The sequence below is a fragment of the Xiphophorus maculatus genome, chromosome 18 (assembly GCF_002775205.1).
Source record: "Xiphophorus maculatus strain JP 163 A chromosome 18, X_maculatus-5.0-male, whole genome shotgun sequence".
Lineage (NCBI taxonomy): Eukaryota > Metazoa > Chordata > Actinopteri > Cyprinodontiformes > Poeciliidae > Xiphophorus > Xiphophorus maculatus.
In genome coordinates, this window is record NC_036460.1 from 17,928,191 (window position 1) to 18,186,069 (window position 257,879).

Below are 257,879 nucleotides of genomic sequence, written 5' to 3' on the forward strand. Positions count from 1 at the left end.
TTAAATAAAAATTCTAATAAATGAAATATAAATGCCAATTTAAGTTCATTAAATAGTATTTTGCAACATGGGAGCTTAGCTTGTATTTGTATGCGATAAATATTTTATAGAAGTATTACAACAATTATCTAAATATTAAACAAATTTAAAGGGTGTTTTAACTAAAACAACTTAGAAGTCAAAAAGTTGAACAAATCTGACTGGAGGTGCAGCGTCTGCTGTCAAAATGAATGAAACTTTAAAAGAAGAAAAACCTACAGGAGGGACTCGGACAACAAACACAACACGAGATGAAGGAACAGAAAATTGTTTTCAACAGAATAACCCAAAACCTGGAATATTAAATAAGACATTGCAATGCATTTTAATTAGTTTTTCATTTACAAAGTTTAAATGTTTGCTTCGAACAATTAAAACACTTTACTGACAACACCCCACATTGCAGATAGACAAAGAGACATTACGTTAAATTAAGTGTAATAAATTTGTGATCTACACCTTCAGAAATACTGCTGGTTATTGATAAAGGCCGCATCAATGCAACTCAAGCAAAACAAAGAACCAACAGGGAGAAACAAGACAGCTGAGAAATAAAAACAAAACAACTTCATGTTTAAATAAGTACAGATGCTTAGAAGAAAAAGAACCTTTTTAAGGTACTCTAAAGTTATTTAACAACAAATCAGGTACTTCCGTTTTTCTCATAGTTCACCAAATTTGTAGCTAAAAACTCTGACTTTACTATGATGGAGATCTGCTGGTTAAGGATCAACTTACTTTTGAAGCCCTGAAGCTGCTGGTTTCCATATGATCAGACTGTCCTCTTGAGCAGAAGTGACAACTTTGCCTAAGCTGCTGCACAGATTTCCAGCAGAGAAGCAGATGTTGGTCGATCAGCGGACACGTTTGAGTCCCAGTCCAGAAGAAATTAGATCACAACCTCCTCTGATCTCAGATTTCCTTTACAACAACCACTCAGCTCTCTGCTGCATAATTAAATAACTCATTTCCAAAGCAATCGTATTTAAAGTGAATAAAAAAAACAATTAGCTACAAAAGACTTTCAAACTTGTATTAAAAAAAATAAAAAAAACATACAAGCACTCAGTTTTTGTGCCAAACTAACTCTATACAACAAATACACTAGGGGAACAAAGTGTGTGTCTTTTTTTTGACTCCAGTAAACAATGAGAACAGTGGAACCTGGTGCATGACAAGCTGGAAAAAGCTGGAGAAATCTTTGTGGTTTATTCCTTTTCTTTTAATGCCAACACTCCATTCATCCAGATGTGAACGGAAAGGGGTGCAGGATGGGCTTCTCACAGGGTCCTGCCGTTGATTTACCTTTTTTTTTTCTCTTTTCTTTTTTTTCTGGTCTTGTTGGGTGGAGCTGCAAGTTCACATTTCTAATGATGAGTCCATGCTCTCAGAGTGTCCATCACTCTGCTCCGTACAATCACCGAATGAGGAAGTTCCCGGATTATTCAGAATCATCCGATGAGCTTCTCCTTCCTACCTTTGAACAACAAACATCCATCATGTCAGAAACTGAACATCACATTTCATCTCAAACTCATCCTGTCACAAACATCAGTAAAGGTTAGAGTATGTATGCAGCCCATCTCCCTGAAGCTAAATCAGTTTCACTGTATTTAATAAAGTCTCTTGAGAGGTCAAGCTTAAAATTCTCCATCCAGACCACTGACGTCTCGCAGCCATGGCAACCAGATATGAGGCCGCTCATGAGATGTGGACTCAATAAGCTGTGGTCAAGAGGACAGATAAACACAGATGCAGCAAGACGGCTCCACCAGTCAACCATTTTAAACTGAAGGGTGAGACTCTGACTCCCGTTCAGCCTTCATTCTACAGAACAATATATAGTCTACATATTTTCAGATAAATGGGATAAGACTGAATACCTGCATTGAGCACAAAGTTATTTTTTAAAGCCATGATTTGCCATAGTTGGAATTCAAAATTATTCCTTTGTAATAAGCCTGTTCAAGTAAAAAACATGTATTCCTCCATTCACTGGCGCTTCTTAAAGCTTGAATCTCAATATATTTTATTTATGTTTTTGTTCTCTCTCTGAACTGAATTTACACATTTTAAAAGCAATCCTGCAGTTTTCACCAACACAAAAACATTTTACTCATTGATATTACAGATCCTAAAAGATATATAAAAATGGTTTTGGTTCTGAAGTGAAATAACTCCATTTAGTCAATTAAAAAGTTTGATCATTCATTGCCCATTTTTGAAAAATAAGAAAGGAATTTCAATATTTTAGCTATCTTTTAAATTAGCTCTTTAGTAGATGACAGGTGAGTTTCATGAACCTCCAAATGCCTTGCAAAAGTTTTCATACCACTAGAACTTCTGTTATGTTGCAACCACAAATGTTAGTATGTTTTACTGGGATTTCCTGATAGACCAACACAAGGTTCAGTATAAATCCAGCTGTTCTGTGAAGGCCTCAGAGGACATTAATGCACAAAAAGTGTCATGAACACCAAGAAACACAGTAAACAGGTCATGGAGAAAGGTGTGAAGAAGCTTTTATCACCATAAAAACAAATCTCAAACAATGGTTCCAGAAGGACATCTTTATCCTCATGACAGGAGGTAGCAGAGTTGGGTTATAAAATAATATCCCAAGTTTGAGCATCTCAGATCTGTTCAATGTCTAAAACTTTAACAAGTATGCAGAAAAACCTGTAAAGGGGCTGTGTTATGACTTGGCCAAACATGAAATGCTGTAGTTCTACTTTAGATGGTGTTTATTGTGATCATCTCCGGGTGAAAAAAAAAAGTGAAGATGTGTAATATATTTATTGGACATCCAGGCAAATTAAAGACAAAAACATAGCAGGTCAAAGTTCATGTTGGCCACATTCTTTTTGTATTTGTAAAAAAAAAAACATAAAAAAAGTCAACACAATGTTCATTCCATTTCGAATTTATGCATATTTTTTGGTCTATTATGTAAAATCTCACATAATACACTGAGGTTTGGGGCTGTAACATGATAAAAGCTCAGTGGTAAGAATATTTTCTGAAAGGCACGGTGTGCTCCGCTAGCTCTCTAGCTTTATATGACATCTACACTCAGCTGCCCTAATATGTAGGCCAACAAAAATAATTCAGCAGAACAACTTTGCTATAAAACATTTATGAAGTTTCTCATTTATTAGTTTCTCTTAACTTTGAAGAGAAGACAACTCAAAATCAAGATGTTCCCCTCACCATATATAGCCTTTAATGGTTGAGCTAAGAGTTGTAGGGATGTTTTGAAGACCAGTGAAGTTGATAAAGCTCATGTGTTTTATGAAGTACATTACGTAGAATGTGAATCTAAAACACGATCTGTATTTTTCACTGCAAGCTCGAAAGTTACCTTGCTGCTGCCATTGCTGTGAGCGTTACCGCACATCTCTAAGGAGCTGAAACATAAATAGAAAAAGTTTTTGACAAAGAAGCAAATGAAACAATCAAAAACTGGGCCAGTTGGATAAAGTGTGACTTTCTCAGTGATTCTTCGTCCTGCTCCCATGTCTACTCCTGTATCACTCCACCTCTCACACCCCTATCAGAAATATTGTTCAGTTCATACATCGGACAGGACACCATCAGAAGGAAACATCAATAGGAGGTAACAGCGAACAGCACCGCCACCAAGGATATTTTTTGTTAGTGGAAGTTCCAGCAGAAGTAACTTGAATCCTTGTGTGCCACTACAGTGTGCAGCCAAGTAATGAGCAGTGTGTGGCAGCTGAAACAGCAGGAGGAGACGACAGCAACTTCAGATTGTGGACATTTATTGTCACAGCAGAGCAGGACGGTTTGGTGCTGCACTGCAAGGTTTCGTGACGAATTGAGAGAACAGATGGAGAGGCTGATGTGGATGCTGCTTGAACAGGTCTGGTTTAATGTCGGTGTGCTTGAAACTGAGCCAAACAAACCCTCTGTCAAAGTTTGTTTATTCAAGTACGCAGGGCGCCAGTCAGCGAGCCATGCTCTGAAACGGTGTAAACCGCAATCTGTCTGAGATGGGAATTTACTAAACATGTGCAATTGTTTGTGTTTCTCTGGGCTTTGGCAGATATTTACCAGGCCTATTCTTTCTCCAGGTCTGTTTTCTCAACTCTCAGTGAAACATGCCTGCAATGTGAAGATGCTGTTGTGTCCTCCTGTTGTCTGAGTTCTTAAACGTTTTCAGGCCCAGACACAAATTGGTCTTGTAAAACAACCCCAAATAGTAAAAAGGATTTTTGTTTAAATCATCACATTTAAAGAACCCAGATCCTGTTATAACTATATATAAATCATGGTCAAATCACAGGATCAGTACATATTCATGCTGTGCAGGTATGACCCGTAGCTCTATTTCTCCTTCTAAGCTAAAGGAATGCAGAGGAAAAAAGAAATAAAATGCATTCAAGCTGAATTTTAAAAACTAAAATCAGTCCTCCCAGGGACATTAAAGTTGTACTATATATCAGGTTTGAGGTTCACAGCCGCCTGTTCAGCATGAATATCTCTGATTAGTCGACAGCTCCAGATTGAGCCGTCCCGTTTGTCCAAGATTAGGCCCAGTGATTGGCAGATTGACTCACAGCAAGCGCGTCTTGGCTGAAAGCTGCTACGCTGTTCCGCATCTCATTCTCACTGCCACGCAATGGGATCAGTGACACGTTACCGTGACGAGTGTCCGGCAGCACACGGCTCACCGGGTTCTGCTGGACTCCGTCCTGGGGCCACAGGTTGCCATCGTTCTAAAAGTAAGAACAGACTGAGACAATCAGCAATGACTTTCATTGTTTTGTTTGTTTTTTTTGTGCCAAAGCGATTCAACACAATCAGGATTCTTAACATTTAAAATGTCCTGCTGAGGCCATACAACTATCTGAAAAAAATAGAGATTCATGAATTTCAAATTATTACAACAGATCTGCAACACATGTATTGGCTCCGATTATAAAAAATGGGCAAAACATACAATACATAAAAACTGCACATTTACTCAGTAGGGATTTAAACAAAATCATAGGGATGCATGAATGACCCAAACATGGATGTTAAAGAGAGAGGAACCTTTGACAACTCAGTATGTGTTGACTGTGATCAACTTTAAAAAGTATCAACTGAAATAATGCTTCAGTTACATTAGTTGAGAATAATTAGAGGTGTCAAAAAGTAAAACTTCAGTGGCATTAAAATTAATTCTCCCGCAACACATAATTTTTAACCAACTGAATAAATATACACAAAGTGAAGTCTTGAGTTTTCTAAAATTGCCAGTATGAGATTTAGCTAGTATACCAAAACATTTATTTATTAGCTTAGGTTCTTACACACCTTTACCAGGGTGCCAGTAAATGTTACAGAGGCTGCAGGAGCAATGTATGTACATTTGCATTTGAGAGAGGACCCACCTGAATACTAAGAAATGTAGCGTACCACTCCCTCATCTCCGACTGGGTTTCACAGCAGAGATACCTGTAAATAAATGGATAGCAATAAGGTGAGCCAGACAGTGGAACAAACTCGGGAGGCACAGAGTGTGCTTGTGCGTGTGTGGGTGGAGGAGAGGCAGATAAGCTCTGGGAGACCGAGGAAAATGTAGGAAAACAAAATAAGAAAACAAAGACTTAGTCAAAGATATTAACTGATTTTGTCATGCCATCCGCTATTGCACCTGGCAGTGACGTCAATGGAGTAAATACAGAGAGAGCGCAAGCTAATTTGCAAAAGAAAGCACAGGAAAACTTTGAGTACAATTATTTATCTATGCCTGTTTGCACTCGAGTTTAAGTGTTGGTTGTAGAAATCATGGTGTGTGCATGTGCATCATTGAAGCCACTTCGGCTGGAGTCATCGATCACGTTGTGATAACGAATACACAGACACTACTGTTAGCAGCACTGATATGAACTAAAATAATTATTCCAGAGCTCTCCACTGAGGCACAAGAACAACACAAAACTAAACAGCAGGTAGTGTTTGAGGTATACCGCACACATTAAAACGACACACGTACTGAAAAGCCCCTCACATGCAGATTCCCTCTCTGAGCCTTGTTGGCATCATTATGCCTATTAGAGCTCATTAGTGGTTGTTACTGTGAATCAAAAGAGGAGCAAGCATTCCTACAGTTTATATCTGCTAAAACAGTTTTCACTTGTTTGTTGCTTACAATTTACTGCCAACTGCTCCACACCGTCAGCTGTAAACAACTGAGAGCTAAACGGGGTTTATTGCAGATACAAGAAAGATTTAGCGAGAAGAAGAGCAATTAAATGATAAGCTCTCAATAACAATAAAGACATTCTGATTCTCATACTGAGAAATTTTTGTGGCTTCAAGAAAATGAAGACAAAAATACAGTGTCTTTATGTATTTGCTATATTTGTCTTCTCCATTCCCTGTCGTCCTTAAACTTTCTCTCTCCGTCTGTGTGTTTTTCTCTCAGGTGTGCTTCTAGATGGAAGAGACGTGACAATGGAGCGTAACAAAACGATAATATGGCCCACAGCGTGACGGGGACAGGGCTCCCATTACTTCTGTGAAGATGTTTACTGCTGTTGACAATGCCAGCCTCAGTGTGACGTGAACACGAACATTATAACATGCAGAACTAGGGTGTCTGTGCAGAGGCATACACATTAGGCATTAACTCTGGAGAACCAATAGGAAAAGCTTTCAGTGTCTGAAACATGCACACCCTATACAATTTTAACAATGACTTCAATATTTACTTGTTTGTTTTTAAAATTTATACATGTTGCTATACTTTGTAATATGGTTTTCTTCAGTTGTCTGGCTCCACCTTAGGAAAATTGAACTTATGACAATTTCTCCACTCTTCATTGACATAAATACATTTAATTTCGTGAATCAATATCAACACATTGGAGAGATTCTCAGATCAGCTTTATTGATACACCAACATACGCCTAAATCCTCCTGTACTCTCCAGAATCTCTAAGATTGCTCAGACCTTGCTAGATTGTGGCAGTTTTGGAAAATCTCATTAAAGGTGAAGGTGATCATAAAGCTACTAGACTCTCATCCACAAGGGGCTTCCCTGCTGCTTTAGCCCAAATCTGCACTAGGATGTTTCTTCATTTCACTAAAAGGAAGGTTTTTGTAATTTCACCATCAGTTGCAATCTTAATGCGTTGGAGGAAACACCTTCAGAATGTATTTTTTTTTGCTTATAACAAGTATGGCCAGATGAAACAAACCTGTGTAACAATCTCCCTAAAGAAAAAAAAAGCAGTAAACCAATTTTTTATTTTTAAGAAAATACTAAAATATAATCAAGATATAATGAAGTGTATTTACTCAGTAGAGTGCTATATCTTTACAAAGACAATATATACTTATTCTTTGTTATTTTCTTTTTTTATATATGCCTGTTTTGTGTTTAAAAGTGTATTTATAGTGATGGTTGACTGATACTTAATTGCTTATGGTGTACTAAAGTGACTTTTGAGAGAAGGGGTACACTATAGAAATGTTTGTCTTCCAACTACTCCTTTTCATTCAAAGCTTTTTTTTATATCCTCGTGTGGTATGTTCATTTTAAACTGTAAATGAACAAATAAATAAATGAATGATGTTTATAGGGTTTTTAGTGTAGAGTACAGCACCTTGCAAAGCAGGAAATCTGTGTGCAATAATCTGAGGTTTTATGTGAGTGGCACTGTGAGGTTCATAAATCGGCATTATAAACCACATGAGGAAAATAGAATGCAGGGCTTTCCTTAAACACATTTTGCATTTGTGCATTACAGCTTAGAAAAAAAAAAGCAACTCCCTCAGTCTCTCAGCATCTTGCTTATTTGTATAATTTGGAGGTGTGTGCGCTTCTCTCCAATCCCGGTCCACATGGAGCAAATGACGCACTGATCTCTATACGCAGGAGGCCTGAGCTTGTTGATTTTAGCTGCTTGGCTACATAGCTTTCGTTGCAGCTAGAGCAGTGCCAGAACATGACGCACATGACAGCCGTGATACAGAAAATGAACAATAACTCTGAGAACTGTCAGGCCTTTTTGGGTGCTATGAGGTTGCAGCCTTGGCTTAAGAGACGTAAGTAATCAGGTAAATAAAAGCTTTCTGATGTTTATATATTCCTTTTCACACAAACAAATATCACAAAATACTACACAGTACAGAATAAAAATACAAAGGGGTACATAAAATGGAAAAAACAAAGTAAAGCTATCATTAAAAAGGAAAGTGATATTACTGTACTGTTGCACGGTTGAAAAAAAAAGATGAAAACACAAAAAAAGACACTCCAGAGTTAAAAATGAATGCACAGGATCTTACATAAAGGATGGTTTACAAAGTTTTCAGCTGCTTTTTAAAAGAGATAACAGTTCTCATCCTCAGAGGGAGAGTTCTAGAGTCTGGAGGCTACAGCAGAAAACGCTCTGTCACCTTTTGTCTTCAGTCTGGGGCGCTTCATAACCAGTAGGTTTGGCCCCCTGGACCTTACAGACTTATTGGGGATATAAAGATTTTTTAAATAATCAATGACATATGCTGGCATTTGTCCATAAAAAGCCCTAAAAACCAGAACCAGAATCTTAAAGCGAGGGGTAACACAAGTTTATTTTGAAAACTTGGTCAAAAGTCTTGCACCAGCATTTTTGAACCATCTGCAATACAAAGAGTAAAAAGTGATGGATGGGATTTTATTGCTGCTACAGGGTTCCTTCATGCAACATCTGGGACCCTGATATACTGCAACAAAGTTAATATATCATCACAATTTAAATGAAGCTTCCAAATAAAGAAAAAGCCCAAAAAAGATGGGAAACCCAAATGCTTTTTCTCTAGTAAGGGAGAGCGCATGCCTTTCGATGCATCCAAAAAACTTGTCCAAGACCCTTAATGTCACTGTGCAGTCTTAGTCTACTTTAAAGGGGGGCAAACACACACATTATGCTGATGCACAAACACATCAGAGGAACGGGGATGTGAAGAGACCTGGAGCTGAACACAGCCATGGTTATAGGTATTCTGGTGTGTTTACCCTCTAGGTGGAGACGACCTTTCATATGCCTCACTCACCAAACTCTCATGCAGGGATCTGACCTGTTTTCTCTGAGAGAAGAAAAGCCTCCAGTTCCTGATGTTTGTCATATCTACATGCATACTTTATTATGAATATGATCAAACTTCCACTAAGAGAAAAATACCACAGCATTCTAAACATAAAGAAAAGCAAATGCATCAGCACAAAAACAGCAATGTCCTTCTGCAAACACAAAATCTTATTGGTGTTGTAATACTTTCTGGCACCTTTACTCTTTGAACAACAAAGGAGGATTGTATGGCACTGATATAAGTTTCCAAAGTAGCTGTATTATTTCGGGAGACTTAGGAGTAAAAGTTAATCAAAACTATTAAAAAAATTAATTAAGTCATTACCTAAATCTTCATTTTAACAATAAGATAGAAATGCTTGATACATGGCTTTGCAGGAAGTAAAATATTTTCTCATAATTTAGTTACAATATATTGTGTAAAACTGAAAAATCAACCTTCATTTCTTTACATTTTGCTTTATGGGGCCAGAATTTCAGCTAATATTAAAATAAATCGGTTTCATCAGTAATTTCCAGCCTGCTTGAAGGCACTCTAAACCCTTTTCTGGACACTTTTTTGTGCATTATCATCATTCGAGTATTTTACTATTTTAATAAGAATGTCTTTTTATTGTTGTTGTTAGTCAAGGCATTGAAATCATTAATTATTAAAGTACAGAAAGTATTTCCCACACAATATGGAGAGCATAACTATAAACTCAGTTATCGCCAGTATTCTGTTTGTATGCTGGAGATATCGCAATATTTTTGTCCTAAAACAAGTTTACAAGAATATCTGAAGCTTGGAGGCAAAGTATAAACAATAGGGGTGTTCAAGAAGGTGATTTTTAAATTGACTAATTAATTTCTGAACTGGGTTTACTCTTAAAGATTTTTTGAGAAGACGGAGTTGTGGTAGAATTGAAGGTTATAAAAAGTAATTATTAAGTTTTATAGTAGATTCTTACCTAGATGCACATTAATGTGAGAAGAGTATGATGTGTTGTTTAGTGATGCTATCTGATCAGTTATAGTTTATGCATAAACTAACAAATCCAAGTGACAAACTAAGGTACCAGGAATGCTGGGATATCAGATGTGGCAAAACTTAGAAAATGTATTGAGAGTAACTCACCACTGTTGTCTCTCTGGTTTTTCTTGTTTCTTGCTCTCATACACAACAGTCAAACCCCAACTAGAAACAGAGAGAGAGACATAAAATCATGTTCCAATTTATTCCTGGACTTAGTCTGTCCTCTAGTGGTGCCACAGAACATTTGCAAGTTTTATTGGATGAGCACAAGATGAATAAGTTGAAAGAAAATAATACAGTTCAACTAATAAACAGGTATTATTGTTATTATTAGAAGCCAAAACAAACAAAAAAAAAAACCTACGTAACATTCAGTGTGTACAAAAGTATTTTTTGTTTTATGAAACCAACAGAATCACAATTCTTGGCAATATAGCAAGTAAAATGCTGAGTGTTCTTGATCTAGAGCCTCCAAAATCAGTCCTCAAGTTCAGATAAACTGCAAGTGTTTGATGTTTCCCTGGTTTAGTACGCCTAAATGTACTGTGTTGGAACAAATTTACAAAATGGAGGAGACTGGCCACTGAGAACTGGAGTTGGACTTCTTCTCTAGATCAGATCCTGTCTTACACTATTTTACTACATAGCAGGGATAAACGTGCAGCAGAATATATTTGTGCTCATTGATGACTAATTTGAGATTCCTCTATTTTTCCCCTTACTTTAAAGTTTTTTCTCTAGATAAGCTGACAGTTTATTTGCCGTTTGGTGATCATGCATTTTCTCACCATGTAGGAGGACGGAGCTTCTTCTTGATTCCCAAGTAAATCTTCAAGTTTTTTATGATCCATTCCCGTTCTGCACGGTTACTCTGACAGAAAACACAAAACAGGTCATGAGTCTGTGAAGGAATATCTGCATCAATTTGAATAATTTTTGTCTTATGTACCACTGCTCTTACTCTAACATCCTTGTACATTCTGAGAGAGGTGACATTGAGAATGAAAAATCGGTCGTGGAAATTTCCAGAGGATAGCCCCAAACCCAGGATGCTTCGCTCTTCTCTGAATTTCATCATCCCGTGCTTGGATATGTCGACTTTAGTGGCTAAGAGGAAGAATTGAGGTTCTTCGATTATGCATAAATAACATTGGGAGATTTACAGAAAGGCTTTTTTTTTAATGTCTTTACCAAGGTAGGTGATCATGGCGTCCATAGCAGGCTGTTTCTTGATGAGAAGATGTGACTCATTGCCAGCAGAGTGAAGAATGGGCAAGACTCGCTCCTGATAATGCAGCGGACGTTCTGAGAAAGCAAAAGATTTAAAGCCAAAATGATTCCAGAAAATAATTAAAGGAATTATTTCAATGAGAAAACAATGACAAGAGAAACAGGAAGCTGGAAACTGGATCTCTAACCCGTACTGGGAAATCAGCTGAGTTTTACTGGCATTTGATGAGCCATCAACAAGCTTCCTGGCAGAGGCCCGGCCAGTCCTACATACCAAGCCAAACAAAAGATTGCACAGCAAACTGTCACAATGCTGAGAAGTGTCTTTCTTCTTGGAGGGTTTGTTTTTCAATCTGAAAAGAGGGCACTTTACAGACTTTTTGTCACTATTCTTGTTTTAACACAGCTTATATCATGATGAATAAATCCATGTTTATTTTTAAACTAGAAACTAAAAAAATATATTTATTTGGCCAGAAGTGCTTATTGGTTCATAAAACTTACAACTATTATTAAACCTGAACTATTGCAAGCTTTATGTCACAGTATACAGGGTTGTCTCCACATAGTCTTAGAAAGCAGCAGGGTTTTTAATAGGCAGTTGATGGTGTTTTGATTATAGGTTGTAGGCACTTGTAAAATGTCTTGTGTTATTATATTCTAGCTTGCATAAGTAAGATGCTTATCTCCGAAAGCCTCAATAAAAAAATAAGCTGCACAGACTTTGTGTTAGCACTATACGAGGCTGTTGAGGAGAATCTGTTTAGAGGACCTCATTCTTGGAAATTCTTTATTTAATTAGTACTGGAAGTGTAAATATTTTTTTATTGTAGTCTTATGCTAACTTCATACTTATCCAGATTTAAATCATATTGGAATGAAGCTTTATACTTTCCCAAACTTTAAAGGGTAAGAAGTTAAATGACTCAGCACAAGGCAAGAAAAGATAAGAATTGACCTGTGAACTGTGATGTTCAATCATAATATGAAGGTAGGAGGTTGTTATGATGTAAAATGAAATTTCTTTAAAGTTGTTTTTGATATATACTGCATTTCAAAAATGAAGGTACCATGGTTACTTTATTGTTCTATAAAATTGCACTGTGTGCCTGCAAAATATATAGTCTTCCCTTACCCCGTTTGCCCCCTTTAATTACAAGCTTCAGAATTAATTTGGTTCTAAAATGGGTTCACTAAAATTCTTCTATGGACTTTCCCCTGCATTTTTTTCCCCACTGATGCGCACACACACACACACACACGCGCGCACGCCCACCCCCACACACGTAGAAATTAAATGAAGTCATCATTTGTTCCACTTTCTCCCCTTCCTCGCCACTTTTCCAATTATCTCACCGATTTCCTCGCAGACCTCCCAACAGCTCCAGTAATCCTTATCTTTGACTGGAATGTTGCGCCTGTCCAAAACCTCGTACGCCAGCTCTGCTGCAGTCATTGAACCAGGAATCTGAGAGGAGAGCAAAACAGGAAATCCAGAGTTAAACTACAATCAGTGTAACAAAGACAAAAATGTTCATTAATATAACCAGCTATTGCAGTAAAGAGAGATAAGTGGGCAATAATCCATAAAATAGGATGTTGTGCCAGTTATTAAAGCCCATTTTACCTTGACATGCTGCTCTGCTGTGTCCTTCCGCTCTTCCAGATATACAGTACAGATGAAGTGGCCGTCACCTTCGAATCTCGGACGTGACTAAAACAGAAACATGCAGAAACTGTCAGATAAAGTGCAACAAAATGCATCAACATAAGCATATGTATAAGATGAATTAATCCTGAGTACAAGTAAAGCAAATGAAGCAATCAAGATGTGATTAAAATGAATGTAGCTTCAGTTTAATAAGTCATATTAATCCGCAACATTAACTGCTTAGCAATTACAGCCATTGTTTATAAATATACCGAGGCACATGCAACATAGCTTATAACAAAGTTATAAAAATGCAATACTTCTATTAGTAATCAGCAGTGCTACAAGTCTGTAAACCGACAAGGAAGCAAGTCAAAATTAAACTTTGAACTCCACACTGGTCAGATACTATCAAGTCTGAGCTTGTGAAAATGGGCGAGCGAACAGCATGAAGGTGATAAAGATATAACAAGTCAGGTGAGATTTGACAAAAACCTGACTGTGAGGCAGAAAGTCCCTAGCAAAGCAGCTGAGATCAGAATAAAAATGAGTGATGCTCACAGGAAACTTGGTGTTGAGGTTGTCTCTCATTCTGATGATGGCTTTGATCTCCTCCAGTTGTCTCTTCAGCTGCTGCTCATCCACCTACCAAATCAGCATGAACACATTCACTCACAAACAAACACAAGATTATCAATGCGCAACTTCAAAAACATTGCAATAATAGTAGTATGTGTAAAGTCTAACATCTTTTTCCTGTAATCCAGACCTAAATCAAACCAAGAATCTGTCGCAGGATTTGAAAACAGAGATACATAACTGATACTGGAAAGAAGGGGAAAAGGCTGTGTTTAAATGTGTAGAAATGTTAGAGACCTACCCCAAAAAACTAATTGCAGCAGCAGGTCTTACATCTGAGCTAGATCTTACAGTTAATTTAAAAAGCCAAGATCTTTAGGGTTTGAATGAAACTGAATCTAAAAAAAAGCACAGCTTTCTCCCTTTTGAGACTCGCCTCAAATATGACTGTGTAGTGCTCTATGAGGTCCTCTACGGCTCGGCCGGCGGTGTAGTCCTTCCCATCGGTTTGGAACAGAGTGGGACCGAACACTATGGCCAGGTTGTGGAGGTTCATCTGATTTAGGTCAGAGAAACGCTGCACGCTGAAGCACACAATGAAAATAAGCCATCTGAGCACGCACACACGAAGTCAGTGAAGCTCATAGCTCATAGTTGTCTATTGATCTCTCACCAGTAGAGGTGGTTGATGAGGGCTTGTAGTGTAGCCTTGTTGACGCGAGGCAGTCTGTCCAATAGGGCCTTGTATTCTGAGATTTTGGTATTTTCATCCTGTAAGGCTGGAAAACATGAGAGAGAAAGCAGAGACGTCACAAGGAGCGAAGTTATGGAGAGAAAGGACTGAAAAGTATTGCTGGTGAGACATGATGGCACTGGCTACAGCACATTCAGAAAAAAATATTTTACTTAAAATGATCGAGTTTGAATATTTTTGAAACTATCTAAAAAGATATAAATACATTTCTTCCTCCTTCAGATTTTACTCATTGCACAGTTTGAACAGGCACCTACGGCATTCACTTTTTTGTTTCTCCATCAGACAACACAGGGGGGCAAATCATTCTGAGGGAAAATGATTCACGGATATCCTTTTTTTTAATAAGCTCTGGGAAGTGTGGCTACATTGTACTCAGTCCCCCAGCACCAATACTTTGTAGGGTCACATTTAATTGCATTTACAGGAGCAAGCATTTCAGGATCAATCTCCACCAGTTTTGGACATTTGGAGACTGATTTTTTTTTTTTTTTTGCTAATTTTTCAAGTTTTAGCAGAAATTCTCATGTGAATTTAGGCTTGGACTTTGACTGGGCCATTCTTATACATGAGTATCCTTTGATCGTAACCACTCCTGTGTGTCTCTGGCTGTATGTTCAAGGTTTTTCTCCAGCTGGAAGGTCAACCTTCCCAAAGTCTCATGAGATTTGGAGCCTCTTCACACAATTTTCCCAAGCAGTCCCCTATATTTAGCCATCTATTGACTCAGAACAATATGTGTGCCCCAGATGAATAAAAGTATTCCCACCGCATCCTGTTATCACCACAGTGTTTTACAGTAGGGATGGTACAGTATGAGGAGGTTAATGTGCCACGTTAGTTTACTGCCACACAAGAGCTTTCCATACAGGCTAAAAACCATCTTCCACACATTTGCTGTGGCTTGTTGGGGTCACAAATCAACAAATGTGGGATCTTGAGATCCTATTCAAAAATGAATACAAAAAAACAAATAGGTAAAAGCCTCATACTGGCTGTTTATGCAGTTTTTGCTCTCATCAAAGTACCTATTAATTGTCTCAGTAAAAATATTTTCATAACTAACCAACAGTAATGGTCACAAGCCTTTCAATGTTACTTTGTGGATCAGAAGCTAAGAATTTTGGAAACCACTGCTTTAAGTGTGCATCAAAGTGCCACCGTGATGTCTTATGGTCTTCTTTCTACAAATGCTCTCTTCTTGGCTCCCTTCCACAAAGGATAGATGAGTGGACTGCATGTTTAATTGCTGTCCTTTGACAGATTATCCCACTTCAGCTGCCTTGTAGCGATAGGGTCTTCTACAAAGGATTAACTCAGAGGGAACGGAATACAAGTGCATGCTACTCTTTTCAGATTTTATTTCAAAACATTTGGAAACTATGTAAGATTTTCCATCTATTTTACAATAATCTATTACTTTGTTCTGCTTTGTCACATGAAGTTTAACTAAAATACATTCAACTTCATGGTTGTTAATAATAGAAAAGCTTTAAGGATTATGAACACTTTTATAAGGTGACATATCTCCAGCAGTGATTAGGTGAGAGGCAGAGTAAACTCCAGACGCATCACCAGTCCATCACAGTACCAGTAGAGACACAGAGAACAGACGACCATTCGCGTCTGCATGACTCACACCTACAATAGTCAAGTCAATAGTTAACCCAACACGAATGTTTTTTGACCTTTGGGTGGAAGCCAAAAACAACAGACGCATTCACGAGAACATGTCAGCTGTACAGAGAAGGATCTTAGCAAGGATTAAACACAGGGCCTACGTCTATTGGAAATATTTTGTGTCCGGAATTGTTCACACAGCCTAGTTGTATGTGCGCCGTCGTGTCCAAATTACCAGTGATGGCGAGCCAGCTGTAGGCATACTCTGATGTAAACAGCCCCTCCTCTAACTCCCTGAAGAAGCGTTTGAGAGTGTTGGAGACGTCATCCACTTGATGCTCTCCCTCCTTCAATCGAAGGCTACGAGCATCTCGGCGGAATCTGTCGCACAAGGCTGCCACACGGGAGTTCACGCCGCTTTTCCGATAAATTCCCTCCGATGTCATACCTGGAAGAAATAAAACACAATTTAACACTGATATGAAAACACACACACACACATATATATATAGATATATAAACTGTTGTTCCTCTGAAAGCATTTATTAAATTGAAGTTGCATAATTCCTACTCATCTTTCATGTCAAACTAGATCAAATACTGTCAGTTTTAGGCCCTGATTAAATATAAATGAAAAGGTTACATGTAATTTTACATCAAATATAAATAGACTGCAGATATTATTAATGACCAAAACTGCAAGCATGCAACAAATTAAATAAGATGGGAACAAAAAGAATCCATTTGCCTCCTAAAGTACCTGAGAGGACATTAGTGAGTTGTCAACATACAATAGACTAAATTTAATTAAATTAACAGTCTTCTGAGTCACAAAGCATTTAACTGTACGGCCATCAGCTTTCGGTTTCCAAGACAGCTGTTCCTAAAATGCTAAACACATGACAGCTGACATGATGGTAATCATGTTGGAGGTGGAAGTTCTGAGGCAGTCCATCTAAAAAGATCTTGATAGACAAACTCATTCTGGGAAATTCACTACTTAATTTCCAAGTCTGGATCTCTATTCTTTTCACATTCTTTTGTTCATCCTTCATTCCCATCCAGATCATATTGAAATCAAGTGTTATACTTTCCCAAACTTTAAGAGACAAGAAAAAAGTTAAAAGGCTGAGCACAGGCTAAGAAAAGTTAACTGAGCTCAAAGAACTGTGCAAAACTGTGACATCCGACCATAAGCTGAAGCTATTGAAGCTCAATTGAAGATTTAATTACTCATTAAACATTTGTTTCCAGTGTTGGGAACAATTTATTCTCAGTCAGCTGGTTGTTGTTTTTTCCAAACTAAAAGAATTAACTGAAAACATCGGTATTTAAAACATGTGCAACTACCACTTCCACAACAAAGCCTTCAGTAAATCAAAAAAAGAAATGTTTTTCTTCTGCTTTGATGTTTGCTTAGTAAAAGCAGCCAACATCAAATATCCGTTTCCACTAAATCTGTGTTTAACTGTGTGAAAAACACATTCCTGTATGACATGAATTTTTCCTCCTTTCATATAAGCAGAGACAGAGAATGTGTGGGAAAGCATGAATAAACATGCAGCACTCGATCACGTTGTAATGGATGATTGCATTAGCTGGAACAGCAGATGAACAAGGAAACAGGATCTGTTTTCCCTGTTGGGTGGTTGGGAGGGAGGAAGCCTTACAGATGAGAGATAAAATGGAGAACACAAAACACAAGCAAAGAAAAAGAGGAGAATGGAGAGAAATGGAGGTGGAACAGAGTTTCTTTGTTGTCGTGTGGTCCGTTGATTCTCCCACAGACTGAACCTTTGTTACAGTTACATGAGTTCACAGACACAGGTGGGAGTCTCTCAGCACTGCAGATTATAACTACAGAACAGCCGAATACACTGGGAGTAAAACTAAGAGAATAATGCTTTGCACTGGGATTTTGTGTGACAGACAACACAAAGTAGCACATAACTGAAGTGGAAGGAAAGTCATTCATAATTTTCAATATTTTTTTATTAAAGAAAAGCTTAAAAAAAACATGCCCTGCATTTCTATTCATCTTCCTTGCAACCAATTTCCTTCAGAAGTCACTTACTTAGGAAATTATTAGTGGCAATGAAGAAAACAACAGTAACTCTGGAGGAGCTGCAGCTATCTAAAGCTCAGGTGCGAGAATGCGAGTACCAAGAAGAAAGCCATTGTTGTACATAAGAAGCCCTAGTTAAAGTTTGCTCCCAGTTATGCAGGGGACGAAGCAAATATGTATATAATGGTGCTCATGTCAGCATATCACACCTGGATACACCATCCCCTTAGTGAAACATGGTGAGGACAGCATCAGGCTGTGGGGTTCTTTTTTTCCATAAGGGTGAGGGAAACTGGTCAAAGTTGATGTGAAGATGAATGGAGCTAGTTATGCTAATTAAATGCGTAATTCCAGAAGAAAACCCAGCATCAGGTTAAAGCCTAAACATACAACCAGAGTAAAAATGGAATAATTTAGTTCAAAGCATATTTATAACTCAACATTCCTATCTAAATCCAATCGAGAATCTGTGGCAAGGCCTCAACACTGATGTCCACTGTACACTTCAAGGACTTGCATTCATAAAGAATTTTGAAAACAGCGTATGCTTTTTGTCCCACTTCACAACTATACACTACTTTATGGTCTATAAATAAAAAAAACCCAAAATACATAAAAACATATGGCTGTCATGAGACGAAAGGTAAAAAGAATCAAGTGATACAAATACTTTAACAAAGGATTATATGCATGAGGATGTTTTTTTTCTAAGAATTATAGTTTGTGTCCACATGTCACATTTTAGAATGGAATATAATGTTTTCCAAACTTAAACATTTAGATTCAGATTTTTCAGACAATTTTTAGCTATTATTTCTGGCATGAATACAAAAAGAAATTACAGCAGGGTAACTGATTGATAACACAAAATAAGAAAACACACCACGTGTATTGACATAATAAAATGCTTCCTTCAAAAAAAGTTTATGATGTTGGTTTTTACCTGAGCAACATCTAGCTAAATACATTTCTAGAGATTCATAAGTACAATCTGTTTTTTAGGCATGGGCTAATGAGAGATTCTCACTGTAAAAAATACAATGCTTTCACTGTATAGCGATATTCACAAAAATGTGCAAGGATTTTCTCTACGCTTTATACAGCTGGAAAAATCATATTTTTCACAAAAAGGACTTTCAGAAACAAAATGTCTTGGGAGGAAATTTTTGTGGCTTTTGATTTGAACAGAAACTTTTCAAACCTTTATAGCCTTAAGCATTCCCCCTCTTGTTGTCATTGTTATGTTAAAGTCCAAAATACTGTAGAGATGCCCAAAGTGTCAAGAAAGTAATATTTCTGGAACTCTTCATTACCAGAAATCTAATTTTATGGTGAATAATGATGTAACAGAACTATATTTTTCATCCTTTTTTACTTGAACAAATTCCAAAAGATGTCTCTCACCGCACTGCGTGATGTAGTCGATGCAGCTGAGTACAATGACAGGTATATCTGTGTCTGTGAGCTGCTGCTGACTCAGTGTGTCTCCTCCGCTCCCTGCCGCTGCTTGGATAGCCCCACACCAGCCGGCAAAGTCCAACTTCCTTTCTCCCTCGATATACAGAGTCCTTAATAAAAACAGAGACACAGTCAAAAGAAGAAAATAAACAGGTGATATATACAGAAGCATTTTTTCTTGTTTCTCTAATTTCTCTATTTAGAAAGGTGTGTGCAATTAGAAAATTAGAAATAGGATTTTACACCACTACTTGCCCTCACCTGCCTTTCTCCACAAGAACCAACACTTCATTGTCTTGTTGAATTGCTGGAAGGGGACAAGAAATGATTATTGAATCTGACCAACACATGCCTGTTGCCATCCTTGTTCCAAATATATTAATTCTATAGAGTAAAAGGGTCTTTATGGGTTTGTCTTCTTACGTCTCACTTACAAAGTTCATTGAGTTTACGCAGGTGGATCTCCTCTCCCTTGCTGTTCTCCAGGTAAACATGAAGAGTAGAGCCAGTCAGAGCGAACCAGCCGACCTTGGATTTCTGTAAGTTCAAGCCATCTTTACACTTCAGCCGTCCGATCCGCTCAAAACTCAGTCTTAGCAAAGGCTCTGCTGTGGCTGGGATAAAAGTCTGCAGAGAGAAGAAAATGAATTAGAAAGAAATAATATATTCCTCTTTTTCTCATACCTCATTCGATAAAAACTTTAACATGTATTGCTGTTACAAGTACACAGTAAGTACAGTGGGCATTTATAAAGTCAGCAGTCAATCATGTGGCTCCTCAACATTTTTTCCTCTCTGCCTGACCTCATCTGACGCATCCAATTTTCCTATAATAGCCCAGTTTAGCACATACTTTGGTGGCTTGATTTCTGCATGAAACATTTACTGGCTTTCAGCAGCCAACAGCAGAAGCTCTGGAGGGCTTTTATCACACCTTGATGATTAAACAATGCTATTTGAAAACACTTTTTCTGACAACAAGATACCGTTTTCCTCTCTGGCATGATTTGCATATCTCCTGTCCAATCAGAGCTCTGCCGTTTCAGGTGAATAAGTGGAAAAAGGAAGGACTGGCTATGCATAGTGGTGCAGAAATGTTACCTTGGCAATACACTTGACCCACTCCTTGTGGCTGTCTGGCTCATCAGTGCCAAACAGATAAATACGCTCAGATTCTGAGTAGACTTCAAAGGTAAAGTCATACCTGTAATTCACAAAGAGATCATGAATGAAACGGCAGAAAAGATACTCAATTACATTTTTTGTTTTAAAATTCAGAACTTTTCCAGACTCAATTTTCTGATTTTATTGCAAAGAAATGTTTCCAGTTCTATAAATCGTGATCAACCCCATGTTGACCCCAGTTTAGCTCCTGATTAGCCTGAACTGGAAAGTTGACAAAGAATTATATTTTTTAAAATATAATGTCGTTGCAACATTCCTAGAAAATGTTTATCAATGTGTTTGGTTTAAGCTATAATTACTTGTTGAAACCAGACATTTACATACAGTTTAAAAAAAATACACAACCTTCTTTCCCCTCACTGTCTGAAATTAAATCAAACTAAATATGTTAGGTCAGTTAGAAATAACAAAATTATTTCTAATAGTGAAATGCTGGTATGAGAGCTTTTGTTTTACTTTCTTCGAATGCATAATGTGAATACTTTTCTTAAGTCTTTGGTAGAATTGTCTTAACTGCACGACTTGGGTCACACATTAATTTGTTTATCCACCCAAAAGCTTCTCACAATAGCTTGCTGGAATCCTGACCCGTTCCTCCTGACTAAACGTAACTGAGTCAAGTTATGTAAGCTCTCTTGCTCACTTTTTCAGCTTTGCAGACTTTCTATGTGACTGCAATCAGAACGCTGTTTTGTCCACTTCAAAACTGAAGGGATTTGTTGTCCTTAATTTACTTTTTAGCTACTTTGATGGTATGATGAAAGCTAATGTCAGCCTGGAATACCCAGTTCTGCCTAAGGTTTAACTTCCTAGTTGATGTCTTTAAATGTTGCTTAATTATTTCCACAAAATGTTTTTTCTTCATTGTGCCATCTATTTTATCAAGTACACCAGTCCTTCCTCAGAACTTCCTCATAACATGATTCTGCAACTACCTCTACTTCACATTTAGGATGGTGTTCTCCGTCTTGCCGTCTTCCTCCTTTTTATTCCAAATGTAATGTTGGTCATTAGGGCTCAACACTTCAAGCTTAACTTCATCAGATCACAGGACAAGTTTCCAAAAATAAATCGAGGTCTTTATCCAGGAATGCATTTGCAAACTGTAATATGGCTTTTTATGTTGCTATTGCAGCAATGGCTTCTTCCTTGCTGAGTTGTCATTCAGCCCATATCAGCACAGGACTTGTTTTACTGTGGATAATGACACTGTCTTGCCAGCTTCAGGCATGTAAGGCAGGTAAGGTCTTTTGCTTTCGTTCTGGGGTCAGTCTGCACATTTCAGACCAAAACATGTTCATCTCATGAACATAGAACTTATCGCCTAAATTTTAAACTGCATTTTAATTTCCCTTTGGGATCAAAAGTGTTTTTGAATTGAAATGAATCTGGTTTAAAATGTATTTACAGCAATTTTTGAATCACGTGAAAGGAACATTTGTGGTTACCCGTGTTTCTCAGGCGAATCGACAGCCAAACAAACAATTTCCGATGCTTTAAGTGTCCCGTTAGGATTGGTGCTCTTGTCGTGTTCATAGTAGCTGAAGATGCCATCATTTAGCATGCACCAACGACGACTGAACTCTAAACAGAATGCCAAGCATTATAATAAATTTTCAGCATGAAGGGTACTTTTCTTATTTTTAGCCTATTAGATTGTTCATAAAATATCATTGTTTAATATATTCACATAACAAAAATCAAACTTATTACTTAATAAACCTTTTGGTTCACAGATTTTTTACACATACCCTCTTTCACTTTGCGCTCCGCCACAGCCCGCCCCATGGATGCAGTTTTGAACAAGTAGCCCTCGTAAGACACGCAAGGCGGCGGTGGGTAATGTTTCAGATCCATATCAGCCTCCACCTGTAACTGGGGCAGCTCTAAAAACAATATAAAAACAAAATAATGCAAAGGCACAAAGTGAAAAAGAACAGTTATCTGCAAAACTAAGGAAACTTTGAAGATAATTTGAAGTCTGCATCTTATCACAGATTATTATCTTTGTCCAAAACACAACTATAGATGTTGACACAAATGGCATAGCAGTTTGAGATGAGATGATTATGAGGTACTTAAACAACTTCATATTTATCTACATCTCTTATCTGATCCATTCAAACATAGAATGCATCAGTACAGTAAGAATTTCAGCCTCGTGTAATGCAACTATGACAATTTCATTTTTAATTCAACTTTCATGGTTATGTACAACTTTAAATTGGCACGTTTCTGGTGCCCAGAAAGCGGTCAAATGCTGTACCTGTGTTGAGGTTGTGTTTGATTAACTCGGCCTGCAGAGGTTGGGAATGTGCACTGGCTAGGGACTCAGGGGACGGACAATTTGCCATACCGGTTGAACAATTCACATCTGCACCGCAGAAAATCAGGCTCAGCGTCTCCAGCAAATCACTGCACTGCACATTTATGCAGAGGGCCTGGAGAGAGACAGCCGAACACCAAGATACATCAGTAAAAGCGCAGTTAGATTAAGACATCTGCAGATAAGCAATGAAACCAAATAACGTTTTTTTTCTCCACTCATTTCTGAGGGTGAACACAAAAAACATGTAAATCTCTCATTCATTTCTTGCATAATAAGACAAAAAGGTAAAATAATAACATATCTAGTCTGATTGGAATGCTAATAAATACATAACATATAAGAGCATGTCAATGAAAGCATGAAATTCCGTGAAAGAGGAGTACAGAGCCCCGTGCAGGAAGAAAAATGGCGAGTGACTGAGGGTCATTGCACGTAACACAAACCCTGTAAATTCTAGACACTAACAGGTACCATAGAATTGCACAAAAATCCGTGATGGACGGCGGAGTCCCTGCTCAAAATTCCGTGAAAGAGGTGTACGGAACCTCGTGCCGGAAGCCCATTGAAAGGCTGTTTACATCGTTTTAAACTGTGTGATTGTGAGCTTGAGTGGGAATAAAAATAGCAATAGGTATTTTGTTCCATATAACACAGTAGGAGTGTAACAGCTCAACCTTTTATGGATGCAAACTCGACTAAAAACCCACCTGTTTAGGATTGTATTTGAAACGTAATCAATTGCAAATTTATTGATGGAACCTGACTTAATGTCGTGTTTTGATTGTTGATTCTATGTTGCATTGCGTTTCTGTGTTTGATATGATGTAAAGCACTTTGAAATGCCTTGCTGCTGAAATGTGCTATACAAAAAAAATTTGATTTGATTGATTGAAGAGCACAAATAACATGATTATCTCCAGTTATATCACACCATGTCAAGTCGTGTGCAAACAAGCAAAGCACTTCTCCAGAAATAGCTGAGAATCTAAATCAACATCACAAGAGAGCAGAAATGTGAAAAGAAAGGCGTGATGGAAAAAAAGGGTAAAGAGCAGATTAAACATTACCACATAAGGACTCCCCTCCATTGACAGACTGATGTGTGCATTATATTTTGGACACGATTTAAAAACACTCAGTCCATTTAATACGTTGCCAAAATCAAAACAAGATTCATGACTGCTTTACCTGGTAAGGTTAATGCCACGATTGAGTCTGAGGCCTTCACAGAACAAATGTATTTAGACTGACACTAAATCAGACACTTATAAACTGCTTACAATCTGGATGACTTCTGAAGGCTTTTAATTTTAGTTAAAGTAAAACGGGCTAAATACAAATTTCAGACCATGAATCATTACCTTTTTTATTACAATTATACACTTCTGTGTCCTTGTCTGTCACATAAAATCCCAATAAAGAGAAGTTTATGATTGTAAAGTTACAGAGCGTGAGAAAGTTCAAGGATCATGAGCACAGTGCCATTGCAGGGGGGGCGCAGTGTTAATGAATGAAAAAAAAAAGACAGTTACACAAAAGTGTTTCACTGTAAAGAGGGTTTGTAGTGTGTTTTGTTGCAACCTGAAGTGTGAAATAAACTTCAGTGGAGTTTGAAAACAAAATATGTGTATAGATTTATGACTGGTTGAATGACGTGTGTGCCCAGTTGATATTTTTTAATTTTTTGGGGGGATTTTATTGTAATGCATAGGGGGGCCCAGAAAATCTTTGGGAACCACTGGTTTAGTGAGTCTTGTACACAGAGGAAACTAAATTTACTAAAAACTGTTGTAAATGATTCAGGACGTGGTTTTTCCTACCTTTAACAACTATGTTAGCTGCTTTCTTGGCTTATAATGAAGATATTTGAAGTTATTATGGCAAAACAAAACCAGATAACACACTAGAAACTCTATGATAACATCTGTATATTTTAGTAACACCATAAAAACAAAGATAGTGAAGATATAAAAGCAGATTCATTTTGGTAACGATTTTCTTTATTTATTCCTTTATTTTAAGATCTCAGGAAGTTACCTCTGATTCATGCAGTTGCACTAAGATACACACACATGCGTCTATCTTGGGATAATCCCAATAAGCTGTTTTGGATCAGACTAAGAAATTCCACAAGTCTCTGTCACACACCAACACATCCAGACTGTGCCTCTCCTATGTTTAAGCGCCATTAAAACTCTGCACACAGATCCAGACAAACAAACCAATTAACACAGATTAAAATTGCAAAAGAAAACCCCTAACACACACACACACACATAACAAACAAACACACGCCCAGAAGACACAAAAATAATATAATTCTGAACAAAAGCTGTGGTCAGGCATCTGGAGACGAGCACAATCTCATGAGACTCAGCATGATACACGTCACATTACTGCAACAATAAAACTGCCAAACACTGTTTGTGTAAATCAGGCTTTCTTCACAGCTCCTTTTGGATTTTACAGCACATACATCAGTCATTCAGCTCTTAATGGATAGAAGAATGGTTCCACTTATGTATGGAGCCTGTCAAAGTCACAGTTTGGAGACACATTTTCTGGAAAACGTTATTCTAGAAGTAATAAGGGAAAATAAAAGTCAAAACAGAAAGAATAAGCAAAGATAAATAAAGTGAATTAGTGATAATATTGATCACTTGAACCATGATGAAGATAAGAGAAAAGAAAAGAATTTCACAAGACCTGTTTTGAATGCTTTTGAGCTATCAGAACAGTAAACAAAGACATGACAGGCTGTATGCGCAGAACCATTAGGATCAATAGCAAAAAATTTACAAGTGCTGGTCAGTGGAGTGAGTGTGTCGCTTCTTCCTGTCCCTCCCTTTTTCTCTTACTAAATCTTTCCATTATATGTTAAATAAGCTGCTACTAATAACCCAAAGGTCATGGTCGTTATGAGAACACAGCTATGATTAGTTATCAACTCAGTTTTAAACTATGATTTATGGAGAACAGTGCAACCCTAGAAAACTACAAATTGAAGCGCACCCCAAACACAGAAATTATAGCTACAAACTTGGGGTTTGTATCGACAGTTATGGTTCATTTCAGGTCTGATGCTTGTTTTTGACAATCAAGGAGACTGATATTTGCTAGTGTTATTTGCTGGTGATACAAATAAGAGTAAAATATATGAAGTGCCAAAAACATCTGTGAACCTGTAAAGGATCAAGACCAGTGTTCCCCACTCCCACATTAATAATCTTGTGACCTAAACCAAATAAAGTGATGTGCAAAGTGTAAAAATCCATTACTCAGAAACAATATCACTCCAACACAAAGTTTAGCAACATGATATTCCTGGCCAAGTTAAAGTCTGTCTCACGTGTGCCTCTTTTTAAAACTGATGTTTTTTTGGGGGGGGTAAATGTTATATATGTTTTATATTCCTTGTGCAGTGTAATTTTGTTCTGCGTTGTGCCTTTGGGGTGGTGCTGAATAACAATACAGTGAATGTTGAATGTTAAAGAACAATCTTGAAGCTGATCAGCTCTTATTATAAAGATAATGTCTTTAGGTATGAAACTTTTATTTTGAAGTATAAAGGTAGAAGTTTTTGAATTTCCATGCTTTGTTGACATAGTTGATTAAAAACAAAAGACTCTTTGGGCTGGCAACACATGTTTTGTGTTGAAGAAACTTCTACCACATTTAAGTGTGTTTATTTGTTTGGCAAAATTCTGGGGTACTCTAAAAAAAGAAGTGGTAACATAAACTAGATACAAGACCCCAGCTTTGGCAGCCACTTCAAGCATTTGACATGCCAAGCTAAATCAATCTTCATCAGTGCAGAAAGAGTGTCTGCATAGCATAGTTTGAGATGAAGTAACATCATTAGCGGGCCATTGGTCTGGCAGATATGCCAGAGGACATAGGTTGAAGTGTGAGTGACAATGTCTCAAAAAGTTACAATTATAAGAAAATTATTGTTTGACTGGTCTAAAAACATGCATTTTATTAAATAGGTCTTTCTAAATTGCTCTAGTAATTTAGTAAATTGCTAACTCCTTTAGGGTAAGTTCTAAAGGAATAAAAGTTTTGAAAAGTGCTTAAATACTTCCCATTTTGAGGACTTCTTTGACTTTTCCAAATTGATCAACATGATCAGACTGTAATGCAGTGAAGATTGTAAAGGAAAAATAACACTCACTCATTGGACATATGGAAAACTGTATCATAATGTTTTGAGATTGTTATATTAACTGTGTTTAGTGCTTTGTAAACTAAACAAATCCAGTCTGCTGTTCCATGTGGACGCACGTGTGAGAGCAGTGTATGCGGGTCAGTGTGCTGCTCAGATAAAGCCGATCAACTTCCCTTTGACTGATTGATAGGAACCAACTGGAGCAAAGTACAATGAGGAAATGGGTTGTTTGAGTGTTTAAGACCTCACCCTTCAACATCTGCTCCCTATGAAACAGAGCAAAGTATTAGCACACCCACACACGCACCCCCCCCCCTCCCCCCACCCCCACCGCACAAACACTCACACCCCTGTACGCATGCACACATACAGATGAAGGGAATACAAGAATCTTGCTCAGTTTCCCCAGGGAGAAAGAGAGGCAGAGAGAGATTTTTATCTGGGTGTGTCTTAAAAATCACAGACCTCCATCCGCCCTTTGCTGCTCCATTGGACAGAGTTGGAAGAAAATGAAAAGATGAGGGGAAACAGAAGAAAGGAAAATGTCATGAAAAGAAGATGAAAGGATTTAAGTTTCTATTTTCATTCAATGATTATACTTGGCTGCAAACTCACTATATAGAAACAGACACCAACACATTCAAAGGCACAATATGTTGAAAGAAGGCCCACACAGCCACACATATGCACAAGCGTAATACACACTTACGCTTGTGTATTAACTCCAGATGAGAACAACACAGGCCTGCTCCAGCATTATGTCACCAGGAACAATTTACAGAGAAAGGGAGGAGTGAAAATACAGACAGATTAAAAAAAGAAGAATGAAGAAAAAAGAAACACCAAAAGGAGAAGGGAGAGGGTAAAAAGCTGGAAAATAAATAATTGTCTGAAATCCTAGTGTGAATGGGAAAATGAGTCACTTTGCTGAAATAGAAAAAAGGTAATATAATAAAATTAGCAACAGTAAGCCAACTGAAAACTAGATTTTCTTTGAGAACCTAACTTTACAACCCCCAAAACGGAAAAACAAGCCAATAAAAACCCATATTTTACAACCTCTGGGGTTAGTTTGTGTCAATAAATACAATAAACATTCAGATTATAAAAAGCAGAGTCTTTATACAGTTTATTTTCCTTTTAATCATGTAAAGGACTTTGTACTGTCTTGTTGTCAAAGACAATTTAATGTGCTGAGAATGTACTATACAAATAAAATTTCCTTGCCTATACAGCAGATAGTAATACTCCGTAATACTGTTGCGCATCTGCTTCAAGCAATACCTTTTGATACATTTGGCACTGCAGCACATCTACAGTAGTATAATCAACAGCTAAATTGTGCTTCCACTGATCTTTTTTAGAAATGTCAAAAATCTCTGAAATGTGCATTGTAACACACATGCAACATATACAGCACATATAACACTAATGTGGAATTTACTAAAGAGAGACTAACATGTAGTAACAATGCCTTTATAATTATGCTTCTCATGATACACTATGCAGACTCTATGTGCAACGGTAAAGATTCGCTTTCCTTTAGCAAGCCAAATCCTGCAAGTGGCTCCACCTGATGACAGCCTGACCAATGTTCTGATTAATTCAGGTGATTCACCTGACAAGCTTTGGAGCACTTATACTCTATAAATAGCATATTGAAAAGTAATCCCCAGATACACAGGTGACAATTAAACATCAACCAACATAAAAGCATGACATCACAGGAAAAAGTAGCTTATTATGCTCTCACTGATTATTTTACACAATTCACACAGAGTAAATGAAATGGAACATATTACAAATTTCATAGATGTGAACAGGCTTCAGGTTTTCCCTTTTGCACTTTGTTTGCTTCTGTTTATGCTTAAATAAGCCCATATACAATAGAAGAAACAACAGAAGATTGAGCATGAAAAAGTTTGGCTCTGCTTGTAGCAAGGTTATGTATATATGTTCTCACTTGGTCAGGATATCAAAAACTCATTGTCATATTGTACAATTTTTACTGTTGACAACTTTTTCTTACTTTCTGTTTATCTTCAGACACATTGTCTTTGTACATTCAAGAAGTCTATGCCCAGCTTTATGTAACAGCACACTAAAGAGGATGTTAGACCAATGAATGGCTGTCTTTGGATTCTCAGCTCAATGATGCCAAACCAGCATGTGTCCTCTTCAAAAACCAAATACAGTTTGCCAGACACATGGGGGGATTTCTTTAGCTGTTCAAAGACAGTTAGAACATTGTTTGGGTGACCAATAACACTGGTATATCATATCATTGTTTCAGTGGTTTCGTCTTCATCAATCGCCTGTGTTTAATACTTGAGTTTGAAGCCGCTATAATAAAGTTTAAAACTATTACCTACTTTATAAGCGTATTAAGACTACATATATTGCTGTCACTGCCATTCAACTGACTGAAACAAGCCTACTACAATTTTCCTTTGGTTACAAGAAAGACTAATTTGACTTTATTCCAATAATTCTACTTGCGCAAAACAAACATTTATGGTGCAGAAGCCAAAAGACACCGCCCTGTAGCTTTTAAAAACGTACCCGTTTTCTGAATACAGTTAGAAAGCAACAAGTGACATTTCTTTAAAAGCAGCTGGACACCCAAGCAAATGTTGTCAATTTGAGTCATGTGGAAGTGAAAGCTGAAGTCTCACTCCAGTAGAGAATGATCTGGCTGCATGTGGGAAAACCAACATCTATTACCAATACAAGATACTAAATTTCTCTCCATTTTATGTGTCTAAGCAGGAAAGGAACATAGATAGATAAACAGATAGTTCACTATGTTTCATATTGGATTAATGAGACACAAACCACCACAAAAGTTAATAAATAACTTAATGGGAATAGCAACAGTTGGTTATTTTGCATGCTCAAATTGGGGCTGCATGCTGAGCTCCAAGTTGGAATTCCAACTCTAAGGCCATTATTATTTCTGACTAGAAAGTAAGAACATTCATCTTTAGAACAGGGATGGGATTTACAGTTCTTTGAAGGGAGACAAGTCTTACCAATCTTGGGCATTGTCAATTTCAAAGAGCAACTGGCTCATGTTTATATTTAGTTCAATAAATTAATCACTAGGCTTTCCCCCGCCCTGTGTCCTAATTATCAGAATAGTTTTCTAACACAGAGACCATTGAAGTTAGACCATACCTGCTTAAGCTTCATTTTGCTATTGGCTCGCCACTCAGAATCCAGAATTCAATCCAGATCAAATTAAATCCTTCTACCCACACACTGATGAAGACCACTGGTAAAATGTACAATTGAGCTGTCATCCACCTTTGGTTTGGCTAAAATTGTGCAATTAAATAAAAACTTTAAAGCCAGGTTTTAAACATGTGCTGCAAGGAGCTGTGCAAATACAAGCGGACACAGCATTCCAATGGAATGTCTTATGGACACTGTCCAATCAACACAACATCTGCTTGACCCAACATGTTACAAAGAAATCACAGCTGTAATTTCCTGCGTTTTGTCCTGCCTCTTGTAAGCTACAGACTGACACTCCAAACACCATCAGACTTCCAACTGTGTGAGAGCATCTCCAAAGGAAAGTCCCTCACTGTGAAGGAGCATGTGACTGGCGGCAGAAGGACGAGATCTGAACCAAATTGTCCACACATTCTCCTGCGCACCTTCAATATCTACAAATGAAAAAACGTACTGTTTCTGCTTTTGTAGGCTCAGAGTGCTGGAAGACCTGTTTCCCATAAATGTATGTAATTAAGCTCTTATTTTGACTTTTTTTCCACCTTCTTCAGCCAGATCTGGTTTTATCTTTCTGAACGTCTACAACTTGCCAGACCAACCTGCATAAAGCTTGTTCTTGTTTACCCGTCTTCCTTCCATTTTTGCCCATTCCTCCTCCTGAAGATCCCAATTATCCAACTAGTTGAGGAATCTAATTCTGCTATAGATGCCTTATTGACAAAATAGAGCTAGGCCTTCTTTGTGTAAAGAGTGCAGAGTGATGTGACTTTTAGTAATGAATCGCTCTTGCATGAAACATTAATTGAACTGTTGATCTATAGTTGGCCGCATGCCGGTCATGAGAGAGCAAATGGCAGTGAAATGGTGTTAACCTATGAGTATACATGCACAAAAACAAAAAAAGGGGCACATAAGCATGCCCACACATGCACATTAATATGCATGTTAACATATCCCAGCCCACTCCAGTGAAGAAAATACACACAATCACTTCAGTGTGCTGTGCTCTCACAAGCACAAACCAACGTAACAGTTTTTTGCAGCTTCAAAACTATGCAACATAAACACAGTCTCACATTCATTTGAACAGTTTCACAGAGATAGCATTTAGACTCAAAGTCCACTAACACACAATCGACCCTTGTTAAGAAGACACATTTATCCTCGTATTGTTAACAAAATCAACCGTGTGGAAACCAGACTGCAGGCACACTAAACATTTTCACTACCCTCTCCTGCAAACACAGATTTTAGCTTCAAGTTTTCAGTTCCTGTGAGACACAGCTCAATTTAACTGTCAACTCATAGAAGTTAACAACAGGTTTATAATAAACTCCTATAAATATACTATTACAAAAACTTTAAATCAGACACAGTTCACAAGCAACTTACAGATGAGACAAAAAGCCAATAGGGAGCAGATCAACTTTCTTGAGCAGTTCCAGCCAAACAATGAGGACAAGAGAAGGACGAAAAGCAGTGGAGGGAGGGAGAGGCGGAGTTAGAGCACATTCCAGTTAAATCAGTGAGTAGTGATGTCATATTCAGGAAAAAAAAAAGAAAAACACAGAAACAGTAAAATAAGGCAGGACTAAACCAATATACCTGTATTTAGTAAAATGTATAGCTACATAAAACACCCTTAGTGCTGAACTTACTGTCTACTTATTTCTAATCTTTCCCAGGATAACTACAAAATTGCATAAAAACAAATATTTTTGAAGACACACCCAATGGGAAAAGAACAAGTGATGGACTAAAGAATTTCAAGTATTTTAGCTTTGACAGCAATAAAACAGGTAGAATAGCTGTCAGCTATCTGTCAAAAGCCAATACAGCTGTTTTACTTGAAAGTGCAGAAGAGTATAAATTCGCATCAACAGAAAAAAAGAGTAGAACCAGAAGCTTAAACATTTTTTTTTACTTCCTTTATCTCCCTTTGCAAATTGCAAACACCTGACTCACTCACACACACACATGCACACACCCCTACACGCTTTAGGGAGGGGAAACAATAATTCATAGTCAGGTGTTAAATGTGAGTCAACAACATACTGTGTGTGACCTTGTTGCTGCATGTGGGTTAAGTCACGATTAAGAGACCAAACTTAAACTGAATCGCTAAGATTTTTGACCACAAATCCTGAATCTCAGCAAAACCACAAAAAAACCTTCGTAATTCCACAATGTCCTACAGCAGACTGTATGTTCAGAGGTCTTTCTGACACAAAGACAGAAAGACAGTGATTGGAGAGGATTGCTGTAGTTCTACATCCAATCTGATTTGCAACATTTTCTCCCAGGTAAAAGGAGCAAGAACACAACATTTACCAGTATGAAATCATTTTTGTTTAATTTATTCTGACACTAAATTTCACAAATGTACATTCATGTTAAGAGGGGGTAGCAACCTTTACAAGAAAATACGCTTTTGCACTGTATCCAACAAAATGAAACTCACTTAAAGCTGCAATTGTTACATGACATTTAGAAAACAGTTAACTTTACTAAATGTTTTAGTTAACTAGAAATGGAAAAAAGGAAATTTGTTGTAATTTCAGGAACCATTTAATTCTTATTTGTTGGTCGTAAAATAAAGAAGAGCATCAATCTTTAGGAAAAAGAGGATGAATACATGTTCCTCTATTTTGATGGGGAAAAAATATTACAGGTACCAGCTGAAACTAGAAGTTATTGAGGTTAGCTTCATCTATGTGATCTTCAACACCCCAGACTAGTTAACAAAAGATATATGCCACATCTTAAAGGGGTGGTATTGTGTATTTCTCTGCTACATAGTGCCATTTTATTGCACAATAAAATAACTATGGTACCTTAAGTAAGTCATTACAAAAAATTTGTATATATCAAATATGACTTAAAGGACACTTGACTTTGCAAGTTGATGCCTTGATATTGGCCAGAAGCTCCTGCTCTTTTCATCCATCCATCCACTACACCTGCTTGTCTTTGGAGGGTCATGTGGTGGGGTGCTAGCGCCCGTCTCAAGTGGTCAATGGTCAAGAAGTAAGATACACTGGACAGTCCATCACAGTGAAACACAGACACACAAGACAAACAACCATCTACACATACACACCCGCACCTCAGGGCAAAATAGAGTAACCAATTGACCCAATTCATTATTGACGAGGGATGGAGTCCCTTTTTGTGGTTGCTGTTAAAGGACCAAACCCAGTACTGCTTTGGATGTGTCTATGTCATTCCTTGCTTATCTCAACAATGATGTTCAAGAAGAATTTGGTTAGAACAAGCTTCTGTGTAATTTGTGCTAACCAAACACATTTCATGAGATGAATCAACACAGTTATCCAGTTAAAGCTTTGCTAACATGGCGGTTGTCTATGTGTATGTTTAAAAAAAAAAAAAGTGCATCCCCAACGCTGAGATTTTCAAAAGATTACCAACATTTCCAAATCCAGCATTTTCCATGACAGACAAAGACTACAAGCTCAAATGAATGAAACAGCAATGCTGGCTTATTCTGATCAGCCTTCCTGTTGAAATACACGAACCAAAGACTTTGCATAGTAATTTCAACTTACATTGTTGAGCTCTCTCTGGTTCCCATACAGCGCATGGTACTTTCTGTATTTGCCCTGGCGATACTTGTTAGAGATGAAGCGGCGTCTGTCTTCACTGCAGCTAGAGGGCGATAGGGCTTCACTTGGCGGGACGTTAGCGGCCCAGAAACTGTTCACCCGTTCGTTCCCGAGTTTTAGGAAAACCTGTGTTATAAATGAATAGATTAAATCTGAATAATTAAATCTGAAACGTTAGAGAAAAAAATAACAATTAAGATAATCATAGATTTAACAGTTTTAGAGCTGTAAGCTTCATCTTGCAACAAGCTCTTTATGTAATGTAAACCTGTTCTCTACTCACTGTTACCAATCCACTGAAATTAAAATTAATTAGGAATGCATGTAAAATCATGCGACATGAATAAGTTATTGCCATGTACATGTGCCTCTGATACTTATGTGAACTAGACAGTTATTGCTCTATAAAATTTGGTAGTTCTATGGTCACTTTAAAACAAGGCAGCCCAAGTCCAGTCCTTCAGCTCTGTGATTCTGTAAATTTAGGATGCATTGCTTCTCCAACACACCTCCAATTGCAGGAAAGTGGCTCTAAAGGACTGAAGTTGGGCACCCTGTTCCAAGGAGCTATCAAGAGATATAGGGCTCTTACGAAGAAAGTAGGTATTTAGTGTTCATCAGACAATCTGTAATGTAGATAATTGGGATCATCCTCAGTGAATGACTGACAAACTCATGAACTTGCAGCACAATGAAGTCTCAACTAATGATGTGATTATTTTCAGCTTGTTTACCTGGATAAGCTCCTCTGTCCAGATTTTCTTATCCATCTTCAGACTTCGTACTTTGGAGATACTCGGACCGAGTCCTCTGTGTTCTCCTACAGCATCCAAATACAAGTCAAATCTTGATCATGTACGACTTATTTTAAATACTTTATCTGCGCCACAAAACCTGGCTTGTCAAATCACATTACTACAGTTGTGGCAAAAAATAAATGACACTCTTTTTTGTTACTAGAATTTTGCAGTTTTTGAGCCATAAAATGTAACCCTTTTTGTTGGAGATTTGACAGTTTTCCCCAGTGAAGTCAGAAACAGTGATCATCCCATACACCTCTGCAAATCTGAACAATGTAAAATAAAAAAACAATCTTGTAACCTGGGAAAGACCTAAAAACATTATATGTTCTGATGTGCAAAGCCCATTAATTGAAAGAGGCGCGTATTCTTTTTCCACAGTAAGTATTTAGTATATGTTGCTGCTCACCGACAAAAACAGAAATCACAATAATGGTTCAATTGAGGACATGAATATACAAATAGAAAACAAAACAAAACTTGAAGCAGATAGAAACCAACCTGCACATTGCTTGCAGATCACCACACAAAGGTTGATGGCCGCCCAATCTGGCTGTGGAGCGCCGCAGTCGGCGCAGAAGCTGTTGCTAGGCTCCCTCCAGATCTGCTCAACCACCTCACTGTTGGACAGCGCTTCTCCTATGGCGTTCCTCATGGCCTGCACCCACTGCTCCCTCGACTGCTCTGACTCGGCTATAAAACTGTGGAAACAGGCAAGCCACGAACATGGAATGATGCTGAATTGACAATTCATCCAAATCCGAATTATAATTATTTTTGTTTTCAACATCCCCAGCATTTCTTTCAGCTGCAGTCATGGTAAAATGAAAAACAGAAACTCTATTTTGATAAAAATATGTTTAGGTCCACGTGGAAAATAATTTACTGGTAAGTGTAGCAGCATCAAAGACGCGTAACTATCATTAAAACCTAGGAGTAGTGATGGACTCTGACCTGAACCTCCAGAGCCACATAAAGACAGTTACAAAGTCGGCCTTCTATCACCTGAAGAACATTTCCAGGATTAAAGGACTAATGTCTTTAGGACAAGGAGAAGCAGCTTTCAGCATCTATGCACCACAAATTTGGAACAAACTGTAAAACAGCTGAAACACTGACTTCCTTTAAATCTAGACTAAAAACCCACCTGTTTAAGATTGTATTTGAAACGTAATCTATTACAAATTTATTGATGGAACTTGACTTAATGTTGTGTTTTGATTGTTGATTCTATGTTGCATTGTGTTTCTGTGTTTGATATTATGTAAAGCATTTTGAAATGGCTTGCTGCTGAAATGTGCTATACAAATAAAATTTGATTGATTGATTGATTGATTAATTAATTAAAAGCGCAGTGTTCTAAACAATATTTTAAAAACTTTAAACAAAAGGTTTTTGTAAAAAGGTGGTACATATTTCAGGATAAAAGATGCAGCATTAACCAGAGTATAAACAAACTATTTTACAAATTCTTCTGAAAAACAACAATTTTAATAACCTTTTAATAGAAAGGAGAAAATATATGAAGAAGTGCCGAAAATGATTGGCTGTTCAACTAAAATGATCTTATCTTGAAATGGAACCAAAACCCGAAAGACGTGGTAGAAAATGGAAACCAGGACATAAGTTTCTGATGTGATCTGACTCTGACCAACAGAAAAAGGCACAGTGATTCAGTCACAACACACTCACAGCAAATAATCTATAAATAAATGCAGGACTTTTCATAGATCCCATCCTGTCAGGCTGCAGCCTACACTGTCAGACAAAAGACCACTCATGCAAAAAACATGCATGCTTGTGCACAGGTGTTATCCTCCCACATTTAAAAAGCTTTTTTTTTAATTCTTGACAGAAACCTAGCAGAACACTTATAGGACAGATCAGGGCAATTTGACAGCAAGATATCAGATCTCATTTCTATAAACACTTTAGCAATACCACTCAAATATTCAGCCACTGGTTTACGATGTAGAAATGCCATACTAAACTAAAGTCATTGCTTGCTTTTACATAGCAGTTTGAAACAAAGTTGATTGTTTGCTAGTTTTAAAATGTGTGTAAATGTGCCAAATTGTACTCTAGGTAGCATAATTTTAGTAAAACAGAATGCACTTTTATTGATATAAGCCTTTTAGCTGCAAAAAAGAAGTGTACAGCATTGGCTTGAAAGAATGTCAATAAACCTACCGCCACCCAGTGGTTAAACCTCTAATTTGCTATTGAAATGAATAGCATATATTAGGAAATACAAACAATTATCTTTTTGAGAAGATTTGGGGTCATTTCATCAACTTTATTAAAAAACTTAGGCTTGTCAGAGGGCTTGTTGGACTCTTGATTTGCTGGTACCTGCAGTGCCACATGCTGAATAGACATGTATAACTGTATCCAATCTGTTTGATAATGCTCAATTACCAATATTGTTTTGAGAAGGTGTGTTATTTGTTATTTAAACTTCTTTTTTTTTATTTCTCTGAATTGGATTAGTTCTAGGCTCTACTACAACTTGGCAACATGTAGTAATATGTAATTACTGCATGTTATTGTCATGTAGTAATTATAAAAGAAGCTTGTTCAGAATGATGCATAATTTTGTTTTCAAAGTGAAAAATCTCAATAAAAATGTTTTTTATTTCAGGGGGGAAAAAGTGTCTACCTGGGGAACCATTTGGATATATTTTGCTTGCTCAAAAGTAATATTTCAATATAAAATTCATACAAAAGCAACAAAAATCATAACTATATTATGTATATTTCACAATAAAAAAGAAAAACCATCACCAATATGAGACAGTTGCACAGTAGGCTTAAAAAAAAGCATTTTGCATATACAGGTGCATTTCAATATATTGGAATAGCATCAACTACCCTGTGGAGGATGAGACAACAGAGCCAACAATGCAGAGCTACAGGCCACTGACTAAGGCTTCCTGAACACACCAGCAGAGCAACAGCAATCACCATGCCATGTCACTCTGATGCAGTAATTTGCGCAAACCAAGTTTTAAGAACATGCACTGTACTGTACTGGGGCTTTCAGCACGCTGACATTTATTTATTATAATCCTACATTCTCTTTTTCTGAGAAACAGAATTTTGGGCCTCCATTAGCCTTCAGCTATAAACATTAAAAGGAACTTAAATGAAAAGAAAAATATAAATTTATTATGAAATAAATCTAATCAGATTACCTGAATATGCGGTAAGGTGTGGTGAGATCAAAACTACGACGATCTGAGTCTTTCACATTTCCAACGTTCATGTCAATAAATGTGATTCCCACTCCGATGCGATAATCCTAGAAGGAAGATCAAGAGTTATTTCTTTCATCACCAAAGAAAATAATATTAACTTGAGTACAGAAAAAGGATGAAAGAATAGCTCATTAACTTTTCTGGAACAATTGTTTGAATAAAAAAATGCCAAAATACTGTACATATTTATTTGACCTAAGAAGTCTCTTACATCCGCGCTCTTATAGAGAAGGACTTTATCTGAAGCAACAACAGTAAAAAGTTTGGATCGTAGCCCTCTGAGCTCCAAATAGCCAAAATAATCTGGGGTCAAAGGTGAGCCTGCGATCAAAGTTATGGGGCGCTTGGGCCCCCCGGTGCAGTTCCTCAGTTCAGTCACCCATTCATTCCTTTCATCTGCAGACGAGCAAACATATGCTTTTAGTAAATCATGGTGTGCACAAATTAAAATGGATATGTAAATGTGCTCACATATATGACAAAGAAAAGAAATGAAACAGACCTTCATTTTCAGCTCTGAAGATAAATGTCCGATTGTTTGTGGCAACCTCAAACTTCAACTCCCCCACGCTAGACACATTAGTGATAAATGCTGTTGAGATAAACCCCTTGGAATACACCTCCTACAACACAACACAACAGATCTGTTACACAGATACATAATCACTCTGTGCACATGCTGCTCTGAAGCATTTAAAACTTGGTGTCTTTTGTTACCTTCTCATTGTCAAAGTATCTTAGGTAGTCAAATTCTAACTTCACCCATCGTCTCTGGTAATAAAGAGCCCTGTATGTGAGGAAGTATAAAGATTAACAAGATAATCTATTGTAACATAAACCAAGTGAAGCTGAAGAGACTCTGCTGTGGGTAGATTTTTTTTCTTTACTAATTCATTGTCATTATAAATGAAGAGTTTCAAACTCCACGTTTTTAAAACAGTAATTCTTAAAGTTGAATACGTAGCTTGAGTTTTACCCCTGTGGTGGATTCTTGTCCAGCCAGCCCATCTTGATGACAGAAGAAAGTTGGGAACTGTCTTCCTTAATAGGTGTGGAGAGTCTGCCGGAGTTAGGCAGGCAAAAGCTGCCAGGCAGGTTGACGATGCGTTCAGTCTGCCAAGGAGGAGAATCTGGGCTGCACAGAAATGTCCAAACAAACACATGCACATGTTCGGAGATAAAATTAGACTGATGACTAAAAAAAATGGCTAAACAAAAAAACTAAAAAAAATGGCTACACGGACGTCTTTAATTACTTAGAATGCATACATTGATCAAATGTTTATGTAAAAAGCCAAAAATAGTTACAATTTGAATCTGCAGCTTAAATACAGAATTGTGAAAAGTAAATTTACAGATTTCTTCTGGTATTGCTTTTTCTTTTTACACTTATTCTTCAGACCATTGAAAGAAATTGACAACCAAAGTCAAGAATGTCAAACTCCAGTCCTGGAGAGCCGTTGTCCTGCAACTTTTAGTATATGTCCCTGGTCTGACATACCAGAATCCCAAGGCTAAAAAAAACCCCAGTCTGTAGTGAAGTCCTACTGAGTCCTGCTAATGGCCTAGTTATTTAATTCAACTGTGGTGGGTCAGGAACACATCTAGAAGTTGCAGGGTCTTGGTCCCTGATGACTGGATTTTTACATTCTTAAGGCAAAGAAAAACAAAAAGCAGTTTATGAAATCATAAGTTAATTATAATATGCCGGTAACAAGTAAAAGGCAAAGAAAGCTCAAAAGGCAACACATCATCTTAGTTTAGAAACAACATCATTGACATTTATCAGTCTAAAAAGGGTCACAAAGTCATTTCTAAGGCTTTGGGGCTCCAGTGAACCACAGTTAGAGCTATTATATGGAACAGTAGTGAACCTTTCTAGCTGTGACTGGCCGACCACAACAACTCGAACAGTTTGACGACTCAACCCGGAGGTTACAAAAGAACAACATCTAAAGCTCTGCAGTCCTCAATTGCCTCAGTTAAGGTCAGTGGTCAAGATTCAGCAAGAATAACAAGAGGCTGGGCAAAAATGGCATCCATTGCAGAGTTAAAAAAAACAAGAGCCACTGCTGACCAAGAAAGACAAAAACACACAGTAGCCATTCCAATATTTGCCAAAAAGTACTTTGATGATCTCCAAGACTTTTGGAAAAATATTTTGTGGACTGACGAAACTTAAGTAGAACTCTGTGGAAGGTTTTGTTTCTCAACATATCTAGCAATCAGCACCACAAAAAGAAAACATCCATTCTAACAGCTAAACATAAAGTGAAATTATGACCGCTTGGGGCTGCTTTGTTGATTCAGCAACTGAGGAAACCATGAATTCTGCTCTCTCTTAGAAACTCCTGAAAGGAGAATATTTGGGTATTGGTTTGTGGCCTTGAGCTCAAGAAATATAAACCTCCATATTGATGCAAAATATTCATTGTCAGTTATTACAAGCGCACAAATGCATATCAGACAAAAGCTAAGCATAACACTATGACATTGACACCTCATATTCTCATATCTAGCATGGTGGTGAAGAGTTAATAAGAGTTTTTTTGCATCCAATGGATCTGCATGCATTACAGTAATTTCCACACATACCTGAACTTTTTCAACATTAAAATATTTACAGTTAACACACGACAAGCTAACACTGCAGAATGAGTTGGGCGACAACAGTACTGTTGATCAGACCACTGTTGCATGCTTCACCCACTAATTCACACGTACATGTGCCAGTTCAGGGTTGACACCAACACAGTTCCTGTCTCAGAGTCGAGTCAGTGGAAGATTACTTTTAAACCCTCTAACTAGCTTGGTTGTTCACACGAATGCTAATTAAAGCCATTGTCAAGTGCATCATATCTTTGTATAGCAAAGTAGTCTACAGCAATCTCAGTTAAAGTATGGCTCAACTTGGATCATTAACCTGATATAGAGAATTACCTGGAAAAAACAGAACTGACAACAAAAATGCTATAAGAACCAACTGGTGATGCAGGGGGGAATTTGCTGGTGATCAGAATAGACCAATTTGTTGCTTAATGAGCCCCAACTAATGAATTAAATACTGTATGTCAGGTGTTTTTATTCATATGAGGATTTACGTAACACTTTATTTGACAGGGTGTGCATAAGACTGACATGACACTGTCATAAACATGATATAACATCCGTCATGAACATGAAGGAGTTTTTGTGACTATTGACTATGACTATTGTCATGAAGTGTCATCCGGTAAATAATGACACTTTTAATGCAAAGTTGCTTTAAAGGTTGCATTAAAAGTCCATTACAAGAGCCAACTTTGCATGATTTTGTAAATAATGACAATTTAATGCAAAGTTGCCACTTTTAATGGACTTTCATTGCAACTTTTACAGAAACTTTACATTAAAAGGGTCATTACTTACCAAATGACACTTCAAGACAACAGTCATAGACATTCATAAAGACTCCTTCATGTTCATGACAGATGTTGCGTCATGTTTATGACAGTGTCATGTCAGTCTTATGCACACCCTGTCAAATAAAGTGTTACCGGATTTATTTTTGCACATCCAAGACCTGCTGAGAATGATGTGAATGAAACTAAGCAAGGGTCTACTGATTGTTTCATAGTTTGCAATGAGGAATGAAATGAACACAATACTTAAACATGATTACTCACTCATCTTCATCTAACAGCTCGTCGTCACTATACAAAGAACAGACCCGCTTCTGTTGGTGAATGGGCACTTGTAGGGACATGTCCTGTTGGAGGAAATGATCGATGGTCACAAAGCACAGCAGAAATCAAAAGTAGGAAAAGTTATAACATGTAATACATCCCCTTACCCTGTCTGCCACCTTCCTTTGCTGAACACTGGAGTTAAGCAGGTCTGCATCCACGTAGTCATTAGAACTATCATTGACTGGAACCAAGACTAGAAAAAGACAAAGGATATGAAAAGAAGTGGAGCATCAAAGTTTCTGCTAGAAAATAAATTGATTAGTGTAAATCAATGTCAGTCAATTCAAGACGTTTACAGATGCAAATAATTAGGTTTCAGGTCTAATTAAATAATCATTATTTTTTCATTTAATAACTAGTCACCATACTGGCTCTCAAGTCAGAGGATATTTTTATCAAACCCATTCAGGAATTTCTTGGCAGCAACATCTACAGTATTACATGCAGGCACATTACATACATAGTTTCAAATCTCTTTGGTGTTACAGTCGATACCATTCTGGGGAATGCAGAAATACCTGCTGATCTTGACATTGACACAGCTCATGACCTCGAGTTACCTGCATTTACTCTGCTCTTAAATCCATTTAACAATTATATTTATTTTGTTTCTGAGTGCAAGAATAATCTGAAAGTATTTGTGTGTGTGACAAGTTTCTTTCTTCACTTCACTTCACTTTCAGATTAGGGATTTGAACTGAAGTGTCAAATGTTAAGCACAATTTCATGCCATATGACATGAAGAATACAAATTTGTAGTCAAATCAATTGTTTGAAACTGTGAAAAATGCTGAAAGCAGCAGAAGATTATTTGCAAAAGTGGCTTACACTCTATCTGAAAAAAATATTTTGTTTTTTATTTATATCTCAAACACACAGTATACATAGTACATATGCATAATATATATGTATTATGTATACTTTACATAATACATATATATTACCAAAAAAGAACAATGATTGACCAGTATAAAAGCAACTGCACTCACTAACTGCAGGCTGCAGCCATCAACTAGTAAGTAGTTTTAATTATACATAGAATTACAATTACAGTAGAAAAGTTGGCCTACCAGCTCACACACAGGAAAAGTCTCACTTCTCTCTCTTTTGTCTTTAACTTAAACCAAAAATGTCCCCGTACTTGAACTCTTGTGTGTCTTTGCTAAGGCTGGCTAACACTGACTATGAGGCAATTTGTGTGTTCCTTTCAAGGAGCTACCTGAGTCCCACCTATTTTAAAACTGCAACACTAACAAAACAAAAGAAGCAGCATAGCAAGGAGTGACAGCTCAAATTGTTCCTCAACTTGCTGTTTTGTTTATCGGTAGCGTTAAAAGTTCCAATCTACTCTTAGCAAGATGTGATGCAGCATATCTGGTCAAACCCGTTTGTTAACATGGCGCAGAATACCTAGAATAAAAATGGAGCTTGTATAATTTTGTACTTGAAACAAATAGATAAGATATTTTTACAGAGTTGCTTTCAGGTCAGTAGTAGTTCTTCGATGAATGGGCAAGCTCTTCCTCCTGCCTCTCAAACAATCAAATGTGATGAAATGATCTAAATCCTGGCCTGGGGCAAAATACATTACAAATAAAAAGAGTGGGCGCCAACTCCCTATTAACTGCACATGCATAAAAGAAAGAGAAAACTTGTCTAAGATGCAACTAGCAAATAAGATTTTAAAGAATAATCAAGTTCTTTTGAACTGTCCTTTCTAATTCTGCCCTGGGAAATTGCCCATAAATAGAAAAAAAAACAAACTCTGAATACTATAGTCTAAGTCCTGCACATTCATGAGTGGTGTTAACATTTTTAGATGACTTTAAACTTATTTGAAATGAAGTGCCAATTTTAAGTAGTGCTATTTCAGTGCTCTTTAGTGAAAGAAAGGAGTTGTCACATGTTCCCTCAAAGATTCAGGCTCAGTAAATTCTATGGAGATGTGTGTGTGTGGCTCAGGATGTTATGCACACATAACTGGACTTGATGTTATGCATGTCCTTGCTTTAAGCTTAATAAAATCTAAAGTCCTAATGATCAACAGTGACAAACTATGCTAAGTTGTTTCTCTTGTCATTGTTTGGGAGCCTGCTGCAGAAAGGGAGCAAAACAAGTTGTGGCTTTGCAGGTTAAACAGAAACAACCAGAGTGATGAACCTTAATGCATTCTGTTACTTCTACCTTTGTTCTCCTCACCACTCACGTTACTGCAGCCAGAACAATAGATCAGATGTTGTCTGTTATTTACAGCTGGCAGACCATACAACTAATACTTCTCTCAATTTATCAAATGAGAGAGCTGTTTTACACATCTACAGTTGTTTTTTGCACAAATTTTAATACAACAAAACACAACAATACCTACAGGTACAGTGTATGAATAACGACTTGTATATTATAAGATGCATACTTCCTGTTTAGGCATAGTTTTATTGCTCCATGTAGATAAGATTGCAGATTTCTACAGTGATTAAAAAAGAATATTCTATTTAAAAGCATAAGCATGTACTCAAGTCATAGAAGCATAGAAAAGAGAACAATACTTGTGACAGAAATGCTATTGGATTGTTTTTCTTTTGAACTTTGCAGGATGTAGTGAAGCACATCCTGCAGTTATACAAAGGGGAAAAAGTACAGTGATGATTGGAAAAACTTTGAACTCACAGGACATACAGGAAATAACCAGCAAAGATGTTGGCTCCTGCTGAAAAGTTGCTTGGAACTGAAGTACCATAACTAAAGGGGAGGGTTTTTTTTCTTCTTTTACTTAAGTAATCTTGATGCCAATCCTGGGGTAACTGTAACCTATCACTAAGACCGTGACAGCTCTCATCTGCCGGAAGAATTTACTTTTTTCCGCTGGTTTTAAAAGCTGGTAATACTGTAAACACAGCAGGAACTTTAATGTCGAGTAAAAGACAAGAGAAAAAAGTAGTAAGTATTCTACATGCCATAGATACAAGCTACTACAGTAAAGTAGCATAGTTAACCCAAAAAGTCTGCTCTACAGTGCAAACTCAGATATTAACCAGAGTACACTGCAATACTGTTACATCATCAGTTAAACCATACAGATCTGGGTCATCAAAAAGGTTTAGGTTGAATTAGTTAACTGAGTTATTGTGTAACTACTAGTTTTTAAATATTCCAAACAACTTTTCTGTTTGTGCATTTCTATGACAAGAATTTGAATTGGTTTCATTTCATTAATTTAACTGATGACAATCAGAATGATAAAGGAAATGCGACTTTCATTTTGAGGCCGAATCAAAAATATTTTAACTGATTGTTGCCGATTATAAATGTTACTAAACTCACGAGGAGGTTTGGAGATCTTCCTTGCAGGCAGAGCAGGCTGTAGTTCAGTCTGGTCGGACGGTTTGCTGATTTCCTGTGCTTGTGGTGTCCTGTTGCGTAGTGGAACCTGCGGAGTGGGGTCGGTCTGAATCAGCTCCTCAGTTCCTTTCTTGGTCAGAGGTGGGCTGGGGGGTAAAGACGAGCGTGACAGGTCAGCAGAGCAATGGGGGGAAGAGGAGGAGTCCTCGGACCCCATTGAGGTATCAGTTCGGGTAAAAAATCCACGTAGAACAGCGAGTTTAAACATCCTCTGTTGAGCAGTTCTCATTTTGTCACCTTCCTTCTCCCTGTGTCAAAACTGCAGAAATCGCTGCATGTGAGACTTCATACTCAGTATAATTGCTACATATCCACACATGACCAGAACGCAATCAAAGAAGCAAATCCCCCAAAAAATAAAATTTTTCTACAGCTGCACACACAGTGATCCAAGAGGGAAAATGAGGTTCGTTTGCTCCCCTGACTCTCTGGCTTTCCTTCTTTGCTTCCTGGTTAAGCTGCAGGTCCCAACCTGTGTGGGACACAGTCTTAGTATAAATAAATCATACCTGCCGCACCACTGGTGACACATAAACACACAGGGAGTAGGTCCTGGGAATGTTTGCTTGTGCCAGATTAAGAAAAACAATAATTTCCAATACTATTATACTTTCCAGTTTTGTTAGAGGACAATATGCACAACATTAGCAGTAATTTAATATTAAACAGTCCTTAGATGATCCAAACAAAAGACATGGTTTCCATAGGCTTCAGTGTACTCGAAGACCTGCAGAATCAAGAAATCTCCTAAATATTACAGATCTAAGAAAACGAAGATGGATGAAAGAAATCCAGCAGAAACACGTCATTCCTCAATATTAAGAAATTCAAGAACAGACGAAGAATAAATAGGTCTATCAATCAGTCTGAAAAGGGTTAAAAAGCAATTTCTAAGGCTTTAGGACTCCAATGAACTGCAGTGAGAGCAGTTATCCACAAATGGAGAAAATATGGAACAAAGGTGAACTTTCCCAGGAATGTCCAACCTACCAAGAGCAACCACATCTGGGTTCCAGGAGATAACATATCTCACTTACAGTATCTCAACTAAGAGCAATGTTTGTGACTCAACAGGACTTTTTGTAAAATATTCTGTGGAAAGATAAGATAAAAACTGGAATATTTGTTAGATGTGTATTTTTAGAACTGCCATGACCTTTAACAGACAGTTCACGTCCCAAGATCCTCCAAATAGACTACCCCAAAAATTAATATTGCAGAACATCCAATTAGAAGGAACCAAAAAATTACATAAAACCTAAATCTGTCAGAGATATGAATAATTCTGGACTTAACTTTAAGATTAAATAAATCTAAATTAAATTAAATTTCCAAATTGTCATGACTTTTTTCTATTAATGTTGGTTTTGTTTTTCTAATATCCTCCTGATAGAGATCCAGAGATGAAGAAACTGGAGCCTCTGTTTCTGTCTTATAAAAAGAGAAGTCACCTACTAGATTGAACTGAAAAAAAGTCTAGTTTTCACAACATTATGTACAGTCATCACCTAAAACAATAAGCACATGACTACAAGTGCTGTATCTTCAGCTAGAATCACTGACGTGTGAACCACACCAAGGGACAGCTTACTTCTTTCACTTTGGCGAACTAGTTTAGGTGATAAAAGCGAACCTAGTGGTTTTTGCACTGAAGCCCATAGAATACGCAAAGTAGCCTAAATATCAAAACAATTTTTTAAGGTTGGTCTGCAAAAAATAAAAATAAAAACTACAAAGTCCAAAATGTGACAAAATCTAAAATCCTGACCTGCATTAAGCAGATTTTTTATTCCACTCGTTTCTTCCCTTCCCTGGGACCAGCACAAATTTGGATAATCTCTCAGGACCAGATTTAAACAAAATCAATTTAGATATAATAATATCACTGCAAGCCAATTTCTATACTGCAATATATAGAGGTCATCTCTTACTTCTTTCTTTCTTTCTTTCTTTAAAGTCTCAGATGAAAGCTGCCTTGTTAAAATCTGACTAGTGGTTGATTAATCAGACCCATGTAAAAATGTATATTTACTCATCATCCCACTTCCCCCTGCTAATGAAATCAGACAGGACACATCTAAAATTACTTCGAAACATCCCCGCAACATTAACAAAACTTCAAATAGTCATGAAACAGGACGTTAGGACTATTTCATCAGAACATGAAATGTGTCATCTTAGTCTTAAGGTCCTAGGTCAGACAACAGATATGATTAGGTCATTTGGATAATGACCCCTCAAGTGTTGCCAGGACTTGCCGTCCTGGCATTTAAGGAAGGTATAAAGTAGTAGGTGAAAATGTAAAAATCTTGAACAAAAAAGTGAAAAGTGTAGTTCCAACCATACTGGCCACTTAAAATACTTTACACTAGAGCCACATTCATCCATTCACACTCACAATCATGCACAAATTCATTGATACGTAGCTTGGAAGGCAACGTGGAGCTATGTGGCTCGATCATGGGGCACACGTTATGTGACAGCAGTAAGCTAGAGTCAAACCCACAACTTCCTGGTTGATAGAAAACCACTTTGCCCACAAAGCCACAGATGTGAGGGTCCTTGCTGGTTTTATTTGTACAAATCATTCTGCAATGTATTTAACTAGCTTAACATAATAGATTTTCACAGAAATCTATTATCTCACATGTAAGCCAGCTGTTATACACTGTATATTTGATTGGTCCTATTGTTTTTTTTTTTCTGGAAAAGATCATATTTAACATTCTTAATTTTAAGCACGTTCTGAATATTTACAGGCAGATAATGATAAAAGAAGAAAACAACAACAAATCCTTTAATTTTTATGCTTTTAATTGAAATCAATAAACAGTGGGTTGACTCTCCAAAAAGTTGTTGCATTGTGTGAAATAATCTAATACTTTTTGTGGTATTGCTACAGATGTAGATATTTTATTCTCGACATAATTTATATAAAACTTGCAGTCTAATTTACAACAATGACCACTACAATTTTATTTCAGAAAGAAAATCAACTTGCTTAATTATTATTTTTTAAGTTTTAACAGGGAGGCTTGTACATTTATTTTTACCTCTGTGAAGACAATTACTTAATGTCAAATCACTTCTTTATTATCACTTACTCCCTTCCTAAAAGAGAATATGTGCAGAAACTGCCGAACTTTTGTTCCATTAAAAAAAAGAATATTTTCTGAAAATAAAAAACATTTGTTTTCAAACTAATCATAAATCTTTCTTTGATATTTAAACAGTGTGCCTAAAACATAACTCAGTGACACACGTACCTTTTAAATTGTTTATTTTTAACATCCTGAAGTCTGCCTTTCAAATAGTCTGTAATTTATTTAGATGACCTTCCTAATAGAAATATACTTTTAGCCACACACAAAGAAAAGCAAACTGTGTTTCACTGTTATTTTTGAATAATCCATTGACCAATCAGTAAAGAAATGCCACTTTGAGGGGCCTTTTAAAAAGAAACAAACATCCACAGAAAATGACAAAAGGGTTATGTTATTAGATTAATTCCAACATCAAATAGAGTAAACCTCTTCTTGTAATCCTCCTAAATCATATTCATTACTTTTAATTAGTTCGTCTTTTTCATAGCTTTAAATGACCGGATTTTTGTGCAATTCTGATAAAAACGATTATGGTTCTAAAAGCATCTGCTATGTTATCTCTATGTTTTTATCATCAGTAAGATCATTCACTGTTTCACTTATTTTTTGGATAAACATTGGCATTTACTTTGTGTAGCTCCAGGATTCACTTAAGCGTTTTCCAGCAGCCAACAGGCAGGATATACCCTAAAAAGCTCACCAGCTGACTTTAGGGGTCATCATAGACCAGTGGTTCCCAAAGTGAGGGGCGCGGTGTGGATGAATGAAAAACAAAAGACAGTTACACAAAAGTGTTTCATGGTAAAGAGGGTTTGTAGTGTGTTTTGTTGCAACCTGAAGTGTGAAATAAACTTCAGTGGCGTTTGAAAACAAAATATGTGTATAGATTTATGTCTGGTTCAATGATGTGTGTGCCCAGTTGATATTTTTTTCTTTATTGGGGGGATTTTATTGTAATGCATAGGGGGGTCCAGAAAATCTTTGGGAACCACTGGGGGGGCCCTGAAGAAAATCTTTGGGAACCACTGCCATAGACAGATGCATATTATTATTGAAAGGTGATAAGAAATCACCTAACATTAACAAGTTGATTTTTAGGAGTCTAGCAGAAGACCTCACTGTGTCATGATATCCCAGCAATCCACAAGGAACAAAATAGCTGTACTTTTACTTGAGAAAAAGGCTATAATAATTAATAGTCAGATTGTTCAGCTGATTCCACACAGGTTTGTATACTGTCATGTGTGTTTGCGTATTTGAGAGCATTATTTTGTGCGGGTCTATAAAGAAAATGAAGCGTCTGTTGGGAAACTTCAGGTTCCATGAGATCCATGACGAATGAGATTATGATACACTTCAGATGTGCCCACACTTTAAGATAAAGGGTATAAAATATACTATATTTGTCAGAAAAGAGTAAGTAACATTTCCCATGACTTCACTGTCTCATTACTTTTTCCGCAAACTTAGTGAATGTCGGACCCTCTATAAAACAAAGCTGAATGCTCTATACAACAGGGAACAGAAGAAATCTAAACTAGCCATCAGTCAACCCCAATCTGGAACTTCATGCAAGGTCTTGGCTGGTGAGCTTGATCATGAAAAATGTTGTGAAATCAGCTCACAGTGATGGAGGGGGTTTATTTATAATATGACGGCAATGTGACTATATTTACCAAGACCACCACTGGTGACCAATGACAGCGTAATGGACTAAAGTCTGTAAAATCTAAGATGAGGAAACTAACAATAGGTCATGGATGAGTCTTTCAGCTTGATAATAACTTGATGTGTATGCATTTTCCAGGCACATAGTATAATTTTATAGCACAATCAAGTAATTATGTTACCTTCAGCTGTTATAAAAATGCCTCCATAAAAGGAGGCGTCTGGGGTAAACAGATCCTTGTTGGAGCAAGTCTTTAGGCACACTCGAATGACTGCCAGAGGAGATTCAAGAATTCTTCAAACACACATAAATGAATCAAAGCAACACTTCAGGTATGTTTTTGATTGTAGTACAACATTCTAACATAGTGTAAAGCTCAAAAAAGTAATTTTTACATAACTGGCCTTCTTTAAAGTCAGTTTCCAGATTTTAATCCTATAAGAAGTGGATGCATTGGAAGATTGGGTCACAATCTCCTCTGAGATGCATCAAAACCTGGTAATAAGCTGCAGAATATGTCTGTCTGATTGTCCTGCCAAAAAAGGTTTCTCTATCAAGTTCTGAGTTATACAGTCAAACAACTTCATGTAAACTTCATCATTTTTTTTCTGTATCTCTGTACAAAAATTAAAATGACTGTTTTTTTTAAGTGAGCAAATTTGGAAAATCAAAAGGGGATCAAAAACTTATTGTCTCACTGTATAAGTTCCAAAGTTATAATAAGAATTGCACTCAGTCAGATGTTTGTCAGTCCACTATTGTGAAAGTTCCTCTTTTGCCCCTTCTCTTGCAGTATGTTAAAATCCAGTTTATAATAACTGTCAACTCTTCAATGTTCCCAAGTCATCAAATCTGCAGTTCTGGGGTGCTGTGGTGGCGCAAGGGCAAAACACAGCCCACATATTGAGGCCTTATTCCTAGTGGCGGTGGTCGCAGGTTTGATTCCCGGCCTGGTGACATTTGCCACATGTCCTTACCCTGCTTCCTGTCAAACTACTTTCAAATAAAGGCCACTACAGGCAAACCTAAATAAAAAATAAAAAAATCTGCAGTTCTGTACTGAAAGTAAAGAACTGCAGAGTCTAGTCTGCTAATTTAGTTCAGTATCCCTATTAGCTGTTGAGTCTGCTAATAAAAAACAATAGGTGCTTCCCTTTAGGCCATCACATGCCACAGAATAGAATGTACAATTAAAATTCATCTAATTACAAAGCCTATTTAATCACCACTAGAAACCAGCTCTAGGACAATAAACCACACACACCCTGGTTCATATTCTGATATGTATATGAACTGTTCATAGGTCAATCTAAAAAAAAAAAAAACTGGTTTTTGTGGCATTCAATGGTGGCAATATAATTTTTATAATGCCATGCAAGGGTGTTAATACCCTTTGACTACGTACACATTGTCTGCTTAATGAAGAGAGTTTTGAACAACTGCCAACCTGCCATAAAATTGCGATCAACTTCAACAGATAGGCAAGAAAGGAACCCTAACCCACAAAGATCCCCAGGAGGGAGAATCTGTTGACAGGATTACTATTGCTTATGCACTTTACATATCTGGTACGATAGAAAAGTAGCGCTCTGTTTACAAGAGATTAAATTGTAACTTTATGGTATATATGCAAAGCTCTATGAGTGATGGGAAAACAAACACCCTGACTGTACCACTCCAAGTGCAAAACAAAGTGGAGAGCACATCATGTTGTAGGGATGCTGTTCTTCAGCAAGGATACTGAACAAGGCAACTAAACATACAGTAATTCTGGAAGAAACCCTTTCAGAGACAGCAAAACATGTAAAGGGTCACCATTCTACAGGACAAAGAAACTTAGCATACCGTCTGACCTACTGTGGAACGGTTTAGATTTAAACATATTCACTTGTTAAGAGTTGCTAAAATCTAATTCAGAATCTGGAATACTGAAATACAGATACCCTACTCACAAAGTGAATGACCTTGGACTATTTTTAAAGAACAAAAGGGAGATATTTAATTATCTTCATGTGTGCAGGTAGTTGAAACATAAACCAAAATGTTAGAGTAATTCTACAAACTAGTGGCTCAGGGAAGCTGAATGAAGGTCCACAAACTTTTTATATTGAAAGAAAATCATGTATAATTTACCTTAAACTTTACAATTGTGCACTACTTTGTATTTAAATAGACTGAAATGTATGGCTGATATGTTCCAATAAGTGAAACAAGTAAGAAATTGAAAAACAAGTTTGTCACTGCTGTGCTGTTTCTACCCCAGAGGAGGCAATCCTTTTTAACCCAATAGCACTTCAGTAGAACCTCAGAAACACAACCCTGCCTTTCTAAATTACTCATCATACACAGCAATTACTCCTTAGCGTTTCTTTCTTAAATTAAGCCACAGAACACCAGAAAAAAAACGGACAATGACGGGAAACAGGCCCCAGTTCCCTCTTTTTCTCAGAGGAAGAATGCTGAGTGGGGTTTGCTAGCATTGCTCTATATTTAACTCAAACTGTTCTGAACAACGATGACTGCAGGCTGAAGAAACAATAACCGTTTCTTTTCATCTCCCACGCTTAAGTTTTAGAGGTTTTTTTTAGGCAGTTCAGAATAACTGTGCCGAAGCAACGGCTGAAAAACTCTGACAATGGTTTTGGCAAACAAGGGGCGCTTTTTAAATTAGCAAGTGCACTTGCTGCAACCTTCGATGTTAAAAGCAAGCTAAATGTAGCACAGCGGCTCAGTAATGGGTGCATTTATAAATAGCATTCGTAATATTTCTCTAGAAAACAAACCTTTAAAGAATACATAAGCAACAGCGTACTTATAGCAGCTTGACAGCAAAAAAACAAAAATCCCAGTTTTAAATTCCATGTTTGTTTTCTGTTCTTTGCAGACCTGTAGGTTAAACACCAATAATGCTGCTATTTCAGAATACATTTCCCACTGCCAGACAGAATCAAACAAGGGATCTGGTCCCCCGAAAAACCATGAAAACCTTCACACTCTTTTCAAGATAAAACTAACTTATAGACTGACGCAACTCTAACTCTAAACCCGTTTCTGTTGACCAGAACAAAAACAAAAAAAAACCCAACCTGAACGCACCACAGACCGAACACATGCAGAAACATGTTTTAAATAAACATTACCTTCCACAACATGCTTGTGAGGAGTCCTCTTCCATGATGATACCATCTTAAACACAGACACATCAAAAAAGCAGGAGGAAATGACTTGGTGACCAGAAAATGGGAGGGTTCAGAAAGCCACACTGACAAGGAAGAAAGAAATTACCATCAAGAGAGCGTGTGAATGTTTTCCGACAAGGGCTGCAATAAGTTCAGAGATACTCCCCCAGTAGAAAAAAAAGAAACACTTTAGACTTCTCAATCTATATTTCTCACTCTCTCTTTCTCCCACCGTTGATGTGAGAGGGTGATGGGGAGGAGAAGAGCTTAAAAACTGCTGCTGGTTGTTCTGCATTGTGACTTCCTCACGCTTTCTAAAGCTAGTTTCCCTTCAAAACACAGATGTGTGTCAGTCACAATTGAAGCAACCCGCAAGCACACGAACAATGTTAAGTTTCAGCTTTCCCTTACAAATGAGGTGAAAGAAAAAATGAGAGATTCTCTTATCTGATGTGCCGTCACTACAAAACATGCAAACAAAATACTATAAAACTGGCTTAAAAAAAAAACCTGCTCTTCTGCTTTAAGAGTGAAATATGGATTTGTAAACACCACTCAGTGTACACTCATTACACAAACATCTAAAAACAAAAGACAGAATTTTCTTTGTGAACTTTCAATGTTTATTCCCCCAATGCACAGCTCTTTGGAAAAATAGGAGAAACATTAAATCAGAGAATGAACTGGTTACACTGGTGTACTTTCAACTAACTCACTAAGTCAGCGTGCTACAGTCAATCGGTAATAGGAAGTGCCTAATTTTACTTTCAGGAAGTATTATGAACTGCACTGTAACATTTTCAAATATTCTGCACTGTCTAAAGCTGACAAAGGGTGCACTGTCTCCATTATGCCAGTAGGTGGCAGCAAAGCTCAAACAACGTTAAATGCCAACTCTTAATTACAGTCTCTAACAGCAACTCCATCTGATTACTATTCATTTTTGGTTGGTTATTTATTTTTGCATTGCTAGCTGTAACATTTTACTGAGGGACCGGTCTGACTCCAAGAGCATCCTAGAAACACTGAAGACAACATTATCTAAAATTAGATAGGAAATTAATTAAAAACGAGTAAGGTAGAGAGAAAAAAATGATTATATTATATTAGGAATAAAAATTTAGGGTTTTTTGTTTGCTTTTTTACATTTCCTATTTTACGCTAGGGGAAAAACAGGACAAACAAATGTGCCAAATACTTTAAACTGCTTTTACTTTATCTCAGATGCTGAAATGTGTATTTAACAAATGTAGGCAGCCAACGATTTTATTTCCCATTACTCCACCCACAAATTCTTCTTGATCTAAACAGCTAGTTGACTATCCAAAATCAAGTGATTTTACATTTCTTCTATACCTCTAGATTTTTTTAAGATATCATCTAGTACAAACATCATGGTTTCTTACTACTTTCAAACCTCAATGACCCTTACTTGTTGCACCTAGAAACACCTGCTTAATACCAACATGTAAATGGTATTATGTTGGTAATGATGCGCTTCAGCCTCAAGTTAAGGATGTTATGAAAACCTCACCTGTGAGTTTTGGGAGACTGCAGAGGAACCCGCTGTGGGATTGGTGGTGGGCCTTTAGAGCCTGCTTTTGGAGGAAGAGGTGGAACATTTTTGTCCTCACTGGGAGCGGAGGCTAAGGAGATGGGAGAAGATTTCCTGGCTTCATCCCCACCGAAAGATGGGGTAGACGGCTGTATGGGTAATGAATTAGGCCTAGGTGTGGTCGACTGAATGCTGGGAGTTTGGAGGGGTGCTTCTGTGGAAACAAGGGTGCTGGTGGGGGTAGATATCAGGGATGAAGATTTGCACTTTACTTCTGGAGGTACCACAACGATCCTGTCCAAACTCAAAGAGATAGAGTGTTGAGCAGGAGATGAGGAACTCAGGGATGAGATGAAGGGCTGTGGGGGGCAGTTAGGTGTGCTGCGTGGGGGAACAGGTGGTAAAGATGTATCAGGCAGTGGAGACACAATGGGTGTAGGCTGACAAGAATTAGAACGAAACTTTGTCCTCTCCTTGGGTACAGGCTTAGCCCTTTTTTCATCCGGTGCTCTACTCCTCTCTTCCTCCTTTCCTCCTACAGGAGCAGAGTGTCTTTGCAGAGGAAAAGGCTTAGTTTCTCCTTCTCTATTACTGTTGTCTTGTATATTAGACAAATGTCTCTCCTTGGGGACTGGTTTGTCTCTCTCCCTGGGTGTAGGTCTTATTATCTCGCCATCCATTTTCCCTTCTTCTACTTTTCTTTGCATGGGAACAGGCACAGGCTTCTCTTTCCTTTTAACTTCAGGATGACCGGTCTGCTCAGACGCCTCTGGCTTTATAACATTAGAGTATGCATCATAACTAGCAGTCATTTTGTTAATGTTTGCCAGGATTCGTTTCTGGTGACCTGGCAGGTTGATGCCCATCCGGTCCAGTTGATTTGGCGTGAGGTTCTGGCAGTCTTGTAAAGTTGTCAGCCCGGCCTCCTGGAATGCCTCACCATATTGCTCCAAACGTAGCGTGCTCAGCCAGTCACTCACGTTAGCACTGGATTCGGTCAGAGACATGGCTTGTTAGTATGTGTTTGCAGCATGTGTGAGGGTCAACGTGCCATGTGAGTTTGCTTTCATGAGCAAAAGACTGATCGTAGCGATTCAGACCATGGCTCTGCAGCCTGTGGAACAAAGAAAACATCAACATGTCAATTGCAACCAACCACATTACGCAGCTTCAGGATTTTTTATTTTGCTTAAACCATTACTATCTACATCAAAGAACATGGTGAAAGCTTGTGGATGTGTCAAAAGCAAATTCATCCTTGAATATAGATTGCAGATGCCTGAAGGTGACACATTTACTTGCAGGCAAGTATAATCACTCTAGGAATGTCCAGTCATCATATTTTTTAGAAAGAAGTATAAGATTTGGTTCTATTTCCCAGAGATGTGTTTTAGCATATGTAAGAATCTACCCCAGAAAGTTCAAGGTGAAGAACAAAAGGGTCATCAGCCTTGATCATATCACCAAATTAGTTACAAAGTGACCTCAGATATCCCAAATTCCGAGAACAGACGAACGACCACAGAAACAGATTTTTTGCAATTTATTAAAGTTGGTTTAAGGCTAAGAAGCCCCTCAACACATACATTTTTCTATGTATCGAGACTGAAAGAACAGATAGTTTCACCCACAGAAACATCCAACACTTGTTTTAGGATTCACAAGAAATAATTTAATTATTTGATCCCTATGTTCAATAAATCCTGATTAATTTTTTTATGTTTATCATTTCAAGTAAAGCAGAAATGTGACTGCTTCTGTAAACTGTTAATTTATAATCAGCTTACTTATTTCTCACTGAGCTTAGTAAGATGCAAAAACCACAAAAAGGTAACTACAGTAATTTAAAACTACACATTAGCCTGTTGTCAATGTAAAATAAAGCCGGGATGACATGTATTTACCACATGCTGAAAGACTTGTACCTAAATAGGGTTTCTACAGCAATGTTCATAGAAGGTTGTGACAAATCCACGAATGTTTAAATCAGTTCCCATCTTTTTCTTTGTATGTGTTTCTTGCTGTTGCACTGCCATAATGAATGCATCATTCCAATTTATTTTTTTCTCAGGAATAAATTTACAAAACTGTCTGGGGTTTTTGTTTTGTTCTCCTGAAATTGAGGTGCTACTAATGGAAATGTTAGGTGGTGCTCCATTCAACCATGTCCTTTCGGCAAACCTGAATCACATTTTTAACCAAATGATGGCAATGGTGTTTTCTAAAACTTTACATTGGTAAACAAACTTTGTTGCTAACTTGATGAAACATTGTTGTATCCAGACCATCAATTTATGATAATGAAGATTGTAAAAACTGCCCTTAGAGGTCATTTTATTTAAAATATAGTGCAGACAGTTTTGTGAAAGATTAATGATAAACTGGCATAGTAAAAGTCTCACTTTAGTGAAAGAGGAAGTTGTGTTAAAGCCTTGATGGGGGCTGTCATTTTTATCAGCACGTCTTCAGTTGAGGAAGGCACACTGTAACGCCTACATTCCTTTCCTGTGATACAAATAAGGTTGTCAGATTAAACTGGTCTGCCCACATGCATGTATAAACTGTCGTCAAAATTTGTGATTTTACCAAGTACTACCCCTGAGAAGCAAACATATACTCAGTATTTGGCATTGTTACTACAGAGCACTATGTGAGGAAGTGTGAATGACATAACTGGTATACAAATAATGTCCTCACTGATCCGGTAACTTGTCCTTATACGTCTCTATAACTCACACTTAGTTGGTTCTCAGCATCCACAGGCCCTTTTCTTTTGTACTCTTTTGCATTTTATGTCTCCCTTTCTCTTCAGTTGGGGTTTTATTCACCTTGCCATGCATTGAGTCCTGGAATATCAATCACCTTATATCAAAGTGTGACCTTGATTAACAAGGCTGATGTGGCAGCTCACAGCCCATTAAACACATTTATATTTAATATAAATATGGCAATATAAAGGTACCAAAATTTCCAAATCAATATACAAACACCTGATGCGTTTAGTGTCTTATCTGAAAGCCACGTACTGAAACGAGGGGAAACTGCTGGTTTCCTCACATATAGGCACAGACACTGTTTCCCCTCCATGCACACAGGGTTCTTAACTGAATACAAGTATAAAAGACAAATGGATGGTTTTGGTGATTTCTTACATGTTCACAAAGATACTCAACAATGAATTAGGGCTTTTCCAACAAAGTGATTGTTGTTGGTGACAAAGTGACTGGCTCTATCACCAGTCCTTAACCAGGGCTGGTGATAGAGCCAGGTTTTAAGTAGATCTGCAGAATGACTGCTTTGCTTTTCCATCACCTGAAGCTAAGTTGCAACAATATCGTTGAGTCATTAAGGTTTTACCGAGATAATGTTGGGTCCTCCCGGTTTTATTCTTTATTTTTGTGAAGGATTATAGCACATTAAGACACATTAACTGCAAAAAAAATTATTATTTGCCCCAGTTTTCCAGCAAAAAGATGATCTGACATCTTTATTTATTATGGTGGTAATAGTTATTGGGGCAACAGTGACAACAGTGGTAGATAGGTTTCATTTCATGTAAAGAGTCTTTGAGTGTCCTAGTAAAAGTGTTATGTAGGTCTGATGTCATGTCATAATATTTATTATCAATGGAAAATAATGTCCTGTAAGTACAGCAGGGTTAAGTGGCAGACTGACCCTCTTAACTGTCACATATGACTTAAGAGGGGAAAAAAAACAACAGTTGTAAGACACAGCATAGAAGTCTGATTGTGTTATGCTGATGTTAATCCAACATTTTACTACCTTTTGAAGCATAGAGTTTTTATGTTTTATTATTTTAGACATGAAACTAGAGTTTCAAACATGGATCTCACAATGATTTCATCGGTTGCTGTTCCGTGTGAGCCCGCCTCTCACTTCTGGTGATAGCAGCTATTTTTACTGGTCCTCCAACAAACTGGTGTTACATTAGCATCAGTTCTCAGGGTGTGAGGTAGAGCTCACAACAGTCGAAACACAACAACGTGTCAGTAAACACTGATATCACTTAAGCACTAGAACCAATTTGGTGGAAAAGAACCCAATGAGAATTTCATCTGATAGGTATTTTCCTTTCGAACCTAAATCTCTAACACATCACCTTTACAACAGCACACTGAAATGGAGGGTTTGAAATGGTAGACAGCAATCAAATTCTACATCCCTCCATCATCTTCCGCTTGATCAGGGTCTGGGTCACTCTGGATGGGCGACCTAAACAAGGAGGCCAAGACTCTCTTCTCCCCAGTTATTTGGGCCAGCTCAAAAATGTATCTTTAGAAAAAAGAAACAATCCAGTAGCCCTCTATTTAAGCACATTGCAGTGAAATAAAATTAAAAAAGTGTTTAAAGTTAGTCTGGCCATTGCCTTTCTGCGCTATTCCACTCGATTCAAATCTCGCTTACATCACAGTCTAGCCTTTCTCTTGTTTACAAGGATTGCCTTGGGCAGAATTTCAGCGAACAGAAGAAAAATTGTGAACGATGACGATGTTCTGTGCTGTTTTAGAAATGTAGTCTGCCTGTGGTTTTAGCATTGGTGATGGAGGAAATGAACGGAGCCTTTCAATTTGCGTTGATGTTGAATTAACAATAACAGCCATCTCGTTCGGCTTGGTACGTCTGTCTCTGCAGTGGAGGATGATTGCTTACGGCACAGGCAATGTCTGGTAACCTTCATAGCATTGAGCTGGCGAATTACATGTGTCACGGACAAATGTTAACAATTTAGCATTAGCGACATTAAAACGTCAACAGAATCTATGCCTCAAGGAAGCTACTGTTTCTCAATAGCCTAGAGTCCAGGCCCACTGTACGAAGCAAAGTTTAGAACAAGGGGCTGAATTTATACCTGGCTGGCTTAAGTGCTTCAATTTGTTGAAATTTAAACTTAAAAAGTTCACAAGACAAAATGCATCATGAAATAAAATAATTCTCATTTTTAAGTGATCTTGTTCAACGTTTTTAACATCTCAAACTGAACATTTCACTACATTCAAACAGTTTTTCTTTCGAAAAATTATTTCACAAGAAATAATTTGTCTCTTGAATTTCGTAAGCGAGGTTTTTCTTTTGCAATATCGTAAGCAACATTTAACTTGATTATCATCTCAGCCTCGTGTGACAATGTATCTGCTGTTGCTTGCCGCTGAATGGCAGCACTGAGAGGGTCACCTGGGCAGATGTGGCATTTCATGTGTTTTATAGATGTATTACGTTTGTTCAGTAAGAATGCATCAGAAACAGTCACAAATGCATTCTTGCCATCCATGATGTTCCCACACTCTTTACAGTATATGCGGTGCATTACAGTATCGGGTGTACTGCATCTTAGCCAGCGAAACTGGTCAAACTATTGCCTTCATCAGGCCAAACTTGCAAGTACATGGACGTTTAGAGTGAGCATGTGTGAGTTTTAATTGCACGGACCACAAATAATTGTTTGTACACATTGATATATGCACTCAGATCAGTTACACTGTGTGCTCAGACTGGTGGCACAACTAAAGCGACATAATTATCAGCAGTGCAATACACGGGGAAGTTCCGTTTTTGAGCAAAACTTTGGGATCTCAGTCGGAAAAGTGTGGGTGTTTTCCCCCACAAATGTGTTGCATATAACCTAACTTAGTTTGCTATAATTTTAAAGGTAGATAAGTTAGTTTACGATGGAAACTCACTCACAATAACCTGAGTATATCTGTAAGAGCACTGAACTAGAATCAACATTATGTCATCCAGAAAGTGCAAAGAGCTCAAATTTTCACCATCCTTATTTCTAAGAGAATCCTAGGTGAGAACTGATTCTAAAAACATAAACTATGTATAGCTGACAATGAAGAAAATAAATATGAGTGAGCACAAAAGCCCAGGACTATCCAGTGTCAGAAATAAACATTTGTCATTGTGTGACAGTGTTTAAATGATCATCTCCTGTCTAATGTTTTCTCTACTAAAGCAGAGACCACAGTGTACAGGGACAGTGTCTCTTGCCGTCAGCTCTCTGATAGAACGCAGTTCCTATTTTCTCTGAATTGAGGAACTTCAAAACTGTTCATGCAATCAATTACAGTATGATTGGTCTTCAGCAGTCGTTGGCAAGTTACTCACAATCACCCGAGCATGCAAAGTCTAAAATTAATATTTTAGCACACAGCATCTTTGACCAGGAATTAGATATTTCACAAAAGCAGTTTGTTAAAGTTCTTAATCAACCTACAGTTTTGTTCTTATTGTGTGGGTGTTGACTGTGAACCGCATTGAGAAGTGTTAGGAACTTTTCTAGTGGGTGAGAAAACCTAAACAACATATGTCAAATGCCTAGGCCTCTACCCTTCTTACTAAATGTCTGAATGTTTGCAGCCAGCCAATGTTTTTTTTCTTCTTTAGATACTAAGCAAAAAGTCAAGACAAGAAGCATGTATCTCAATCTTTAGAAAATTAAAGAAAATAAAGCAATAAATTGAATCTCCTTCAAGAATGGACAATATTTAATACTTGAGCATGTAAAGTTCTCAGTTTGTGATTATGGAGTCTTTAAAATTAAGCTTGGCTACCTTTATTGCCCGAAAGATTTTGTGGCTTTTGATTCTGGCTACCACCGACATTCTTAGTTGTCATTCAAACTGAAATATTTACTTGCTGCAAACTTACTGCATTATTTTTGATTCTATATATGCCCACTGTCACTGTAGGTCAATTAGGTCATTCACATGTCAATGTTGTGGCATCACATTCATCTCTCCTTTTTATTAAATTTATATCTACAAACCATTTCATACTCTTGCATGTCACCAGTAGATGTCAGTTTTAATATGTGTACTAAGATATTTGTATGAATAGTTGAGATAAATGTGAATTAAAAAGCTCAAATCCTACACGAATTTTAATTTAATTGTAAATTATTTAATAAAGATTTACTATTGCATCTTCTGCCCAGCCACTGCTCATCATAATCCCTATTTAGGTCAACCAACTGCTATAAAATATGACAGATTTGGAATGCTGGTCAAATAAAAAATAACTAAGCAACTTCCTAGTCAATGTGATTTATTGAAGCATATAAACACTACTATAAAACTGTTTTAAATCTTCAGTTGTTAAACCAAGTACAAAACAACCCCAAGGCAATCAGGAACTCAGAGATCTTTCACAGGAATCGCATAAAGCTCCTATTTTTTTCTTACGAAAAGTAAAACAAATATTGGAAGAGCAAAATTACCAGCCACCATCCAGTCCACTGGTAGGTTGGTAACAAGTTGAAAGATTCAAACCTGATTAAGTGGTCAAAAGGTGTGACCCACAAGTGGACAAAAGTTTTGAAGCTAGGCATTTTATTTAACTTCAAAGGCAGATAGGTGTGAGAAACATTGTCATTTTAACTTGGGATGTCCTATATATTGGGGTTTGAGTTTGGTAAAACTGCTGTTTTACCAAACTGATAAACTTCACAAGCTGTGAATGTTTCATCACAGCCTGCTGCAAGTATAAAACTGACTTGAGTTAGTTGTAGATCATAGTTTTTCAGTTTTGATTTGTTTCAAGAGCCTTAGAGCCACAAGTGTTGTAGTGACTCACAAATGGATTGCCAGATGCACTTACTGACTATTTTATTGGACATATCAATGTGTCAGACAGAAATGAACTGTTGCAAGTCATTGAAATACCCTTTCTTCTCCACTGTGATGCCTGGTTTGAACCTCAGAACGTCATCTTTGCCATGGCTGGATGCAAGGAGTCGTCAAAGCATGCTGCCATTTGGTGAGACGACTCAATATTTCTGTTAAAAACCAATTTAAATTGTGTACTGAACAAAAGGGTCAATGAGTAGCATTTAAGCTAAATAAACAATCTAAAAACTTATATTTGCAAATAAGTAAGACAAAGGATGAGGTGAGCAAATATTTTGTATACTATTTAACCAATTAACGATACACACTTCAAGCTCAACATTAATACACCATTACTGCTGTTTTGCAAACCGGAGGGAGTCAGAGAGAACAGTATGAACTCTTGATATTCTACCTTTATTTTCTTAACTTCCCAAAAGGAAAGAAATTTGGGTTTGCTATAGATTGCTTAAATATGTTCGGTATGTTAAAGTAGCTGTTGAACCTTTAACCAAACCAAACTGACTTTCATTTCTTAATCTCTTATTCAGTATTTTAAAACTTCCCCTTTTTTTTATTTTTGCATTTTTCAACTCTTCCCCACCTCTGTACGTCTCCCTCTCCCTCCCACATAGACCTGGCAATAAACAGACTCTCTGTACTGCCCTCACAATGGATCGTTCTGTTGCCTGGGATAGAGGACGAGACTGACAAGAAGGAGGGAGTCATGGTGGGGGTCCGCTGTTCGACTGGGCTCATGCTCTAAAACAAGCGCTAACCTAGTCATACTATGTGTGAGAGACAGGATTCCTATTAAATTGTGGTTCATGTCTCATATCCTTTTTAAAATTCTCAGAAAGAAAGACAACTGTAACGCTCTGTCTTCTGTTTCTCCATTTCAGTTACCTTATTAGTGTACCAGTTCAGATACTATTTGCATTGGTGTTTTTTACATTCCAGTGACAAAGGAAAGAAGACTACACCTTGTGAATAAACCTGATCTTCATAACAAAACGTTTTACCCTTTTCCTGCCTCCTTGCTATATGTCTTTTAAGGCAGGTGTCTGAGAGTTTCAGTGTGGTTTTACCCAGCCACAATAACCCTTGACCTTGTTTCATTTTAACATTTTAACACACCACTGGAACTTTTTCATTATTATTTCTTACACCTTTTAACCCTACGTATTTTCATAAGACTGTGAAAGGCAGATATAGGCTACATTCATAGATTTCAGGGGTTCTACGTGTATTTACATCACTTGGTTTAGATATACTATATAGAGCAGTGGTACTTATGAAAGATCTGTTGGCCACTACACATGCTAAGATTTAAAGATGTCTGGGGTAACCCAAAACATTTGACCAATACTGAACATGCTCTTTATAAAACCTATACAAAAAATAATGTGTCTTATTATATTTACTATGCTTTATGTTCATACAAGGAGCATTTTCATCTTCAGACAATCAGTAACATATTTCTAGAAACAAACATAATATACAAAAAAAACTTCATGATTGTCAGCACAATAAAAGCATAGTAAATAATAAATAGGTCCTACGTCACTCAAAATTAAGTCAACTGCAGAAACATCAGAACATTACTTCACATTTGAAAGCTAAAACATACATCGACTGGCAATAGTATTTATGACTTTTGATATTTTCCACATTTTCTCACATTAAAACCTTAAGCATCAGTGTTTCAGGGGGACTATGTGACAGAGCAACACAAAGTAGTGAATAACGTGGTTATCAATTTTTTTTTACAAATCTAAAAAGTGTAGTATGTAATAGGCCTTGCCGTAAAGAAGACACATCTTGATAGGTTTTCACAAGCTTCTTCCATGTTCAAGTGATAAATTGGAAAGTGCTGCTCTAAGAGATGATGGGATATGTTTTATAACCCAACTCTCAGTTGTACTTCTCCTTACAACAACTTTCTCTATGACCAGTCTGCTGTGTTCCTTGATTTTCATGATGTTTGTCCACAAACAAACCTATAAGGCCTCCTCAATTTAGCTGTGTTTGTACTGAGATTAAGTAATTCACAGGTTAATTAGGTAACTTCTAATGTTAGTTCTATACCAAAGATTGTTTTTAGGCATGGGTAAATAGAGTTAAATAGAAAAACACACAACACTTAATTAAAAGCATTTTACATTTTAAAACAATGCGTCATTTTTATTGTAGCAAATAAAATCCAAATAAAATACAAGAAAAAATTGCTGTTGTAACGTGACAAAATGTACAGAAGTTGCAGATGCACGAAAACTTTGCAAAGCAAAGGTAAGACAAAGGTTTTATTCAGTCAGACAGCCTCATCTGATCTTGTTTGCATTTGATTCGCTTTTAGTTTCAAAAGATTTTCTTTTGTAAAACTCTTTGGTAATCAAACATCACAAATTGATTCAAAATCAGGTGAATATTAGCTAGTGCAAAGCAAAATTTAACTTTAGCTTCAAGTGCCTTTACACGATGAACTGATTCCTAAAATAAATACATTGAACTTCTCAGGATTGCTGTTACTTCTCGTTCTGCATCTTAACGAGTTATAGCACAGAGAATGCTGTAACAGAAACAAGAAGCAGAGCTTCAGTAGGTCTCTTGCTTTGTGTATCTTTCGTTTATAGTAAAAGACCTTTGTGCCTCTCATCACAATTATAGTGTTAGTTTGTATCTTAGTCTATGATTCTTTTTGATCAGCCTTCTACCGTTTCAGCTTGGAGAATACTCAGAAACATGCCACAACATCCTTTTACAGGTTTCTGATAAAAATCGAGAGAATGAAAAACCTTATCGGCCCATCTAACTATCATTCGTAGATGATTCAAGTGTGAACCTCAAAACCCAATTTCCCTAAAGACAACTACAGATAAAGGTCTGGCGGGTGAGGATCATTAAAGTTTAATAGCTCAACACAGCTTGTTTAAATAATTACCTCTCAGTGTGCAGTGTTAGCATTATGCATAATTGCCACTTTTACAGCTAAATCTATAAGCAGCTGTTTTGAAAACAGGTGCAAAAATCCTCTTCTAAAATTAATTTCTGAGAAAATCTAATACTACTGCACCTAACCTTAAATCAAAAAGTAATGTTACTTTGATGATGTAACATGTGCAGCTTTTTATTATTTATCAAATAATCAGATGAATAGTGCAAAATAGAAAAAAATTGAAACAGGTGGATTTTTAACTAAACGTTTGACCACTTTGAATGGGGAGATGACTCCCAGATCATAACTTTAACCTTAACAAACTAAGCAACTTCTAAAATTGTGCAACAGTAGAGATGACATAAACAGGAAATTAAAAAGTGGGTTAAGATAAAAGATTGATGCCTTCTAATAGAAGTCTTCGACACGCATTGTGGGTTTAAAATGTGAGCAACATACTGGCTGAACTAAAACTGTTTGTGCAAATCTGGATTGCACAGAATTAGGAAAACATGCAACTGCAACGCCATTTGTTGAACTAAACCCACATTTTCCTCATTCTTCCTTTTCTCTTCTGTTATTCTGATAAACCCGATAGTCTAAAGCATGCCAGTCATTCTGTTCCCATCAATGCTGAGCTGCAGAAGTAAAAGATTTCCTGTACATAGTTGAAATACAGATAGAAAATAAAAATGCATTCCTCTAAAATGTGCCTTAGTTGATATGATTTACCGTAAATTTTGTTGACAAAAACATAAGATTAAATCAACTAAAATTTGATCAAAACTAAAATGACAAATGTAACTAAGCTTAGTAAAAAGCTATAAATTTATAAATTTTAAAAAAATTTAACTTAGCAGTCTAAAGTCTCACTTCCTTGAAGGAAGAAGTTGGAGTGGAGTGAATCAAAGACAAGTTGGCAATGAGAGTGATGAAGCTAAAAAGGACTGCAGGACAGAGTTCATGGAACAATGAGAGGATTAATATGTATCAACTGCTTTTTGCTATCAAAGTACACCAAGATTTTTATTAAGTTGCATTTTCAAAACTGCTTAAATCTTCTATTCCTACGGTTTAAAATCTTTTCCTTGATACCAGAGAAAGTACCAGATTAACAGGAGTTTTTATCACCCCGCCCTACCATTCTTCTTCCTTGCTTACAAGGAAATCAGCTGTTTGGAAAGCAACACGGAAAAGAAAAACGTTTCAAGCTACAAATGGCTTGTCTGTTTAGCAGCTGAACATAAGCTTTAACCATCTCGTATATGTGGCTCCCATACACTATATTTTGCCTGTTATAATTGCGTAAAACTGAGAATTTCTTTTAAATAAAATAGGTTTTCGCTCACTTTGACTTTAAATTCAACCCACTACTTGTGACTAAAACATTAGTTAGTCCTTGATTTTCAAATTATCTTTAGCTGAAATAAATGTATTGATAGTGATGAGCTGTTTGTGGCCAAGACAACTTAATAGCATTTATTCTCACGTCTTTTAGGATGCTGAACAATATCCACCTTATATATTTCTTTTTTATGAAAACAAATAGGCTATGTTGTATTTATTTTTATGTTTTTTTTATAAGACTTTTCATTATCAACCATTATCGTTTGGCTTGAGGATACATGTTAGAGGTAACTGTTATGAATTAGTTGCTCAATGACAATAAAAAAGCTGAAGTGTCATGAGTAAACAGCTGACTCCGGTTTTAAACTGATCGACCATCAACAAATCTTAGCCACAAGTACCACAGCAGCATAAAACATTCACAAAGCCCATGTTTCACTTGTGCATCCTGGTATTTTTCAACCTCTACTCTGCATCTCTCAATAGTTATTTCTCCATGAACACCTTGGAAGTTCTGTCCATTGCAGGTGACTTTGCAGAACCACTGCAGATTCCTGACTGGGAGCAGTTCTGGTGCTGCTGTAAATAACCGGTTGGGCAGTTCTGGGCATTCTCTATGTGGTTGGTAGTGTATTTTAATAAGTTACGTCATGTTTACAGAGTCTTGACTGGCTACAAATTCTTTGCATAGTTCAGCTCCTTCATCACTCTAAGTTCCAGTAATCAGCTTACGATTTTACTTCACGTTTCTACTAAGATGCTGTCCACAAGAAGAACTGCTACAGAATACAGGCACACACAAAGGACGTGACTCATGTACCCATCAACAGAGACACTGCTGCTTTCAGCCCACTTTCAATTAGGAGTGAATAGTGACTCACTCCTGCCAGTACAGAGACGCATCTGAACAATATCCTCTAGTGAACAACCTTGTGTGCGAACAAATGCTCTTGTCCTTCTCTTTTCAGGACGCCAGAAGATGTTTCTAACTCAACCCTACAGTCCAGCACCACAGACCTGTCAGCTGTTCACAAGAATAAATCCAGTCTGAGTCTGACTTTGTTTGGCTTTGTGTGATGAGTGGATACGTACAATTTACGCAGAACAATCTACATTTAACAGGTGTTTTCAAATAGTTGAGTTGGACAGGGTGATCGATTTCTCTGGAATGATCAATTTCTAAAATAAATTAGTGCTTGGAAAACAACTTTTGTTGTTATACAAAAACTAATCTTCTTGTTTTGCAAGAAGTACACACTAAACAACTAGAGTTCATTTCCTGGATAACACCGGGCTAACACATGAGAACACTGTACTCAGGAGACACTGTGCACAAATGGGCTCATTTTAACTCATATCATTCTGTTATTAATCCGGACAACAGGCTGCCTGTACAACGTTTCACCTCTCCCCTCATTATGGCGTGATTCAGAAAGAAGTAATCATATGGATGATTGAGACAGAGGGATGCGGAATGAAAAATAGAGTAAAAAAAAAAAAAAAAGAAAGATAAGAACATATTTTAAAGAGTAACAAGAAGTCAAGTCTTGAGCTCAACTCAACATATAATGGAGGAGGAAGCCATACAAAGAATTCATGTCCTAATACACCAAAACCTGCAGCACTGCATGATGGGTTTCTGAGGTTTGCACCTGTACAAAACGTGTGATAGTCATAGCCTTCCTTATCAACAGTTTTCAGTTACCGCAAATAAAAAAGGTCAGTGGGGTGATAATTCTGTTTGGTAGTTAACTTTACAAGTCTGTCATAAAATGATTCACTAGTTCATGTTTATTTTTATCTCAAGTGCAATAAACTTAAAAACTCATTATGCCTGGCTGTGTTTTTTTAAACAGCAGAATCATATCTAATGTGCTACACAGAAAATAGCGTTATTAATATTGAGTGAGAAAATACTTTCTTCATTTCCTGTATGTCAACTACATCTCTACTCTTTTTTACATGTTGTTCTATTGCAGCCACAAGCTTTTCTATTTTAGAGTTTTTCATGACACACAAAAGTGGCACATGTGGTGAAAAAGCAGAGTAAAAGACAAGGAAAAGAGGTGCACAGATTTGTAAAGATTGTTTTTATGAGTAAAAACTTTTAAAATTGGGGGCTACATTTGTATTAAGCCTCTAACTCAATACTTCATATTGAGTATTTTCTGTGATTACAGCTGCTCTTTTTGGGTTTCTATCAGCTTTGCACATCTACACTGAAATGTCTGTACTTCTTTTTTAACAAGATAGTTCCAGGTAACTTGATGGAGAGTATACTGCAACTTCAAAGACTTGGCCTAGATTGCTAATTGAATTTAGGCCTGAACTTTGACTGGGCCATTCTATCAAGTGCATGCTTTGACCTACAACAGTGGTTTTTGACTCTGTTCTGGAAGACCTGCTGTTCTGCATGTTTAGGTCTTTTCTACAGTCACAAAGCTGACTTAAATAAATAGGTGATTAACAAGCACTTGACAGCACACTGAGGAAACACATCAGCAGGGACAGTGTGCTCAGAATTTTGTGCAGCATCAATTTTTTTGCCACAGAAAGCATTTTGTGACTGCCACATGACTTGTGGTAAACAGCAAAAGGGATTTTTATTCACTTTCTTCTTCTTCTTCCCACATTGGGATTTGAATTTGTCAACTTTTCTGTTGACAAATTCTCCAACTTGAGCTGTAGATCAATGCAGCTCCTCCAGAGTCATTATGGGTCTAGTTGCCAGTTGCCCGTCATGCCAATTGAGAGGGACAGACATGTCTTGTTATACTTTTTCCATCATCAGCTGATATACCTGACCTGTGTGGTGTATTCTTTGGTCTTCATCTTCTAACAAATATCTGAGATTTTTACAGAACACTACATTTATACAGAAATTAAACTACACGCATAATTTGACATCTAAAGGCAATTGGTTGCAGTCGAGTTTATGTTGAGGTGCCAGAGTAACCGCGCCTGAATATGCATGCACATCACATTTTTCAGATTTTTATTTGCAAATTAAAAAAAAGTTTTGAAAACCATTTATCGTGTTCTTCAGTTTCACAATTATGCACTATGTGTTGGTATGTCACACAAAATTCACTCAAATTTGTGGTCAATGCAAAATATTCAACTGAGCTAGCGTGTCATGCAAAAATGTCTTGTGCTACATTGAGCCTCTTGAACTACAAAAAGCAGTTCACATATCTGAAAGAAACAGGATATAAAACAGCAGTTTCCACCGATCTAAAAATCATAACTGATAACAAATTTAGACAGTTTCACTCTTGATAAAGGCTCATTTAGATGAACTCGTGCTACATGTCGTGCATGCTGGCCTAGTTTAAAAACAAAAAGCAGAAATGGGCTGATGGAGAGATCTTCAGAAGCATGCACTATGGGTTAGGGGCGATGGGGCTGCACTCTTGATTCAGAGCTGTAGATGAAAGCTTGGAAATAACAATCCATCTGCTTACACAAAACTCATGAATCATTATGAGTAATCCACCAGAACTTCTAACAGTAACCAGCCACAACTTCCATGCAATCAGATTGGGAATAATGAATTCCTCTGGGGATAAACAGTCCGGTCACACAGGCAGAGACATAATAGAGAGAAACTTGTTGCATCCAACAGCACCATGAAGTCAATAAACGCTGATTATTGTTTCCTCTTCTTCGTTCATAAGGAGACATCAAAAAGCAGAACTGTACTCGGCTTATAAAATGATTTGTGACTCTTCTGCCAAGCAAACTCAGCGTAAAGTTTCCACATAACAGCTCAAAACACCGGTCAGCGGCACAGAGTAACCTAGACAACCCGTTTATTTTTAACAGGAAACTACTCCGCTGTTAACTGGACTCTGGAAGGGTTGTTTTTTTTTTTCTTTATCTATAAACTTTTCATATGACTAAAACAAAAAAATAGACGTATGAAATGGTTTTATCAACTTACCTTTTTAAGCACTAACAGGTGTCCCACTTGGCGAATTTATTCTGTTCTTTTGTCCCCGAAATGGGCTCAGCGGCCACGACTGCAGTCCCGAACAGCTCCTAACATTTTTCTCACGGCGGAGCAGCAGCTCAGGCGACAACTCGCTGTCTTCTGACGGCAAGCTGCAAACACGGAAACATTGCACTTCCGGGTAGACCTTTCAGAATAAGTGTACCGTATTTTATTTTGAAGGTCTAGAACTTTACTTTTTAGACTTTTCCAGTACATTTCTAGCTAACTAGTGACCAATTTATGCAGGAAAAAAAGTACACAATTTCCGTAAGTCCGTCATGTGATTCCGAGGAACGATTGGACGGCCCAGTGTGCTGTTATGCTGTCATCTTTTACTAGAAGTACATGTTCAGGTAACTATGCTAACTGGAAAGTCCCAAACACAACTATTTATAGCGAGACTACCATTTCGTACAATTGCAATCAAGTAAGAATTCACTCATTTATGTAGTAAAATCAACCCAAAAATTAGGTCTAAAAGTACTGTTTACATATAAATATACTGTTTTCAATAATACTAAAATAATATATCAAAAAATTGTTTTTCTACAGTCAGAAAGAACTTAACCAGTTTTAAGTTACCACCAAAATTATTTCTATTAGCTGCAAGTTAATGAGAAGGATACATATTTTTTACTTTAATCAAATTTAGAAGTTTACATGCAAGTTTGCAGTACTCAGTAGAATTGCCTTTTAAACTGTATAACAGGATAACAGGGATAAAATATTTTTGGTATCATTCACAAGCTATAGTTTGTTCAACTTTTACCCACTCCCCCTCCTGTCTGACATGAAATGTTTAAATGGTGGAATTGTATTATTAATTTCAATAAGAGTGAACAAATTACATAAAATTATAACAAAAATGTTCCTCGTGTCCTATTTAGGTAAATGAACAACATCCTATGTATTTTACTGTAAGACCCACCCAATAACACAGCTTGCAGTTTCCCATTTTAGTTTAGTGTTGTTGTTTTTTTCCTGTGGTTAAAAGTCAAGTTAATTATTTTCCATTTTAGGCAGTCACACCATAAAAAAATGTGTGACTTGGACATTTTTAACTTTAGATTTGTGTGTGTATTTTGTTTATCACATATATTGCAAGGTCAGGGTAATATAGGTCACATATAGGTCAGAGCGAACACACTGTGTTTATAGTGTGTTTGCTCTACTTTTACCCCATGAAGTGCCCCAGAAGGTCCTTTTGGATTTATATTCAAGAAATGTGCCAGATATGGGGGAAATGTTTTAACAGAGGGAATTTACTTTGGATTTTAATTTTAATCCAATCTATTTCACGTCAGCATTGCTTACAGGATGTACGTGCCATGCACACCAGAGCTGAAACCTACAGCACTTTTCAAGTCTTAATATTTGAACTTTTCGAAAACTTTTTTTTTTTTAACAATTTTCCATGGTACTCCCAAAATCTTCAATGTATTTTATGTTGCACATTTGGCTGATCAACACAAAGTTGCGGAATACAGTTTTTAGATGCAAAATACAAATGCATGCACAAATTTTCTGATTTTCTTCATAAAAATATTTCAAAATCATGTAAAATCTTTCTTCCAATTGACAATTTTTTGCTACTTAGTGTTAAAAAACATGAAGACATTAATATTTTTTGCCAAGGACTATAATAAAGACGTCGTATGACTATAGCCAATTTGTTACTTGTTGTAGAGTCCCAGTGAAACCAGAAGAGGGCAACCACTTACCATCTACACTGACTCAAGAACCACAGGGGTGGTTTGTATCAGAACGATCATTAAATTATTGCGGATTCCTTTTACTTCATTAAATGAGAGGACAATTAGCAAGACAATAGAAACCTTTGCAATAAGTTTGACGTAATTATTTTCGTCACTGTGAAAAAATTGTTCAAAGTCTTGTCACTCACACTTCCCCCATATTGTGATTTTCTGTTATTTGCTCCCCTCCCCACGTCACAGTCAGGGACTCTCAGTCAGGAGACGTACAAGATTTATTCCCCTCCAGGCTGAATGAACTATACATCTACTCTGCGACAAGTCCGTGACTTGGCAGCGTGTTAGTCATTTCATCTCAGACCTACAGGGAAAAGGACAAAGGTGGAGCTGGAGCAGAAGCTTGTGGTTAGGGGTAGAGGGGGTGGGGGAGAAAACAGGTGGCAAAAAGTGAGCTGCAGAATTGGGAGAGTAATGCAGAAGACTGACAATGAATTAAAAAAAGCATGAAAACACTAGACAAGCACAAGTTGCAATACAAGAGCACAAAGAGTCTTAATAGGCTAAGATAGAACAGGATAAATGAGGGAGAACAAATGGTTGAGATTAGGAATATGGAGAAAAAGAGCAGAGTGGGAGTGGAGAAGGCTCAGCGCTTGAAAAGATGGAGAAAGAAAGAGAAGATGAGGAGCAGAGTGAGGGGTGAACACGAGAGATGTCAGGAGAGGGAGTGGGAGAAGACACAAGGAGGTGGGGTGGCGATGAGTCATCACTAGGCTATCATCCCCGGTGGGCCGGGTAGCTGTGGGGGTGGTAGTGTGACACATACAGATCCACAGAGGGTTTTCTGGCCAGCATGCTGCTTCTATGTCTCCTCCCGCTGCGGAGGCGGGTGGAAGACAATACGGGGATACCACTGAGACACGACAGAGCAAAGCTGTGCAGTTGCAAACCATTCTTTCGTACTTCTGACACACACACACATATGAACATTGCAATGGCAGAGCGGGAGGCCTCTGCCATTGAGCAATAATAGCAGCAGTGTTGAGCTGGAGATCTTCTTGAATTTCTTACATACACTTCCTTTCATCATTCATACTTTATAAGGCAGTGCATATGCAGAGGAGACTGGTGTAAAAATGTGGAAGCAAACAGAGAGGAAGAGATGCAAAAAATCATGGCCAAGCCACCACATAAACAGGCAACTGCTGTGTTCCTCTCACTTCCTGAGCTATTTTAATAGAGAATCAGATCGGAACGGTTTCTGTTCAATGTGCCTGCATGCCTGCTGTTATGAGCAGCAGCAAGGCATGCTGCAATAAGAAACAACCCAAGTATAGATCACACAAGATCTCGTCATTATGTCTTGCTCTTTGGTGCCGAGTCGATCTTGGCGTTGCTATGTCAACAGATTGGGGGGGATTCCTAACACTGATGTAGGCCACTGCACACACACGCAGTGAATCCGTAGATGCATGCAATCAAACGAACACACGTGCACATCGTCTCCCATTGTGAGTACAAACAGTTCACCAGTCACAGCTGCATGTAATTGTGTTTGTCTGTTCTGATCAGGGCACTGCACTTTCAAAAAACCTGCATGAAGAAGAAAGACCAACCACGGCAAAACCCAAGCACACGTGAAAACAGGAAAATAAACTCAAAAACCAGTGAAATGATGGAAACCTTTGTAGGAATATGTATTTATTTAAAGTATACATACATTCAGACATCTCCCAAATTAAGAAGCTGTCATTGCATGAATGTAAATCTGCATTTGTCTGTGTGTGACCAAAAAAAAAGGTGGGATGAAGGTTGGGTTGTGGGTTCCAGCTGCCTTCTGCACACCTGCATAATTATGTGCTAAGAAAATGTCATGGAGACACACTGCAGACTGAGAGACTTAAAGATCGAGACTAATACAGGTCTGAGTCCACTGGTGCAGCATGTTTGGATGTATATTTCTGGAGCTCAGAGATCATGTAACTAATTGTGAAAATATTGGATCTTGATAGGTCATATGTAGAATCAATATGCATGTTAAACTTTGTGTGCAAATGGTTTATTAAAGGCATAGTTCTTTGCAAAATTATTTATGCCCAATAAACTTTTACATTTTGTCTTATTACAACCACAAGCTTCGTCGTATTTTATTTGGATTTGTGTGCATGCCAACACAAAGGGGTGCAAAATTACAACTTGAATGGGAAATGATTAATTGTTTTACACCTTAGTTTAAAAATATATATATAATCTGAAAGCTTGACTTGTGTTCAGACCATCTTTACTTTGAGATCCCAAATATCCAGTCCAACAAAATTCCTTCAAAAATCACCAAATGGAAAGGGTCCAGTTAAAATAAATAAAATAAAAAATCCATTGCACTTTATTGTTACAGTCTACTGTGTGTTGGATGATCTCATAGTCAATAAAATACAAAGACGTTTGTGGTTGCAAGGTGAAAAGATGTGTAAAAGTTTTGAAAGTCTAAGTGCTACAACAAGAATCTATGTATATAGTTGACATGAAACTCTGCATTAAAAAACAACATCCCTTTAAAAGGAAAAAAATAATCTTTACTGCTACTTTGAGCACATCAAATATTAGTTTATTTACTTCTAATAGTATTGTTTGTGCTCCTTGTTTATGTGACGTGTCTGTGTTCATACGTGTATGTAAATGTGACTGAGTTGGTAAAGTTTATCCGTGTGCCTGTCCTGTCATACCTATCCTCATTGATATGTTTGCATATGCATTTCATGACCAATATCCAATGTACAGACAGAATCACATATACATACATGTAATGATGGGACGTTTATTAAGCATTTATGTATCCCTGCATTGCTGTTTGTATGAACATGTTTGGTTTAGTCGCTGTCTTCTCTCTCATTAGTCTCGGCCAAAGAGCTCTCGTCGAAATTCTCCAGGCTCTCCGCGCGCTGAATGCTCAGCTCCGAGAGTGGGATTGTAGCTAAGGTGGTCTGTTCGGGGTACAGCCAGGGCTTGAAGTTGGGCCCGTGTCTCTGCTTCCACTCGGCATACTTCAGACAGGCTTTGCTGATCTTTTTCATTGCCTAAAACAAGGACAGAAATAAAAATGAAACAATCAGTTTTGTTTAATATTACACATATTTCCACAGATTAAACTAACAGTCTGCCATTTCTATCAAGGTGGACTGGATTGACACCAGACATGAAATACATTTGTGTTGAGGACTGAAGAAGCTCTGCAGATTAAATTTAAGTGATAGTTCAGCTGGAAGCAGAAGTGGTAATGTGAAACATGCATTCGTGGTTAGCCATTTTGTGTCAGGCAAAAATTTTGTATTTGAGTTTGCTGCTTTAGTCTTGCTAAATATTTTTATGAGGTGTTTTTATTGCTTACTGAATTTCTGTAATAAACATTTCTTTATTTTAAAAGCTTTTGTTGAGAAATGCATCAATGCAATCTTTTAGTTGAGGCACACCTGGCACTTGGACTTCCATGTAAATTTATTCAGAATAAGTTTGCAAATTGCATGTTATCTAGTAACGATTCATAGTAACTGACTCAGTACAAACTGAAAACTAAAGCAGTACAGTATGTAAAGACTGTCCTTAATCTACACAATGGTGCAGTGATGAAGAATGAGCAGATAACCCAGAGAGATCTTTTGAGCTCCAAAACTGCAAATATTTATATAAGGCATCTTGTATAATTAGAACCTACTACTAAGGTACCTTCACACATTTCCGACTGTGTTTCCAATGAAAGAAAACTCACACAGGATGCTATGGTTAGAAGCTGAAATGGAATGTGTAAATCAATTCGATTCATTTTTATGTTTCTACTTTGCAAATCTATTTAAGCTGCTCTTCACTGATCATGACAGCAGTCAGTTCCATTCTTTCCTTACTTTCAACACAAATATAAACACCCTTCTCAGTATCAACCTAAGCAAACCCACATTTCAGAAATGAGCTGCACAAAATGTTCTTTTTAGCAGGCATGTAATTCCCACCGTGACAGCCCATGTGCCGTGACGTACCGTCAAGATGAAAGACTACCATTTGGAAAACTGCACAAGACACTCACAGGATCCGTGATAATATGTGCATGACTTACGCGGGGAGCGAGGAAGTGAGAAGATTTGTTGACAACCCACTTGGGTAATGAGCCTGTAAAAAGAAAGAAGGAGCTGGGTAAGTCAGAATAAGTCAAGAAAGAGGTTGATGAGGGATGGAGCAGGTGGCTTGAAGAAAAATTTTAGGTTTTCTTTCATTGCATTTCACATCAAACACATGAAAGAGAATCTTAGTAACTTGATTCTTGTTGCATCCACGCAAATACATCAGGAAGAGGTCATTCTTGAGATCTAAGCAATAAGAATCTGCATGCAAGTAAGAAAATCAAGCAGCAAATCTTCTTCATATGGTTACCAGGACGACCCATTTAACATAAAGGTAAATGAATGAATAATTTATGCAGCCTGCATTAGCACCTGGAAAAGGGAGCATCTCTTTTTTCCATCATTATGTGCAGCATCTATGCACTTTTGAACAAGGCTGTGCACTGATTTTGCTGCAGTATGTGTGTGTGTTATTTACCTCGTGGATCTACCTGGGCCATATAAGTGAGGGTACAGTTGGTTGGTCCCTGGCTCTGAATCATGTAGCCTGTCTGAAGGGAAACAGCCCGCACCATGTCCTTTTTAGGAGGGTATTTCTGTGAAGACAACAATAAATTTATGCTTAGTTTAAGGGCACAACAAAACTGGATAATATCTCTGCATTTTATTATCTATGAGAATGGAGTCTACATTTTTTATTCAATGAGGGTACAATATCTGTATAAAAAAATTAATTTATTCAAGGCTTTTCTAGACATTTTATCAAATAATCTGTCATGTTTGCAGCAAGCATATTGAAATGTGTTTTTTAAATTGCTATAGTTTTACATTAATTTGAAATCCAATGCACAAGACAAAGCACTAACAGCTATACACACTGCAGCAAACTGTATTATTTTACTGATAATTTCTTTGGCTACATAGCTGAGATAATTATTCACTATAATGACATACAGAGCTGGTTAGCCAGCACTGACTGGAAAAGGCTCACTGCAGAGCACTAAAGAAGCACCCAGAGCTGCACGGAGATGGAAACTCTTAGCAGAGAGGAACTTCATATCACTGCTTTATATTTTTTTCAGAAATCTGATGCTTATTTTTGGCATCTCCTCTCCTCTACTAACAGGTTACAGTATAGGAATTTCTGCTGAGCACACCTTGGCAGCTTGGTTCATGAATCATCTGCAGGATTTTCAGAACCCAAACAGCATCATCTTCTGAGCTAATGGGCATTTAAGTTGAACTATATCTCTCTGACATCCGGCAGACACGGACACTATATCCTTGATCAATTGATTTGAAAGCAGAGTTTTTGGTGTTACAAAGATAAAAACTTCAAAATATTCATTGAATTTTATCTGATCAATACGAGTTGTTTTAAAACTGAGTTTCACTGTATGGAAATTAGTGTAAAACTGGAGGAGGACATTATAAGCAACTGCCAACATGGCCGAGTCTGGCTGTACAAGCAAGTTCATTCTGAGAGAGGACTGTAAGATGCTAAAAGAAGTCTCCAAAAATTAAGATTTATATAGGAGGGAACCAAAAAGGAAACTTTAAATCTTAAAATCTCAGGTTCACACTGTGCAATAAACCTTTGTCCTGACAGAAAATCTCTGGTTGTGAGCTTTAATCAGTCCTTCAGTATGAAGACAACTAAAAATGACCTTGAGCAGATATCAAGTATTGTCAGATATTTTCTGGGACAATTCTGCTGTGTGACTGCTGAACAACTGATTTTGTCCTCATTTGTCCTGACATGCAAGCTGTTTATAAAACACACTGAACATTTTTGTTACAATTGGGTCTCATTTCTCTCCAAGTCCAAATTCAATGTCTGACATGCTTTGGTCAAAATGAAACATGCAAACATTACCAAAGTGAACACTCAGCCCATCTCCCCATTTCACTTTGCAGATTAAAAGAGAACATAATGACATAACCCATCCATTCTCTGGTTTTTATACGATTCAAGTCAAGGTTTTGAAACTACACTGAAGAGTTTACATCACCATTAGCAGAACTGACAGTTAACACATCACATACTGGCTTAACAAAAAAAAAAACTTGGGACAATTCCTCTGATTTCTTCCAAAAATGTTGGAGCCAAACATTAAGTTTGTTCCTTTCTTTGATTTTCTTTATTGCAGAATTAAAACCCTTCCTCTTGTTGGAAAAGAAAAGAGATTGGTCTAATTTGGTAGAATATAGAAGACAAATAATGTCATTAAATTCATTCTCAAATTAATTCATAATAAATAAAGATCTGCACTAGGTAATATTACAACAAGAATGCAAAAGGAATAGAATAAAGAACTGAAATTCAGAGGGGTTGTCAGAGCATTCATGTGATATTAAAGCTAAGTGGAAACAAAGGGAGGAAGATATTTTTGTATCTACAATGAATAAAAGTAATTCACTTTTCCATTAAAAATTTAACCAAAGACTTAATTAATTCAATATTATTTTCTAGTTCCATTCCCTAATTTATCTGTATTTCACTATGTTTTAGGCATGCCTGTCTACATCACTGGTTTATTTTAAAGTCAGTGTCATATTCATCGAGATTAATAAGTTAAACAGTCTTCCATACTGTAAGTCTGAAGTTCAACTGATTAGCAACAGTGACTTTGTCAAATCACACAGCTTAACACAAACATTCATTCACGGACACGGATTGTATTATGTCTGTAAACTCTAATTGAGGCAGGAATGCGGAAGGCAAGCCGGAAGTCCAGAGTTAACAGTCACATGAAATGCCTTATGCTTCTGTAAACTTCGTTTTAGGGAGTATAACTCCAAATGAGACAGAGAGGATAGGAGTGAAGGACCAGGAGACTAAATACTTTATTAAACAAGTTATTTAGAAACCTTTGATTATTTTTACTGTGCAAAAATCATCTCTAGTTTCTTTTATGCTAAACTGCCAAACAGTCAAACCCTCTTAATCTTTTAAAGTGGTCTTAATCAATGGTTCCTCGTGGACTGCCACAAACTAAATCTTTTTAAAACATTTACTGATTGTCCCAACAGATAAAAGGACCAATAACTGAAAGGTACTAAATATGTATCCTTACTAACTACATTATAAACTGCAATTCCATTTGTGCAGGGCTGCTTTAAACCGCATAAACTTCAATACACAGTTTTTTGGTTAGCTTTGGCTGCTTTTCAGCCCAATACACAATTTGTACCAATTTCAGTAACCTGCTCTATAACAATAACAAAGATAATACATTCTGACAAATTAATTGCTATAGTTATATGTAACTATACTTTCATGTAACTTTCACTAGTATTCAAGAAATCACCTTAACGTTTCTCAAAGGCTGACATGCAGTCAATAAAAAGCTGAACAATGAGAAATCTCTAATGTCTAGTGTTAGCTCTTCAGGCTTATGACCAATGATGGGTAAAGTGCATAAAACTCATCTCATTCTTACGACATTGACAAATCTTTTCTTATAGTTGATGTGTTAGAAATAAATAAATAAAACGTTAAAGATCTGATTGAGATTGACAAGAGAAAAAACTAAGATGACTGAGCCAGTGAAAAGTACAGGCCTGGTGGGGTGTTCCCAGTCTGAAGGGGTCATTGGCTAACAAAAGCTGTCGTAAACAGATGACTTTCATGTGGATCAGAGGCCAGCCTGCACAATACTGTTTACTGCTGCTTAGCCAGTAGCCACAGATCAATCTGTGGCTATCCTGAAAGGGTGAGTAATGGACATTTGAATCTCAGAGTTGAACCATGAAGCAATAGAAGAAGGTGGACTTGTCTTACAAGTCATGTTTTCTCTTATTTTACATGAGTGGTATGTGCATGTTGTTTATTTGGGGAACAAATGGCATCAAGCTGCATTTGGGGAAGAAGGGAAGAATTTAGGTGGTCGATATTTTGAGATTTACTAACTAGGACTGGTTTGGCTACCAAATGAATGCGAGTGAGAATAGGTTAATGACTGAATGTAGAGCAAAGCTCTTTGGAGTCATCTAGACTAAATAAAGTGCTGAACAAGTTCAGGCAATGTACTATTTAGAAAGAGAGTAAAACAGCTTGACAGCAGAACCACTTGACCTCAACAGGACTGAGAAAAACCTCTAGAGAATCTCACACATTTGTTTGTTCAAATTTTACAAAGCTCACTGCCTCATCAGTGTTACCCAACTAGTTTCTAATAAACACTTTAGTTTTGTTGAAACAGACTTGGTGACAGGAGATAATTAGGAGCTCAGTTCCACATAGGAAAAGCTGCCAATTTATCAGCAAACGTTTTGGACTGAAGTCCAACTTGTTAATCGCATAATCTTTATGTTCACTAAACACTATTGGTGTTCTACTACCACTTGATATTAAATGGGTCAAGTTCATAGAAAGTATGTTTAGTAGCCAAAGTCATAATGTACAGTGTTCAACTGTATCAGATTAATGATCTTGCAGGGAAAGTGAAGCAGCGCTGGTACATAATACATCTACAGTAAAAGCTTCAAGGGGTAGAGAGTTTTGTCTCTGGACAGATGCCAAGCTGTCTCTTTGTCCTGGATGGAAAGGTTCTCTACAAGATGAGTGAAATTCTAAGTGTCCCATGAAAAGTTTGCATCACCTCCTCTCTACATAAAGACATTCATGCACTACAATGCCCTTGGTAAAATGGGCAAATATTTTTTCAGCTGAGCCAACCATCATCTACTTTGTCCCTTTTATTTCACAATGCTGTATTCACATTTATGTGCAACATAAAAAGGTTATAAAAGGGTTCACTGTATATGGCTGTCCATACATACGGCATGCTTAACAGAGTAGTTCATGATGATGTAATCCTTCCCTATTGGCAGCCAGGAGCGAAGAGTGATGACATCCCGATTCCGGAGAGGTTTCGGACACTTCCCTTTAAAACAAACAATGCATCTCCAATAAAACAAACCGTTGAACAATAATATGCATTTCACTATGTGACCACTTCCCCTCACTACACAAAACCATTCACCCACATAAAGCAAAACAATGTTTAGAACAACCAGTGCAACGTACATGAGTAGTATCCAACATCTGCATTCACTGTGAGCTTCCCAATATCAAAGGTCTCGATGACATTTGAGTCCCACTTTCTTCTGTATTCAATGTCATGGAGAACATCGTACATCGTCTCAGCCGGCACATCCTTACATACCATACGACACTAAAAGAAAGAGAACATTCATCATGAGGCTATAAAGAAAAAAACACACAAGAGTAATGGAATGGATTTTTTCTTCACTCTACGGTGCCTTGTAAAACTGTTCAAACTTCCTGAATCTTTTCAATTGTTAACAGAATTTCATATGATAGACCAACACAAATTACTGCATAACTGTGAAGTAGAAGAAAGTGGCGTATTGTTTTCCATTTTAACTACATAAAAAGTTGAAAAGTGTTACAGGTATTTAGTTTCCTTGGAAACTGAAATTGAACTTTTTAGCCTCTGTGGCAGAAGTACCAACACTGCATATGACCTTAAAAATAACAGCCTTCTCTTTCCACCTCCATGGGGAAACATGGAGAAGGAAGTGTCATGCTGTATGAATATCCTTTGTTAGAGACAGAGAAGCAGGTCAGGACTGATGGGTAAAAGAATGGAGCCACACTTGACAGATATGTTCAGTGATTTAAAAACATGCAACATTTTCTCATTACTTTTAAATTATGCACTTCTTTGTAGTAATCTGTAACACAATCCCATTAAAACAAAGTTTGAAGTTGTAACTTAAAAAATAATGAAAAGTTCAAGTTGTAGGAATACTTGACAAAACACAGAAGCTGAAAAGTTCAGCACTGTACACCCTGTTCATTTCTCACTGAGATTCCTCAGATCAAGCAGACACCGACTCATTTCAGATCTAAAGTTTTGCTCCACTCCTGCCACCTGAAAAAGGCAAATATTAAAAGGGTAAACATCAGATTTATCCGCAAAAAGCTTTGCATTAACATACAATACTGCTGAAAAGAGAAATACAAATGAACAGGATCTTGTAGAGAAACTTCCACAAACAAACAGACCTATGTGATGTGGAAGTGTTTAGACATCAGCTGGTTGGAGAGCATTGATGTCAGAAAGACGGAGATTGGGTGTGAAACACAAAGAAAGAAAAGCACAACATCAGGCCACCAATCACAGATGAGTCATTATTAGATCTGAGCTCCAACAGAAAAATCACACATTCAGTACAAGTCAGAGACAGGGACATATGTCAGACAGCCTGCAAGAGTCATGCTCTGAATGATCTTTTTTAGCTTTTATTGTTGGACAGCTAACTTCTACCATTTGAAAAAAGCAGTGTTTCAGAATTGATCACAAGATGCAAGCATAATGTCATTCATCCATCCATGCCACCTCTTTCTTTGTGTCTTTTCAGGTGCTGCAAAGCTTATTAATAGAACCAGGGATCTCCTCTCTTTGCTTTGCTTTGAGAAATGCCTCAAACCCCGGAGTGTAGCCATTGCTGGAGTTACAACTGTCACAGGGACGCATCCCAATAATATCAACAAGTACAATGGAGTAGCGGCAAGTGAAAGAATCCACAAAAATGAAGAGATCAATGAAGGAAAGCACTTGTGAAACAGACATAAAGTGAGCAAGAAAAGACAAGCAAATTAGAAAGAAATGGATCCAGTCTGTCCCAGAAGATTTAAAGTCCCAATACTAATCAGTCGAGAAGGCAGCCTGTCTTTATCCATCTGTCTTTTCCCATTCCCCGAGGGATTCATTTAGAAAAATTATGCTCATTACTGCTAGGAAAGCTCTTTGAATAGAGGGGAACTCTCACTGTTCAATAAAAATAGCATATAGGCTCCCCTTTTAGACCAATATCAAACTGTTCTGTAACGACATAATATAACATCTAAAGTACTGTCTTAGACATGAACAAGTAACTTCAACTATAATTGCTGAGCAGTACAAACAGCTTGAAAAATCTGTAAACAGAAGCATAAAGACTGCAGAATGGTTTGCAAATCTTTTAACATCTTCTGCAATGTAATGTTAGAGTAAAATTCAGAATCTACTATATATCAACTACTCAATAATGGTGTAAAGGCACAAGTTAAGCAGCAACATAAGTTGACTTCCATATATAGACTTTTTCAAGTAAGGTTTGAGCAAGACAACCCACTTCAAGCTACATACTGTATTACAATGGTGATGAATTAATTATGATCAGCTTGACCTTTCACCAAATGAAAGCATTTTGTGCATTAAATAAGGTCCCCATGTTTTAAAAGAACCAATTAAACAAAGTGAGCAACATAATCCTCGTCTTGAAATGCTTAGCATTTTGTTACATTTTAAATTTGAGCAACATTTGGGTATGTATCCACATAAAAGCTGCTTTCACAAATCATTCCTATTTGTAATTTTTCTTAAGTACTCAAAAACATGGCATTATTTTTAGCAAAGTTTCTTTACTCAAACAAAAACAGAAATTCACCCAAAACTGTGAGGGAAATATGACAGACCTTTTGTGGGTTGCTGTAACCATGCCAAAACAAAAACAGACAACCAGCCATAGAGCAGAAACCTAACACTGTTAGGTTACAGTGTGCAATTAAATTTCAGTTTTCAGCTTAGAGAGGCTGGGCAAAACACTTATACCTAAGAACAATTTAGAATAACCAAATAATCCTTTCATGTTTTGAGCTGTAAGAGGAAGCCGGAGTTCCCATGCATGCACAGGAAGAACATACAATCTCCATACAGAAAGCGATTCGGTTGGGATTCAAACTTGGAACCTAATTGCTGGAAGGCAACAATGTAAGGACCAGGTACTTACTTCTAGAACCTGGTCCAGAAGAAAATGTTTTGTCTCTCCTAAAATAAAACATTTTTGTGAGAGCAAGAATGTAAAGCCCAATGGGGGACAACAACTTCATACAGTACGACTTTAAACAGAAATCACAAAAACATCCTCAGTGTTTAAGAAATTTTTTGTTCTACTAAATGCTTATAGTCCAATACTCATTTTAAACATCAAAACACAATTTTTATCTTTTTTATTAAGCTGATATCTACTGAAATTAGAACTTTATAGTCTTCCTTGATTAATGTTTTTTTTTTTATTCATGCAAAGATCTAAAGCAATTGAATGATATGTAAATGTTATTTTTGGCTAGCAGTGAACAAGTTTGAAAAATGTTTTGCAAGGCTTAAAATATAAAACAGGCGTGCATAACTCTTGAAGCGTGTGAAATGTAACAGGAAGTCGCATGCACTCAATTTAACTGTTGAACCACCTAGATTTACATCAAAAATGCAGCCCTTAGACTAAGATACAACATTTGTGTGATTAATATTAGGGATAGTAATATCAAGTTCAGGTAAAAGAAAGCATTGCTAAAAGAATGTACCACAACTCAGAGCTTTGCCATGAAAAGGAAAGTGTAACTAAATGCTTTTGAAGGCATGCATGATAGCTGGTTAAATAATACTCAAAAGCCTGACCAAGAACAGAGGTCAAAATGTATTAAAAAATTATTATTTCTTAAAAACTATTTTTCTAAGAAAATATTTTCAGATATTAAAACAAACCCCAGGTCAGCACAGCAGCTGGTCAGTCACTTTTTGGCTTAAATAAATAAAAACAATCCAACTTTTTTCATTTGTCTTTCATACAAATGCTGTGATAAGCTTGCACCTCCATTACGAGGGTGCAATATCAGCTTATTTAGATCCAAAATTGATCTAATTGTGCTGTAGTGTGGAAATGGGCCGGAGATAAAAGTTCTTTCAAACTTCGTGGGGCCTCGCACAAAGGCTTGGTCTCTTCATTCTCTGCAGTAAAGATTGAAACAAAAGTAACCACAGAGAGCACAAGTCACATACAAGGCATACTTGTGATCACGTGTTAAAGACAATGACTAGACACAGCAGGCGACATTCAGTGAAAGGTGACAGAAAGTTGCTTTTACTGTCTGTGAGAAATAAGAAAATAAAAATGACACAATTGGTGTCATTCTTATACAATTAGTGGTTAAGAGATGTCCTACTAAATGCTCCAACAGGTGATTGAATTGAGGTAGAAAACCTATGGTTTGGCATAGTGGCACAATTATTAGTGCTGTTGACTTGCAACAAGAAGGTCCTGCTTTATGATCCCAGTAAAAAGGTCCAATATTTTTGAATAAACTTTACACATTCCAATGTGTAAAGTTGTGTAAAGTCATATTTTCATGTGATGTGAACAACCATTTTCCCCTTCAAACTACTTAAAAATCACAAACAGACAAAATATGTCTGACATACCTTCAATAGAATGCCAGAAACAATGCCTCAGTACTTGCAATTTGCTATGCTTGATAGCCAACAACATAATTGTCAATGTTTGCATGGCTGTGTGCGTGTGTATGCGTGTGTGAGCACTTGCGCATAGATGGATTGCCAAATCCAAGGTGCGGTAGGTCAAAAAAAAAAACCCCAGTGGGAATAAAGGATGTGTTGAATCCACAGGCAAACTGAAACAGGAGTAGGAGGAATGAGGACAATTGAATAAGAAAAGTGAAAGAGAAGAAGTGAAGGGGCAAAAGACATTCAGTAGAAAATGAAGACATACACCCTCCTAAGAACAAATCTGTGTAATTCTATTATATACTAATTCAGTAAACTCAGCATAGGAAGCCCAGAGTGAGGGACGGGGGAAAGAGGCAGGTGAAACAGGGTTCAGAAAGATCCACAGGCCAGAGTAAAGACCAAAAACAGAGATCTATCCAGTTGCTTATGATTATCCACAGTATAGCATCCACCCACACCATGCACCCAACAATCCCTTTTCCCCTCCCATGTAACTCAACCCACCAACTTTTCCTTCTTTCCTTTGGTTCCTTCATGAGACACTTTTTTCCCATTGCCCTCTCATACCTACTCTTCCTCCTACAAACTTGTCAGCGCTCGTCATCTTCTTTTGAGAGATGATACAAAAATGGCAGAAACAATTCTGGGGATGCTTCGTGCAGAGCTTCCCTCTGCCTCTGCATAGAAAAGGACAATCCCAGAAGGCTCTTTTTTGTGTGTTAGTGTTTGCCTGGGCATGTGTTTCTGTAGTGTTACACTAAAATTTATGTTACAATAATTAAATGCACAAAAGTAGTAAAAACAAGAACATATATTCTCCAAGTAACTGCCTGCTTTAGTTATCAAAATAGAGGAATCATTCAACTCAGACAGCTTCAGTCAGTGTATGCAAACAGAATAAAACATTTATTATTCATAACCTAAATCTCTAAACCAACAGCAACCGCAGTTCTGATTTTGATGACGGATCTGTAAACCTTCTCAGCTTACATGTTTAAGCTGTAGCGACTAAAATAAGGTTTCTACAATTAACCTCTGATTAGAAGACAGACATACTTGGGTAATCAGAATTTTGACCACTGGAAAACATGCCAAGTCAAGCTGTTGGAACTAAAGACACCACCACCTACAACTAAAAATAAAGTTGTTTTAATATTACAGATAAACTACAAGGCATGTCTGTAAAGCAGCAGACCACAGGCTAGCTACCAAAGTAGATAGCCTGAGTTAATTAAAATCAGCTTCTGATAATTGTGTTGCTCTATCCAAACCAAACCATTAAGTTAATTTCAAAAGGTGCTTCCCCTAAATTTTTGCTCAGGTTTGTGTAACAAAATAAATGAATAGTACAGATATATGTAATAACAGGTCATTGTTTTTGTTGTGCAAGAATAATTCTTCCTCTCCATCTAAAACAAAACCTATAAGGTCCTGTTATATATTTTACTTTTCTGAATAATAGTACTGCCCATTGTAGAGTGGAAGATCAATTGCTCGAGCCCTGAAACAAAAGTTGAGACAATATCATACGATGTAAAAGGCAAGCTCATGATACCGTCATATTTACATAAAGATAAGAGGCAGTTATAAACAGAGGCCCAACCCAAATGACTAACGTGTGTGTGTGTAACTGTTTGCAAACTACAGCTGTCATTAAGAAATACAGCTGGTGTAAATAATTTAAAAAAGCATGAATAAGAAGATTTGTTCCTTTGCATTCATATAGTGGACATACAAAGAGTTAACACGCCAATGAAGCAGACTTGCCGTGTTGATTATGTTACGCCAAAATCAACAAGCGCTTGGCTCCAGGGTAAGATCCCAATTCATGGTATGATGTTGGATCCCCCTCTGCATATGAAGATAACACACTTAGACACACACCCATGTATGCACACATCAATTTATTTAACAAAGTAAACACCTGGTGGTTAACTCACGCTCTTCAGACCCGGATACAGCAGCAGGAAAAAGGACTGCTGATACATCTAAACCCATTCTGTTTGCTTACTGTCCCAACCAGTACTGAAAGATCACATTACTGTCAGCTACTGTGGTATACAGGCCAATTTTCAAGACTGGTGGACTGAGGAAATTGTAGTCCTCTAACAAAGAAAGCGTTGAGCATAACTTGATCAGTATTACATGATTACAATTTTTTGACATCCCAGTTTCTCCCAATTTAAATGTACACTTCGCTAACTTTGCCTTAGAAACCAAATGACTAACATTCTATTTAAAGTGAAAAAAGTGCTTTCTTTACACCTGCTTAGTCTGCTCAATGTATAATAAATAGGAAAATGAGGTTGGTTCATGGTTTTCTGTATAAGCCAGGGGTGCCCAACGTTGGTCCTCTAGGGCCGGCATCCAGCATGTTTTAGTTCTCTCCCTGGTGGTAGTAACAACCTTCTCAGCATGTCAATGTTCTTCTTAGGCCTTTAATGAGCCATCATTTGATCCAGGTGCGTTAAACCAGGGAGAGAACTAAAACACGCAGGATGCCGATCCTTGAGGACCAACTTTGGACACCCTGGTATAAGCTAAGAAAATTAGAGCATGTTGCCCATGAAAAAAAGTTATTAGCCAATTAGAAATCACTTTGTGTTCAATAGGCAGAATTATTTTTGCTTCATGTTTCTCGTGTAAATATCCACATTCTTAAAAAGGCATTTTTATTTTCATTAGTGGCAGAGTATTGTTAAAGTACAGAAAAGGTCCTCATGCTGCACCATCAAATGAGACACAGTTGAAGGAGATAACAGAGTTTGCTCATTGCATATTTGCCCAAGTTCTTCACATTAACTGACTAATGGCTACTATATCATTCAAACATCCTTTTTTGTTGCAATGAACAATCATACTCTGATGCATTTCTGGGAAGAGGCAGACATTTTATCGGTACAACACAAAGAGGTGTCAAAACGTTTGTGAAAATGTAAGCAGTTTCATGAATGTTACAATGCTAAACAATACAAGCAAAAGAAGTGAATCATCTTCCCTTTTCTACCCTTCACTTTTTTTGTATGAGCTTCAAGGCTTGATTTTCTTTTGCTGAACAAAAGTTATGCGAAGACAAAAAAAGATTCACAGTTTTCATAAATAAGCATTATGATTGATTTGACCAACTGCCAAATCTGTTACTTTCATGAACAGTAAATTTCTTCTTGCCTTCTTTCTAGAAAGGTAGATCTAACCACATGACCTGGGTGAATAAATTAAAACTCAGTCATCAATACTGCAACAGACAATAGACCCTTTTCCAGCATGGTTATGTTGTTGAGAGTAATGAAATTAAACTTCAGAATATCTTGTTCCGCCTAAATCAAGGAGAAACCTTTCTCTTTATGATTGGAGTAAAAACTACCCAGTAGCTCACACATGTACAGAGGCGACATTTTAGCACCGTGTTATTGATCCAGACCACTTTATAGTGTGAAAATCATAGAAACAGTCCATCTGTGACTGTTTCATCTTTTGAGCAAGTGTGTCAACCCTACATCATATCTGCAAAAGTTTCTAATGTTTCAAGCCTTGCGTCTTTTTGTCTTAAGGAAGATACAAAAGATATGTGCATGTCTGCGTGTGATGTGCTGACGTCAAACTTTATTTGAACACATTTTCAGATTTCTTTCTGTCACAGAATCTGTTTGTCTCTTTTTTCACCATCAACAACCAATGCTTGCTGTTTGATAAAAAAAATAGAAGAAAAAAAACCTGCCTCCTTATCAATGCACCATAACAGCAGATTCTGCACCGTACTGCAAAGAGATTATTTTTGCTCCATTATGTTTGATCAGCATTGTATGACTAACAGATATGCATTTATTTATACAAATCCCCACACTGCTGCTACATAATTAAAATAAATTGAGTGGATGAGTTCAAAGGATAAAGAATCTGAGCAAATAAAATGTTTGAAAAGTAACCAATAAAAAAAGAAAACCTAATGTAGCCTTGAAAAATATCAATGTGTGCTTTTGTATATGAAGTAAACTCTAGAAAATGTTTTAATTTGGACTCAAATATGAAGAATTACTTTGTAAAAGCGTTTACGGCACTCGAATATTTTCAGTTTTTCATATTACATCAAGAAGCTTTAATGTGGTTTACTGAGGCAAAATAATAAAACAAATGCAGGAAAAATATTGATGCTCTGTTTTTGTTGGGGTTTTTATTGCAAACAAAATCTGATAAGTGTAACATGTAAGTATTCAGACCCCAGTCTAACAAACCTTTACTGTATTGGCAGCTGCGGTGTTACTGTAGTACAATTGCAGTACTTAGTATATCTACAGATTAAAATTTCTGCCCAGGTTTCTTTGCTACAGACCTGAATCACAATCTGATTGGATAAGGAGTGTCAATAAACATAACATTTTTAAGTCTTGCAACAAGTCATCCGTTCTAACACAACATAAGTGGAATTTGTACAGTCATACCGACCACTCAAAGTACTTTACACTAGATCCAGATTCATCCAATCATACTGACAAATGCACACGCACACATTCATACATTGATACACAGCTTAAGGTTAAGTGCCATGACCAGGGGCACACTGACATGTGGTAGAAAGAACCTGGAATCAAACCCACAACTTTCGGGTTGCAAGATGATGACTCTTCCCACTGAACCATAGTGACTACAAAGCAAATTAGTCCCTTGTACCTCTGTATGTTAAGGGCTTTTATCCTGCTGAAAGGTGAACTTATGCCTGAAATCTCAATTCTTGTGCAGCCTTCCATAGGTCATCTTCCAGGAATGCCCTGCAGTTCTCTGGTCAATGTAGAACAAAATCTACCCAGAGCATAATGCTGCCATCACTATGTTTCCCCTTGTGGTTGGTATTTTGAAGATGATATACAATGTTAGGTTTTCTCCCATGCACAAATCTTTGCAAATGTTGACCAGATCTCATTTCCTCTTTCATAAAGTCCCATTTTATGGAAGGTACAACAGTACCAAGGTACAGCTGTATATACACTGAACTTATGTTACACACAAAAAGGCTCCATTCCTAATGAACTACACTTTTGAAGTCAACTTTAGGCAAAAGGTGTCAAATACAGATGCATATCACATGTTTTAAGGCTTATATTCATGAAAGAAAGAAAAACCATCTAAGCTCTTACATCTTCTTCATAGTTATATGATTCTTAATTCTATACTACTACTTGCTAGGGGACAAAATATGAAAATCCTCCCGGGGTATGAATACTTCTGCAACACACTAGTTTTACTAACAGTAGTTGATTTATCTCTGGGGAAATAAAATTGCCTCTTAAGTTTTCCCACCTGCTCTCACATCTGTTAAATAAGGGGAATTTTCCCATAGAGTGCATTAGGGTTGCATCAGCACCACTGTAAACATTTACAACAGGATGTTGCACTTGGGGCTTTCCTTGACAGTTGTTCTATAAAAAATTACTTCCACCTAATCTTCCATGATTGCAAATGGATGACATATAGTTTTGTTTGTTTTGGAACTCTTCCTTTTAGTCAGCTTTAGCATGGCGAACAACTACAATGGTCCATGCAGCAAAAAGCAGCAGCAGTTAAAGCATGTCAGCACTTTCGATCATATGGGAATTTGGCAGAGCTCTTCCCTGCATCCAGATTGTACGACTGGAGTGCAAATGTGCTGATGCCTCAACTTTCCTTTTATTCATGTTTTATGGACAAAACATGAATAAAGAACTAGAATTGACTTTTGCTTTCTTTGTACGGGTCCATCTCAGTGGATCAAAAAGTTAGTTTATTCAGTTCAAAGAGTGAAGCTTGTGTCATAAAGTTTCATTTCACACAGATGATTATTCCATTTTAGGTGTTAATTTAAATAATTACGTTTTAAAAATATGAAAAACAAAAATTTAGTTTCTCAAAGAGTTAGAATATTACACAAACTCAATTAAAAATAAGTTTTGTTAAATAAATGCCAGTTCTTGGTCTGGGAGTTCTGGCTCTTTTGCAAGAATTGCTGCATTGATGCAGTGTGGCATAAAGGTTATCAACTTGTGTCCCCAATGAGGTGTTCAGGAAGCCTGGGGCTGACAGCATCTGCATTGTTCTGGTGTCTCTTGTCAACATGTCGGAGATTCTCTGTGGGGTCTAGGGCTGGTCAGACCTGATTTAGTGCTGGCCAATCAAGCAGTAACATCATGGTCATCCAACCAGGTACTGGTAGTTTTGAATGTGTGAGACGTCCTGCTGGAAAATTAAATCAGCCTATCCATAAAGCATGTCAGCAGAGAGTGATCTAAAATCTAAAATTTTCTGGGAGACTCCTGAGCAGATGTTGAACTTGCTAAAATAAAGCACAGTGCAGGTGACATGGCTCCCAAAATCATCACAGACTGTTGAAACTCCACACTAATCCTTAAACTTCCAGGATTCTGTATCATCCACTCTTCCTCCAGACTCTGTGATCTTGATTTCCATAAGAAATCCAAAACTTACTTTGATCTCAAAAAAGGGCTTCGGACAACCGAGCAACTGTCCAGTCCTTTTACTACTCAGGTACGACACTTATGACATTGTCTCTGTTTCAGGAGTGGCTTAGCTCAAGGATGTGCCCATGTTCTGGGCATGTATATATTTGGTAGCTCTTCAAGCTACTGCTGCAGCTGAAATCTGCTTTGTACACCTCTCATAACCTCTTGAATATTTTTTGTTTAATGTCCTCACAATGCTTGACTATCCCTGTTGCTAATGCACTTCTGTTCCTAGAACATATTTTCCTTCCACTGAACTTTCATTAATTCACTTGGATACAGCCAGCTTCTGTACTGAAAATACATGGTTAGGTATGCAGGGTGCAGGTCACTGTCTGCTGGACAAATGTCAAATCCACAGTCTTCCAGGCCATAATAAAATATTTCTGTAATAAAACTCATTTTTAAATTTGTCTTTGGTAAATTTCCAGTTTTGTGGGAAATTTAATTCATTCTAAAATATCCGTGTTCTTTTTTTGTATTGAATTGCTTGAATAAATCTACTTTTAGATGATATTGAGATTTACTCAGATACCAGTGTAGATTTTTTAAAAAAACAGACTCAGTCGCCTCACCTTAATTTTATGGACGGATTTGCCCTCCTCCAGCACCTGGGTCCACACCGTGATGCCCCCCTTGGTGTAGGTCATGGTCCAGCCCTCTTCGCACAGGCACTCCGCCTTGAAGCTTGCGAACGCCCTGTCGTCCGGGATGGTCACTGTCTGGCCAGACATGGCTTGTTGCCGTGAGAAGCTGCGGGAGGAGGAGACTCTCACTGGAAAACACAGCTTTATGTCGACGAGAAATCAAGAAACCGAAGATATTACCTCCTCTTCGGTGCCAATAAGTTGTCTAATTAAATTTCCCCCGTACAGGAAGCGTTTGTAAGGCTGCGCCGCGTCTTGTGATGCTCTCTGTGAGCGTGTGTGCGCGCGCGTCCAGGCAGGTCCAAACACCGCAATCCTCCTTGAACAAACTAATGAAACAGAGGAGTGACTGACACAGCCTGGCACAGGTGTGCACACAAAGCTAAAGCGAACAAGTTAGAGGGGAAATGACATGGGCGAATATTATACCGGCGGTTGAAGAAGTTTCTGTCCGCTTCGGCAGTCCTCAGTAAAATAAAACGCCTTTCTGTCCAACCATATGTTTCTGTCTTTCCGCTTGTCACCCCTTCTTTCAGCCTCCTTCCAGCTCTATGGTCCACCTCAGCCCTCGTTGTCTCCCCCTTTGCCTTTTCTTTCAGATGTTTATTCCGTCACTTTACAGGAATTAGCGGAAGGTCTCCATGTCTGCGGTGCAGGTGGTGGTGGTGGAGATGCAGGCAAGGGAAATAAAAAGGAAAAGGAGGAGGAGAAACCGAGCGACGCAGGGAAAGCTACATTGAAATTGCACCTCCCCGTGTTACCTTCAGGTGCTCCTCGTAACGCTCACAGCTACACATGCACACGTGTGGCGTTTAGATGACTAGACTAGAAAAACTCTTCAGGGGCAAAATTGAAACAGTTACACTTTAACACTTCCTGTTAGCTTAGTTTGGATGCCATTTTCTTTTCTGAAAACTTTTTTTTTTCTGTCTGGAAAGGTGTTTATTTTTTAAATGCAATGAAGCTCAGCCTCACTTCTGAAGTGGTGCTTAAGCTGCTTTCAGAAGCACATAGATGGAATTTTGATATTATTTGCCAGGTTAACCGGCCATAGAAAGAAGCTTTATTTTTTTCTGACTCAACGTCCATTTGAATGCTGTTTCAGTTAAGCAACAACTTAATTTATCTTGTCCAGTTAAACTCATGTGTAGCAAACAAACTTTTTAGAAAAATGCAAGACCAGTATTAGCCGCATCATTTGCTTTTTAACTTTGGAAAAGCCTGCCCCTTGTTGGCTTCTCTGGGGAGGATTTCACTATTTCTAAGGAGTATAATTCATATATTTAAATGTATTACAATGTAGTATTTTGTCTTTTTTTTACTATTTTTATTATATTGCGTAACTACAAATCATTTTATACACCCCTTTCCTGCCTTCATGAAATTTTAATACTGTACCACCAAATATTGCTAATTTTGCAAAAGACTGCTGTACTTTGCCAAAATGTCTGGTTTATTTTTATCTTCAGTCCACCTAACCAAAAGTTGTTTAGAGTCACAGAAGCTATATACCCCTTCAAAAAAATGAATCTATGTGTACAATATCTATTATAGATTTTTTTTATTATTTTTAAATGAAAAAAAAAACTATTTCATTTTTGGGTGTGGGTTTAAAAGTTACCTTTTACACTAATGGAGTATGGAAGCATTTCCTGAATGTTGAACCTTAATTGAAAACAACATAAAAATAGTACTTAGTTTGCAACCTAAAGACGAAAAAGAAACTTCCCAAAGAATATTACGAAAGTTGCTACTAGAATAAAACTGCAAAGGCTCTTATTTGCTGCTTTTATAATTTTTAAAAATAATTCAATTGGTTATAATGTTTGGCCAAAGGAATTAAAAATTGGAGGGTCTGAAGAGCCACAAGTGGCTTCAAAGCTGCAGGTTGCAGTCTGCTGGACCAGACAATTAAGGAGAGTGTAAAGTTAAAAACAGAGGTTCTTTTAATAAATATTCTGTGATGTCACCTGTGTTTCCTATTGGACCTCTAACATTTTGGGAGGGAGGCCTTTTAAATATCAATCTGTTAGAATTATCTGCCAGACAATTTAGGTTTTAATGACAGATATCCATTTTCCTTTTAAGATTTTATATAAAAACTTTTCCTTAAAGATCCTTCATCCTACAAAGTTCACAGTTTACTCAATACTTCCACTGCTTTGTGAGAATTGCATAAAATCACAGTGCCAGTCATATAATGTCAATTGCTCATGACAATTCAGTCTTTTTAATTGTAGAACCAAAGGCATGGATGCAATAATGGCCATTAACTCCACCTGCCAACTGCTCAGATAAGCACTTCTCAAGAACAAGCTGTTTTGGCTCACAGGGACAGCCTTTAGCAGAAGATGATCTATTCAGTAGTGGGAATGCAGAGTGTCATAACAGATGTGTTTGCTGGAGGGAATGAATGTCAAGTATCCATGATGGCAAACCCACAGTGACACATCTGAAAGGTGCCTGCAGATTTATGCTGGCAGAGTATGTTGTTCTCGATGATTCATGTCTGCTGAGGGACAGTAAGTCTACTGCCAGCACACAATCTAGAACATTATACTCCACAGAAGGAAGTCCACAGAGGCTTATATTCTGAGGCAAAAAATATGTGCACTTAGTTGGAGAGGGCTAGGTTTAGAAAATGCCCACCAGTATAACCTGGGATATCGAAAAGAAATCTCTGCATGACTTGTTTCTGATTAATTGTATCTGTATAGTACTTTTATTGTAAATTCATTAGAGCGCAGAGTTGATTCCGCAGAGCTGGAATCTCTGTGAAATCAGATAAGAAGCGATCAGATAAGATTAAGAAAGCACATTGATGCTATTTATATCAAGCAGATCATAATAATAGGAAGTGCCCAAGATATACTGCATTTCCTCTTAAGTTTGAGCTTTAGCTCAGTCATCTTTGCATGCAGTATTCTGGTTCACCGTTTTTTCCGGAAGCTTTTTAAAATAACAAATTCCATAAAACTTGGAAAATAGTCAATTTGATTGTTCTAATAAACATAAATTGTGATGTAAAAGTTTTATTGTTTATAACGTTTCTCCTTGCAGGATTGCGAAGGGGCTGGTGCTTATCTGTAGCAGTCATGGGTGAGAGGTAGACAGCCTGGACAGGTCACCAGGTAACACAGAGATGCACCTTAACAATTGTAATTTGGCGCCATCTGGTGGTGTTAATATTCAATTTTCACTGAAATACAAAACTGTTAATTTCGGTTTTTTAAAAAAGCAGCAATCGCAGAAGGTAATTGACGTGAGTCCTTGAAAACCAAAACAAACTTGTCTCTGTTCCATCGGTCTCTTTAGGACAAAGAATATACAGTTTTAAAGATGCCATAGAATGTAGAAACGTATCTTTTTATTATTATTTTAATGAGTGACATTAATTTAAGACTTGCCCATACATAACAAAGACGAATGAATGTTCGAAATATTTAAATCTCAATGTCAGTCAGTTTTAGCTATTAAAAAGCCATTAACACACACAGTTGATTCTTTTTCCATCCCATTATTGTAATTTAGATATATTCAGGTCTAAAAAAATGTCCCTCCAAAATGGATAGTCCATTAGGAAAAACTAAAACATAAAAAAATGTTCAGAGACCAAGCAGGGCTCTGTAAAGTAACATGTCATTATAACCGTCGCTTTGCTGCTTTTCTAGGAGAACTACATTTCCCAGAATGCACAACATCCAGTGACGTAAAGACTAGGATGAGGTGAAACGGCTATTTTCGGCTTACTACCTGACTGTAAGCAGAAGAACGGTGGCAGCTACACCTGAACCAACGCGGCGTTTTTCCACTCAGAGTGTCAAACTAATAGCGGGTCGCTCTCTCGCTGAGAGTTTCATCTACCTCATAATTTTTGGGTGAGTTTATCGCCATGTTATCATCCGTTCCCACCAGGCTGCTGACGCGAAGGTCGCGCAGCCTGTCACCGTGCGGTCGCGTGCTTCAGACCAGCGCCAGTGGAGCCACGGGTCCATGTTTCCGCGAAACACAGGCGGAGACCAACCGGAACCCTATCGTATCCACGTCCCGTGTATCCAGGAGGGGGATTTTGTCTGAAGAGACTGCTGTTACCAGCGTGAGCCCATCGGTGCAGTACCACCACCTCGCCCCAAGATGGCTGTCAAACCTGGAGAACCGCCGTAGCTCCTGGGCGGCTCTGGCCAGTAGAGGGCGACAAAATAACCAGTATTGGGAGGACAGCAGGCAGAGCGGTGGGAATGAGAACCGTGGTACTGGTGGGGGTGCCAGCCGAGCAGGGCTGGCCTCAGCTGGTGTGCTGTCAGCCGCAGCAGTGGCCTTCTGCCTGAGGAAAGACTCCGGTAACAAAGGTACACACGTGTTAAGCGGTCTTGTTCTCAATACTGCACATAAGTACACTGAAAAGTTAAAAAATATTGTAGAAATACTACAATTAGCTGCAATAAGTGGTCATGCACACACTCTCTACTGTGTACTAATGTTATTGTTGTGCTTTTGAAATGACCAGATGATTCTCTTCTTGAGGCAGCAAGAACCAATAATGCACAGGATGTGTCCAGGTACAGCACAAGTTCACACACAAGCACTCACCTGCTTTATTGTACATTAATAAGTGATTAGCATTATTTCAGCTACTGGTAGCAAAATATACTAATTTGTCTCAGAATCTTAGAAAATATTGAAAGAATTTGCCATTTATTTGTCTTTCTTAAATTAGTATTTTGTAAAGTCTTTTGTTATAGTTTAAGTCTTGGAAAAGTTCTTTGTGACAGCATCATATAACCTTTGAAAACTAGACTTACACAATCACTTGGATGCTTCACGGGATGTTTTATTTCAACAAAATAAATTATAAGCTGTATTTCAACTATTGGTATAAAAATAGCTGTAAAATCATAAATGTTGAAATAGAAACTATTACTACTACTACTAATAATAAATAATTGTTTGGTGTAACTTTGTAAACTACAATAATCCTGAGCCATTACTAATGTCACTTCTTGTTTATAGGTGGCAATTCAGATTTTATTTTTATTTTTCATCTCAAATTTACAACCTAAACCAATAGATTTGTTTAAAAATATATGATTTCTCCCATTCTTTGTGTTTTTGTTTTTTTTGCCTCAATTACACAATCTTTTAAGATTGTTCAGTGATATCTTCTATTACTGCTGTGTTGTGATACTTTTTAACATCAGTGAATCCCAAAAGTATAATTTCTTCAGAATTTGTTTGATTCATATGAAATGTTAGTATTTCTCCAGCTGAACGAGTAATTTCCAACATATAATTTCACTTCCCCTTTTTGAATTCTGAGCATGTTCATTGAATGTGATCTTTACAGTGCAACGCAATATGTTTGCCACATACAGCCTGTATGGTCACAAATAAAATGCTGTGTGGACAGTTTCCAGAACAGTCGGGATCATCTACTGTTGTGAAAGCCCATTCTAAACTGTTCTTCAGTTGCAGATCTATCACAAACCACCAGGTGGCAGAGTAGAACCATTTGTTTCTGCAGAAAATGTTCTAAGCATTAATCTCAAACTTTAGGGTTTTTTACTCTTACTTTTGTGAAAAGGAGTGTGTTGTAATGCATTATGAAAACATTTTTATAGATCTTAGTCAGATTTCTTTTGCTGATACTTTATTTATTTTACAGAAAATTACTTTAAAATACAATTTATAAAATATATATATATATATATATATATACCAAAAATGATAACTAGTGTCCGTTTTAAATTTGCTAGTCATGTTAATCTGATTTCCTATCATTTATTCAGTTATGCATGATATTCATATACGGATACTATAAATGTTTATTTTAAAGCTGCCTGTGTGTGTTCTGGTTGGTATCTAAATCCCCGTATCTGAGTGTGTGCATAATGTGTGTCTCCACTTTCAGGCTTGGGTTACCTGTCCACATGTGGCAGATGGTGTAGGTGAGAGTGCAGGGAGTCAGCCATTCAGCAGGTCACAGATGTGTTAAGTGCTTTGGTTGAGTTATCAGAAGTGGCGGAGTGTCAGGGTGTGTCTGCTGAGAGACACTCTTTCAAATCAAGGTCTCCTTTTTTTTAAAGGCTTTTAAAAATGCATCACTGCATAAAGGTTTGTTCCTTAACTTACTTAACTCCTTAGTTAAAAAAATAGGTTTTGCATACAGACATTTTAAATACAATTTGTACTGATGGAAAAAATATTCCCTTTTATATATATTTTAAAGTTTACTATTTTAATTATTGCCTTTATTTGGACTGTTTAGTTACAGGACTAAAAGGTAGGTTCTGGTAAGACACATGCAACATGATTCTTCAGCAGTAGCTTAACTTGATGCAACATTTAATGGAAGATGTTCCTGTGCAGTCTGGAAAAGTATTGAGTATTTTCTAGATCTGGATTAATATGTTTAAAGTCCATATGTCCATTAGTCTCTGCCTCCATATATCTACTCTTTATCTTCACAGTAATGTTGGCATACTTTTATGGTAAAGCAGGCTTAAATTGGTCTGATAACTAGAAATATAACTTTGAAAAAGTTTGGAATTTTGATCTGAAAAATAGATAGAAACCTTTTCATCATTGGTGTCAAAATCCAGTCCTTCAGGGCCGGTGTGCTGTAAATCTTAAATGTCTCGGCTTCAACAATAATGAGGTCATTAGTAGAAAGTAAGAGTTGGATTGGATGCTAAGGAGGTAATTCAACCATTTGATTCAGGTGTGTTGAACTAGAGACACATCTAAAAGTTGAAGGACACTGGGCTTAGAGGCCTGCTGTTTGACACCCCTATTTTAGTTTGACTTGGTATATTTTTAGTGAGATTGAATTTATTGATATTTACTGTAGATTTTAATTGGATCACAAAGTACAATTTCTGAAATATGGGAAAATAAAATGGTAAATGGATTGAATCTATATAGAGCCTTTACCAGTCATACTTTCGACTCAAAGTGATTTACAGTAACTGTCACACTAACCAACATGCACACATTTATACACCGACTGGTAGGCAACCTAGGGTTAAGTGGGTTGCCTAGTGACACATCAATACATGAGAGCAGAAAGCTGGAATCAAGCTTACAAACTTCCAATTGCAAGACAACCACTTTACCACTGAGCTACAGTTGTGCATAATAATACTAATTAGGCTTCAAGAAGTCCAATTTATCTAAAGTAGATTTTGGTCCAGTGCCGTATTCCTTTTTCAGTGAGATTAAATTGTTTTAGGTTGCCATGCTGGCCCCACCTTTAACTTTTAAGATCTGCATTTTGGCTGGAGCCAATCTGCAGCTGCAGCATCAACCATTAGATCTGTATCCTAACCCTGCTACCTCATGCGGAACAGGTAGTGAAAACAGAGCCAGAGCGAATCGGAGCTGAGTGCAGACCAGAAAGAGGCCACCATGTTGACTGTAAACACCGACACTACCTGTCTGATCGGCACGAGACGTGACAGAAGGATTCCTTACACAGTCACATCCAGGGGGACAGTGGCACCGCAGAACCTGATGGTGTACCCTGAGGCTAAACCACCCCCAAACACACACACCTGGTCATAGATGCATTAACTCGTCAAGACTGGGATAAGAGTGTCTTATGAACAGCCTGTCTTTATTATAATACTCAAGCATGTCGCCTAACTTATTTTAATATTTTTCTCTTTAAATATTTTAGTACGTGTTAAAATTGGAAGAGTTTGTGTTGTGTTTTGCTTTGTCTACTCCCATCTACAATCTTCTGTCATGGACGATATGACTGTAAAATAAAACTTTGTTTTTTCCCCTCAGGCTAATAAAAGAAGGCGTGGATCCAAATCATCGTCACCGGCTGGGATGGACCGCTCTTATGGTGGCTGCAATGAACAGACAGCACAGGTCAATGACTGTTTCTGCCATCTTAAGCTCCGGAATAAGTTGCGTGTTTTAAACTTCTGACTCGCCTCCTTTTGTTTGCACACGTAAGAGTGATGTAGTGGTTTTGAGTAAGACAGCTGCCAGCGTTGGTTATAGTGCGAACATATGTCATCCGTGTTCCTGCTGCAGTTCTTACTGTTACATCTTCAGGAGTGCAAAGTGCAACTTCCAGACTGACAGACGGCATTTACCCGTACCCCCATCCTGCTCCCCTGCAAATTAAATTAGCCTCCTGGCCCACAGAAGATACATAACACAGAGAAGGGCTGAGGTTAAGGCCGGGCCAAATCCAATTTAACCAGCCTTTCTTTCTTTCTTTCTTTGCTCCATCAGGACTCTGAGGTCACTTTACCGGTTAAAGGGTATCCATGAGAGAGAAGCATTATGTGAAATCTGAATATGAAAATAGCTGCAAAGGGACTTGCTTTGATGGACAATAGTAACTAGTTTTATTGTCTTTGATTTGAGATTCAGAAACATCTGAAACAAAACATTTTTCATGGATTCTAACATATTAAAAATAACTAATTAGATGACTGTTATAAGTGGAAGCACATATTTAAAAAATATACATATTGTTGTAGTGGGACGTGATTAACATTTTAGTCGAGTTAATTGCAAGGTTTGTAATCGAAAACTATATACTGGGGAACATTTTCCATTCAAAAACCCTTTTGCTGTTAAATTATTGAATAAATAGACATATGAGCTGTTAGTCATTGTTTTGTTATTTAGTTATTTGACCATCAGATTGATGCAAAGTGCTATTTAAAACATTCAGCTTTCAAGTGTTTCAGGAATCCCAGATCATTTATAGAGCTTCTTTGAAAAAATACATTAGAAATGTAGACTGCGATCGCTGACATTATTTTTTTTGGGGGGGGGGGGTAAACAACATAGCCTTTTCCAAGATCCCATCAGATTGTCTTTTAAAGCAAAAATTAGCAGAAAAAGAACCAAATTTGCAAAAAGAAGCAACTTTGTCATTCATTGCTGGTGTTTTTTTGTGGATACCGTTTATGCGTCAGATTAATGGGCTTACCAGATACAAGGAGATGCATGGAAACTTTGTATGACAACCCTAACCCTAACCCTAAAAAAAAAAATTAAACATGTTAAATTCAAATTAATAAAAATTACCATATTAAAGTCCCAGACTTTGTTTCCTGTCCTGCTATAATATCTATCTGTCTGCCCATTCATCAGTTTGTACATCATCCACCCATCCACCTCTCCTTTTATTTTAGAGAAGACAGAATTTTGAGGTGAAAAATGTGTTTGTGCCCTGTATTTAGATCTCTTGAGCTGGCTGTTTGTATCTGGATAACATATTGATTGTGTGTCACTTTGTGTTTAATGACGCGACTGTTGGTGTGTCAAATGTTTTTGGATACAAATATGATTGTCTGTGCCTCTTCATCCAATGTCTGTGTTTCACTGCAGGTTGTGTGTTTGTGTGTGTGTTTGTGTTATGAGCGCTATAACTCAGCAAGACAGACACTCCTCTGTGTTTAATCCAGTCCTCCAACCCCCCAGTGTGCCGTCACTGCTGCAGGGAAGACAGAACATTGGTCCTCGCGCATCACTCATATCGAACACACAGACACCCACGCACACTTTATGTGCACTCACATAACAGCCACACATAAGCAAGGAAACAAGGGGAGGTTATACCAAATATCTTACAGGCCAACTGCCTATTACTCAGCCACACACAACTTTATTTGCAGCTGTTAAGTGAAAACGCTAGAAACATTAGTCATGAACAAGGTCTTGCCTGTAGCCAGAATGTCAGTTTTTATCTCATTCTTGAGTTACTCTGTTCTTCACTTGTAATGTTGTTATTTTTCTGGACTTGAAGTGGTTTTTGGAGCTAAATATTTCCAGGATTTCACCACTTAACTCTCCTAGTTAAAATGTTGGAGTGGGTAGTATCCAAAATTCAGCCTTACATTTGTATCCAAGGGTTTGGGCGTGGCTTTTGGGGGGAGTTATGGACGAGTTAAGGGTAAGACATCGGCTGTGGGGGTGTGTGTGTTTGTTTAGCTTTGATGTAGAATTAAATCGGGGAGGCGTATGGCCTGAACCTCTGTTTGCACTCTTTAACACACAATACACATCTCCATCTCCCTTTCTCTTCCTCAGTCCCTCCCTCACTGCATTCACGTGCACAATAAGGGCTTAGCCAAGTGTAACGCCTGTTGACCATTCCAACCAGCCGGCCGAGTGACTGACTGGGTGTGAGTGGGATAGAAACGAAGCAGAGGAATAGGGGAATGAGTATATGAGTGGGCTTGTGAGAATAGAGAGAGGGATTATGGTTTTGGAACTAAGTTTTGGTCTCTATAAAATGTAAGCTTTTGGGAGAATGTCTGGCTTTGTCACATAATCATTTACCATATTTTGAGCATAATTTCAGACGCGTCTACCAGTATCTAACGTTTTTTTTTTTTTTTTTTTACCACTCTAGGGGTCTTTTGTGGGCTCTAGAGTCCCTTATATGACAGTAGGCTGACAGGAAACGGGGAAGGAGGGGGGGGGAAGACATGCGGCAAATATCGTCGGGTCCGGGAGTCGAACCCGCGACGGCCGCATCGAGGACTGAAGGCCTCCAAATATGGGTCGCGCTAACCCCTACGCCACCACAGCACGCCCAGTATCTAACTTTTAAAGGCACATAAAACTGCACTATGTAAGGGGTTATGACTTAAGATTGTTCGGAGATTATACTAATGTCATATTAAGCAGATAGTGCTTTTGGAATTGATTATTTAAAGCTAAATTTTTCTTAACTGATTTTAGAAGAAAAATTGCATCATCTTGAATTCTTATAGGTTTGAAAAAATTTTAAAACAGGCAATGTGTTTGACTAATTCTGCCAGTAATTTACAGAAAAACATACTCAGATTTAGTCAACTATCTGTCTGATGTGATGCTGTGAATGTGCTTCATTGTTTGCTGAAATTAGTAACAAATACTAAACAAGTGCAGAGAAACAGTTTATGCCTCTCTGATCCCAGGTATGAACTAGGTGAGGGCGGGGGCAAGTGAGGTCCAGCTTCTGGTCCAGGTGGTTTGAGACATGGATGGTCAGTTCATCTCCGGTGTCTTGTAATAGAACAAGGAAGGCGGAAGCCTTTGTTTCCCGTCTTCCCTCCAGGACTGGATTAAAAAAAACAAACACCAGCCGTCGTGTATGGCTGCCTCTCACCTGGCCACAGAGCTCAGGCAGAGAATAGAAAGTGCATCAGGACTTTATACTATCTTCGTGATTTTTGAGTAACGATGGGTCATCACAATGGGCCACAACTGTCAAGTAGCACTGCAACGCGCGAGCGATCCATCTCTCGTTTCTTTCCGACATAATGAAAAAATAAAAGCACAAACACAGCATAAGTGACTTGCTAAGCTTTGGCAAACAGTCATTGCATGGACATTTTATTGGACAGCCTTGTGTACACAAGAGGCTAATAAAATACTGATTCTTACATTGGCTTTGACTGCACTGCTAAATCAAACATAACATTAAAAAGAATAAGGTTGGTAGATAATTTACCTTTTATATGAGGTTCTGTCCTTTAACATTGTTGTTAAGCCTAATTAACCTTTTCATGTCTTTAGTTTGGGCTCAAATTACAGCTGTAACTCCTCTCCTGACTGTCTGAAATAAACTTAGGCACTTGATCATCACTTGATTAGTAAAACTATAAACTGCTTTTAAAAGCTCATTAGTTTTAGTACTGTCCTGCTTAATTAAATCTCCATTCCTTTTTTCTCTTTAGCATTGTTTTCTTCCTTTTATTCCCTCCTCATCCTTCTCTGGAGTCTTCCTCTCTTTATCTTCCCCTGTGTTTATCTTTCTTATACCATTAAACCTTTTCAGACCATCTCTTCTCTTCACACAGCCCTGCCCACCCTGGTGTGACCAAACTTAGTTTGAAATTGTGTCAAAAGGCGTCTTCCATGTGTTTGTAGAAGTGCTTGCAAGGATGAGAGAGACGCCCTCTGTAGGTCATTCTCTCCAACCCCACCCCAAGCAACATTGATACAGTAACAAAAGGAGACCCCTGATAGTTATTATAAGCCTTTAGCCAAGTCAAACACAAAGACCTGTCCAAAAGGTTCACCCCCTTACTACCCCACATGTTTCCTTTGTTCTTCTATTTTAGTACAAATAACCAGAAGTACCCATGACCTGGATTTTATGAAAAAGAATAAAAAAGATTAAGCTTGCAAGTAGATAATGCTTCCAGAATGCTTGTGTATTTAAAGTCATTGTAAACCTAAATTTCAATGCCATTAAAATCTAAAGAGGTGTTGTAGACTGGTTGATTAGAGAGAAATATTAAAATTTACATGGGTTTAGGCCTAAGTTTTTTTTAAAGAATATTTGGTAGATATTTTATATAGAACTTAATAAAAAGATAAATAAAATTTCATGGTGTAAAAGTCACACAATTAGGTTTAGGGTCCTCTCTTATTACTAAGCATCTACTTCTTTTTTGTTATATAGTCTAAATAAATTCTGCACCATTTTGCAGAAGAACCCTGAGGCCATATTCATAAACATGTCCAAAGTTGAATTAAATTTTAAGGTTTGTTACTTAGTCTTAGCCAAAACTTTAGCGTCAATAATTGTGTAAATCATCCATCCATTTGTCCGTTCTTTCTTCCTTTCTTGCTTGGTTCCTTACATTTTCTATATTCAAAGTCTTACTGTGGTGGAATAGTCAAATTTTATATTAACACCTAACAAATTTGAGTTGTGTGTAGGAAGCTGCAACATATCTTCAGGGGTGATGTTTTTAACCACCACCCCTCTCATGCTGTCAACCCTGTCAGCACACATTGAGAATATTTTTGTTTCTGTGTGCTCATGCGTAAATATGTGTCTCTGGGTCAAAGCCAATGCCCACGTTCATGGTAAAGAATAAAAGTGAGCTTAGATGGAGAGACGGTACCTGAAATATCCGCTAGGTCACAGTCAGTGGTGTTGCTGAGGTTGTTGTTTGCTTTAAAAGGCGGTCCGCTCCAGTGAAGGGCTACTACACACACATTCCCACCTCATCACACGGGCCCCCATCAGTGCCGGAAATGGGCCTGACCCTTGCCCCCTCACTCTGCACATATGTATGTGTTAAAAGACATACAAATGTGAACTGAAGAAGAAAAAAGAGGAAGTGGCCATTGTATTCTATCTCAACATAATGAGATAGAATACATGAAAGCGAATCAGTCGAAAGTGTTATGGTCAGTTTGACAAAACTGAACATTTGCATGTTTCTGTGTTATGATATCTGAGAAAGAAAAGGTCAGGATAAAAAAGATGAGTAGTCTGGTATTCCATCTGACTTTCCTCAGAAAGCATGAAAAAGAAGCCACATTGTTTATGAAAGTGTTGTAAGATATGAATATAGAAAACATTATTTAAAACTGTGTTTACACAAAGTAACAGAAAAATTACCCAGACATAAAACTCTATTCAAATTCAACCCATTAATTGTTGAATTTTAGTTGAAATTGCTGCTGTGGATACTGATTTAGCATGATTTTAAAAACTTAGAATTGAACTGATTACGATGATAAAGTGTCTCTGTGTTTAAAAGTTAAGTGGCTGCTGGTCAGAATAAGGCTGCTAAGAAGTACCATTTGGTCTAATGTGGGATTCTCGTTAATTTGTTGTCAGTTTTTTTTTTTGTCTTTAGAGAAGATGAGGAGATACAAGGCTTTTTGCTTCATTTTTACTCAATTGAACAGTCAGGTTGAGGAAGCAACACAGCTTGAACATTTTTGTTGAAAAAGGATAGAAAAAACAAACAAGCTTCCAAATGTGACTGAAAAATGAAAGGTGAACAGAAATCTTCAAGACGATGCCTCTTGATGTCTAAATGTAGTTAGACAAATGAAAATGACACTGATCAGAAGGGGGTAAACAAGCCTGACTTTCAATGTGTTTCTTTAGGGAAACATTGAGATAGGTCTGTCCAGACTGAAACCGGCAAGAAAAACAAATATCCATGAGCATCCAGTGTTTACAACATGCAAGCTGACATACAGTAATAATTTCTTTAAATAGTCAAACCTGTTTAGTGAATGGTTATTGACTGATTTTACATTACATAAGGTTTTTATGTCTTTCAAGTAGAAGAGTCTTGCTTTCTGGAATGACGTCTTTGTGTCCTGAGCCTAAAACAAAATCTCTGCATTCAGAAATTAGGAAGCAGAAAAGAAATGTGTCTTTTCTTTTATTCTTTTTCAGTGCGGTGAAAGCTCTTCTTGAAGCTGGAGCCGACCCAAATGCCGGAGACGACTTCAACAATGTTTATGACACTTCAAGGGAGAAAGGCATCCACTCTCTGGAAGGTAGCAAAACTTCACAGCTGCCTTCTTGTGTGCGTGTGTTGTTGTTTTATTACACACGCTAACCTGCAGATATTATGAGACGTAATAATTTGCATAAGAATTTACATTTATGCACATGTTCGATTCCTTCTGTATTATTTATTTTATATATTCGGTGACAACTAATGTATTTTTTATTTGTTTTTGTTCCAAGCTACTCAGTTACTCACACAAATACATGCATGAGGGCGCACACACATATGCAGCGACACTTTACCCCCCACCATCCAGTCTGTGTTGGGTTTCTGCAGACATATTTATACGGGATATGTATATTGCAGACATTTATATGGCTGTCAGGTTTGGGTCCACGTGGGGCCGGCATAGCGTGGGGAAGCGTTTCCCAGACGCTCACTGATGGATGGGCTAGGGGGGTCTGTGCGACGCTTTATTGGGTTAGCCATGATTATCCCACCCTGTGTTTCACGCACACATGCACACACTGCAGAAGGAGACTATCAGAGAGGATGGGGAAGACTGATGAAGCAAGGAAGGAGGGAGAGAGGAAGGCACTGAAAGAATAAGGATGAAAAGAAGGTTAAAGATGGAGGAGTAGGAAGATGTGGATGTTTAGGGGGTTGCAGGGAGAAAGATACCAGGAGTGGAGAGGAACTCTGGAAATGGATGAGGCAAAGTTATAAGGATGGAGGGAGGGGAAGGTGATGAAAGATTTTGATGGACACAAGAGGAGAGAAAAGAGGCAGAGAAAATAAAAATGGATGATGGAATAGATGAATGTTTTTATGAAACACAACTAAGGACAGAGTGATAAAGCATCTCTATTATTACAAAAGAACGGAGAAAGAAATCTCCTAATACATAACCTGGACTATACTATGATGTTAGACAGTAGAGATAAAATTTGGGGGGACAATTGCTAGATAAAGAAAGATCTTCTAGATTCTGGTTCATTATCTCTTCTGTCTCTATACACGTTTTATATAGTGCTGGTATCCAGAGAGGATGAATTCAGCAGCAGGCTCAGCAGCAGAGCTGGTTTCCGTGGCTGCACCGCGCTTCACTACGCCACACTGGCTGACGACCCACACGCTGTCCGCATGCTTCTGGAGGCTGGTAGGTTGCTACTCCCAACCTCAAAAAACCTGTCAGATTCTAACCTGGAGACCAAGGAGGATGTCAGAGTTATGAGGATCCCAAAAAGTGCAAGTGTTGAAGATTTCGGTATACAGTGTCCTGGTCAGTTCAGCCTAAATCCGTACTTTATGTCTACATACAGAGTCCTCTGTTTGGTGGAAAAAGTAAAACACTGAACACGCCATCTGCTCCAGAAAGCATAGTGGTGGCAACATCATGTTGTGGGTATGGTTTCCATTAGAAGAGCCTTCTTCAGAAGATGATCAAACCTGAAAGAAAAGTTGTTGGTGACGTCAAAAGACTTGCGTCAGGAAACAGAGTATGTTTTAGGTGTTTTGCTTTTGCCTGACATAAATGAATGAATGACTAATTGGTTTCTACAGCACCTGATGGCATACTGAGGAGGTGGTCCAACCATGTGATGTGGCGAATTGGCTCTGTGGACCAGGACTGAGAAACACGGGTGTAGATCCTATTAAATCATTAAGTGTTAAAACCTAATGGCCTAAACCTAGGAGGATTTTTGGCAAGACTATAAAATTCCTGTTCATAGATCTCTTCTGTCAATTCTGACTGAACTGATACATTTTGAAAAGAGACATTGGAAACAGTAGTGTTCTCTAGATCAGTGTTTTCCAACCCTGGTTTTCAAGGCACACTGCCCTTGAAAACCAGGGCAGACTGAAGCATGTGCTGAAGCAGAAATTTGAATCAAGATGTTATGCTTGAGAAAAAGACATCTTTCTTGGGGATTAACGGCAAAAAGCAGTTTTTTCCTGAACTGTTGGCATCAGTTTTAAAAAGCTGAAACAATTTTTTTTCATTTTGTCTTCTTGTCTGAAATGTTTCCTGTGTTTAAAAAACATTTAAAAGTGATAGTTATGAGAATGGCTTCCATGGTCACAGAAATAACTATGAAATACCAGAGAGAAATAAATTAGAATCTCACTCTTTTTATCAATTAAATAAGTTGCTATAATTGATATGAAAAGGTTTACAAAACTCATCTAGAATGCATAATTTGTTCATCTTTCCCAGCCCCCTTTACACCTGTCGTTGACTCAGCTCCCCCAGCATGCAGACACACATGCACACACACCCTGGGGCAGCGTATCTTGCTCTGCTTCCAGCTGAGTTGTTCTTAAACAAGCTATGCCTTGTTGAACTGTGAACACAGAACGTGCCCTTGGGATATCTCCACAACTGCAGGAAGTGTTTTTACATGATGTTATATTACATATGCCATGTGTGTTTGTACACTTACACTTCCATTCAGTTACCATACATATATATTCATACATTCTGTGATTGTTTTTTTTTCTTTTTTTTTTAGCTTGGAAACGACATGCAGTTGTTTCTTTTTAGGCTGATTGCATCTTTAATAAAATACCATTCCGTTTTGGACAAAACACCCCTAACCACCTCAAACCCACACAAAAGCCTGTATTAATGTCTTGCTTATGTTTATGATTGATGGCGCATCTGAAGCTCTGTCCCCCGTCCCTCCCGTCTCAGCCCCACATCTGCGAGTGCGCTTAAACAAATCACTTCGTCTAACTAGATCAAATGTTCTGCAGAAACATTTTTGAATTAAAAAGGTAAGAAATTTCACAAAGCAGGGACATTTGTTTTAAGACAATCAGATTAATGACAGATTTGGTTGTTGCCCGGGCGACGGGGGTCTTTTGCTGGCTTGGCGCCACCATCATGGCCAATAACATTCAAAAACGTAGCAAGCTTTCAATCGCCCTCATTGCTGTTACCTTCTGCAAATTTATGCAAAATAGGAGAATTTTATAAAGTATTATCTTATGATTTGTGTTAAACAATTTTGACAAACCTTAAGGTCTTTCTTTTTATTCTTCCTTTATTTGCCTTACATCCTTCTTAGTTTTGCATCATGTTGAAAAAGTTGGGTTAGGTGTCATTTGGTCTTCTTATCTGTCTTTATCTTGATGCACTGTATGTGTCCATGCCTTTCCTTTAGCTTGTTATTTCCCCTGTGTTTGCATGCACCCACGTTACTCCTGTAGCTGTGGGTTTGCTCTTTTGGCCTGAGCTGGACCTTGGCTCCCATCTTCATCCATCACAGTCTCCAGGCCGACCCTCAGGCTTCACCGCGTCCTACAGTCTTCCCACCCTACCTGCAGCACCTCTCTAGCTGCTCCCCCTGCTCCACATCAGGCCTCTGGCCAGGGGCACTGAGTAATGGGTAACTCTGTAGGTGGTGGGAGGCCAGAAGAGACACACACATGCTCACTGGCGCACAAAAACAGACACAGGAGCAACACATATGCATAAAGACCAGCAGGGGCTCTCTCCCACCAGCTGCAGAGAAAGAGAGGGAGGAGGAAATGGGAAAGAGGAGGGAATCCTAATAGGCATAACTAAAGCACTCCTAATGAAGGGATGTGTGAGATTGTGTGTGGGTGACACAGAAAGAAAGCCAATGTTCAGCTGGGATATGTGTGTGTATGGGTGTCTACTTGTGTGTTAGTGTTGATCCTGTTATAAAGTGCTATGGCCCAGAGGGTTGGCCTGATATTAAAGCCCTAAATGATGCTATTTATTATGTCCACAGTGTGTGTTTGTGTGTGTGCGGTGTGGGGTGCTTTATTGCTTTGCTCCCTCATGTTTTTGTTGTTTGGGGGACTGTTAGTGGTGTATTGTTGTCAGGATCGATAGCTTTGGGAGCGGGTCGTGAAATTTAAGGATTTATCAATAATCAGCAAAATGATTATTAGTCTCTGCAGTCTGGCCTCAGAGTAATAAGATCAGCCATTACCTGCATTGATTATATCCCATCTCTGCTAGAGAGTAACTTTGGACGATGGGTATTGTAATTTTTTTTATATTGCTTCCCTTTGATCAACTACAGCCAACTACTCATTAATGACAGATTTCATATAAATTTTTTTTTTACACTTTTGTAAACTTTTTACAGATAATTTTTAATCCATAAATCATTTTATTTATAACTACAGGCTTCATTACATGTGTCGATACATAAACATTTTTATTTTTGCAAACAATTCTCATAATTCAAATGCCAAAGATTAGAGTCTGATATTTACATAATAATTGAGCTACATTAACTGTGTGACATATTTAAGTTTTGTAGTTGGATTCTATCTGGCGGGATTTTATGATGTATAGTGATCATGTGACCTGTAAAGGTCCAGTGCTTGTAAATGTATTCTTTCCTCTAAATCTTTTCACATTTTACAACTACTGTCAATCTACTTCATTGAGAATTTCTGTGAGCGACCGATACAGAACATTTTCTTATCGCAAAGGGAACCAGTTTTTAAAAATTTGTAGCAAGGAAAATCTAAAAAGTGCATAACATATTCAACCCTTCGTAATCAGACTTTGCAGCGTCCATATTATTTGATTTAAACCATTCCATGTAAGTATTTTGAATGGCCCAGTCAAAGTCTAAATCCAATTTCAGCTGAGAAATTGTGGCAAGACTAAGGGCTGCATGAGATTAGAAATACTATTGATATGTATGGGGCAGATGATACGAGTTGTGGCATATGCCTGCTTTCTTTCCTCTCTTTCTCATCTGTGCCTCCATCACTCTGTGACCTCTAGCCTATTAAGCAATGTCATTTGTAACCACTGTGAGCATCTGCTGCCATGAGACTGTCCAACTTACTAAACATTATATTAGTATGAAAAATACAAGTTCATATTTGAAATACATTAGGCACCTATTACTCTACAATCACTTGCACCCACTGATATTACAATGATACATTTGGTATATAAATATATCATTCTGAACATTAACTCTGCTTTAGCACGAGTTGATGTTCAGCTTGTATTGCTGTTACTTATGTTGACTTTCTGCTTGCAGCAAATGAAAACCCAAACATTTAATTTATCAGAAAATTAGAATATTGCACCAAACCAATAAAAAAGTGGTTTAGATACAGAAATGTGGGCTCCTTAAAAATTTAATTCCTGCTTAAAGATTGTTATTTTCAAAAGGTACATTTAATATGATAAGAGTCTCATCATGTCATATTTTAATTTGACATGTACCTCTGGTTTCCAAAGTGTGAACTCATAAAAGGCTAAATACAAATGTATGCCAAATGTTTTTGAAAAACTAATTGTAAGCCACATGTACATTTCTTTTCAATTTTAGTTATATATGACTTTCTGTGGCTTAAACATATAAAATCCTTAAGAAATAGATAAAAATGATGGAGCACAATGCAGAAGACACTAAACCTCCTGACCAATCTCTATCTAGGGCTGCCACACTTTGCACCTGCTGTAACATTATGCTAATTCAGCATTCACAGTCTTACTCCATTTACTACTATTTTCTTTTACTGAACTTGTTGCTAAGGTTAAACAACCTACTATGTGTTTAGTTGGTACAAGAGTCCAGGGTCTTAATGCCTGGTTGGAGAGGTCATGGGTAAATTATTGGCACACGTTGCAGATATGAAACCCCCTACAGAGGCATTGCATGGGTCTTCCAACTCACTGCAGAAGGCCACAGTAATCATTAAACCAGTTTGACCTCTTAACACCATCTTAACTAGACAATCTCTGTTCTTCCTACTGAAGTGTGTCTGTATTATTTTAATAGGATGAAAAATGGCTGCTAAATTAGAGCATGAAACTAAACTGTTAATGATTTTGATATTATGTATCAACTGTAAATTTGTATTGTATCGCCTACAGGTGCCAACCCGCTGCAAACCAATAGCTTGGGACACACGGCCCGGGCTTATGCAAAGGAGGGAGAAGTCAACACAGTTCTGCAGGAGTGGGAGGGCAAGGTATAACCCACACTGCGCTTTCATGCAAGCACAGTGATTCATTTCATTTTGTTTGCATCTAATCTCTGCACAATGTGCAAGCAATTTTTATTCTTCCAATTGTCCCTCTTCCTAGTCTGAAATTCTCAGGTCTATTCACTCGATGGACATCTGTCTCAGTGACTTCACATCGTGCTCACTGGCCGACACTCCTCAGGAGGTCTGTGTCTGTGTCGTCACTGACTGACAGGTGCTGTTGAGTATTTAAGTTTTAAAAGCTGGTAGAGGTTAACTGGGGTCAAAACTGTGATTGAGAACAGAGCTAAGTCATTGGTGAGGACATGTTGTTTTGGGTTGGAAGCATTTAGATGAATTTTTGTATCTGCCTTCAGATCTTTAGTTTTGGTGAAGCTTTGACCTGTTCAGTGGATCCCAATTGGTCTTTAAGTACCATAATATAAGAATTTATAAGAACAGGATAAAAAAATATATAGTAAGCATACGTTAACTTTCAGATCACAAAGTTTGAAGGATTGAAAATGATAAAGATAAATTTCAAGAGTAAATTCCACCTGCATAAATAATAGAGAATATGAATGGGTGTAAATTACAGCTGAGACATAACGGATAGTTCACTGTTGGTAAAACTTTTCAGTTAATATACCAGATTTAACTCTATTTTCAGATACACAAATTTACTTTGATGTCACATATGTTGACATCCATACTGCACATTTATTTGTTTTACAAGCTTGCATAATTGACTTCTTTGTTGTTTCAAGATATACTGTTTTCTACTTTCTGTTTTCACCCTTTGCGGAATGATCATTTTTGTGGTTCGTCTATGTGTAACCTCTGCTCTACAATAACAGCTCTCTGGAGATGGTGAAAGTGATAGGTGTTATTAGATTTTGAAGCTGTTTATAAGCTTGTGTAAAACATGTCATAAAAGGCAAGCCTGTGACATTTCTATGTAGTTTTCAAAGCTTTCTGGACTATAGTTGAGCTCTGATGTGCAAAGAATAATGTATAATTAAGGTTTTATGCAAAGAAAATACTCGTTATTGCTTTATAGGGAAAGGGATACACATTTTGACATTTTTTAAAACACAAAATGATCTCTGCTGCTGAAAGGGTAGATTTACTTTCTTTATTAATTATGTTTTACAATGTGAAGAAATATGCCTTTTTTGCTTTCATCTTCTTTAGCTCAGTTTCTCCATATGTCCATTTATGCTTCACCATTATATAGTAGTGCAAGTAGGTCCTGTCTTTTTTTTATTATTATTATTATTTTTTTAATAAAACTCAAGTTGCCCTGCGACAGACTGGCAACCTGTCCAGGGTGAACCCCGCCTCTCGCCCGGAACGTTAGCTGGAGATGGGCACCAGCATCCCTCCTGACCCCTCTAAGGGACAAGGGTGTTAGTAAATAGATGGATGGATGGATGGATGATGGATAAAACTCAAGTTATCCATAGTTATCCACCAGCTTGACAGCAGGCTGCAGCTAAGCAAGATGGAGAGAGAGAATAAACAGTTTGCCTCCACTGCAGGGGGAAAACCTGGAGTCTAAGGAGACAAAAAAGAGAAGGATAAATGAGTCATGGGGTGGCTGTGAGAAACAAAGAGAAACTAAACAAGTACAAAGCATCGGAGGGGAAAGCACTGGTAGAGGAGGACCTGTATTAGGAAAGGTTTTAAAGAGAGGTGATGAAATGAAGAACGTAGCAAATGGATCACTGCAGCTTTGTGATTTAAAACCTTATAAAATAAAATAAAGGGATAGATGCTTTTTATTTAATAATATATGAAGGAATATTTGCGTTTTACAACCCGTTTGATTTTGTGGACCAGGCTTTGGAAGAAAAATCATTTTTGTGCGATTTCTGTGTTTTTACAGCATCACTCAGGCAGAAATATTTTCTATCCATTCTAATGAAAGTTGTATCCATCAATCCACCAAGACTCTTCTGTGTTTCTTGAATTTTTAAGAATTTAAGTCAAACAGGATGAATTCCTTTTGTGAATATTTCTGTATACAATTGAAAAAAACATGTAATCTGAGTCTGAAAGGTAGGGGAATTGAAGTTAACGAAATGTGTAGGAACTCCCATGAGAATGGCACAATAACACTGACTTAATATTTTGGACTTCTAAAGTGTTCATTTTTATTCTTACATCTTTTGTTATGCATCACCTCCTTTACATCCCAAATTAAAGCTCTGCTACAATACACCACTAATATTGCTTTATTCCCATTCTTTATAATTTCAGATTTCTCATGTTTAAAACAAGTTTTTATTTTGATGTTCTGAAATTTTCATTTTGTTTCAAGAATCTCTCACTCATCTTGTTTTGTTTGCTGTTTGTGTTTCTTTCCCAAAAATTTCCTTAATTTGATATTTCGTCTCACTATGCAGAGAGACTCCACAACTATCTGACACATTTTAAAACAGTCATTGTGTTTTTATGATTTAAGAGCAACAACACCATTTAAGTCCCCAGTTTTTTTGGATTTTATAAACAGTAAAACATGTAAACACCCTAGACAAGCAGAGACTCAGTCATTCGTATAAGAAAATAGGCAGCAGGGAGAAACACGCGAGTCCGTGTTCATGTCGGACTCGCGTGACGAGCGAGTCACATTCCTAACTTGCACCACCGGCACTGAGCAGCAGAAGCACAGTATTTATTTAGTCTTTTAGCCTCCGTTTGAAAGCCTATTACACTTTGATTTCCCTCAGTACTCCCTCATACATCTCCTCCCGCTTCCAGACTCATTGACTCTCTTGTGAGCTGATCTTTTTCATCTCTGCTTAGTTTAAGGAGCTGCAAGCGCGTCGAGAGGCAGAGGAAAGGCGGAGGTTCCCCCTGGAGAGGAGGCTGAAGGAGCACATCATCGGTCAGGAAGGGGCCATCAATACCGTGGCTTCAGGTACACACTTGCACAGAGACAATTATAAAGGGATGTTACAGAATGCATGCAGAAAACGTCTGCAGGTGCATGTTGGAGCTTCACTTTACAACATGGCTGTCTTCGCATTGATGCCCTTGTTTGTGTTTTGTACTCTTGTCCGTTTTCCCTCCTGCTCTCCTCTCTTCCCTGCAGCTGTAGGCGGGATCAGACAGACCGGCGGAGGCTGTAATTGGTTAATTGTGATGAATGAGCTGTCAGTTGTGCACAGGTGTTGTGTGTGTGTGTGTGTGTGCGTGTGCGTGTGTGTGTGAGACAGCTGAAGAGGCCAGGCTTGGAGCCGCCAGTTAACACAATTACAAAGAGAGGATACATACTACAGACCCTATACCCCTCCTCCTTTTCTCCCTCTATCTTTCTGCTTACCCCCATTCTATCTCTCTTTCCTTTCCCTTTGCTTTCTCTTCTTCTCTGTTTGCCATGAATATCCATCTCTCAGCTCTCACTCAGCCTTCTTTTCTTTTCAACTTTGTAGCTTCTAAATGTCTTAGAGCTGAAATGATTAATCAGATTAATTTGGTATTAATTAATTAATGAAATAATCGTTAACTAATGTAGTATTCTTTTAATGGTTAACAGGAGTATGCAGACTAAAAAAAATTGCCATTTGCTGAAAGAACAACATATTTATAGCAGTAATTAAGCCAAGAATGTACAATATTTAGATTTAGATATATTTTCCTTTTAAGATGAAAAACCTTCTTTGTCTATAAACATGTTCTATGCAGGACTCCTCCAGTATCATAGTTTTAGCTTCACCTGGTCCAAATTCATTTTAGAAAGCTGCTATTGAGCAACTTCTACTACACAGTTTTAATAAGTTAATCCAAAAATTAATCAGCAGATCAGACTGTATTAATGGTAAATCTGTCAGAAAGGGCTGAGCATTTAAAAAAAATTTTAACTGAAGACATAATTAATTTGCTATAAATAATCAAATGATCAAGTATTTACTGCATTTTAGGCAACAAACATTAATTTTCTTATTTAAAAACCAATTGAATTGTTTATTAGCATATTTTCATATTTTTCTAATATTGTATAAAAAGGCTTTAGTGGTTAAATGAAAGATTTGCAGAATGTTCCTTTGCTTCATCGGTCTGCATACTACAATCAGTGACAGATGCGTAAAATTCTGTTAACGGGACAGAAGAAACAAATAGAATAATGGGAAACAACTTAAAATGATGCAAAACAAAAACGTTGGAACCGATGGAGGGCCATGAACTGAGAAGCTGAGTCCTGTGATGAGAAAAGAGGATGGTGGATGAGTTAGAGCACAATAACACCAAAGACAGTAAAGAGCTGATATTACAGCAGACATCCATGGAGGCCATGTGGCGTATTGATCTGCAGATGAGAGAGTGAGAGTTAATGTTCAGCAATGCTTCTGCTGCTTACAGTCAAGCCATTTCTTATCTTTATGATGTTGTACATTTTCTCTTTAGATTTGTGAGAAAATAAACTTATTACCAAAACTAGATGGAGACATTCATCTGCTGTGAGGACAGACATTGCAATGGCAATAACTAACTTGAGAATAACGTTTACCACAGTTTGAAACTTCAGTGAAAACAGACAGTTTTGTAAAGTGGCTTATAAGTAGGAGTGTGTCACTATATAGAGCTTTGTCCTGTAACCGGTGGGTTGTCAGTTCAAATCTACGCTCCATCCTGAGTTATGCAAGTTATGGCCTTACTTAAATTGGATCATCTCTTGTCTTGTACATTTTGAAGTGAAGGTTTAAAACTTCCTAGAAATTCAGATGAATTTAAAAGAGAGTATCTGTATCAGAACAGACATATTACAAACTTGGATCTCTAGAACAGCAAAGAAAGAAGAGGTTACACATCATCATGTGAACCTTTGTATCTGTGTCAGCGGTTTTCAATCAGTTTGATCAAAGGCTATACCAATCAGTCAAACTCTGGGAGAGTCCATGTGGAGAAGTGGAGATCTCCAGATGAGGAAATTGTTCAGGAAAGAGAGAGAAGGAAACGGTCCAGATAAGAGGACAACAAATGAGAAAGGGATGCAGAGATAAGAAGAGAGAAAGGGCTGCAATAAGAACTTCAAATGTATGCTATATATTGTACAGCAACAAATGGCATTGTTAGTTTTTCTGTATTGATCAGAATGCCAGTTTATTATTTGTCAGGTAATAAAAAAGTAGTAGAATCACCTGGGAATATACTGTTTCAAATGCAGTTCTGCTTAATCACAAGCTCCATTTAAAATGCATGTATAAAACAAAATCTTATTTCAAAAGCAATATTTTACAAACATCTGTCTCTAGATACATTTCATGCAATTTTTATGTACCTTTAAGAATTGACACTTTAATTTTAAAGATGAATAGATAAAGTTAAGTAACGGCTTTCCTGTTAACAACAATTTACCAAAATGTCTCAAATGTGTTTGAGTTTGAGTTTGAGTTTGTAAGTGAGCATTTTATTAAAAAAGCTTAATTGATTTCATTTTACAAAATATATTTTATGCTTTTTTGTCTGGTACGGAATGGTAGAAGAGATCTCTGTAATTTTTATTTGTAAAAGAATAAGTCGGCTATTGTATTATGATAGTTATAGGACTGCAAAACCATAATCTGTTTTGATACCAAAAATGGTCTTGTTTAAAAAAAAAAACAAAGCAATTATTTTTTCTGTCAGGCTTTAAAGGGTTAAAAGCAATCATTTAAAGACTAAAGAGCAAAGCAAATAATTGGCATTTTTCTTGATAAATTACCTAAAAAAACATAGTTTGTATTTTCAGTTGTTGATAAATGGTTTTATACCAACTTATTGATTAATCATGTTATTGTTTCGATGTTGTTCATCTAATTCCACAGCAGTGTGTGAGTGAGGAAATGAATTTTGCAGACAGTCTGCGGAACTGATTGTTGTTGTAAATATTTGCAGACCAGACGGCAAGAGATTAAAAAAATGTTTGCTGTGTTGTCATGTCTTCAAAACAGTTGTTTCCACCATAACTCCTCATGACAAACAGCTTGCCTGCAGCAAGACACGCACACACGCAAACACCCACATGGAACAAATACACAAAACCCACATAAATACACACACAGGAAGGAGGTTAGATTGATCCAGGTTTAGCTCTCAGGGCTAAGAGTTATTGAAGAGAATCATCCCTCTGTAATCATGTTAGAGCCAACCAGACCTGCAGAATACACACTGTCCTCTGCGTGTGTGTGTTTGTGCAGGAGAGCCAGCTCTCATTTGTTTTGTGTCCCTTTCCTTTCCCTCTTCTTGTCAGAGTCCTCTCAGAAATGTCAGTGTGCCCTTCTGTCAAAGTCAGTCTCAATCAGCTAAAAGACGCACAAAAACACAGAAGGTTACCCTGTCATTCACGCAGCCATTGATAAACCAGACGGAGCTTCGGAGCCCCTCTTGTCACATTTCATCTCTCAGTCCATCTCTGACACGCTCGTTTGTTTCTCTGCCTCATTCTCTGGCTCCTTATCTCCATCACTTCTCTGTCTTTCCCTTCTTTATCTCCTTCCACATCTTCACTCCTCTTTCCTCTCCTTATCTCTGTTCCTCCCTCTGCTTCCTCTCTCCTCCTCCTCTTAATCCTAACGTTTCCTCTTTGATTATCAGCTATTAGTACCCAGTTTAGCACTTGTGTCATGTGTCACATGCTCCATGTCCGTTGTTTTCATATTTTAGCTTCATTGCGCAGTGATTTGCTCAAAGTATTGCTGTTCATTCAGAAAGTTGAGCACAAAAGCAACATTTTGTGCTGAGGATCTATTATGCTTCTATTAGAGATTTACAGATCAGGCTTTTCATGGCAGATACTGATCTTCAGTAAGTTTTGACTGAATACAATATATATTTTTTTATTCTCAGACCTATAAAATTTAAAAGGTTCCTTGATACTGGTGGTAGTTTTTAAAACGAAAGACATATAAGATTATTTCTATTCATGTGTATATTAAGAAAATGTGAAACGTTGCCAATTTTGGGCCTTTGTCTCTGAAGTCTGTAACAGATGTATAAAAAAATCAGTGACTGATGAAGTCCATCCATTCAGCCAGATGTAATTATCACTTAGGGTTTGCATTGCATTTGAAATGGGATTCTCACTTTATACAAAATCTCAGTGAAAATACCTGTTTTTAAGAAGAAAAGGAAAAACCGAGCATTTTTTTTACTCTATTAAAAATAATGTGTCATATTGATAATTACAGTTCAAATATTAGTTTGGAGTTACATAATGGCTCAGTGGTAGACCAGGTGTATTATTCATAAACCCAAACTCCCTCTTTTCTGTCTTTGTTCCTTCTTGTCAAGCTGCTTAAAAAATGCCACTGGCTAAAGAATCTTAAATTTTTTTTGCAATATCTTTGTTTATTTATTGTTGTTTTGATTTTAGAATCAGTTTGTGAGAATAGCATCTCTCACACAATAGAAACCACACGTGCCCTACTGCATCATGAAGTAATTCTATCAAATGGTTTACTGTGGGTTTGTTGAATCCGCATAATGGGAAAATTTTTTAACATGCCTGCAGTCATGGGAAGATGGTAGTTTAACACAAGTATAACAAGGGAATTAGTCAGACTATCTGCTCCAATGGACAATCATCAGTTGCTTTCTTAGAAAACTTTAGTTTAACTGCTATTTTAAAATTGTTTCCTTAATGCAAATCTTTGCAGGAAATATTTCCAAACATCTGAGTTTGTCTTTCTTAACTGAAAGACTGGTGTAAAATGTTTCTTTACCTTAAACAGCAACATGTGGGGGAGGGATGGAGGGTAACTGCCTGTCCTCTATCCTCTCATTTAAAGTATTTTAAATTGTAAGAACCGGAGGTGGGTCATTTTAGCTGGTTTAAAACCATGGCTTTTTATAACAATGGTATATCTCGATACCAGTAACCAGCCCATCCCTTTTTGAAATATTTCAACCTATAAAATATTGTATCCACATAGTTCTTTGGCACAGCATTACGGTCCACATTGATATGGCTGTGGTGATTGGTCTTTGATATGTTATTCTTCTCTACTGGAAGTGTTAAGTTATTAAAACTCATGGGGGACTTGTGGCCACACTCTGAAGCTAATTTACACAAATGTCTCCCATCCTCAAAAGGCCAACATGTCACATTAGATCAATAACTTTATTAGAATTTCTGGTTTATCTTCAGCATGTTTTGCTGGACTTCTTAACAAAACTGTGATATGTGTATAGGAAGCTGATAAACTTCTAATTAGAACCCAAACCAACACCATCAGACCAGAAACATGTTGGGGTTTTTTTCCTGAAGCAAGCTGTGTTAATAATGGATCCACTGGTTCCAGTGATTAGCCCAGCCACATCCCTGTTCATCTCTGGTTTGGACCCCAGTCTGGATCACAGGTTCACATTTGGAAGAGTTTTCTGGTGTCTTTTTCTTTAAGTGCCTCAAACCACAGTCAAATACTCTCCTGCCGTCCACATCATCATCCTGCCGTTGTGTATATGTGTGTTTGGTTGCTGGGGTGATGGCAGGGAAGGGTAGGCACTCCTTTTTAAGCAAGAGTGTGTGTGAGGCTGCGATCTATGCTAAACTGATTTCAACATGGCTGCGCCAGAGAGGCTAACACAATTACTGCTGGCTAATGGCCCCACTGACTCAGAGGCGGGGGGGAGATGCATCGTGGGTAGCTTTCTGGAGCTCTCTCGTCTTGCTCTCTTGCTCTGTTTTCTCTGCTCTTCTTTTTTTTTTTTTTTTACCAAATGTCTCTGACCCTTTTCTCATCCCTGCTCTTTCACTCTTTGATCAAAGTTTCAGGAATCCTTCCACCCTCAGGTCAGCTCAGTTATTCTTGATGGAAAGCAAAAGCAACAAATGGAAATGTTATAATGGGGTTATTTTCTCTCTCTCTCTCTGTGTGGTGTCTAGCCATCAGAAGAAAGGAGAATGGCTGGTACGATGAAGAGCATCCTCTCGTCTTCCTCTTCCTTGGCTCGTCAGGAATTGGTACCTTCTTTCTTCGACACACCTCTCTTCAACCTTGGTTTGATTTTATGTAAAAAACAGCTGGGGGAGCCGAAATAAATACAATACTTGTTTTCCTTCCGAAGCTTTTTAATGCATTTGAAGTGAACTCCATTCATCTGTGGATAAAGGAATCGCTTAACAAGGAATATAGCATTATAAAACCCACTGCATAATGGCTTAGGTTAATCTACATTCAGCAAGTGTATTTCTCTCTTAAGTGCCTTTCTTTATTTTGCAGTTTTAAAGAAGTTCAAAACTATGTAGACTTTCTCATGCTGAGTTATGGAATTATAAGAAAACAGCATTTATAGCAAGTAGCCTCATCTTTTTTTAGATAGGTGAGCAGCGCTGTAATTAAAAGGTCTTAATGCAAGAACACACAATTTATTCTACACACTTTTAAAGTGAAAAGAGACATTGTATCCTGTAACTTTGCTTTGATGCTTTTCAGGTCAAAATGGTTAAACAATTTTCTAATTGACTCAAACAGCTGCGATTAAAAGACAAGCATATTTTAGTTTATTAAAACACAATTGGCAGCAGACTTGTGGACAAATGTGCTCTTGTGACCAAGATGTAACTTTTTGATCTTACTGAATTCTATGTGTGGATTAAAACTAATACTGCACATCAAGGCATCTGCCATAGTCTCTAATGCTACACCTATTTTGCTCAGAGGAATGGATGAAACCTCAATATCTAAATGTATAAAGCTGCTACAGGAATACCTCAGAAAACTTGTAGTTGCAATGAAAGGTTGTAGAAAGCGTTGTAGTAGTATCACTTTCCTTTTATTTTACTGCTATACTTTGTGTTGGTCTGTCAGATAAAATCACCTGTAGAATAGATTGAGGTTTATTGCTATAATGCAATATGTCAAAAATACTTATTCAAGACATTGTAGCTAGAGATCAAAATTTTAAGAGTTTCTGATTTCTTTAAACACATCCTGACTTGAATTGCCATCAAAACATTTGAGAATTTTCTGAATGTTTATTAGCTTGAAGGGTTTCCTCAGACATGTTTGCCAAAATCTCCCCTCAGCATTCAGTATTTTTAATTGATTAGTATTGACAGCAGAAAGCCCCATCCAATATATAGCCTTTGTTTGGAACAGCTCCCCCTTGGCTGTGTGTGTGGAGCAGCTGTCAGAAAAACAGCTGATTGCACATTAAAACATTAGTACCTCTTGGTAACACACTATTGTTGTGAGCAAGATAATCAACAGCAGCCTGTGGTTTCAGGAAATGATATCCACTGGGGACGAGTGTAAACTGAGAGAACCTCCACCTTTGTGTTGCAGCAGATCCACACTCCTGCACATAGATCTTAGGAGTACTTTGGACAAAGAAGTACTGAGTGAACATAAAAGCCTCCAAGAGGATTTTTAGTATCAAGCAACAAAGCTTGGCTTGTTGCAAAGAAACTTAAACATCCTCTACCAGCAGCAAATGTGTTAGTTTGAAGAGAGGTAGCAGGAAGAGAGAGAGAGAGAGATATTAAGGGCCAGATAGATGGCTAAAGAAAGAAAGAGATCATGAAATGACAAGGCAGAGAGATAGATGAGGAAGAGGCAGTGTTCATATCCTCCATTCCCTTCAGCGACAAACTCTGGCCATGAGACATCAATATTAAACACAGCAACAAGCCACAAACACACACAGCCCTCACACACACCCATGCCAAGTACAAGACATCAATATCATATATGAGCATTTATATGCAGAATATTTTACCGACAAACTTAATGAGTGCTTCAGGAGAGCGGATATGATCGGATGCTTTATTGGAGGTGGTGCTGGGATTTAGGCCAAAGCACTTAGCAAAGAGGAAAATATTGTCTTTTAGTCTCAAATGAGTCAAATTGTTTTCTTGACTGAATGTTTTAGAAGATGCCGTACTTCACATGAGATGTTTTTTTTATGTCAAATTCAAAGTAATTAAATGGCAGATGAGGTTGTTCCTGTTACAGAAGGAATAATACAAGTGATGTCTCTGTTCTGTGACAGGAAAGACGGAATTGGCAAAACAGGTTGCTCGCTACATGCACAAAGACATTAAGAAGGTATGTTTTGTTATCGCATGAATACACGAGCGCTTCAGTGTAAGTGGGAGCAGATTGCTCTCCAGGTTCACATTAAACCCACAACATGTCACCAGTGTTTCTCCACTGTGTGGAAAAGTGTGAAACTAGATTCATATTTTAAAGGTCTGGATATACAGGAGTGTAAAAGAATATTTTTGTGTAAAGAAATTATATCCTGACTTGACCACTAAATTCTTAACTCCCTTCGATGCTCTATCTGGGGTTTCTCCCATTGAGCTCAATTTCTCCAGTTGAATTTCACCCAGGCTAATCAGTGAACAGAAGGAAGAGGTGTGAACAAATTCTTTGCATGGATGCAGTTTGGTATTGGCAGTGAAGGAAGTGAATGAAGCCGTTCTCTTTTCTCCGTTTCCCACCTCCATACTTTTCAGTTTTGGGATTTTGCTGGTATGCAAACCCAGATCAATGTGCACATATCTCCTCCATTTATAATGAATGCTTGTATTTTATATTTTAAAATGACTGTGAAGAACATGAACAATGTGTTGGAGCCATATTTTAATAGAGAGTCTTTATTTTGCAGGGTTTCATCCGCATGGACATGTCAGAGTTCCAGGAAAAACACGAGGTGAATAGTTTCCTTGAATTGAAGACCGAACGCAGAATGTCTTTTTAAAACCGTCATGTATAATTTGTTGAGTATATTGCTCCACCGAAGTGAGCTCATTTCAAATGAGAGCTGCTGTAACTCTGTGTCTGCTATCTATGGCAGTGACATTTTGGATTAATTCTGTTTATGATCTCATAATTAATGCAACAACCAAAATGAATGCTCTGACTGTTTATGCCTCTTTATGGGGGTTTGATGATGGATACATTTAATCTGGGATTCAGAGTTGGATTATGTTCCAGTGTTTAAGAACTGCATCTAATCATTTTAGTTCAGACTTGCTGTTGAACATTTTAGCAAGCTATCTAATGAGTGGCAGTAAAAACCTTGACTAAAGGACAGTTTAAGTTTTCTCAGATAACATTGTTGTCTGTTCAATGACCACACATGTGAGGTAGTGTGAAAAGTTTATTTGTAAGGGAAATATATATATGAATATGAATATTGGCACCTTAAGATGATCACTCCACGGAGACAGTTTTTTAAATTCCTTCCTTCTGCATTAGAAGAAGGAAGGATTCAGAAGCTCTTAGAATTTACCATTTTTACACATTGCAACCACAAGCCTCAGTGTATTTTACCAGGTAAAATGGTAAAAATGGTGAGGTGGAAGGGAAATAAAATATGGTTTTGCACATTGTTTCCAAATAAAATTAGAAAAGTATGCAAATTCATTTGTATTCAGTCCCCTGTAGGTAATATTTTGTAGGAACACCGTTGGCTGCAGTGAACTTGTTAATCTTTTCTAAATAACTCGAGCTCAGTCAAATTGGATGGAGAGCATCTGAGAACATTATGTTTCCATCCTTGCCACAGATTACAGTGGAAGCAGAATTTCAATCGTACTGTACTCTTTTAGTTTTCAGGCACCGGATTGAACTATTTCGAATGAGATGTTCAAAGTTTGGGATGTTTTCTTTATATCCCCGCTCTGTCTGCTGTGTTCAGACCTTCACACATACCTGGATTTATACTATACTTAAGATATACACAGGTGGTTCCTTATACTAAGCAAGTGACATTTTAAAGCACTTGATTTTATTTAGGAGCAGCAATGTAGAGAGGACTGAACACAAATACTTGCCACAGAGATTTTTAAAACCCTTTTTCTTTCACTTCATAATTATGCATCAAGTTTACCACAGAAAATACAAGTTTGTGTGTGTAATTTTTTTTCAAGGCATTGTACATGTTGAATGAAGCCTATTATTATGTAAATTCATCTAAAGAGATTTCTTTGTTGCATGATGTTTGATCGGCCTTTCATCTTCTGGTTCTCTTTTCTCAGGTTGCAAAGTTTATTGGTTCTCCTCCGGGATACATTGGGCATGAGGAAGGGGGTCAGCTGACCAAGTTGTTGAAGGCATGCCCCAACGCTGTTGTTCTGTTTGATGAAGTGGATAAAGCTCATCCTGACGTTCTTACCATCATGCTGCAGCTGTTTGATGAGGTCTCTACAAAAATACTCCGTTCATTCATTGCAAGTTTATATTTTAACAAGCCTGAGGCCCTCTGACTGATTTCATGCTGCTCTTCTCTCAGGGTCGTCTCACAGACGGCAAAGGAAAGACTATTGAGTGTAAGGATGCCATTTTTATCATGACTTCAAATGTTGCAAGTGAAGACATTGCCCAGCATGCTTTGCAACTGCGGCAGGAAGCTGAGGAGCTCAGTCGTAGGAAACTGGCCGACAAACTTGGTGAGAGAAATACTCTAGCATGAAGCACATCTAGTAAATATAATAAAACTAAACACTATACTAACTTATTCAGATGACTTGATAATTACATGATCATTGTCATATCATTGTTATGTTTATCCCCAGAGGATGTTGAGAAAAGCGACGACATTAAAATCTCCCGGCAGTTTAAAGACACGGTGATCCGACCAATCCTGAAGGTAGAGACGCTCACAAACACACAAAACTGAAGCTCAGCTCGTTTTGAAACAAGTTCAGTTGGCCGGTGACGCTCCAGCTGTCATTGTTCGCTCTTTGATTCATCCTCAGGCTCATTTCCGGAGGGACGAGTTTCTTGGTCGGATCAATGAAATCGTGTACTTCCTGCCGTTTTGTTACTCAGAGCTGCTGCAGCTGGTCAGCAAAGAGCTCAACTTCTGGGCCAAAAAGGTTTAGTGGCAACTTTTTTTATTTACACTATGTTTAAGATTTTGTTTCTGACAAATAATGTAAGTATATTTATAGTCTGTCACTCATCAAGGTGAAAGAAATGTTTCACACCATTTGCTCCACCCATGAAGTTTCTGTATTTGCCTCCTCCTGTCGGACTGCACAGCCTCACCCACTTCATTCTGCAGCCGCTGAGCTGTGCAGGAAAAAATGCGCAGATCAATATTGTGTGCCTCTGCTACTCACTTTAACATGATTACAGTGTTTAACATGTGGAGGCTTCATCAAAATTTAATTATTAATATTATGGCTGATGTCCTGACAACATGGCCCCCACAAGGGACTGATCGAAGCCTGATTCATGCGTCTTTTCACCGTATCTATCTTCTGAAAGTTGCTTGTCCGTTCCTTATTATTTTTTTAGTCTAAGTCTCACAACAACTTATCGGTGTCTGGCAGAGCTTCTAACAACAGAAATTTGATTATCTTCTAATCGCCATTTGTTTGTCGTTCACTCATATTAGGAGAATTAAATGTTTAGTGTTGCCATTATTGCCTGGCTGTGCATCTGCAATGAAACATGGTGTCCTATTTATTGAATGAAGTGTTAACATCAGTAGCTAAATGAGCTGCTCTGATCACTACTATTGACTGGTGTTTGATTAAAGCGCATTAAGGGCCTGTTGATTAGCGCTGGCAGACATTCTGCTTGACAGTATCTCCCCTCTGATGCTGCATTTGTCTTGTTTACTCCTTTATTCTTTGATTGTGTGTTTTTTTTGTGTGTTGCTGCGTGCACTCCAGGTGTAATCCTCTCCCTCAACATAACATTACCTCATCTCTATCTCTCCATCAGGCTAAGCAGCGTCATGACATCACTCTTCAGTGGGATCACCCGGTCCTGGACCTACTGGCGGGTGGATATAACCTGCACTATGGAGCGCGTTCCATAAAACATGAGGTATGTAGACTGAGACATCTTGGAAAGCACATGATGTGCCCTTAAAGCTTCATGGTAATCGTTTAGCTTTAACCTTTTTCACATTTTGTCACATTATAGCTACCAACTCTGCATATTTTACTGTGATTTTATGTGATAGTCCAAGACTGTTATAGTCAATTCTCTTTACTCTAGTTCCTTTAAATAGAATTCAGTGTAACTAATTTCCCTCCGATGTCACCTTGTTAGTGAATAAACTCCACCTGAGTGTAATTTAATCTCAGTGTAAGTCCAGCTGTTCAGTGAAGGACATCGATGAACAAACGGCATCATAAAGACCCAGACAGGTCAGGGATAAGGTCTAACCCAGGATTACGTTACAAAACAAAATGACAAACTTGAACATCTCATGGAGAATTGTTCCATTCATCATCCGAACATCAGAAAAGCATGGCACATTTTCAAACCTTTGAAACTCACAACTCAGACAGAAGAGAAGCAGTAAAGATCCCATGGGAACTCTGGAGGAGCAGCAGATATTCACTGCTCAGTTTGGAAAACTTGTGCTTACCACAAATCTGGCTTTTGTAGAAGATAGGTAAGAAAAAACTGCAAGAACATCCCAGCCCATATGCCACCATATCTGCTGAAAACCTGATTATTAACACACAAACCCCACAGTGAAACTCCACAGCACCACAGTGTCGTGCTGTGGAGTGCTTTATTTTTGGCAGGAGGGACAGCAAAACTAGTCGGTTGTTGGGAAGATAGGTGGCGTTAAATACTCCATCTATCATCTATCCTAGAACAAAATCTGTTTGAAGCTGCAAAACAATTTACTGCTGTAGTCGGTTCCTGGAAGAATTGACTCAGGGAGGCTAAATACAAACACACTGCACACTTTTCAGATTGTTATTTGTAAAACAGAAATCCAAACATTTATCATATTGTTTCCACTTTATAGTTATGTAGTTCTTTGTATTGGTGTGACATAAACTCTCAACAGTTTACGTTGAATTTTGTTGTTAGGTGAAAATTGTCAAAAAGTTGGGAAAAAACTGAATGCTGTCCTGCTTTCTGTGTTGGTGGATTGGTAAAGCTGTCCAGGGTGTATCTTGCTTATTGCCTAATGTCTGCTGGAGGCACAAACACACCCACAACATCAACTGAGGCTTTAAATCAGAGACTGTCGATTAACAAAGAACATATTTGAAATAATAATTACATATATTATACGTTTCTGATTGTACTGATTTATCAATTCTAAAATGTAAAGTAGAAACATTTGTTTAGTAAAGAATTATTTTCTTAAAAGGCAACAAATGATTGAAAATGATAATATGTAGGTATAATTGCTGACTAAAAACTCTTAAGACATCTCAGGATGGCAAATCAATCTGTAATGTCGCTGCTTTCTGCTTAACCCCATTACTGATCCCTCAGGTTGAGCGACGGGTCGTCAACCAATTAGCTGCGGCGTACGAACAGGAGCTGTTGCCCAAGGGTTGCACGCTGCGTCTGTTCGTCCAATCAGAAGGCCAGGAGGAGCACAGCATGCCCAGGCTGCGCCTGGAGGTTGTGGGAGAGGACAGTTCATCGAGAACGCTGGACATCCGTCCACCGCTGAATCCTGAACACTAACACGACAACACTAAACCTCGTCAGCAGCAGCAGCCGAAGCATTATCCAGCATCAAGAGGATGGATGGTAACCAATGGATGTTCTTAATAAAAGCACATCTGAGAAACTTCACTGCTTCTCATTCATCATGCCAAAGTGTCCACAACATGCAGTACAGTGTAGGCAATTTTTCAGATAGGAAAACCAAGACTAACAGTGTTTCTGCGGAACGTATTTATTCAGAGATGTTTAGGTGGAGCATCAGCATCATGACCATACATCATCAGTGAAGACATTGTCTCACGCTCTGCACTGTCCTTCAATATAGCTGTAGTTACAGAGTGATAATGTTATGTTTACTACGTAATGCAGACTAAAAGCCAAATCAAACAATATTTATTAAATATATATATTATAAGGTTAGTTGATATGATTTATGCGGCGAAACCAGCAGTTTTACAGCCGGTTGAGTTTAGCTGAGAAGAAAACTACTGACATATTTTCTTCTCAGTTCACAGAAACCTTTAGTTTCTGGAGAGGACACTTCAGTTGTTTGTGTTATCACATATCAGTGGTGAACAGACCCACACAAGCTGAACTACACTCATAAACCGCATTAAAAAAAGATGTAGTAATGCAGGTAAATTAGCAATAGTAGTAGATCAAATGACAAGTTGTCTGTTGATGCATGTTAATGTAGGAACGTGAAATAAAATCACCATTTAACATCTCAAGTGTTGAACACCTTGTTGACAAACGGCCAAATGTAAGGGAGCCACGTTTCTGCTCCTTGTATCCCAACCTACACCATGTAAATAAAACCTTGACAACAAAAAAGGGGAATTCCTCTCCTTTCTTTCTCCTGTTTTTTTGTTTTGTTTGACTGGCACTGACACTCCTGATGGATGGATGGATGGATGAGAGTCCTGCTACAACAATAACGCTTGTCCACCTTGTGAATCGACATGACAGGGGAATTTTGTAGGAATTCTGCTCCATGTGGGGGTCCGAGTTGGACTCGGGGAAGGGAAGCGGCAGTGAAAGCATCTCACACATACAGACACACAACAGCCTGCAGGAATGTGTTGTCCATAGGGAGTAATTAGCAAGTCGGGGACGGACACCGTCTCTCTTACAGTGCCTGGACCCCCCAACTGCAACAAACACACAGCTGGTTTTACTGACATTTACACTAACGTGTTTCAAGAGGAAGTGTAATTGCATGTCATTCACTTTTGAAACAAATCATCTGGCTTCTTGTAATAGGCAAGAACTATGGCAACTTTTGAAACAATTATATGCAGGTAAAATTTTGAAAGTAGTGATTGCAAGGCTATTTTTTTGTTTACATTTAACATAAGGAAATTATGGAAAATGTCAACCTGAATAAAAAGTCAGAACACACAAGCATGAATATAGTTTCAGACCATGTTTTTTTTTGTTGTTTTGATATTTTAAATGTATTTGGAAATCAAAGAAAAGTATTTTCTTCATCTAGATTCACTTTACCTGCCAGGCAAAAGAAACTTTATATCTAAAGTATTAAGGTGTTTTTGATTAGTATGTCTTAACCTATTTTTTAAAGCTAGAAAAAAAAAATCTAAATCTCTCTTTTCCTGTAGTTGAATTTATAACATCATGGCTCTGAAGTAATAATGTTGCCTTTTAAGTTGCAAAAGGTTCAACCTTAAATGTTTGAGTCAGAGTCTGAGTAAGATGATTCCTAAAACATGGTGGAAACGGCCGTGGATGGAGATGTTGAAATGTGACAATGATAGTGACTGTATGCAAACAGGAATCTATTTACACTCCTGTTAAAAAGTTTCCATCTGATTGCTTTTGCGTGTATATTACCACTCAGACAATAAAAAGCGATGGAAAATGGTGCTTGTGTCCATTTTCCTGCTTGTGTCACACTAAATAGTCCAGGGATTTTCCCAGTGCATGAGTGGGACATACAGTCTTAGTACTTGAGCTTTCTGGATTAGTTTCTCTTTTTCTGACTGATCAAATGATCACACAGGCTGTACTGCAGGCTTGGGCAAGGACAGGGAATGTTACTGGTCAGACTGGGCCCATTAGAATAAGTATGTTCAGCAGAAGTAGCAGGGTATGTGGAAGTTCTGCAGAACCACCCATTCATCAAATGGGTGTCCAACTCTGATATAATCATTGCAGGGCTTTAAAAATGAGATCTGTTCATTGCCTGCACAGTGGCGCAGTTGGTAGCACTGTTGCCTTGCAGCAAGAAGGTCCTGGGTTCGATTCCCGGCCGGGGTCTTTCTGCATGGAGTTTGCATGTTCTCCCTGTGCATGCGTGGGTTCTCTCCGGGTACTCCGGCTTCCTCCCACAGTCCAAAAAACACGACTGTCAGGTCAATTGGTTTCTCTAAATTCTCCCTAGGTGTGAGTGTGTGTGTGCATGGTTGTTTGTCCTGTAAGTCTCTGTGTTGCCCTGCGACAGACTGGCGACCTGTCCAGGGTGTACCCCGCCTCTCGCCCGGAACGTAGCTGGAGATGGGCACCAGCAACCCTCCCGACCCCATTAGGGACAAGGGTGAACAGAAAATGGATGGATGGATGGATGGATCTGTTCATTGCAGTCTTGCCTGGTCCACTGTATATGAACATCTTCAAAGTGTTGTCTTGTTACCAAAACTTACAGAAATCCATGCATGCAGAGTTACTTACAGCTTAAACATGTTGCTGTGGTCAACCAAAATTCATGTAAACTCATTTAGAGGAGGACTTCGATTAAAAACATCCGATGTATTCAAAAGCACTTCTGTGACGTCACCTGGGAGGGTCGGTTTCATCTGGATTGAATAATTACCTACAGCAAAATTTAGCTGCAAACTGACAGTGATGTGTCATTTTATAGATCAAAAGGCATGTCTACACAGTGAGCTTGATCTTACAGAAATCTCTGGCTGGAAACTTTAACATTTCAACACCATTCACTTGTATGTTGTTTTTTTTCTTTCCTTTTTTTTTTTAGCAAAAGGTGTTGGGAATAACCCGTGAAGTTGCTGCGAGCCCATCTGCATGGAGCTGATGAGGATAAACAGCCAGAGATGAGGAGCAACAGGCAGCAGATGGCTGCATATGGACAGTAGATCAAGGTTTTTTTTGTTGTTTTTTTTTTCTTTTGCTCTGATACCTCCAGGCTTTTCCCATCTTTCTCCTCTAACCCTCATATGCATCTTCGCTTTATGGTTTTAGGAAGTTGGAGTGCTTTGGGTCTGTGTGTGTGTGGGCGTGTGTGTGTGTGTGTATCCATTTACCTTTCCCTGTGGAGGAAGACAGGAATAAGAAGAAGAGGAGGAGAAAGAAGAGAGGCTCTTAGTCTGTCCGTTAGGCTATTTCTGACTGCTGCCATTTCTCTGATTAGATTATGGAGAAACAGAAACCTGGCCCCTCCATCGTCCTATAACCTCCCTCTATCTCCCCTCATTTTGCCTTCTGCTGCCTCTCTCTTCCCCTGCATCCTTCCTTTCCTCCCCTCTCTGTTGTCCATCTGTCTGTCTCTGCCTATCCGCCTCCGCCTCCTCTTCCTGCTGGATGAGAGTTAAATGTGTAACGAGGACGCAGAAACAGGGGATGGAGCATCAGCTCAGCAGCGTTACAACCCCGTCCCCACCCTCAGATCTGTGCGCTTTCCCTCCATTTCATAAGGCTGCGATGGTCTGTGTTGGAGTGGCCTCACAGAGGCGCAGCAGCCAGGTGGAGGTGCTGAATGATGAACGACTAGTAGCGACTCTCCCATTATCATATCTGTCTCCGCTCTTAACGGAGCATTTTCATCCGTGTCCCTCCGCGCTCCGCTCCTCTCTCCTTCTCCCTGCCTCCCTCCGGCTCTCATTGTGCTCCCCCAGGAAGGCGATCGATTCCCCCCTCCATTATACCTCTCAGCTCTCGCTCTAAAGATGCGCCTCATTCGTGCAGCCTGCAGAGCGCCGCAGTTTATCACCGAGCTGCAGTCCCTGTGGACGCACATGTTGCTTGGAAATCTCGGCCCTCCTCGTTCTAGAGACTGGATTTATTTCTCCTCTGTTATGGTGACTGGGAAAACCCGCATAAAAGACACATTTTCATAAAAAAAAAAAAAAAAAAAAGAGAGACGGTGGGTAGGTTGCCACAGACCCGCCCGTCCTCCCCTTTTCTTTTAAAGAAAAGGAACAAATCCATTCTGCCTAATTCGAACCTTGCACAGGGACAGCTCGCGTGGCAGATTGCAGCCTAATTAGTTTAGAGGGAATTTAATTCAATTAACTTTCCACAGCTCCGCGCGCCCCGCCGCTGGGCTGCTTTCAGAGCGCGAGGCCAGAGCTCCAGATCTAATTAGCGTGTTTGGAGAAGCTCTCCTGCGCGCGGCCGTGCCTCGCTCCTCCAGCTGTGCTGCTGCTCCACGGCGCGTGCGTGTGTGTGTGTGTGTGTGTGTGTGTGTGTGTGTGACACCGTGGTCTCCCGGGAGATGTCTTGCTTTTTCTTCTTTATCCCAAAAAGCTTCTTTTTTTTAAGTAACATGCCGGTGTCCATTAGGATAATACAGGTCCAGTGCCGCAGGAGAGATGGACGCAGCATGTTGAATAACCGCAGCTGCTCTGCGTCATGTTCCATCTGATGGATGCGTGTCCAACTCAACTTAAGAGTGGACTCACACTCGCACACGGAGATGAGTGTAATCTGATGGGCTAGAACGTGCATCTGGTTGCGAAAATAATTATTCTGGTTCCCCGATTTCTGACCAGGCCAACTGGCTTATAAATCCCGGGAATTGTTGTACTTTTCCCGATTTCGTCGTTTCGTACCCGTTTACGGGTAAGAAAAGTACCCGTCTGCCGAAAGACAATTTTTTAAACCGAGCATGTCTAAATTTTTAACTACCAAGTGGTCGTTTCGTACCTGCTTCAGTCCGGTTTACAGCATTTTTATGCTTTTAGGCCATGTGCCTATGACTGATAATAATGAACAGCACAGACGTTTATCTAATGTTGGTTTGATCGGGGGCCATAATCTGTCATATTCTGTTTCATAAAAGTCAACTGGGAGGGAGAGGAGAACAATTCATGCAAATTGGGTGTGGTGGGTTTAAAGAGTCTCTATAAAATGCAACTAAATCAAAAATATATATCTGATTTGATAAATGTGACTATTTCTCGTCATAACTCGTGAAAATAATGAATTATGTAATAGTTAAAGTACGTGTATATGAAACTGTTTACAGAAGAAACGGGACGTTACAAAATGTCAAAGCGAAATTACCCTTACTGGACATGAAGAACCACTTCATTGTACAGGGCAAAATACTTTACATCACTGTTTGACAAAGAATTACGAACAATACAAACTGAGGCATGGCCGGTTCGAAAGAACCGTGGTAGACGGCTCCATTTAAAAAAGAAAAAACGAAAGATCTACAGTGGCACGAAACAGGGAGAGGATGAAATGACAAACATCTTATTAATTCCCAATCATAAAGAATCAAAAACGTAAATCAAAACAGAAAATGGCCACCTGCGCCTTTATTACCAATGTTTTGATGGTGAGTTATATTTATTTTCGTGCATATAAATCTCAACCATAATACGGATGATTTTGCGGCTTGGTCTGTGATGCCTGCGGGTCAGTTTGCCATCACCTTATCGTACCTGTGTTTGTTTCCCCCCCCTCCTTCCATCTCGTACCTATATATCTGAAGCATCGCACATCCCTGATGTGTTTTCATAACAAGTGGAGAGAAATAAGTACATCGAACGCTAGAACTTCATGCATTTCAATTTAATTGCGTCTATTTGCAGTCGACTGTGGTTCTGATACGTCCTGCAAGTATATATAAATATTTATTGGAGAAATACACCCATATTCCCTGACAGTAAATTATGTGTGCATTATAGAAAATGACCTTAAATAAAACTGTTGTGAATGTGGGTACGAGATGTCCCGCTGCAAGGGTCTCCGCTACCTACCAGGAAAAGTTAGAAATGAAGCAAATGAATAAAGTACGAAATGGCGAGGGCTCGAAATGCCCTTCACCCGTCTGCGACGCTAAGGCGAGCTCTTCGGAAATATATTGAAAACAAATTTAATCAGACTAGTCCAAAAAAAAAAAAATAATCGAGTGGTTTATTTTATAGTTGTTTTAGAGGAGGTGGGGTTATAACCAAGACGCGGTTGCCTCCGTCTCTAACCCGCGTGGATGTCATGGTAATTGGGGGGGCTGATATGCGGGGACATGCAGGCGGTACCGCTGGGACCTCCGGGGCCCTTCAGCCTTCTCCTCCTCGTCTGTCATCCATCACTGAGCAAATCAAATGCGCGCCGCCAGCCTCTGCTGTCGCTGTAGCTGGAAAAAAAAAAAAAGACGCGGACCGATGTTAGCGGCGGGATCTGCGAGCTCTGAATTTATTTTATGCTGCAATGAAATCCACCTCTGGAGGGAAGAGGGTCTTCAACGGGGGCGATGACACGACACATTTTAGTCACACTGCAGGCAGTCAGCAGAGCAGGAGAGCAGGTTCCAGAGTCCTGAGAAAAATGAATCCAAACGAATGTTTCCAAATAAGCCGAAAAAAAAAACTAAGAAAAAAAAAGATGTATTTACTGTCATTAATATCGAATGAAATACAATAGAAAGCATCAAATCCTTTCTAAATATGGAATGAATATGATGGAAACAGTCAACCGTGCGTATTTACGCATGGAAAAACTTCATTGTTCGAATATGTAATTCTACTTTTTTCAGCTGTAAATGTTGTAAAACTAAAATGTATGTAATAATGCAACCGATGTACAATCTATTCTGAAACAACACACTCTGATGGGAAATTAATCTGCAGCTTCATTTTACTTGAGTGCAGAGGAGGAAGGTCTACACCGTGAGCTCGTCTAAATATTTAAATAAAGGCCTGCGCGTCCTCCTTACAATTTTTCCCTCTGTTTTTATATTTAATTACTCTTTCTAATAATTCTGCATCATGGTGATCGTTTGCGCTTTTGTATGCTTGTTTAACAAGCTCCACAACAACACGGTTAATATCCAGAATCAATAATGCCCGATGTTTGAAGCAGGAAAAACCGCTTTGGGCTGATGGGAGATGTTTTTGTCGGAGTTTTTTGGTGATGGATGGAGCTGGCAGCCTTCCTCTCTGACTGACAGCTTTACTCAGATTTTCAGGGCGGGGACACGAACCGGGACGGGCCTCCCGCATGGCTTTGTCTCATCCCTCATTTAGCCTTTATCTGCACGTCTCTGTCCCTTTTCTACCCCTGTGCGTCTTCATCAGGAGCGCGCAGCCATCCATCATGCAGAAGTCTGCCCCAAAGATCCGCAGTCGGACGGAAGACCATCCCAAACCATGGTAGGTTAGGAGAGTCGGTAAACGCTCAGGACAATTTGCGTCCAAAATTAGAGAGGAGCCATTCGTTATTTGTCATAGTTAATGATATATTAAATGCGCCAAGCAGTTTAATCAGTGCCATCGCTGTCCAGTCATAAATTCTGTCATTTAATAATATGGTCTCTGAATCTATTAGAGACAACCTGCACGTTTCCGTCCTCCACACTGTTTTCCCTAAATGACCAGCGGGGCTATAATCCCTAAAGTCAGGGTTCCTCTCTCAGGGTCCCTCAGGAGTCTCTAGGGGACCATTGTGTCGCCCCGTGTTGACTCAGACGCAATGAATGCCAAAGCTCTCCGTTACTGTTTCCGTCCCATCGGCCCCATGAATGTAAAAGTCCAAAGTTAAAACCTCAGCGGAGGAAAGGTCTCTCCCCCTCTCCCACCCCCGACTGCGCTGCGTGGAGCACTATGGGGCGGATTAGTGGCCTGGAAGGGACCGGTTCCTCCTTTTGAAGGGATTAGTTTAAATGCTTGAAAGCGGGGGAGAGCTAGATTCGCTCCTGGATGCTCTTTTTTTTTTTTTTTTTTTTTGGAAAAAGGGGGGATGTGGAGACGAGTCTAACTTTGAAACAGTTTAAGTTTCTCGGTAAACTCACCTCTGAACCCTGGAGACGGAGATGCGCAACAGACGGCTGGGCCTGGATGGAAGAATGAAATCTCATTTGTTGCATATCAGTAGCTGTTTGTAGGTTTTCCAACGGCCTCTTCATACTTCTCCACTAAATATTTTTTTCATCTATTTTTTCTAAACAAAAGGGGCTGGGATTAAATTCTGAATTACAATGATTATGTGACGGAATTACACTCATAATCACCTTCAAAAGGTTATATAAGCAAAATGTTATTTTGCACCCAATTCTAGTTAAGCCCACCATCTACAGCAGCACCGAGCTCCCATTTATATGACTCTTGCTTATTTATTTGTTGCTTTTTTGTCTTTGTTTTTAAAACGTTTTATGTTGTTGATTTAACTTTTTATTTGTAGCTTTTTCAAATTTGCTTAGCATTTCAAAATTTGGGGGCTCTTGACAATTTATTTATTTATTCAGTGTCCTACATTACACAGCTACATTCCCAGAAAAAAAATGTCTTACTCGCTGGCTCACTCACATACAGTTACACGTATACAATGTCTTCTCAGCTCAGACATAAACAACAGAAATGATTAAATCATTTTTGAATTATGACTCTGTTAACATAACTCTGACTGCATTTGTCAACATAATCCCAGAGAGAGCCCAGATTTCCGCAAGCCTGCTGTCAGACTTCTTAAAAACATAACATAAGCCCTCTTTCAGGACCAAATCAAGAATATGAAACTTTCTTAAAGTGAGGAGGGCGTTTGCAGCTGTTGAGCTTCACATATTAATAACAACACTGACTTGCTTCAAATTTTCTCAGAGTGTAAGATTTCCTACATTTGATCAAAAACAGGAGTGTGGAGTCCCTCTAGGTTTTGTTTTAGGATCACTGTTGTTTAGGCTCTGCCACCAACTGCAACGCCAAATGTACGCTGACGACACTGTGCTGTGAGCACCAAAGCTGCACTGGTAAAATATGTAAATACGTAATTTCTCATCCATCTCCATGTCTGTGTCCAGAACTATTTGAATAGTTGTTTTTTTTAGAGAGCAACCATTGCCATGGACCCCAATATTCAAATGTCTAGGTAACATGTTTGCCTATCAACTCTCCTTCTAGTATCACATTTAAAAAAATGAACATAATGAAATGCAATTTGGCTAGCTTCAGATTCATTAGAAACACTTTAACTTTTAAATCAGCACATTTGTAATTCAATGTTTGTTTTAGTTCAGTTGTCACCCACCAGCCACCAAAGCACCACATCATAACTCTGTCCAAGTTTAACTGTTTGTGTCTTCTGCGTTTGATGCCCTCAAATTCCATGATTGGATTAAAAGCCAACCATTAAATAATTTCAATAAACTGAGTGCAGCACTAAAGCTGTTTGCTTCACCCCTTCAAATATTCCCTTTATGTCATTAAATAAATGGCAACAAATAAATTGTGAAGACAAGTTTAGTTTCAGGATTATTCATTTGTTCAGGCAGTCATGTCCAAAGCACAACTTCAGAGTAGAATCAGTCGTATTTTGAAGGAGGGGGGAATTTTAATGAAGTCTACAATCACACACATAAAATACTGATTGAATAAGTTGCAGTATAAAATGTTGCTTAAGCGCATTTATAACGAGCAGATATTAACTTGATTAGATTATTAATTGCAGGTTATTAATATTGCAATCTTATAAATATATCTCTGTTTGATTACTATTGGTAATTTGTCAGTTTTCTAAATTCAGAGTAAATTTGCATTTTTACTTTTTATTATGTTTTTGCTTTAAATTTGCTGTCCAGAAACCATTGAAGCAAATCAAAATGTAGTCTACTCTTCACTTATGTAACTAGCAAACTCTAGGTTTTGACATCTTATCTGTGCGAGATGTCAAACGCTCCTATAGCTCCCACTACTGGCATGGAGGTCCTTAGCAGCAGCTCAGTTTGATTATATCTTGGCTCCACACAGTTTATCACTTTAGATTATGATTTTTCTCTTATTAAAAAAACAATATATTCACATATTTTTATGTACAAGAAGTTGATTCTTTTCTATTCTATTCTGGCTTTTTATTTGTTGTTGCTGTTGTTTTTTTTGCTCCACTCTGCAGTATAAACCGAGTACCGGGAGCCTCCCATGCTTCATTCATCCTCCGACACTCACCAACCACGCAACAACTGCTGTAAACAGATCTTATTATTACTAAAGTGAACACAGAGTGGTGGGTTAATGCCATTAAGGAGCATCATCATGCAGCCTCTGGTCAAGCAGAGATAAGAGTATACGCGCGTTTGAGCCTTTATTATGACATTTTCCGCGCGGGCACGCAGGCCAAACTGAATTAATTCCTCCCGTACGAACACAACGTAATTTTGGTTTGTGGATCATATTATTCGGTGAAATTTACCCTCTAATAAAAAGCCTGTTAATCTCACCAAGGGCACACAGAAAGCAGGGAGCAGCAGAGTAAAAAGGAAGCAACTGTACATGTTTGGGAAGCTTTGCGCTCTTGCAATGCCTCCCGGTTTCGGAGCCTCTGTGTCACGGAGGGGCCGCGTGGGATATGACTTATCACATTGTATGACACCGTACAATAAACTTAAACCAATTTATGGAGCGTCAATGCGTTTATGGTTAGCCCGACGCGTCGCGCCGCGCCGCGCTCGCTCGTCTCCGCAGCCGCTGAATTCCTCCCCCCCACCCCCCCACACACACACCTCCGGTCCGATACATCAAACTGACGCGCACTCTGGTGACATGTCGGTAAAAAGTGATCGGAATCAAATCAGAGCTTTTAATCTCGCCAATCACCGTCACATCTGGACGTTTTCCCTCACATAAAGACTCGGATGGAGGAGCTGCGGCTGCTTCTGCGCATCAGTTGGAGACGCACAGGAACTGTCCAGCTTTTTGAGAATCACGGGGCCTTGCTGCTGTCACACTGTCTTACAGGAATTATGCGCACGAGATAATAATAATTACAATAGTTTTTTTTTTTTTTTTTTAAAAGAAAAAAGCAGCGATTGTATAAATGATTGTAACAGGAATGGTTATGACTGAAACATGAAAAAATACACCAAAAAAAATAAATATTAATATCTATGCAAAGTTTGCCCCGTTGGACAAAAAATGGGAGAAAAGGCCTCAAGACCGAGTTTATGATGTCTAAAACGTCAAAAAAAAAAAAAAAAAAGTAAATAAATAAAAATAACATTTAAAAAATTCTAACATCATTTTAGCAACACAATTTTTACGTTTTTTAAAATGAAATTCTTACGGACATATTCATATATCAGTGTCTTAATCCAACAATCCTTAGGCTTCCGGCTATATGATTTACTACAAATAGTAAATTAACTGAATTGAATTTGACCAAATTCCATTATAACCTGGATCGAATTGGGAAACATCTAACTGAATTTAAATCTTCCTATACGATTAGATGACATTGAGTTGATTTAGTATATATTTCCCAGAAATGAGTTGAACCTGTTCGTCTTTATAAAATGAACTGAAATTATGCTACACAGATAAACTGAGCTGAACTGAACTGGCTGTTACACGCTAAATTAAGGCGATTTCACGGAAACGTGAGAATGATGCTTAATTCTCGTCACTGAGCTGGAAAATTTAACTCCAGCAGAATTAGTTAGATGCGTCCGGTAAAGGAAGCAGGGGGTTTGTAAGTGATTTGATAGGGGGGAAAAAATAATCAGTTTTTGTAGAACGATGGTTTAACTAACGCCGTGGACCGCGTGGGCGGTGCAATGATCTTTGGTGGGATGGGGAAGAGGAGGTGGAGGGGCAGTCCGTTTCCACGCTCACTCACTGGTGGCATTGTCATGGAAACAAGACCACCGCTTCGCTATTGTCTCGCGCCCTACAGAGTTTATTATAAGCACCGCGCGAGCCGCAGCGCGCTGTCAAACGGAGCGCAGCGCGGAGAGGAGACGAGAGCTGAAGACACGCACAGACAGAGGAAGTGAAGGAAGAGAGAGAGAGAGAGAGAGAGAGTGCAAAGAAAACATCTGGATTACCTAAGGGAGCCCCTCCACGCAGAGATATACAAACTAAAAGAGTTTGAGGGAGGGAAAGTTCGGAGATTCTGGAGAGAAAAGCCCAACTCCGACACGCCGTTACCGCCGAGAAACGAGCAGCAGCTGCGTGAAAGCCGCGGACCGGTGTCTGCACCGGCTCTCCTCCATGTATAAGATGGATTACTCCTACCTGAACTCCTACGACTCCTGCATGGCGGCCATGGAAGCGTCGGCCTACGCGGACTTCAGCTCCTGCAGCCAGGCCAGCTCCTTCCAGTACAACCCGATCCGGAGCGGGCCGTTCTCCAACCCGGGCTGCACGCCGCTGAGCACGGCCAGCTGCACGCTGGGAGCCCTGCGAGAGCACCAGCCCACACCGTACTCCTCCGGTAGGAAACGGCTGCTTTGCTCCGCATTGAAGTCTTATTGTTTTACAGCCAAGAGGGACAAGTTAGAAAGCTGCAACTATTTTAACTATTCACTTGATTTGAACAATGTCAAAAAGAAAAAAAGCAGCTATTTTTAAGAACTCAAGAACTGGACTTTCTCAACTATAAAGGCTATAACACAAATGATGACTATATTTTATCTTAGTATCATCAATTATTCCGTTCTCAGCACGAGATTTGCAAGAATAACGAGGCAATACGAATATTACTTAATCAGTCTTGGACTGTTTACTAATATTAACAATTGTACTGTTTTTTGTTAATAATATGCCTAATTTAGGCATTACGCATAAACTAAAATTACGGTATTTTGCACTGTATTTGAATAAATATCAGTTGCATTTTTATATGAAATACTATAATCTGTCAAATATTTATAAATTGGTATGTTCATTCTCAAATCTCAAGGAACATTTGCTGAATTAAATAAAGCAGATTTTAATTAAGATGAGAAAGTATTATTATAAGTATTTTCCCGAATAATAGGGTAAATAATTTTTCAATATAGAAAAAATTATTTTTTTGGGGTATATTTAATGAAATGTTTATTCATTAAAAATGTCCGGATTCAAAGCGATCCTGCCTTTTTACGCACTGCAACCCCCCCTCCCTCCCCCCGCATTGAAATTCCGATCATACTCAAATTGTGTTTGCTCCATTAAAAAAAAGAAAAAAAAAGAACCAATTCTTACTCCCTTTCAGTCCCCTACAAGTTCTTCTCGGACCCTTCTGGACTGAACGAGAAGAGGAAGCAGCGGCGCATCCGGACCACCTTCACCAGCTCCCAGCTAAAGGAGCTGGAGCGAGTCTTCGCCGAGACCCACTACCCGGACATCTACACCCGAGAGGAGCTGGCGCTGAAAATAGATCTGACCGAGGCCCGGGTCCAGGTGCGGGGAATAGGCTTTTCTATGTGTTCTTCTGCATGGTGCACCTCCAGAAAGTTCGTTAAATAGTTGGCTTATTGGGGCCTCTAATGATTATGGGAGGTGAGACACAAAAATGATTACTAAAAATGAGGAGTTTTGTGATAATTAAACAAAAGTTGTGCGCCTCGCTAAAACCGTATCTCCTTGGTTCCATATTAATAAATATTTCTATACATAAATGTGTGTGGATGGAGGGTTGGCCTCTCCTCGTCCTCACTTGGTGGCTGCTATTGCATATCCACCTGCTTCCGTCCATCCGTCCTAAAGGTTCCTGTGTTTGTGCCTACAGGTGTGGTTCCAGAACAGGCGTGCCAAGTTCCGCAAGCAGGAGAGGGCAGCCAATGCCAAGGCCAACAGCTCTGGTGGCAACACGGGTAGCAACAGCAGCAACAGCTCTGCGGGGAAGAAAAATGGAGAAACAAGATCTTCGTCAGATGATGACGAGTCCAAGGAGTCCACCTGCAGCCCCACACCCGACAGCACCGCTTCCCTGCCTGGCTCGGCCAATGGGAACCTGGGGAGCCCCGCCAGCCTGAGCCCCAGCCCGGCCCCCACCAATAGCGGCTACACCAACGCCTCCAGCTCCCCGGTCCTCCAGGGGCTGAAGCCCCCCAGCTGGTCCAGCATGGGGCCGTCCAACCCGGCTGTGGCCCAGCCGGCTGTTCAGACTCAGGAGATTCTGAAGGCCTGGCAGCCGGCGGACAGTATGACCGGGCCTTTCGCTGGAGTCCTGTCGTCCTTCCACAGAAAACCCAATCCTGCCATCAAGACAAATCTGTTCTGAGGTAGAGAGGGGGAGAAGACGAGGACCAATCAGGAACAGATAAGAGCTTCAAACTTTTTTTTTTTTTTTTTTTTTTTAGTGGAGAAACAAAAGATGCCCATCAAGTTCTGGTCAGAGGCCAGAAAATACCAGGTCTGGTAGTCCAGGCGTGTTATGAAGCTGTACAGAATCAGCCTGGATTGGGACAGATTCCTAAGACTTTCTCTATTTAATGACATTGAACTCGGCATTACAGGCGTTCAAGCTGTCTCCTGAACACTTCCTTGCATCTTCTCTGTCTTTGTTGCATTCTTACATTCCCACACTCTCTGCAGCAGCTCTGATGAAGTATGGAGGTCAGGTACGACCTAAAAGCAGAAATCCAAACATCACCCATATTTGCTGAGGAAACAAAGCAAACCTTTACCCTCAAGCACAACTAGATACACAGACTTTTTTTTTTAAATGGCCCCAAATCTCTCTTTGCCAAGCGAAATGGGGGTGCCTCAAAATCCAATTAGAGCTGGCGGGCTCAGACTAGATGCCTCCCCAGATCAGCCCATTCCCTCGTCCGTATGCGACACGTCGAATCCTGACGTCTAAGAAAACAGTTGCCACTTTGGTGATTCTCAAAAGGGTTTGAGTCAAACTTGTAGTTTAAGCTTGCAAATTTATGGATCTGACTGCATAATTGATCTGTTCTGCTGATGGTAAAGCAATGCAATCGGTCCCTCACTTAAGACTGAAGACCGGAATTACTTGTTCTAAACCTGCATAAAATGTCCTGTTTTGTCCCTTAATGCCTCAAGGGACATTGAGGGACATTTTTGCATTCCTCAGAATGAAAAAAAAAACCAAACATGTATTTATTAATATTTTTCACACATCTTTGAGTGGCTGTAAATTCTGTAGATAGTAATATAAATATTAGGTAGTTGTCCCACCCTTTTTTCTGGCTCTACAGTCCTACTTCACTGCAGAGCATCTGTCTCACAGGAACATGTGAAGCTCTGTTGAATGAGAAGTTACAGCACTACTCTGAATATTCTAATAAATCTACATTATGAAGGCACTACCTGACACCTCTCATGATCTGGTTTCTTGCATGTGACAAAATAAGGTGTTATGACATTATATTAGACCGAATTTCCTGAAATTAAAAACATGCACTCTCCAACAGACAAGAAAAAAACTGTAACCCTTTGAAAAAAGGAAAACTATCAGACTTTTATTGAAAAGACAAAAACAAGGGTGAACAATTTACATTAATTTAGTACAACCAAAACACAAGGCTACATATAACTGGAGTGTAGGAGGAGAATAATAACAGGGGTAAGTCTCCATTTCATACACACAAATATGAGAACACTGAAAGGCCTGAAAAGGTTAGACACATTTAAATGACATATTTGCTTTGCAGTTTGGCTGTTTGAAATATGTGGGCGGCGAAGAACACTGGGAACAACGAACTGGGAAAGTTTTTCCACAAACAAATGACTGATTTCTACATCAGAGGACTCATTTAAAGTTTTCCTTCAAACATTATTTCACTCTAAGCTGTTAATATGACCATAAATAGCATAGTGTGATTCTATAAAAATAGTGTAGCGCGTTACTTAAAACTAAAGAGGTCCATGGAAAACCGCTGGCTAACGTGTAAAAACATTTCAAGGACTAGCGTCTATACAGGCCGTTTCAGCGAGAAACAGCACCACCTGCTGGGCAAATTAGGGAGCACAATATGTGCAAAGTGTTCGAGGGGAACAATTCCTATGAGCACAAAATATGGCCCTAAAATACAGAAACATCTGAGACTATGAGAATAAAACCATAAAACCATCTCTTAACCATAGTACGACACAATCAGCAGTGTGATGGTTTATTAAATCTGTTCCTGTAATTACACCCTGGTGTGTTAACCAACTCCCTGAACGCTGTGGCATTTCAAACATGACATTAAACAAATAAAAATCTAGCACTAATGACACAAATGCAGACTCAGAAAATTGAGGCTTAAATAAAAGATGTAATATTCAGTCTCATCAGAGCTCAGTGCAGCATTCATGACTTGAAATGCATAGCCTTGCTCACTTTTACAGGAATTGTTCAGAACTTGCATATCAGCGTCTGTGGGAAAATAAAACATTTACGCTATAAGGAACTTCTTTCCAGTACTGTCAAAATGACGACATCAGTTGTGCAAGAACGGTATGACAAAAATGCTGCATCAAGGTGAAAATACACAGTTCCAGCTTTATATGGATCAATTTGGTTAGCTGAAAATTCCCTTTATAATAAAAAATAAACATATAAATACATGCAGCGACACTCACTACCGGCCATAAACCACATAAACTGCAGCCCAGACATCATTACAAAATACCCGATCTGATTTGAAAAAGTTAGCTCAGATCGCTCAAAATTCACCTAGCTAGCTTCCTTTCTGCCGCTGCACCCCGTTCATCCACATCACAGAACCTTCAAACACTCAACAAACTTTCATTTCCAAAAATTAGGCTTTGAAATTCTCAAATGTGCCCAATTTGAATGAATCCTCAAAGAATCCAGTTCTCAAAAAAATGAAAAAAGTAAAAGAAATGTGCTTGCAGCTACAGGTCAGATCTGATGTCACAGCACACAGATTGCACCTCCCCACGCATCAGTTTTACCTTTGTTACTCTGTCAAAAAACATTGCATTTACAGCAAGGGGTTCTGTAGTGATGCTCCGAGGACTGAAGTACTTAAATAAGGCCACACCTATAACAATAACAACACACATACAGTACAAATGAAAGAGGACGTTGGGTCAGCAAATGTTCTTGAAATTACAAATGGAGTGCAATTTTCTCTCAGAAGGCACGGTCTGGCATCAGTTAGCAGGTTCCAGCTCGGATCGGGTCGGTTCAGCTGAGAGTCGGCCTCTTGGGGGCCGCCGGTTTGGACGGGTCAAAGTCCAGTCTGCAGCAGCTCATTTCTGCTGCTGCTGCTGCTGCCTGAGGCTCTCCAGCAGGATCTGCTTGTGAGCAGGATCCAGGACCCCGGCCTCCTCCAGGTCCTCCTCGGTGATGTCACTGGAAACAGAGAAAATGACAAGAGTGGAAAATCTTAAGCTGCTCCTTTTGTTGGTGCTAACACACAGAAACACAGGATTGAGTACACAATTTTCAATATGTAGTATTGTTTGGTTAACCTAAATAAAATTAGGATAAGACATGTTTTCATAACCACCAATGAGGTTCTGGCATTGTTCTGACTGGATATTTGACAGAATCAGTAGAACTAAATTAAATTAGTTTTCTCAAACTGAACCATGTTTAATGTGCAGTCAATAAATTTCCAATAAAGTTAGAACTTGCTTTAGCCAATTGAAAACCAGTTGTGATCGTTGTCCTTCTGGAACACACGATGGTGTCCAAGTTTCAGATGAGAAGCTAAATAATTTAGAGGCGGTGCTTCATTTCATGCTTCCACACGTTTTGTAACAGAGCAAGTGAAAATCCCAGAGCATTATGACGCCACCGCCATGCTTAACATGGCAGTGGTGCCGTGTTATTTATTAGGTCTGAAAGCTTCACCTTTTAGGGTCTGAAAGCTTCACCTTTACCTCTCCAAACGTTCATCTAGCATTTTTCCCCCACAAACATATAAGCATTTGTATCATTTAATCATCATCGAAGGTTTTGGTTTTGAGCCAGTTGGTTCAGCAGCTTCCAGTTCATAAAAGGCTTGAGCACAAACATCATCAACTTCCCAACCAAATTCCATTCATCATTGTGTTTGAGTCAGAATGTTAAAGATTAAAAACAGAGATTTAAATAAACATAATTGTTTCTGATAATCAGAATAGCTAAATGTTCAACCAGAAGTTTTCTGATGTCTACAAACCATTTGAGGTCCCATTGCAACCTGCTGAAAGACATTTATCCAAATATCAGTAGACGTGTATGTGTATTTTTGAAAACTGAGCACCAATTACTGCACATGCTCTAAAATCTTAGTCTAAAGTTGCACATCGTATTGTTAAATCACCCTAAAATACATCAAATATATCATTAAGAACCAAACATTAATAGGACATTCATAGTTTTCCACTTTTCAAATCATTCATTTGCAATTATGATATGAAAGTGTCATGTATTTTTGTAATTATTGTCTACAGTAAAAATATGCGAAGATTAAGGAAAACAATAAAATACATGGAGCTTATCTTTAAGGGGCTTTTCCTGCAAACTAAGTGGTCACTTGCTACCCGGGTCTTTCATTCCAGTTCACCACAGCATTAACACAAACACAGGCGGTGTGTGTTTGTGACGATGGCTACCTGAGGAACTCCAGATCGTCCCAGCCGTTGTGCAGAAGCCCCGGCTCGTATCTCTCCAGTCCCAGTCTCTGCAGCCACTCGCCCACCGACGACTCTCCCACAGACAAAGATGAGCTACTGCTGCCCCACAGTGCCTGGACAGGAGAAATGCAGCATCAGCAAAACACAATAACAACTATTTATTACTTCTTTTTTAGGCAATCGTATGGATGTGAATTAGTGACACACAAATACTGCTCTTGAAAAACATTCCCATTTGAAATACGCATCTCTAGGACACCGGTCACATTAAGACGTAAGATTTACATCATTAAGCGGCACACAGTAACTGCATTTAATCAGATTATCAAATATATTCATATTTGTTAATGCTATTATTGAACAGGCATCGGAGAAAATAGCAAAACTAACAATCCTGACAATCGGGACAGTTTTATTTTTAAACATGAATGAATTTATGATGAGAAATGTATCACGATAAATGATAAACATTATGACAAATGCCCACCCCCAGTTAACAATTCCTTGAAAAGTACTCAAAGTTACAACCACAAACATCCATGTATCTCATTGGGCTTTATGTGATGAACCAAGGAAAGAGAATCATTGCTGAAAGATGAAAGAACACAGCAAACATGAAGAAGCTGATCTGGTTAGATGTGACACGTGAAGAAACCACAGAGAAGCAGGGTGGTGGAAGCATCATGCTGTGGGGATGCCTTTCTTTGCCAGGGACAGGCAAGCCGATGGGAAGATGGGTGGAGTTAAAAACATTGAGAACCTGGAGGCAAATCTGTTAGAGACTGGAAAACACTAGAGACTGGAGCGAAGGTTCACCTTCAGCCCTAAACAATCAGACAGAGCTACAATGGACTGGTTTAGATCAAAGCATATCCATTCTGTGCGACCACAACAGGGGAATGAATAATTTTAGGCTAAACTGTATTTTGGGCAGCTGTCTCACCTCCTCTGGCATGTCCTCTGCTATGCTCTCTGGGATGGGGTTCCTGGGTGGGAAAGTGCGGCAGGCATCTAGGATACCGATCGTTGGCACTCGAACTGGGGGTGGCGCCGAGGGAGCGCGGGGCGGTTGTCCAGGAAACTCACTCTCACTCAGAGTCTTTGCCATCTGCAGCACAGAGCACGACTGATCGTCCAACGCCCCGGCCGCCCCTCGCCTGAAACCGTCTCCCATGACCAGAGGCCCCGCGGGACCGGCCGGCGGGATCCTGACCTCGGCCAGGTCCGGGTAGAGGGAGCGAGGCTTGCTGAGTTGGGCCTCCGCCGCCGTCTCCAGGGCTCCCTTAGGGAGAGGAGGAGGAGGGAAGTCGGGAGGCGGGCGATTCAGGGTGCTCCCAACTGTTCCTCCGATTCCTCCACCTTGAGCGCCAGCCAGGGCAGCGCCTCCGTCATCCTCCGAGGAGCTCTCCTCACTGACTCCGCGGGATGGGTGTCCTGCCACAGTTCTGCGGGAGTGAGCGGGTCCAGAGGCTGCAGGAGGAGGTTTGGTTCGAGTCCCAGCTGAGGGAGGCGGGGCTTTAACGGGCAGGGCGGTCGGAGAGGTAGGAGACGAGAGGAGCTCAGCAGCTGATGGGTGTGGAACGCCCTCCAGGATGTAGTAGGCCGGATTGTTGAAGCTGTTTTTGCCGATCGATGAATCACCGTCTGGCGTGTCCTGTTTGGATCTTCACAACACAGACAGAATCAAAACATCCAACATTGTAATCTTAGCTGCATATGGTTTATCTGCTTGGTTAGGTTTTGTGTTATGAATACATGAGTCTGTCAAGAGTTCGTACCTTGCAGCATTTTCCTCCTTGCAGTTTTTTTCTCCCTCCTCGTTGACCTTCCCCAGCTCTCCCAGCTGTTTACGAACCACGGACTGTCTGCACCACAAACCAGTCAAAACAATTTAGCATGCAGCTCCAAGAAGATGCCTCAGGTTACTGACCAAGCCATTCAGAAATCAAAATATACAATCAAAACATATTCTACATGTCAACCTTAATTTCAAATCACCAAATGATTTAATAACTCTGTTAAAAAAACATATAGTCAAATCTTTAAATCTCGGCCATTTTGCTGTTGAGTCCCTGAATTTGTTTCCCCTCTCATCATAAATCCTCAGCTCTGATTGGCTGATAATCACTTTCAAACTCCTCAGCACAGAAACTGTTTTCATTCCCGCAGGACTGCAAAACTCCTGATCAATTATCAACTAAAAGATCTACTTTAAAAATTACAAGAATGTCCAACTACTAACATTAAAAAGCAGGTGATAGGAGTACAGATTATTTCAGAAGTGTTGAATATTGGTGTGGCAATGATTATGCATCTTAACTTTGACGCCATCTATAAACTATATGAAACCTGTAGAAATAAACGATTCATTTGCAGTCAGCATCCCATTAAACCAGTGGCAAACATTTCACAATTCAGTCTCTATTTGTGACGCTGTTCCTTTCCTGTCAAAATGCTTCAAAAGAAGACAGATACATTGTTTCCAGGTTACTATTGCTAATAACAGGCAGTCTGGTCACTGAGCTCAACAGTTCCTGTTGGTTTCCTCGCATAGAAAACACTCTGCTCGGGTCATTCCGGGATCAGAGAGACGTCTGTGTGGGTTTTATGAGTTAGCCTGTGTTAGTTTCAGTATCAGTAAGCAGTGATGCTGCGCAGGAGGAAACGGCAGGTTGAGTTGTACTGACTTCACATACTCGTGTCCCACTCTGGACACCATGGTGGATTTCCCTTTGGGTCCGCTTGTCTCGTCTTGGTCCACGCTGATCCACTCTGAAACAAAAGAGTTCAATTAAACCTGAAGATGCTGCAAAGACTTTGGTAAATCTAAATCACTTTTTAGAGCTTAAAAAGGTGAAATATTATAGAGAATTTTATTAGCTTATATTTGATCTCCCTGCCTACATCTGCCTTTGATCCAAACACTGTTCCATTACCATACAGTCGCTCCCTGGTGCCCATCCGTTCAGCTGGGACCCTGACCCTCATGGACCCCCGGATGTTTCCTGTTTCTTCTCCTCGGTGGGACAGGTAGGTGTGGAACTGCTGGGCTGTGCTGCCAATCATTGACTTAAGGGCCAACACACACTCTCCTACCAACAAACACACACAGATGGTCATTAGGGCTGCGATACAGTCCCCTTCTTATTTAACATCGCAGAGCCCTGCTCCTACCATAGGACTCGTATCCGTCCACCGATTTGACGGTCAGCAGCAGGTGTTGGTCCTGCAGGTACTCGATTTCCGACAGGAGCGGTTTGAGCGTGGTGAGCTGCTTGTTGGACCAGCCCACACGCAGGAAGTTCACATTGTCGCTGCTCTGGCTGTCGTTCTCGTAGCTCTTCTTGAACTCTAAAAACGCAGAGGAACGTGGAGAAGAACGGACGAGGGAACGAGGTGGGGAGGAAGAAAGAGGAGCGAGACGTTTCATTTACATGCAACATGGTGAGGATGCAGTCAATAAATGGATGCTGGCTGACAGGAATACTGACTGTCTGAATTTAGGGAGAGGAGGAGGGGAGGCAGGATAGGGGTGCAAAAAGAACAATGGTGAGTTTTCATACATCCAGATATATTTTTTTGTGCAAAAAGAAGGTCTGAGCTGCAGTTGAGTGTAGGATTTAGAATCACTGAGAGGATCCGGAAACCTCCGACTCACCTTCCAGACAGGTGGAGTAAAACTCTATGAAGAACTTAGTCCGGCTTGCCGTCTTCACAATGGCCTCAATGCTCTCAAACTCGATGTAGGCCTGCTCTGAAGACTTTGGTAGACCTACAGAGGAAGACAGAAATGGAAACGAGAGAAGGGGGCAGAAGAGGTGAGAAAGGGTGGAAAGAGTGAGATTAAAGCACGAGTACAGAGGCGGTGGTCGTAAGGAAACTGCAGCAGACATGAAATTAGCCATCTATATCACCTTGCAAACACATGTATGGTCCTTAAATGTAACATTTTGTCATGTTATAAGAAACTTTAAAGTGTTTTATTGGAATCATATGGTAAACCACAACAAGGAAGTGCAAAACTACCCTGGTTTTTAGCATGTGCTACAAACTGCAATCTGAAAAGTGTGGTGTGTCTTTCAGTTTCTTTCCCTCTGATACCCCTAAATAAAACTGAGTGCAACCAAGTGCTTTAACGGGGTCACATGATTATTAAGTGTTAAGCAAGTCAGGTGAGAGAAACTGTAAAAATCTGATGAGTCGTGCACTAAAGTCCTGTTTGCAGTTAGGTCCTAACCCCACTCTAGAATGACCTAGTCAAAGTCCAGAAGTATAAACACTTTTGCAAGGTACTGTAAAAAACTTCAAATCCAAGCCCTTGGTTCTGTGGACAAATGTGATTTAAAACATTTACCTTTCTTGGAGACAAACTGAGATGTCACTCCAACCTCAAATGTGCCAAACACCGGGGAATGGTCACTGGTCACAATATCATCCGTACAGCCTGGAAAACGGCCACAGTCAGCATTCAAAATGCATCCAAAAGCATTTTCAAGCCCAGAACCCATTTTTACTATCTTTTATCTGTCTCACCATAGGAGTTGCAAACAATGTGTGTTTCTGGATATGACTTCCACAGGATCCGGTCACACCACGACGGCACATTGGTCCTCATCTAAAGAACAACACAAAAGCTGAATTCTCCTTTGAACTCTCATAAAGAGGAAATGTAGATTAGTGCAGGTCAGAGGAAGGCTGTGATGTTTAAATCCCAAACTCACCCCTGTAGCTTTCTGCTTCTGCCACACGTACGTGTCCCTGGAGCCCCGTTCGTAACGGTAGGTGGGAGGGAACGAGATCTCCTCCTCAGCTGCACACAAAACGAAAAAGGATTATTTTTCGGTAAATGTAAAAAAAACCCCAAAAAACAGATGCTTTTCATTTTAGTAGATCTACTGGCATTATTCTGACTGTGCATCCCTAAAAATCAGAAAATTCTGTTGTTTTTAAAGCTGCTCTCTCACTTAAGAGCAAAAAGCTTGCATCCAGCTCCTGACTAAAAAGGTGCTTACACATGGTACATGATTTGTACGTCGTATGTGTGAACCGGGAGTACGCAGAACATTTAGTTCCTGCATTTTAAAAGCACAGAAAGGATAATAAGTAAACAAAGCCTCTTAATATAATTAGACATAATTCCTTAGTTGTTTTTACAAAAGGCTACAACAAGTAATCAGATATTCTAACTTTTAATAGTATCTTTTCAAACTTTTTAACAAACAAAAAGATAAAAATTTCTGGGTGAAGGATATTTTTAAAAACAGCTAACCCACAAAATATGCGTATTTACAGCCTATCCCTCTTTTTCCTCTGGTTTCTCTCTCACTTGCTCTAACTGAAAAGGAAACCTGTGGTTTTAGTGAACTATTTAAAAGGATGGGTAGGTGGTTTTGGTAACTGTGAGTCATAACTTAAGTTGATTTATGAGGCCACTAAAATTCTGTAAAGGACAGAAACATTTTGACTACGATGAGATTTTAGCTCCTGAAAATAGTGCACACAATAAAAATCTGATGAGTGACTAACCAAAGCGTAAAAACACTTTATTCTTCTCTCTCTCCAGGTTGAGCTGGTCCACTTTGAGCAGAGGCTCAAATTCCTTCCTGTTAATGTAATTTAAAATTTCCTGCAGAAACACGCAAACAACGGGGACAGAAATGGATCAGAAACGATGTTTCACGCAAAGTTGCTGCAATCGATCGAGTGGACTTTGTTTTGACTCACCTGAATATCCATATCCAGTCTGTAGTTGAGGTCTCCGAGCCAAAACAGGTGTGTGAAGCGCAGCGAGATGTCGAAGGAGCTCAGCTGTTTGTCTCCTAGAGACAGCAGCCGAAGGATGTCCAGATAGTTCTGGTTTCTCCTGGAAAAGGTCAAACAGTTGTTGGGTGACAATTGAGAAGACATAAAGCAGAAAAATAAGGGAAAAAATAGGCTTTTTCACAAATTAAATAAATAAGTAATTTTTAAGTTAATATAAGAAGCAATTTGATGCCTTAGACTGAAGATCATATTATTTTGTATTAATAGTAGTCTCACACTTAAAACAAAAATACAGCAAGGCATCACATTCAGCCTGACTCCATGTTTCAACCCTAATTCTCATCAACTAACCTGAAACCCTGTGATTGCTTCATTATTTCTCTCAGATATCTGATGTAGAGCCAACAGAAAACCTATTCCACTTTCATACACTAGGTGTCAGTAATGGTGATGATCATGAAAGGACAGATAAGCCTGCCTAAGGTTGATTGTGCTTTTATTATTATGAAAATCAGGCTATTTACTGGACAGAATGAAAGAGGGGGGAGACATGTGGCAAAGGTCATCAGGCTAGGACTCAAACCTGTGATATCTGTGTCAAGGACTAATTCCTTGATGCAGGACTAATTCAGGTTGTGCTTTACCCCTGAACCACCACAGACTCAACCACTGCACTATTTCTAATCATTTATGACAAAATCTTTCTTTAATATTCAATAACATTGATTGTACAGATCTAATAGTATGTTGTTTTTTTTTCCAAATGGAGTTCTGGATGACCAAAAAAATTAAAAACAAGATATAAATGACTGAAATTAGCCTCCTGTAGCAAGGCTGGGACTCAGATACAAGGTTAGGAGCTCCTTCATCGGGGGGGTAAAAAAATGATAAGGAACTTTATTCCCACTCTGCTTTTCAACCTTCAGAATCATCCATGTGGTGAAAATGTGTTTTAAAAATAGAGAGATGATAGTTGGTACCTAGCAATCTTCTCATTGCCTGACGTCAGATGACAGTTGACGAATCCAAATGACGTCCCGTTGAACATGAACGACACGCCAACCGCACCTTTGTTGCCTTGACAAAAAATTAAGCACACAATATTATGGAAGACCGAAGAGAAAATTAACTTAATTCCTTGTTTTTTAAAACTTTTGAAAATTTGAGTTTACAAACTGACGACACAATAGTGAATAATCTTGATAACCAGTTAAAGTAGGCAGTCAGTCGTGTCATTGTTACCCAATGTGTTAGCGATTCCTGTCTTAACGCTGGACATCCCCACATGGCTGATCCTGTTTTCATGTTCAGGTTTCACCAACACAGCAAGTTTTATGCTCCACAGCGTCTGCACGGCGATCTGCAGAAGCCACAACAATAAGGAACCTGTGGTGATCATTTCTGCATTTAGACTAAACTAAAAAAAAAAACAGTCCTAATTCAGCTTTTTACAAACTTCTCCTCCGAGATTTCTATTTTTTCTTTTTAGCCACTTCCTAATTTGAAGAGATCTGAGGTGAAAATAAACATTTTCTTCACCGGTTTGTAATCCAGCTCCGTCTGCTCCTTCAGCACGGCTCGGAGCGACTCCACCCACTCCCGATCACACACCGAGTTCTCCTGCGATCCGAACACGTAAAGGTCATGGGGAATGGTGACGGTCATCTCGTCCAGAGTTTTCCCCAGGCCGCGGCACAGCACCCAGGAAGCCACAGATTTAGGTGACGGTACCGAGCCTGAACACAAAGACCAAGTCTGCCTGTTGGATTAAAACTCTTCACACTTTGGAAATATATGTCAGTGAGCGCTACAGCGTGCTTTTATGTTCCTGACCCATATTCCAGGTGCCAATAAAGATGGAAATCATATCAGGCTCATCCTGGTTGGAATGTTTGTTCTTCATGAGCTGCAGCAGCTGGCAAAATGCCTCCCGCTTCTGAAAAAACGCATCAGAGGGCAGAGGTTCGTCCAGATTAATTCAAATGTGGAAAAAAGTCTCTTCGTTATTTTCATCAAGTCAGTTATTCAACACATGGAATATCTACTTTTTGCTGAACAAATACAATACTGACATATGACAGACTTGTATACAGTATTTCTTTCATATCCCATCTTTACTTATTTATAAAGCCATTACAGTTATCCTTAGCAGTTTTTCACATGAATTATTATTTAAGATTATTCTCTGTCAAATATAAATTTGAAGACTGTATTTTCTATCAAAGTTTGTTTGGTGATTTGAAACTTCCAAAGGAGAAGAAAAAAAAGAAGGAAAATCAAGGTGGCTAAATACACTGCCTTTCCAAAAAAGTGAAAAATCACTGCAGGGATTATTATGTTTCAACTGGTGACAAGTTATATAACCTTAACTGATGCAATGAGTTGAATTTTATTACTTAAAACAACAAGTCAACAACAAGGCACAACCTGTGGAAACTATAGTATGTTCATCTGTTTCAGAGGGACAAAATGACTGGAATTTACCACGTGAAGAACACATCTAAAAAGATTCCTGACGGTACTAAAACTGGGCTAAGAACTGATCCAAAACATTCATAAAAACTGGCGGAAAGTGGGGAACTGATATCTTCATAAACATAATGTGGAAAAAATATTGAATGATTGGTTAAACATGTAGTAAAATTAAATCATAAAAGAAACACTAGAATTCACGGCTTTGTGTGCATGAAAGAGCATTTCTACAAAACAATGTGAAGGGAACTGAAGGGTTTGTAACAAACTGCTGTGTAGCTTTAAGGAAACTATTGATAAATGAAGTTAAATAACAACAAATAAACTTTGCGAGAAAGAATAAAGGTTGGACTCTCGAGCAATGAAAGAAGGTCATGTGGCCTGATGTTCCACAGCGACGAGAGCATCAGGGTGGGAAGATAAGAGCATGCAGTGGTTCAGGTAGCATTAGACATCATCTTCACACACGGACTGGGCACCACAGAGTCCAGACCTTAACCCCAAGTAAGATACTTTGAGATGTGCTGGAGACGTCTGATTCTTTTTTCAATGTCAATAAGATCTTGGTGAACACTGGACGGATATAAATGCTGTGACTTTGCGGAAGTTTAATGAAAGGATACCACAGTGAATTTCTGTCATAAAAAAGGTGGTCCAACTCAGTGGTTTTTGGTGTGCAACGTACTTTTATCGTCGTTGTTAGTGTTATTCACTTCATCTTTCAGAGGACAGAGTGTTATGCCTAACCACTGCATATATGTACAAACCTTGGCGCTGGCAAAGATGAAGTCTTTCCTCTGACTCTTGTCCTTCTCCTTCTCAAACACAATACCCAGCTTGTTCTGAACCCTCTGGGATTTGATCAGCTGACGGACTGGTGGGAGACAGACAAGAGGAACAGCAGACAGATGGTTAGGATGGGCTAAATCTTGTTTAGTGCACAAAACATCGGCCATATTTGAAAATCCAACATGTTTATGGCAGAAAACACTCTCAGGCAAAACTGTTTTCTGCCCCTTTTATTTGCTCTTCCTGCATAAAGCAACTATAACATAGTAATCCCAACAGAAAAAACGTTGTCACAGTGACAAAAAAGGTTATGTGTCTTTTGTGTGGTGTGTGTAAACATCTGGTTTCTACTGAGAGGACACAGACAAATCCAATTTTCTTCAATCAAAAGTTTTAAATTGTGCGCATGCTATGTCGCTAATAAGAATAAAAAAATCTCAGATACAAATGATGCTCTGGGTATGAAACAATACCAGCAAAGAGAAACGCACATACTTCAGTCAGTATGCTTATTCTGAATAATAAGCTGTTTAAATGTAAAGAGATTCTTACTTTTGTCGTGTGTGAAGGTGGTCCAGTCCTCCTGGTTGTCCTTCACCTTCTTCATCACCACCAGCCGCCCTCCCTCGACATCCACAGACAAAGTGTATTTTTGACTCTTTCCTATCTTTGTCAGCTCCGCCAGGTAAACATCCAGCTTCACCTGTGATCAATCAGGAGACATTTTACAAAGAAACAAACACACCTGTGTGCAAATCACTCAAACATAATTTTAAACTTTAACAGGGATCAAATCCATTAGCTTGGATTGGTGATTCTGATAGTCATTCACCATCTGCAGCAGTTTTAAGCCAGCTGCTACAGCGAACCTCAAAATTAGTGAGCCAGTCTGTTTCCGTGGTAACACTGATAGTGATATCTTACTTAAAGTTGCTGACTTGTTCAGGAAGATGGTTTTGCATCAAGTTATCTCTTAAAATTTTAGATTTAAGCCGACTAAATTTGACAAACTTATATATGTAACAAAGCGGTGTTCTCACTTCCTTAAAAATCCTCTCCATTGTGAAGGTGCCAAAAATAATAAACGGCAACACAACGTCAAAGATGAGCCAAGAGGAAATGCATTATGATCATTCTTGGTGTCCCACATGTCAGCTGTGCTGACACATTTTGTGACTTACAGAAAACCAAAGCTGTCCTGCTCAGTCATAATTTAAATCCGGTCTGCCTTCTGGCACACTAAAACACATCTCAGTGGTTAAATTCAAACGTAAAAATGCTTAAACACTGAAACACAGCAAGTAACAGGCTAAGTGACAAATGTAATAATTTTCCAATTAAGATTACATTATCTTCAAAGAATAATTTGACTTTAAAGGTTCTGGCAAACACTAAATCAACGATCTTTACTACTAATCCCTTCAAATATTGCTTTAGTTAAGTGATCTCCTCTGTTGAAACACTGGATGCCATCATCATGCAGTGCGATGAGAACTAATGAGATCAATCTGTTTGTGGTTGGCTAATGTGTAGGTGGTACCTCAAAGGCCTGCACAGGAATGGCTTTGCTGTGGCGCATGGAGAAAGGCGGAGGGGAGCACGGTGAGGACAAACTCATGTCCTGCAGAGCTTTCAGAGCCTGAGGGAACAAAGAGAAAGAGAGAGAGGCGGTTAATTCGGGAAAACAATAAAAAGTAAGAGCAAGACAGAAACGACCGGAGAACAATAAGAAGTGAAAAAAAAAAAAAAGAGGAGAAACGTGCTTAGACATTGTGCTTTTTTTCCTTAGTGAATGTGAATGCAGGATTACGTTTCCCCATTCCCTAAAGGCTGATTTAGGCAGAGCCAGCATTATCACATGAGTCTGGACATGTAGCTCGACGGGACTGGAGGCCATTTCCTCCTGTGCCAGCCAAAGCCCCTCCTTACGAGGGAGAGGAAACCAGACCCAGGAAGTTCAAAATACAGCTTTGGACACCACACGCTCTAGAAAGTGCAGGTGCGTTTATTTCTAAAAAGGTTTCACAACCTTGAACCTTTTTTTTTGTTTAGGTTACATGTAAATGTCAATGGATTTTACTGAGATTTAAAGCGACAAAAAAGTGAATAACTGTGGGGTACATGGTTTTATAACATTGACTAAAGTCTAATTAAGCCCACATTACTCTGATACTTGCAAATAAAATCCAGTGTAGCCAACTGTGTTCAGAAGTCACCTAATTATTAAATAGTCCAAATGTGTGTCATTTAATCTCAGTGTGAATCTAGTTATTCTGTGAAGTATTCAGAGGTTTGTTAGAGAGCATTAGTCAACAAACGGCATCATGGAGGCCAAAGAGCACAGCAGGCAGGTCAGAGGTCAGGTTATAGTTATTAAAAGAATATCCTAATACCTGAATTAAATTCAGTTGATTGGATTTCATTTGGAAAGGAATTGTCTGTAGACCTCAAACACAGGACTGTCTTGAGGCGCAAGTCTGGAGTAGGAACCAGAAACATTTCTGATGCTTTGAATGTCCCATTGTCTCAATGGCCTCCACACAGAAGTAAACAGAAGAAGTTTGGAAACAGCAGGACTCTTCCTAGAGCTGCCGGTGAAGCACGGTGAACACTTTCGTCACAAACAAGAGTGACAAACTTCTGTCATTTCCTTTCCGAGTTAAGACTCAACACCTCCCGTTTTGTTTTCTCACTTCTGCCAGAACCCAAGAAGAGGCTGTGATACTCCGATAATAGTTTGCTCTCTTACAGTAGAACCACAAAGAATACACTCAATCTGAACTTAGCATGAACTTCTTCCAGAGGTGACCTCTGCAGCTGAATTTAACAGAGGAAGCCCTTTTGCTTGCTAAGTAGACAAATTAAACGGGTTTCCCATTGAAGATAACATCGACATGTTCAACAAGAAGCCTTGTAATCCACTGCCTTTAATTCATGTCTTGTGGTTGCTGTTGCACCATTGTGAAACTCAGTATTCAGACACACAACTCACTGATAGAGTTCAGGGCACTGAGAGTATGTGTAATCTAAAGGAGCCTTTACAAGAAAAGTGCAGTATTTCCCAAGTAACCCTGACTCCATCTGAAATTGTCCTCAAAGTGTTGAGCTTAAATGCCTAAAAAAAGTCGTTCCTTGCAGTTGTGATGCTGCACTAGAAACTCAGTTAGCCAGAGGTTAAAAACAGATGATCTATCATGTGAATGAGGTTTTCTTGACCACCCCTTCGGCTTTAAATAACAACATGAGTGTGCGTGCATGTGTGTGGACAGGAAAAAAAATGTCAGAGTCACAGGAGAAGAGAGGAAGTGGACCTATTGTGTGTGAAGATTAAAGCTCACAGATTTAAGTTCTGTGTTGCTTTGTTTACCTTCTTTTCTATGGAGGACAGCAGATCTCTGAGAATGGCCAACTTGGTCACCAAGTTCTCCAGCTCCTGGTCTCCTCCCTGATTCACCGACTGATGGAGGAAGAACAAAAACTATTAAAACCCTCCGAGATCAGTTATTTTTGAACATAAAACTAAGACAAACTAATGATGATGTAAAACTATTTGTAGTTGATCGTTTTAAACTGCAAACAGTATTCTCCATGTTAAAACAGGACAGTTTAATGGGAATCCCCCTCGACGGTAACTAAAGTGGCCGCTAAACTAAACATACAATCAACTCAATTTATCAAAACAAAACAGACTCAACTCCACATTTTCTACTTTTCCCTCCTCCTGCACCAGGTCATTAAAATCCAAGTTTGACCTTTTCTGTGTCAGACAGAAATTATTTAGTTCAGGAGAATACAAATGTATCTTGTCTGTATAAAATCATCTGCAAGGGTGAGTCTGAGGCAAAAAGTTAGATCAGCAACCACAGTTTGCTTGTGTTCAAATCTTGATGGGGGACTATTAAGACTCCAGATTATGAGGTTGAGTTGTTTCATCACAAGATCAAAAGTGGATTGTGGTTTTAATTGAGCTATAAGATAGGTTAAGGTAAGGTTAATTCACTTGACAGGCCTTGTAGCTTCTGCAAACCGCTGTGACCTTGCTGACTTACTCCACCTAACATTTTTACTATCTTTTGTGCCGGCTGCTAGTAATGTCTTCACCATTTTTAATTCCTCTGTGTGAGGTTTGACTCACTGCTCCAAAGACTGGATGTTGATAAACAACTAGTCACAATTCAGCTTAATGAGGCATACAGCAAAACAACCAGTGTTGCAAAAAGCAAGTTTCAACCCATGCATGTCGTCCAAATTTTAGTCAAACTTGGCTAGCCTACTGCAAAATCTTTTAAACAAACTTAAGATGTCAGTAGATGTCTAGTGATTTTTCACTGCAATTCATTGCTGTTTATACTTTATAACACAAAACAACAGTTTGAACAGATAAACGTGCCGTCTTCAAGCATCTGGAAATTGTACAGAAGGATGGACCAGATCCTAGGGATCTGTAATTCTTTTCATTATCTGTTTCCTAATTTCTTGACATTATGGCACACAAGGAAGCAATAGGACTGAGGTGTTGCTTTAGTCCTTTAGCATGTGTAAACTCTAGAATTTGAAGAAACCATTTTTCTTGCATCTAGCAAAAAGAAAGAGTTTTGTTTATCTTAACTGACCTAAAACAGGTCAGTTTTAGGTCATTACTGATTTAATGTCTGGCAGTATAAGAAAATAAGGTTGTGTCTTTATACACAACCTTTTGAAGGAGCAGACAGTTTTACATAAAAAAATTATGATGGATGCTTTAAGAAAGCTCACTGTAGGGTATCCCTGAGTCTTTCAGCAGGCTAAGGATCTGAAAAATGTTATCACAGAAACCTGTTTTAATTCTCATCAAACAAGAACCCATAGCAACACAAAGATAAAGAAGCATACCTGTTGGATCATCTTAGTGACCATAAAAGCACTCTGCTGGTCAAACACTTTAGAGAGGATCTCCAGACCAGACAGAACTTTATCCACCTCCCTGGTAGAGAAAAAAATTAAGATTTTCTAATTGCTTTTAGACTTTTAATGCCATCATTTTCTTTATTTCAATTCTGTTGTAGGTAAACATCTTAGGTAGGTAAACTCTAAATGACAAAGAAGCATGTGATTTATTTGTCTATGTTTCAATGTGCATCATGTACCACTGTGGCTAAAACAAGAGAGCAGCTGGGGAAGCTGGCAGCTCTGCAGGATAATTACATTTAGAGATATAAAGAGTGGCTCTGTATGGGTAACAGAGTATCTATCTGAGGAAACATGTCTCTGCAGCTCACCCATTGAGACGTTTGCAGGAGGCCACGAGTGTCTTGTTGAGATGGGGCAGGGAGGACGCTCCCTGCTTGACGGCCTCAAGGTCCAGCGCATAGCTGCCCTTCAGGTACTCGTGGGAAATGGTGCTCAGGCCGTTAGCTGCCAGAGTGCTGAAAAAAACACGTTGAAGGCAAAGGAGGTTGATGTGAGTCACAAGATTTAAAAGCAAACATTTGTATTTTCCTGTCATGTTAACAACTATATGATAAATCCTCATGCCAGGATTCCTGGAAATGTTTACAGCAGATACAGTGGTATTCATTACCCTTTAGATTCATTCATATATTTTGTCATGTACTCCAATAAACTTTCATGTATTTTATTGGGATCAACCTTTTGCCTCACTTAGAGCTGCAAGTCTTCTGGGGGTATTTCTTTACCTGCTTTCCATAACTACATACAAAGGCTTACCTGTACTTTTCAAATTAGCTCCAGCTTAGTCAAATCTTTTAAAATCAATTTCCAAGGCTCTTAGCTCTTTTGCTGCCTCTTGTGGGTTGACCCTGTATTTAACTCCATTCATGTTCTTATCAACTCTGACAAGGCTCCTGTCCCTGCTGAGAAAAGCAGGGACACTGTTACGTTTTGAGTTTTGCATGTTGACCAAAAAGCTCAATTTTAACCAATTTATGGATCTCAGGAGCTTCTTAAGGCTAATTATTGACTGTTTTTCGCTTGTTTTGGTCATGAACTACAGGGATTCATATTCTTTAAACAGCAACTGTTATCATTTTGAAAGGCTAAGAAATGATTTATTTCCACTTCCCCTGAGATTTTGTTTTGTCAACCCAGTGATTAAGAAACTATAATAAAGGGGGGAAAAAAATCATGAATCATAACTAGTCACAGCTACTTTTCACAGCCAAATTTAGGCTTGCTCACTTGACTCTCTTTGACAAATAACAGAAATGCTGAGCAGAAACTCTGAGCCAATATATGCAGGTCTGAAGCGCTCTGTTACTGAACCGCTAACGCTTCTTCAAAGCTCTGCATCATCTGTGAGGAGTGTGGTTTCAAGCAGGATGTGGTTTATCTTCCAAAGGCAGACAGGACATGTAGTTGAGTGGAGGACAGGAGGGAGAGCGTGTCTCTCATCAAAAAACTGACTCTGAAACAGCAGTTATTTTTGATCTAAAAATATTTGTTGAGGTACTAATATGAGAGAGAATATGAAAGAAAAATGCAAAGTGACATTTTGTTCCAGTAAACTCTGCCACGTGTTTATGTGAAGCAACAGGCTTCCTCTGTGTGCATTTGAAACACGGCTGTGTCAGTCATTCATGTCAGCAAGACAAAAATCAAACGATACGCAGATCAGACTTTGTACCTTTCTGTAGGCGTTTCAGGTCCAGGGGGAGTGGAGGTGGAGGCAGAGCGAGGGGGGAGGGGCGGCTTCTCATCCTCTCCGTCTAAAAGTTACAGAAATATATAGTTAGTTTGATAAAAAACTACAGGAACCTTTTATAATCCCTAACCTTTTATACATTCAGAATGACAGACCAATATATTTGTTGGAATTATAAGTTATACATCAACAGAGAAAGGAAGCTGACACACAGTTTACAAAATATTACAAATCAAACTTAGAAAGGTTTGGTCTGCGTTTGTTTTCGTTGTCAAAACTGTGACGATAAAAACTGATTTCGGCGTCCAGCCCGACCATGCAGAGCGCTTCGCCCATGAAGATTCAGTCCTCAAGGACAGGAGTTTTTGCCTCAAAAACCTTCAGAGCATTTTGAAAAAAACGTTTTGTGCATCGTTTCTCCTCAACTGGAGAATTAGACACCATTTCTTATTTGTGTATAAAATGAAATGTACATTAGCATAGTGGTTCTAATGTAACAAAATAGGGAAAAAGCAAATGGCATATGAATATAATGGTATGGTGCTGTAGTGACTGTGCATGTTATTGGTGTATGGGGCTACCTGAGTAGTCCCTGTCATCAGTGACGGCCGTCTCCTCCCTGTCCACGGCGTAAAGCAGGGTTGTGACCAGGCCCTGGTTGGGCTGCAGGTACAGAGACACCAGCTCCGGTAGCGTCTTAAACCGCTTCGGCTGAACGCCCTGGGACGTCTGAGAGGGAGAGAGGGGAGGATGAACACACAGACAAGTAATTTCCTGCGGAGAAATATCTCCATGAAAACATCCAAAGTGCTTGGCTACAGGTGGTCAGGCAGCCAAATCTCTGGTGACCCCTATTGTTCCATATTTAATGGTGTGTAAGCAAACGCAGCCAAGGGAGCTAAATATAATTCGATACAGGAAGCAGCATTTTGATAAACACCGAGGAGCAAACTGGAGGCTACAGAGGCAAAGAGAAATTTTCTCTATTACCAGGGCTAAAAAAAAATCCCCACTAGAAATCAGTGGAAAAGAAAGAAATCTGTCATGGTTTTGAAGCACCATCCAGTCGTGTGCATGTCCGTCTGTAAGTGAGGCCCGTAAGTGGAGGGAGAGTTCACAGCTGTTGGCCAGAAGGCACAAAGCGCCTGCTGTCTGCGTGTGGGGGTGTGTGTGTGTGTGTGTGTGTGTGTGTGTGTGTGTGTGTGTGTGTCCGCACATGTATATATTTGTGTAAGAGAGCTCAGAGCCAACACAAGCATCTATCTGCCTGCCACCTGTTGCCAAAGCACCACAAAGAGGCATGTGCGTCATCTTTGTACCTGCACGGCCAGAAAACCCTCCTCGTCTGGGAGGATTCTGTAGGTGTGGACGTGCTTCTGAAACCTGCAGGGACAGACAGACAATTAAACACACCGCAGACAGACTGATGAAGGGACAAGCAGAAATATTAAGAAATCAAGCAAGGAGATATTTATTTTGTTTCAGTCAAGGAAAACGTAAACTCGGTCGACAGGATTGTGTGTGCATGATTGTGTGTGTGTGTGGGGGGGTGTTCAGATTCAACCTGCTGCTGTCTATCACAGTTGTGACTGCCTGCTTTATCCTTACTGTAGCATGATACAGTAAAACAGAACCCTAGCGTTTATTCATTGAACTGTTAAAGAGACAGAACGAGGAAATAAAAAAAATATATTTAAAAAATTGTTTAAATGTTTTGAATCACAGTGTTTCTGACTAAAAAAAACAGGTCTGATCTCTTTTTATGTTTTCAACCAATCACGGATCAATGCTCTGATAGTACAACGTGCCTGCAGCCTGGAGCTGGAGAGTAATGATTTACATGTCTGCAGCTCGTGTCTGTTCAGTCGACGGGTCACATTATATGTCCAATTTGCCAAGCAAACACTGTGGCTGTTGTCGGTTGGTGCAAATATGATTGTGTGTTTTCACAACTTCGGGCCTCAGCGTGGCATCCTAAGCAAAATGCTTGTGCAAAGCTTTCACAAGCAAGTCAACATTGTTCCTATTTACCCTGACTGTGTAAATAAGGAGGAAATGGTGAGAATTTATTCAGTTCTGACATCTGAGATGTTTTGCCATTTTTTCATTTGACAGAAACCTGTGATGGTTTCAACTGACGAAAGCCTAACCAATACATAAAGCATGAAGTCAGTTATCAATCACCCAGTAAATTAAAAATGGCCCAAATGTTGCTGTTGTTTTAAATAGTGGGCATCGTTGAAAAACCCTCATCTTGTGTTAGATCTCAAAACTGTACCCTGTATCAAAAAACATGACACATTTTTGTTATTTTATGGTCAATAAATGTTCTTTCAACAAAACCACAAGAAGAGATAAGTTTTGTATGTGTTCAGTTTCTAGATACAAAAAGGGATTCATCAAAAAATTAATCAGCAAGTCAGACCTTAAACGAAACCAGGAAGTGTCTGATAATAGAAGTCAACTGATGCAATTTGAGACCAAGAGGGCTATAAACCCAAGCATTATAGGTTTTCTTGATTTTTATTATCCATTGTGCATACAAAGAGTTCTTTCATAACTATATCCAAGTAACAGTGACCAGTATACAAATGGCTAAATGCAAAAACACAAATCCAAAACACTTTTAACTTTACCCAAATTCTGAGAATAAAATCAGAAACACTTAACATCTTCAAATAAGCAGAGAATATTCTCTTCCATTTTCAGACTGTTCCTTTACCGACCATTGCTATACTTTCTTGTGAGACAGTAGTTATTGCAAAGGGTGCACTGCAGAACATGCAGTGATAGTGCAGCTTTAAACTGAGGTCAGAGGGACATAATGTGGAACTTAGACCAGAAGTTCCTTTGTTGAACTGATTTTTATACACGGCAGCTTTTTGTCATACTGCTGCCTACAGCACTTCCATGTATGAGCTCAGAGCAACACTGTAAACAAGATAAATGTTGGTACTACATTCAACAGCACAATGAGCTGGAGGTCCCCTGGCAGTGAATCCACACTCTGCCCTTACAGCTGTATACAGCGGGGTTTGTGTGCTTTTCCTGCTGGCAGTGGATGAGATCCTCTGCAGCTCTGCGGAGTAAATGCTATTGTTTCTATAGCTGCAGAGTTAACACGGGAAGGGAGACAGAGAAAGAGAGCAAGGTTTATTATGGGTTGGACACTTCACTGTGTGAGTTTACTGTGCGCGGTTCCTGTCAACAATAGGTTTGGGTCATTGGCTGTAATTGTCCTACTGGTTCCCTCTGGTACTCACCCTTTTCTGCCCTGCTCATACACACAGAGGTCTCCTCCATCTTCACCATCATAACTGCACAGTGTAGTAAAAAAGGATTTGTACCATACAGATTTCTTTTTTTTATTTTATTGTCTTAGTTCACCAAATACGTTGCAAAATAATAAAAAAAAAAACAACCCCGAGATATCAAAAGCAGTCTCCCAATGAGAATTTTATTTCTTAAGGGAAAAAACAACAAGGCCCTGTGCGAAATAAGTGGTTGTCCTCCACTTTTAATTCTGGAATTAACTTTGATTAAACATATTTTTATGTAGTAAAGTTCACAACTTTTATACCCACACACACACATTTGATTACTATTAATCTCTTAAACAGCTAGATGTAGGCTATGAAATCTCTAAAACAACACATCATACTCCAATCTCAAGCAAATCATTGACATTTATAAGTCTGAAAGGAGTTTCAATGGCAAACCATCTCAGGAGTGGCCGGCTTACCAAAATCACACCAAAAGGGCAACAATGACTCATCTAGGAAGTCAGAAATGAACCATGAACATCTAAAACCCTCACTTGCCTTTGTTAAAGACAGTGTTCATAACGCAATAATGAATAAGAGACCAGCCAAAAATCATATCCATGGGAGTGTTTGACTTAATGAACCACTTCTGTTTGAAGAGAGCACAAAGGTACCATGTCTCACATAAAAACATCTCAATGGTCCTCAAAGTAATTTGGAAAAATCAGGAAGTTGTGTGCGTCACAACAACAGCATAAAACAAACAGTGTTATAGGAAATGAACATAATTTTGGTGGTAGTGTGATGGGGCAACTGTGCTCTTCAGCACCTGATCAACCCTACCACTCACCTTGAGTTTGGCCTCTTAGTGGTTAAGATCCAGATCAGGCGTGGTTATGAAATACAGATACAGTCCATTCAAAAACAACCAAAATATGCAATTGGAAGGCAGAGTTTATATGCATTGTACCTGAAGTAGTAGCACCTACCAAAAGCTACATACAACAGTTCTTTGCCATGTCAATGTGCATGTACACGTATGTCATACCACATTTTCAAAGAAAATAAAAATGTAATATATTGTGATGGTTTGAAATATTTACCAAGTTGACTGCTGCAGCTATTCATATTTACCCATAAATACATTCGAGTCTCACTAATGTAATCTAGTCACCAAGTCAATTACAAAAATCAGTATTCACATAGACTTCCTTGCTCCTGGGTTCAGTTTCATGCAACACCCAACTGCAGAAACCTAAGTGGATTAGGATCATCCAACGGAGAATCATGACTAAATAAGTTACAGCAGCAGGAGAGCAGCAGATGCCAGAGGAAACAAAGTTATAGCGGAGAGATGCTGACATGATCCTGCACCCATTTTTTACAAATGTTTAAGATTGAAGACGTTTTGCAGATCTTGTGATAAAATAATTAAAATGACAAGGTTAAAACACTACATCAGCGCATGACATAATAAATACAACAGAATTAAACCTCCACAAGACAGGCCTTACCTTCTTGGTGAGGAATGCTTTAACAGAAACATCCACATTTGAAACACACACAGAGTCCTGACACGTTAAGACGTGCTGCAGTTATATTGAAAACCACAACCCTGGCTGTAATAGAAATAGAAAATCCAATGTGTCTGGCACAGGCATTTCTTTGCTGTGCAGTTTTACTACTAGCTGGAATATCTCTTGTTAAAAGCTAAAAATAGATTTACGAACTTACTTGCTATATCACATTGTAGTGACAGAGATTTGAATGTTACAGAAGAGATTTCATGGGGATTGTTGGTAGAATATAATAAAATAAACAAAGTGCTTACAGATACATGCACCAGATTCAAGGAACTTTATGCTGTTTCCTCTGATTATTAACTAGACAATCATGCATGTAGACACAAAGATTTGCAGATTTAAATGCATATCAAGAGGAAGTGAAAGGCAAAGCCTTCAGGCAGACCTCACCATGCCAGGACAAAAACTCTTCATACACTGTTGGCATCTCCAAAGCCCGTAAAAAGGGAAGTCGCAAGGGAAAGTTTAACAAAAATAATTTTGTGCTGAAAACAAGCTTTTAGCCAAGTTCAGAGCCGCATTTAAGTAAAATTGGTCTAGATTTGTATGGTAGAGAAGGAGCAGGGACACAGGACTTTGGTTGTTTTGTCCTTCTATTACTCAAGTCCATGAAATAACAAACCTGAGAGTCCATGTGCCACCCTCTCACAGGTTTAGTAGATTATCTTTCTGATTTGGAAAGCCAGAACCGGCGCATACGCCACACAGAGACTGCAAGAAGGACAACACTCTTCAGTGTGGATGTTGTTAGAGAGGGAAGAAGTCTATAAAGTAGCTGTTTAAGTAGCAGTTAGGAGGTCTAGTCTCTCAGATGTCTATGTTCAATTCAGGTTGCAACAGAGAGAGAGAGCAAGACTTCCACGTGATAATAATAAGCCTATATGTTGATTTGAGCAATCTTGCTGTGTCTTATCTATTTCAGTATTTATCGCCTCTCTGTTAACCACACTTGGTGCTAATATACGATTTTAAAGACTGTTTAAAATGTCAACTCGGTATTATTTTGTCTTCGTTTTAAAAAGTTCAATCCTGCTTCACAGTACAAACTGAGGTTTGGCTATAATCAAGTTTCAATGATTAAACTGGGTAATCAATAGTGATGGCAATAATGTGGGTAACCCAACCCCCATCTGTATCCACTACCTCAAAGCTCAGGGCTACACCACTTTTATGCAAATATAGAAAATAAAGCGATAAGCTGCTTGTCAGTCTTTTAGATTTGTTTCCTCACTACAGAGCAGATTCTGTCAACTATAAAAAACTCTGTGGTTGCCTGCGAGAGCAATCTTCATGCACCACCAATTCTAGGGAACTGAAGTCGCATCGGATTACTTTGATTCAACCAATGAAGCTTTCGCTTTTTTCTTTTTAGTTTTCTGTTTTGGTTGTCATACAACTAAAAGGCTATGAGGTATTTAACCACATGTTAACCACATAAATGCTCTTACTTCCTCCTGATGCAACTACTGCTCAGCTACGATCATTTAATAAAATACTTATTCTATTTTAAAGTTAGACTGTCACTGTGCTTTAAATATGTTATGAAAGTAAAATAATCAGTCAGATAATAATGTAGGGACAGCTGAATACTGTCTTTAGCAACTTTCTTCATAGTTGTTTAAGCTGTTAGCTTTACTGAGAACTAACTTTTTACTTTTTATTGACTCAGAAAGTGCACAAAGTTGAGTTTTTTTAAATGTAGAACCTAGAAGGTAAATTATATTTAGTTTTCTACATATTTTTAAAAATCAAAAGTTGAAAGCTTGGCATCTGTATTCAGCCATCTTTGCTCTGATACCCTAAATATAATCCAGTGCATCCAATTAACTTCAGGAGTCAATTAAATAGTAAACAGAACATAGGCAATGCTTCATGATGCCATGTCATATTCTTCAAAAACAGAGCATGAGTGAACAAACAACATTATGAAAACAAGGCAGATCAGCATGACTTCATCTAAAGATAAAGACGCAGTGAAATATATAAATCAACATCTTAAGCTTTCAACAGCTCACTAATCCTTGTTCAGTCCATCAATGATTTGGACACAAATACAAACCCGCCAAGACAAAAAGCATGGTGGTGTTAACTCTTGAGGAGATACAGAGACCCACAGCTCAGATGGGTGATTTTACTACTGACACCATTACTTTTAGTTGGCAAGTGAACCAAATGGCGAACAGATGTATGCCAGGCCTTCCAGATTACCATTTGTAGACAAACTGGAAAAAACAAAACAAAACATGGCACTCTTTCATTCCAGTCTACAATAACAAGCTACTTTATGGTGGAATATCTCATTAATTCCAGTTACATCAATTTCAATTTGTGGTTGTGTCATAAAAAAACCTGAAAGTTTCCAGTGTTAAGAATAAGCTTGCAAGAACAGTAAACGTGAAGATAAAAAGTTGTCGAGTCAGTCAGTTTACTTCGGTAGACAAAGAAAGAAGACAGAACCTGAACAGTAAAATAAACTTTTTTGTGTGGTTAGTTCTCTACATATCAAACTTCTTTGGAACCTTCTTATTGTCATCACTTATTCGTCATAAAAATTATAGCAAATGAAATATAATTTCTTTTTCCCCAGGACATTAGCAAAAGTGAAAGTAGTTTCTGTGGCTAAATGAAACCGATAATGTGCAGTTGAGTGAGAAGTTCATGGTTCAAAACTATTTCAGACCCTAATAAATAACAATATTAAAGATAGCAAGCACAATAAGAGAAAAGGTACAAATAATAAGAACTGAAAAAATGCAGGGACATGGAACTTAAATGTGTCTTAATATCCTGTTAGAGGCAACTCAGAAAAATATTTTCTTATAGAAAAAGAAAAAACATTACAAAGCAAGAATTAGTTGTGATTTTCTAACCGTTCTGGCAGTGAAAGAACGATCTGCATTAGCAATATAAATGTGAAGAGACCAAGTCATCATAGTTGCTGTGTATCTGTGAGAGCTGATATTTATTGTATGCCTTCTGATGCTCAACGCCATTTCCTTTCCCTCATACTTAAGTGTCACTTTGATCTCCCTTTTGTTACAATCAATTAAAATAAAAAACATATGATCTTTGAAGCATTTCAGAGGGTTAGAGTGACGTGAGGAGGGTATGAGAAATTTTCAGCATGTTCAGCATGTAGCTCGGTGACTAACCTGGAGGTTTTTCACACCTACTGGTAATAAAAAAGGTTCTTTCCTTTCTCTTATGGCGACAAAACAAATTAAAAGGTGAGAAACGAGGGGTCTGATAAGATCATATTTTCCATTTTGCCTCAGAACTGTGCAGAAGTGCTTCACTAATCAGTAATCGTTTATTTAAATGACATTTAAACATTTTTATGTAGTTGATTATTTCATTCTTATTCATGCACATGCTGTATAAGCTGTAGTAGCGTATTCTGCTACTACAGCTTGTAGCTTATAGATGCTACATATTCCATGTTAGATTTTTTCTGGTGACTTTTTTAAATTTTAGAAGCGATATTTCTAATTGGATTTAGATCTATAGTCTTTTCAGCCATCTGCATAACACTGGCTTCTATTTAGCTTTTAAAATATCATATGTTTATGAATGGCTACATAAAATCATTATTATCAAGACATTTATCATTCATATCATTGAATTATCACAGGAAGTGTCCTAAGGTAAATAAATGTTGTTCTACTTTTACTTTCATTTACATTAATGTGCTATGTTAAAAAATGATATCACAAAGAACACAATACAATTGAAACATGCTTAATCTTAGTGGTGAATGAATTATGAATACATATATAACCACTACATTTTATCTTCACAAAAGCAGTGGCTTGGGACAATACTATTCACTTTCCACATTTTGATATGCTACAGTTAAACAAACATGTGAGTGTTTTATCAGAATTTTGTTATAGATTAACATAAAGTAATGCATATTTATAAAGTAGAAGGCAAATGACATAGTCTTATTTCGTGAAAATAATCATGTAATATTCTATGCAACTACAAACAAGTAAGTCATAAGTATAGAAGCAAGATTTAAATATTTACAATCGCTTCAGATACACTCACTTCACTCAGGTGACCTCGATTCCATTCCTTCTGACACTACTAGCACCTACACCTCTATTAAAGCGATCACTTATTTTGTAACGTATTTTTGTGTTCTTTTTTTTGTAGTAATCAGTTTTCACTTTGGCATTAAAGAGTTTATTTTTGTAATTTAGTTTTTAGTGAAAAGAGCCAAATGGTTTGGATCATGACTAATTTGTAAAAGCAATAAAAATGTTAAAACATTCAGGAGTGTGAACACTTTTTATGGAAGTAAATTGGGCAGCATAATAATGCTCCTCCATGACTTATTTCACACAACTGAAAAGCAGAAAGTGGGGAGTCTGTATTTTACCTAACCAATATTTTTTTATTTACAACAGACAGCAAATAATCAAGGTGAAGAAGATAATAAAGAGGTGCTTATATTCCTCTTTGAGCAGCAGTAAGACTGCCTGTCAGGTTCATTCGTCATTGATATAAAAAGCAAAAGTAGACAGTAAGAGAGAGGAAGGAAGACAACTAGGAACAAATGACATATGTCAGGAATGCTGTTGGTGAAAAAAAATGATGTGCCACATCCTCCCAGGAAATTTATTTTTTCTTTTCAGAAAAGAAAATGACCTACAAGAGAAGTGAAAGAGATCAAAAGTCACCATCCTTTTTTATAACACAAGAGATTGGTGTGAAAGAAAAATTGTGCTTTACAGAATCAGATGATATGCAGCAGTTTGCTTTATCCTACATACATCTAATCTAAATTTTAAAAACTGATGATTTAAAAAACTGAATTTATGACTAAAATGTGAAAATGTACTTTTAGAAACATATCTTTACATTTCTTGTTGCAAACACTTTTGGCTCCATCAGACAAATGAAAAGCCCTGCCGATGTGTTTGCGTAGATCCATGAAAGTATAGCACAAAACAATGCCCTGCTAGTGTCTAAACACGCAACACCCCACAGAGCATGGTGTAAACTATTTGATAGGGGATGTAGGTCAAGCCAATGTCAGAACACTGAGTCACATGGCTTTGTGTTTCCTGCATTTATGCATTTTTTAAAAAACTTTGCGTGCGTACAGAGAGTCATATTAGACTCTATAATTTAACCATCACCTTTCTACACTTTATTTACCCCAGTTGGGTTATTATCTGCAGTTAACAAGATGGCCAATTTAAGATTCATCTGCTTGTCAGGTATTCCTGCCTGAATAACGTTTTTTTTTGTAATGAAAGTAAAAAAATTTCATCACTTTCTTGAGTAAGTAGGCCACCAAAGTCCAACATAACAGACGTTGTGCCATTTCACAATCCACTCTGCATTGAAGTACATCAGTTCTCAGACTTCAGGTCTGAGAACTGAAGTACTTAGCAACTCAAGTACAACTGACTTCAGTTGCTAAGTCAGACTATCTAACTTAGCAACTTTATTTTAATTCAATAGGTAGTTAACAAAAAGATTCGGGTAAAGTACTACTGCAAAATAAAAGCTAGTTTTGGTAATTCAAAAAAAGGTTTGAAAACTGCTGAATGCTGAAAAGCTCAGAACTACAATGGACAGAGTTGCATAACAACAAGTATCACAACTGCTCTGTTGGGACATACTGACAATATGTTCCTGTTCTTCACAGTATAGTATCTTAGTATGACATAAGGCTATGTGTAACTCTTTAGCATCTGACTTAAATTATAACTACAAAGAGCAGAAAACCTCTGTAGTTTTTACTTATCTTGCTTTTTAACAGTATCCTCACATGATGCCTGTGTAAGCATCATGTCATATTCTATAGATCTAGTATGTGGAGCATCTGAAGGCTCCATTTTGGGCCCACTTCTTATTTGCTGTGCATATGGGAGAGATTGAACAAATTACTAATAAATTCCAGGAGATCTCCTATGAAAACATCCTTCGATTGAGCTCTGAGAAGACCTGATGTCTGATCACTGGTAAAGAGAGCATGCTTCCTTTCATCAAGCAACAGACAGAAGGAAAACGCAAGATTAGCAAACAGAAAAGCAAACATCCCGGTTTCAATGTCACAAACTCGAGGTCCACAAACTGAAGTCGACTTGTAGTCCCAAGAACCAGATATAGAACTCAAACCTTAGCTAAAGAGCGAGCTTCCTTTGTTTTTATGTTGTCTTGAGAGTATCATAGTGCCTTTCCTTAAGATTGTTTTAAGGAAAAGCTGGGTACTTTTTTTCATTGATCAAAGATGATCAATGAAAAATTGTCTGATTCCAATCTCTAACCGATTGATGTGTGCATTTCTACCAGATATGACTGGAAACAACTTGGTGGAGCTTGCCTTGAATAATGAAAAATGGAATCTGTGGACTGAATAAGACAGCTCGTTGAGCTAAAATAAACCCCAAAACTCAATGCCTATGCATGTTAAATGTTCCTAAACGGGAAATCAAGAAATTGCAGTAACTCATGAAAGCGTGTCACCCTTTCCTTCCTATCTACAACCATCTCCAGAGCCCGAGGCCGCCTGCAGCAAAGGATCCTGCAAAAATAAAAAGGGCGCTGCAGGGAACCACATCACACAGAAGACAGAGTGGGACAGCCCAGAGGTTTGGGCCATGCTGGAGTTTCACTGCTGGCCAGACAGACTGTGCCTCTCTCCCACTCATTTCCCTTCAAGGAGAAAGTAAACACAGGCTTCACCTACAATTTCATCACATTTTCTGCAGCAGAGCGGGTTTATTTATAACTTATACAAGCCGAACTCTGCAGAGTAATAACAGACTGAGGAGTGTTTCTTTTAAAACTAGGCTCTCTGGGAAGCATATGTGATCTGGCTGAGGGCTCCAAACACAGTTTAAGCTAAAACAAAGATAAACAAAGCAAAAAAAAAGAAGTTACTCACAGCACACACAACGCGTAAGCACCGTTGACACTCTCGCTGTCCCGCACCAGAAAGCTGCCGTCTCTCCCCGCCCGGGCCAACAGCTCCTCGGCCGCCGCGCGGCTAAGATCCCGGTGGTACCACATCGGCGGAGCGGGCCCCAGCGGAGAAACCCCTCCGCCTCCGCCTCCTCCTCCCCCGGCCATGGCCACAGCCCTTCAAACCGGGTTCAACTCGAGCCGCTTCCCGTCTTCTCCGACAGAGACAAACAAATAACAACAATGCAAGTCCGAAGAGGGAAGCTGGGAGGGTCGGAGGAAGCGGAGAAAAGTTAACGTTATCCCAGCGGAGGCAGCGGCGGGGCTACAAGCTGCTAATCTGTGAAGTTAGTTAAGACTGCTTGCGGCTGCTCGCCTCAGTTCCTGAAAGGCGCAACACCCTCCTCTTTCGCTTCCCAGTCCCACGGAAATCAGGGTATGTAAATCCACGCAGGACACAGGGCAGAAACAGCGGGGCACCAACACACAGTCAGCAGCCGTGGCGTGTCAAAATAAAGCGCTTCCTGGTGGGAGGAAACGCTTTATTTTGGAAGTTGCACTAAAAGGGTATGTTGAAGGGAGCTGGTGGGATTTTCTCGAGTTTATTTCTGGTCGGCTTGATTCAAAAATGAGTCTGGAAGGATGATGGTGGAGACGGAGAGGAAGACAGGAGACGACACAAAGGCCAGGACGCATTCTGCATCACATTCAGTTCAATTCTCACTGGAGTGCTAGGTGGCTCAGCTGGTAGATGCATGGGTTCATGCATCATGTGCAGAGGCTGCAAGGTTGTCCGGGGTTCGATTATCATGTGTAATCTTATTTTTAATGCGTTAATTCAAATAGTACACATTTTCTTCATTTTGGTGCTTTGGTTGTATGTTGGCACAAGCTGGCACCTAATTATGCTATTTTTTTTTAAAATAGCATGGTGTAGTAAGGAAATAGGAAGACTAAAAGGATGATTCTCTTTTGCATGAGTGTACACCATGCAAGTCTTTTAAAACTTGCTACTTATTAATGTGACAAGTTTAAAAAATACTTTTCAACTTGCTGGATGATGTTAATCTGGATAATTTTTGTTTAATTTAAATGCTAGATATAGTCCCATATTAGATTGATCTCTAAGTTAAATCCACTTTTAGTCATATTGAAAGAAGTTAACAGAAAGATCTTAAGGAATTTACTTACTCTAAGTTGTTGCCTACATTGGCAAACCCTTCACTAATGCCTGAGGGATTTCCTCTGTGGGTCCCTACAGCCGGTGGGAAGACCTAGCTCTGGCAGTTTCTCAACATGCACTGTGATCCAGTTATGCAATTCTATTCTTTCCCAGACCACACACATTTACACACTGAAGATGTACTGTAGCTGCCAATCTAAGGGCTAGACTGACACACCACAAGAACAACAAAAAAGAACTGGCCACGCAAATGGGTGGTTCGAATAGTCACGCACACAAAGTAAGAGGTCAACATGCAGCGAGAGGTGTGTGTGCGTGTCTTAAGTGTGACCGATGATCTCATAGAAGCTAAGTATTAATAACAGCCGGGTTATTTCTGGTTATAGCATCACTCTATGTATCTGTCTGAATGTGAGCAAAGTATGTGGCCTAGAACAGTGGTTCTCAAACTTTTTTCAGTGATGTACCCCCTTAAAAATATATTTTTAGTCAAGTACCCCCTGACACGGGCAAAACATTTTTGGAATAAAAAAGAGGTACAGTGCTGTAAAATCACTGTCTGATTTATTAAAGCCAAACAACTTATATCAGTGAACCTGACAAATACATCCATATTGCAAACATTGCTTGGTTAAACAAAAAAGAAAAACAGAAGACGGTGACCACCAGGAAGGTATAAAACCAGTCAAAACTAAAATATGCAAAACGCTGCTAATTTATATTGGTCTCTGTAATGGTACAAAATTAAATATATACATAAATAATAATTCAGTGCATGAACACACATTTATATTTTATCAAACTTTTTACAAACTAATTTTTCCCAAGACTTATTATGAGGAGCCTACTGATTTTTTAAAGATATTTTGAAAAGCTTCACGTACCCCCTGCAGTACCTCCACGTACCCCCAGGGGTACACGTACCCCCATTTGAGAACCACTGGCCTAGAACAATAGCTACATCTGCAAATAGAAAGCAGCAAAATTAACAAAATATTAGATCTACTTTTTTAAGCTAGTTTTTTTTTTTGCTTCCTTATTGTATCTGTCTTTGGCTTTTCTTGCAAAATTGAAATCTTAGGCTATACAAACATCACAACAAACTGACAGCATCCACAACTGTACAGCTTCTGCACATCCAACATGAATAAACATTCTTACATAGCTGTGTTGTGTGCATTTAGTTTGATACAAAAGACAAAGAAGTCATTTCTTTTCATTTGTGACTTGTAAACATGGGACATCCATTCACTATAGTGAATATATAGTTATAGTATAGTTCCTATAGGAACAGAAATCAGTCTGGGATAATGTTTTCACCATTTTTACTTACAGTTTTCTGCCTAAAACTCTTTTAATTAAAAAAATCTGATGTTTTTTATTTATCTTAAGTATCAGACTAAAGGAGTGTCACATGTTGTGCCAAGCATACTTATTAATAGGTCTATCACAATAAGAAATTTTTCTGGACGATAAATTGTCCCAGATGTTATCACAATAAACAATAATATTGTTCTTTTGAGACCATTTTCAGGTAATATAATGGTAATGGCATAGTAATGCAACAACTCATTCTCAAAGATAAATAAACTGTAAATTCTATCAAACATTTAACACTGGAATTCTGTAAATATATTAAATAAAAAACAAAACCACAAATAAAATGAATTATGAAGTCTCTGTGAACAAAATTATCTTTCAAAAAAAGGGATAGTTGAGACCAAAGCACCAATCTGAAGACTTTTGTCATCCAGTTTTTGGTGGAAAGAGAGAGAAAAGGGAAAAACGATAAAAACTGCAAATGGAAATTATTGAGTTAGTTTTAATTTATCATGCGAGTTATTGATTTATTGCTTATTGCAACAGGCCTATTATTAATAACTATAACATTAACTGGTACAGTTGCTTGCATAGATATTGATATCTCCTGAACCTTTTTACGTTTTGTTACATTGCAACCAAAACTATGTGTTTATTTTAATGGGATATGTGACGGACCAACACAATATAGTGCTTAACTGTGAAGTAGTTAAGAACTGTGACTTTTTCTTCATTATTTTTTTTTACTCATCTTAGCCTTGATGATGGTAGGGATACACAGAACCATGTGCACAGTTAAACCTAAAGTCAATACAAACTGACCACACATGCAAAGCCCAACACAAAGCCTTCTTAATATTTGAACGTGAACGCTATTTGTTCTAAGTTGACAACAGTAACCACCACACTGCTGCACAAAAAAACCCACTGCATTTAATTGTAAGCACATGTATTGGTTCTTGTTTCTCTGGTCTTCATTCTTGACATCAACAAAACTTTCAGTTTCAGAGTAAGTGATTTAAAAATCCACAGTCTGGTGAATTGCTCAGACAAACTCATGCTGGTGTGGTGGTTGGCACTGGTGCTCCACAAAGCAACAGAGGGGGGTTGGTGGTCAATGGGTGAGTGGTGAAGCACATCCTGTTACGTCACCAGTACGTCACAATGCTAACAGAGAGACACACAACCATGAAGAATTAAAATAACATGCTTGTTTATAGATTGTGGGAAGAAGCAGGAGTACCCTCCAAGAACCAGGAGAGTGTTCAAACTCCACATACCTAGAATAGCCCTGAGAGTCCAAAACAGGAAAGGAGATGATCAATGACGAACCAAGCTGATTTGGAGTTATGGAATAAGGATGGAATACTTAGAGGTTTTGCCTTTAGTTGGGAGGGTCAAAAACATTCATGAATTAACACAATTCTAGAATTACACTATTTCCAAAATGGGAGAAGAAGTTGAGGTGGTTGAGAAAAATAAATGCCTTGTTGTTCATCTGGACAACAGACTAGGCTGGAAAATCAACTGTGACGTTGTGTACAAGAAGGGACAGAGCAGACTGTACTTCTTGTGAAAGCTTAGATCCTTCAGTGTTTGCAGCAATATGCTGCTGTTGAGAGTGTAATCTCTACTGCCATCATCTGTTGGGGTAGCAGAATCATAACTAGACTCAATATAAAGGACTCAACAACCTGAGAAAGACAGCTGGTTCTCTTCTGGGGACTACTGTGGAACCACTGGAGATTATGGTGCAAAGAAGGATTTTACATAAAATTGTGGAGAACCCTGAGCATTCTCTTCATAAGTTTGTCATACAGCAACAGTGTCTTCAGTCAGAGGTTTCTTCTGTTTCGCTGTCATACAGACTGCTACAGGCAATTTTCCTGCCCACTGCCGTCAGCATCTACAACAACTCTTTGAAGAACTTTGAATTACGCGAGTTACATAAAGTCATTTCCCTTTGGGATCAATAAAGTATTTTAATTAAATTGAACTGAATTAAACGGGTTCAGATAGCTATTATATATACGTACTATTAGGCAATGTTTTTATTTAGTCAAATCTTCTAGCTTAATTAATAGCATATAGGTGTTTGGGCCACATTTGGGAATAGAAAGTGGCAGTAATGTATTCCTTTTGCTTTTTGCAAGTCACCTTTACAACTGAAAAAGAAGAAAAGCATGCTCAATCTTTAAAAAACACACTCAGAGAAATGTGTTTGAAAACACTTTAATTACTGAATCCATTGTGATGAAAGATATGGCAATGGGGTCATACTAGAAGATGGTTACAAAGAAAGACATGGCAGTCAGGAAGAGTAGCATTGTTACAGGAAAACTTTGGCCCCGCTGAGCGGTGTTGAGGTAGTACTCAGCCACCTTCTTGTTGGGGTTTGATCCTGTGAACCAAAGCTGCATGCAGCGACCAGAGTCTTTGGTAAGGGTGGTGTAAAGGTAAGAGTTGGACCAGATTTGTTCACACATGGATTTGGGTGTTGCATAGACATCAGTCCATTTTGTGCATTGACTGTCTGCAGGACACTTGTTGGTACCTGTGAGAGAAATGTGGAGAATAGCATCAATCTTACAGAAAGGAATATTAAGAAGTTACTTGTTTGTACACATGGTCAAACATCCAACCCACTAAAATCAATATTGTTCTATGTCTGTGCACTTTGCTTCTTGTGTATCTTACCAGAGCTCCAGTCCCATCCCTTGTGCCAATTTGTCTTGCAAGTAAAATCATCCTTGCAGTCTTCCCACCACTGTTCGCAATCCTCTTTGCAAAGAGGCACGTTCAAGATCCGCTCCTTTCGCCAGCTCTCATCTGCCTAAACACAAGGGACAACTTTTTATAACAGAATTCTTCACAACACATAAGTTTTCCAAATAAAGCAGTCTACTCTGGTAATGTAGTTATTTTCTAAATAAAATTACATAAGTGAAAAATTTCACTTATGTCTGGTCTTAAAGCCCACCATGGAGTCAGCTCAAGTTTTCTTTTATAAATCACAGACTAAGTAGTTTTCACAATTAGTATTTAGCTTTTTGTTAAGATTAACTCCTGGTCAACTTTGGTTCTTGCCAACATATCCTGCATTTGGATAAATTTTAATGAAACACCCAATTTCATCTCATAGATGGTTTTTGGATAGATCATCTCTGAATAAAAACAAAGTAGCCAATCTTAATGCCTTACTTGATTGCCTGAATTATTTGAAATCACTTATTGCTCTAAACTTTCTGAATCCAGATGAACAAATGCTGTGTTTTTTTAGATTCATTAGCCTACTTCATATTGTCACAGAAGTTCTATTTAAATGATTGTTGATTCTAAATACCTCGCAGTAACAAGGCCAGGATCTGGGTGGTTAAATTGAATTAAGCTTTTCCAAGAACTATAGCCAATCCTTATACTAGCTTTTTATAAGGAAATACATGTCTTGCTTGTTTTTTAATCCCTAAAAGCAGAATTATCTTCATACCTATACACTCCCAGATATATAAGACCATTGAGGTCAGATGAATGGTTACTCTTTGGAGTGTCAACTGTTGACACATTGTTGGTTTTATTTTGGGGGGGTTTACTTATTGCCATTCATATCAAACTGGGTTGAACCATGTAAATTTTTATTTTGTGCTGTTTTTTCCACTCATGGATCATTTTCTCATTTTATGTGCATAACCCTGAACTTTTTAAATGTAGACAGTGTTAAATGTGCTTGAAAATGAACTTGACATTCACCATCATCCAATTAATCTGTAAAGTATTTTCATAAATCTATTTCGAACCAACAAGAAGCTTAGACTGAACTTCAGTTTACCATTTTTGGTCAAATACTTTTGCTGCCATCTAGTGTTAGTATCTCACAGACACACTTCGACAATACACACCGATTGTATCCAGGGTCCCAAGTGTGGGGAACACTCATAGAAGCAAGTGTCCTGGATGAAATGTTTCTTGCACTTGGCGCTCATCGCACCGCAGTGGTTCCAGTTGAAATTATACAGGTAAGAGTTGTCATTGTGGGCCTCTGCGCTGGTGTTAGCAGTGCAACATGCATTCTCACGCCAGGGAACACACTGCAAAGACGATGTTACATCACGACTTGTGTTTACCGCTTGAAATAACCTTCTTTGCTGTTCAACGTCAATAACGCCCTGCATGTGTTTCTAACCTGATTATACAGTGCTCCCTCAGGGCCAGGCTCCACTTTGTGATGTTTTGCATTCATGCACATGTTGAGTTGGTCCAGACACAGAGCGCCACTGGAAAGGGTGAGCAGACAGCCCAGGAACAACAGCATGGCTGTAGAGAAAAACAACCTGTGGAGGTTTGTTATCACGTGGACAAGAAACAACAGCCATTCGCTAATAGTACTTTTCAAAATTCCAGCTTAATCTGAAGGTATGTCTACCCAGTTTTAAACCATTACTGGAAAGAATTAAAATTTGTATCCATTATTAACTGTAAGAGAACTTAGTTCCTCCTTAATTCACTCCTTTCACGTCTTTGTATTTTATTAGTCTTGTTAGCACAGAGTAATGTTAAGATTTTGTAAATTATTTAGGTTGCCTTCATTTGTCACTTTTAGTCATTGTATTCATATTTTACTTTTAATCTATATCTTCCACCTGCATACCTATAACAGTCCTTTCAAGGGTCTGCCTCTACTACAGAGGTAGATATCTGTTTCTTTCTAGAGTGCTGCTCAAGGCCACGTCATCATATCTTTGGCAATACAGTAAAAATTATTAGACTACAAGCTAAATCTTTATTAGAAGTGCAGTTGTGACTAAATATTAAAAACAATAAGGGAATCACCTAGTGAGTTGAATTCAGACTGCTATACACAATAGCATGCAAAGATATTTAAGTTTTTGAACAACATCAAACTAATAAAAAAATATTTTTTTCTATGTAATATAAGTGAGTCGTTTCAAGCCTCTTCCCCTACTACTGATACTAAGTACAAAAGTGGCTATCTGTTTTTTTCTAGAGTGTAAGACGTTGCTGTTTAGTACTGTTCCATAATTATGAAGTCAAAAAGAAATTATAAATGTTTTTTAAACAGTTTTTACAAAGCGTGACATTAATGTGCATTCATACTAATACTAATACTAATACTAATTTGTAGAATCACCTTTTACAAAAGTACAACTACTGTGGGTAATATTTTTAGCAATGTAAAACAATCAAGACATAAATAATGTTGCTATGCTATAGTAGCCCCTATATATCTAGAAATAGGGTATTTGCTACATATGGAGACCACACACACTGTTCAGTCTTTTCTCAGTATACAAAATTAAAACTTTTACCATAGATTAAACATATCACAATTTCTTTCATAGTGTCAAAAAGTCCTGCTTTTAGACTTGGAGTCAAAAGAAATAAAGAACAAATCCCTTTTACCTTTTCAGTTTCTGTCTTGACGAAATTATCAAGTAAAACTTTATCCCCAGTCAACCTCGAGCACACTTCTCAAGACAAAACAGGAAATTCAAAGCACACACATTGAACATTCCTCTCACAAGCTTCCCAAGTGGAGTGTGGATGAAGACAAATCCCTTCATGACTATAAAGTAATTTGTTTCCAAAGTCCAAAGTCTAGGTCACAGTTGTTGGAAAGAGCAAGAACAGACAAAAAGAGTGCAAATTCCTCGACTAAAGTGTGTGATAATCTGAGATTTTATTACATGTAGTAGGAGATAGTTTGGCCAACCTCAAGGTTGTTCATCCTCCCTCTCCTTCCTATATGTGACTGAAAAACTTACAGAAAATAGCATTGTGAGTCATTAGAAGAAAAAAGAAGCATTGCAGATATCTTTGTGCAACCCAATTACTGTCATTTCTTTTGAAAGTTTATGAACTTCTGTTTGCTGTCAGCCATCAACACCAAACTAGACTGAACCAAAACTCTGTGGGTTGTTTTGTATTTGGGCTATCATACAAGTGGATATTTGATCTTTATTTTTGACATTTTGAGAAATTTTGAGTATTGAGCTGTTCTTTTTTCTTTTTCTGGTTAATAACAGATGAGTACAAATTAAGTCTGAATTTATGATCATGTTCAAATAATAAAAAGAAAGAAGAAGAAAAAAGCTTGTTAATGTTCCCAGTTTTCTTATATTTCCATTACAAGCTACCAAACAAGGACGATACTACATTCACGTTTTCTTAGCGTCATTGAGTCAAAGATATAAGCCATTGTTTGAAGAACAATGTAAAATTCGCCTTTAACGTTTTAAACTAACTGCATCATATTGCTATTTTCGGGATATGTGCTGAAGCTATTTTTTTACGCAAGCGGAACACTTATGAGGGGGAGTTTATAGATGAACACCACTTGTTTCCGGTTTTCGTTGTTTTGAATTATTTCGAAGCAGCAGCGACATACTGACAGGTACAGAGTTTAATATCCTTGAAAAATATTATCCTTTATGGTTTTGAATGTAGTCTAATAATTCTTTAAATCTTTTATTTAAAATAGAATAATATATTCCCGAACTTAAAGAGTCTCTGTGCTGCTGGTGTGTTTCAGGGTGAGCTGTGGGTTTAAAGCTCGAACTCAGAGTCACATTGACTTATTTCTGGACTTATTCTTTGACAATTATGTCGACACTGTTTCCGTCCCTGCTCCCGCGGGTCACCGAGTCTCTGTGGTTCAACCTGGACAGACCTTGTGTGGACGAGACGGAGCTGCAGCAGCAGGAGCAGCAACATCAAACTTGGGTATACCTTCACACACAGCTCCATGTCTTCCCTGCTCCTAATTCCCGTGTTTTAAACTTGTGATATCTGGTCACTTCAGCTACAGAGTATCGCGGAGAAAGACAACAACTTGATGCCTATCGGGAAACCTGTTTTTGAGGTAATTGCAGGCTGAGAATAAAACCTTTTGCGTGGTTTATTTGCTTTACAAAATAGTCTCATGTTACAACCACAACTTCAAAGTATTATATTAGGATTTTCTGTGGTAGACCAAGATAAGGTTGTGTTTACCGGTAAGTGCTAAGTGGAAGGAAATTATGAAACCCCTAAATAGAATCCGGTGCAGCCATTTATCTTTTAAAAACACTTATTAGTAAATAGGTTCCACATCTGTGTATTTTACTCTTGGTATAAATATAGCTGACCTGTGGCGGGTCAAGAGGTTTGTTTGAGAACTGAAATTAAGGAATGATACCAATCTTAAAAGCGGCTTGTTTTTCATATATATATTTTATGGCACTAATGGCTTTCATTATTAGTAGCTTGGCAGGAATTGGGAGGATACACTTAGACTTAGACTGACTTTATTGTCATTTTGCATGCACAGGGTGTATACAGAACGAAATTTCGTTGCATACGGCTCAGGACAGTGTTTTGAGGTTCCAATGTTGTGAGGTTACTCCAGAATAAAATAAAATACAGTATAAAATATGAATATAAATATGAATATAAAATATAAAGTGCAGGACTGGCAGTAAAATGGAAGTTACTTAGCTATGTATATGTGCAAGATATGAAGTGGAGACCAGTTTTTGAGTGCAGTCCAGTTAAGAGTTCAGCAGTCTGATGGCAAGTGGGAAAAAGCTGTTTCGGAACCTGGTGGACCTACACCAGACGCTGCGGAACCTCTTTCCAGAGGGCAGCAGGGAGAACAGTCCATGGTGGGGGTGTGAGGGGTCACTGATGATGTTTCGGTCTCAGGACACGCAGCGCTGGGATGAAATGTCCTGAATGGAGGGAAGGGGGGCCCCGATGATCCTCTCTGCTGTCCGCACCACTCTCCTCACGTTCTTCCAGTCGGAGGCGCTGCAGCCTCCACACCACACAGAGAGGCAGCTGGTCAGAATGCTCTCTATGGTGCTTCTGTAGAACGTCTTGAGGATGGGCGGGGGCACATCAAATAGATTGGGAATAGACCCCAGGACACCTGGGTAGAGGACCATTGCTCCTATACATGGGCCAGGTTCTTTTCCACCGAGCCTAATCAATGCTAAAAATGTCGAAGAAGGTCCTCTGGGCAGAGGAGACTTAGTCCTTAAATATGCAGCCAGAGCTACAATGGCATTAATTAGATTAAGCATGTCCACATGTTAGTCCAGACCGGAATCACAAATTGAGATCATGTGGTAAGATTTTAAATAAAAGTTTAAACAAAAGCTGGTGGTATTTGTTGCAATAGCTCACAGAGGCTCTTCATTTGAACTGTCTGAACTTGAGCTGTTTTTTTTGCAGAGAAGAAGGAGCAACAAATTCAGTCTGTAGATGCTCACAGATGTTAGCGATGTACCCCAAAAGTTCTTGAAGTTGTAAATTTGGTGAAGGATGGCTCAAACTCAGAGCCACATGCATGCAACACTTTTCAGATATCTTGGTGTTGAATATTTTTGAAAACTGTCCAAGAAGCGATACAAATCGTTAAGTTCATTGTAGTTTTCATTTGATGGATTTAGGCAGGTTATGAGGAGGAGGAGGAAGAGGATGATGAGGATGAGGAAGACAGTGAGGAAGACTCGGAAGATGAAGAAGACATGCAGGACATGGATGAGATGAATGACTACAACGAGTCGCCTGATGACGGCGAGATCAATGAGGTACCTTAATTTAACCTTTTAATGTAGCTATCGGCATCACTTGTTCTGATCAAACCCAAAATAGATAAATATGCCTTTGTTTCCCTCCATCAGGTGGACATGGAAGGAGCTGACCAAGACCAGGACCAGTGGATGATTTAAGCCAATTTTTTGTCGCAATCGGCATCTGGATTTACACTCCCTACCAAAAATGTGACTGATGCCTAACCACTCTGTGACTCAGATATGTTTTAATATTTGTGTACCTGGGATGAAAATTTAATTGAAACACATTAAGATACTTCAGGGAAGAGTTCAGGTGAATCTTAAGCCGTGATCCATCAGTCTTTAAAGCTGTAGACATGGTTGGACATTGCTGTGAAGTTTGCTGCCTGGAACACACTTAGAGATGGGAGATTTGCGTATAAATACTGCCATTGGTCCGCATTTCTTGTTTTTAACTGCAGGCTTACTTAACCAATGCATCCAGTTAAAGCTGCTCCAAACCTGTCAGGTGCCCTGATGTAGACCGAGGGACTGTTTTGCACACACTCAACCAATCTGCAATCTGCCATTTAAACCTTGACCTGGTTATATCTTAAGTCATGTGCTATGGAGACGTTCCGACTTGCTGCTTCAGGGAATATTGCTTTAGTCAGCAAAATAATTTACCTGTAAAAACAGCCCATCTTAAAAAAAAAAAAAAAAAACTTTTATCGCAGTGCTACTGAATTGTGGTTATAAACTTTTTTTTTTTTTTAAAGCATTGTAAAATAGTAATATGTTCAGACAGTTAAAATGCCTCTGCCTGTCAGCTCTCTTATCTTCATGGTTTGCAGCTGGGAACAAATGCTCTCATTAAAGTTACAGGTCTCAGTTACAGGTCACCACAAAGATTCAGTTTTTGAGAGATTATTTTTGTTCTATTTGTATTTTTGATTTTGTTTATTTGCTATAAATTAAACAGCTACATATTTTATTAGTGCTTTATTGTTGTTTATTGGGATAAATGTTAAAAATGTCTAATATTGGGTCAGAAAAATGCAAATACTGTTTAAAGGCTGGAAAAATTTTTTATTGTACTTCTCTGCTAAGAGTCCAACAGTAACTTTATTTATTTTGATGTTTATTTTCTGGAGCTGGGCCAGTGAACTTAAGTTTTACAGGAGCTCTGATGTCAAAGTGCATTTAAGTAACATTTGCAACTCACGATGTTTGAAAGATTTTATTTATTTTATCTCTGATCAGTATTTTCAATCCTGATTTTAATTCTAAAGTTAAGTCAAAATAATTTTCTACAGTTTACACTTGTATCATGAAAATATGATTGACAGATTGAAATCTAATTTCCCAATTAGGCACTGACTTCCCAACGACTCGTTGCTCATTGGGGAGTATTTGGGTGGATACAGAAAGCTTTACTTATTAATTCTGTTTTACAGCTTTTATAAAATCTTAGGTATAAAAATAGAATGCCTTCCTCATTTACCTAGAAAAACTACTTTGCCTTTTTTAAAGTATTTAAGTTGGATTAAAGTTTCAACTTACAGAAATGCTTTGATACAAACAATTTCTTTGTAACTCCAGCAGCATATTTATGGTCAGTATCCTATTGGCAGGTGAAGCTATGTCACATCGTCAAAGTCTTTTGACAAAAAAGAGTTCCTTCCAGGATTGTCTTGGAAGCATTGTGTTTGGCCTAATTCATTCCCTGTCAAAACGATTTCCCACAGCATGATGCTGGCACTACCATGTCTTCCTGTGAGTATGGTGGTCAAGTTAGTTTTGCATCTATGCTATTAAGAAGAATTTTAACCTCGTCTGACCAGGGCATCTTCTTCGACATTTTGTCTGTGTCCCATAAGCATGGTTTCTACTGGTCCCTTCTTTTAGCTACTAGCCTAGGTTACCCCTTCAGACATTTGCTTGCACTGTATTTTATTTCAAATTATGAGAGTAAATATGGCTGAACGCAATGGCACAACTCAATTTTGAGATAAAATTTTTAAACGTTTTAGAACCACTAATCACTTTTTTTCCATCAGTTGCTACTTTCTGTCACGCACAATTCCAATAATACACTCTGTGATGAAATGTTAGTTTAAAATTAGATAATTTTTACTTTGTCACAGTTTTCTTAACAAAATTGCTATAAAATTATTCTCTGTCATTATTGACATGTATCTCAATAGTAAAGGTATCTTATTTAATTCCTTGGTAGATCAGCTCAGCCATCCCATCCCTGATGCCCCTGCTGTATTCCAGCATGGCTCGGTGGATCTTCCATTCATACAAGCCGCACTTCCGGAGGTATCGGAGAAACTTCGGAGCCCCAGGAAACAGCACGTTGTCAGCCACAATCATAGACCCTTTTCCCAGCAGACCATATTCCTCCAGTAACTGAATCAAACAGAATAAGTCATGGAACAATGTAAATGTTTCTTTATTAATCTACTACCTGTTTCCTTATTAATCTACTACCTGTAGGTCAGGCAGGTAGCATTTCTTCCAGTGATCCATGAAGACAAAGTCCAGCCTCTCCAGGTTGTAGTCGGACCGCAGCCGAGGTATTACTTCATCAGATGGATTCACAATGAGCTCCACCTGAAGAAACAAAGAGATGACAGAACAAAAAGTTTGCATTAAGGGGGATTTTGTGAATATGACCATTTCCTGCTCTCTCACCGTGTCATCGTCAAAACCTGCCAGACGGATGATTTTCTCAGCAATTGCTGCATTCCCTTGATCCATCTCGATGCTGTAGAGTCGGGCCCCAAGAGGAAGAGCCCGGGCGATTCTCACGGTGCTGTATCCACAATGAGCTCCCAGTTCCAGCACTGTTAAAGGGCTTTGCTCCAACAGAAGGCGGTCCAGGATCTTACCTAAAAACAAAAAAACACTCACAAGCTCTAGCAGGTATGGATTCAGGATGTTCTCCACATCAACACTTTATGCACACTAAAGTAAACGGATTCCCTACCTTTTTTAGGGCCAATGTTGCTGATGAACTCCACCTTGCTGCACCAGTAATCAAAAGCGTCCAGGATGCTGTCTGGGTCCCCAGGTGTGGAGTTAGTCAGAACGTACTGGAATGCACGCTCTTCTCGGCTCAAACCAGTTACACAGTCCTTCCAAATCCTAACCAGAACCGCCCGATAGAACAGCACAAAGTAGTAGCGGTACTTGATTATCAGTGTCAGCAGAAGGGGAACAAAGGCCAAAGCAATAGCAGGGGACACCATCCTTGAATAGAAAGAAAACGGCAGATACATACATTTTATTAGAAGTGTCATGCAATCTCATTTATTCTTTGTCTTCATCTCTAGGCCTCTAGAGCAAGTGTCCAAATTTTGGACGTGTCGCTGGTCCCACACATGTCAATTAAACGGTAGACTAATCTCCTCCGTGTAGTCAAGTTTTCCAGGGTCTTGCTATTTACCTGACTATTTGATTCAGTTGTGTTGGAGAGATGCATCTAAAATTTTCAGGGAGTTGAATATCCCTACCCTTTGAAATCACATTTTAAGTAAAAATGTTTGAGCTGAAGTACTTTAAGCTTCATAGACTGCTGCAGTGACAGTATTATGGTAACTTAGAGTAAATGGTAATCACTTTATAAAAACCAAATAAAAATCATAACTATTTCTCAAGTATGTTAATTTGTCAGGTTGCTGTGTCAGTTTAAATAGCAGAGAAGAAGAGTCAAAATGAGCACTTGGTTATTTTTTCATTGGACCTGGACCTGCCAAATATGTGCAGTCAGCTAGGGTTGAACAGAAAGTTTAATGAGACCTTTGGAAGAAAGGGCTAAAACTGTTAAAACCTCTCCCAAAAATGACTGGATTATATCTGTAACTAAAAATGCTAAGTTTCTAAGTAGGGAGAGGTCCAACCAAACTTTGGAAATCAAAATACATGACCCATTTGTTATTTTGTTTCTTGTAGAAAAGAGCGTAACTTTTTTATTATCACCATTTTGATTAGAATAGCAATGACCTGCCACTGATCTGTGTGGAAATGACAAACTCTACACAGACAACATGCAAACTTGTTTCAAGGCAGCGGTTTAAAAAACTCTACAGTCATGCATATTTGTAGATATTGAACAGATAATGCTAATTATCTGTTGTAAGAGCTATTACAAAAAAAGTACTATTACAACCAATAGTATTTGGAGATAGTGCTACATTACTTATTCTTGATAAATAAATATTAAACTCCTTGGTCACAATTTTGATTATCAAAATATTCCAACAGTTTTAATTACAAATTGTCTACTTAAAAGAAATGTAGTTATTTTTATATCAGCTCCAGTAAACCTATATCACTATAAAAAGCCCTACAATGTTATTGGCTCATTATTATATTTTTGGTTTTGAAACTACTATATTATTGACAAGTTGCTATGTACTTAGCTTAACAATATTAAAAATGTATAAAGTATTACAGTGGGATGCTTCTGTATCAACTTTCTTATGTATGCAAATTACACATCAATGAGTAATTTGCTGTTCTATGAATCCATTTGTTGTTTTGAGCCATTAAAACAATTATTTCCACAATATTTTCATTTTGCAGAAGCAAGATGATTTTTCTAAACTTATTGTGGTCTTTAAATGACAAAAGTATTAATATGAATAAACAATTATGCTAAAATACTTTCCATTTACTTGCCTTTTCTGAGATTGGTGGCTTAATGTACAAAGCTCTATAAACTTTTGAGGCACATTATCATACGTTTTCATTCTTAAGTCTATGAGAATAAAGTGCTCCACCATTCTCAAACTGCATCCACAAGCTCTCTGCTGTGGATCAGATGCAAATAACAACTGTACAAATGAAAATAGCAAGAAAAACGTACCTGTTTTCTAATGAACAGTGACTCTTTACTAAATAGAAGTGAAAAGAAGCAGTCCAGCTGAGACCAGAGCATGAGAGGAATGCACCCGTATCTGAGAAGCTCGAACACTCTGCAGTTTGAATAATTGATGCATCACGTGACTGACAACATGTATACCGTGATTATTGAGAGTTATTTTAATGAAAGTGGCATAAAGTTAAAACATCGGTTTGTCTGCTTTTATAATGAGACATGTTAGATCCCCATCTCTCAATATCTAAACCAGAGCAAATTATATGTGAAGGAGCAGACAGTGATACTGATGGAGGAGGCATGAAACCGATACATCAAGTTAACATCAACAGGTGTGTTTCTGTGGAGTCTAATTTCTGTCTTCACTGAGTCATGGTAGAAAGATCAAGAAAAGAATGATCAGAAAATGTATGCAACACTGTAACACAAAACGTAATACACTGATGGGTTTAATTAAATATAGAGGGAAATATTCAAACATAGCAAAACTATGTGAAATACATACAAATTGGATGAAAAAAGTTAATAAATATAACTTGAGAATTTCTTTATGATGTGGATATTTTCTTTATGCATGCAAATAAAACTCCACAAACATTGTCGTTGATGTGACACACTTCACACTTGATATGAAATAGCAACTTTCCAAACATTGCATCACCATCACTGCCTGTGTAACTTCACCAGAAATATGTTGAAATGGCCAACAATCAGAATGCAGCTCTATATCTCATTCTTCAGAGGTGAAGGGTTTTCTAAAAAATAATAACAAATGAAATAAATTAGCATCTTGCAAATCTGGATTTTGTAGCAATCAGGCTGTGGACCACTTGAACTGAAAAATGATAACGCCAGATATAATTTTTTTTTATTATTTCATACTTTCAAAACATGGGAAAGATGCATTTAGAACTGGAAATATGCATGTGAAAAAGAACTAATACCATTTCACAAGGTGAAAACGATGAAAGCAGCCTCAGTTTACAATTTTCTAATGTTGTTCAGTGTCATAAAAAATGTTCTCCACTGTTGATGCTTCTGTCCCCTCACCCACTTAGTTTCTTGTCTTGACTCTTCAGATCCTCCCCAGCTCCCACGTAGAACTATGCCTTTTAATAATTAACATTTTTAACAAATCCAGCAGACGTTTTGCTTATGTTTTGCTAAATGGAATAGGAAATGGAAATCATCAGTGAACTCAATTATCAGACACATTGGTCAGTACAAACACAAAAACCATCTTCCCACACTGAAGGCGTTTCTTTTATGCTTTCTGATGTCTAAAGTTTTTTTTTAAACTTTGGCAGGAAAGTTTCTTTAAATGTAGTATTTAGGAATCATTGTGTTTGTTATATTTAGGTGAATCAATATAAGGTGTTACTGCTGGTAGCACACAGGCTCCATTCTGCAACGAACTAAAACGGCGAATTGTTTACAGCTCTGGACAAGGCTTTTTCAGAAGACTTCTGATGAACTTCTTTAGCTCTTTGTCCTCTCGGGTCCACTTAACGAGTCGAGTCAAAATAAGTCTTCCTTCTTCGGCCTGAGCTAGGGCCAGGAACCATCCATCTTTGGGTCTATTCTCCAGCCTTCCTCCTCTCTTTGCCTTTTTTTTGTCAACCGGCTCTACATTTTGCTCTTGCTTGTTGTTTGTCTCTGCCAAGTCTAAGCCGGGACAAGTACAGCTGCCTCCTTCCTGCAGCCACAGAGCCCTGTGGGTCGTTGCGCCTCCGAACTCCTGCGCCCTCTCTGCACCTCCCCCGGCCCACCTCAGGATGCGGCTGCGGGCCACAGGCACCAGCTGACGGTCACCTCCCACTGTTGAGACACTGTCCAGACGCATCTTTATAGCTGTGGCATAGAAGGAGAGATTTTAACGCCGTTCCTAAAGTGTCACTTCAGACAACTTTCTGATCTAAAAATGTGTCATGTTTTTGCAAAAACATCACATTAAAACAATTTGAGTCTTCTTGGATAAAAAAAGGAGAGGAATGTTCTGAAAGGCTTTGTTGCTTCCTCACCATATGGACTGTGGCAGAAGTTTTGCTGGATGTCAGATTCTCCTTCAGCAGTCAGAGAACAGGCATCACAGATGATGCTCTCTGTGGAAGGGAAAGAGAAACAGGATTGTAATTCTGTGGGGGTGGAGAGCAGAGGATGAAAACATATACCTCATCTCCACAGCAATACATTCAGTGGTCACATCAATAAAACAGGCAAAGAAACAAAATGACGTGAAAAAACAAAGAAAAAAATACAACTATAAGAAAAACTCTTTGTAAAAACATGTAATTAAATCAAAAGTTTAAAGCAAAATATAAGAAACAAACAAATATACAATCTTCATGTTATAACATCTTAGATGGAATTTTAAGTAACTTGTTTTAGTCCTTTTTAGCTTCTCCTATTGAAATGAGAGGTTGTAGACACTCAACCACTCAAAAATATGCCCAAACGGCTAATGGCCAATTTCCTATAAATATAAGAAGTAAGCTGTATAATTAATATTGACTAAAAAGCAAGATGTAAATTATATCACAGCAATTAGAAATCTCAACCTTTTTTCCAGAATACGAACACAGACCTGTGCAACACAGCCACTTCAGGAAAGAGACATAATTGTCCAGAGGTTTGACTTGTCTTATCGTTAATGCCTGCCATCTGTACAGATTACCATGATCACAGTCGCTGTCAGGGCTTGTTTAGCATGTAAATTTCAGTCAAATGTCACCTGCAAACATCTCAACCTGACAGAAGAAACCCTAAATAGAAACAGCAGCACACAATAATCACCATTAACATAATAACAAGGAAAATGTCTTTCATTTATGTCTATATCTGTTAGGTTGGCTTGTAAGAAAGATGTCAAGGCCCCACACTGATTGATTCGCGACACTCAGAGGGGACCCGAACCTGATATTGGGAACCACTGGTTTCGGCCAAATTTGCATTAAAATGAAATGCAGCCAGTAAACAGATAAAGTCTACAGAACGGTGCCATGAAAACTTAAACTATGGCAGATTGTGCGATGTGTTGTTTGAAATAGAGCTATAGTTAAAAGTAGGAATATGTTAAAGACGTTGGACCTTTCAGCTCCTCCTCACGCCTGACCTCCTCTTCCGTCCGCTCCTCCAGCTGTCCTGTTGACGGGATACAGAGCTCGGTGCCGCTCGGGAACCGAGAGCAGTTAAACATCTCGGGCCAGGGGAACCCGAAGGCGCTCATCACGGGCACGCAGCCGTCCCGCACGGCCTCGCACAAGCTCTTGCAGGGGCTCACGGGCTCGCCGAGGTCCGGCAGGCACACTGGGGCGAACAGCGAGCACAGGAACTTCTTGGTGTCCTGGTGGCACAGCTTGGAGACGAGCGGCAGCCAGGCGGCTGACTGCTGCTTGGCCTCTTTCAGGGAGTCGTGGCCGAGCAGGTTGGGGATCCACATACGCTGGTAGCCGATGCCTTGGCACAGAGACAGGGTGCTGGGGATAGGCTTACAAACCGAGCGGAACGAAGAGCTGAACACGATGGTAGGAGGTCCGACCAGAACTGGATCCGCAGGGTCGGAGGCATAAACCACACTGAAGAGCATAAGAGAACTGAGCACAAAAACAGACATGGTTTTGGTTCTTTAGTGAAATGTTCACAGCTAGCAGCACTGCCTGGACTTGACTCTCCTTAGGGTGTAAACAAAGAGGTGTTTGGTAGAAACAGGGGGTTATTAGAGGGCAGGCGCCTCCCAGCCATCATCCCACCCCATCAGACTGACTGACTCAAACTTAACAGGACCAGTTCTACTGGATCAGGAACCACTAAGCACATCACACTCATTGTAAATGCTACAAATACTGTGCCTTGGGAATATTCCTAAACTGTATCTTATTTTACATTTGGTCATGTAGCAGTTACAAACTTCAATGTATTTTATTGGGATTTCAAGTGATAGAGCAAAATTTTAAAACAATATAAATAAGTGGTTTCCAATATGTTTTGGAAACCAGATAAATAATAATAATAAAAAAACTGAGCCATTCCAACACATTACACACAATTTGCTTTGATGTAGACCCTTCTACAGGCGCTGTTCTTTCATGAAGAGAGTTGTCATCCTACTGGTAGGTGAACCTCTACCCCAATCTCAAGTTTTTTTGGAGCTTCTAGGTTTTCTACCACAAATACTCTGAATTTACGTCAACTGTGGCCAATGACCGTCTTTCCTATTTCTGCTGACAAGCATTTTCACAGCATGACACTATCACTGTTTACCATGGGGATAAAGTGTTTGGGGGAGGGGGTGAGTGGGGATGTAGAATGTATTTTACCACACTGTCTTCTGCATGTAGCTAAAAAAGTTCAACTCATATCTTATCTGTCCAAAGCACCGTGGTCAACGTGTTTTTTTCCCCATGTCCCCTACTTGACTGGCAGTAAACTTTAACCTGGATTTTTTTTATGGCTGTCTTTGCCATTCCCCCATTAAGGCCAGATTTCTGGGTTCTGAAATAGTTGCCCTGACAACTCACTCGAGCTGTGGATATCTGCAGCTCTTTCAGCGTTGGGTAGGTTGTCGAAATGTTTTTCATTTTCAAGTGATGGCCTGAACAGGGGTCAAATCAAATCAAATCAAATTCAAATCAAATTTTATTTGTATAGCACATTTCAGCAGCAAGGCATTTCAAAGTGCTTTACATAATATCAAACACAGAAACACAATGCAACAGAGAATCAACAATCAAAACATGACATTAAGTCAAGTTCCATCATTAAATGTGTAATTGATTACGTTTCAAATACAATCCTAAACAGGTGGGTTTTTAGTCTAGATTTAAAGGATGTCAGTCTTTCAGCTGTTTTACAGTTTTCTGGAAGTTTGTTCCAAATTTGTGGTGCATACTGTAGATGCTGAAAGCTGCTTCTCCTCGTTTGGTTCTGGTTCTGGGGATGCAGAGCAGACCAGAACCGGAAGACCTGAGAGGTCTGGAAGGTTGATACAGATCTTTAATGTATTGTGATGCTAAGCCGTTCAGTGATTTATAAACTAACAACAGTATTTTAAAGTCTATTCTTTGAGCTCCAGGGAGCCAGTGTAGGGACTTTAAAACTGGTGTTATGTGCTCTATCTTCCTGGTTTTAGTGAGAACGTGAACAGCAGCATTCTGGATCAGCTGCAGCTGTTTGATTGATTTGTTGGACAGACCTGTGAAGACGCTGTTGCAATAATCAGTGCGACTGAAGATACACACATGGATGAGTTTCTCTAGATCTGGCTGAGACATTAGTCCTTTAATCCTGGAAATGTTCTTCAGGTGATAGAAGGCCGACTTTGTAACTGTCCTTATATGGCTCTGAAGCTTCAGGTCAGAGTCCATCACTACTCCCAGGTTTCGGCCTGATCGCTGGTTTTCAGTTGTAATAACTGAAGCTGTGCATTCACTCTAGATCGTTCCTCTTTAGATCCAAAAATAATAACTTCAGTTTTGTTTCTGTTCAGCTGGAGAAAGTTTTGGCACATCCACACATTTATCTGTTCTGAGCATCTGTTCAGTGATTGGATGGGTCTTGAGATTTTGCTTGGAATATCATCTCCACTTCTTCATCCCTGACCTGCCTGGTGTGTTTCTGGTTCTCCATAATTTGTTTTCTTCTCTAATGTTCTCAAACAAACCTAAGAAGCTTTCACAATGACAAAAAGTAAGTATAATTGTTTTTTTTAATAGTTAAAAAAAATCTTAAGATTCTTAATCTTAACAAGATTAATCTTAATTGCATCAACCATCTAAATATGTAAATATGTAATTAAAAATAGATTTATTTCTTATGAAGCCAATAAATCAAACTCTGTTATCACTTAAAGTAATTGATTGTGTGCAGCCTGTTTACGTTTTTCATTGAGTGTTTCCTATTTCTGTTTCTGGACATTTGTAAGTTTCACTGTTATTTGTTTTTCTAATAATACGTTTTCAAGCTTTTTAGATTGAGATATGCTGTCAGCAATGTAAGTTGTAAATGGAATTAAGGGGCTGAAAATAAAATATAATGATGTGTGTTATAAAAACACAGCTTGTGGCTTTCTGTCATCATCTACTTACCCAAAGGGTGTTAAGAGGCCCTTTCATCTCTCAGACAGAAGCTGTCACATTCACCGACATGTCTTGTCCTGTTCTACACTGCTCTTGCACTTTGTTGCTTGGTGCATTTTGCATTAAGGAACCGTTCAAACTAGGTCAAATGCTGTTAATTATAGTTGAAATCCCCAAATTATGAAAATGTATGTTACATTGTTAAAATAGCATTTACAGTTATATGTTTAAAAAACCTCAATAATTTAAACAATTTTGTAAAGGGGAATCGGAACAACATCTCACCATAGTTCATATGTGTCAAACTCCAGTCCTGGAGGGCTTTTAGACTTTTAGATGTCCTGCAACTTTTAGATGTGCCTCTGCTGCACCACACCTGAATAGAATAATTAGGTCAGTAGCAAGGCTCTGGATAACGTAGCTACACAAGAAGGAGGTAATTAAGCCATTTGATTCCAGTGTTTTGTACCTGAAGCATATCGAAAAACTGCAGGACAGTGGCCCTTGAGGACTGGAGTTTGACACCCCTGAGTGGTTTGTGTCACACAAACCACTACTTGATTGATGAAGTATTATACTTCTAGATCTCCCTTTATGAATGTTAAAGCCCCAGGGGACGGTCCAGGCATTTTCATTGCTCCCTGACGGCCACTGGCTACCTGAACAACCAATAAAGTCCCGAAGTCATTTTGCCCCTTCTCAATTGTTATATTCTTCTTTAAAGGTTAGATTTCATATAATTTAAAAACTACCAGGGCTAATTCTCTGCTTGTACACAAATATATATATATATATATATATATATATATATATATATATATATATATATATATATATATATATATATATATATATATATATATATACAGTACAGACCAAAGGTTTGGACACACCTTTTAATTCAATGAGTTTCCTTTATTTTCATGACTATTGACGATGTAGATTCACACTGAAGGCATCAAAACTATGAATAACACATGTGGAAATATGCACTAAACAAAAAAGTGTAAAACAACTGAAAATACCCCTTATATTCTAGTTTCTTCAAAGTAGCAACCTTTTGCTGTGATTACTGCTTTGCACACACTCTGCATTTTCTTGATGAGCTTCAAGAGGTCGTCACCTGAAATGGTTTTCACTTCATAGGTGTGCCCTGTCAGGTTAATAAGTGGGATTTCTTGCCTTAGAAATAGTCATGAAAATAAAGAAAATCCATTGAATTAGAAAGATGTGTCCAAACTTTTGGTCTGTACTGTATAGATAGATAGATAGATAGATAGATAGATAGATAGATAGATAGATAGATAGATAGATAGATAGATAGATAGATAGATAGATAGATAGATAGATAGATAGATAGATAGATAGATAGATAGATAGATAGATAGATAGATAGATAGATAGATAGATAGATTTGATTGATTGATTTTTTGTCATAGCAACAGATAAACCCTTACAGTAGCTGCTGTATGGCCTCTGCCACACCTTTGTTTGAATTTTCCACTCTCACGTGACTAAGGTCGTGACTGCTTCTCAAATACCGGAAGTAGTTGTTGTGTTGTTGTTGCACCACAGCTGCTGTCATGTGATAGCCTGTCTGAGCAAGCTGCTGTGATCAGTAGCTTTTTTACCTTTGTCCGGGAGTAAATTAAAAGCAGGCAGGCGAGCAGCTTTATGTTCGTTGCGGAAGAACCACACGGCTCTTTTGTGAAGGAGCGCAGGGAAGCCGGGGTTGTGTAGTTTGACCCCTCGGACGCAGCCATGGGGTGCTGTTACAGTGGCGAGGACGGCAACTCCAGAGAGGTAGCTAGCTGCTAGCCGGAACTGATAACTGATTTCTTGCTTACTAAGAAAGAACTAATACTCGACGCTTTTTCACGCTTTTGGTTGATGTTTAACGAGTAATATGGGCAATGTGTTGCTATGAAGAAGTCGCTTTGAGATTGTTTATAATGGGAAGCCGGAAAGTAGCCTTAGCTTGCTACTTTTAAGCCTGCGGGACAGGCCCAGCAGAGGCTAAGTTGCTCATAAAAGTTTATATAACTTAAAACGGTACAATATAAAACACTAAATGTAATTTTTTTTTGGATATCTGTGTGCAAGTAAATCTATATATATTAATGCCTTACATAGCACGGATGTTCATGAGCAGATAGGTATCCGTGATCTAAAAAAATACACATTTCTTTACTAGATATTGGCTTAATAATCAATAAATGTTTACCAGCAGGATCATATTTGATGTGATAGATACTATCTGAATGTAAGCTGTGTCACATGACTGTTAACATTCTCTACTGTTTATAGTTTAAGGAAACGAGCCCTCTGTGAGCTGGACGTTTTCTCTTGAAGCGTTTATGTTCATACAACAAGACATAAAGATGCACTGAAACTTTTCTCTAAACGTGATCCATGTTGGCATTTAACTCAGTGACATAGTGAAAATATTAGAATGATAAGGGCACAGTGATTGATTTATGGCTGGACTTTTTTTTTTTTTTAGACAAGCTTTAGCAAATGATGCAATCTAACATGAAAGTAAAACATTTTGATTAACACATTGTTCTTTATACATTTTAATACAACATGAAACCTTAGAGAGGTTTACTTTTTCCATTATTTTTATGAATTGGAATTGAGTAAAATGTCGACAAACATGGGATCTTTGAAGTTCTGTTACTGTTTAGCTACGCAAACTACTATTTGTATTTGAAACGTGTAAACAGCATGTTCATATATAGAAACATGTGTCTATATATATAACAAATGTATAAATGTACCTATTCCACCTCTTTAGTACTTTAAATATAAAAACATGATGAAGGAATGGTAGGTTCTTAGATTTTTGCTTCAGAATTTATTTATTTTTCAGCCCTAACCTTGATTGTAACAATATGTACTGCTTGGGGTTTGGGTGCTAGTTAAACTAAAGAGACGGATGCATCAAACTTTCCTTCAGCTTTAATTTTGTATCCAGTGAAAAAGACACTTTTTCACATAAATAACAGAACACATAAATATTATTTCACTTCCCTTCTTACTTTGTTCTAGAAGTTTGAGGAGACTGACCCACTGATCCCCCATCCGAACCCTGTGAGCAAACCTCCAAATGGGACAGAGTGGCCCACCCCCGGTGTCCCCTCTCCACCAACTGATGGACAAGCCCTCCTTACATCCATCTTGACAAAGACTGCGCAGTAAGTAACGTCTTTATTCGATGCCAGAAAAGTCTCATTATGGTTTGTACTTCCTGACAGTGAAACCCAATTTATTTGTGTTGGGAAGAAAAAGATGATTTTCCTGTTTCTTTTAGGAACATAATTGATGTCTCAGCAGCTGACTCTGTTGTAATGGAGCAACATGAGATCATGGACAAAGCTAGGCAGTACAGGTATGTTGAAAGTTTTGCTTATAGACAAAACATCACATTATCATAATATAGTAAGATTAGATCCCTCACGGTTTTCCCCTGAAGTTTATTGGGCAGGTCATTACTCAAAGATAGAAACTGCTATAGTACAACTATGTAATGGTTTTTACCAGGATATATATTGTGTCACTATTAAAAGTAGTGACAAAAAACATTTTGTAGTCTTTTCTTTTTTTTTTTAGGTAACTGTCTGCATGCCAGAGAAATCACAGGCACACGAAGAAATACTGCTCTAAAAAAAAACCCTATTTATTTTAAAGAGCCTTCTTCAGGATACCAGATACATAAAGAAGTGTTTTTAAATCACTAAAAAAGATTTTTTTTATTAAATGCAATTACACAGTAATTGCATTTAATTAATCATATTTTCTAGTTTATTGATTGTCTTACGGAACAATGTAGAAAATAGTACAAATAACAACCTCAACAGTACAGCCAGTTTTTCTTTTGAGTTTTCAAACATTGTCCAGCCCTACTTGTAAGAGCTACACAATTACAAGATCAACTATGATCTTGTAATTAAAAAAAAATACAACAGTGCTATGGAGGGATTCACAAAAATAATAGAGGTATCTGTATTTAAGTATTTTTTTTAAAGCTACTTTTATTTATTTATTTTTTACCTTTGTTCAGTGTTTAATTGTGTGTGCATGAATGAATGTGGCTGTAGGGAAAAGCGCTCTGAGTCAGTGTGACTGGAAAAGAAACTATATAAGCTCAGACCATTTAATGTTTATTCCATTATTTACAAGATGAATCTATTTTGTCTATACGTTATCCATCTGTGGATCAATTTCTCTGTCCATTTGTTCATTATCCCATTCTTCCATCTGTCTGCCTCTGCTTTTAGCAGATTTAACACTTTGAAGCCAGACCACTGTAGAAATAGCTGCCATAATTAGATTAAATGAGGCCAAACAAAAAATGAGAACTGAGAAATTTGAGTCAGGAAAAAAAATGTAATTATGACACGCAAAAGCTGAACCCTGAGAACATGTAGGAACTAAGAATGAAAATCTTGTACAGTGTCATCTTGTTGTGGTTGGATTGTTTAGACTAACATACAAGTGTAGATAAAACTGTAGGTTCTTAAAACACAGACTTCCTTTCATAGATAAGGGATGATGTGATTAAATGTGTCTTTATTTTTTAACCCAGTAGGAATTACAAGCTTTTTCCCCCCCTTTTCAGTACAAAACTGGCTATGTTGAGCACCAGCTTGCCTCAGAAGAAAGCCCTCACTCTTCCCTCCCTAACTAGCCAGCCCCACCAAGTGCTTGCAAGTGACCTGGTGCCATACTCAGATGTTCAGCAGGTAAGCTGTGTTGTTTTAAAAGAGCTCAGAGGTTTTTAAACAAAATTAATATTTTCTTCTTACATAATTTTTCTTATTTTGTATGCAATCTCCCTTTTCATGTTTCTTTGCAGGTATCCAAGATAGCAGCTTACGCTTACAGTGCAATCTCTCAAATCAAAGTGGATGCTAAAGAGGAACTGGTCGTCCAGTTTGCCATTCCTTGACTGTCCCCTGCATATTGTTCCTCCCTCCCCACTCGCTCTGTGCCACTCCTGCTTCATCGTACTCCAGCCCACCTTTTTTTTTAATGTTATTAAAGCATTTTGGTCGTCCTGCGTTTTAGGTCTGCCACGAACTTTTGTGAAGACAGGAAGTGAATCACCTCCCACCAGAAAAAAAACAACTGTCTTTTAGTAAAACTCTGGAGCGTTATTGGCAGTGGGTTTTGAGTTTGTGAGCGATGTGCATGATCACTTCAGCGAGGCCTCCTCAGTGTGTAACACATGCATTAGGCTTTGTCCAAAAGATGTAAAATAAATCAATATTCATAATATTTTAGGTTTTCAGGGTCCTTTCAGTGTCTTTTGACTTTATTTTCATATGGGCACACTGTAGTCACACCATGTTATCAAATGAGACAGCTGCAGGATGTTTGGCTCATGGTTCACACCCTGGCTATGATTGATAAGTCATATTGTGTGAGACATTTTACATATTTACAGTGCAGTGGATGTGATTGACAGTCGTAGTTTTTTACTTGCAAAGAACTTCGGACATGGCTTCATATTTGTACATGATATAAGTTTAAAACTAAAGTATTTTTCAGTTAGTTTTCTCTAAAAAGAAAAAAAGTCAATTCCTGCTTGAAAAGAGTAATTGGCATCTTTCTCCCCTGAGAAATTAAGCTGTTGTTTCACCCTGCATTGAACAGCAGGCCTGATTAAATAAAGGCAGCTCATCTGGTGTCATTTTCAATCAAGAAAAAAACTTTAGTTTCAGTTTTCATTTCAGCTCCTGACAGTTTAATCTGTCTTTCACCTGACCACATCATGATTAACCTGCTCATTTCCAGAGGATAAGGATTCAAACACAAGCAGAGGTGTGGGCTGGTTGGACCTCCTGAAATGTTTTAGCTTAACGGATGAGTTTACAGACAGAGATGTTCAAGTATCCTGCCCTCCTGATCACTTGGGCACGAACTTAACCTTTTTAATGACAGGGTTAGAAAATCAAGGGTGAAGCGAGTGGCCTGTGGAGGATGCAAAGACTCGCTGTACGATCGTTACCTTTGTACAGAATTTTCCGATCGACTACATCTGTAGCTGGTGGATCGTATGAAGGTCCTGTAGGATGACAATTTTTTAGGAAACAAAACTGCTTTTCAGGTCTGCGATTGTTAGCTTTTTACTTAAAGCCTTTTTTCCCCCCCGGATTGAGGTTTTCATATTAATCAGAAACTAACTTGTTGCAGCATGGAATCTATCTATATACCCGAGCAGATTAAATAACCTCAGATCTTTTGCCGATTATTTATGTGTTTTTGTTTCTAACTGTACATGTGCTCTTTAAGGGAGGGCACAACATGAGACGATCTCAAGTCGCTAAAGGGAGCCTGCAAGACTATTTATACCACACAATTGATTAGTGCTTTTGTTATGCAATGGATTCTTGGCATTTTTTTTTCTGTTACTTAAATGTGTAATACATGGAAGACTGTATGTTTGTACTATCTTAGGCTAGTACCAAAAAGTTAAAAATATTTTTGTTTGGTTTAATCAGTTCATTAAAAAGTTTCAAGAAAACAATTGTGTCTTATTGTAGTGACCACATGTTGACTTCTGAGAAGTAGTTTATTTAGTGATGTTACAGAGTTTTAACAGATAATTTACATTAAGAATCAAACATTTCTGCAGGTACAAATTCATATATTAGCATAACATTGAAATGTTACTTTATTTCAGTCATTCAAAAAGTAATTATGACATTGTACACATAATATATTTCTAGGATTTAGAATTTGATGATTATGGCAAAAAAAAAACCAACAACCAAGTTCTGTTTCTTAGACAATTCCTCCTGGATTGTTTGTAAGTTTATATCAGGAGAATTTACTTGTCAGTCAAGCAAATTGGTCCACTAAGCAAAAATTTACTTCTTTTCCTTCTTGGTCCATGCAAGATATTTCTGACGTCTCTGGTGCAGCAGGGGTTTAAAACCAGGAATACCAAAGTTATAGTCTGCGTTCTGGATTGTTCTGTACCAGAACATGAACTGTAAATGACTTGCAGTGACTCTTATTTCTTTGTGTTCAACCTCCCTGTGGAGAGGCTCAGTAACTCTCTGCTGTACAACTGTCAAGTCGGCAGCCTTTCCAATGATTTTGTCAGACATAATATTTTTATGTAATATATCTTTTTTGGTCTTGCATGATCTCTTAATTATGTGAGGAACTGAATAGGTTTCATTGCTTGTAATTCCTAACAATCTTTTTTTTTTTTTTTTTTAGAAATAAACATTTAAAAATACAACACTCTCTATGTAATAAATCCATTAAATATTTCAGGTTTACATGTCCTAATTAGGATTGTTGACATGGCATAACTGTTCAATATTATTCAACTTACAGATAGATGCACCTGTAAGTTCAGAGACGTTTGAACTTAAACTTCATAATCGGTTAAACTCATATTCCATGCCATGATTAGATTTGAAAAATTGCAAGTTAATACTGGCTAAAATGTGAAACGAGTAGGTTTCAGTGATGCTCTCAAACAAAAAAACTAAATCTCAGTTATTTTTCTATTTCCAGCACAGAAACCTCAAATTGTGACATTAAATTGCAAGAAATATTTACAACACTAATTTCAGTTGAAATACTGGTAGCAAATGTGCATATTTAAAAATCTGTTTTCTTGCAGTGAAGCTTTTGAATTGAGTTATGATTTCCACACACTAGCATTCAGTGAAGGCTCTTCTTGCTGCTTCTGCAGCGGGAGTTGCTCTGATGCCACAGCTTAGCCAGGACTCGCTCCTGCTGTGTCACAGCACTGAAGTCCATCGTTTTTAACTGCGGCAATGCAGAAATCACACGATTCCTGCACACAGAAAACTACACACTGAATATTGCACTTGTTTTTACTTTTTAAGAGTTTCTAGCTGTGCCAGGTCTGGAAGCAGTAAAGCTAATCTTGCAAGTGTTGGATTTTGTGTTGAAAATCAAATGTAAAAAAACTGGACTGTTTAAAAAGTGATCACTGTTTTAACCAGCAGACATAAAAAAGACATCGTAGTTTCTTAACCGTGAATTGTGTGTGTGTGTGTTTAAGTGCTGTTGCTGTGCAGACCAGGAAAGGAATTTGATCCGTGTTTAAGCACCTGTTTGCAATGTCGTGCACATACGTGCCTGCACAACATTCAGGTCTAGAGTAATCCCTCCATTTCTGCTCTGTCTGTATCGGTGAACCAAAAGCACGTACTTAATCTCTGTACATATGTGTATTGTATACATAGCAACAAATGACAACAGTAGATGACTGCATTTCTGCAGTCATATAAAAAAATTTTACAAGTAAAGGACCTCCCTGTAATATTGTCTCAACTCGGTAAGATGTGTGTTAGAGAAATGTCTCTACCTGTAAGTCTTGTTTGTCTCTATGGGGTTTCCATGTAGAGTGACGGAGTGAAGATGGGGGAGCACACCCAACCTGTCCACCTCTGACAGAGTAGAAATGTTGTTTCCATGAAGATATAACACGCGGAGTCCATGCAACTCGCACAAAACCTGCAAAATATTTGTGCGCAAGCTTTATTAATGTGACAGCCTATGAATCACCGGGTCTTTTTGAGTCCATATGTTGTTATCAGAATAAGGATGAGAGTTACGTTTTTGGACATTTTCTCTCTTTTTTTTTTAAACTGCTTTAGCCACATCAGACTGATGGAGAGAATATAACAGACATTTTCAAGTATTGCATCAGATTGTTAATTGCGATTAGGCTTGGACTTTGACAGAGCCATTCCAATACGGTACATGAATATGCAGCTGTGCATTGATAAGTCACTCCATTGCAGCTCTGGCTGCCTGTTTATGGCTGTCACCAGTAGCAAGTCTTTGCAATCTCCATTGATTTTGTGTTTCCTCACATTAAAACTCATCAGCTTCCCTTTTCCTGCTCAAGACAGATGATACTGACACAGCTATGTTTCACTGTGGGGATTGGGTGTGCTAATTTTCCATAGATGATAGCATTAAGGTTTAGCTTGTCTTATCTAAACACCTCCTTCCACGTGTGTGCTTGCCTTTGTCCTCTACATAGCTGTGGACTGAAAATATGACTTCTTATGGTTCTCTTTCAACAACTGCTTCTCTCTCCTCCCTCTTCCATAAAGGGTCAGATTTGGAAGGACTTATGAAATGCTCAGTGAAATGATGAAAGATTGGGATAATATTTTATGATCAAAGCCGATTTAACCTACAACTTTGTCCCTGACTTTCTGCTGTGTTTCTTTATCTTCATTCTCAAAACAATTGAATACATAGGATTTCATTTAGGTTTATCGGAGTAGCAAGGGACAAATTCACATGTATGCCATCAAAATTTATCCGATATTTTTGAAAAGAGTTTTGAAAACCTTGTATTAATTGAATTCTCGTTCACAATTATAATGCATCACTTTGTGTTGGTTTCACATATAAAGACACTATAATTCCAGAGAACTAATTAAATTTGCAGATGTAAAAAAGACAAAGGTGTATGAAGATTTTTGCAAGGCGTTGCTGCACTGGAAATGGTAAATTAAACTTACCTTATCTATATGTGAGAGTTTGTTGAAGGAGAGGTCCAGCCAGGCGAGACTTGAGGGTTCAGCCAGGAAGTGGCTCACTGTCTGATGGAGGTCACACAGGTCAATGATGCTGTTGTTACTGAGACGGAGGGAGCAGCTAAGATATTTACTTTCTGAATTTTTTTTTAAAGGTCGAAGACCGCTGTGGGGATTCTCTGTCCAAGCGTCTAAAACAGAAAATACAAGAAAGGTAGAGAATTTGAAATACTGGCTATTTATTTTTATTACATTGTCATACTATTTAGGTTATTAAAGCTTTTGTCATGCAAATATTATTTTGCTACAAAAAACAGTAGAAATCATAAACAGACATGTTCATTTTTTGTTATTGACTGCATCACTTGCGTGGGCAACCGTACTACCTAACCTATTCAAGGATTCAAGGATTTTTTATTGTCATGCCAGCTTGGATTTGTGGTAAAAAATTTGTACTCAGAAATTTTACAAAATTTTCAACACACACAAAAATAAAAAGATAAATAATTAAATAAAAATAAATAAATGATGTAAATAAACCTATGTAATGCAACTGAAGGTATGTAACTCATCATAACCTCATTCAGCTTCCATCCTCTTCTGCCCCTTTGCAGACACACTTATACCTATTTGATGCAGTCTAAGGACTGATTAAGACATATTTATTTATCATTGAGGGTACCACTGCAATTGTGTTATGTTCCAGAAACATGATGATAAATAATAATAATAAAAAAAATCATGTCTTACAAGTAATTGAAGAGATTGATTGTATAATAAACATTTCCATTATTTTCATTTAAGAAAACACATCGTCTTTTCATTTTTAAAAATATAACTCAGTCAAATGGCATTAAAGCCCTATAAGACCTGCTGTTCATTTTCTATTTTCATTTAAGATAAACAGAAATGAAACTCAGTAATCAAGCTGATCATCAGAAAGTACGAACATTTAGAGAAACCATGATGAAGATCAGAACCTGTCAATCTGGTGAGACTTCTGAAAGATAAATCCACCGGAGCTCCACACATAATCTTATCCATGAACACTTTCAATAACCTGCAGGATTAAGAGACATATATCATTTTTGTGAGATATTTAGCGTAGATGTCTTCATATTTTTGACAATTAATCAGTGATATAAATCCTAAACTAACCAATAAAGTAAAGTTACCGTGTAATAGATGTTCAAATTGACGTTTCGGTGGGGCTCTTCTTTACTGAAGCAGCCTTTTCACACAACAATCTGATTCCAAGGTAACCAACACATGCATTCTGGGATTTGTAGTAAAGATAACTGGAGAACTAGTTTATAGGTAATTCCCGTAAAAAAAAGAATGCTGACTTTACAGGTTGAAATTATATTTTAGCCTATTAAGAAAACCTGATTGTGCAACCTGATATTAAATAACCAAACTTTTTATTAGTTTATTAAATTTTACTTTCCAGGCGCCAAGTCTCGCTTGACTACATAAAGCAAAGGCAGATTGAAAACAGAATTAAATCGGCGTGTCAAATATTAACTTTTGTGCGTGTTCCTCTCTTGTTTACTTTTTTGTGTGATTAAACCATTGATTTATAGCAGATAAAATACTTCCTGTTTTAAATATGCCCATGTTGTCCCTATGTTGTGGGTGGCATATTTGAGAAAACAGTGTCAAAATGCCAATTTCTGTTCTTTATATTTCAAAAGTAGCGCTGATAATATTACCGTCAAAAATTGTATGGGGTAACAACCAGTTAGTTGTAATACTACTACTACTACTACCACTGCCACGAAAATTATATTAAGAATGTTCACATTCACCCATACGTTTTACGTAAAAAATAACTGAAATATATACAACGTAAAACTAATTCTATTTTTACAAATTAAACTAACTTTATTTAATTTGTTTTGTGCGAAACTTTACCAAACATGAGGTAATGGGTTGCCACTTCCAACATGGCGACGCCCCACCCACCCCTCCAAAAAAAAAAAAAAAAAAAAAAAAAAAAAAAACAAGGCGGGGAAACGTCACAATTTTTACGTACCTACATTTTCCGGCTTTTAATCCAATCGCCTTGATCTGTTTTCACACGCGTCAATATGAGTACACCGATTGGTTGGTTCAATCTTCTAAAGGCAGTTTGAATTTTTTGTCGCGTTTCACCTGATGAAAACTCTCGTATCTGTTACTGTTTGTGTTAGAAGTTGATGTAGCATAAGAAGATACTGTCTAATAAGGAAGACAATTTAGGTGAGTACCTACTTGAAGGGAACATTTTATCTTGCCTGAGTTTTCGTGGAACGTTAATTAAGAAACGTTACTGTATTTATCGCTTAGCTTAAAAAAACGATGATAGCATTGTTGCAATTCAAAAACTAAGAAATGCTGCAGAAAAAAAGGTGTTATTAAATACGATAACTGCACTGGAACTCATATGAACTGAAAGGTTTTCACATTTGTTTCCCTCATAGTTTAAAATCCCTTTGAGATAAAGGGTCAACCAAGATGACAAACGTGGGTACTAAGGCTCTTCTCAGCTGGGTAAGTTTAAGCTAATATTGGGTATCCATATAATAATAGAATGCCTTTTTAAATTTACTCATTTTATTTCAAATTATTGTTGTGCAGGTCAATAGTATCACTGCATTGAAAAGCGAGATACAGATCGATGATTTACAGGATGGGGTGGTCCTGGTGAAACTGATTCATGTACTGTAAGTTGGAGCGTTGAAGTTCTGTGTTTGTTTGTACAAACAGGGAGGTTTGCCATGTCTTTTTACACCTTACCCTGTTATTGGAGTAATAGCTGTGTCTGACTGAATCCCTTTTCACCCTTTCTCCTTCATTTGTTGTCCTAGTAGCTTCGTTTCTAATAAGTTTTTCCCACACAGTCTAAGTTGAAGTGTTGAATTACTGATAATTTTCCTGTGCTGAAATATTAATTTAATTAACTATAAGTGTTTAGATAATGTTTTCACAGTTCTTAAAAACTAAGGTATTTTCTGTCTTTGAACAAAGATCTGTCACGGATATAACTATTTTCTACATGTTTTTATGGCTACATCCACTGTGACATCTGGCTTATGGTGTATGCAATATTGTATTATTGATGGCTGTTTTTCCAACAACTAAATATGCAAGGAAGTATTTCATTTATAACCACAAACATAGTATGTCTAAAAATTAAACATTGTAGTTTAATATAGTTAAATATTTTTGAAATTCCTGTCAAACAAAATAAAGTGAAAAGCAACGTAGTATTTCTTAATTTAAAATATAATATCAAGAACAAAACATAATATGCAAAAACCACTGCAATACCTAGTGTATTGTATTCCCAGTGTAAAATATATTTACAAGGTATATTAAATTTCCATAAATGTAAATGTACTTATCGTCATGCAAAGTGTGTTAGCATAGCCGATCTGGTTTATTTGAACAGCTGTTTACCTTTTTAATTTAACTGTAATGACATTATAGCAGCTTATTTTTAATAGTGTTCCTTTTGGGTTCTTTTTTGATGCATAGATACTACTGTATGTTTTCTTGTGCAGGATTGATATGTGTTTACAGTACACACGAGGAAACTATAAGTCAAATGTAAAAATTGGAGAGAACTCATGAAGTATCAGCTTCTTATGAAAAGGGATTCAAGCTTTGTGTTTCATTCTTGATAGTTGATTTTGTCATTTTTGTGTTGTAACAGGAAAAAGAGGGAAATCCCCTGTTTCAGTGATTCTTTTGAGGATCGGGTTCGTTTCATTAGAGAGTTCCTGGAAGGTAAGCTTTATGTATTACTTTAAAATATGCATAAAATGTATAATATGTTACCTATTCCAACTTGCGAGAATCAAGTCATAACTTTGCCAACACTCGGCATGCAGACAAGATCTTCAGAATCCTGCTAGTTGAAACCAGCTCCTGAGGATCCAGTGGGCCCAAATGTTAGTAATTCTAACTGGGAATTACTCTTATTTCCCAGTTAGAAATAGTATAAACCAGCCTACTTTTGCTGGACGACTGCCATAGTTGTAACAAAAAATTGCAAGTGTGTGAAGGAACTGACCCAACTTCAAAATTTATGAAAAGAAATTTGAGCAGGATCTCTATACAGTTAAGTACTATGAACTTATAACTGAAATGTGTTTAATGTGTTATGAATTTACAAATGGCAAGCTATGACTGTAAATCAGCTGACTGGGAACTACTATAGAAAGAAGCCTAACTTGGGAAGTAATTTTTTGTCTCTTTTTTCCATCAGTAGCGTGCAAGTTTAACCCAACTAAAGGCACCCCTATATCATGGGACAGCATAAAGGACGGAAAGAACCTAACGGTGGAAATTTCAAAGGTTAAAAACAAAGGAGATCAAATGTGGTGAAATGAATGATGAAAGCATAAATTTAAACCCATTCTGATTAGATTTTACTTTGTTCTCAGGTGCTTTTGTTGCTGTTTTATCATGACATGATGAATGATCGCCACACGCTTAGTGAACTGGATTGTGATGCAGAAGTATGTTATAGTACATGATAAAAAAAAAATTGTATTTTGTTCACTGCAGTGCTTCTAATATCATGACATGGAATTGAATGTCCATATGTGTATATTTCTCTCTGTTAGCATGAGCTTGCCAACATGACCGACTGTTATGTGAGTGAGAAAGAAGGTTGTGTTTATCTGAACAAAACACTGGACACATACTTGACAAGGAAATGTAAGTCTAAACCTTTAACCCCTAAATACCAATGTGTGTGAGCTACTGATTTGGACTGACATAGAAACTGCAAACCTGTTCAGATCTGCCTGTATCTCCACAAATCTTTCAAAATTCGTCATCCAACTCCACTTCCACCTCCAATCTGTCCACCATTTCCTCGGTCTCAGACAATGAGTCTCCAGTCTTTCTGCGTACACAGAAGGTCGCCTTTGTTGATCTGGAAACGGTGGCTTCCTCCTCTGTCAGGTATTGATGGAAATTTCAGTTAAATCCAGCTTGAGTTTGTTTAATTGGACCTTCTGTTTATTATAACTCAAATTAAGCCTGTTTGTATTTAGATTTGCGAATCTCGTTCTTTAACTTTTATTTCTGCAGCAAATCTCCTCTGGCTGAGGTCATGAATACACCTAAGTTTCAGATGAGAAAAATGCGAAGACAGATGATCAAAGACAGAGAATACAGAGATGATTTGGAGAAGCAGCTAACTAGCACAGTTGCACTAATTACCCAGAAAGGTAGGACAAATAACTCGTTATGCAAGGTTTATTTCTCTTTTCTTGTTGCTGTCTTTTTTCATTTCTACTTTTGCTCCATAATTTATTTATTTTTTTTTAGAATCTTATATCAACCAGTTGCAGTACCGCCTAGATAAGGTGAACATGGAACAAAGAAATCAGGAGCAGACAATCACCGAGCAAATCACTGAGCTTGAGGCCAAAAACAACTCGTAAGTGTGCCAATATGATTTTAATAAATGTCTAAATCTATCTAATCCAATTCAGTATAATCTGAAATAAGAGGTGAGAGAAGTTTATCTTGATGGATAAATGTATATAAAGGTAAGGAAAAAAACAAACTTGTGATTCATTTTCTTAGGTTACAATTGCGCCTTAACGAGCTGCTAAAGGAAAACAAAGATTTGAAGAGTACCTCTATTTATATGGAGCGGAAGGTGGATGAACTTACAGGAGAAAATGGTGATCTCTCCTTCCAGGTAATTATGAGTAAACTCTACTTTCTGTTAAATTCATTAGCGCTTGACATGCTCTGTGTGTATGCCAGTGTAATGCCATTGCTTTTATTGTAAATACGGTTAGGCACAGCCACATAGTACATATAGATTTTGTCTGTTTTAGCCCTTAAAACTAGAAAATTAAATATTTATTGTATGCCTAATTCTAAAAGATGTTTGAATTATTGTCAGATGAGAGCTTTGTGTTCCAAGTTGGCCGTCTTTGAAGCAGAAAACAGCCAGCTGACACAAGCTCAAGCGTCTGCGAAGGAGGAGTGGAGAAACAAAACAAGCCATTTACAATCAGAACTCAACCAAGCAACCACACAAAAGGTGGGTAATAGAGTCACAATAAAACTGTGCAGCACCGTTTTTATTTTGCTGTTGCTATTTTTAATTCTGGTTCCTTATTCTTCAGGAACTCTTGTATGACCAAGTTCAGATCCTCCAAGGAAAAATCTCCTGTTTAGAGGAAGAACTAAACAAAGCCAACAAAGAGGAAGTTGGGGAAAATATGGGTCCTATAATGGAGGTAAGCAAAGGTTTAGTTTTATTTTAGTATTTTCCAAGTCTGGATTAAGATTGGAAGAATAGAATAAGAATATGGAAATATATTTGTATTCCAGACTTTATTCCCTCTCTGATTGTCTAACTTTAATTCTGTACATCCTTTCTTCTTTGTGTCTGTCCTTTCTTCCTGGCTTTCTCTTTTGAGCCCTTCTTTATTTGCTTTCTGTCTCTTTTCTACAGTTACCATATTTGAAAACTATTCTCTGCAGAAATGTCTGCCATAAATTTGTAGAGAACTTTTGGATATTTTATTTTAAGATGATGATAAAAGAAAAGGCATAATTATGTAAAGTGGGGTCTGAAAAAATTTGGGAGTGTTTTTGCTTTTTTTTTTTTTGGCAAAGTGTGCAGGGACCATGTGAGGGTAATAGTTTACAGTTTATAACCCCTGGCCCTATTGCTGGGCTATAGAAATAAACTTATCCCATGATAGAAATGTTTATTAGGTGTCTCCTCTTCTTGTATCACCAGAGAGAAATGTTGGAGACTGAAATTATCAGTCTGAAGAATGAGCTTGAGGGCACACTTTGTTCCTTAAGAAAGGCAGAAGAACAGATTCATACCATAACTCAGAAGTTGGCTGAATGTGAGGAAGAAATAACTCGGTATAAAGAGCTACTTAAACAACAAAAGGCACAAACTGAACAAATGATTCAAGCCAAGGATGAAATTGTGGAGAAGCTGAGAAAACATCTGGATGAACAGAGGACGGTTCTTGAACAAAAAATCAGTGATCTGAAACTTCAGCTTGAGCATGTTGAGCACCAGAAAACTGAGCAGATGACCAAACTGCAACAACACATTGAAGCTTGTGAACAGGAAATAACTACATTAAAAGACTTAAAGAGAGAGCATGAAGTTCTTCTACATCAGACTGATGTACAGATGAAGGATCTGGAGATGAGGCTGGTGGCTACTACCACTCTGTTAGCTGATAGAGACCAACAAATTTCCAACCTCAAAGAAGAAGTCAACTTGTTTGCAGAAGAAAGTAAAATAAGCAAAGATGAAATTCAGTCCAAACAAGACACACTTGATAAATTACTAGAGGAAAAATCACATGAAGAAGAAATTCTTCACAATAAAATCCAAACCTTAACAGTTTGTACGGAAGGCCTTAATTCATCCCTGAAACGGGCTCAGGAAGAAATCCTTTTTAAACAAGATCTGCTGGCTAAAACCCAGCAAGAGAATGCTGAAGAAAAGAAAATACTTCAGCAACAGATTTTAAGCTGTCAGGAGGATGTGCAGAGGCTAAAAGGAGAGATTAGGCAAAAAACTGAGGAACTAGTCTCTCTCAAGAATGCTAGCACTCAACATTCTCGGTCTCTTCAGCAAGAGATCAACAGTCTAAAAGTCCAAATAGAAAGTCTTAATCATGCTTTGAGAAAAGCTGAGGAAGTAGTTCAGACCCAGCAGGGCTTGCTTACAAAACTGCAAGAAGAAACGTCTCGCCAAACGGAGCTTCTGCAGAAACAACTGTCTGCTTCTGAAGAGGAGGTAAACAACCTAAACAAGTCAATCCAAGCTAAGGAAGATCGGATGCGGCTGATGGAAATCGAAAGTTTGGAACAGGCTAATGGTTTACGTCAAGAGATAAATGATTTGAAGTCTCAGGTTGAATGTCTTGATTCCTCACTGAAAGCAGCTGAAGAGAACTTGCAATGCAAGGAAAATCAGTTTGCAGAACAGAAACAGCAGAACACTCAGCAAATAGAAACCCTTCAAATGCAGATTAATGTATCTCAAGGTGAGATAAAGAAGTTAAAAGGAGAGATTGAGGCTAAAGAGGAGCAGATGGTTCAGCTAAAGACGGAGATGTCTACAAAATCAAAGTCACTGCAGCAGGAGATTGACACTCTAAGTGAGCAGTTGAAAAGCATCTCTAGTTCTTTACAGATTGCTGAAAACCAAATTAAAGTCAAGGAAGACCTCTTAGCCAAACAAGAACAGGAAAGTTCTTTGCAGATTGAAGAATTAAGAATAAGCAAAACTGTTCTTGAGGATGATTTGAATCAGCTGATGCAAGATATTAAATCTAAAGAGGATGAAGTCCAAACATTGAAGGCTGATCACTGCAAGGAGTCAGAGACCCTAAACAGCGAGTTGCAAACTCTAAAGAATCAGATAGAATGTTTGAATCAATCTCTCCAGTCTGCAACAGACCAAGTCTTGGCTAAAGAAAACCTGCTAGCTCAGAAGGACACTGAAATTTCCCAGCAAAACGATTCACTTCAAAACTTGAGGGCTGCTTCTGAAGAAGAAACATCAAGGCTGAGGGAGGAAATCCAGGATAAAGAGAAGGAGATGTGTTTCTTAAAAAATCAAAGTTCAGAGCAAACGGAGTCATTTCATAATGAGATAAATGATTTAAAGTCCCAAGTTGAATGTCTTATATCGTCATTGAGAGCAGCTGAGGAGAACTTGCAGTCGAAAGAGAATCAGTTTTCAGAGCAACAACAACAGAGCACTTGTCAAATAGAAACTCTGAAGATGCAGATGAATGCATGTCGAGATGAGGTAAAAAAGCTAAAAGCAGAAATTGATGCTAAGGAGGAGCAGATGGTTCAGCTGAAGACCGAAACATCAAATGAATCAAAGACCCTGGAGCAGGAGATTGACGCTCTAAATGAACATATAAAAAGCATCTCTAGTTCTCTGGAGACTGCTGAAAATCAAGTTAAAGCTAGGGAAGATCTCTTAGCAAAGCAAAAACAGGAAAGTTCTTTGCAGATCGAAGAATTAAGAAAACACAGAACAGTTCTTGAGCATGAGGTGAATCAATTGAAGCAAGACATTCAAATCAAAGTGGATGAAGTCAAAATGCTGAAAGATGATCACTGCAAGGAGTCGGGTGTCTTAAACAATGAGATCCAAACTCTGAAAGATCAAGTCCAATGTTTGAATGAATCCCTCAAGTCTACGACAGACCAACTGCTGGCTAAAGAGAAGCTGTTGGTTCAGAAGGAAATGGAAATTTCTCAGCAGAAGGATTCACATCAGAACATCATGGCCACTTCTGAAGAAGAGAAGCAAAGACTTAAGGAAGTGATCCAGGCCAACGAGGAACAGATGAGACTCTTAAAAAGTCATAATGCTGAACAGACAAATGTTTTACATCAGGAGATAAATGATTTGAAGTCTCAGGTTGAATGTCTTAGTTCCTCATTGAGGGCAGCTGAAGAGAACGTGCAGTCGAAGGAAAATGAGCTTGCTGAACAGCAGCAACAGACCACTCAGCAAATCAAAACCCTTCAAATACAGATGAAAGCATCTCGAGATGAGCTAAAGAAGCTGAAAGTAGAGGTTGATGCTAAAGAGGAGCAGGTGGTTCAGCTAAAGACAGAGACGTCTACAAAATCAGAGTCACTGCAGCAGGAGATTGACGCTTTAAATGAGCAGATAAAAAACATCTCTAGTTCTCTGGAGATTGCTGAAAACCAAATTAAAGCCAAGGAAGATCTCTTAGCCAAACAAGAACAGGAAAGTTCTTTACAGATTGAAGAATTGAGAAAACACAGAACAGTTCTTGAGGAGGAGGTGAATCATCTGAAGCAAAATATTAAATCTAAAGAGGATGAAGTCCAAACATTGAAAACTGATCACTGGAAGGAGTCGGAGGACTTAAACATTAAGATGCAAGCTCTAAAGAATCAGATAGAATGTTTGAATGAATCTCTACAGTCTGCAACATACCAGGTCTTGGCTAAAGAAAACCTGCTAGCTCAGAAAGACACTGAAATTTCCCAGCAGAACGATTCACTTCAAAACTTGAGGGCTGCTTCTGAAGAAGAAACATCAAGGCTGAGGGAAGAGATCCAAGCTAAACAAGAGCAACTTGTCAACCTTAAAGAAGAAGGTGCCACACAGTCAGATATGCTTCAGCAGGAAATTAAAAGTTTGCAAACACAACTGGATGATATGGCCAAAACAAAGAAAATCAGTGAAGAAGAGCTGCAGACTCAGAAGGTGGTTCTTCAGCAACAACTGTCGGCTTTTGAGGAAGAACTGAGGATGCTGAGAAGTGAGAGTCAATCCAAGGAAGAACAGATGGAGCTGCTGAAGGCTGAAAACGCAAAGCAGTTGAACTCGCTAAATCAAGAGATCGAAAGTTTAAACAAACAGGTGGAAACTCTCAGTGCCTTGATTAGAAAGACGGAAGAAGAAATCCACTCCCGTGAAGATCTTTTGGCTAAGCAACAAAAAGAAAACGCAGAACAGAGTCAAGAACTTGAGAGCTTACATGAGAATGTCCAACAGTTAAATAAACAGCTAGAACAACTTCACTCGCATGAAGAGGAGATTGAAAAATTAAAAGGATCCCAGGCTGAGAAAGAAAATGACCTCCTTGAAGCTGAAAGGAAGCTTCAGGATCTGCAGGCAGAGTTGTCAGAAGCAAGGATGCTCATTGCTGACAAAGATCAAAATCTTAACACCTTGAATCAGGAGGTTGTGCTTCAAGTTAGTTTGTTGCAAACAGCAAAAGAAGAGGCTGAGGCTAGTGAGAAAATCGTGGCTGAGTTAAAGCTGGAGAACTCCAAGCAGAAAGATGTTCTTCAAGATGAGATACAGGAGCTTAAAGGAGAGTTGGAAACAATTTCTCAAAGACTTTGTGCCAAAGAGCAGAAATTACTTGAAACTCAGCAGGAGTCTGTAGAACTGGTGAACAATCTCCAGCAGCAGCTTCTCTTGGTAAAGGCAGAGCTTGACAACCAAAAAGAGGCCCTATCTGCAAGTCTTCAAACAAAAGACGCTGCTCAGGCCTTACAGTTGACCACGCTGAAGGAAAAGGAGGTTCTTTTACAAGAAAACGAAGCACTCATGTCCAAGATAATTCAAGTAGAGAGGGACCAAAGAGCTCTGGAGAAACGGGTTGAAGATGCAGTCATTGAGAAAGACAGGCTTGCTCAAGTCAATCAGGCCATGGAGAGGAAAAATGTTGCCTCTTGTAAAGTGGAGGCTGATTTGCAAAAAGAGCTTGAAATTCTGAAAATGGCAAAAGAGCAACTTTTGAAGCGGAGAGAAAAAGCAGAAGAACTTGAGCTCATCAATGGAGAGCTGAAGCAACAACTTGCAGCAAAAACAGAGGCTGCTGAACACTACAAGGCTCAGGTTGGTTCAATGTAACTGCTTTAAAAATTTCAAGTTGAATTTCTTAGTTGTTTTGTTTTGCTGTTTGTGTCATACCAAGGTGTCTGTTTGGTCATTTCAATCCCACAGATGGAGAAAGCTGTAAGCCATTACAACAGCAAGAAGCAGCTTCTCCAGAAAAGCGAAGAGGGAAACATTGAGCTTAAACAGGCTCTAGAGGATAAAGACAACAAACTCAAAGCAATTCTCCAGGATAATCAGATACTCCATCTTGACTTGGAGAAAGTCCAGACCAATGAGAAAAAACTCAAGGGTCAAGTTGCCAGTTTAGAGGCACAGGTTGGTACTACACATTAAGTTAAGATACAAAACAATCACACCTTATGCTCTTGTGGTCTCTTGTGGCATCATCATCTTTTCATCCATAGCTGGCTTATGCTGATCAAGTCCTGAGAACACAGAATAAGATCCATGGTGACGGAGGTGGTCCGACAGAGTCTGCTTACCTAGAGGTTCCCAGGAAGACGCGCTTGGGTTTTAGCACTACAGCACAGGTGAAGAGGTCCATGAGCTCGGACAGTCTGGACCAAAGCTCACTGGAGGACTCTCTTAACACTACAAGGTAACCTCTAAATTATGAGTCAATAATTGTAAACCTTAAACAGAGTGGAAATGTTATAGATAATGGGTCCATTGCAGTCCTAAAATGTCTGATACTATGAAATGTAGTTTCACTATCTTCCAGGTTTGGAAATGATTGGGTAATAACACAAAATTTGGAAAAATGTTTTGTTTTTCCACACTGTTTTTTATATTACTGAATAAATGCAGTAGTATTCACTCTGATTTATTGATATGTCATGTATTCTCTGGTTTGTCTTAAAACACCTTGATCAGTTTATGGTTTTTGACTTATTGAATAAACACTAATTAAAAAATCTAGAAGGTCTATTTTACCACACATTTAGTCTCTATAGATGGCTTTAAATTTAAGTTGAACTGTACTTAAACTAGATATAAAATGCCAAATGAGTATTGGAATTACTTTACTAAACAAACAAAAATAAATGTACTAAAGTTAGCAAATTGTGCTTTGAATAATCACATTTGGTATGGATGTTCCATATCTTATTTAACAAGTCCAAGGTTAGACTTTAAAGTAAAGGGGATCAAAGTTGGGGCAATCTACTAATCAAGAATTACATTAAACATTTTGTTCTCAAGCTGTCAGAACATTACAAAAATTATGAAAAAAATGTAGAAATGTTTGGAATTCTGCAATAAAAATGTTATTTTGTTAAATGTTTTTCTTTTTTAGGGTTTTCTGCAAAGAAAGTGGTAAAAACAGGTTAGAAATGTACAACCAGTTAAGAAATAAAATGCAATAGGTTCTCCTATTGCATTTTTAGTCCTGTATTTTAGTCTGTGACTGATCCTACGAGAATATCAAGGGATCAAATTCCATGATTTTCTCTTCTGTTTTTTTTTCTTCTTTTTCTTTATAGGAAACTGTCTGCACCTGGAGAATCAAGCACTCCGCTAGTTCGAAGCTCAGAACGTTTGGCAGCCAAACGTCGGGGCCTTCAGGCAGAGTCACTGGAAACTCTGTATTTTACACCCATCAACACCAAACGAACTAGAAGGTAGGTTTAAGCTGTAATGAACATTACAGTGCTTGTATTAATAGGCCCTAAACTGTTTTCTGTATGAGAAATTAGACATTTTCATAAAATATAATTGAATTTACTAGTTATATTAAAGTATATTAGCTTAGCCTTTATCACTTTATTTCCATTAAAAGTAGCATTAGCAAAGTCAGAAGGTTTGCACCAGTTATCTGAGCTTTTCAGGGAGAAACCGTTCACTGCCGCTTGTCTTTGCCTGAACACATGAGACAGTTTTTGTAACATCCATGTTTTCATTTGAAGAAACTTGGAGGACTTGCATGATTTAACTGGTCTTGATCTCCATGCCTGAATACATGGGAGGAAAAATGAATAAATGTTGTTTCATTCCTAGGAATGACAAACAAAGTGATGATTCTGATATAGAGCTGGACTCGACCCGAAAAAATCCAACTTCATCTGTAAAGAGACGCAGAACCACACAGGTCATAAATATCACTATGTCCAAGGTAGAGGAAAAGTCTTTGCTCTTAAATATTATGTCCACCCTGAGATTCTGCTGTAGTTTTGAGTCTCTTGCTTGTTTTCCATCTCTAGAAAACTCCAGGTTGCAGTGAAGATGAGACCTTTTACAGCCTGCATTCAGCTCGCTCCCAACCAAACCTCACCGGTGCTCATGCTGCACAACCCATGTCTTTGGACATGTTTAATGCACCAGCTGACAAGACGAAAGCTGCCAGTGATCAGCTCATTGGCCTTCCAGGCTACAGACGGAGCGCTGTCCATTCACACAGTAAGTTCATATCTATCAGATCTGCATGGTGTTCAGAAGGTCCTTAGTTTGAAACAAAATTTGATTAAATGTTATCTGCTAACTTTCTTGAACATGCTGCATCATCTAAGCAGTTGTCCTGTGTCGCCTTTCTTCCAGATACCAGTACATTCTGTGGGGGCGCAGAGAACGAGCCTGATGGTGGGCCTGAGGATTGGCTGAGGATCGCAGAGCTGCAGGCCAGGAACAAGGCCTGCCTCCCGCATCTGAAAAGTAGCTACCCTGTGGAATCAGAGGTGTGGAAAAACAAACAACCTTCCTGCAGTAGACTCTGAAATAGTATGAGAAGTAAAGTAAGTATTTGTAGCAAGTAGATTTTTCATGAGATCCCTCTTGTTGTGTTCGTGTAGACTGGCCAGGGCAGTGCCTTAATTTTCACGGACGAAGAGCTTCGCACTGGGGACCCATCAGATACAATGAAACGGGCATCCATGATGCCAGGCCAACTGCAGGACTCCCTGGTCTCCCATCGCTACTCCCTCATGGGCCACACGGGGGTTAGTACTCGGTCCCATCGTCTGTCCTTGATGCCAGGCCAGCTGCAATCAAGACCATCCCTCTCCTCTCAACTGAGAAGCCCAAAGAATTCCAAGCAGTCATCATCAACATTATCTGTTCACCAGATTTCACCTGAGGTGGGTGTGCAGCAGAATGTGCAGTAATGTTTTCTCAATTAATGTTTGAGCATAGTATTATTTAAAGTCAGGGCTAGTATTCTGCAAGTTTTAGATGTTTCCCTGAACCAACACACCTGAATCAAATTAATAGTTTATTAGTGGGGTTCTGTAGAGCTCGAATCTGCTTGTATAACATGAAAATAAAATTAAATGCTATTGGGTACATACATAGGTGCCGCGAACAGGATTTTCTTGTTTAATTTCGGATTTATTTTGAACTCTGACCTGGAATTTCTGATCTTGACTGTTTTTTATCCTGACTGATTATAAAACAAATCTTGCAATATTTATTTTGAAGGATAAATCTTGGAAATATGCGATGCAGTTTTTATTTGATGGATGATTGTTTTGAATCAAACAGGAAATGTTGGAATAACCCGGTTGATCCAATTTATGCATCAAACTGAATGCCCCTGATCTTTGCTTGATTTTTAATTTTTTTAAAAATTAGATTGAAATCCTTTGTATTGTGTTGTAAATTAAAAGAAACCCTGCAGAAGTGAAAATTTTTGCATTTAGATCTCTGGATGAATGACCGAAATACAGATTTATCTATTAACATTGTCTTTAACCTATTAGTGTTAACCTATAAGATACTGTCTCTATCCTTGACAATTTTGAGTGTACTGTGCAAAATTTAACTGAACTATGGAAAAATATTGTTTTTTTTTTTTTTTGTTAAAACCAAAAATTTATGTTTCTTTATTTTTAATCTGAAGAAAAAGACAAGATCTAGCTGTTTCCCTCGTCCACTCACTCCCAAGAACAAGAATGTGAGCAGTGGACCATCCAGTGCTAATCTTCACCCCATCCTTAGTCCTGTGAGTAGAAACGTGAGTGGAACTGTCATGTTTCCTATTGTTATAGAGTATGGTGACTGTTATCTTTAAATTCATTTCAGGCCGATCGTCGGCAGTCTATGATGTTCACGATTGACAACACCCCAAAGAGCAACAACTACCTAAAGAAAGGGCTGAACAAACTGCGCAATTCCGCTCGAAAATCTCCTGGAAAAGTTCTGAGAAAGTCACCGTCCCACAAAAATGCTCGAAAGGGTCTGGAAAACTCCCTTTCAGTAAATTCTCAAGCCTCAGTGGGACGATCTGCGAAAGCTGGCAGCTTTAAGGCCCCACAGGTTACAGCTCAGGCACAGAGAGGATCTCAAGCCACTAGCAGGTCTGCAAAGTCTCCTGGACTCACTGCTAGTGCTCGCAAGGTAAACATGCACAAACACAATGCATAAAACCACCATCTGTTCAGACAGCTGGTGTTGCAGTTGTTTCAGCTAGAAACCTGTTAATTGTCCTTACAACTTTATGTTCTGGAATGTGCAGGGCCTTGATTGTGTTTCGTATCATTTTACATGTTTGAGCAAAAAAAAAAAAGTATATATACGGTATTTATTCCCTGAACTTGACAGTTCTCCTGACTTGTCCATTTTTCCTCATCTGTACAGTCACTGTACTGTAGTCCATGACTACAGTACAGTCATGGACGAAGCCGTGTATTTTTTTAATATCTCAGATACGCCTGTTAGATCTGATTTATTACATAAGGTGTGGATGAAGACGCAGCTGATTTGCAAATGTGTGCTGTGAAGAATAATTCTGTTTTAGAGGCTGAATAATTTTGAGACAATCACATATTGACATTTATAAAGTAGATGCTTCTTACTTTAACTAATGAGAAAATCACATCTACTGCAGCAACAAGTACAGCAAGAACTTTAACTCAGATTTGATGTCTTGTCTAACTGGTTTACGAGCTGCATTCCTCTCAAACAAGCTTTCCCTGCTGTTTTGAAACGGTTTTACTTTCCAGCAAAAGCAAAACAATCCACTTTATTCTTTGTAATTTATGCATGTTGTATTATATTCACTGAGTTGATGATTTACAGTAACTACTGAAACAAAGTACCATAGAGAAAGTTTTGTCACTAATTTTCAGTAATTGCAAATTTAAAACTTTTTTCAGAAGCAAGACTCTGTAAAGGAAGAGAAGGTTTTCTGAGACCCAAGAAGGTTCAAATATATATTTAGTTTTTCTCATGGGTGGCTCTCACACTGGGCTTAGAGGTGATACTACCTAATAGGAACACGGGGTCCACACTTCTCTTACTGTTATTTTACTAACACAGGGTTTCTGCAAGACCTTAAGTTTTTTCTTAATATGCAGCCTTAAAAATGTTTATATACCCTATATGAAATATCAAAAAGTTTAACATTTGAAAATGTGTTGTTTTTTTTAAAGAGTTGCACTGTTTTGTTAAAGTGTTGTGTTGTGAATTGTAGTTCTTGTTGAGGAATTTATTTATTTTACAAAACTTCATGATGCATAATACAAGAATAAATGAACCCTTTTGAAATTAATTCATACTTTTACACTTTTGCTTTTTCTGCAAAACTTCAAAGTTTGTCTGCTCTTGAACCTTACTTGCAGTATAGTTAGTTTACTTATGTAATGTCATTTTTGATATACTCTCTCTTTTGTCGTTTTGGGAATATATTTGTTTAAATAAAGGGGTTTTGGTAATTGGCTGAAATCTGCCAATCACTGTCCAAGACGATAGTTGACAAAGTTTGGTGGTCAAGATGTAATGAAATACTTGGGTCACATGCTGCAAAACACCAATTCAATTTAACAAACATTAGTTTACCTTGTTCTTAACAAAGTTAAATATATTTTCAATATTCAGATAGATTTTTTCTTTTAAATTATTACTATTGTGAAAGTTAAAGTCTGGCTGAAACTTGCAGGAACTCTGTTGTATAGGTGTTTGAATTGTAGTAACATAATGTATTAATTTTATGGAAATTTTCTTCTTTAGTAAAAACAAAAACTTTTTTTCTCTCCTTTCTCCACAGGTTATGAGAAGGATGAAGGTTTAAAGGCTTCAAGAGTGACCATTATTATCATCTACTCCTACTATTTTTTTTATTTTTCTCTTCTTGCTTTTCACTAAAAGATTTCAATTTTTGTCCGTTAGGATTCTGTTTTAAACTACCTTTTCTAATCTGATTTAATAGACCATTAAAATGCCTGTAAAATAAAGTATAATAAAATAAAGTAAAAGTTGCAGTGCCCTTATTTCACCAGGAGTAAATTTGGGGTTCAGGTTGGAATCTCTTTCATTTCAGTGAGCATGTTTGAAATATTTAAGCGTGGATTCAGAGAAGTGGAAAATCACTTGTGACTGTATTGTACTACAAATTCATCTTGAAAGACTTGTTGAAATGACACAATCAAAAGCAAATGCATTGCTCACATGAATGCTTTTTAAAATAATTTATTTAATCTCGCCTAATATTTACATTGAAATGTATGTAAAACAATTATATTATGGAAGGGGGTTTCTGTAAAGGTGCTGATGACTACTAAGACAAATTAATGTATATCACTTATGTCATTCATTCACCATAAACTAGATTTTACTTTATGGGAAGATCTTCCACCTATGTCAAAGGACCAAAGCACTATTAATTTTACTGTTTACCAGCAGCTTAACAATTGACAAAACTGGATTAAGTCATGTTTATGTGTTCGCCAAACTCATTACTTCTGCACTGTTGTTGAGAGGTGAAGCAATACGGCGCATTCTCCAGGCTAGCTAGAACATTCTTGGATCATAAACTGTCGGTGCACTTCCGGTATAGAGCCCCAACCTTCAGTATAAGAGCTAAATGTTAGAGCGTTAATAATGTGACCTGAAAATCAACTTGTGGTGGGTCTGACTAAGATAAAAAAGAACTATGTACTTTAATATAAGCTAGAGATAAAATAATTACTGACAACAGTAATGGCTCCATCTACAGATTCAAGTTAGGATCCTGACTGGGCCAGTCAAAAGGATTACTTATTCTTTTTAAATAAAGAAATAATTCTAAAATAAAAAAAGTGATAAACTTAAAGATTACAGCATGATTCTGCTAGGAGCATGAAAATTTAACATTATACAAGAATAAGACAAGAAAATGAACAAAACAGCACCAGGTTTAAGTGATCTTGAACCTGAACTGAAGCTCTTATTCTGAAAATTAAGAGCCGGAAATTGTTCAGATGACGAAAGAAAATGATCTGGAACTGAAAGTTAGACACGGCTCTAGTCATAACCTTTTAAGTTTTAGCCTGTTTTGTCTGTATTATTTGCTAATGGAAGTGCATTTATTATACACCCCGTCGCCTTAGCACCGCTCGGTGTTGAGGTAAATACAGCAGAGAGGTTTCCAGACTGTAAAGTGAGGTAAACCGGGTGTTTTCAGTTTCATTTCCGCCCGTCTTAAACTCACCTGGCAAATACTACAACCAAGAATCATGGACTCAGAAAAGTAGGTTGTGTTATGTGTATAAAGCAAATATTGAAGTTTGTTTTTAATTTTTTGGTATGAAACATTTCTTACATGTAACGTAGTTCTACTTGTAAGCACCACTGTTACACAGTTTTAGCTTCTGCTAAAAAAAACCAAATCATTTGATCTGATTTGGCTGAAAGTACTTGATGATTTGGAATAGTTTTATAATTGTTGTTAATATGGTTGCATAAATGTTATCGCATTAGTTACAGTGCTTTGTAAAAGTATTATAGCACAGATATTACATGTCGTTCACACGCTCCTACTAAAAACTGCAACGTGTGGCGTGCTTTTATATCCACGCCCCCTTGCTCTTATAGCCATAAATAAAGTATATTAAAGCTTTTTTTTTATTTCCACAGCAACCAAGCCGCAGGAAGTGATGTGGAATCGGACAATGAGACCTATGAGAGGCCCCCGTCCAGTTATGGTTCGATGAAGAGTGAATGTGATGAGATGGAGAAGAGCGACGAGGAGGAGGAAGGAGGGGAAGGAATTGCTGAAGTGGTGTGTTTTGCAGCACCGGATCCTCCTGCTCCTCCAGTTGTTGGGTAATTTTGCACATAGTTGCACATTGTCCCAACTTGTCTGTGTCTTCTATGCATTTTGGTGCTTCAGAATCAGATTAGTTCTGTACTGACCTTTGCTTTGCTATGTGTTTGGGCTGGTTTAACCTCATATCGGATTATAATGGTGTGAAGTTATATTACACCTTCTGATTGTATCACTACGTGGGAGAAAATATTTGCCATGTTTACACAAACTAGTACACACTGTTCTTATTTCTTTTGATGGCTTTTACTTTTAAAGTTAATTATATACACCGATCAGATGTATCATGACATTCTGACTACGACTACATGGCTTCTTTGCTTTGGCCCCCAAAGCAGCTTCACCCAGTGAACAATGAGCTCCACTAGACCCTCAAAGAAGTTCTGTGGAGTCTTGTAGAAATATGTTTACAGCAAATCCTTGAACTCTTTTAAACCGTGAGCTGAGACTTCCATGAATCAGACTTGTTTTAAGCTCATCACTAACCTTTATCTGACCCCTTTCTAACAGCAGTTTAAGTTGCACTAGATTACTTGTTGTGTCAGATCACACATTGCAACCTTCACATCCCGTTTACATCAGTGAGCCTTGGCTACGTAAAGCCCTCTGATCTGTTTTACTGCTATTCCTGTCATTGATTGTGTAGGATAGCCCCTGGTGGCTGAGAGCATTCCTTCAGAGCTTTTCTGATGTGCTCTAACTGGTTGTCGAATCATCACTATTTACCTCTTACCAAACTCACTCAAATCTTTAAGCTTGAACATTTTTACTCCTAGGTTCTATGTTAAAGAGATACACATTATTAGCAAGTAATCATAATGTTATACCTGATCGGTGTATAAGGTTTATACATTTCTATCATGCTTTTTTCAAAACAAATGCATAAAATTAACATTTTAGCAAAGGTGAAACATCTAAGCAATAACATATAGATCCTCTGATCCAGTAGAGTTGTGTAGACATTCAGTTCTTCAGGATATGAAAACTCAGTGGTGATTTCTTTGAGGTTTGTGCTCTCTCTTGGATCTGTTGTCAGTCCAAAGTTTATTGTTGGGTTTTACATTAAGAAGCTTTCCTCTTATTAAACGGGCCCACTGCAATCCCTTCATCTTTGTCCCTGATACTGACCAAATGCATGTAAATGCCTGAATTCAAAGAAAGTTACAAGAAAAAAATTTTCTCGCATTTAGCAGATAGAAGTAATTTCTGTCATTCTAACTGACTGAAAACAAGAGAAGTTCGGTCTTATTTAACTTCAGACAGTGAGAAAAAAATGTGTTTGTCTCTTTCAGGGCTGTGTAATTTTATCGATCCTATGATATTTATCGATATTTCTTTCCTCAAAAAGTATAGATTTTTCAACCGCGAGTATCGATACATTAACTATAAAAGCAGCAAAAGTCTAAAGAAAAACTCTGAAAGACCTCCAGAAAGTCAGACAAACTACTAACTGCATCCCTGGATTCAGCCTTGATACATTCAAGCAAAATGTACTAGTAGATTGATTTAAAACTTTTGCACAACAAAGGTTTTGCCTTTTTAATGTTGAAGAAACCTCTGGTTTCTTTGATCCTTATAAGAGTTTTGTGTTAATCAGATGAATATTTTGCAGGTCTCAGATGGGGCACTCTCTGTATACAGAGACACTCTGCACTGAAGCCACTGAGCAGACCAGGCCACCAGGAGGGCTGGTGATTGATGCCGGGTAAAGAAAACACAGACACACTACTATCATACAGATGGCTCGAATGTGGAGTTATCTATAACTTGACTTTCAAATGTGTTAATCAGAATAAATGTATTTCTATTTTACACACACCGAAAAGTTTTAAATCAGTTAATTTTCTCTCTCAGCTCTGAAGAACTTGATGACATCGAAGATGCAGAATTGGATGACGACGATGAACTTTTGACAACTTGTTCTCCTGAACCACCCGAGCCTCTTGAAATGGAAGGTTTGCCTCAGGAGGATGAGAGCAGCCAGCTAGGAAAACTAGACCCAGAATTGGATTTGCCTTATATATTCAAAGTTCGTACACATTTTTTCTACTGTTTGTTTTTGCTATCAAACAATAACCATCAGCTGTTTAAGATAAGGCTGCATTTTAAATTCATTTACCGGCTGATGATTTACACCTTCCTTACATCTTTTAACTAATTTTTCCAGTCGAGAGTTAAATTATTTGTACTCCTTGTATCTAAAAAGTTAACATTTGTCCATTTGTCTGTGTCTGAAGAGTATCCAGGAAGTTATATCCCGGCTCAACAACGATGAGATGTTCAAGTTTAAGATATGGTTTAAAAAATGGGAGCCGCTTGCCGTCTTGCAGGAAGTCCTGGACGGAGATGTTCTCGATTTTGTGGATAAGATCATTGAACTGTTTGGTAAGAAAACACTGCCATGATGTGTGAGTGTGGTGGAGCTCAAAACTGGGAGTAAAGCAGATTTCTGTGTTCCTGTAGTTGTGTCATTGGAAGTAGTTTTCACATATTTGGAAGAATCATTGTACAGCGTGTGCTTCCTGCTACTTTTCCATCAACTGCTTATTCGTCTGATTTTGCTTTTCATGTCCAGGCCAGGATAAAGCCCTGTCAAAGACAATAAGCACGCTTGAAAGATTGGAGAAGACAGAGGAGATTAATGAACTGCAGACAAAGTGTGCGAAAGGTGAGACAAAGCCGAAGCATTTTGAAGAAAGACCACAGTACACAAATCGTATTGTAAGCAGCTCTTAAAAAAACAGATTTATCCCATTCATAACTGAACATCTAGTACTTTATTAAATGAAGCGCATCTTCGAAATTGGCTTAATTTAACTCTTTATTCAGGATTCCGTTCATTTTTTCCTTTTTCTTTCTCCTCCAACAGCTATATTTCGCTTTTACCTGAAAGAGTATTTATTTCGTAAAAGTCAAATCACTCACGAGGGGGTGCCTCAACCCGGAAAGCAGCAGTTTCTGAATGCCGTGTATGTGGCGCCTCAGATTTCCATCCGTGGCTTTGGAGGAGTTGACCCATCTCATGAGATCTTGGCACAAACCCCGAAACCTATCCAAGTCCCCAGTGAGGACTCGTTAGTTGCCTTGAACAATCTGTTCCGACTGCAGAAAGATGACGGCTCACCGGTGAAGACGGTCGTAACCACGGGGATCCCAGGAGTCGGGATGTCTGTCTCTGTGTCCAAGTTCTGTCTAGACTGGTCAGAGGAAAAGGCCAACAGGGTGAGAACTGACACAAGCTTTCTTTTAGAAATCAGTAATCTGGGTTTTGATGCGATAAACCAGTGGTTCCCAAAGTGTGTGGAAAAGTGTTTCACTGTTTGTAGTGTGCTTTGTTGCAACCTGAATTTCGACATGAACTGTTGTGGCCAGAGCCACCACTGTACTAGAAGTAGTACAGTTTTTATTGTACTTTAGATTCTGAGACTTAAAAGTTTGACATAAAGAAGATTGCATTCTTTGTATTTACACAGAAATGACAGAAATCATAGCGTGTTTATCCAAAATGCACATTCAGTTAAAGTGTTGCTCAGGTGACGATATGAAGGCACTCAACGTTCGCTTTTCACTTAAAAGCAATCAAAAACACAACTCAACTACTCCAAAACACTCATGCAGACAAGTTGGGATTATGAGCAACTTGCAGAGCTGGTAGCTACACAGCGTGCGGTGGTTGGCGTGATACTCTAGCTTCACATGGCCGTTGGGATTTGACCTGCACTTTATCTCCGACCAGACATAAAAAACGCTTATCCCTCAGGATCGATATGTCGGAAAATTTAGTAATTTTGAAACCATAACTTTTTCATATCATGTTATACCTTGAAACCAGTAACCAGCCCTTGCCTTGGGCCAATATAACATATTTATTACATTCGAATGTGATTTTATTTAAGGTCTTCTTCTTGAAGAGTGCATAACTGAGAGTGTCCCGTTTCTTCTTGACTCAGAAAAGTAGTCAAGAGGTTCAAGGTAACTTGTGGGGAGCTGCCGAGAACCACAGCATGGTTGAATCTGTTGTCAGGGCAACTGTTAGTGGTGCACTCAATGAATCTGAGTTTTACGAAAGAATAGAGACAAAAGAGCCATTATTGCCCTACTTTAATTTTTTCACAACTAGACAGTGTCACATTTTTCTATTTCTGTGATGAACTGGTCTAGTCATCTATTAAACACATATTAATTACCTATTTTAGGTTTGCACCAGGACCAGAGTAACTAATTTCATTCCACCTCATGTTTTTAACATGTTTGAAACGAAAATAAATTCCTTGAATCCTTAAACATGCAGCTTTTATTTGAATATCTCATCAACTTTCCTCTTATTTAATTTTTTTCCCATTTCTGCCTGTTTTTCTTCATTCGTTACTACAGCAGTGTGCACCATTTGGTAACATTGTCATTAATGTTTAATTTGTCATTATTGTCATTGAAATTTGATATTAATTTTTCACACTACAGATGTAGTTTATTGCAGTTTTGTTTGTTTGCTTGTATATTTTTATATTTTGGAAATTAAAGCTTTTCATTCCTTTTCGTTTCTGCTCAGGATATTCAGTACCTCTTGAAGCTTTCGTTCCGGGACCTGCGGCATTTCCGGCAGAAAGAATATGAGGAGGAAGGCATATCAATGCAAGAGATATTGGAGTATTGCCACGCTCCTATAAAGGGTCTGAACATACTGCAAGAAGAGAACGCTAAATATGTCATCATAATGGACTGTTATGATTGCTACGAGGCGCCTCTGGACTTTCAGGTATCCCCTCTGCACACATTCGGGAGACTCTTCATCTAAAAATGTGTTCCTTATTCATAAATTCAAAGTTTTAACTATTTCTATTACACAGAGTGATATATTTCAAGAGTTCTTTTCTGTGAACTAATTATTATTGATTTGAGCAAATGGAAAAGCAAAATTTATGATTCTCAGAATATTTAATAGGATTGTTATAAAAAAGAAGTTGTCGATCAGTGTCTGTCCACAGGACAGCCGTCACGTCAGCAGTCTTGCTCATGACTATGAGTCATAAAATTGCCGTTCTAAATAGATTCCCTCTGTAGTGAATCTGTAATTTTCACTTTCAGAATTGAATCACTTAAATAAATTAACGTTTTGCTGATTAACTGACATGGATCTGTTGACATGCTGGCCTGCATTTGGAATAAAGAAGTAAATAAGTAAATAAATCTAGGAAAATAAAAACAACCTCAGTAATAAGAAAATGTCTTGTTGAAAAAACAAGCTGTTTTTTTTAAAGGTTTTATGTTTTGTTCTTATATTCAGAAAGCTCCGGAGATTACTGATAACAACACCAAAACACACATAGATACGCTGATTGTTAACCTCATACGAGGAAATTTGCTTCCGAATGCTCGACTCTGGATCCTGGGAAGACGAGCAGCGATCACAGAGATACCGTCTAAGTTTGTAGATGTTGTCGCTGAGCTGCAGGGTTTTAGGTAGGTGTTTTCTTTTATTTGTTAAAAGTCTCTCTTTCTAGCAGTTTGCTTTTTCTTTACCCTCTTCTCTGTGTTTTCCAGTGATGAGATGAAAGACGAATACCTGACCAAACGCTTTACTGACCCTCAGTTAGCAGCGAAGATTGTGAGACACTACAAGCGTGTGCCGATAATTCAGATTCTTGCTCGCCAGCCGTTTTTCACCTGGATGGTGGCAAAAATATTCAAGAGCTGCTATAAGCAGGGGAACTATGGAAGCAACAAGCCCAGAGTGACGCCGCTTCTCATCCACTTTATTATCATTCAGACGAATCGCATGCTGAAGTTCTACTTCAGAAAGAGGGATAATGAGGTGTGTACTGCTTTTCCCTGTATAAATGTTGTCTGTCCATTTCTTAATTTACGTGTTAGCGTTTGAAATGATTAGTTTCTGGCTTGTTTTCATGTAGAAATGGACTGACGTCGAGGTTAACTTGCTGAGAATGTTAGGGAAGATGTCCTTCAAGATGCTGGAGAAGAACACCAACGTGTTCACAGAGGAGGATGTGAAGGACGTGTCTCTGGAGCTGAACGAGGTGGTTATATTCTCGGGCCTTTGTACTGAGCTCGTTCCTACAGTCATCACTGGGAAAAGGACTTTCTGCTTCTCTCACTACACCATTCAGGTAAACCACCATGTTGTGTCTGTATATTACACCCAACTAATGATTTAGTGAGAATTTAACTCCTCACTAATGAGTCTGAAGTTTGCTCTTGATAAGGAATGTGGAATTGAAGCATTTTACAAAAACGAAGCCGTTTTGTGAGAATTTTATTGGAGATTTGTAAGAATAAATCTAGGCTTTAAAATATGAGAAAGTTGGTCCTAAATACTCCGTTTTTAGATAACTTTAGACTAAAACAACCAGGTTCTATACAAGTACAGTACATACCAAAAGTTTGGACACACTTTTTAATTGAATTCAATGAGAAGGTGTGTCCAAACTTTTGGTCTGTACTGTATGTCAAGAGGAATGTTATTTTGATGGTCTAATTTGGGCTTTTATGAGCTATTTTTAAAGTATGTGAGAAGTGTCAGAATGATACCAACAGAAAATCAACTGATAGAAAATCAGCCGATGTTAAATCAACATTCATTCAGAGCAAGATCCTAGAGACTTTTGAGCCTGATACGTGCGGTCGTCTGCAGCTTGAGCCCGGCTGTATCTCCACAGATATGTGGCAGCTCTATGATCGTCTCTCTGGCTTAGAGACACATGTCAGCATGGAGTCTAGTGCTGCTTCTATCTTGTTTGTTTGGGGAAATCACTTTTAAACAGGAAATGGATGGCTGTCTGGTCTTGTTTGGGATTCTGAAGTAAGTTGTTATTCCAAAGAGGTCTATGCAAAAAAGTTATGAAACCCTAAACACACAAATGACAGGATAAAACAACACAAAGACTGATAGAGCTGCAAATTAGCAGTGTGTGATGCAAAACAATCCAAATATATTAATTGGTTATTTTTTGTGCTGTTGTTTCTAATTTAATTGTCACAGTTATGTGATGCTCACGCTCAGTGAAATTTATCAATTGACTCTCAAACTAAGATTGGGATGAATGGCTTGTCTAAATTGCGCTTGGTCATGATGGTGGGTTTACATTCATGATTGTTTTTCTTGCATGTCTTTTTGTTGCCCTTTGATGGACTGGTGCTTATGGGGGTCTAGGGGGGAACCAGGCCTCTCGCTCCGTTGCCTACTGGATGTACGCAGAATTAAGCAGGATGGAGAATGAATGGATTATTTGGGGAGCTGGATCGATAATAGTTGCTATTCCTTTGCTGTACAGCTTCTTCCCAACACCATTCCTACCCTTAAAACTGAGTATAGTTAAATGTTACACTGTAAAAGCTGGGCTCCTTTTAGAAAAATAATTATTTTATAACTTAAATTCACAATATTTTCGATCATTATCCATCACTTGGAAAGTTTAAGGTTGTTTATCCTCTTCGGTGGAGGCAGAGTGATGAGCAGCAATGTCAAATAAAGTTTTTCTTTTCCACCGCAATATTTCAACCTCTTAAAACAAAATGAAACACACTTTCCTGTTTATTTGGTGGTTTGGTTTTGCACTTTTATTGCACCAAATACCCCAGAAGTTGCTTCACGTTGCAGTTTCCACTTTCCCCCACAAGGTGGCGTAGCTGCTTGAGAGAAATGGAAAGCAGTGCGACGTTACAGCTGCCTGTTACATTTGTAAACACTGTAGCTATTCACAAGCATAAACACTCCTAACCAATCCTTTAACATTCGCTGTTTCCTCTTCTAGGAGTTCATGGCTGCTCTGTACGTCTTCTTAGCGTTCTACCTGGACTCTAAGAACGTTCTGGAGAGTGGCTTCCTGCCCAGAGTCTTGTTATATAAATACAATGGCAAATCAGCTGCAGGCCTTGTGCAGTGCGCTGTGGCCCGGACCCTGGGCTCCAAGCTGGGACATTACGACATGTTCCTGCGTTACTTGTGTGGCCTGTTCTCCCTACACTGCCACAACAACCTGCTCCAGGGCTTCCTGTATTCACACGGCATGCCGAAGGTGGAAGGACTTGGGGAGGTGGAGCAGTTGCTGGAGCAGACCATCCAGACCGCTCCCGAAGAAAGGAAGCGGAATCTGTACGAGTGCCTTAGAGAGATGACCCAGGAAGATGAATGAGCTGAGTTTAGAGGACGGCATGTAATGGATGAAGGCTGTTTTGATTTCATTCAACTATGTTTTAAATAAGGTGAAGTTGGAAATAACTGAAAACTAACATTAAGAGACAATCATTAAAGCAGTACTTGCTTTTATTATGATGAAACAAAGAATACTCTAGTGTTTTAGCTGCACCAGACGGCATAAAATGTTCTTTTATACATTCTAAAGGTAGACCTTTTACAGCACTGTGGTATGTGTATCCAGTCCTACACAGATTACATTTAAAATACTCTGTGTCTCTGGTTTTTCTCATTTCATTTCGTTCTCCATTTCAATCTGGCGTCATCTTATTTTTGTCCAATCACTGGATAACTTCTTCATTTTCCTAAGCAGAGAGAAATTACACTGGATTTAAGGTTAAGGTTTGGGATCCTCAAATCCAATCCTCCAGGCCCAGTGTCATGTTAGATGTCTCTACTTCAACACACCTGAGTCAAGTAAATGAGGTCATTAGGATTCTGGAGAACTTGACGGCAGATGATTTAGCCACCTGATTGAGGTGTGTTGAATCCTGGCCCTTGGGGATTGGATATGAGGACCTCTGGTTCAGATAATAAATGGAGAAATGATACAGAAGTGAACAGACTTTTGAGTGTTTGCAGAAGAAAGCAAAATTGAGAAAGAAGAGTCCAAAGATCATCTGCTGCCTTCTCTTTCACATTTCCTTAAACTTGGTAGAAGGTTGTTTTTTTTTACTTTTGCTTGTTTGAATATTTTCTTCTAGTTGTGTTGACTTTTCTAAACATTGTTATTGATTATGCTTGGTGAATGTAAGAGGGCATATAAAGAGTTTTTCTTACTTTAATATAATATTTGATTGTCTGGATCTGTATTTTTTGGCATTATTCCTGAAGGTTAATTAAAATTGTCAGTAGCAATGAAATCCAAACACAAAGCTGCTGTTGCCACAGCTGTGGATGTTTTCTAGAGAAAGATTCTCTTTTATATAGTTTTTTCTGCTTCTCCTACGTTCCAGAGAATGAACATCAATGTGTGATTTGACTCCCAGTATAAGGTTCCCATTTTCAAAAAGGACTTGACTACATTTACTACATTTGTAGTTTTTATGGTTGTTGTTTTACCCCATTTTCAATTTGTACTTTCTTAAAATCAACACTAAATAAATATAGTCAAGCTCTTTTTGCATCAGAGCTTCAGATCCTACCAGGAAACTCAAGAGTTAGCTAATTCGGTTTCTCAATTAAATGATTGCACAAGAAACCCTGATAAAATACACAATATTTGGTCATGACAATTAAAAAAATGTTCTTAACTTGTTTTTTATTGTGGGGGCTTGGAGCCTAAACTACAGACGTAAACTCGCTGTTTATACATTGTTTAATGGTTTCTCTAACTTTCCATTACATTTTATTGAGAATTTATGTTACTTTTGGCTGCTTAACTGCTTTCTTGGTTTCAAGAAGTGGGAAACAGTTTTGTAGCGCATGTAGCGTGCATGGGGGACACTAGAGAGCACAGATAAAGAAGGTGGGGGGAACATGTCCCACACATACCCCGCGTCAGCAGTGCTCATGCTGATGCAGACTGTTGTTTATTTCAGCCTCGGTAAGGTTGCACTTAAAGACATCAAATCTAGAGAAATCATGACCCAGTGAGACAGGATTCCTTCAATGTTAGATAAAATTGGGTTCAATTTATTGTTTTGAACAGCAGATATTATTAAAGTATATATATTCTCTAAACCAAGACAAGGAATGAAACTTTTATTTTAAGGTAGCTATTCTTCAACAGAACTGATAGTGAAATAGCAAATTGTAATAAATTGTAAGAACCTATGTATTATGCTGTACAAAAGAAAAATATGTAAGAAAGGCAAAACACCAAATTTTATTTGAAAGGCGTGCGAGAAGTACACCAGCAGTGATTCAAAACAATCCTCCAGAGTAAGATTAATTTAGTTTTCAGGCATCACAGTCGTATCTGTAAAGGAAAGACATGGTTATTTTATTTTTTTATGTATTTTTGTTTTGTTTTTTTTAGTCAAATCTTGGTGTCCATTGTTTATATCAGGCTCCTCTTTAAAACATATTTGCAATCTACATAAATGTCATGTCAAACTGGACTCTACTGTGAACAGTTCACCTTGGCAGATGAAGGGTAATTCGTCATGGCAGTTGGCATCAAGCAGCTGGATGTTGTTTGACTGATTACTCCAGACAATCTTTCCACAGTGATTGTTGAGACCATTAGCCGGAAAACTGCTGATCCACTCAGGCTGTTCAGCTTTGGCTCCCGATGTCCACTGCCACTTTATGTTGGTGCCAAAAATGGACCGCTCGAGGCCGACCCAGACCCCTTTCTGCAATTCTGCCTTGTTTACCAAGATGTTCTTTAGCTCGTCCCAAACTGTCTGGTTAGTTATTTCGACCAGAGAGAAACTCAGTTGATCGCAGTAATTCAAGGCTTCAATCCAACTTTTTGTTTCATTAAACAACTGCAGAGATGAACCTTAAACCAAAAAAACTCATATTCATTACTTTTGTACTGAAGCAGATAAGAAGATTGTTCTAGAAACACTTTCATACAGCAACCATGGGCTCTTTGTAGCTAATTTGCAAATATAACAAAAACGCCTGTGGAAAAGCACCTGTAGCCCCACCCGCAAATATAGGTAAATATACAGGCAAAACCAAAATTAGGCAAACAAACAAGAGGATACAACAAAACCAGTAAAGAAAATATAATAATAAAATCTGTAGGACAGTGTAATCGTTTTGTGCTAAAGTACTTACTTGTTTCATCAAAAGTACTTTCAGTTTCAGACAGTTCACAGGTAGAATCCTTAATTTCTATTTTAACTGGTGAATCAGTTAAATTAAAGAATAACTCTTTTCTGTAATAGAAAAATATAGTTATCACAAACAATATTGGACATTATACATAAATAAATGTGTGTGTAAGTGTGTGCTTGGGAAAATAACTTGAACAAATCGTTTCAGTAAAAATATTTCTAAAGTGCCTGTTGACTTACACCAGATGTCATTGACAAATCAAGTATTTCACAAATGCAGAAATGTGACACAAAGCCCATAAATTAGATTAGATGTAATAACAGTAAGCAACACAGGAAATGGATGTAAAGAAGGTTTTCATCCTCTGGATTTGGGTGTGTTGGAGCAGGGATAACTCCAAAAGTTGCAAGATAGTGGCACTTGAGGACTGAAGCTGCTGACCCCTGGCATACACACATGATTAGACAAGGAATGGCCCTGCACATCTTCCCAAAATAAAATACAGACATTGACTTCTGGATGTGGGTACATCACAGGTTAGAGCACTTGCTGCAAGGCAATCTCATATTACCAAAAGAAAGATGAAACCACAAATGTCCCATGACATTATTGATAAAAATCTGAATCTGAAATAAGGTTAGATTGTTTTCATACGCTAATCAACCCAAGCTCAGCCAAGAAAACCTTTACTTAGTCAATAACCCGACTGAAATATGGAAAGAAGAAAAGGTCATTTTCCTTATTCCTTATTTCCTTATTCCTTACTGTTGCATAATTTCCCCCCAGTCTTTTAGATTTGAAAATGGCTTGTGAGGAAGAATGTGTCAGATTGCGTTCCTAGTTTCTGTGTCACCCTTATCAATAAGCATGATTTCAGTAAGCATGTTCAGTAGTTATTCTGAAAGCTATTCAACTTAAAATTTAGAATGTAATTTGGATCAATATCATCTCTGAGAGTATTATGTAGATTGTTACAAACATTTGCTATAAATTAAATGTGAGTAGCCCAATTAGAAGCATATTTTCTGACATTAACTTGTTCAATGCTTATTTCCCTTATGCATATGTTTAAAAATAATCACCACATGACATAATTACCTCTCTTTACAGTCCTTGCAAAAATTTGGAGCAGAGCATGAATGTTTTTGGCAGCATATTTTGCACATTTTGTAAGTGTTTCCTAGAGCATAAAAACAAACATCTGAGTTATACAATATGAAAATATAAAGAATTCAAAAACATGTTCCTTTAGGCACATAATTCAGAGTTTAGTTTACAACATTTATAATCATGATAAAAACTAAGGCATGTAAAATATATCACCTTTTACCACAACTTCAAGGCACGGGTAGGTACCGGCATTTGGCCAAGAACAATCCCTTGGTAAAGCTCTTAATACCAGTTTGAAGTTATTTTTAAAACGCGGACCACATGCAACTGTCAAAACGTCTTTGCCATTAATTTTGTTGTCCTTGATTATCCATGCCTTTGGGCAACTTTGAATTGTGATTTCCTTTTTACAGGATGTTGCTGTAGCAGAGAGTGGCTGGATGGTTGCTAAAACACAGGGAAATAATGTGAGGGGTTATATATTCCATATTTTCATGGATCCACCATATAAAATGACAGAGTACAACAGTTTGGTGTTACGACTTTCTGAATATAATAACCAAAGGTTAAAGATTAAAGCTGGGTGTCATATTAAAACCCACCTGTTTAGGATAGTATTTGAAACCTAATCAATTACAAATTTATTGATGGAACTTGACTTAATGTCGTGTTTTGATTGTTGATTCTATCTTGCATTGTGTTTCTGTGTTTGATATGATGTAAAGCACTTTGAAATGCCTTGCTGCTGAAATGTGCTATACAAATAAAATTTGATTGATTGATTGATTGATTGATTTGGAAATTAAACAAGGAGACTTTACTGGTTTCAAAATACTTGAAATAGATGGCTGGATGTGGACTTATTTCCAACAAAATCTTGATAAGCTTTATTATGTTTTTAAATGCTAAATTATATAAACAAGGAAGAAAACATAATGTGTGACTTTCAACTTGTAAAAATTTCATAGCACTAAAGTATCTGACAATTACAGTCCTCTGCTGCTAAGGTCTATTGGGTAGCTTGCTAAATGCCAAACTGCTTGATTAAAGTTTATACAAGACAATGTAAAAATGTATTCCTTTTTGTTGATGTACAACACTTCTGGACTTCTGATAAAATAGTGGCTCGATGAATGAAGCCAGACACTTTCAACACAAAATTGAAATGAACAGTAGGTTTAGAGAACCAACATATGTGAGTAAATATATAAATAATTATATATTTTCTATAAAAAGAACAAAACAAATATTAATTAGGAACACAAAATCGTAAAATATAGGAACATACTCAGCAACATTAGTAGAATGAGCCAATGATCCATGGCCTTTAACCTTTTAGAAATGAAAAGAAAGTTTAATCAAATGATTGAACAATGATTGTCACTAGGATGGTTATTGTTTTCTTTACATAAACAGAATTTCTGCTGCAGCTCAATAACTTTTATTGAACTGAAAAACTGCAAAGATTGTATTGATTACTGTTAATCCAGATTCTTTTCTCTGCCAATGCGTAAATCCCCGCACTCCTGTCCAGGAGCTCCATTACCCACGTAATGTCTCCTTTTTCAAGTTTGAGATTCAAAAGTATCTCAGACATGAAAAATAAAAAACATAATAAAATTGGGTAAACGTCAAACTTTTACCCAAAGGTAAACCTTTGACGTTTACCTTTGGGTAACAGTAGGTTACCTTTGGGTAAACGTCAAAGGTAGTTAAGAGTCCATCAAACTTGTTAAACTTGTTCATGTGCAGGGTATGAATGCATAACACTTAAAATGTAATATCGTACCAAATATTGCATTGAAGTAATCATTTACAGTTGTGATATTGCACACACTGATATTTTAAACATGATTGTGATTCAACATATTTTGCAGTTTACATCTATTTATAAATTACAGGGTAATTAGTCAAGATCTTGAATTTAAATAATATCTTGTATTTTGTCAATGCTTTATTGTAAACTCACCTAGTGAAGCAGAACTTGCTGTTACAAACCAAAGCTGTCACAGAAGAGGCATAGATCTTGAGAGTGAACTTTAAAAACATTTATTCTCTTTTTATGTGACTGACCACACCTACATGACCCATTTTTCAGATGGAAAACAGCTATTTACATTTTCTTCAAAGATCAGCCCTATTATGGAAAGCAGGTAGGCCTGTGTAATAAAGCAGCCTTGTGACCCAGTTAATCCCTTATATTTGAGTAATGTTTACATTTTTTTTTAGCTCTCCTGGCTCCTGTTGAGATATAAACTTTTAACAGCAATTATAGCCTGAGAACCTACAGTTTCAAACTCTCAAATGTAAAATGTCAAGCTTCAGTGCATGGCTGTTTTCAGATGCGTTCAAAGATCTTAGTTGATATTTAAGTCTTAAATATCAACTTAAATATATTTAAGTTGATATTTAAGTGGTCTGAGTGGTCAGACCGGCCCATCAGACCACTTGAGTGGTCTGGATGGGCCACTCAAGTACATTCATTTTACCCCAAAGTCCATTATTTTAGGAAGGTGTCCTTTGGTACCTAAATGGTGAAACTGTGAAGTGTGAAACAACGTTTCACATTTATGAACTTGTCTTTTACAAAAAGGGAAGTAAGATTATATTTGTATTTATGCAAAACACTGTACCAGAACTCACCTTTGTTGAGGCCAACAACACAACGGCCCATGCAAATATTACACCTTTCATGGGATTAACAGTTGCTTTACATGTAGGAATAAAACCTAATACAGATTCTAGTTAGGAGGAAGTGTCATGATACACTGTAATTATTACTTTTAGGTTTTTTTCTAGTATTTTCTTATTATGTTTAGTACTTTTCCATGTAATATTTCTCTGTGTTCAGCAAGGTAATCATGCGCATGGTATTTGAAGGAGATTTTTCCTAGATATTTAAGGTTCTTCTGACAATTTTGAGATTATAGGCATACAAAGCAGATAGTGAGAACATAGACTGAAACCCAACATTTAACTACTTAAAATTGGGCCTGTGCTTCTGACAAACAAAAGTAGCATTGAAATAAAGTGTCATGTTGCACATGACACTTTATACTTGATAAATATAAACCATAAATTTGTCATAACTTTTAAATCCCATTTAATTTTACAGCTCATTAGTATAGCTTCAGTTAAATAGAGCATATCAATGTTTGCATTGAAGTACTTCCTCTCCACGAATGTGGAACAGGAACAGAAAATTTATTATTTTTTGTCTATGTCTTTTGAGGAAGACAAATGAATTGTGATATGTATAAACATGTCGATATTTACCAACATTCTTTGCACAGGTGATTACATGACATACTATTAGAAAGTGTCAGTGTTGGATATATGAAGGTTGTGCCCTCGTGTGTTGAATGTTGGTTCAACAATGATCCCACAGCTGGTCTGTTCAGGCAAGATTGTGAACTTGACTTTGAAGTGGAATGGTTAAAGAATTTTATAGCACCACTTTGATAATGGTCCTTTGATTCATTTAAAAAACTTCCCTACACCACCAACATTAACTGCTTGTGTTCACAGTACATATAAATAAATGCTTTTATGATACATTGATTCATGGGTCATTGCTATAGTGGGTAAATCTATAAGACTTAAATTTTTAAAAGCCACATAAATTTCTCCTTATTATGTGTTAAAGAAAAACATCAATAATTTGTTGTTTACAGTGTTTTTATTGTTGTTTCTTGTAACAAACCATTCATTAGAAACAAATAAATTTGCTTTTTGATCACATTTACTGCACTCACCAAGGTCTGGAAAACTGACCTGATAAGCTGCAGAGCTTGATTAGTCTAAGTGTGTTGAAGATAAAAATATAGTCTCATCACATCGTGATGTTACAATCCTCTGATTTCTGTGCTTCAGACTGTGCTTTCATGCAGGTGGTGTCAGAGTCATGGCAGCAGCATGAACTGTGAATGCTGCTATGCTGATTTGCCGCTTAACTTCCCGCCAGGCCTTCTCTGGGTCAGCTGAGTTCTCAATGTCAAACAGTGCGTCGTATATCCCAGGAAAAGACTCCCCTGCATACTTGTTATGGCTGCTGGGAGCGAAAATCACATGCCTGAAAAACAGAGTAGAGATGGGGGAGAAAAGACAGCACTGTGTTACAGGAGAGGAGATATGAGACAATATATTTGTGTATTCCTTGAAAACATGCTGAAATTAAACAGGAGAAAAGCTGGACATCCTCTGTAAAGCTCTAAAGCAAAATAAAGTAGTATGGCCTTGGATGAATTCATGAAAGGCTAAGCATCAAACTAAAGAAAACATTAAAGAAATATGTATGATGTGAGGGTTTTCTTTGGATGCAGCAACAGTTAAAATTACTTAATAGTTGAGTGTAGCACAAGAATTATATAAGACAATTACTGAAATAACTGAATAAATCAATTTTGCACCTGAAAAGGCTGGTAAGTTGATCTACTCAGTGTTTTTTAAGTGTATAAAATTAGAATTTTGGAGCCAAAGTTTGTTGTAGATCAGATGGATGTATAGGAACATCTACATGGAAATAGGTGAAATTAAAATAATAATATGGAAAAATATAAATGTGTTAGATTTAAAATTTTCCACTATGACGTTGGAAAAATTGAGTTTTAAAGCCCTCTCTGTAAATGTCAAACATTTTGTCATACTATCAGCGTCCTGATTTTCATTCCTACTGACAGACACACTCATCTAAAACGTTATCTGGCAGATTAAACCTGGGCTCTTCTCTGCTCAGAAAAATGTGGATACAAGGAATAATGGAGCAAACATTCATATAAAGAGCCAAAACAGTTACCATGTACAGTGGTGATAAGTTGTCAGAGTAATTAATATTTGTATTTATTCTGTAGAGCTGTTATCAAAGTATGAAGAGCACTAACCTGTAAAAGGGTCTGCCTGGCAAGCCAAGAGGATCGATGAAAGCTCTCTCAAGGTACATGAGTTGGTCATTCATGATTCGCACCTGTAAAGGACTAAAACAAAATACCACTGCACTGGAAATCACTGTTGAAAGGAACAACAGTTTCTATGTTTGCACAAATTAGAGTATTAAAGCAGTTACTTATTGTTATTTTCTGTTTAACCACAGATGTAAAAGGTTCAAGCTCTTACTCCTCTATGTTGAGAGTCTGCAGACGCTCATGGAAACCTTTGGCTGCATTCGTAAAGTTTTCCACTGCAGAAAACAGAGACTCTAGAAAAAAAACAAAAAACCTTAGAAAATACTTAACTCCAGCTGCAAAAATACGTCACCAAGCAGTAATGCCTAAACAGCAGTAGTGCCTAAACAGTATCAACAGGTAAAGGTGAACATGAGCTCACCGAATGACACTTTGTACGTCTCCATTAGTTCTGTGTGTGTCTGTGCCAGATGTGCGATGCTGTCTGCGTACTTCCTCAGGGAGTCTGCGTACTCATTAGCATCGAGAGGAAGCACCTGGGAATCTGCCAACAGGAAGATGAGACCTCCTCTCACCTGAGCCACCGCCCGGAGCCTCCTGAAGGTCGGGTCGTAAAACTTCTCCACTATCTCAAAGGTTTCATACACACTGTGATAGACAGGGTAGCTACTGTATCGCTCTGTTTTCTGAATGGACACACAAACATACAGAGAACAGAACATTTCTGTTAGTTCTTAATATAATTACCTCCTACAAGACTCAGCTCAGAGCCAAACTGTAGTACAAGGCTTTTCTTAAATATTACTAACTATTAGAAATTTGCTAACTTTTTAAAGTTGGCATGTCAAAGAGATTTTTCAGTGCAACATCAGCAGAGTAAGAAAGGATTAGAAAGCGCTACGTCAGTCAAACAAAGCACACCTCTACAGACTCACACTTTATAAATTTAAAATATCCAATGTGAAGGAATATTATTGAATATGTTGGACATGTGTGCAGATCCTGCACTCACCTTGTTCTTGGTGTATCTGGCTCTGCCTGCCGTGATTCCCAGCCGGATAAAATAGGCCTCAAAATCACTGCCTGACCCAAGTTTACTGATCCTAAATCAAACCAGGAAGGAAGACATACTTAGTGATTTTTGGATTTACATATATTTCCTTCCAAATAATTAGCTAAGAATAGACAACATATTTTAAATGGTTGCCTATTTTTCATCTGAGAAGTTATCACATAAATTTAATAGTTTGCAAAAAGGCATCACATTAACTTCTTGTCTTTTATAATCACACTTCATTGTTTTTCAGTTGATCTTAATGTAGATTACATTATTTTTTCTCCATCTGGAAGCATTCAAAACACAGACTTTTACAACAGTCTTTGGTGCAATAACAGCTGTGAAGACTTATGAGAGCTGGTTAAAAATTAATCAAATCACATGTCAGCGACTCTCGGAAAACAAGAAGCAAAATCTTCTTATCTGGCTAAAAAAGAACTCACGAATTGGTTAAAAGTACTTTGAAAAAATACAAAATAACAAAAAAAGGGATATATGAGAAAAGTCAAACACAAAAAGTATCATTGTTACTACTGACCAGGCTAACATGGTCAGGTAGTGATGCCTGCATCATCATTTCATTTTGTCAAAGAGACTGGGTGAGGCGATCCGAAGGAAATGGAGAAAATTGAAATCTGCTGTTTTAAGAAGTGCTCAGTACCTGAGAACTTCGAATCAAAACTCTAAACCATATAGTTCACAAAACACTGGTGATATTAAAAAACAAAAACTTAAAGTCTATGATCTGAATTGATTTTGCCACAGCCTAAGTCTTTATACAACCTTAAGCATAAACATTTCTGCAAATAATATTAGAGAAACATATAAAATCCACATGCAGAGGCCAACACAAATATAGGAGCATTTGTTTTTACCTTAATTGAACCAGTAGGTGGCACTATTTTATGCTGTAATTTGTTTATACGCTCAGTTTAAGTGTGGAACTTTCTTACTGGTTACTGGTGGTTGGAAACACCAATTATTTACCGCTGCGCTTCTGCTTTGATACTGGACAGTGTTTGGGTGTGAAAGCTGCATTATGAAAACTGTAAATGTATAGTTACAAATGAATGTTTTAAGATTTGGAGGAAACACATTAAACCATACTATTTCAAAGTAGGTAGAGAGAAATTAGTGCCCATTTAGCACTTCAGCAACATCCCTCTAGGTTAATTATTCATGATTTGGGATTATTTTTGTTGACAAACATATACAGTAAACAACATTTAGAGAATACTTTTTCTTCTTAACTTGTTTGTATATTGCAGTTTGTGGTTATTCATATAAAATCACAAGGTTTTATACCGGGGAGCATCACGGTCATTGGTCCAGTTGTCCCTCTTATGCCAACTCTCATACAGAGAGAATTCCTCCTCTCCTTCCTCTGGACTTGATATCTACACAGAAATGTGGACAGAGAATCAAACCTGGACAAGATTTAAAAAACAAAACAAGAAGATAGGACATTTAAACAGAATTTGGACAAAAGCTTATAGACTTCCATCACGACTCTTACTGTTTATTGATTTTAATATTCCATGGAAACGGTTCCTTTTTGAAGGCTTAGACATTAAACAACCAATTTCAATACATTTTAAAAGCATAAAATTGTACTTTTTTAAATTTAATACTCAACTGTTTCTCTATATGTCTGTTTAAAAGATCCTCAACCAGCTGTGGCTTGATAATAGCCTATTAGCCACTAATGTCCTAGTATATTTGTGACTGTGTAGTTGAAACCAACAGAACAGAAATGGTAAGAGGAGAAATTTGAAGTTTTTCTTCTTTTTTTAAAGTTTATGGAAAGTTTTTCTTGCTTTCCTTGAATGAATCTGGCTTTTAAGACTTGTCTCTAAATTTCAGTAGGTTGAATATGTGAACTTTTTCAAAAGCTTAATGTAATTCTGCTTTATTCAATCATAAACCAGCTTTAATGTGTATTTGGAAACGTTGCCCTCTTTTACATATTTTTGTGTGGCAAGCTCTGTCCATCTGACACACGAACTGTCTCCTTCACAAATAAGTAAATGGCTTAAAGTTATTATGAATAAACTGAGAGTTGCTGGAAGAAAAATGTCACGATCCACAATCCACCAGATTTCACATCAACGTGGTGTGAGATCCTTTTTTAACTTTATGTATGATTGTTGCATTATTAAAAACCCAAGATGGATATGATATTTATGAACCTCATAAGTGAACACTTAACAGAACCAGATGTATCAGACAGGCTGTGCTCACCTGCTTGGTGAGGTTGTAGACTAACGTGTGCAGTGACGGAGTGCAGTCAACCCTCAGCGTGTACATACCTGGAATTTCAAAAGGAAAATTTAAACCAATCAAATCGACTATTTCTGACTGAGAGAACAGAGTCACGCTCTTTTTTGTTCACCCTCTATGCCAGAGTCTGCATTGATGTAGGCCACAGCTCTCTCCTGCAGTAGCCTGGCATTGTCCTGTTGGGATTGATGAAGTTCAGTCAGTGCGTCTACGTGTCAATAAGCCTGTATTCATGATTGCTTCTGTGCTACCTCGGCCCATTCTGTCGATCCCAAAAGACCAAACTCTTCTGCATCCCAGCTGGCAAATATCACAGTCCTCCTCGGCCTCCAACCTACACCACGATCAGATAGAGATGACGAAAAACTGATCGCTGAATCTGTTATCTGTTTTACTCATTTGAGAAGTTGCACCTTTTTTGAGCAGCTTGCCAGCACTCCTCACTGTTTCATGAACCAGTGCTGCTCCGGACATCGGGTCGATTCCTCCAAACACCCAGGCGTCACGGTGCCCTCCCAGGATCACATGTCTGTCTGTACAATAGCAGTTCAAACCGCACTTTCTTATAAGTATATTGCCTTTTATGCCAAAAGTGATTTTCTTTTTGCTTAAATCACCTTTCGACAACAAAAAGGGGTTGGTTTTTCACTTTTGCTGAAATATGATTTAGGCCGTTATTTTTAGGAATGTAATGATGTGAGTTTAATAAACCGCTCTGCAATTTTTTTAATAATAGATTTGTAGCTCTGACACAAAACTTGCCCCGTCTATGCCTGCAAGCATCAGGCTATTCTGGTAGCAACTGCTAAGGAAAATGATTATTTAATGCTAAAAATACACTTAATCTTACAACATGTGTAAAGGGATAGCCAACACTTTATTTGGAACAGTTTTCTGTGGAGCATGGGGGAGCTCACAACAGCAGACATTCAAACAAAACAGGGCCTTTTCTTCCCCATTGACACAACAGAGCAATAAATTTGCATTCCAATGGGAGTGGGGGCTACGCAGGTGTCTGTGAAATCTCATCTTAGGACGTTTGGCTCCAGGGATCTTCCGTATCAGGCAGAGATGACCACGGGGTAGTCCGCCCTCTGCTTAGATAAAAAACAGGCACCTTTGCTATAAATCAGGGGGCCTGAGGGAGTTCTAATTGGACGAAGAACGGAGCGCCTTTTTTGCATATATTAAATAGGGAAACTCCTCTTCTGTTTAAAAACTCCAGGCCAGAAAACGGAGTTAGAGTTTTTTCCATCTTTTTACTCCACGTTGGGCGCCTTTGTCTGTCTTATGTGTTTTGTGTTTGTCTGTCTTCCCCTTGTGTGTTTTTATTTTCATGAGAAAATGCATATCTCTGTATCTCTGCAACTTTGTTGTCGATTGCTTTGTTTGAGATTAAAACTCCGTGATCTGTGACGTCAACACGTTTTGTTGTTGTTTCGTTTTAGCAGCACGCGGTTGCAGGACGCTCGCGGAGAACCCCGCTCGACCCGGTTAACAGGAGGAAAAGGAGAGCCATGCTTTTCCAAAATTTAAGCTAACATAATAACTTTTCTCCTTAACACAACCATGTATAATAATAGACAGCAGGTTTCATGAGTTGACTTTAATTAAATAAGTACCGGGCTCCAAAGCTCCTCTGATCTTTCCAATGACGTTGTAGATCCTGGTTACCTGGTTGTTGCTGTAGATGTTCATTCGGACCTTACTGCAACAAAACAGGATCCAAACAAAGATGAGAAATAAACACCAAAAGGAGCCAATGTCAAATTTAGCTCAACATTAAATGCCTGCTGCAAGGAAAACATTTATTCTAGTTTCTAAGTGTGTTTGCTGTGCAGCATGCTGCTTCCATGCAGGGTTATGTGTGAAAACGAATGTGTGTCACAGACAAGAGGCACAAGAGGTAACATTGTGCTTCCACTGGCTGCTTGCCACCAAAGGGTCACAGGTTTGCAACAGAGCAACAAGAAACAAAGAGGGCAGAGTGAGGCACCTAATAAATCGAAACAGAGTGAAGACCGAACTGAAGTGGCAGACGGACAGTTTAACAGAAGAGATGTTGATTTTAACAAATGAGGGAGTGTGAGTATCATCTTATTGCTGAATGATAACTTCAGTATCAGGAACACTTACTGACTCTTGAAGTCTTCCGTGAAGCCCGGTCCAGTCTTATAGGAGACATTCAGAGCTCCTTTCCAGTTGGCGGGTGGAACCTGTCCCCCCATGTTTCTGTTTCAAATACATCGTAAATATTTTACATAAAAAATTAAAGACTACTATACCTACAGCAAATATGCAAACAGTACTTTGCATATTAGATGATGATTTGGACACTTATCATCGTCACCTAGTAGAGAAAATATGTACTTTAAGAGATGTATTGCATCGTGGAAGCCGATCGGATGAACTGGAATCTTAGGAAGTCCGACTCCTTCCTCCGGGTTGAGCCTGTAGGTGTATTCTGGACGAAAACACACAAGTGTGACAAGCTGTCCTATCTACTTTTCTTTGCTAATACATCCGTAACTTTCTCTCATTTTGTCAGTTTAAATTGATAGGAAAGTTTTTATGATTTTCCATTCTTCAGCTCATTTAGGTTCCTTTGACTAAGCCATTTGAACACATGGATATGCTTTGATCTAAACTCTTTTTCTGCAGCTCTGCCTGTGTTCAGGCTAGCTCTCTTGCTAAAAGATAAACCTCAGCTATAACCTCAAGTCCTCTCCAAGCTTTCTACCCAGGATTCCTTTTTTAAGGTTTAATCCAGATTCCTATTGATAATGACCTGATCCCCACAGCATAATGTGGCCACCCCCATGTTTTATGGTGAAGGTGTTGTGTTCAGGTTCAGGTTTATGCTTTGTACTTTTCAACCACTTAAATAATTTTGTTTGCCGTTCAGAAAACACAAATAGGTCACATCTGAACAGACTGTGTATTCTACAGGTGAGCTGTAGAATGACATGCCTGTTATTCCACAACATAACAAGTGTTTTGGAATAACAGCACTTGTTGTGCTGTGCTGTTATTCCACTGGTGTGTGGCGAGTTTGAAATTCCTGTGGCTTTCTCTGTGACTGTGACAAACCATGAAAAAGTTCAAGGGACATCAACACTTTTGCTAAACATTTTATGCACTCATGCAGGCTATAGAAACCTTTTTAGCACACCTTTAGCCGGGTATCCTGGTGTGAGGGGATCTCCTGCTCCATTCAGGTTGAGAACATTTCCTCTCTGAGCTCCTCCGCCAGGCAGGTTCCAGCCGTCAGGGTACGGCTGTACAAAGCCACGATTAGTGACAGAAGTTGTCTTCTATCTATTTCCCACCACTCACAATGTCCCAGATGGTAAATAACAAGGGATCGAGAGAATGAATACTACATTTCTTACTGTTTTTACCAGGAATGTGTTTTTTTTTAACTTTATATTAGGTTACCTTGACTCCTGCAGCCCAATAATCAACAGGATCAGAGAACATAATGATTCCCTTTGCTCCTGCTGACATGGCATTCTTCACCTTTGAGACAGAATGAGCACAAGAGAAAGTGCTTATTAATGTTAGTCATGTCATGGGAACTGACAAGGCAAATTAAATGTTAGGAGATAAAACTGTAATGTAAGTCCGTCGAGTTCAGATCACATCTTTAAATACCTTATTGCCTCTGAATATTTTCCCATATCTGACTATTACAATCTTCCCTGTCACACTGATGTTCATCTCTCTCTCTAACTGGAAAAAGTCCTCTGTTCGGCCGTAGTTCACGTACACCAAATCTCCCTAAAGGGACATGGAATAAAGAGGAACCATATTTTGCTGCACTGCTTTCTGTTTCATCGTGAATGTGTGGATCTGAATGCACCTCTGGATGTCCCTTGGGAGAGTAAGCACTGTATGGAGGCACAATGTTGGAGACGTCCTCATAGCCGTGTGGAACTGGTTCAGCCAAGCTGGTGTTAAAAACCTGACAGAGCGAAGACATAGTGAGACCAGAATGACGTTAAGCTGAATAATTGAATCTGTTGCCAGCTTTTTGAAGTTCCTTGTGCTTCATATTATCATTATTTTTTTGATTTGACACGAAACAATGATATTTGACACAACCAACGTGTAAAGAATACGACACAATCAGTTACACAGTAATACAATCTGATGCAACATATTGTGTGCTTTTAACTCATTTTGACTTTGATGCAATTACAATCTAATATAATATGACACAATATGATACAAAGCACTACACACTACATAATACGTTACACAATTTCATGCAATATATTGCAGCATGGTACAATATAATAATAAACAGGGCTGCAGTTAAATATTATCTTAGTTGTCAACTTTTCTGATGATTAGTAATCGCAGTCGAGTAATCAGATAAAAACAACTCCAGATATCTTATTCTAGACACTGAGTTTAGTTCATACAATGCCAAAAATACAAATAAATAATTAATTTACTTTTCAAAATAAGAAAATATAAATTTAATTGCCTAAAATGCAATGACATAGCATTCCTTCAGTGTACGCTTGATCATTTGTAGAAAAGGATGCATTTGCAGCTAAAAATACTTCTAATAACATATGTAGATTATATATACAGACAAAAAAGGGTTTTATCTTAAATGCAAAATGTATATGTATATATTTTCTACAGTTTTGCCTTAATTACTGCTCACGATTAATCCAATTAATTGTTTCAGCCCTGCTTTACTATGTTGTCTGATTTGAAAAGACTCAATACAATAAACTTTATAGCCTCCAAGTAAATATGCATTTTGAACTCCACTATCCGAAACAAATAAAGGACACTAAATATTTGTGCTTTGATCCACATACACAAATTAAAATATTGAGTTTTTTATGGCTCTCCATTTTGTTAATAAAAACTAACATAGCAATAATAAAAAAAATACTTTAAACAGCAGATCCAACTTATAACAAATATATAATCAAAAAACTTCATTTTAGTTTGCTTTTACACAGAATTGTTAATTTACTAATTTCAGGAGATAAGAAGCAGACTAACTAATTTAGACAATATTCTTTAAGTTTATTGGGTTTGTGGTTGCATTTTTTTTTTAAACTTTGTTACACTGTGTCACAGATTTATTTTTACTCTGCCTTTGTGTTTTTCCCTTGTGTGTTTTTCGCATCACTTGTGTTCAATTAGTCAATCAGCTCTGGTATATTTTTGGAACAAATTTCATGTTCAGCTGTTGGGTCAGGAGAGTTAGATGAACTGAATTTTACTGTCCATTTTGTCTCATTTGCATCTGACTTGAAGGTTGCAAACTGTTGCAACCTTCTGTTCTGAACTCAGTTTTATACACTGTTTGTAAATACAAACAATGATTCCAGTTATTAGTGGGGAAAAGTAATTACTCCTGTTGTGAAAACATAAATAAACTGTGATTAATCTGAGTAATCATACTGAGTAAAGTGAAATGTTGATAGTGTGTTGGTGTGAGTCTGCTTTGCTGCTTCAGGACCAGGATCTGAGTTGCTCAAAGAAAAATAAATAAATGAAATTGAAATTTTGGAGTGGCCTGGTAAAAATGTATCTAAATCAAGCTGAGAAGCCTTTGCATTAATTTAAACTTTATACTTGAAAATTTTCCAATGTGGCTGAATTAAAATAATTTGGCAAAGAAAAGTGGGCTGAAAATACTCCACATTGATGTTATGGGAAACACCTAGTGACAATTGTTGCTTTTATTAGATTTAGAGGCAAATCACTTTTGTTTTTTTTCCTTCAAAATGAAACGCCACTTTAAATTTACATTTTAAAAGAAATATAGATTTAAGAGCAAACTTTACAGCACTGTAGCTAAGTCCAATTTAGATTTCCTGTGGCTTGCTTCCTTTTGGTATCATCTCTTTTTATAAACTAAAACATACAATTTGAACAAAATATTAAATATAAAACTACCACAGTAAATTGCGAGAGCTTATTAAATTAGTGTTGATACATTGAAATCGTGATGAAAATAAAATAAATAAATAAAAAAAACAGTGACCACACATCACCTTTACTGAGCTGGTGGAGACTTAAACACATTTGGGATTTTATTACCATAAAATCAAACTTTCTCACTTTGTGCCTCCAGACATGGTGATCAAAAGTGGACATGCGTGTTGTCCAGCTGGACGTTTGTCAGCTGAAAAGTATTACTGAATTATCTTAAATGTAAATCCAAATTTTGCCAAAATTTCTTAATGCATCCCAGTACGCAGCTGGGATGCATTAGTCCCAGTCCCAGTTCTTTGTTGGCTTTGTGCTGTTTCATTATCTGTGTCATAAGACACAAGCAGAGGTTTATCTCACAGTGAAACTATAAAAGGACCTTGGACCTGAGCTAAAACTTGCCGAGGGAAGGAGGAGAAACTGCCTGGAGTGTATGTGATCCCCACATGCTCTTCACAAACACACTCTGAGGTAGTTTGTGGACTGAATTAGCCTTGTCATTGAAATTTGTGAGAAAATCCACATCTTTTCACCCTATTGGGATAAATGAAGTGATTGTGGAGAATCTTCCTTCACAGTGCTAAAAACAGTAAATTAGGTTTGTTTCATTAAATGTTTTCCAGTCATGCACCATGAATGCTGTCAAATTAGTTTGTAAATGTGAGCGCCAGACATGGGGAAGGTTATTCTGAATGCAAAATGCAAGAAAACAAATGCAGTCTTCTGCTATACAAGTCAGTCTTGCTGCACATCTTGCTGGCAGCTTCCTTACCTCTTTCCCATTGTGATCCACTATGGAGATGTAGTTTGGCTCTGATTTATTGGGATAGGACAACAGGATGTCATAGGGCACCATCTCCACTGAGTCCAATCCAAAGTCCTGCCACTCCTTCATGATCTCCTCTGCGTATTTAAGGTTCTGCTCCGTTCCAGCCAGATGGGGGAGACGGGTGAATTTCCTGTAAAGAGGACAGTTACTGTGACACTCATGTGGTCTTAAGGCTTGTGTCAGCTGTTCTTTTATGTCTGATTTTGAAATTCAAAAGTTGTGTCTTTCTCTGCCTGTTGGTACTGTGCAAGACGGAACGAAATTGGAAGCCAACGCATTCCTTTAATTTTTTAGGTGCAGAGGCACTTTTGAAAAGCCTCGTTTGAAATTGGTTCTTTTGTTTACCGGAGATGGTCTCTGATCAGGTCTGACTGCATTTCATCCAAAAACTCCACCAGGTATTTGCTTGAGGTCTTGTGGTTGTTCGTAGTTGCCTTTGAAGGTTTTGAGAACCATCCTAAAACACAAAATGTACAAAGCATACAGTCGGGATGTTTGAAAAATTAGCAGTTCTCATGTAGATAAATAATTATTTCTTATAAATCCCTACTTTGAAGACACCAGTAAAACAGTGAAAGATAAGGTCCAAATTATTCAGATCCTCCCATCTCAAAAGGAAACAGAAAAAATTAAAAGTATCAAACTAAAAACTTCTGCTTTAACTTTGATTTTAATAGGTCATAAAGATTATTTATACCCTTGTCAATAATCAATGGTAAAATATTTATTAAGATTTCAATGATAAATCTTATAGTTTAAATTTTTTCCATGTTTCCACTGCTAGTTTGACAATATATTTGTTTGTAATGTACTCCAGGTTTTTGACGTTCATTAAGCCTTTTTCCCCTCACCCTTATTTTCAGCTTCCCCCTCAGGTTCTCGGTCAGATTCAAATCAAAATACTGTCGGCATCATTCCAAAAGCATTTATGTTATATCTCTTCAGAAGAAAGATGTTTAGATGATTAGGCTACCTTTAAATTTGTTACTAGTAAGAGCAATTTGAGGTTAACCGCATATACCACTGTGCAAGTATTTTTTGCAATGTGGGGAAGCTTAAAATACCACGTTTAGTATGGTTCTAGCAAAGATCTGTCTCTTTTAGGTTTTTATCTTCCAGTGGACACTTCAAACACTGGTAGCTTGGCTAATTGTTGCTAGCATTAAAGTTAATTTTTCAGTGAACACATATTAAAAAGTACAGAAGCAATACAGTGAAATAGATAGTGGCAAAGGACAAAGTAAAAAATTCAATAAATAGATCATAAACAATGCCACCATTGCTACTTTTCTAACTTCCTGCAGCAGTTTGCTGCTCTGCAGTCCTAACTTAAATAAGCTCAAGCTTGCTTTGAGTTTAATCTTTATGTTTGATATCTGACATATACAACACTGCTACAGGTAACGCTGTTAGTATCTTTCCAAAGAATGCTACAAAGCTACAGTGATTCATTGTTTGAGGTTGCTTCTGTTTCATTTGGAGTTAAGTTGCTCAATCCTTCAAAGTGGGGGATGGTCACATGGATGTTGGTCAAAAACACTTATCTGCTGTGGAGAATTACCAGCCTTAGCCAGCCTTATATTTTTAACACAGCTGTGGTTATAGGCAGTGAGTGTTACCCTGCTGTTAGTGTCAAGATATTGAATGAGTCAAAGTGGTGACAGTCACACTGAGGCTAAACAGCATCACAAATCCTGCACAAAATATAACCTCCTCGTATCAAGATTGTTAATGCAATTACAGTGGTTACTGAGCAAAAAACATGTGATTAAGCTAAATGTCTCCATAATACTGCGACATTTGAGTCAAAAGCAAACAGCCCCAAACATACACTTTGTGTTAGGCTGTGTTTCTGTGTCTCACCAATGCAGAAGCCCAACAGGAACAAAGCTGTCACAACCACAGTCCACCAGATCCAACGGACCAACCTGCTCTCCCGCTTCATTTCCAAGCAGCTCTAGGTCCCAGAGATCCACACAGTACTGGCTCTGCAGAGGCTCAGATAAAGAGCGTAATTTGCTTAGAAGTGCACAGTGGGAGAAAGGCAGAGTGAGATGGAGTGAGGCAAAGCGAGCAGGGAGGAGCTGAAAGTCTGTCTGCTAGAGGCGGTGAAAGAGAAGTTGGGAGAGGGAGCTCATTAGTGCTGTTCTTTGTCAGGGCATTTAATGTGCACCTTGGCCATTCATGTGCTGACTCAGTATTTGTCATTATGAGCACAGAGGGCCACTTTGAGGAGGCTATCTAATATCAGGACATGCAATACTTTCAAATTAGGGAAGGAGAGGGGAGACTCCCGACAAGATTAACTTGACTCATGTTCCTCTTGAGGAAGCGCTGCAGAACTAACTTTGTAAAGTTCACAAAGCTGCAGAGAAGATCATAGGTAAAAAAAAAAAAAAATTTAAAAATAAAAAGCCAGAATAAATGTATTTTAAGGCTTAGACAATACAAAAACTTGATTTTAAAATGGATTAAAAAAAAACAACCAAAATTTAGTTTTAGTATTTCTGGAAAAATAGTAATTTTCATATTTAAAGTCAACCTCACTAGCAATGAGAACTTGGTTTGCAGCAATTTTTGTTTGGGTTCACTTGAAGATTTATGTTGGACCACTCCTGTAAGCTGCTGTCAGAGTGGGACAGTCTTGGTTTTCCACACTGCAGCACATGTACTCCATTGTTCTGCTGCGGCCTCTCCTGGGTCTCTGAACAGCTGTGTGCCGTGAAGGATTTCCCTTTCATCTGATGGACTGGAGCATGAACTGAGCCTCTGCTCTCAGGAATGCAGGAAGTCAACACAGGTCACAGCAGTACTTGTCCTCTGGGTGTTTTTTATCTGAGGCTTTTATTGAAACCCCTCCTTTACATTGTGTAAATGGCTGATTTTATTCTATTACCGCGGTTTTTGAGCCAACCCTTTGCTATTGTTGGAAATACAGCAATTGACTATTTACACTCAGGTAGCTAATACTTTCAAGGACAGTTTCCAGAGTGTGTGAGGTCACAGCTTATGTTTGCATGCACGTAGTAAAACATAACAGGATGACAGTCTGTTATGGTGAAATTACTCACTTTATCTTTCCAAGAATTTGTATAATCACTATAAACACAGGTATTTTAAAATACCATGCGACTGAAGCGTAAAAAAGCACATGTGCTCAGTAAGGATCCTTCCTAATCTGTAACTCAAATACTGTCCCTGTGATCAGATTTCTGCAGACGCATCCTGGTTTTCCACAGCAATCTGGGAAAACAATCACTACTTAGCTTTAAAACCAGGGCGTAATGATCAGACTGTCTCTGAATGGGAAAACATGCATGATTTCAAAAGAATGGTCTCTTGAAGGCCCCTTTAGAGTTTTTCACAGTCACTTTGGTGCATTTCTTCAATAATCCTTGACATTTGCAAAGCAGCAAATGCATTTCTCAAAACAATCTGTACAAATAGCAAAACATTGATTACCTACAAAAGCGAGTCTTTTCCTCAAAATCCTTAATAGTTAATGAACATGTCAGTGCCATCAGAGTGATAAGTTCTTGTTTCATTGTGTATGGCTAAGATGCTATATTACATATTGACAACATGTTTTATCATGCTGTCAATATAACTATACTCTTGAGGGATTTTCTGTTGTAAACCTTTTCTAAAGTTTTGATGACAAGTATTGTAAACTATAATTGTGGGAGCTCAATGGAAAGAGACTAGACAAGATTCATATACACTCTCATTGTAATTTGTTGGCAAATTACAATGTATCGCATGTCATTGTGATACAGAAAGGAACTGACAATACTGCAGAGGACAAAGGAAAAAAACAAGTTAGGTAAAAAGGCGAATATAAGACAATCTCCTTAAGGAAATTCGTACATGCAGTGCTGCAGAAATTACAGTGAAATCTTCCTGCTTTCCTTCTTTGTACTGAGATAATTTAGTCAATGGGGTTAAAGAATGAGGAGTAGAGTGAAAAGAACTCCATCAGCATCTTGTTGTGGGTCACTCTTCACGCTGGCTGGTGACCTTGTCCAAATCCTTGTCCTTCCATCGTCAGAAATGTAATTGGTTGTTCATTGGTTGATCCAATGCTTCAGCCCTTTACCTTCTGTGGAGAAACTCTGGATTCACCTGGGAACGATTTACCAATTCAGGACAGTTTTGGACAAAAACCGTCTGATGGAAAGGCAAGATGACATATTATTACAACTTGTTTTAAGCCTTTTGCATGTAAAGAATTATACAACAAAGCTTTATGCATTTTGATCAATATGACATATATATTAGAAAATGCAGTGAACAGCAGAGAATTGTACATAACCTCTTATATAAACATACAAAAGCATCTGTAACTTATTCACAGAAATGAGGAAATGTTTTTGTGATCTG

General features: G+C 38.1%; 15 protein-coding genes and 1 long non-coding RNA gene across 29 annotated transcripts; 7 read left to right on the forward strand and 9 right to left on the reverse strand.

The window, feature by feature from the left end:
• Positions 1 to 337: 337 nt before the first annotated feature.
• arap1 (ArfGAP with RhoGAP domain, ankyrin repeat and PH domain 1) lies at positions 338 to 70,713 on the reverse strand. Of its 6 annotated transcripts, none has more exons than XM_023351122.1 (34): positions 70,584 to 70,713; positions 54,710 to 55,844; positions 45,146 to 45,309; positions 41,929 to 42,017; positions 41,762 to 41,844; positions 39,073 to 39,231; positions 38,814 to 38,883; positions 38,599 to 38,719; positions 38,308 to 38,492; positions 38,034 to 38,140; positions 35,341 to 35,540; positions 34,774 to 34,859; positions 33,983 to 34,165; positions 22,949 to 23,123; positions 22,434 to 22,568; positions 22,131 to 22,266; positions 20,599 to 20,701; positions 19,932 to 20,124; positions 19,759 to 19,804; positions 19,444 to 19,607; positions 16,210 to 16,422; positions 14,274 to 14,379; positions 14,037 to 14,184; positions 13,583 to 13,666; positions 12,998 to 13,084; positions 12,727 to 12,838; positions 11,332 to 11,445; positions 11,102 to 11,247; positions 10,929 to 11,011; positions 10,243 to 10,302; positions 5,439 to 5,502; positions 4,734 to 4,778; positions 3,401 to 3,446; positions 338 to 1,516 (listed from the first exon to the last, which is right to left on the reverse strand). In XM_023351122.1, exons 2-33 carry the CDS (start codon positions 55,735 to 55,737, stop codon positions 3,426 to 3,428), a joined length of 4,710 nt encoding a protein of 1,569 aa, XP_023206890.1. In that variant the 5' UTR covers positions 55,738 to 55,844; positions 70,584 to 70,713; the 3' UTR covers positions 338 to 1,516; positions 3,401 to 3,425. The 6 variants fall into 6 exon arrangements, with proteins under 6 accessions (XP_023206890.1, XP_023206889.1, XP_014325847.1 ...); XM_023351121.1 differs by having other exon boundaries at positions 4,703 to 4,778; XM_014470361.2 differs by having other exon boundaries at positions 4,620 to 4,778.
• LOC111611962 lies at positions 50,252 to 68,108 on the forward strand. Its single transcript, XR_002754321.1, has 3 exons — positions 50,252 to 50,328; positions 62,454 to 62,509; positions 67,609 to 68,108. It is a non-coding gene; the product is annotated as an uncharacterized LOC111611962 (long non-coding RNA).
• A 3,306-nt stretch (positions 70,714 to 74,019) lies between the features above and the next one.
• Positions 74,020 to 93,775, reverse strand: stard10 (StAR related lipid transfer domain containing 10). Its single transcript, XM_014470363.2, has 8 exons — positions 93,343 to 93,775; positions 93,094 to 93,242; positions 92,842 to 93,019; positions 81,488 to 81,635; positions 81,241 to 81,344; positions 76,934 to 77,051; positions 76,452 to 76,504; positions 74,020 to 75,420 (listed from the first exon to the last, which is right to left on the reverse strand). Exons 3-8 carry the CDS (start codon positions 92,998 to 93,000, stop codon positions 75,214 to 75,216), a joined length of 789 nt encoding a protein of 262 aa, XP_014325849.1. The 5' UTR covers positions 93,001 to 93,019; positions 93,094 to 93,242; positions 93,343 to 93,775; the 3' UTR covers positions 74,020 to 75,213.
• A 1,939-nt stretch (positions 93,776 to 95,714) lies between these two features.
• On the forward strand, positions 95,715 to 130,325 carry clpb (ClpB homolog, mitochondrial AAA ATPase chaperonin). Its single transcript, XM_005803400.3, has 16 exons — positions 95,715 to 97,262; positions 97,421 to 97,472; positions 100,702 to 100,788; positions 107,087 to 107,190; positions 108,175 to 108,303; positions 113,029 to 113,126; positions 115,929 to 116,043; positions 121,990 to 122,067; positions 124,098 to 124,153; positions 124,719 to 124,763; positions 126,094 to 126,255; positions 126,348 to 126,504; positions 126,631 to 126,704; positions 126,814 to 126,933; positions 127,790 to 127,894; positions 129,317 to 130,325. Exons 1-16 carry the CDS (start codon positions 96,806 to 96,808, stop codon positions 129,512 to 129,514), a joined length of 2,037 nt encoding a protein of 678 aa, XP_005803457.1. The 5' UTR covers positions 95,715 to 96,805; the 3' UTR covers positions 129,515 to 130,325.
• An 11,031-nt stretch (positions 130,326 to 141,356) lies between these two features.
• phox2a (paired like homeobox 2a) lies at positions 141,357 to 144,721 on the forward strand. The gene is made up of 3 exons (XM_005803375.2): positions 141,357 to 141,901; positions 142,664 to 142,851; positions 143,180 to 144,721. Exons 1-3 carry the CDS (start codon positions 141,679 to 141,681, stop codon positions 143,672 to 143,674), a joined length of 906 nt encoding a protein of 301 aa, XP_005803432.1. The 5' UTR covers positions 141,357 to 141,678; the 3' UTR covers positions 143,675 to 144,721.
• Positions 144,722 to 144,860: 139 nt separating this feature from the next.
• Positions 144,861 to 175,924, reverse strand: inppl1 (inositol polyphosphate phosphatase like 1). The gene is made up of 27 exons (XM_005803401.2): positions 175,411 to 175,924; positions 164,980 to 165,043; positions 164,242 to 164,389; positions 163,643 to 163,724; positions 162,279 to 162,425; positions 161,893 to 161,983; positions 160,388 to 160,477; positions 158,561 to 158,659; positions 157,573 to 157,723; positions 156,999 to 157,105; positions 155,593 to 155,695; positions 155,299 to 155,495; positions 155,002 to 155,119; positions 154,740 to 154,836; positions 153,721 to 153,859; positions 153,523 to 153,622; positions 152,718 to 152,806; positions 152,530 to 152,611; positions 152,351 to 152,440; positions 151,655 to 151,768; positions 151,171 to 151,347; positions 150,933 to 151,088; positions 150,684 to 150,768; positions 149,775 to 149,861; positions 148,940 to 149,660; positions 147,976 to 148,109; positions 144,861 to 146,725 (listed from the first exon to the last, which is right to left on the reverse strand). The coding sequence occupies exons 1-27, from the start codon at positions 175,593 to 175,595 to the stop codon at positions 146,623 to 146,625; spliced, it is 3,756 nt and encodes a 1,251-aa protein (XP_005803458.1). The 5' UTR covers positions 175,596 to 175,924; the 3' UTR covers positions 144,861 to 146,622.
• Positions 175,925 to 180,146: 4,222 nt separating this feature from the next.
• On the reverse strand, positions 180,147 to 183,484 carry LOC102228631 (folate receptor beta-like). Of its 2 annotated transcripts, none has more exons than XM_023352047.1 (5): positions 183,349 to 183,484; positions 182,111 to 182,258; positions 181,827 to 182,015; positions 180,628 to 180,763; positions 180,147 to 180,484 (listed from the first exon to the last, which is right to left on the reverse strand). In XM_023352047.1, the coding sequence occupies exons 2-5, from the start codon at positions 182,237 to 182,239 to the stop codon at positions 180,210 to 180,212; spliced, it is 729 nt and encodes a 242-aa protein (XP_023207815.1). In that variant the 5' UTR covers positions 182,240 to 182,258; positions 183,349 to 183,484; the 3' UTR covers positions 180,147 to 180,209. The 2 variants fall into 2 exon arrangements, with proteins under 2 accessions (XP_023207815.1, XP_014325850.1); XM_014470364.2 differs by having other exon boundaries at positions 182,111 to 182,241; positions 183,349 to 183,483.
• A 757-nt stretch (positions 183,485 to 184,241) lies between these two features.
• anapc15 (anaphase promoting complex subunit 15) lies at positions 184,242 to 187,476 on the forward strand. Its single transcript, XM_023352048.1, has 5 exons — positions 184,242 to 184,339; positions 184,478 to 184,668; positions 184,748 to 184,807; positions 186,378 to 186,518; positions 186,612 to 187,476. The coding sequence occupies exons 2-5, from the start codon at positions 184,549 to 184,551 to the stop codon at positions 186,657 to 186,659; spliced, it is 369 nt and encodes a 122-aa protein (XP_023207816.1). The 5' UTR covers positions 184,242 to 184,339; positions 184,478 to 184,548; the 3' UTR covers positions 186,660 to 187,476.
• Positions 187,477 to 188,699: 1,223 nt separating this feature from the next.
• Positions 188,700 to 191,513, reverse strand: LOC102228895 (transmembrane O-methyltransferase homolog). Of its 2 annotated transcripts, XM_023350751.1 has the most exons (5): positions 191,359 to 191,513; positions 189,478 to 189,740; positions 189,183 to 189,379; positions 188,979 to 189,101; positions 188,700 to 188,897 (listed from the first exon to the last, which is right to left on the reverse strand). In XM_023350751.1, the coding sequence occupies exons 2-5, from the start codon at positions 189,737 to 189,739 to the stop codon at positions 188,700 to 188,702; spliced, it is 780 nt and encodes a 259-aa protein (XP_023206519.1). In that variant the 5' UTR covers position 189,740; positions 191,359 to 191,513. The 2 variants fall into 2 exon arrangements, with proteins under 2 accessions (XP_023206519.1, XP_005803460.2); XM_005803403.2 differs by lacking the exon at positions 191,359 to 191,513 and having other exon boundaries at positions 189,478 to 189,791.
• Positions 191,514 to 192,221: 708 nt separating this feature from the next.
• LOC102229158 (secreted frizzled-related protein 2-like) lies at positions 192,222 to 195,084 on the reverse strand. Its single transcript, XM_005803404.3, has 3 exons — positions 194,458 to 195,084; positions 193,392 to 193,472; positions 192,222 to 193,221 (listed from the first exon to the last, which is right to left on the reverse strand). Exons 1-3 carry the CDS (start codon positions 194,981 to 194,983, stop codon positions 192,803 to 192,805), a joined length of 1,026 nt encoding a protein of 341 aa, XP_005803461.3. The 5' UTR covers positions 194,984 to 195,084; the 3' UTR covers positions 192,222 to 192,802.
• A 3,918-nt stretch (positions 195,085 to 199,002) lies between these two features.
• On the forward strand, positions 199,003 to 202,725 carry lamtor1 (late endosomal/lysosomal adaptor, MAPK and MTOR activator 1). Of its 2 annotated transcripts, none has more exons than XM_005803379.3 (5): positions 199,003 to 199,247; positions 200,496 to 200,641; positions 200,758 to 200,835; positions 202,066 to 202,189; positions 202,303 to 202,725. In XM_005803379.3, exons 1-5 carry the CDS (start codon positions 199,206 to 199,208, stop codon positions 202,393 to 202,395), a joined length of 483 nt encoding a protein of 160 aa, XP_005803436.1. In that variant the 5' UTR covers positions 199,003 to 199,205; the 3' UTR covers positions 202,396 to 202,725. The 2 variants fall into 2 exon arrangements, with proteins under 2 accessions (XP_005803436.1, XP_023207751.1); XM_023351983.1 differs by having other exon boundaries at positions 200,499 to 200,641.
• On the reverse strand, positions 202,427 to 208,233 carry LOC102229680 (leucine-rich repeat-containing protein 51-like). 3 transcript variants are annotated; one of them, XM_023351981.1, is made up of 5 exons: positions 208,168 to 208,233; positions 207,973 to 208,052; positions 206,978 to 207,183; positions 205,804 to 205,952; positions 202,427 to 205,266 (listed from the first exon to the last, which is right to left on the reverse strand). In XM_023351981.1, the coding sequence occupies exons 2-5, from the start codon at positions 208,034 to 208,036 to the stop codon at positions 205,131 to 205,133; spliced, it is 555 nt and encodes a 184-aa protein (XP_023207749.1). In that variant the 5' UTR covers positions 208,037 to 208,052; positions 208,168 to 208,233; the 3' UTR covers positions 202,427 to 205,130. The 3 variants fall into 3 exon arrangements, with proteins under 3 accessions (XP_023207749.1, XP_014325852.1, XP_023207750.1); XM_014470366.2 differs by having other exon boundaries at positions 207,943 to 208,052; positions 208,168 to 208,231; XM_023351982.1 differs by lacking the exon at positions 202,427 to 205,266 and having other exon boundaries at positions 205,800 to 205,952; positions 207,943 to 208,052; positions 208,168 to 208,231.
• Positions 208,234 to 209,150: 917 nt separating this feature from the next.
• Positions 209,151 to 224,574, forward strand: numa1 (nuclear mitotic apparatus protein 1). 4 transcript variants are annotated; one of them, XM_023351988.1, is made up of 24 exons: positions 209,151 to 209,233; positions 209,455 to 209,524; positions 209,612 to 209,697; positions 210,690 to 210,763; positions 211,245 to 211,333; positions 211,423 to 211,497; positions 211,606 to 211,699; positions 211,783 to 211,948; positions 212,078 to 212,217; positions 212,318 to 212,429; positions 212,579 to 212,696; positions 212,907 to 213,047; positions 213,133 to 213,246; positions 213,756 to 218,396; positions 218,505 to 218,714; positions 218,804 to 218,997; positions 219,881 to 220,018; positions 220,395 to 220,509; positions 220,598 to 220,793; positions 220,932 to 221,068; positions 221,183 to 221,467; positions 222,229 to 222,330; positions 222,411 to 222,725; positions 224,374 to 224,574. In XM_023351988.1, exons 2-24 carry the CDS (start codon positions 209,489 to 209,491, stop codon positions 224,395 to 224,397), a joined length of 7,602 nt encoding a protein of 2,533 aa, XP_023207756.1. In that variant the 5' UTR covers positions 209,151 to 209,233; positions 209,455 to 209,488; the 3' UTR covers positions 224,398 to 224,574. The 4 variants fall into 4 exon arrangements, with proteins under 4 accessions (XP_023207756.1, XP_023207754.1, XP_023207757.1 ...); XM_023351986.1 differs by lacking the exon at positions 224,374 to 224,574 and adding an exon at positions 223,484 to 223,519; XM_023351989.1 differs by lacking the exon at positions 224,374 to 224,574 and adding an exon at positions 223,484 to 223,519 and having other exon boundaries at positions 211,870 to 211,948.
• Positions 224,575 to 225,567: 993 nt separating this feature from the next.
• LOC111612011 (protein NLRC3-like) lies at positions 225,568 to 235,428 on the forward strand. The gene is made up of 12 exons (XM_023351653.1): positions 225,568 to 225,834; positions 226,221 to 226,409; positions 228,023 to 228,115; positions 228,265 to 228,439; positions 228,648 to 228,795; positions 228,986 to 229,078; positions 229,280 to 229,632; positions 230,960 to 231,166; positions 231,695 to 231,870; positions 231,952 to 232,222; positions 232,320 to 232,535; positions 234,180 to 235,428. Exons 1-12 carry the CDS (start codon positions 225,821 to 225,823, stop codon positions 234,558 to 234,560), a joined length of 2,316 nt encoding a protein of 771 aa, XP_023207421.1. The 5' UTR covers positions 225,568 to 225,820; the 3' UTR covers positions 234,561 to 235,428.
• Positions 235,429 to 235,532: 104 nt separating this feature from the next.
• LOC111612012 lies at positions 235,533 to 240,490 on the reverse strand. Its single transcript, XM_023351654.1, has 7 exons — positions 240,435 to 240,490; positions 239,754 to 239,797; positions 238,679 to 238,912; positions 238,454 to 238,535; positions 237,356 to 237,456; positions 236,706 to 237,071; positions 235,533 to 236,543 (listed from the first exon to the last, which is right to left on the reverse strand). Exons 2-7 carry the CDS (start codon positions 239,785 to 239,787, stop codon positions 236,518 to 236,520), a joined length of 843 nt encoding a protein of 280 aa, XP_023207422.1. The 5' UTR covers positions 239,788 to 239,797; positions 240,435 to 240,490; the 3' UTR covers positions 235,533 to 236,517.
• A 1,641-nt stretch (positions 240,491 to 242,131) lies between these two features.
• Positions 242,132 to 255,602, reverse strand: folh1b (folate hydrolase 1B). Its single transcript, XM_005803407.2, has 20 exons — positions 255,363 to 255,602; positions 253,845 to 253,956; positions 253,443 to 253,629; positions 250,566 to 250,667; positions 250,358 to 250,483; positions 250,142 to 250,222; positions 249,876 to 249,981; positions 249,074 to 249,167; positions 248,840 to 248,935; positions 248,326 to 248,411; positions 247,117 to 247,236; positions 246,955 to 247,037; positions 246,816 to 246,879; positions 246,665 to 246,732; positions 245,729 to 245,820; positions 244,379 to 244,469; positions 243,788 to 244,052; positions 243,578 to 243,659; positions 243,346 to 243,438; positions 242,132 to 242,537 (listed from the first exon to the last, which is right to left on the reverse strand). The coding sequence occupies exons 1-20, from the start codon at positions 255,442 to 255,444 to the stop codon at positions 242,348 to 242,350; spliced, it is 2,220 nt and encodes a 739-aa protein (XP_005803464.1). The 5' UTR covers positions 255,445 to 255,602; the 3' UTR covers positions 242,132 to 242,347.
• Between the last annotated feature and the right edge of the window lie 2,277 nt (positions 255,603 to 257,879).

What these genes read in the sequence shown, in the direction of transcription:
- arap1 (XM_014470361.2), bottom strand. Translation starts at nt 55,737, where the DNA reads ATGTCTCTGACCGAATCCAGTGCTAACGTGAGTGACTGGCTGAGCACG. An exon ending in ACCAGAGAGAGCTCAACAAT is followed by an intron (nt 23,124 to 33,982) that starts GTAAGTTGAAAT and finishes GTCTCTCTCCAG; the next exon opens with GCCCTCTGCATAAATGTGCA. An exon ending in ACCTCAACACCAAGTTTCCT is followed by an intron (nt 13,085 to 13,582) that starts GTGAGCATCACT and finishes TTTCTGTTTTAG; the next exon opens with TCACGTCCGAGATTCGAAGG.
- stard10 (XM_014470363.2), bottom strand. Translation starts at nt 93,000, where the DNA reads ATGTCTGGCCAGACAGTGACCATCCCGGACGACAGGGCGTTCGCAAGC. An exon ending in AATCCGTCCATAAAATTAAG is followed by an intron (nt 81,636 to 92,841) that starts GTGAGGCGACTG and finishes TCTTTCTTTTAG; the next exon opens with TGTCGTATGGTATGTAAGGA. An exon ending in CTCACTTCCTCGCTCCCCGC is followed by an intron (nt 75,421 to 76,451) that starts GTAAGTCATGCA and finishes TCCTTGTTTTAG; the next exon opens with GCAATGAAAAAGATCAGCAA.
- clpb (XM_005803400.3), top strand. Translation starts at nt 96,806, where the DNA reads ATGTTATCATCCGTTCCCACCAGGCTGCTGACGCGAAGGTCGCGCAGC. An exon ending in AGGCATCCACTCTCTGGAAG is followed by an intron (nt 107,191 to 108,174) that starts GTAGCAAAACTT and finishes CGTTTTATATAG; the next exon opens with TGCTGGTATCCAGAGAGGAT. An exon ending in CCGCATGCTTCTGGAGGCTG is followed by an intron (nt 108,304 to 113,028) that starts GTAGGTTGCTAC and finishes TATCGCCTACAG; the next exon opens with GTGCCAACCCGCTGCAAACC.
- phox2a (XM_005803375.2), top strand. Translation starts at nt 141,679, where the DNA reads ATGTATAAGATGGATTACTCCTACCTGAACTCCTACGACTCCTGCATG. An exon ending in GCCCACACCGTACTCCTCCG is followed by an intron (nt 141,902 to 142,663) that starts GTAGGAAACGGC and finishes ACTCCCTTTCAG; the next exon opens with TCCCCTACAAGTTCTTCTCG. An exon ending in TGACCGAGGCCCGGGTCCAG is followed by an intron (nt 142,852 to 143,179) that starts GTGCGGGGAATA and finishes TTGTGCCTACAG; the next exon opens with GTGTGGTTCCAGAACAGGCG.
- inppl1 (XM_005803401.2), bottom strand. Translation starts at nt 175,595, where the DNA reads ATGGCCGGGGGAGGAGGAGGCGGAGGCGGAGGGGTTTCTCCGCTGGGG. An exon ending in TGTCCTCCATAGAAAAGAAG is followed by an intron (nt 158,660 to 160,387) that starts GTAAACAAAGCA and finishes TTGTTCCCTCAG; the next exon opens with GCTCTGAAAGCTCTGCAGGA. An exon ending in TTCCTGTGCAGGCCTTTGAG is followed by an intron (nt 157,724 to 158,560) that starts GTACCACCTACA and finishes GATTGATCACAG; the next exon opens with GTGAAGCTGGATGTTTACCT.
- LOC102228631 (XM_023352047.1), bottom strand. Translation starts at nt 182,239, where the DNA reads ATGCTGTTGTTCCTGGGCTGTCTGCTCACCCTTTCCAGTGGCGCTCTG. An exon ending in AGGGAGCACTGTATAATCAG is followed by an intron (nt 182,016 to 182,110) that starts GTTAGAAACACA and finishes TCGTCTTTGCAG; the next exon opens with TGTGTTCCCTGGCGTGAGAA. An exon ending in GGGATGGGACTGGAGCTCTG is followed by an intron (nt 180,485 to 180,627) that starts GTAAGATACACA and finishes TTTCTCTCACAG; the next exon opens with GTACCAACAAGTGTCCTGCA.
- anapc15 (XM_023352048.1), top strand. Translation starts at nt 184,549, where the DNA reads ATGTCGACACTGTTTCCGTCCCTGCTCCCGCGGGTCACCGAGTCTCTG. An exon ending in TCGGGAAACCTGTTTTTGAG is followed by an intron (nt 184,808 to 186,377) that starts GTAATTGCAGGC and finishes TGATGGATTTAG; the next exon opens with GCAGGTTATGAGGAGGAGGA. An exon ending in ATGACGGCGAGATCAATGAG is followed by an intron (nt 186,519 to 186,611) that starts GTACCTTAATTT and finishes TCCCTCCATCAG; the next exon opens with GTGGACATGGAAGGAGCTGA.
- LOC102228895 (XM_005803403.2), bottom strand. Translation starts at nt 189,790, where the DNA reads ATGACACTTCTAATAAAATGTATGTATCTGCCGTTTTCTTTCTATTCA. An exon ending in CAACATTGGCCCTAAAAAAG is followed by an intron (nt 189,380 to 189,477) that starts GTAGGGAATCCG and finishes TTTTGTTTTTAG; the next exon opens with GTAAGATCCTGGACCGCCTT. An exon ending in CAGGTTTTGACGATGACACG is followed by an intron (nt 189,102 to 189,182) that starts GTGAGAGAGCAG and finishes TTGTTTCTTCAG; the next exon opens with GTGGAGCTCATTGTGAATCC.
- LOC102229158 (XM_005803404.3), bottom strand. Translation starts at nt 194,983, where the DNA reads ATGTCTGTTTTTGTGCTCAGTTCTCTTATGCTCTTCAGTGTGGTTTAT. An exon ending in GCGTGAGGAGGAGCTGAAAG is followed by an intron (nt 193,473 to 194,457) that starts GTCCAACGTCTT and finishes TCCCTTCCACAG; the next exon opens with AGAGCATCATCTGTGATGCC. An exon ending in CTTCTGCCACAGTCCATATG is followed by an intron (nt 193,222 to 193,391) that starts GTGAGGAAGCAA and finishes TCTATGCCACAG; the next exon opens with CTATAAAGATGCGTCTGGAC.
- lamtor1 (XM_005803379.3), top strand. Translation starts at nt 199,206, where the DNA reads ATGGGGTGCTGTTACAGTGGCGAGGACGGCAACTCCAGAGAG. An exon ending in AGGACGGCAACTCCAGAGAG is followed by an intron (nt 199,248 to 200,495) that starts GTAGCTAGCTGC and finishes ACTTTGTTCTAG; the next exon opens with AAGTTTGAGGAGACTGACCC. An exon ending in CATACTCAGATGTTCAGCAG is followed by an intron (nt 202,190 to 202,302) that starts GTAAGCTGTGTT and finishes GTTTCTTTGCAG; the next exon opens with GTATCCAAGATAGCAGCTTA.
- LOC102229680 (XM_014470366.2), bottom strand. Translation starts at nt 208,036, where the DNA reads ATGGATAAGATTATGTGTGGAGCTCCGGTGGATTTATCTTTCAGAAGT. An exon ending in AACTCTCACATATAGATAAG is followed by an intron (nt 205,953 to 206,977) that starts GTAAGTTTAATT and finishes AATATTTTGCAG; the next exon opens with GTTTTGTGCGAGTTGCATGG. An exon ending in GAGACAAACAAGACTTACAG is followed by an intron (nt 205,267 to 205,803) that starts GTAGAGACATTT and finishes TTCTGTGTGCAG; the next exon opens with GAATCGTGTGATTTCTGCAT.
- numa1 (XM_023351986.1), top strand. Translation starts at nt 209,489, where the DNA reads ATGACAAACGTGGGTACTAAGGCTCTTCTCAGCTGG. An exon ending in CATTAGAGAGTTCCTGGAAG is followed by an intron (nt 210,764 to 211,244) that starts GTAAGCTTTATG and finishes TTTTTCCATCAG; the next exon opens with TAGCGTGCAAGTTTAACCCA. An exon ending in CTGAACACTACAAGGCTCAG is followed by an intron (nt 218,397 to 218,504) that starts GTTGGTTCAATG and finishes TCAATCCCACAG; the next exon opens with ATGGAGAAAGCTGTAAGCCA.
- LOC111612011 (XM_023351653.1), top strand. An exon ending in CAGAGGAAAAGGCCAACAGG is followed by an intron (nt 229,633 to 230,959) that starts GTGAGAACTGAC and finishes GTTTCTGCTCAG; the next exon opens with GATATTCAGTACCTCTTGAA. An exon ending in GCTGAGCTGCAGGGTTTTAG is followed by an intron (nt 231,871 to 231,951) that starts GTAGGTGTTTTC and finishes TGTGTTTTCCAG; the next exon opens with TGATGAGATGAAAGACGAAT.
- LOC111612012 (XM_023351654.1), bottom strand. Translation starts at nt 239,787, where the DNA reads ATGGATCATTGGCTCATTCTACTAATGTTGCTGA. An exon ending in TGCAAGGACTGTAAAGAGAG is followed by an intron (nt 237,457 to 238,453) that starts GTAATTATGTCA and finishes TTTCTATTACAG; the next exon opens with AAAAGAGTTATTCTTTAATT. An exon ending in AAGTACTTTTGATGAAACAA is followed by an intron (nt 237,072 to 237,355) that starts GTAAGTACTTTA and finishes TTTTGGTTTAAG; the next exon opens with GTTCATCTCTGCAGTTGTTT.
- folh1b (XM_005803407.2), bottom strand. Translation starts at nt 255,444, where the DNA reads ATGAAGCGGGAGAGCAGGTTGGTCCGTTGGATCTGGTGGACTGTGGTT. An exon ending in CAGAGGAGCTTTGGAGCCCG is followed by an intron (nt 247,237 to 248,325) that starts GTACTTATTTAA and finishes GCTATTGTACAG; the next exon opens with ACAGACATGTGATCCTGGGA. An exon ending in GATCGACAGAATGGGCCGAG is followed by an intron (nt 246,880 to 246,954) that starts GTAGCACAGAAG and finishes CAATCCCAACAG; the next exon opens with GACAATGCCAGGCTACTGCA.